At 36.8% G+C, this 288,358-nt stretch overlaps 3 protein-coding genes and 1 long non-coding RNA gene across 6 annotated transcripts in view; 2 read left to right on the plus strand and 2 right to left on the minus strand.

The window, feature by feature from the left end:
• The window catches only part of MON2 (MON2 homolog, regulator of endosome-to-Golgi trafficking), a 103,966-nt gene extending 74,902 nt beyond the window's left edge, over window positions 1–29,064 (minus strand). For both annotated transcript variants that reach the window (XM_046658089.1, XM_046658080.1), the window contains exons 1-7: window positions 28,547–29,064; window positions 17,471–17,534; window positions 8,677–8,804; window positions 7,549–7,680; window positions 4,425–4,554; window positions 2,409–2,506; window positions 1,310–1,435 (exon numbers count right to left, since the gene is read on the minus strand). In XM_046658089.1, coding sequence (XP_046514045.1) covers window positions 1,310–1,435; window positions 2,409–2,506; window positions 4,425–4,554; window positions 7,549–7,680; window positions 8,677–8,804; window positions 17,471–17,534; window positions 28,547–28,657 — 789 coding nt within the window. In that variant the 5' untranslated portion in view covers window positions 28,658–29,064. The remainder of the gene's footprint in view (window positions 1–1,309; window positions 1,436–2,408; window positions 2,507–4,424; window positions 4,555–7,548; window positions 7,681–8,676; window positions 8,805–17,470; window positions 17,535–28,546) is intronic.
• A 40,862-nt stretch (window positions 29,065–69,926) lies between these two features.
• On the minus strand, window positions 69,927–203,377 carry USP15 (ubiquitin specific peptidase 15). Of its 2 annotated transcripts, XM_046653110.1 has the most exons (22): window positions 203,222–203,376; window positions 177,672–177,799; window positions 162,116–162,246; window positions 146,685–146,811; window positions 142,220–142,365; window positions 138,225–138,286; window positions 121,746–121,832; window positions 115,430–115,574; window positions 93,254–93,427; window positions 91,473–91,631; window positions 91,169–91,393; window positions 83,479–83,562; window positions 83,294–83,388; window positions 83,008–83,199; window positions 81,506–81,621; window positions 81,053–81,325; window positions 80,602–80,672; window positions 80,139–80,254; window positions 79,318–79,467; window positions 77,396–77,499; window positions 73,977–74,065; window positions 69,927–70,376 (listed from the first exon to the last, which is right to left on the minus strand). In XM_046653110.1, exons 1-22 carry the CDS (start codon window positions 203,308–203,310, stop codon window positions 70,194–70,196), a joined length of 2,946 nt encoding a protein of 981 aa, XP_046509066.1. In that variant the 5' UTR covers window positions 203,311–203,376; the 3' UTR covers window positions 69,927–70,193. The 2 variants fall into 2 exon arrangements, with proteins under 2 accessions (XP_046509066.1, XP_046509074.1); XM_046653118.1 differs by lacking the exon at window positions 121,746–121,832 and having other exon boundaries at window positions 203,222–203,377.
• A 318-nt stretch (window positions 203,378–203,695) lies between these two features.
• Window positions 203,696–206,558, plus strand: LOC124248600 (uncharacterized). The gene is made up of 3 exons (XR_006891087.1): window positions 203,696–204,897; window positions 205,563–205,629; window positions 205,859–206,558. It is a non-coding gene; the product is annotated as an uncharacterized LOC124248600 (long non-coding RNA).
• A 48,324-nt stretch (window positions 206,559–254,882) lies between these two features.
• The window catches only part of TAFA2 (TAFA chemokine like family member 2), a 412,641-nt gene continuing 379,165 nt past the window's right edge, over window positions 254,883–288,358 (plus strand). The window contains exon 1 of the mRNA XM_046645099.1: window positions 254,883–254,985. The gene's annotated coding sequence lies outside the window, so the exon portion shown is untranslated. The remainder of the gene's footprint in view (window positions 254,986–288,358) is intronic.

Here is a 288,358-nt window from a genome sequence, read left to right on the forward strand (position 1 = left end):
CCACTCTGAATGTGGTGTGACAAGCAACTGTAAGAGGATATGGCGGGTATAGATGCAAGGAGACCAGTAGGAAGGGAATGCAGTAACTCAGGGAACAGGTGATGGTGCCCTGGATTAGGATCACTGTGGTACAAGTGGTACGAAGTGAACAGATCCTGGATATATTCTGAAGGTGATGGTTGGGGTGTGGGTGTGAATGAAAAGGAGTAGATAAGGAGAGAAAATAATTTGAAATCTGGATCAACATGGGTTCACATCCCAACTGTGCCATTTACAAACCATGAAACCTTGGACAAATTGCCTAACACTCTGAAAGTCTTAGCTTCCTCCTGTGTACAGTAGGAATCAGTGGTACTTCTCAGGCATTTGTGAAGACTAAAGAGAATGTGAAATGCAAGGAATTTGGCACAATCATAGCACGTAGTAGGCAGTCAAAAAGTGGTAGCTACTATGACTATCATTTTATACAAGACCATTAGACAAGTTATATTTAAATACTTCTTATCCTATTAAAGTACAAGGAAGGGAATCATCAAGAAAGGTTAATATTGTTTATTATCACCAAAAGCATTTAACAGTTGCCTAATGAACACCAAAACTTATGAAGCATATAAAAATAATTTCAGTCTCAACTCCTAGGCTCAAGGATCTTGCTCTAACGTGGCACTTGATTCACACATTTTGTAGGCAAGAGGAAGGATAGAAAAGACGACTTAGGGAGGCAGCTTGGTAGGTGAAGGAGCTAGATTAGGTTAGTAGTTAACAGATCTAAATACTAGTTCAAGATCTGCTAATAACTAAAGAACCTATGTAAATCACTGAATCAATTTTGGACTTTTGCTGCTTATAGCAAAATGAAAACCTTAAATTCTTTCTTACTTTTTTCCCTATTAACTTTCTGTTTTGAAAAATTTTGTATTACATGTTAAATTTATTAGGCATTTACTACTTCTTTTTTCCAATTAAATTATCCAAAAGCACACAGCTACATATAAACAAGTAAAAATTATTAACTATTTCTTTAAGCTTTTAAATATTACAAAAAGCTCACACACCGTATTTCCCTCATGCACCCACAGACTGGAAAATGCCTGCAGCAAGTCTCTAGGGATTCCCTTTAATGTTCAACTTGCAGAACGCTGGGATACTACAAAAATGCAAGATAATGTTTAACTGTTATATGCCTAAAGTCTCAGGCTGTAATTCTTTGTATCTTTTCATATGGAAAAAAATGTGTGTTGCTTTCTTAAAAAATAGCTGTGAAAAAAATAAAGATTAATTTTGTTGCAAAATACTACAAATGGCTTACTTGTAAAAAGACTTGTGGAAAATCATTCAGGACTGACTCAAGTAACTCGAGGCCAAATGTTCGAGTCATTTCTGTCATACCCACTAGCCAGTAAGGAGCATCAGCATTAACCAACTGACAAAGGTCCTGGGAAAATATAAGTCAAACAATAAATAAAAAATAAGTAAACTAGTCACATGTTGGAATGAAATGTGCTTTTCAAAACTCAAAGTTCATAAAATTTTTTAAAATACTCTTTTCTTATATGGCTGTTTTCAATCCTCAGAAACTAACCATTGATAATTCAAATTTTGACAAATTGTATGTTTGATTATTTAAGTAAACTACTAAAGACTCATACAACTATTGACAATACATAGAGTGCACAGATAAATGATTAATCTAACATTCTTTTAATGAGAAACCATCTAAAATAAACCTTTAATCAAAATTAATAAAAGTTTTTAGTGCAGATGAATCTTATTTTACTTAAAAGATTTATTTGGGGCCAGCCACGTGACATAGTGGTTAAATTTGGGGTGCTCTGCTTTGGTGGCCCTGGTTCACAGGTTCGAATCCCAGGTGTGGACCTGTACCACTGGTTGGCCATGCTGTGGCGGCACCTCACATATAAAATAGAGGAAGACTGGCACAGATGTTAGCTCAGGGCTAATCTTCCTCAAGCCAAAAAAAAAGAGGAAGACCGACAAGAGATGTTAGCTCAGGGTGAATCTTCCTCAGCAAAAAGAAAAAGATTTATTCATGACAAGTAATACAAAAATCAGATATTTGTATATCAGATTATATTAAGTAAACCAGAGGTTTAGTGTTTAAATTTTCTTTGTTAAAGGAATTTATTTTGTATAACTACTCATCCCTATTATACCTATTTTCTACTTCTGAGTTTAATTAACTTTATTTCCTTAAAGTGAAACATAACATTTTATCATGTTAATTAGTTATAGATCCTAACATTTTAAAACTTTTTCAAAATACTACTTTTCACACATTTTAAACAACTGACACAATAAAAAAATTAAGTCAGACATAAAATGCCAAAATCAAAAATTTACACAAAACTATATTCCATAATAAACATTATTTTTCTCAAATGAAATACCTGGAAAAGCATATATGCATCTTTAGCACAAGGTCTGAGAGTGCTGACAGATCTTCTGTTACTGTTTGCTTGGACCAGTACTGGTTGTTCTACAATATCTGCAATCAAAATAAGGTGGGTTTTAGGAGTTCGTACTGACCATTAATAAAGCATATATACTATTTAAAAGGCATGTTTAAAATAAATACTCGTTTATAGAATTAAAAACTTTATTTGAAAGTTCAGAACTACGCCTCCAAAACAAAGAATATAATGGGAATCTTTTTTTATACAAAATGCCATAAAAATCACTCTTTACTATTGTATATTCATTTTAACAAGCTTAGTATCTTTGCCCATACATTTGATTTTTCCAGCCTCCCATTGTCCAGCCCCTTTATTTCATGGGTTTGAAACTCACATGATCTTTGAATGCGCCTTTAAATACCAAATATGTGAGTTTATCATATGGTTAATTCCTATATCATCTCACCATCTTCAACAGAATTAACTGCTTGATCTACCACAACTACTATGTCAATGATAGGTATTGACTAGCTAAGAGTTAGCTAGAATGGTGCTTCTCAACTCAGCATTTCTCTGAATACATATCATTCTCAACAAAGATATCAACAAAGATATTCTCTGTAAATTATGACAGGCTGCTTTGAATAAATGTTGACAAAGACTACTTGAAAAGAAAGAGATTCCAAGTATTTTCCACCTTACTAGAAAGTATTTAATCAAATATTAGTCTTTAGAGACACACAGCTAAAATTACCAATCCAGGAATTACGTTGAGGTTATGAATATATAAGACAGTCCAACCAGATAACTGCCCTGTTTTATACTATTAAGTTTAATTCCTTAATATTTCAGACTGCTAGAATTCCACCTGCATTTCCACTAGGAAAAATATAGAAAAATCAATAAACCAAAGTCAGTGAAAATATTCTAATAAACCAACAGATTAAGAATCCCTGAAACTGAACATGAAAAATATGACCAATGGTTAATTTCAGGAAAAGTGAAGTAATTATTAGAGCGGCAACATTACCATTACTTACTAGTATTGCCATTTTTTACCAATATTACCAAGAGAACATCAAATAAAATGAAAGATGGTACCATATTAAGAGTTTAGGAAAAGAAAAACTACCTAAGGGGAAAAGTAGTTTAATCTTTTCTTTCTTGACTACATAAGACAGGCTGTTTGTAATGGTAACATGTTATAATCTTTTCAACTAATCATGGGGCAAAATTTACTTTTCATTCAATAAGCATAAATAAAAAAAAGTAATTTCTATAGTTAAAAGTTAGCAAATTATAAAACTTATATACAATATCTGCTCTCTGAAAGGACATGTTTCTAAGTTTTGGGGAAATCTTTTAAATCATAAAGAAAAAGATGTTTAAAAATTACAATAAACGTATTTGATGAAAATATGAATCTTAAATTATATAAATATTCTTGATTAACACATATTAATAGGCACAGAAAACAACTCACATGAGGGAAGCCCACCCTTGGGAATCTACCCTAAAAGAAGTAATTCAAATGGAAAAAATACATGTAGGAAGACACTCAAAACAGTACTAAAATATTGAACACAGCGGAAGTGTCCAATAGACTAGTTCATTAAACATAGAATAGCCACACAATATAATGCAACCATTAAAATTTAAATTATGAAAATGAAATAATAACATGAAAAATTCATATAATGTTATGTTTGGCTAAAAATACATATAATACAATTTGGTTTAAAATGTGAAATTATCATCTTCAATATGAAATTGTACATATATTAGAAATAAACATGGAAAATAAAGAGTTGACTTCTTAGGGTAATAAAATTGGGGAGATTTATTTTTTTGAATTGCCATTATCAATATGATAACGTTAAATATATTTTTTAACGCTGTCTAGTTTTTAGGTAGCCTAAGTTCACAGAGCAAAGGCTGAAATCAGTAAAAGAGAAATCACGGATGTAAGAACTACCTAGTGTCAGAAGGAGACAACTTTTATCACTTTACCTCTGTGTCGTTCATCTTCAGCAACCATCCTCTCAAAAACAACAGTAACAACTTGTCGCACTGTAGCAGCAGCTGTATTGTTTGTAATATTATCTTTTGTGAAGTGTAGTCGAAAACAAAGAACAATTGCCTAAAAAAACAATTTTCATTTGCTATGAAATAAGGCTTAAGAACATGGCTATTATCTTTATTTTATCTGATGTAACCTAAAATTAAATAATTTGTGTTTGGCTCTTTCAATCACAGATACTAGGAGCCCCACTCTTTTATACAATAAAACTACAAAAAGCCTTGGATTCTGAAATAATTCAAACTTAGTAAATACAGAGCCACATAAGATTAGCTAAGGTAGGGGCCAGCTCTGCGGCCGAGTGGTTAAGTTCGCAGGCTCCACCTCGGAGGCCCAGGGTTTCGCGGGTTCCGATCCTGGGCAAGGACCTGGCACCGCTCATCAAGCCATGCTGAGGGGGCATCCGACATGACACAACTAGAGGGACCTGCAACTAAAATATACAGCTATGTACTGGGGGGCTTTGGGGGCAAGGGAAAATTAAAAAAGTAAATAAAATCTTTAAAAAAAAACATTAGCTAAGGTAATGTGAAATACATCTTTCATAATAAGATTCTTTTAACATGTATATAATAATGTGTTTGTGCTTTTATTTCCCCAGAATGACTTGCTTTGCAAATAATAAGTACTCAAAGTTTGTTGTATCACTAATCATCAAGAGAAGGACTATATAAACCTGCTCAGCATATAAATAAATATTTTCTAAATCAACTTTAGTAAGGCGTAATTTATACACGTACAATAAACCGTATCCCTTTGAAGTATGTAATTTGATGAGTTCTGACCGTAATATTCACCCATAAATCCACTGCCACATCAAGATACAAGACATTCCATCACACTAAGTTTCCTTGTGCTCTTTTGCAGTCTATTTTTCCCTCCTCCCTTGCCCCCCAGCAACCACCCATATGCTTTTTTCATTACAGATTAGCTGGCATCTTCTACAAATAGAATCATTCAGTATGTACTCTTTTGTGTCTGGTTTCTTTCACTTGTAATATTTGTGAAATTCATCCATGTTGTTCTTTGTATCAGTAGTTTGTACTTTTTTATTTCTGAGTGGTATTCATGGTATGGGTACACCACATTTTGCTTATCCATTTACCTGCTGATAGACGCTGGGTTGTTTCCAGTTTTGGGATGTTCACAGCAGCAGTTCGGAGCTGCTACGAACATTCATACACAAGTCTCTGTGAGGACATGCATTTTCATTTACCTTGGGTAAATAAATACCTACAAGTGAAATGGCTGGATCATATGGTAGGTCGAGGTTAAACCTCTGAAGAAACTGCTAGTTTTCCAAATTGGCTTTACAATTTCACGCTCGGGCCAGCAGTATGTATGATTTCAGAACTATTCTATGTCCTCAACAACCATTGAAATGGTGAGTCTTTTTTAATTTTAGCTATTCTAATGGACATGTATTGATACCTCTTCATAGTTTTAATTTGCTCTTCCCTGATGACCAATGATGCTAAGCCACTTTGTCTGCAATTCATTAGCCATTTGAATATCTTATTTCGTGACGTGTCTGTTGAAATCATTTGTCCATTTTTTATTGAGTTGTCTTTCGAATGAATTCTAAGAGTTTTTTAATAAATTCTAGATAAAAGTCCTTTGTCAGATATTTGTGAATATTTTCCGCATTCTGTGGCTTCTTACATGGTTCATGGATTTTGTGCCTAAACTAAGAAATCTCCACCTACCCCAAAGTCACAAAGATTTTCTCCTATGTATTCTTCTATAAGTTTTACAGTTTTAAAAGAAGCCATTCTTGGAGAAAAACATAATGGTAGTTTAAATTCTATGCCTTATCATATTTAAAAAGTTTTAAAGGAAACAATTAAGCCTTTGATACCACTATTACTCTTTAAATTTCAACATAAAGGAGAGGAACTTGTTATGTAAAAGCTTTCATACAACTCAATTTTGTATTATCTTTATTCTTCATTTTTCATCTCAAAATATTACATTGCCAAATTAACCAACATACTAAAATAACTCCTACATTTATTTATGAAACTATAATCACTTTTTATTGTTTTGGTAGGTCAAACGATAACCATTTATAAAGTTTTAAATATATACATCAGAACAGTAACTTGATTGCTAGAAACCAAGAGGAACTCCATACAACAAAAAATATAAATATAAAAATACATAAACTATTTTATAAACCAGGTGTGAGCCTAAAAAATAAGCTATTCGCAATTAAGTAAAATCTCATTATGACCTAAGAACATCAAATGAATTTACTGGAAAAGACAGACAGATACACCTTCTAGCGATAGTACACAGCTTTATGTGATAGTATGCTTTTCTACTTTATAACTCATCCATCCTTAAAGGCATGCAAATTATAATACAACTATTACTGCAAATTCAATAAATTCCTTAAACAATAAGCCATTAATTAAAGACTGTTCTTTATATTACTCTTTGTACTTTCTGTTCTTTAGAAACATTTCATAATTTTAAAAACTTTTTTAAAGAGTGAAATTAATAATAAAACAATTGTTATATGCTCAAAGAGGGCGGGAATGAGGAAGAAATGAGAAATAGCTATCAGGTATGCAGACTTACCTAGCATAAATACCAAAAGGACACTGTTCCAGCTACCTGAGGGGCAGGTTTAAACTATCTGGCTTACATATCAGATACACATGAAATTATTTTTAAAAGGGAGGAAGGGAGAGCTATTACAGGCAATACCCAAGGCAATTGTGGAGAACACTGATTAACTCAAAACACATTTATTTCTCTCACATTCCTCTTCCTCTACTCCTATTCTGCTACTTTTCCTTTTCCAATTCCTTTTCATAACTAAGCCTGTCAAGCTACACCCAAGCGGCTTCGCTTCATCACTCTAATCTGACTTTGACTTTAATGTGGGGAAAATAAAGCACCAAGGGCTTTTAACGTGCAAGGTCCGTTATCACAATAGCTACAGGGAAGTTACTTTCGGTTCAAACAGCAGCAAGCTTTTCTCCTTCAGCCAGTTTTTTCAAATACTGTCTCCAAGCACTTATGAACTTTGACAAACAGGTTTCCTACCTTAGAGAGTGCCTCATCATGAACTACTGTACTGGTTGTTAAAAGAACAAGAACCGTTTGAAGCAACTTAAGTTCTTCTAGACTATTTTCCATTAGCTGCCAAAGCATGTTAATTATATTTCCAGCTGCAGTCTGTAAAATAATTAAATTATTGTCAACAAATAAAACAGGTGTTTAGGTACCTACATAAGAAATGGTGCACAAATATTCTCTCACCTGGAGACAATTTCTTGATCACAAACCCATGTTTCTATATAAATCCAAACACATGTTTCTCAACCAATCTGAGACTTTCAACTAATTAATTTTCATCTCAAAAAAATAAATTTCTTTAAAAAATACTATTTGAATATATGTAAATAGCAGCATGCAGTTCTGCAATACCTAGTCAAAATCTAAGCTCACTTCTACGATAATATGGGCATATTCCATTTGGAAATTTATGAATATGGACATATGCAAATTAACTATGAGTCTGCTACTGTTTCTTATATATTATTCCAACTACAATGTTATAGAAAAAACAAAATGCAACTCAGATTAATAACACATTGACAAACTCAATTAAATCTGACATTGCTTAGAATGTTATACTAAAGGCAAAAGAATTTACCCCTTCTATTAAAGTACCTTATGGAGTACAAACTTAAGGTAACAGCATTACATTTGAAAGCAGGATGCAGATATAGTGACGAAATGTTTTTCCTTGTTTTACCATCATAAGGTTGATATCAACCATACACTTAGGTTAATGAACAAAAAATTATCACTTCAGACACTCCAGGAAACAGTCATGATTTTCCCTCCTACCTTTTAAAAAAAATTATGAATTATATTCTTTTCAATGATACTGAAAATTTGCTTGGTTCTTAAAATTATCTATGTTACTGAACTGTGACTTCTTAGATTACAAATGACTTGACAAAATACATTTCACTTTTACTCATTATTTATGAGTGTTTAATATTAAGACAATTTGTTAATCTTTTAAAATTAAGCTATGTCCTTCAAGCACATTGCTATTCATAAAACTGTTTACGTTAAATATTAGGTATGCTTCATTCTCCCCTTCTGAAAAGTCCTGATTTGATTCTTAGGTGTACGGTTCAGATAAAATCTTCACATTACCTCAGATACGACTTCATGTGACATGAGTCTCTGAATGGCGGCCAAACACAGCTGAGTGATCTTCGGTTCCTTGGTGCCACAACCCATGAGAAAAGGCTGAACAACCTCTGAGCTGTTCTCTTTCAATGCTTTATTTAGAACACATAGAAAATAATTATTAAATCTAATCCATAAATACAAATACTTTTTTTATATAATAACCAGTAATGACAATCTTAATAAAAACCACTTTACGTAAACACCAAAGTAAAAATAAAGTACTAAGAGTTCAAATACTTTGGATAGACACTACAGCCTCTGTATCTAAGCCACACCCCTTAACTACAGCTTTCCCATGCCTTTCTCCTGACACTCTGTCCTTTGGTTCTCCTCCATGTTCTGCTAGAAACTCCTTATGGACAACTTCTCAGAAGTTCTCTCCTGCCTCAGATAAGCACTCTATTTCTTCAATAGTGCAGAAGAAAAACATGACTAAGAATTCATACTCTAGAGCAGAAAAAGTAATTAAAAATAGTATACCTGTCATCCCCATGACACTTCCGAATGATATTCAGAAACTCCCTAGAATTTTATCATATGCCTTGAATTTACATAGCCCTAATTTCTTCTTCATCAAATAAACTCATTAAAAACACTACTCCTCCTCTTATTACTGAAGCATTACTTTAAATTAATTGAATGCACGTGGTATAATTCCAAATCTTAATTTAACTCCTTCTTACCAAGCCAATTCTTTCAGAAGTTTTGAAGTGGCAACAAAAAATGTAAAAGGTTAGAAAATGCACAAACCTAATTATACATAATTAAATTTACAAAACAATTAAATCAATACACACTGAATCGTTACACAAAGATGAATAAGACAGGTTTGTCATGCTCTGGAAATGTGAAAAAGTAACATGGAATTTTGAGTCAAGAGAACATTAAATTTATGTGTTTGGAATATGTTTTTTACTTCCATTAATTTTTTTTGAGGTTAAGCCTTGTAATAAAGACACACAAACCTGAGTTTTAACATGGTTTTCAAAAGAAATTATGAGAAAGTCATCCAGAACCACCATTAAAAGTGTAAAACCAGTGTTAACATCAGTTTTGTCATTTAAATCCCCACCTTTCTTCTCCCAAAGCTCCCTCATGGTATGGTAAATGAAGACTACAGTCTCCTATGGCATGCTCTGCAGACGCCCTCCGCCCACCCGCATACATTCCAGACAGCGCAGCTAAGACACAAGAAAGCTGCCTGGCAAAGAACAGCATTTCCAAAACGGCTCCCTTGCCTTATTTCCTTGCTTTCTTGTGCATAAAGGTTTTGATTCAAACCCAGAGACATAAATTTCTGATAACAATGTCTCAAAACATTGATATAAATGATTAAAAGATAACAATAAAGCTCAAAAAATACTACTCTGAAGCAATAAATATCCTACCATATCTACTCCTGCCAAATTGCTGAATTGTGAGGCTACCTCTAATAGTGCTGAACATTCCTAATTAGTAAACGTTGTTCAGGTATATAAAAGTTTTCAACAGTAACAAGTTGCATTTATAACTTTTATGACATTAACATATGTTTCTCATTTGTATATCATGTAGATAATAATCTACATAATCATATAGAGTTTACAGGGCAGGATGTGGCCCAGGTGACACAGTAAGACGGTGGTAAAGCCAGAATTTGAAAACGTCTTCTAACTCCTGGTTCACTGTTCTTCCCAGAACATTATGCTGCCACTCTTCAAGGTTAAACAGCACTTGATGCAAACGGAAGTTAGAAGAGTTAAAAGCATCTAAGAGGAACCGATGACCTGGCCTTTAAAGCTGGCTGCCTGAAATCATCCGATAAACGAAGGAAAAGGATTCTGTCTTCATAGAAGGAAAAATAACGTACTTTCATAGAATCTCTGATGACAATGATTTTAAACACACCCCTAACATCACACAGACACAAAATCAGTGCCAATTAAACTATGATACAACGCTTTCTAATCACTTAAAAAAGGTTTCCTCACAATTTCATCCTCTAGGCCATTCAGAGCACTGGGGAGGCCTGAGTCCTCCAAAGAGTACTTCACCATGGCCTCCGAGATCACCTTCTAAGCCAATGACACCCAGGATGCACGTTCTGACGTTGGTGCTTTTCGACCTTACCATAAGATGTTAACAGAAAGTTTCTGTACAATAACCAGCGTGATATTTTAAATAGCAATTAAACTTATGTGATATCAACAATGCACGTAACTCAACTGATGTGATAATAATATGGGCTACTATGTACAAATTCACACACTCACCAAAAAAGACAGCTACAACACTCCCCGGCCCACAGTGATTCTAAGATGCTATCAATTGTAAGATGCACATCAATTTGGGAAATATTCAAATGTGAAAAAACAGTGTCTCTTAGAATGAATAAAATAATGTGAGTTATAATGAAATGTTGTATACATGTCAGTCACAGTTATTCAGATCTATCAAGCTGAGATAAACATAAGGTAGTAATAAAAACAATTTTTTAAAACTTTATTTTAATGCAACTCCAAAGAATCAAATATCTCTCTCATCTCCTTCCCACTTTTTTTCCTCCCAGTTTATATGAGAATATAACGGTCAAAAGGAAGTTTCTATGTTATCCAGAATATAAGATCAACAAAAAAAATAAATAAAACCTACTGATCTACTGTCTTTTGAAGCATAGCGCGAAAAACAAAAAATATATCCACTGTATCTAGATCACAATGCAGTAAGATAAAGATGATAAGAAAAAAGAAGTTACTGATTTTTTCCTTCTTTATAAGTGATGGTGGTCCTGGGAAGCAGAAATTAATCTCACTCTTCTAACTGAGATAGCTGCTCTCTCTTCATATACAATAATTTTAATGCCATGCTAGTAAAGTGTAGCTTTACATAAAAATCTTCCTATGGGTTTAGATTTTAGAAATCATATCAAGGAAAAACTGTACAGCAATATAAAGACATCTTGCTTTAACCATTTTTTTTGGTCATTCCAGGAAAAAAAGAGGAAAAGGTCTACTCCATTTAATCAAAAACTCTCTAGTTCAATTTCCATTAAAATATAAAGATGACTTTTAGGAGTAAGAAAAAAAGTTTATTTTCTACCTAAGTTCCTTAATAAGCATAACTCCTTTAAAAGAACAACACTGTGTTTGATGAATATATTTTATTTCCAAATGTGATAACTGTGAGATCAAATGATGCACTTTCACACACCTGGAAGAGGTCCCGCAGGTCCCCATATCCTAGGGGTTTCCTTGCTTTGAGCAGTTTCACTGCATAATTGCAGTTTTTATCCTGGAAAAAAAGAATTAAACTAGGATACCCCACCAGGAATCATATTAATAGGGGTGAGCAAAAGTTTTATTATAAATTGTAATGGTCATTAAATAACAAATTATAATTCTTGTGAAAGAAATAAAATATGATGTATACACAATTGCTATCCTCAAAACCCTTAAAATCTAGTTATGGGAAAGAAGGATACTCCTAACACAGTAAGAAAATTTTAATGGTTCAAAAGATCTGAAAATATTTTAAATGATTCAAGAATGGGAGGACAAATAAAAATATGGCAGTTCCATATTAAAAGTACATTTTAGGAAAATGAAGGATTATTCAACAAATGACGGCTGTACAATTGGTTAGTAATTTGGCAAAAGAAAAAAAAATCTAGGTCCTCACATCACCCCATATATTATTAAGAAAAAAATCAAACCACAGAAAAACTACTAGAAAATAAAAATGACTATCAAATATGTGGAAGAAGAAGGGCTTCCTAACTGGAGAGCAACAAAAGAAATTAGAAAAATTACATTATGTAAAAATGAAAAGCGTCTAGATAAAAAATTAAAAGGTAAATGACTGGCAGAAAATATGATATAAACATGATGAGAAATTAATTTTTCTATAATAAATAGCTCAAACAATTTGATAAGGAAACACAAAAACAAAAAAAGGTAAAATAAAAAAGGAAATAATTTAATACATTCAGAGAAAAATGTTCAACACTAAAAAGAAATGTCAATTAAAATGAGAAGTCATTTGCCTGTTCAATTACTAAAAAGATGTTTTTAAATAATAATCTGGCAAGGATGTTATAAAAATACACTCACATATTATTGGCAAAGGCATAAACTTTTACCTTTTCAGAAAGCAGTATAGTGACAAATTTCATGAACAAGTTCTTACCCTTTGATTTAATAACTTCATTTCTAGAAATTTATCTTAAAAAAATAATTCTAAATACTGAAACATGTTTAACATAAAGGAATGGTTAAATAAACTCAGTCACTTGCTGAAATATTACAGAGCAACTGAAAAATTAGAAAAGATGGCATCAAAGAAAAATATTTATGATACAATAAAAGGCAGGATACAAGTCAAATTAAAATTTTAGAAATTAAAAACAAAAATCCAAGGGAAAAAGAATAAGAACATACTATATAGTAGAGAAACTATACGATCTCTCCAGCCCACTCGGTCAACTTGTGAACATCGCCTCGTATCTCCTAGCCTGGATTACAGCAAGTGCCTCCCAACAGACCTCTGCCTTACCGACAGTACACTGAAACAGATCTTCCGCACCGCTGCCAGAGTAATTTACATGAAAGTATTAGTATGAATGTGTCACTCACTTCCTTGATTCAAACTCTTCCCAACAAGTTGCTCAGAACGTTATACAAAGGCAATAGTTGGATAGTGTGTCCAAATAGACCAAGCTGTTTTATACCACATGTAATTAAGTAATCTCCTTTACTTTCCTGCTTCTACACCTTATTTGCCTGGCTAACTCCTTTCTGAGCTTCAAGTCTCAGCTTCAGATTTGCAGGCTGGGTGTGGTGCCTTCTCCATGTTCCCATAACAAGCCTGTCTATACTACCACCCTGGCACTTATCATACAGTAGTGGAATTCTCTGTTTAGGGTCTGTCTCCTTCATTACTCTGTTATCTGGCTGACGTGAACTAAATATGACAACACTCATGTACTCAAATAATCATAACATGTTAAATTAAAGAGAGGCAGAGAAACATACTGGAGGGAACACTAAGAGACTTACTTGCATATTGGAGCGACTCACTTATTAGCCTGCAGTTAATGAAGGCTGACTATTTCCCATGCAACATGCTAACTACTAGCAATATAAGGAAGAATAAGATATTGATCCTGACTTCAGGGAGTATGTCATCTGCAAGGGAAAATTTCTAGCAAAGGACTTCAAAAAGCAAACGGAAGAGCAGGTAAGCTAAACAGAATGAATGGCACAAACATACTTTTCAAGTATATTTCTTGTATTTCCGTACAGATTGCAGGTGAACACAGATTGTAGGTGAATTATATTACCCATCTTTGTATCTCCCCTAGTGATGCTTACATAATTATTTCCTTATTAAGACTACGTTGTATGATATATTCTATAGATGTTTGTAAAATATCAGAAGTATATGTATTCATAAGATAGAATATACTAAATGAAACCCGAGATTTTAATGTCCGAGAAAAATTCCAAAGTATATTTACTCGTTGCTACTTAGAGACCTTTTAATAATAAGACCACGTAGATATTAAAAAGATAAAGGAAAGGGGCTGGCCCCGTGGCCGAGTGGTTAAGTTCGCGCGCTCCGCTGCAGGCGGCCCAGGGTTTCGTTGGTTCGAATCCTGGGCGCGGACATGGCACTGCTCATCAGACCACGCTGAGGCAGCGTCCCGCATGCCACAACTAGAAGGACCCACAACGAAGAATACACAAATATGTACGGGGGGCTTTGAGGAGAAAAAGGAAAAAATAAAAAAAAAAATCTTTAAAAAAAAAAAAAAAGATAAAGGAAAGTATGTGAGAAAAGGACACAAATCATACATAACAATTATCCATGTAAAAATTCTGTATGTATACTGACAGTAGCTGAAAGCAGCCATAGGTAGGTATAACTGTTATGGTTTTGAGAAGGGGTTAAAAATACAATTTTAAAAGATATCACAACTTCATTGATTTTCTTGTTTCAAATATTTATTCAAAAAACAGATTCTCTGTTTATGTAATTTTTGGATAACACAAGCTTTCTTAATCAATTTCAAGTATATTATAAGCTGGGATAATAAAAACAATGTGTCATATATGGTAGTCAAGTGTAAGATTACGGCATTTGGCCTGTAAATGAAAAACTTTATGTTGCTATCTCTCATTTGCAGAGTTTTATCTTTAAAGAAAAAGGAAATTTTGAGATAATGATCGGTATATTTGAATCATTGCTGACATTACCTGGCATAGCATTCCCACTTCTGTCAGCATTCATGACAGCAGTGAAAACAAAGAAAAATAAATATTAAAGGAGGATGCTTAAAAGAAGGGGAGATGTAAAGCAAGGATTTACTCTGCAATGTAAATAAACTTCCCTTAGAAAATAAATCTAAGAAAATGAAAGTTGGCTATAAATCTATGCTGTGTCATTAACCAGACTAGTTGATCCTGATTAAGGGTTCTGATTTTTTATAGCAACCTTTCACAATTTTCTGAACATTCAGAAATACCTGAGAATTCAATATCCCATTTCATTTGAGACTCCTCAATTATTTAATATCTTTAAGATCCATTACAGTACAAAAGCGGTAAGCTACAGTCTCTAGCACTATGGAGAAGTAACCACTTCCCAGAAAATTTTTTAAAAAGTTAAAACTTTTCTCAGTATTAACTGTACTCTGAATTAATTGTTTAGAAACTACATATTGACTAATTTAAACTCTTTCCTTGTTCTCAAGAGTCCCTGATTTTCCAGATCACAGTGGCCTAAAATCTATAAATTTTTAGGTATAGCTGCTATAAATACTTAGTAAAAAATACTAGGCAAAAGTTTAAACTCTAATATAACTCCTCAAGTACATGGCTCTGGATACTGTAGATAGTAACTCATGTCCTATTAATTGTTATGTGCATAAAGATTTGCTCTAGTTTGATCTGAATAAAGCTAACTGAATTAAAATGAAATTAAAAGACCAACTATATATTAAGTTCACACTGACTGAGACAAAATTTTTCTTACTCATCCTTGAGAGTAACTAATTAGACACTTTACTTGGTATAGAACTCTATAACAGACAGTGATCCTCTGAAGAAATGAGTCTTTTAAAAAAATCTTCCATTGATGACAGGCCCAATGAAAACTTCTATTACTGGAGAATAATTAAGGACTTACCATGATATCAGCAAGGATAGTAGCAGAAGTAAATATTTGTAATGATATTCTAATACAATTGCCCTATGATGTCTCCAACTTAAAAATATCCAGGTCATAATTTATCTTTAAACATTAATCTCCTCATGGTAACTAATCCACCCAACATGCATCTCCCAAAACCCACTTGCCCCCACCTCAACCCAACTATACATAGCTTTGCCTTTACCTACCACTTTTACAATACCCCTCCTGCTCATCCACACAGAGCACTATTCAGTGCTGTGAATAATGGTATAAACTATTTGCGGTTTTGACGGAATGTTCCAAGCCAGAGAAGCTGTGAGAAACAGAAGCACCTTAGGAGAGCTAACCCCAAGGGCAAATTTCCAGCAAAGCTGGCAAGCCTACGGGATACCCTCTCTCCTCTCCCATGAGGAAGCTGCCCCCAAAGTCTTCATTTCATGTTGTAACACTCTTTGAAGTTCCACCAATTAGGGATTTATTGCTATCCACTTCTAAAAATGTAGAGATTTATGAGAGTTAAAGAGATTCTTTACTATTTGGACCTTGTATAAATGAACCTAACAGGACTGCTTTTCTCCTATAACTAGCTGAGAGCCACTGCACTACTGGCACCGGAAATGCAGATTGAAGGACCAGAGAAGTAAGCACTGGGTAGGTACAAACACTTGGGAGGGAGCAGGCAGTGTGGAAACCTTGCAGTACCATGGCAGCACACCGCAGCAGGAAGAACAGGGGCTCTGAATAGCTCTCAATTTGAATCTGGTTCCACCACCTATCATGTGAGCTGAGGCAAGTGACTTAATCTCTGTGCATCTCAGTTTGCTCTACTATAAAATAATATTTCCCCATAAGGTTGTCCTATGTAAGATAGAGTGGCACAACTGCCTCACACGTAACAGATTATCAAAAAATGCAAGTTTCCGGGTTTTCCACATTCATTATTGAGTCAAGAACAGAAAGGCACCAAAGAAAAGGAAGAAGCAGACTGAGTATCAAAAGGGTGCCAAAGAGAAACTCTTAAAAACTCCTCCTTTAAAACCAGGTTTAATCAAGAGAACGTAAGAAAACAATTTTTTCTTTTCTCCACCCCACTCTCATTCCTTCTTCATGACCATATTGTCTTAGTCCCAGGACTAAAAACTCATATAGTACTACTAAATGTATAATCCTATATTATGACTTGCTCATATTATATTAAAGATAAAATAGATCTTGGAAGGTAGACTGAGAACCAAGCTTCCATTCAATTCAATACAACAAATATTAATTGAATGCCTTTTACGGGAAAGATGTATCTTAGGTGATTGACAAGAGACGGAAAAGAATGCAAAGAGAAGCAAGAAAAATTCTTGTCTTTCAAGAGTTAGTAGTTTTAAGTTTTCTGATTTCAGAGAATTTTATAGCATTCATCTCTGGGAAACTCAATTAGTTCGTAAGTTAGGGACTTGCACATGTTCTTTATCACTATAACATGTTAGGGCATAAGGAAGAGATGATACAGAAAACTGATTTTTTTTTTAACGATTCTACTTTTACTATTAGTCAAATTTTCATTAATTGTTGAATTTTTAATACAAAAAATTACCTGCCAAAATTTCGGTGTTTCGTGCAGCTATTGTTTTAACTTTTATTATTCCTGATTCAGCAGCCTGCAAGAATAAAAATAATTAGAACATAAAACTTACTATCAACATGAATTATCTAGGGGAAAAAAATCATATATGATAGATAAAATCTTGAGCAAAGTGAGTCACTATTATCTTTTTTATTTTCAAAACTTCAGATACTAACGCCTAGTAGTGACATATACTTTAAATGTAACAAAATGTGATTAATTTGATTATTTATATGCAATCTCTGTAGTACAGCATGTTGCCTTAAGGTGCATCTGGACTACCCTAATCTCTCATGACTTTAAATATTTAGAAAACAAAAAATAAAAACAAAGCCTAACAAAAAAATTAGGTGTCTCTTCCTCATTTCACACGTCCCTCCCCACCATAAAAAAACTGTAAAACACTGAAAAATCAAGTAAAGTCATATATAGTATATATTGGAAGTCATATAGCATTTTACACAATGCCACAGAATTGTGCTGTCCAATTTGGTAGCCATAGGGTACATGTGGCTGTTTAGCACTTAATATGTTGTTAGTCCAAATTGAGCTGTGATCTAAGTATAAAATACACACTAGATTTTGAAGATTTAGTATGAAAAAAGGAATGTAAACTATCCCTTAAATATTTATATTGATCAAATGTTGAAATGATAATATTTTGAACATATTGGGTTAAATAATATATATTATTAAAATTAAATGCTTCTATTTCTTTTTACTTTTTTAATGCAATTTACAATTACACATATGGATTGCATCTGAGGCCCACGTTATATTTCTATTGGACAGTGTTGACATATAATATTGATATATAACTTCCATCATAGAAACTCAGAACATTTTTACTATCAAGAAACATGGCTATTTTATACTGGTCTCTACACCTCCAAAAATAATACATAAGTACTCATAAGTTATATGTCCAAGTTTTCCTATTAATTTGCTTGCTACTTGTTCATTTATTTTACCTCTTACCGCTTGCTAAAGGACAACTGGTAGCAGTCTCTAAAGGTTTAAAAATAATTGTGGAAGAACATCAGTGGCCTATGGGTTCTTAGTTTGAGGACCAGTGGATTAATGCATAAAATAAATAACACGTTGTAGGCTATATTACATGTACTCAACTTTTGTCATTCTGCCAGCTTCCAAGCATGTGAAGCCCTTGCCTGTGTTTGGAGAATTCCCCACTTCATGAGTTTTGACGCAAGATAGAGCCTATCTTCCACTATTAAAAACTGAAAATGCCAGATACTTGCTTTCCCATATGCCCTGGCAGCCCACACTTAACCAATGAGACACACCTACCAGGGATTTTGAATATGTAGGCTAGTGGCATAGAAAAGCAGAGACAACAGAGAATTCTTTCTGACGACAGCAATAGCAGAGGCAACATCTAGTTTCCAAGGGCGTGACAGCAGCAGAACCAGTGGTGGCATGGGGTGGCCAGCACAACCAGTAGCACAATCTGAGGCAGCTCACTGTTCAGCAGACACAGCAGTAATGGCCTCACTGGCAGGAGTTTGGCTGTGGTGTAGCTGTCTGGCCTCCCTTTGTTCCTATACTTTTTCTAAGGCTGGCTCCATCCAGCCTTCTACCAATTCTGTGACCCACTCAGTATTCTACGAGTAAACTTCATTTCTGCTTCAATCAGCCACAGTCAGCTTTCACTGCTCACAACTAAGAAGCCTAATGGATACACTAGGACTTACTTCTACAACTTTAAGAAATGGAAATGTCTGTCCCAAATTAAGTGAACGTGGCTACTAGCAAGAAAATACAGTCAAAATAAATTACTTCAAGGAAAGATGACAGATTGTCTGATTTTTGGGGGCAGTGCATATTAGAAATACCAGAGGCTTAAAAAAAAAAATCTTGGTGCCTAGGTTGCAACCCATTCCAGTTAAATCAGAATGATAGGGGCCATTCTCTTGGTTCTGTCCTGTTCCAGTGGTAAGCAGGCTGCTTCCAATCTTGGCAACAAAAACAGCTGCAGCCATTCTACACCTCACAATTTTATATGATAGTATCTAGAAGGAGAGAAAGCTAGCTCTTGAGGAAGAAAGAGGAAACTTTCCTTTTCCAGGAGCATTCACTGGCATTATGTGACTTGGGGAGAAACGAAGGTGGGGGTGAGGAGAGTTCCAACTAGATTAAACCAATCAAGGTACCCTGGAGCAAGGAATGAGATTAATGCATCCAAATCCAACGGGTTGAAAACTACGGAAGAGTGCAGCCTACCACTAAAGGAAGCAAGACGGAAAGGATGCTAGGAAGGGAATTAACAAACATCCACTACTAGAAGTGTGTAAAAATTTACCAAAAAAAAAATATATATAGGGGCCGGCCCCGTGGCCGAGTGGTTGAGTTCGCACACTCCGCTGCAGGCGGCCCAGTGTTTCGTTGGTTCGAATCCTGGGTGCGGACATGGCACCGCTCATCAGGCCATGCTGAGGCGGCATCCCACATGCCACAACTAGAAGGATCCACAACTAAGAATATACAACTATGTACTGGGGGGCTTTGGGGAGAAAAAGGAAAAAATAAAATCTTTAAAAAAAAATATATATATATATATATATATTAAATGCTGCTTCCCTTCACCAAAGTGCCTATGGTCTGCTTTTTTAAAAACATATATTTTTTACAACATCTATGAAAGTAGAGCCTCAAAATTAGAACAAAGTTACCAAAGGTCCAAATTAATTAGTCACAGGACATAGCATGAAACAAGAGCTAAAGAAGAAATGTGAAATTCAAGTTAATGGCAACTTACAGAGAATAATGTACTCATGAGACACCAGGAAGGTATGAAGCTGCCTAACGACTTATGACTTCAGATGTCAGGTAAAGTCAAAAGACCTAAAGTCAAGCCCACACTTGAGAACACTGACTAGATCTAGAACACTCCCTAGAGGACAATATGCTCATAAAACAATTACCACCTGGCAACCAATAAGATCTTCTCCTGTAATAGGCAATAAATCCACACTCCCAAAGCTTTGGAAAACATAAACTTACACGGCACCCTATTCAAAACCTCTGGACTAAAAAAAGAAACCAAAAAACCTCTGGCTTCTAGGAAACAAAAAATTTTTCTTTAACATAACCTATCAAACGAAAGACTGAAATGCAGACTACATGTAGCTAACTAAAAATATATATGTGGTATGCCTATGTATACGGTATCCTTTTTCTTTTTAAAAATTTAGTCTCCAACAAGAATCTATTAGCACCTCCTAGATACACAAATGCTTTGTACTATGGTGGACAGAAGGATAAACAAGACGCAAAACTGACCCTTAAGGAGCTGTTTAGAAAAGAAAAAAATACTAAAATAACTGTAACAGAAGGTAAAATATAAGAGCTATAAGAAAATAACTTCTAAAATAAGCCTAAAAGAAAGGTAATAAAGCAGAGGAACATTAACTTGAAAATCCTGGGCAGAAGCTGCAACTGTTTTTGCTTTAGCAACTAGCTAGTATACGGCACACAGTAAATATTCAAAAATTATTTCATGAACAAATGAATGAGGGAAGAAATTATCTGTAAAGTTGGTTAATCCATGCAACAAATGGATGAGCAACATTTAAAGTGGGATTGAAGGAAAGGTAGGATTTTAATTTAAAAGAAAGATGGGAGGAGGTGATTCCAGGCAGCAAAACAAACCTCAGAAAGCACAGCATAGAAGAAGGAAGCAGCAGGGTATATTTGGAGAATACACAGCAGCAATACAGTTTGGCTGAAGCATAAAGATAAAACGAAAAGTTGAGGGTGATCAAAGTGGAAAGGAAGGTTGGGAAGATCAAGAGGGTCTTAACGCTATGCTAAGGAGTTCCATAAAAACAGAGAAGCCACTGAGGGTTTCTGAGCTGGTTAAGTATACTAGTCTGATGGTAACATACAGAATGGTTTGTCTCTCATGCCATTAATGCCTATCAAAGGCCAGGCATAAGACTGAAACCTGCAACTAGAATAACAGCTGAGAAAATAGAAAAAAGGAGAGTTGTGTTAGAAATTACAGAGCTGGAAGGAACAGCTGACAATGAATAAAGAGAACTGAGGGTGAGAAGAGAGCCAAATATGACCAAGGTAAGCAACAGTGATAAACAGCCCTAACAGAACAAGTGAAGTGGTGGGAAAGGACAAGTTTTGAGGAAAATAAGTTCAATTACAAGAAGTTCTATCTGAAATGTGTGAAAGATATTCTGGTAGATGTGTTCGACAGCTGGAAATAGCTCAAGTTAGTGAAGCAGAGTTAGGAGCCAGCATTATGGTAAAGCCAGAAGCAATGGGAGAGGATGACAATGCTAAGCGGATGAGCATGGAGAAAGAAGAGGCTGAAGACAAAACTTGAGATGCATTTATATGTAAAGAAAAGGAGAAAGAATACTGAGATGGAGAGGAGAAATACAAAACTAGACTGCCACAAAAGTCAAAATGAGAGAATTCCAAGATGGAAAGAATGACGAATAATAACAAATAATGAAGCAAGGCGGATGAATGAGAACAATGATAAAAATAAGTTAAGGATGTTTTAAAGGCATCTGCAGCATGCTATAACGGAAAGAAGAGGGGTTAGAAATGGATGTACATGGATTCACATCCCACTTCTTCCACTTTCTAGCTTTACTACCTTATGCAAGTGACCGAACCTCTCTAAACCATAGTTTCCTCATGTGTAAAACTGGAATGGCATGTTGCAATAGTCAATGAATGCAAAGTTCCTAGCCTAGTGGAGAGAGAATATTTTACTCAACCTTGAGTTAACTTCAGGAAGATAAAGGCAGTTTCTCATTCATTTCTGCATCTCCTGGCATGCTTTACACTTAGGAAACTAATAAATTTCTATTAAATTATAAGAGTAATAGCAAAACCCAATGTTTTGTACATGGCTGAAAATAAGCTACACTTACATAAAAGAAAAAAAGAAGAAGAATTACACTTTTGAAGTATGTCTTCTTTTTTGGTTTATAAGCCAGGAACAATGTCTTTTATTGCTTCTATATCACACAAAACACAGTGCTAAGAAGATAATACATTCTTTTTGACTGAAATATGTTTTCATTCATCTTTGCCCTCTATCCATTGTCTACATGAAAATAAAAATACAATGGTCAGGGGCCAGCCTGGTACCGTAGAGTTTGGGTTCACGGACTCTGCTCTGGTGGCCCAGGGTTCACAGGTTCAGATCCTGGGTATGGACCTACACACTGCTCATCAAGCCATGCTGTAGCAGTGTGCCACATACAAAATAGAGGAAGACTGGCACAGATGTTAGTTTAGGGACAATCTTCCTCACACACACAAAAATACAATGGTCAAAACTTAGTAAAAAATAAACTGTTAGGTTTTCTACTTTAACAAATTTCAATGGTCATGGTACTAACTTTCATAAATATATAAAGTATGCTATAGACTAATCAAAAGCTTTTTAAAGGACTCTCACTATAAAATGCTCTTACGACACTGCAATAAGCTAGTAAAATTTTCTGAGAAGTCAGTGAAAAAGCTATTGCTTATACTACTCTTGAAGTTAACATCTAAAATATTTATCAGAAGAAAACGAATTTAATGAGAACTTAGAAAGCTAATGTACCTTTTCCGGAATAAAATCAACAGCAGCATAAAAAGAAAAAGCAGACTCAAAAACAAAGGCCAAAGTTATATAAATTTGCATTATGTAGGAAAGCAAGTCTTGACCAAAATGACTTATAACTCCTTACCACTCTTGTCATACTGTTCTGACCTGTGTTGGCAAGTTTTTTTGAATAAATTATTAAAACATTTCAGTATATAAAACATGGATTTATTTTATTATGCTTACGAAGGAAAAAACACAACTGGTTGTATCATGAGCAAATTTCTCCAACCAATGACAATGGGAAAAAACTATAGTATATTATAAAATACTGAACAAAAATAGCTCCCAATTAAGCACGTAAACATTATCCAGCCCTGACTCTTCATCGTCATAATGTCCTGAAAAGGAGCTTCTCCCTACCAGAAGAGCCAAATGACTTGGGCCTCAGTTCGCAAATAGCTGGTTAAAGGGAGAATCCTGCTGACGCTAAGTATAAGGCGTCCCTTTCACCAAGTCCCCCTCAGCCAGCTCATGCCTAAAAACACTGGACACTGAGGAACTCTACCACAGGAACCTTTGCTTTTTTAGGCAAAAACTCCTGCCAACCAACTTCTATCGGGCCTGAATGGGCAAGAGGAAACACAGTACACAGCCTGGGAAGACTATTTGTACTTCGTTACGCACACCCTTACTGATTCCACTTTATTAAGAGACAGAGAGAGAGAGAAACCCATCCAAAACCCTAATTCCGACTACCACAGCTCACATGACTTTCATTCCCTCTCCTCTTCTACCACCCACTCCCTGGACTTCATCATCCTCCAGCGCAGCACTACTTGGCAATCTGAAATCCAATATCCCCACTATTATCCCAATCCCTGTCCATCTAGCTCTCCCACTCCCCAACTCCATTTGCTCTTTGATTAAACTGGTGCCCCTAGCCCCTTAGCCCCTCCATCTTCTTCTAACAGATCAAAGCTCTGTTGGATTTCCTTCTTTGGGAATCCAACCTACATCTCATGATCCATCATCATTTCAATCACTTTTCCTGCCAAGACTCTTAAGTGTTCCAAGTCAATATCTCCTCCACTTCTCCAAAGTGATCCAGTGCTCCCCTCAAACTTCCTACCCATCACTTCTTTCATCACTAACTACTCCTAGCAACAAGCTGGTTTCCTATCTCGCCAAGAAAACAGAGGCCACAGGCCAAACTGTCCACAACTTCCTATCTCTCCTGTCTCTCCCATATCCTTAATCTTAGCCTGCCCAGCTGCCTCTTTCCCTTTAATGCTGTTACTTCCCAAAGTTCTTTCTTTAGCCCTGATATGCTTACTCTATTCACTCTTTCTAACCCATCTTATCTAGTCCTGTGGCTTCTACTATCATGTATTAACTGATACTCCTAAATCTGAAATTCTAGACCTCTCTCTTAAGTACCAAACCATCATTTTCAAACACCTACTTACTGGTCAGTTCCATTTGGATGTCACACATAAATCTTAAACTTAATATATTCATGACTACTCTTTTTGGCACTAAAACATTTGCTTCTCCTATGATCCTTCTCTTAGTGATCCACCCAGTTTTCCAAGCCAAAAACCTGGGAGGCATGATAGATTTCTTTCTCTATATTATACAAAAGGTCACTATACCCTCGTAATTTTACCTGCTTAATGTCTTTTTAATCCATACTCTTTCAGCCATGTCTCCCACAATGCAAGCAACTTTCTGTCTACCTCTACTGCTACTGTAATGCAGGCAATCATCATTTTTAAAAATTTGCTCGCTTCGCCTCAATCTCAGTCCCCTCTAATTTTTCCCACCAATACTGTTACAGTAATACTACTAAATATAAACTGATCCTATGACTCTCTCTCTTCAAAAGCTTTAATGGCTCCCAATCACTTAAACATGAAATTTATTTTACATGGAATACAAACACGTACTATTTCCTCTGCTTAGAATGACCTCACCTCCCACTTCTTCTGTTGGCTACCTTCTACTCATGCTACTACGACTCAGCTCAAGCATTAAACTCTCTCTGGCCACACTTCCAAGCTCAGTCAGATTCCCCTCATCTGTTTCCAGAGTAGGGCCTGCAAACAGGAAATAACCAAAAAGTGTTTATTCATTAAATACATAAAGTTTCAGACGTTACTGCCTCCAAAACCAGTGAATATCAATAATATAGAAGTGATTTTACAAAGCTTTAAAGTAATTTTTAGGACAAAGAAAAAATTTTTCACACAAATATTCCAGAACAAATTAGTCAGTACACTTGTGCTAAAAAAAGTTACACTGAGGGGCCAGCCTGGTGGCAGAGCAGTTAAGTTTGAGCACTCTGCTTCACCAGCCCAGGGTTCACCAGTTCAGACCATCAAGCCACTGCTGATCAGGCCAAGCTGTGGCGGCATCCCACATGGAAGAACCAGAAGGACCTACAACTAAGATACACAACTGTGTACTGGCGCTTTGGGGAGAAAGAAGAAAAAAGAGCAAGATCGGCAACAGATGTTAGCTCAGGGACAATGTTTCCTCAAAAAAGCATACCTTTAAAAAAAAAAGTTACACTGAAGCATGAATGTTTACATTTAAGGACTAAGAAAGAAAACAGGAAAAAAAAGAAGGAAGGCATTGCTGTTATTATTTAATTATTACCTTTATTATAAAATGACAGTGTAATTATAGCCACTATAAAAAACAACTTAACATGCGAAGCATAGATTTATAAATGAAAACAAGATGGGGAAAACTATGTAAAAAATCCAAAAAAGTAGATATCAGTAAATAAGGCACTATCCTTTATGAATACTCTTTTCTTCTGTTTTTCTAACGATTTGAAATCTTAAAAAAATCCAGCTTATCATTAATTTAAAAAAAATTACAGCCAAGCATACGGCCAAAAAAGTAGAAACCACTAAAAACTTAAAATAAAGACTAAATATAGAAGGTCTCCTTCATTCCACCTTGTTTAAAAAGTGCTGAGGCAGGAGACATTCCCTCCGAAGCATATATGCGATTAGCACCGCACTGTGTTACGTTCCTGAGTAGTCTTATAGGAAAAATACTCCAAACGAGTATTTTTCAGGTAATAGCTGTGAAGATACTGGGAGAGTGTTAACTAGTACACCGATATATAGATGAAAAAGTTTCTTATGCTTAGAAAGGTTTTGCCTTAGGGTCTACCAAGCACAGCCCACCTCCTCCCCGCCCCCCCTCCCCCAAATAAATAAAACTGAAAACTTACCAGTTCTTCAAAGAACAAAAGCCAAAATTTGGCACTGCTATTAAATTGCCACGGAAAATTTAATTCAACCAAAATATTTCTTGAAAGTCAAGGCTCTCTCCTAAAAGATCATCACTATTAGGCTAATTACTTTATTATTGTTTTAAACTTGTGGCACAGTCAAGGTCATTTTTCAGTTCCTAAAGCAGGGCCCAAAGTATATGAAAAGTGCCATTGGGTAAGGAATCAAAGGTCTTACATTCAACAAATTCTTGTAAAGCGTGCACTATACAGGAAACTATGTACCAGAGATAATCAAATCCAGAATTAGTTTTGCCATTACCTCAAAGACTGGCTGCAATTACTAAACACCTCTTTAGCCAATGTTTAAGGAGAAAAAGCTCATGAGCTTTACTGAAAGTTCCTAGATCAGAAATGGACTGAGTTCTAGAGCCTCGTTTAAGCCACCTGTTTGGAACTCTGAATGCATTTTCCAACAGAAATAATGGAATAAATGGCAATTAAATTTCCAAGCTAGCCCACAAAGGCCTGTAATATAGAGGAATCATAGTTTTTATATGAATTATAAGAACTGGGAACTGTGAGTTCTATAAATTATTGTTAAAATTACAAAATAGGGGGCCAGCATAGTGGTTAAGTTCCTATGCTCAGCCTCAGTGACCCGGGATTTGTATGTTCAAATCCAGGGCGCAGATATACACACTGCTCATCAAGCCATGCTGTGGCACGTCCCACATACAAAATAGGGCAAGACTGGCACAGATGTTAGCTCAGGGACTATCTTCCTCACCAAAAATAAAAAAATAAAATAAAATAAAAATTACAAAATAGGATTTGACATTTTCTAAATGAGAGCATTTCTCTTACAACTAGAACAGACTAATTCATTAAAATTCTTTAAAACAGCTTAATTTCTTAAAATTACTTGTTTTAACTTTCAACAGGAGATGATATAGAGAAAATAATGAAAATCTATATCAAAACATACTAGTGAATATCTGACATAAAACATATAACAGTCATCTTTCAAAAAAAGACATATCTGGTTTCCATCTCTGGGTAATACTTGCTTACTTTATTAAAGAAATACTAGATGGAGTTTGTGGAAGACCGAGACCAAAGCACTTACAGACAAGTTAGGGTTCCTTGGAAGCCTACAATCCAAACTTTATTGGGTAAGTTTAATTACAGAATCTTTATAATAATAAAGGCAAAACATTTAGGTAAGTATGAAAACATTTCAGAATTCCTTGGTGACCTTTTAGGGCAAATAGTAAAAAACTCCAGGTATACCAAACTACATTAAATAAGAATAGAAATAAAATAATTGCTTTTACAAAAATGCCACTGGAATATCTTATTTCAGAAATGAGAAAAGAAACTGAGTAGCGTTTTTAAAAAGTTTAAGACAACTAAAATGGCATCTTAAGAGAAAAAGCCAATAGGGATTAAACGTTAAAAAATTTCAATTCAGAAAATACTTGGAGAATTTTAATTTGTAGCTACCATTAAGCCTCTTTAATAATACCCTTTTTGAGCTGACGACTTTCCCACCATAATCTAATAAATCCACCCTTTAACCCTATTTTACATCTGAAAGAAAATTGAAGCTCAAAGAGGTTAGGTAACACGTATTGCTAGCACTTAAATCCAAGTGTACTCCATTCGACTCCGAGCCCAGGTCTCCCATTACAGGACTGCTCTTGACAAGGCTGAACATGGTACTGTGGGTCTTCAACGTCTGTCGTAAACTGGTGTCTCGGGGTAATTTATTAATCCTTCTTGGGATCGATACGGAGCTAAGCTGCATGACACACGGCAAGAAGCACAGCTGCTTCTGACTCAGTGATACACACTACAAACGCGAGGAGCGGAGAGGCTCCACAACGGTGGACATGAGCTTTCAGAAGCAACAAACCTAAGTCTGACCACTCTGGCTTGGCTAAGCCAGAAGAGCCGAGGGTTACAACACACCCAGGTGAAATCGCCGAATCGGCTCCCTCCGCGAACTTCATCCCTAATCGGAGGAGAGGGGAGCAGAGGAAATCAAAGCGCCTGAGGCCTCCCCAAAGGAAAGTGTAAAGGGCGCTTGCGGGACAGCCCGCCGGCTCGCGAATCGGGACAGGGGAGGGCGGAGGGAAAGGACCGGGGCGAAGGCCCGCGCGGACCGGCCCGGGCGGCCCCCGCGCCCTCGCCCGACGCCGCCGCGGCTCACCTCCTTGACGGGCGGGAACTTTTTCCTGCATTCCAGGGACAGGGCCCGCAGGTCGCTCTGCATGTTCTCCAGCAGCTTCTTCACCGCCTCGGGGCTGTTGGTGCCGGACATGATCCCCCGAACTGCGAGCCGACTTCCGAGCGGCGCAAACGGACTCCGGCACTGTCAGCGCCTCGGGGCCACTGGCTGCCTCCCGGCGGCCCCGGCCCTTCGGCAGCCCGCCCCTAGGGCTCCGCGGGGGCTCGGCCGGGCCTGGGCGGCGAACCCGGAGCGAGCCCGAGCGCCCCCCGCAGCCTCCTCGCAACTCCCCGGCTCCTCTCCGCGGCGCCCCCCGCAGCCGCCCCGCCCCGCTAGGCTCCGCCGGCGCTGGCCGAGGAGCCCACCAGTCGGGCAGGTCCCTCCCGCTGCCGCGGGGCCCGGCTGCCCCGGTCGTCACCGGCCAACCTGGCAGAACGCTTCAGCGCCGGCCCCCCGGGCAGCCCTGACTCGCCGACGCCATTAGCCGAGTCGCCCACAATTCCGAGCGCGGCCGGGACACGTCAACCGCACTTCCGGGACCGCGGACACCGCCCCCGCAGCAGCCAACCAGGTGACGAGCCGCCGGCGGGGCGCGGCCGGGGGCGGGGTCACGCTGGGGGCGGGCCCAGTTCCGGGCGGGGCGCTTCCCCGGCTGCACTGCTGGCGGCCGCGTAGGGTTGGGGTGCTGGCGGATAGCCTCGTCCGGATTCGGTTTTTTCGGTGACAAGGGTCTGAACGGAGCCCCGGGTCCTCCTTGGCGTATCTCCTCGCGTATGTTTGTGTTAAATTGTATTTCGGTGTAAACACTTCGCTTCCTTTTGGATTTATCGTTTGTCTTGTCCCTCTTCGTTCCTGCCCCGTCGCGTCTCTGGGCCGGTAGCCCCAAATCAACGCCTACTTCCTGTTCATTTACTCCCCAGGACCTAAATTGCTGTTCCTCCAGAGAGTTGTACAAAGCGCCCTGGTGCACTTCCTGCGGAGTGGTCACTTATTTTCTTAATCTGTGAAATGAGCGATAAAACGTTCCAAACCCTCCGCTGGCTTTCCCCTTCACCCCGAGTAAAAGCCGGACTCCCTCGGTTCCCCACCCGGCGCCGCGCGACCCGGCCCCCTCCCCGAGCCGCCGGCCCTGCTCCCCGCCAAAAGGAAAGCTTCAGAAGCGCTGGGGTTTGTTTTGTTTCCTGCTGTATCTCCAGCGCCTGCGACAGTGCTTAGCACACAGTAGATGATCAATAAATATTTGTGGGATGAAGGAATACCCTACCTAAAACAGAGTTGTGATGCTTAAACAAGGAACTGATGGGAAAGCCAAATACAGGTGACGAAAGATAAACAGAAAAATCATCTGGGCTTCTCCGAAGATCCAGGTCAGTATACTTTTATACAAGACTTTTCGCAGCTACTGAGGAGGGAGCAGAGAAAGGTGGAGGGAAAGGCTGAACGAGGGTAGAGGTAGGACATGAAGAAATAAACACCTTCAGACAGCTGAGCCGGTAACACCTTTTCCGGATGGAAGACGGTGAACTGTGGGATTGTCAGTGGGCGGCAGTGTTTGACTGTAAAATAAGAAGGCCTTGAACCGCAAGTACTTTGTAAACTAAATATATATATTTTTTCATTTCAAGAAGCAGCAAAGCAAGGATGGTTGGAGGTGGCAGATGAGTAGGGAGCTCCGGAAACAGTAGTGTAGATCATCTGTGCCTATTTCACAACTTCTGGGAAATTTGACAGCTCCTACGGTATAAGCTTTATCTATTAAAAGCTGTGAATTTGGCAAAAAAAAAAAAGCTTAGGTGCAATATGTGGCAGACCTTATTCTTGGGGTCTCAGGGAGCTTTTAAAAATGGTCCTCTAATAAATGGCCCAGTTATCTAGGATCAAACTCCCACCCAGTGCCTTTCCTATGTAGACGATTTTGCTTTTGAAATTTAATTTTTTTGCTATTAGTAACTTTGGCATGATTGATTCAAAATCATCAGAGTCTTTTACATCTCTGTTATGTATAGTTGAAGGAATGCGATTGGAATTCATTAATTGAAAACAATACTTATAACAATTTGAAAAACTAAAATTTTCTTAAGGTGTAACAATTACCTATATTTACTATTCTGTAAATTTCTTTTAAAAAACAAAAATTAATAGTTTTCTGTCTACATATGCCCCGTGAGATTGTACTGCCCCAGAAACAATGCGTGACTTTATGCCAAAACTAAGCAAGTTAGCAGATGTAAAAATAATTTTTGATTCTACAGGTTAAGAAATCAGCTAAACTCAGGAGTTAGCATTCCGAAAAACAGAATCATTTCTCTTTTAATAGCAAAAACAAATTATTCAAATATATATTATCGTTCTCAAGTACCTCAAGAAGTACTTTCAAAATTGTAGCACACCTCTAAGTGTTGATGTAATGTAAAATGGTCTTCTGTGGCTACAAAATCTGTCTTCACTGAAAATTACATTAACAAAGGCCTGATTAATTTAACCTTTTATTACCATAAGTAATGCTTTCACAGCGTTATCAAGTAGTGGTTAAACCTCACGTTCTGCAGTCAAAAAACCCTAAGTTGGAATCTCAGCCCTGTTAGTTACTCCCTGGGTGACTCTAACAAATTACTTAACTTAATCTTCAGTTTCCACATCTTTAAAAGAAGAAAATACAAGTGCCTTCCTCATGCGGTGGTTCTAATGTCTAATTGAGATATTGCAGGAAAAGCACAATGCCTGGCACACAGTAAGGACTGAGTACATGTTTTAATTAGGGAGTAGAAAATGGTAGCTCTTTTGTGATCATTACACACGCTAAGTCTTTTATTAACTTATAAAAAGACTTAATTATCAGCAAGTTTTAACCTTCTAGTTGAAAATTAGGAAACTCGTGCCTTTTTCTGATCCTTTGTTATGAATCTTTTAGAAAACTTATCTATTTAAAAATGAGCATGTATTCATGTGTAACAAGAAAGCTTGTGTCATATTCTGAAATATCTGTCTCAATTTAGTGATGAAATACAAATATTACTCAATCTGCTTTTCTATGTTCAATCCCTCAGATTTCACCATCATTCTTTATTGTCCTCTTGGACTTTTCTCTCTTCCACCTATTCCTTGTCTGTTAGTGTTTCCCAGAATCCTATGCTCTCTATTCTTCTTAATTTATTCTCCCCAAGTGATCTTATGCACACCGATGGTTTCACTTACTCCCGATCTATTGATAGATTGATATCACCCTGTATAACCTCCATATTGACAAATACCAATAGAATGTCTAGATTAACAGAAATACCACAACAGAGACACCACTTGGGTTTACTTATCTAAGGGATGCAGAAAGGAATGTAGTTGCAATATCAGCTAAGAATGAAAGCGCAAGCTTTTAAACCTTCCAAATTCTCAGACCTTCTGGAATACGTAACATCAAACCTTCTGGAAATTTCACATCCCCTCCCAGTCCTAGGCTTATACACATAAAGCTAGACTAGTCCTGTAAGTAGCCTTCTCTAGAAACCACCTCACCTAAGCAATGTAGCCCATTAGTCTCCGAGTTCTACAAGGCACAACGTGATAGCTAAGGTACAGTATAGCAAATATTCAGACATGAACAGATTCTTTATTATCAGCCTCCCTGGGCTAACAATCTAGTCCAAGTACATTTCCTGAATTTAGTGCTATGGAAACAAAACTAGAAACTGTTACCTGGATATCTCTGAAAGTCATGATATCAAGCCCTTATACACAAGCTTATAAATCCAGAGCTCTTGTGTGAGATCCCGACATGAATATTCCACTGCCTGCTGGACATCTTTACCGAGAAGTCTCATTGGCACCTAACACTCCTCCCCAAAAAGAAGTTGGTCCTCTTCGTACATTATCTTTCTCCATGAAAGGCTCAACCATCCATCTGCTTGTCCAGACCGGGAAACTGAGAATCAAACTTGGCTCTTCCTGCTCCACATCCACTGCGTCTCAGCTGAGTCAAATTCTGTTCATTCATCCCCTTTCCTAACCTTCCACCTCACCGGCTTTTCTCCGTTCTCACTAGCTTGGTTCAGGCCATCATCATCACTCACTGGTTTAAAACAACAATTTCCAAAGTATAATCCTTACCTCCAGTCCATTTTCTATTTATTTCCTGGTCCTAGAGTCTTCTTTCTAAAATGAAAATATGAAGCCCTTTTACGATTTTCTGTTGTTTTAAGATTAAAGTCTAAACTCCTTTACATGGTGTGCTAGTTTGATCCTTTTAGATACCTCAAGCAGCAGAGGTTCAAAGAAAGAATACATGTGAAAATAAGAGAGAAAGGAATTCCAGGCACAAAGCCAGGCCCTATGGGAATAGGAAAGGTGTGGCTTCACAGAGCCTGCAGTGTAGTTTGGGAACTAGAAAGCGCTTTGGCCTCCATAACTGCTTGATTAATCTCAGCAGCAGATGTGTTCCGCTTCCTTCTCCCTCCTCTAATGCTTAAGTGTTACCGAGACACATCCACTCTATGTCTGCTAGTATTTCTCCTGCTTCTGCCAGCCAGTTGCCTCAGTCCCAATGCTCTGTCATTGAAGTTCGGCTTCCTCGTGTCTCCTGCTACCTCAAGGCTCTGCTGCTCTTCTTTCTCAGTCTATTTAGCTTCTGTCTCACTACCCTACCAACTATATACTTTCCTTTTATGCATCACATTCAAATTTCTGAAGAAAAAGAGCCTAAGTAGTTCAGCAAATCGAATACTATAGATGGTGTGTTCCGATTGTGCTATGCTTTTTGCTGGGCCACTTCCTAGGTCACTGAAGGGAATACAGATCAACTGTCCTTGGAGCAGGGGGACACCCCTGGCCCAAACAGCTGTGGTCAAGGGTGATTGGTTTTATGGGGTCAGGGTAAGGTGTTCCCATGGTACAGAACATAGGCATGTATGCTGAAGAAAACCTATCAGAGGTCTGTTAGTTGAATGAATTAATAAGAAATTTTATTTGCAAATGTATTTATAAGTGCTTTTTTACCCACTTTTTATCAGTAATTATGTTTTAAGTAGTCTCACTCTATTATTTTTTCCTGTGTCATCATTAATTCTCTCACTCTGAATTACTTTTCCTGAAATTAATTCATTTTTACAATTTTCTTTTTTGACTTTTCTTTTAAAAGAATTTTACTTTTTACTTGTTTACTTTGAAAAGAATTTTACCAGAAATGGTTAGTTTTTAATGCCTCTTGGTACATGCTGTCTATGTATTTCTTAAAACATATTCTCAAAGAATCCCTTAAGCTTTAATTTTCAGAATTAAAAATTATAACTTACTGACTGGTCTAAATTACATACTGGCTGAAGAATACAGATGATTTCTTTACAGAATAAAGAAATGATTACAAAAGGCAAATTATGAGTAGAGAACCTATAATTTCCTATTTCCAACACTGCGTTTCTAGATGTAAGGATAAGTTGCTTGTATCTTTCTTAAGGTTACTCTCCAAAATTATTTTTTAGGGGCCAGCATGGTGGCACAGCAGTTAAGTTCGCACATTCTGCGTTGGCAGCCTGGGGTTCGCCGGTTCGGATCCCGGGTGCGGACATGGTACCGCTCATCAAGCCATGCTGTGGTAGGCATCCCACGTAGAAAGTAGAGAAAGATGGGCACAGATGTTAGCTCAGGGTCAGTTTTCCTCTGCAAAAGGAGCAGGATTGGCAGCAGTCAGCTCAGGGCTAATCTTCCTCAAAAAAACAAAAAAAAATTATTTTTAAACTCACTATTTTCTGTCTTTGTTATAACTGCTTTCAGAGCACAAAAATGGTTCTTATGCGTGGCACATTAAAGTTTGGTTGGTGTTTTGTAGAATGGCAGTAACACTGAAGTGACTATAAAGGAACAGTTTTTTAACAAAACAGCCATCTTTACTACAAGACATCTCTTAGCTGGTCCTTCCCTAACTCCTTGTATCCTGGAGTGCAAATGGTGCAGAAATAGTTCTGCTCTGAAAAGACAGAAGCAACAGTCACCCCTGATCGATGGCCTCCACTCCCATAGCTCCCAGAATGTTTTCACCAGCAAAAGTAGGAGGGGACAGTATACAGGTTTGCCAGGGTCTTTCTGTGTTACTGAGGTAGAGATTGAAATACTCCACTGCAGCATTTTCATAGTCCAGAGGATTATGGACTCTTTCAGCCTGTGGTTGTGATGAATTCTGTGAAGATATTTAATATTAACAACAAATTATTCTAGAGGTGTTTTTTTCTAATAGTTCCATTATTTTGTACCACTTTAAGACCTTGTGCTTTATTCTTGCTTTCCACCTTTTCCTGAGACCAAGACCACGCTGGTCATCCTTTGCTCCTTTAAATCACCTGTCTCATTGCCTTGTCTCCCACTGGAAACCACGTTGATGGGGGCTTCAGGCCAGACTTGTCATTCGTAGTCTTCATTCCGAACTGCCCTCCTGGACTTCCTTCTCACACCTGACTCTGTCCTTCGACTCCAGCCTTACTGGCTGAATTGAGCTGGGTTCCCTGGGAGCAGGCCTTCAGGAGAGATTTGTATGCTGTGATTTATTATGGCCGTGTTCCCAGAAGAAACCAGTAAGAGTGGAGAAGGCAAGGAAGTAGAAGAGGCCGATCAGGCAAAGCCCCAGGGAGGGCAGGGGAATTTGGGGAACCCCTTCGGCCAGGGAGTCCCTCACACACATCTCTCCCAGTTCCTCTGGCTCTTGTGTATGTGGGGCAAAGAAGCTACGGAAGCCCAGGGGACAGTCTTTTGGAGGCAAAAGCGTGCTGAAAAAAAGGGGACAGAGAAGACCGGACAGGCTACACAGAAATGATAAAAGGGATGGGGATCTGGACAGAATGCTGCCTACACTGGTGTTCCTGGGCCCCCTCGGTCGTTACCCCTCCTAGACCAGCTCCTCCCTGAGACCCTCTGCCTCCGCCTCCGCTGGTGGACAGCTCTCTCACCAGGCGCCCTCTAGCCCAGTGGTTCTCCATTGGAGCTGATTTTTCCCACTCCTTGCCCTGGGACATTTGGCAATGTCTGGAGACATTTTTGATTGTCACAACTTGGGGTGGGGATACTAATGGCATCTCGTGGGTAGAGGCCAGGGCTGATGCTAAACATCTTACAGCATGCAGGGCACCCCTTCTCCCCAACAAAAAATTATCCAATCCAAAATGTTGGTAGCACTGAGGTAGAGAAACCCTGCATCTAGCATTAGTTCCGGCAGTTTGATCACTGTTTTGTTCTCTTTGAAACCCTGACTTGTAACCTGGTACCTCAGTTCTTTAGGAATATTCTTATGAATACCCAGGCGCCTCCTCAGACTGAGAGTTAGTGCCTGAGCCCAGCGCCATGTCCTGCCCACCTGCCTGGAACTCAGAATATTGCCTCCCTGTATGGAGGAGCTTTGTCTGCCCACGTGGCTGAACAACATGTTCCTCTGGCTGGATCTTCTTAAAGTCAGTTATCAACCCTGAATATTAATATTATCTGTTGTTTGTTAATCTGTTCTTCGATATCAAATGCTGCCTTCCTGTCTAGACTTCTTCCTGTGGCCTCTGGTTCTTCCCACTCCTCAACCTACTGCTCTTTCACCAAATGGGCACATATTGTTTCGTCCTCCCATTTTCCCTGGTTAGCCCTACCTCTTTGCAATTACCATGTCTATGTCCAGCTGCTTGACTAGACACCTCAAAATGTACTTTAGAATTATAAGACCTGTCCCATAAAGCCAGGTATAGACGTAGGAAATCGTATTTGTTTAGCTCGATATTCCCTAACTGGAAAAATCAGGAGACGAGTGCGCCACACACAGCAGGCTGTAGACCAAGGTGGTCCTCTGAGTCCTCCTCTAAGTCTGAAGAGGGGCGATAGTTACCATTTATGGAGCAACTGTGTGGGAAGCTCTACACGACACGCATTTACTATCTCATTTAATTTAACCTTGGCAAAAAATCCTGTGAGTTAAGAATTACTGCTTCTGAGGGCTGGCCCCGTGGCCGAGTGGTTAAGTTCACGAGCTCTGCTGCAGGCGGCCCAGTGTTTCGTTGGTTCGAATCCTGGGCGCGGACATGGCACTGCTCATCAAACCACGCTGAGGCAGCGTCCCACATGCTACAACTAGCAGGACCCACAACGAAGAATATACAACTATGTACCGGGGAGCTTTGGGGAGAAAAAGGAAAAAAATTAAAATCTTTAAAAAAAAAAAAAAAAGAATTACTGCTTCTGTTTTACAGATGAGGAAACTCAGGCTGGTAGAGATTTAATTCACTTTCTAGAGGTCCTCTAGCTAGTAAGCAGTGAGTCAGGATTCCAACACAGGTTTTTGACTGTAAAACTTGTGCTCCTATGTCGCATTTCAGAAGTGACATGTGATCCCGTGAAAAATCTGATACAGTTTGAGGCCTGTCTCCTCCTTTGATGTATTTCCTGAACACCTTATTGATTGGAACCTTCCTTTCAGATTGATTATCTGTGTAGGAAGAAAGAGCTTTAGGGTTGTCCCAGCGCTAGTACATCTCCCTTTGGGCAATCACACACTGCATTTAATTGTGAGGTTATTTCTCTGTCTCCTTGCCATACCACAAGTTCTTCAGTGGAAAGGCCCGAGTGTTATTCATAGCTTATACATGGTTCATAGTTATACATGGGCAAATGTATATAGGTTTCAATAAGCATTTGTTTTACTTATATGGATCCTTGTCCTCAATCATAGAGGAACAAAGGTACTGAGAAAGTTATCAAGACAAGAATTCAGGGCCGGCCCGGTGGCGCAGCGGTTAAGTGCACATTTTGCTTCGGCAGCCCAGGGTTTGCCAGTTTGGATCCCGGGTGCGGACATGGCACCGCTTGGCAAGGCATGCTGTGGCAGCTGTGCCACATGTAAAGTAGAGGAAGATTGGCACGGATGTTAGCTCAGGGCCAGGCTTCCTCAGCAAAAAGAGGAGGATTGGCAGCAGTTAGCTCAGGGCTAATCTTCCTTAAAAAAAAAAAAAAAGAATTCAAACAAAGGAAAACAAAATAAGGGACTAGGGGGTACACACTGAGCAAATCTTGTGGAAGTGAGGGCCACCATGTACCAGCCACCCTACATCTTTTTCCAAATAGCTGCTTCCTTCCTTCAAGGAATATTTGTTGAGTGAATGAGTGAGTGAGTGAGTAAGGAAATGAATGCTGCTACTGGGATGAGATTTCTTTCTTCACATTTTAAGACCTCAACTGTAAAAATACCTGGCCATTGTGAAAACAACCACATGTGGCATATGATGTGTGTCAGAAGTAAATGTCTCAAAACTTTGAAATAAAACGAGTAACAACCAAGAATTCTTGTTGAGATCAATGAAGACAGTGTAGATTCTTGACCAAGACTTGGGTACTTTGTGTGCAGTAATAGACGAGTTCCGTGACTATAGTGATATCCCTGACATTTGATAAATCTTTTCTTTTATAAATTATTATATTACAAGATTAGTGACTTTACATTTTTAAAATTAGTGTTATGAAAATAAAAGTTACACCAGTAGCAGGAATACCAAAACAAACCAAAACACCCACCTTCCCACCATCTTATTAAATTGTTGGTCTTCATTTTTCTGTTTCCTTGTAGTTCCTGTCTATGTTCATACCTAATTTTTACCCATCATTAGCATCCATTTGAGTCTTTTTGACACAGTGTGCTGCTGCAGCATCATTATTAACGTGATTTGATTCTTCCAGGCTTCAAGTATGTGTCCCTAACTCTACTTTACCAACCATCCTCTTGGCAGAAGGTACCTGCAGCGTCACACCTTTGCTCACAGTGCCCCATCTTGCCTCTGCTTCTTCTCCCTCATTTTCCCCCTTTTCTGTTCCACCCTATTTCACAATGGCCTCTGTCCTTACATCTTGGCTTCCATGTCCATGACTGGCCTTAATCCTAACATCACTAGTCCCTCTGACACTGGCCCCACATTCTCTCTCCCCTTTTTCCCATTGGTGGCCTTTCCTCTGCCTCAAAGGTATCCCTCGCCATGTAGCTCTATTCATTTTCTACTTAGTATCTCCTCCACCAGTTGTCTTATCCTTGCCGCCAGAGTCCTCTCTGTCATTAGACCCCGACTCTCCCCATCTCTCCCTTTTCTTGTGCTCAGATTTGGGCTCCTCTCTCTCACCAGCACATTTGTTGGCTCTGGGCCTGGCCACCCCTCCCTTTCTTTGCTTTATCCTTACCTCTGGGCACCTCTCTTACAGCAGGGTGCTTTTTGCCCTGGATTCTATGTTTGTAATGGACTTTCAGTTACCCCCGCATGTTGCCTTTTCCCCTCTCCCGTGAAAGCACACTCAGATTTTTGTCCCCCTTCCCTTACTAGACCTTACTTGGTCTCTGGACTACATGTCCTCACCTGGCGACATGCTCTCTCAGGACATGAACATCTACCAGTCATGGCCCAACCCTTGAATCCCAGTGATTCATTGGTCTTTCATCCCCCACCACCAATCCTCTCTGCATCACCACCAGCAGCCTCTACTTGCACTGTAACTCAATCTGAATCAATTCTCCATGTCCCATGGACGTCAACCCCAGGCAGTCCTTCCTGACTGGCCTCTTCTCTCCCAACCAGCTCAGACATCAAGGGCTCAAGCCTGCTCCTTTCAGCCTCACCAAGGAAGGGGAACATCCCCTCTGAGCTCAGATTTCATGTCTGGAAGAAGTCGGTAGAGACGGCTTTAGATATTACTACCATGGTCAAAGAATCCTGGGGAAAGACCCCCATCTTCCTCAACCACAATCAGGAGACATCCCAAGAGTTTGTGAGCTGGAAAACTCAAAAAAAAGTAAAAGAAGTTCTGAGTATGTGTAAGGTTCAGGGAACTGAGGAATGCCCCTTACCACAGAGATTCTGGGCTTACCGAGATCCAGGACAGCCATGTCTCCACAAACATCGGAGCTTCTTTAGGAAAAAAAAAAGATGTAAGCAATGAATTTAGGGATTTCAGCGGTCAAAGAGACCAGGGAAATTGTCAGGTCCTTGCTTCTCAACAACTATCAGGAGACTTTGTAAGAACTAGCGACCTTAGAAATTACTGTATGGTAGATAGGAATGTAGTCTGGCGGTCAAGATTTGGCCCAGGTTCATTTCCCAGTCGGAGAACCTCATCACCTGTCTGGTGGTTGTCACACTGTGGTGCTGAGTGTTGCTGTGATGCTGAAACCTCTGCCACCAGGATTGCAGATACCAGCAGGGTCACCATAGTGGACAGTTTTCAGCAGAGCTTCCAGACTAGACAGAAGGACTTGGCCACTCACTTCCAAAAAAATTGGCCATGAAAGCCCTGTGAATAGCAGTGGAGCATTGTCTGAGGTAGTGCTGGAAGGAGAGAGGATGAAGCAAAACGACTGGGCAGGGTTCTCATCTACTGTCCGCAGGGTGCCTAGGAGTCAGAATTGACTTGATGGCACTAACAACGAGATAGTCATCTATATGGTCTAGGGGCTTCAGCAGGCAAGGAATGCCCCATACCACATGTTGATTGCCCAAGATCCAGATCCAGGCTAGCCATGCTGTAAAGAGCAGCTTCCTGGTAAGCTTGGACAGAGAGCCCAAGAACCAGCCAGGCCTGTTTGATTGCATTGCCCCTAGCCTCAGGCAGCCTGACTTCTGGGTCTGTGAGTGGCATCCAGAGCGGGTCACAAAGATGTATCTCCTACAGAATTTTCTATTATCTTCATAAATTTACTTTACACATTTAGTCTTGAATATATTTAGGATCCACCTCCAACTATCATGTTAGGAAGGAATATGACTGACTTTTCTTCAAATGGTTATCTATTTTCCCCAAAACCATCCATCAAAAAGTTGGTCTTCTCCCTGTTTCCATGGGGTAATAAGCCTCAAATATATATGGGTCTATCTCTAAACTCTCCATTCTGTTCCAGTGTGTATTTATCTGTTCCTGTACTCTGGTTTGTCTCCCTGGTTTTGTACTATGTCTTAATACCTACTCCTCCCCATGTGGCACTTCTTTTACAACTGAAAAAGTTAGGCAACTATGGACTGTTGTTCTTTCAAATAACTTCTGACTGTTGTAAGAACTACCAAAAAAAAAAAAATACAGCTGGAATTTTATTGAGATTGCATAGAATTTATGGATTAATTTGGGGAGAATAGATATGTTTATAATAATGTTATCTCCTTAAACTTACAAAATATCTTTCCATTTATTCAAATATTTCTGTCTCTTAATAGAGTTTAGAATATTTTTTCATAGATAATCTCTATATTATTTGATAAATTAAGTTTTTTAGATACTCATATTTTTGTTTAAATTATATATTCTAGTTGATTATTACTCATATAGAGAAATGTCATTGATTTGTATCAATTTGTCTTGTATCTGGTACTCATTCTGAATACTCTGATTCATGCTAATAGTTTGCTTGTTGATTCTAAGTTTCCTAGACATATGATCATGTCATCTGGAAATAGTGAGAGCTTCATCTCCTTTTTCCAATTCTTACATTTCATTTCTTTTTCTTTTCTTATACAGCTTACTAGGTACTGCAGAACCAGGGAAAATAGTACCAATGAATGCGAGCAACCTTGTGTTTTCCTGATCTTAAAGAGAATACATCTAAATTTTTTCCATTAAGTAAAAAGTTTGCTGTAAGTTTTTGGTAATAAACCTTTATCAAGAAAAGGGAGTTTCCTTCTATTTCATGTTTGGTAAAGGTTTTATAAAAATCTTAGCATACATGGTAATCATTACAAAGTCTTCTGAGTTGATCATATGATAATCTGCTTTAGAATATTAGGGAGGAATTATATTGCTAGACCTCTCTGATATGGATTATGCTTACATTGTTAGAATAAACTTGATGATAATGATTTTTTTAAGTAAACTATTGGACTTTCCTAGTATAGGCATTTCCTTTTAATGTCATTAATCCATTTTTGAAAATGAGATGTTGGGAGTGAAGTCACTGGCCAATAAAAGTTCGAATGCATTTCACATCAACCCAAAACCCCAAATAAGTTTTCTAAAACATAAGAAAATTCATAAAAAGCCTGTAAGTAACAAACAGTACTGTAAAAATATAAAATGCTTAACACATCACTTCCTGATCACCATAAAATTAAGTGGAAGGTGATAGGTGGACATTGGCAAAGCTCAGCTGAGGTGTTGTCTTGGCCCTTCTGTTTTTCCTTCTGTTTCTAGCCTGGAAAGCAGATATAATAACTGAACTTTCAAGCAGCCACTTGGTGATTTTAAGGGTGGAAGCTTCATTCTAAGAATGGTGGAGAAGAAAGCCTGGCTCCTCTGTGGCTTTGTGGAGCAGCTTTATTAGCCTTTGACTGCCTGTTTCCCTGGACTTCCATTAGGTGGGAAATGAGCCCTTATATGTCGCTATGGATGTGCCTCTGTTTCGAGCAGCAACTGAACATAATTCCTAGCTGGTCCAGGTATCTTGTTATTCAGGCCCGCGAGCTCTTATTCCTGGAGGTATCAGGTACCTGGTCCCATCTTGTGTACTGCAGGAGGGCCCCAGCCCTGCCCTGGTTTTTATTCTTCCTGGTGAGTTCCAGCTGAGGGGTAGGGAAGGGAGGAAATGGGGATGAGCCTCCCGGGCAGAAGGTCCCTGGCTATTGACCACTCCCTTTTCTTGCCACTTCTTTGGGCAACTCTTCAGAAACTCTCTGCATCTTTAAAAGAAGCAGCACCAGAGGAAGACAGTTTCCTTACAGTGTAACACAGTCATCCCCCCTTACCCATGGGGATATGGTCCAAGACCCTGCAGTGGATGCCTGAAACCAGGATAGTCCCGAACCCAGAAATACTATGTTGTTTCCGATACATACATACCTATGATAAAGTTTAATTTATAAATTAGGCACAGTAGGAGATGAACAATAGCTAATAATAAAATAGTATAATTATAACAATATGCTGTAATAAAAGTATGTGAATGTGGTCTCTCTCTCTCTCTCTCAAAATCTCTTATTGTGCTGTACTCACCTGTCTTCTTCTTGTGCTGATGTGAGATGATACAGCGCCTACATGATGAGATGAAGCGAGGGGATGATGTGGCCTTGTGACCTAGTGTTAGGTGACTATTGACCTTCTAATCATACATCAGAAGGCGGAGCATCTGCTTCTGGACTGTGTGACCACAGCTAACTGAAACCGCGGAAAGCAAAACCAGAAACCGTGAATAAGGGGGGGATACTGCACACAGGTTCTGAGGATTAGAAAGGGAGAGCATGAGTTTGCAGCCCAATGTTGTAAAGGATGCCGGCATGGCCGCTCTCCCTCAGCTCACCCTCTGCACCATCAGCACTACCACTGACAGTTGCTATATTGAAAATTTGGCTGGAGCATCTTTGGAAAATAGCTCGTTTCATGTAGTGTCACAGAAGCAGCACAATCTCTCTGGTAGGTAAAGATTCAAGGACTTATTTCACATCCTAAGTCCTGTTTGTATATCCGAGCAACTATTTTGCCATCTTTCTTTGAGGTCGTTACTCAAATGTGACTTTCTCACTAAAGCTTTCCCTGAGCATCCAGTTTTTTCCAGCTCCCCCATATCTCTTCCCGGCTTTATTTTTCCTTCAAAGCGTCTAACATATGGTATACATTTTATTTATTCTGTTCATCATCTGTCTCCTCCACCTGCATAGGGGTCCATTAGCACGGGGTGGGGGAGTGTTGATTTTTCTTCACTGCTGTAGCCCCTGTGCCTGGCAGATAACAAATGCTCAATAATTATTTATTGAATAAATGAATCCCAAAGTGTTACACAGGCATTTCCCTCTATCAAGGGTGGCTGCGATCCTTTAAATCAAAATCTAAATGCTGTTATTCAGAAGCACCTCCCAGTGCCCCAAGCCACCCCTGAACTCCCCAGGCTCATGAGTCCCCTGGGTGTAGGATCTGTTCCTTAGTTTGAGTGACGTATCAATCAGAGGTGGATGGCTTTTTTAAGGGGGTATTTGAGGAGTGCTTGGTAAAGGGGCTGTTTACAAAGGTTTGGGCAGGCTTCAAAGAATCCTTAAGGGAAGGTGAAACACCCTGGGCTAAAGTCCTCCGGAGCTGTTATCCCCCATCCTCTCTCCCCACCCACCTGAAGAGAAAAGGAGAAGGCCAGGTACTGGCACCTGGTGAGAGAAGTTGTAATGGTGGCCTGTGTAGACAGAGAAAACCCAGGTGAGCCTGCGGGCAGGGAGCTGGAGGAATAATGCCTTCCCTCACTCTCTTCCCTCCTTCTGTCCTCCTGCCAGTGCCTCCCATTTGGCCAAACCCAAGAGGAAGCCCGAAGGTATGGAAGCCATCCATGCAGTTCAATTTCCTAGAGTACCGAGAAGGGAGGAAAACAGTGGAGAGTGGATTTGAAAGAGAAAAAAGAAAATATTCAGCACAAGTGGTAATCATTCATGGTCAGTTGTATAATCTGTAACTTTTCTTTCTGTAAAATTCTTTCCTGCCACTGCCCAAGCCCCAAACAGATTCTAGAAGGCCAATTGCATGTGACCCTGATTATTTTTATCGGTAGTGTCTACTACCCATTAGCTTCTCTACCTGGATCTGCTACACCTCAGCGCACTCAGCACCTCTGTCTATGACCTATGGGATCCACCTGTTCTCAGCAGTGACCGTAGGTAGCATGCCCCCTTTGATTAAGATCATATTTTAACCACTGTCCACCCGTTTACTGAACACATGAGTACCTCATGTACTTTCTCCCTTCAGCCCCTATGTCAGAGGACACTGATGGCCAATGGCAGAGTTAGTAGTGTTCTGTATTCTTTGCTTAGTTAGCATGGTGAGGTCTCTGATACCATCTTCTAATTGAAGCAAAGCGTTGTCTTTCTAATGTTGACCTAGACTGCTACATACACTTGGGAAATTTTACGGCAATTAGGCATTCCCCAGGATTAAGTAATCAGTGTATCTCCCTCGCCACCTGTCCCTGCGGATTGTCATCGTATCAGATTGTTCCAGTTGCTACATAGGGTGATCTCTCCATCATAAGTGGTGTCTAGGTTTATGGTCACAATCTAGGAACATCCATATCAAGTAAGTCTCACCCTGCCCTAGATCATTAAAATACAGTCCCTCTGCTCAGGTGACAGATTGAAACCCCTGCCAAGGCATCAGAGTAAGATAGGCAGTTCTCCCCAGCTTTCCATCCCTGTCTCTTGTGGTCATTCCTCCCAAATCAAAGTATGGTAAAACTTGGTTCAGAAATTTGCCACGGTAAATAAGGCCATATTGGTATCCTGCAGGTAACCAACTTTCCTAGAATTTCATAGGTGTGTGTGTTAGGTAGAAAGGTGATCCCCAAAGATGTCCACATCCTAAACTGTGAAACTTATGAACATGCCACCTTACATAGCAGAAGGGACTTTACAGATGTGATTGGGCTGAGGACCGTCAGATGGGAAGAGTGGCCTGGATTACCCAGGTGGGCCCAGTGTCGTCACAGGGTCCTTATAAGAGAGATGCAGGAGGGTCGGAGTCACAGAAGGAGATGTGACAACAGAAGCATAAGTATGTGAGAGAGAAAACTTTGAAGATGTTGTGCTGCTGGACTTAAAGAAGGAGAAAGAGATCGTGAGCCGAGGAATGCAGATAAGCTTCAGAAGCTGGAAAGACAAGGCAGCAGATTCTCCTCTGGAGCCTCCAGGAGGAACACAGTTCTGCTAGGACCTTGATTTTCTAACTTTTATCTCCAGAACTTTAAGATAATAAATTTGGCTTGTTTTAAGCCACTAAATTTGTGGTAATTGTGTTACAGCAGCCATACGAAATTAATACTGGTGGCAGCCCACTTTGGGGCGATAAGTGATGGAATGACAGTGGTTCCAGGACAGCACAATGAATAACAGGTGAGGACAGGTCTTGTGGTCTCTCTTTCTTTTAACTGAACGTTGTATTTGGAATAATTTTAGATTTACAGAAAAACTATAAAGATAGTACAGGGAATTCCAGTATAGCCCCCACCCCAAGCAGTGGTTCCAGGGGTCAGAGATGGGAGGAGGGGATTGTCTAAAATGGGCATGTGGGAAGTTTTTGAGGTGAAATGTTACATATTATGATTGTAGTGATGGTTATAGAACTGTATACCTTTGTTAAAAGTAACTGAACATTTAAAAATTGGTTAATTTTTTTTTTCAAGGAAGACTGGCCCCGAGCTAACATCTGTGCCCATCTTCTTCCATTTTATGTGTGGGACGCCTGCCACAGCATGGCCTGATAAGCGGTACATAGGTCTGCACCCAGGATCCGAACCAGTGAACGCCGGGCCACCGAAGTGGAACATACGAATTCTGCTGCGCTACCGGGCTGGCCTCTAATTTTTTTCTTCTTTGATTTTTCCTTTTTCTCCCCAAAGCCCCCCGGTACATAGTTGTGTATTTTTTGTTGTGGGTCCTTCTAGTTGTGGAATGTGGGACGCCGCCTCAGCATGGCCTGACAAGTGGTGCCATGTCCTCCATGCCCAGGATCTGAACCAGTGAAACCCTGGGCCGCTGAAGAGGAGCATGCCAACTTAACCACTCGGCCATGGGGCCAGCCCTAAAAATTGGTTAATTTTTATATGTAAATTATAATTCAATGAAATTGATTTAAAAATAGAGTGGCCAAAAATCCCAAGATTTTATGTTTGTATTTATTTAATTAATTCCTGCTAAGTATATTATTTTTATAATTATGGTATTTTATTTTTATGCTCACCTCCTTAATTAAAAGGAGACTGTATAGTGAAAAATAATTTGTGGGAAAAGTAGAGGATGCAGTTGAGAAATCTCTCAGAAAGTAGAACAAAAAATACAACATCCTACAAAAAAGACACGTATTACAACATGGTGAAACTTGAGGACATTATGCTCTGTGAAATAAGTCACTTACAAAAAGACAAACACTGTGTGATTCCACTATATGACGTATCTAAAGTAGTCCAATTTATAGAAACAGAAGGTCAGATAGTGGTTGCCGGGGGCTGGAGGGTGGCGGAAATGCAGAGTTGTCTTTTAATGGATGCAGAGGTTCAGTTTTGCAAGATGAAAAAGTTCTGGAGATCTGTTGCACAGCAATGTGAATATATTTAACACTATTAAAGTACACACTTAAAAATGGTTAAGACAGGGGCCAGCCCAGTGGCATAGTAGTTAAGTTTGCACGCTCTGCTTCAGTGGCCCAGGATTTGCAGGATTGGATCCCGGATGCAGACCTAGCACCGTTCGTCAAGCCAGCTGTGGTGGCATCCTACATAAAATAGAGCAAGATTGCCACAGATGTTACCTCAGCGACAATCTTCCTCAAGCAAAAAGAGGAAGATTGGCAACAGATGTTAGCTCAGGGACAATCTTCCTCACACACACACACAAAAAGGTTAAGATGGTCTGTTTTATCTTATGTACTTTTTATCACAGTTAAAAATAATTTTTTGGAGGGTGGCCAGCCCAGTGGCATAGTGGTTGGGTTTGTGCACTCCACTTCAGTGGCCTGGAGTTTGCAGGTTCGGATCTCAGGCATGGACCTACACCCTGCTCATCAAGCCATGCTGTGGTGCTGTCCCACATACAAAATAGAGGAAGACTGGCACGGATGTTAGCTCAGGGCCAATCTTCCTCACCACCAAAAAATAAGTAAATAAAAAAAATAATAATAATATTTTTTAAATGAAGAAAACAGGAATATCCTTTACCCTAACAATTCCATTTGTAGAACTTTAAGAAGCTCAAGGTTGCCCAGCTGGTGAGGCTGATGTCTTGAGTATGTTTTTCCCTCCATCCCTGTCTCCCGTTGAGATTATCTGCTGAAGGTAAAGGTAGAAAATTTTGTTGTTTGGAAGTGTAAGGAGAGGCCAAATCTTTGTGGGAGAGCAAAATCAATAGTAATCTGTAGAAACTTATTCCAATGTGCCAGTTTTAACATGGCAATACCAATAGTCATTTTTACTGTGTACCAATTCTACAGCTTAAGATTTAAAAGATCCCACACATCAAATTAGAAGCACTTTAATGTAGGTCTTGGAAAGATGAGAATGACTGGATTGATTTATGCAGTGGACACTCCTGCCGCCTGCTGAGTAGAACTGACTGCTAGCAGACTATCTCCGGTTAACTGCACTCACTTAATGATACTTGAAATCTGTCAACTTTTCTAGTAGAAGAAGCCAGTTCTTCCTGTGCTTTGGGAAATTTCTCAGTTATTTCCTTTAAGAGGCATACACACAGAGAGACACGGAAAGAGGGATAGAGACAGACATAAACGGAGAGAGACGGAAAAAGAAACCTAGAGACAGAATAGACACAGAATACCTTGCATTGCCTTCCCCTCCCCCTCTCCACTGCATTGCATTGTCATAGCTGCTCAAGGGCTGATTTGTTTCATTATACTGTAAGAAGACAGGGACAATGCTTTTCTGCTTCAAAATATAGTCGCCAGCTTAAAATAGTGCCTGGTACTTAGAAGGTGCTGAGTAAATATTTGTTGAGTGAATGAGGCAGCCAGAGTTGGAGAGGGATTGAGAGAGAGGAAGAAGAGAGACAAGATCTATTCTTTCAAGGACTCTTCCCACCTCTGTGTTGGAGAGAGATTTCAGGAACACTAATATCACACTTGTATGTTCCAGGCATAGGAAATAGGAACCCAATTAAATTGGCACAGATAGTCATTGACCTAAGCATTTTACAAATATTCTTATATAGTCCTTATAATAATCCTACCAAATAAACACTATTTTATCCATTTTACGGATGATATGACCCAGCGGAAAGAGGTTAAGTTAAATTTCCCAGGACTAAATAGCTACTGAGTCGGCGGGCTAGGATTTGAACCCAGGAAGTTTGGCTCCACAGTTCACACTCCTAACCTGCACCATGGTGCCTCTTCAAAGGATGTGAAGAAGAGGAGAGAGCAGAGATAGAGGAGAAAAATAGCTTCAGGAGTGTTGTACCAATCTTTCCATGTGAGTCACCTGCCTGCTGGAACATGGTTATATCGGAGATGATGTCACTCTAGCTAGAGAACCAACTTCATCAATCCAGTGCTTCTCACACTCTGTCCCTAGGGGAACTGATAGCAAAGGTGGGTAAAGCATACATGGAGTGGTTTAGAGGACCCAAGACAGTCTCAGGGGAGAAATTGCTTAGTAGTTTTCTATTATAGCTTGAAAATTCATTAAATCTTCTCACTTTCAACAACCTACAGATCATCCAGGTAGAAAATTCAATAAGGAAACATTGGACTTAAACTACATGTTAGGTCAGATGAACCTAACAGACACTTACAGAACATTCCATCCAATAGCAGCAGAACACATTCTTCTCAAGCGCACATGGAATAGTCTTCAGGATAGACTGTATGTTAGGCCACTAAGCAAGTCTTAATAAATTTAAGGAGCCTGAAATCATATCAAGTATCTTTTCTGATTACAATGGTATAAAACTAGAAATTAATTATAAGTAGAAAACTGGAAAATTCACAAATATATGGAGACTAGACAACAAGTTCCTGAACAACCAATTGATCAAGGAAGAGATCAAAGGGGAAATAAAAAAATATCTTAAGACAAATGAAAATGTAAACACAATATACTAAAACTTATGGGATGCAGCAAAAGCAGTTCTAAGAGGGATAAATGCCTTCATTAAGAAAATGAAAGACCTCAAATAAACAACCCAAGTTTACACTTGAAGGAGCTAAAAAAAAGAACAACTAAGCCCAAAGTTAGTAGAAGGATAGAAATAAAGATCAAAGTGGAAATAAATAAAATAGAGACCAAAAAAGATAATATAAAAGATCAATAGAACTAAGAGCTGGTTCTTTGAAAAGATAAACAAAATTGAAAAACCTTTAGCTAGACTCACCAAGAAAAAAGAGAAAGGACTCAAATAAAATCAAAACAAAAGAGGAGACATTACAACTGATACCACAGAACTACTAGAGATCATAAAAAGCTACTATGAACAGTTATACACCAACAAATTAGGAAAGCTTGAAGAAATAAATAAATTCCTAGAAACGTACAACCTACCAAGACTGAATCATGAATAAATAGAAAATCTGAACAGACCAATTACTAGTAAGGAGATTGAATTAGTATATAACACAATTACAGAATTCAGTCCTTATCAGTAATAACTTTAAATGTAAATGGATTAAACTCTCCAATTACAATGACAGGGATTGGCAGGATGGATAAAAACACAATATAACTATATGGTGTCTGCAGGAGACTCACTTGCGATGCAAAGACACAAACAGATTGAAAGTGAAAGGAATGAAAAAGATACTCCATGCAAACAGTAACCAAAAGAGAACAGGGGCGGCTATACTAATATCAGACAAAATAGACTTTAATTAAAAAAGGCTACAAGAGACAAGGAAGAACATTATATATTAGTAAAGGTTCAAAACAGCAAAGAGATATAACAATTATAAATATTTACACACCTAATAACAGATCATCAAAATATATGAAGCAGGGCCGGCCCGGTGGCCCAGAGGTTAAGTTCGCATGTTCCGCTTCTCAGTGGCCCAGGGTTCGCCGGTTCAGATCCCAGGTGTGGACATGGCAACACTTGGCAAGCCATGTTGTGGTAGGCATCCCACATATAAAGTAGAGGAAGATGGGCACGGATGTTAGCTCAGGGCCAGTCTTCCTCAGCAAAAAGACGAGGATTGGCAGCAAATGTTAGCTCAGGGCTAATCTTCCTCAAAAAAAAAAATATATGTGAAGCATAGTGTTCTGTAACAGATCTCTAAAACTTTTTCAAATTGCAAAACTAAAATTCTATATCCATCAAGCAACAACTCATTGATATTTGAACTAACTTTGCATTTCTAGGATAAACCCCACTTGGTCATGATGTACTATTGTTTTCATAAATTCCTGGATCCCTATGCTAACTTTTTTATGTGTGTATGAGGATTTCTGTACCTATGTTTATTGAATTTGATAGGTTTTAGTATCAAGTTTCTGTGGGCTTCATGAAAAATATTGGAGAATGTTCCCTTTATTTTCTGGAAGAGTTTGTGAAAGATTAGAATTATTTCTTCCTTAAGTGTATGATAGATAGAATTCAGTAGTGAAACTTGAAGCGTTTTTTTTTTTTTTTGTCAGAGGTGTTTTGTTTCTTTTTATCTAGGTATAACTTACAGTAAAATTAACACTGTTTTGGTGTACAGTACTATGAGTTCTGTGAACCTATGAATTAAATAAGTTTTCATTTCTCTCAGGTAAGTACCTAGAAGTGGGATTGTGAGGTTGTGTGGTTAGGGTATGTTTACCTTCATGAGAACCTGCCAGGCTGTTTTCCGAAGTGCCTATACCATTTTGCATTCCCACTAGTAACGTATGAGAGTTCCAGTTGCTCTGCATCCTCATAAAACTTGGTATTGTCAGTATTTTTTTTTAATTTTAGCCATTCCAGCAGTCTATACTGATATCACATTGTGGTTTTAATTTGCCTTTCTTTAATGACTTATGATGTTGAGCATCTTTTCATCGATTTATATGCCATCCATATGTCTTCTTTGGTGAAATGCCTGTTTAAATCTCTTGCTCATTTTTTTAAATTGGGTTGTTTGTTATCTTATTGTTGAGTTTTGAGAGTTATTTTTATGTTTTGAGTACAAGTCCTTTACCAGATATATCAGTTGCAAAGATTTCCTCTCAGTCTGTGGCTTGCTTTTTCATTCTTTAACAGTGTCTTTTGCAGAGCAGAAGTTTTTCAATTTTTATAAAGTCTAATATCAATTTTTTTCATGTTGGTATCATGCTTTTAGTGTCATAACTATGATATCTTGGCCTAACCCATAGTCACCAAGATTTTTCTCCTGTTTTTTTTTTTCCATAGAAATTTATAGTTTTAGATTTTCACCTTTTGATCTGATTCATTTTGAGTTAATTTTTGCATGAGGTATGGGTTGGGTTTCACTATTTTGCATAGGGATGTTCACTTGTTCCAGCACGATTTGTTGAAATGACTATCTACTCTCCATTGAACTGCCCTTGCACGTATGTAAAAAATCACTTGGTCCTATGTGTGTGGGTCTGTTTCTGGGCTCTTTTCTCTTCCACTGATCTATGTGCCCATCTTTTCACCAATGCTACATTGATTACTGTAGTTTTACAGTAAGTTTTACAATCAGGTTGTGTGAATTCTCCAACTTTGTTCTTTTTCAAAATTTCTTAGGCTATTTCTTTTTATTTTCTACATAAATTTTGTAATCATCTTGTCAATTTCTACAAAAAGTTTGGCTTGGATTTTGAGTGAGATTGTGTAAATGATGTAGATCTCTGGATAACTGACAGCTTAACAATATTGAGTCTTCCAATCGGTAAACATGATATATTCCTTTATTTCATTGGGTCATAGATCGTCAGCATTTTCTGGTTTTCATCATGTAGATTTGGCACATTTTTGTGTGTGATTCATACCTGAATACCTCCTGTCTTTTGGTACTTTTACAAATGATATTTTAAAAAATGATTCCAATTGTTCACTGCTTATATAGAGAAACACACTGATGTTTTATACTGACCTTGAATCTTGCTAAATTAACTAATTACTTCTAGTACTACTTTTTCAGATTCTTTGGGATTTCATATGTAGACAATTATGCTCTCTCTGAATATAGACAATATTATTTCTTCTCTTCCAATATATGTGCCCTTTTTTTTTTCTTTTTCATGACTTTATTACACTGGCTAGAACCTCCAGGATGTAGGCATGTTGAAAGAACACATCCTTGCTGACAAGGAGAACCCTGTGCACTAGTTACCAAAGCCAGGAGAGGACCCCAACAGCGTGGAGGGTAGCAAAGATCATCACTATGCCAATCACCGGGAATAAAAGTCCAAACATTTCCACCCACCACATCTTGGTATTGGAGTTGCCCAGGAAAACACAACACAGCCAAGCACTGGACGGAAGAACAGTTTTATTTACACAGAGAAAGATCAACTCCAATAGCATCCGTCCATGAGTCCCTCATGGCCAGTGGGTCCCACGAGGCAGCCAACACAGAGCAGTTAGCCTGCACACACTATTCTTGTGCTATAGCAGAAAGACCCTTCCTCCACCTCCAGGGGGTCTGAAATACTGAAGGGTATTTGAAATGAAATGAAATACTGAAATACTGAAATACGCCCGTGCCTGAGGGCCACTGACACACACGCTTAAGCAGAACAAAGGAGTACACATTGAGTCTGAAACAGGGGAAGATACTCCCACCAAGATGGTAAGCCCAGCACTGGCTGTATGGGCTCCTAATCTCTGGGTGAGGAGGTGTTCCAGGCCCAAGACCTGTTCTCCCGTGACAAGATGGGGGTCAAAAGACAGTGCACATTAGACTGCCTTTCCCAACTTTGCCTCATTGCTGATCTTATAGGGAAAGCATTCAGTCTTTGGTCATTAAGTATGATAATGGCTGTAGGTTTTTTGTAGATGTCCTCTGTAAAATTAAGGAAGTTCCCTTCTATTACTGGTTTGTTGAGAGTTTTAAACTCATGAATGTGTACTGAATTTTGTCAGATGCCTTTTCTGCATTTACTGAGATGGCAATATAATTTTTCTTTTTCAAGTGTGTTAATATGGTGAATTACATTGATTGGTTTTGTTTTGGTTTTTTTTGCTTTTAAAGATTGGCACCTGAGCTAACATCTGTTGCCAATCTTCTTTCTTTTTTCTTCTCCCCATGGCCCCCCTAGTACATGGTAATATATTCTAGTTGTAGGTCCTTCTGGTTGTGCTATGTGGGACACCGCCACAGCACGGCTTGATGAGCTGTGCCATGTCTGCACCCAGGATCCGAGCTGGCGAAACCCTGGGCTGCCAAAGCAGAGCGTGTGAACTTAACCACTTAGCCATGGGGCCGGTCCCTACATTGACTGTTTTTGAATGTTGGACCAGTCTTGTATTCCCAGAAGAAATCCCACTTGGTCATGATATATGATAATACATCTTTATCTATTGTTAGATTCAATTTGCTAATATTTTGTTGAGGATATTTGTGTCAATGTACATAAGAGATATTTCTGTGGTTTTCTTGTATTGTTACATAGTTTTCTATTTTTGATATCAAGGTAATGCTGGCCCTGTGAATTAGAATATTTTCTATTCTATTTTCTGAAAAAGTTTGTGTATAATTAGTATTATTTCTTCCTTAAGTGTTTGGTATAACTCACCAGTGGAGCTGTTTGGACCTGAGGTTTTCTTTGTTGGAAGACTTTTAGCTACAAATTCAATTCTTCTAGTAAAGGACTGTTCAAGTTATCCACTTCATCTTGAGTGAGCTCTTTTAGTTTTTCTCTTTCAAGAGATTTGTTCTTTTCATCTGAGTTTTCAAATTTATGCTATAAAGTTGTTTGTAATATGGTTGGCCCTCTGTGTCCTGCAGGTTCCTCATCCCTGGATTCAGCCAACCTCAGATCGAGTTCCATGTTTATGATTTGTGGTTGGTTAAATCTGCAGATGTGGAACCCGCAATGCAGGGGGCTGACTAAGGCCCTTGAGCATCTGTGGATTTTGGTATCCGTGGGGGTCCTGGAACCAATCACCCTTGGATACGGAGGGACAACTGTATTCCTTTATCCTTTTAATTTCTGCATATTCTGTAGTGATGTCACCACTCATTCCTGATATTAGTGATTTTTGTCTTCTATTTGTCTTTATTACTATGGTTGGAGGTTTATCAATTATTGTTCTTCTCAAAGAATCAGCTTTTGCTTTTATTTTCTCAATTGTTTTTCTGTTTTTTATTTTATTGATCTCTGCTCTTAGCACTATGTCCTTCCTTCTGCCTGCTTTGGATTTAATTTGCTCTTTTTTATGGTCTCTTAAAGTAGAAACTTGGATGACTTGATACTGGTCTTCTTTTTTTTTTTTTTCCTGAGGAAGATTCACCCTGAGCTGACATCTGTGTCAGTCTCCTTCTATTTTATATGTGGGTCGCTGCCACTGCGTGGCTAATGAGTGGTGTAGGTCTGCACCTAGGATCTGAACCTGCGGACCTCGGCCACCAAAGCAGAGTGCGCAAAACTTAACCACTAAGCCGCAGGGCCAGCTCTGAGACTGCTCTTCTTTTATAAGCACTTACTTATAAATTTCCCCTTTCCACTTATAAATTTCCCCTAAGCGCTTGTGTGAGCTTTATCACACACATTTTGGTAGGTTGTGCTTTTTCATTTCCATTCAATTCAAAATATTTTCTAATTTTTTTTCTTTTCTTTTTTTTGTGAGGAAGATTGGCCCTGAGCTAACATCTGTGTCAATCTTCCTCTATTTTATGTGGGATGCTGTCACAGTGTGGCTTAACAAGTGATGCTAGGTCCATGCCCGGGATCCGAACCTGTGAACCCCAGGCTGCTGAAGTAGAGTGTGCATACCCAACCACTGTGCCACTGGGCTGGCCCTTCTAATTTCCCTTGTGACTGCCTCTTAGACCATTAGGTTATTTAGAAATGTGCTATAAAATTTCTAAATATTTAGGAATTTTTCTAGATTTTTAAATTCTATTATGTTCAAAAAACATACTGGGTATGATTTATAATTTTAAAAAGTGTCTTAAGGGGCCGACCTGGTGGCGCAGTGGTTAAGTTCACACATTCTGCTTCTCGGTGGCCCAGGGTTCACCGCTTTGGATCCCAGGTGCAGACATGGCACCATTTGGCAAAAGCCATGCTGTGGTAGGCACCCCACATATAAAGTAGAGGAAGATGGGCATGGATGTTAGCTCAGGGCCAGTCTTCCTCAGCAAAAAGAGGAGGATTAGCAGTAGTTAGCTCAGGGCTAATCTTCCTCAAAAAAGAAAAGTCTCAAGCTCGTTTTATGGCTCACAATGTGCTCTATCTTGGTGAATGTTCCATGTGCACTTGAAAGAATGTGTATTTGGCTGTGTTAGGTGGAGTGTTCTATAAATATCAGGTCAAGTCGGTTGATACTGTTATTCACATCTATATCCTTATTGATTTTCTGTCCACTTGTTCTATCAGTTACTGAGAGGGGGTGCTGATGTCACCCATTATGATAGTAGATTTGTACACCTTGATATTAATATAGTTACTCCAGTTTTCTTTCGGTTAGTGTTTGCACAGTGTATCTTTTCATTTACATTTCACCTATGTATATGTACGTCTATGTACATTTCACCTCTCTATTTGTATAACTAGTTTTTTCCTTTTTATTGCTGGGTAGAATTCCATAGTGTGGATATATCAGTTTGTTTAACCACTCACCTATTGAGAGATATTTGGTTGTTTCCAATTTTGGGCTATTATAAATAAAGCTATGAACAATCATGTTCAGGTTTTTATGAAGACATAAGTTTTCATTTCTCTAGAATAAATGTCAAGAGTAATTGCTGGGTTGTTTGATAAATGTATGTATACATTTTAAAAAAAATGCCAGGGGCCGGTCCAGTGGCGCAGTGGTTAAGTGCACACCTTCCACTTTGGCAGCCCGGGGTTTGCCGGTTCGGATCCTGGGTGTGGACATGGCACCGCTGGTCAAGCCATGCTGTGCTAGGCGTCCCACGTGTAAAGTAGAGGAAGATGGGCATGGATGTTAGCTCAGGGCCAGTCTTCCTCAAAAAAAGAAAGAAAGAGAAAGAAAATACCAAATTATGTACTAGAGTGGCTGTTCTATTCTATATTCCCTCCAGCAATGTATGAGATCCAGTTTTTCCATATCCTCACCAGGGTTTGGAATTGCACTATGTTTTATTCTCCTGTGTTATATTCTTTTAGTTTTATAGTTTTATGCTTTGCATTTAAATCTATGATTCACTTTGAGTTAATTTCTGTATAAGGTGTGAGTTTTAGGTCGAGGCTTATTCTTTTGCTTATGGATATCCAGTTGCTCCGGCACATTGTTGGAAAGCACTATCGCACATTGGATAGCACTTCAGCACACATTGTTGAAAAGACTGTCCCCTCTCCATTGAATTGCTTTTGCAACTTTGTCAAATACCAGTTGGCTTATACTCGTGTGAAACTATTTTGGGGCTGTCTCTTCTGTTCCATTGATCTGCGTGTTTATCCCTCTGCCAGTACTACAGTCTTGAATGCCACAGCTATGTCTTGAAATCTGTTGGTTGTCTTTCTCTGTATGAATTGGTCACACTTTCCTTGTTCTTTCTATGACAAGTAATTTTGGATTCTGTCCGAAAAAATTCCACTGTGATACTGTGTAGATGGTGGGTTCTCTTAAAATCTTACGGAGGATGTTAAATTTTTTTCTTAACCTATCAACCCAGCTTAGGCTCAGACCAAAAGTTGTGTCTTGCTTTCTGTGGGCAGTGCTTCCAATGTCAGTTGTCTTTTCAAAGCCTTTTCAAAGCTGTTTTCTTTTTTGACTTTCCCACACATCCCTCACTCAGGATGTCCATGTCAGGGCCATGGTTTAAATCTTAGCTCAGGTCATAAAGCCTTTGCTATATTGTTTCGGGTCTGTCTTGCACATGTGTTTCTCGGGGCTTAGTATCAGGCTTGAGCATGATCTAAATGTGAAAGGTTGTGTTTTAAATTTTCCCTGTCCATGCACAACTCAGGGGTGAGCCTAAGTGTTACAGTGAATTGGGTAATCCCCTTCCTCAAGTCTCTCCTTTCCAGAATTCGTGTTACACTTCCTGGCCTGCAAGTTGCCCTCTTCTTGGTTCCTTTGGACAGGAAAGCAAGATTCTGTTGGAAGTTGGCCATCTACGTGACCACACATTTCTCCAGCTGAGTCTGCCCTTGGGGGCTTAGCTGAGACAAAAGAAACTCAGGGAATTCACCCCTGTATGGATTGCTTTTCCAACTTCCTTCCACAATCCATCTGTTTTTGTTTTCTTCTCAGAACCCTTAGGTAGTTGCTTTATGAATATTCTCAAGAGGTTTTAGTTGTAATTCACAAGAGATAAGCTGTAGGAGCGTAAGTGCCTTGGTAGAACCAAAACCTTCCTTTCATCTCTGTGGGAAGGTTTTTAGCTACAAATTCAATTTATTTGAGAAATAGAGCTTTTCAGAGTTTCTATTTTAGAGTTTCAATTATGATATTGTATTTTTGTTGTGTTCTTGGAAGAAATTGTCCATTTCATCTAAGTTATTAAATTTATTGTCAAAGTTGTTCAAAATATTCATTATCCTTTTAATCTTTATAATATCTATAATGTTCTTGCTTTCATTCCTGATATTGCTAATTTGTTCCACCAGAGTTATGGGCTGACTGACGTTCCCCCCAAATTCATGTACTGAAGCTCTAACCCCCAGTACCTCAAAACTGACTGTGTTTGGAGAAAGGGCTTTTAAAGAGGCAATTAAGTGAAAATGAGAGCATTAGGGTGGGCCCTAATCCAAATGACTGGTGTCCTTTTAAGGAGATTGGAACACAGAGAGAGACGCCAGGGGTGCAGGAGTGACGACCACGCAAAGAGGCAGCAAGAAGTGGGCATCTGCAGCCAAGGGGAGGCCTCAGAGGAAACCAACCCTGCCAGCGCCTTAGTCTCGGACTTCAAGCCTTCAGAACTGTGCGAAAATAAATGTCTGTTGTTTAAGCCCCTCAGTCTGTGGGATTTTGTTATGGAAGCCCTAGCGATGAATATTAGACTTTTCAAAAACCTACTTTTGCTTTGTTGATTTTCTCTATTTTCAGTTTCATTGATTTCTCCTCTTAATTACTTTATTTTACTTCCTTTGCATTTAATTTACTCTTCATTTACTAGCCTAAGGTAATGCTTAAATAATTTAAACTTTCTTTTCTGAAATAAGTATTTCAAGTCATAATTCTAAAATAAGCATTTTAATTCATAAACTTCCCTTTAACATCTGTTTTAGCTTTATCCTGCAGATGCTCATGTAGCTTTCTTCTTTGACACTTGTTAATTGTCTATGGCCATATGTTTTATTCCCACATATGATACAAACCCCACAGTACACTGTCATTCATTTTACTTTGAACAACCATTTGATTTTTCTTTAAGAAAGGAAAATTGTTTTCATATTGATCCACATAATCTAGTCACCATTTCCAGAGCTTTCGTTCCTTCCTGGAGACCTGAATCTGCATCTGGAAATTCTTCCAGCATTTCCCTCAGCATTCCTGCAGGATGGGTTACTGGTGGACAAATTCTGTTTTTTGTTCATCTCAAAATGTTTAATTTGCCTTCAGTTTTGAAAGATGTTTTCCTGTGTATTGATCCTAAATTTGACAATCCTCCCTTTAGCACCTAAAGATATCATTCCATTTTCTCCGGGCCTATATTGTTTCTAAAGAAATGTAAGCTATCAGATCTTTACTTAGTAATGTGACTTTTTCCCTCCTCGGGCTGCTTTTGAGAATTTACATTTATCTCGGGTTCTCAGCAGTTTGACTGTTACGGTGTGCATGCGGTTTTCTTTTTCTTCTTCCTGCTTCAGGTATGCTGGCTCTTGGACCAGTTGGTATTTTTGATGAAATTTGGAAAAACTTCAGCCATATTTCTTCAATTATTTTTTTCTACTTCATTCTCTCTTTCTTCTCCCATTTGGTTCAGTCTCATAGGTCTTTGAGTCCCTTTTAATTAAGAAAAAAACCCTCTGTGTTTTATTTTATTTTTTGACTTAGTTTTAAGCTCTTCTGTTCTGCATTAATCTCATCCAATTTATTTTTCATTTATTCTTTAGTTTTAATATTTCCATTTGGTTCTTATAGTTTTCATATATTTCCTGAAATTCTCTATTTCTTACTCATTCTATCTTTTCCTGTAGATTCTTTAATGTATTTATTATAGTTATTTTAAAGTCCTTATTTACCAGTTTTAACATCTGCTTATCTCTGTATCTGTTTCCAGTGACCATGGGTTACATTTTTCTGTTTTATATTTCTAGTAATTGTGAATGATACATGGTATTTTCTATTTTACAACATATGGAGGCAACATAGCAATGTCAATGCTCATCAAGGCAACTGAAATGAACATTTTCATGTATATCCTTGGAATGTATTTCTCCTTTCTCTTTTTATGATAAACCAAATTTTCATGGCATGATTTCGATCTTGACCTTTTCCAAGAACTTGGTTTTTCTGTATTTGAAATTACCTTAAGAAAACAACAGTGGTGGCCAGCTGATGGTGTAATGGTTAAGTTTGCATGCTCCCCTTCGGTCGCCCAGTGTTCATGGGTTCAGATCCCGGGTGCAGACTTATATACCATTCACTCATCAAGCCACACTGTGGCAGCATCCCACATACAAAATAGAGGAAGATTGGCCCAGATGTTAGCTCAGTGACAATCTTCCTCAAGCAAAAAGAGGAAGATTGGTAACATGTTAGCTGAGGGCCAATCCTCCTCACCAAAAAAAAAAAAAAAAAAAAAAAAAGAGAGAGAGAGAAAGAAAGAAAGAAAAGGAAACAACAGTAACAACAACATGACAGCTGTGGAAATACAGCCACAAATGGTTTACTACAGAAGCATGTCCCTGATCCCTGAAGTTAACAGTCTAGTTACAGGCAGTGTAGTCTATTAGTTTTCCTCAGGGTTATGGGCAACTTTAGAAGAGGGAGGCTCCAGAGAGTCTAAGAAAAGATGCCTTACAGAGACAGGGAAGATAAAACAGTAACCTTAAATTTTAGGGGTAAACCCCAACAACACATTTTAACAAACCAAGCCAAAACTGCAGAATATAAGCAAGCATCAGATCTGGACAGATACACCATGCCCTTGGAGACCCAATGTAGTTGTGGAAACAGACAGGAGCGATAGAAAGATGACCAGGTCAAAATTCAAGTTTCCAGAGGTACCAGCCAAGTCTAAGGGTACAGACAAATAGGTATAAAAACTTCAAGTAAACAGAAGGGCTGCAGAATCTGGAGTGTGTGGGTCCACTGACAGGAGAGAGAACAAGGCTATCATCTTTGTTCTCTCTGCCTGGTGATAGGCTGTCTCACTTTGAGGGCAAAAGGGCTGGTAGGATTACACTAAACTCTGAAGTTAAATTCTGTGTTTGCTAATAATTGTGGTATGAAAGCAGCTTCCAGAGTCCCAACAATTTTACTTGCACCAAAGAAAACACATGGTCTTAGCACATTATTGTGAGCCTGATACATATTAAAATAACACAAAAACTCCTCTATCACTTATTTCTACAATATACATCAATTAGATGGATGGTCATGTACTTCAAAAGGCACATTTTAAACAAGTTAAGCAATTTAATCTTCCTTTTGGGTCTAATTATTGAGGATTTAAAAATCTTGTTAATGGATTATGTGTACAAGTAATTCTGGTTGAGCTATTTTATTTCTATAATTGGTGCCATTAAACAGCTCATTTTTCACATGCCTTTTTATGGAAGTGGGAAAATCCACGATGTTCCATGTCTACCTAGTTGTTAAAAGGGAATTTGTGGAGATCTGTCCACGAAAATATTTTCTTTATAGGTTAACTCACCCATGAAATAAAAAAAACCACAGACAAGCTCTCCTTTCCAACCAAACTTGACTATCTTCTCCTTTCTCAACATGTGGCTCCTTTGGTTTTCAAAATTAATTTACCCTGTTGGGAAACTAAGTCTTGTCCTTGGCCATCAACACAACTCTTTTGTCTCAAAAATGAGATCTTTTTAAAATGGGAATTCAAGTCTGAAAACTATGGAAATTTCACTCTCCAAGCTAGCAATCTGTACACTTATCTTTGTATATTCCAACCAAATGGTCAATATTTTTACTCTTTCAATGTGCTTGGGGGGTGTAGGGACACCTATTTAGGGACAGGAGTAACAACTCATCTAGGCTGATTGATGCCATCTACCTGCTTCAAATTGAGCGCTGTCACGGGGATGGGGTCTCAAGGCAGTGTCTGTGTGAACACACTACCACCCCGCAGGTTGTCTGGAGCAATCACTAGGTAAGCGCTCATTAGCAGTGAATAACTGCCTTCTCAGAGGATGCAGGAAGACATGCTTGGCCGCTACATTTTCAGTCAATGCCAGGGCAAGAAGAATCTAGGTGTTACTTTTGGTAGTTGTTAATTCTCCTGGAAAACTCTGGACTCTTTTCAAGTAAAATGGACAATCTTAAGGGAAAGTAGGCTTCAGAATGTTGTCTATGTGATACTGGGCAAAAGGAGGCAATCATCCTAGTCACAGAATGGTTACTTTGCCATGGAAACCAGATAAAATATGGGTTGGAAGACAGAATTCTTTACACAAAGAATGTCTTTAGAAAATATAAATGAAATGTTGCCAGCTCTTACATTTACTTTTGAATATTCCAAATTTCATAAGTGATACTGAGTTTAGAATGTTACTGTATTTTAAATTTATATTTACTTTTAATGCACATTCATAAGGCAAAGTTACTTTTAAAGCTTTTAAAATACATACTCAGTAATAGGGATAAAACAAAATCACAATAAATACAGTGATGCTTCTGATACTGAGCAAACGTCTTCATTTACTACTTATCACATTTAGGAACACACACTATGCCCTACACCACCTTAACATCCATGAACAAAATTCTTCCATCAGATAATTCAGTCTAATGGGGGAAGAGAGATGCGTAAATTATAGCCCAAGGTGGCAAATGATGTGTCAGGAAGATCAAACAAGTGTATGTTAGGATAGGTCTTGAAGGTGTGTAGGCGTTTGCCAGGTAGGAGATAAGGTAGGCCATGCAAGCAGAATCATATGTGGGAAAGCCCGGAGTTGTCAAATTGTCTCTGAGGGAAGTTGAGGAGGTGGATAAGGGCCAGTGCTCAACCTTTTCCCTAGCGAACCAGTGAATAACGTTGAATAGTGATAACTGCTCTCATTTGTAAAGAGAGAACAATCATTCGCACACTTGGGTACTTCATTTTTGATTTTTTTTAGGAAGATTAGCCCTGAGCTAACATCGGCTGCCAATCCTCCTCTTTTTGCTGAGGAAGACTGGCCCTGAGCTAACATCTGTGCCCATCTTCCTCTACTTTATACGTGGGACGCCTGCCACAGCATGGCTTGCCAGGGGGTGCCATGTCCACACCCGGGATCCGAACCGGCCAACCCTGGCCCACCGAAGCGGAACTGCACACTTAACCACTGCGCCACCGGGCCGGCCCAAGGGTACTTCTTCATTAGTAATAATCCCTGTTGCATCCCTCATAACGATCCAGACACAATTTAAACCTTGCAACCATACTCAGTGCCAGGAGGGGATGGCTCAGATGGATGGGGAGTTTGCTTTCTTCACAAATAACTATTGATAGCCCTCCACAAGTAAACCACACATTCTGAGAAAAATCATGTGCATGCTCAGCAAACATGCAGTTTTAAGAGTCTCACACTTCCTTCTGATCACTCTTTGCCCCAAGCCCGCCTAGATGGAAATTCTGGAACTGCTCTCCTTTGTGGATTAGGGAAGCGAGAGTCAGAGAGGTGACAGGACTTGCAGAAAAGTGGGAGGCCCATAGCTCAGGTGATTGGACTGCTGAGCCTGTGCTCCAAACCACCCTTTCATCCAAGGAGCATCAGAGGACGACTTTGCGCACACAGAGGAAGAGAATGGCACTTTTTTTTTTTTAATGGAGATCGCTCTGGCAGCAGAATAGAGAATGGACTGGAGTAGGAGGGGACTGGTGGCCGGGAAGACATAATCCCGGTTAGGGGACCTGATAGTACATTTGTATTTTCAAAAAAGGGATGCTACATCATAGGCTGCTTTGACAGGCAGATATTTAATATTGGTTAAATTAAAATACCTATAACTGTTACTAAATGTATCCATATACAATAAAAGCCATAACCTCTGGAGTTTGGATTATCATCTTTAACTCAAATGATTTTAGATAATGATTAATGAAATTAGGGGAAAAAGGACAACATAATCTATGTCTTCTGAAGGCAGAGAAAGGTTCTAGATGTAAATGCTGTGAAGTTACGCTCATAAATAGCTTTAAAAATCATATTTGTTACTATGTAACCGGATTCTAGAATCCATGAAATTTTTTTTTTTTTAAGGAAGATTAGCCCTGAGCCAACATCTGCCACCAATCCTCCTCTTTTTGCTGAGGAAGACCAGCCCCGAGCTAACATCCGGGCCCATCTTCTTCTATTTTATATGTGGGACGCCTACCACAGCATGGCTTGTCAAGCGGTGCCATGTCTGCACCCGGGATCCGAACTGGCGAACCCCAAGCCGCCAAAGCGGAAGGTGCGCACTTAACCTCTGCGCCACCGAGCCAGCCCCCCATGATGAAATTTTAATTTTCAAGCTTACCATTACACTAAGACTTCTGCTTCAAGTCTTTTATAGGAGCAAGGAGAAAATTTTAAAACAAAAAAACAAATAATAATTTGACCTATCCTCATGGTTCTTCTGTTAAAAATCTAAACATATCCTTTAACAATAACTCTAAAAGCTGAATTTGGGCCTCTCACTGAGAAAGTCTTTTATCAGCATCGGTTGAACACTCTAGTTGTCCATAATAGAAAATACTACCTTACTTTGCAAAACCTCGAAGTTTACGCCTCCACATCCATTGTCACTTAATCCTCGCAAGAAACTGGTAGCATTTTACGGTTGAGAAAACAAATTCAGAAGCTAGTGAATTTTTAGAGCTAGCTGTGGTGAAATGGTTCTACATACAGAATGTTTCCTACCACATGTCACTCTCTCTCAACGAACATACTATCCAAGTATCTATGATTATTGATCTTTACTGTTTGAATCTGCAGTGTGACCTCAACTAATACAAGGCTATGTGGTTCAAAATTGCACGTACTTCTGGGGCTGGCCCCGTGGCCGAGTGGTTAAGTTCGCGCGCTCTGCTGCAGGCAGCCCAGTGTTTCGTTGGTTCGAATCCTGGGCGCGGACATGGCACTGCTCGTCAGACCACGCTGAGGCAGCGTCCCACATGCCACAACTAGAAGAACCCACAACGAAGAATACACAACTATGTACCGGGGGGCTTTGGGGAGAAAAAGGAAAAAATAAAATCTTTAAAAAAAAAAAAATTGCACGTACTTCTGAGTTTTATAAATTGAAGAGTTTTATTTTACTAAAGTCACTCAATATTTAAGAGACCTACAGGAATTCCTTCTCAAAAAAAATTGTACTATAAATAACTTCTCCATATTTACACATTATTTTTTGGTTTTCTCAAATGAAGGCAATTCGAAAATAATTCCTATCTGTCTGTAGGTTGCTTTGTCTTAGGTAATTTTCTGGACTCCGATAATTTGCCACAGGAATTAGGGAGTCAGGGGCTTAACAATGACCTGGAAGTCTTGAGCTTCTTGTGGGAAATGGGTTAAAAGGTCATGATGAGATTAATTCTGATGGATTCAGAGAACTTTAAAATTGCCCACTTGATATAATGGAAAGATAGTCTCCCTATAAAGGAAATGAAATACTTTCACTATTTACAGGAAGGACTCAGGTCAAAGCAAGCAGGCCAGATGAAAGGGTGAAGGCACAATGCAGGGCCAGAGATAAGCAGAACACTTTAATACACGAGGCTAAGTTACTTAAAACCTAGCATGTCTAAGAACCAGTGAACGGAGGAATAAGGAGTTATGACGTCTGTTAACCTACAGTGTTCCTTTATTAAGTTTGAAAGAAAAGCAAATACTGTAAAAAAAAAAAAGTTTTAATGAGAGACCTCTGTTTGAGATGTTACAAAGTTTAAGAATCCTGAAATATTTTAGCTAAGAATTAAAAAGCAGGGTGATATTTAAGGTTTAAAACCACCATTTGGGAAATGTTAAGAATTTGTCATTACTGAGAAAAATGTAAGAATACACCTTACAGGAAAAGACTGTTGGGTGTCTCCATATTTATTGTTTTACTCTTATGTACGTAGACTTCACTCCAGCTAGCGAGGGATGTGAAGGTCCCAGCAAATGAAACTTCTTTTCGCTTCACCAAACTATATAGAAAAAGCTACAAGTTCCTGATATGAGGGAAAATTTTGAGCAAAATGAGCACCAACTTCAACCATGATTTTCTACAGTAGAACAAAGTTAATTACCAAAACAATTTAAACATTTATAATATTTCATCTTGTGCATACTGAAAATGTGCAGTCTTATTTTTACAGCATTTCCCATTTAAAAGAACAATTTCCAAAGAGATAGCTGTATTTTTAGCTGCTCTGTATAATCACATGCAATAGACATTTCTAGGAAAAAAGTAACATCAAAACCCATTTTACTGATTTTCTCTCTATCCTTTGAGATTCTAGTCCAAAATATTAGGTCAACTCTTGATTTTCCTTGAATGGTTTATCCACTTTCTGGATTCCTGTAATAACTCAGTCTTTTCCTTTCACTACCCTGGCAATTTCCAGGCTCCCAACGGCAGAGCTGGGATACAATTAGACCATGGTATGATGTGGGGTCAGTATGTTTCCCAAAGCATATATTTGCCAAAAATAATTTTTGTACTGTCTGTTTTATATTATCAATTTAAAAATTCTTTACCCCATCATTAGTACAAATAAGGCTTGATCAATTCTTGAAGTTTTACCATGTACATTTTATCTTTCCATTTCTGATGTTTAAAAATATATTCTATGTAGCTTATAAAAAACTTGAATATACTTAACCCATTTTTAAGAGAAAGTTTTGTTATCTGAGCTGTTTGGAAATTCTTTTGCTTAATATAGAGCACATATGAATTAAACATATGAAAAGCATACATATTGAATTGAAATGTCCCCCAACCTAGAATAATGCTTATAAGAAAAATTATATATATTTCTCATGAGAAAACTCTGATAATGAAACAATACAGTATAACTCTGCAACTTAATATGTAAGTCAGCAAGGATACAAATACACCCTCCTTTTCCCTGTCTCCATCCTCTGGCACTTAAAAGAATTATTTGGGAGTTAACATAATTATACTTTCAAGAGAAGCTGTTTCAAAGAAAAACAAAAATTTATTGTAGAGTAAAAAATATGAACAAAGATTTCCACTCTTCTTCTTTGGCTCCAATAATGAAATTTGCTTTCCTTTCCTTCTTACTCCTTTGAGATTTTAGGGGACTTTTGGTTCCCTCCCCAAGGATACAAGAGTTCTCCACAGTCTACCTTAAAAACTCCTCTGGGGAGAAAGTGCTCATCCAGACTACACAGCAAAGATCAGAAGCATACCAAGTAGGGAGGGTGGGAGGCAGGCAGCAAGTTCTTTACAGCATTTCTGTAAAGAAGTGCATATCTTGAAAAGTCTAAGAGTTTGGCTGCTTTTTATGATCACCATGCACAGCGGCAGTGGTAGTGATGGTACTTTTCTCCTCTTGGGGAGAAGGCTCCCGCGGGCCTGCTCCCCTGCCCCCCACCTTTGGTAAGGCACTGAAGGAGACTCCCCTCATTTTCTCTTGGAGTCTCCTGGCTTATTTCTTGTAACATGTGCTCACCTTAATGAAATCACGTATGAAAAAGGACTGTCCTTACACTGTATCAATGGCTGTGGTACTTACTGATTTTCTTCACGCCCAAATCAACGTTTTGTGTGGTTTTATATCTAGTTGCCAGGAAAGCAAAGATAAATATAGGACTACTAAAAGAACACATTATAAAAGAAAGCAAGATATTTAGATAAAGCAGCAGGCTGCAGCTTTTTCACGAGATTAATTAAAATTAAATTATAGAGGAAGAAAAAAAGTCCTGAAAATCAGTGCTGCATTTGGGGAAATGTAGAGAGTACACTTGAGTTGGATAAACAAAGTAAGGAAAAAAATGCCACGTTACATTTAAAATTTAATTAACATTGTAATAAATGTACATCAGTTGAATGAAGTTAATTTTAAAAGGGAAAGGTTACGTCAATATTCCAGCAGGTATCTTTCTTAGTCAAGACTCAAACACTGAGCTGAAGATACCTTTGGAAGAAAAGTTATCAGACTTCAAGATGGCTTTCTCTTTAGACTGAAGAAATCAGTAATGAGTCTATCACAGAATTTATAAAGCACCTTCCCATAAAGTACATGATCTCATTTGAGCTCTCAACAATGCTGTGAGGCAGACCCTGTTAACAGTGGAAGGTAGTACATAGATCTGAGGACCGAATATTGACCCCACCACACAGTCACTGTGTGAACTTGGGAATATTACTTAAGTGCTTTGTACCTTGGTTTCTCCATAGGAAAAGTGAGGATGATGACTGTCCCTATGTCATAGCTATTGTGGGAGTGAATGAGATAATAAATACTTTAATACAGTACCTGGTCCATGGTAAGTGCTCAATAAATGCTGCTATATGTTTACTAGTTACAGGTGAAGAAACAGACTAGGAGGGATTAAGTCCAAAGTCACAGGATTACTAAGTAGCAAAACTACAAGCAGAATTCTAGACTGGATGTATTCCTACCACCTGTACTACCTGTAAATATCTACTTTTAATTAGAGTACAGATCTGACTTTTGCACTATTTTTACAGTCTTTTCTGTGCAGCTGAAAATGTCATCTGAGTTTGACAAATTCAATGGCATTATTAACATGATTTCCTATTTAAAAACACCAGTCTTTTAGTGGAAATGTAAGTTAATCACAGGCATTAAAAAGGAATGGTCTCTATGGACAATTAGGGTGGCCACTACAACCTCGGGCTACAAAGGTTCACTTTGGTTTTTCTTTAAACCTCAGCACAATGGAATTCTACAGTCTGTTAGTTGGTAGACAGCAGAAATATACCCAGCTCTGTGAGGGCAGGGATGTCTGTTTACTGCTGCATCTCAAGACTAGCACAGTCATTAGCAGGTGCACAAACGTTTGTTTAATGAATGAATATTTAAATGAAAAATACCAACTTTAAAATATGTCCTTAACAGTAGGATTCACTTTGCTCTGATACACTTTCCTTTCTATTTTTAAATATATGATAACTAAAAAGTCTAGCATACAGTAACCTACCCATAAAATAGGGAATTTTTATCAAAAGATTCAGAGTAAGAAATAAAAGACTAAATAAGGCCTTGAATAGCTTTATTGAAATCTGTATAAATAAACATGCACATTTCAAATGTAAACTCAAGTGAACTCAAGTGCAGACAAAATTTTAACCTCTGTCATGCAGGAGGTTAGTTTACATTAAAAAAAAAAAAAAAGGAAAAGAAAAGAAAAAAGAAAAAACCCAAAGCAGCTTTTAAAATACCAGGATGAGAAACCAGCTTTAATATCAAGGTATAAAGCAAAGCCATGATCAACATACCTCATTTATCCTGGTTCAAATGCATTTTTTTCTTTTTACTTTTAAATGCTAACATAAATAAATAATTTACCAAAATGTGCACTCACAGAGTGAACTTTTATTTACAATACACAATTTATAATCTATTGTATTTGATTAGTTCAAGTGAAGAACATTATACTTTTTGCTTTAATAACAGTGGGACACAAAGCAATTTCTCAGGTAGTCGATACGGGAAATGTGCCCCAGCGTTTAGATTTCCTATTAAAGGCAGTATTGTATGCCAATTGACAATACATTCTTTCAACTAGATCAAAGGGAAAAAGCAGCAAATAAAAAATGTTTCAAATGTTCACACATATTTTTGGCATCCTGGATCCTTGAATGTGGTGAACTAAAATCAAATTCAAGGTTTGTATGCTTTATATACTGTACAGGTTCTGACTCTGGAACATGCAAATGCCAATTCTCTTATCATAAGTTACCTTCTGAGAAAAGCTGTAAGGCTATGGTGAATTCCATCAGGAACACACAAAGAAAGTTAACAGACCTACCTTTAAAGCCAATTGTCCATTAATGATTTAAAGACCAATCTATGAAAAAAATTTCTCATCTAAGCTTGATGCAATTATTACTATGGATGCAGAATACTATTAAATGTCCTTATATTACAATAATTGGGAGCGCTAAAAGTTGCCAAATTACCAAAAAATGGGGTAGAGAAAAACAGACAGCAAAAATTTTAATTTTGGACCAACACCAGATTAAAGATATGCATTTTAAAGCAAGTCACAAAGAATTTGAATGGCTAAGAAATAGATCCCAATAGCAGAAAAAATACTTACATTTAACTGAAAAATGGCTTTAGATGGAGTGTGAAATCTAGAACCTGTTTCCACAGTAGCAGTAAAATGAACATTATAATCTGGATTTCTAATGATACTATAAAAGGAAACAACTTTTTCAAGATTGTTTCTTGTATCATGATTTGGTTTTTTAATAGGCCCACATTGATTACCAGGGATAGATTTGAAAATTTGGTTTTCCAAGAATGCTACTGCAGTATGTGTCATGTTCATACTGCAGCTAAATATCATAGTAGTATACGTGGCAGCCTAATGCACATGAACTAGATTATCCAAAAACTAAGTTCAGCCATAGTTTTCTTGCAGTATTATTAGAGCAAAATAAATGACCAACATCCACAAATTTAACATTTGTCATCAATTAACTCACATCCAAAAAATTAAAGAAAACATAATTCATCAAAACAGCAGCAAACTTAAAAGGGATTTATTTGTGATTTCCTATATATATTTAGCTTGTAAATACAAGACTGTAAATGTATTAAGAGACAATTTCTGTTAAAGTTTTCATTGTGTTTCACTTCAAGTACTGCACAAGTTAAAATCTGATAAAGGATTTACATTCGCTTATCTGAAACTCCCCATCTCAGATTTCTGTTTAATGTGGTGGGTAACTTCATCATTTCAATAGATACCACCAGCAGGAAAGTCTCTCTTTTATGGCTTCTAGGACTTTCATTAGTTAGTGTGCATACAGTTTTCGTTTTCTATATCATTGTCATTATCATTGCTATCTTCATCACTTTCTAATGGGATGCCTGTGGCAGCTGAAGCACCTTTAGTTTCTCGGTCAAGAGGAAAAAAGCCAGTTCCACTGAAAGTGTCTTGTCTCTGGTAGAAGAGTACATACGCTGCTTTGGACTGTTAAAACAAACAAAGGACGTTAAAATGGTCATGATTTTCAAAGATCACATTAAATTTACTACCAAGTTTGAGCTGGCAACCAATTTTGGTGATGGCATAAATCAAACAGAAAAACCATACATGGTCAAATGGAAGTTACCAAAATTGATTAAATATAAGATGACTTCTACACATACAAGAAGAATGGTCACTGGAATTAACATGTTTATTCTCTTCTAAGTTAGTTGGACAGATAAATAAATGCAACTCTATCACAGATTAACCTAGTTACTCCAACATGAAATAGAATTCTATGCCTTCTTCCCTCCTGTCTCTAAGGAAAAGGTACGCTTTCTCCTTTCTAATAATAATTGCTTCATTCCGTTTGCTCTGGAGCCCAACTTTCCCTACTATCTTAAGGATATCGTTCCATCAGTCATCACTGTGTATCTTGAATACACAGTGTCCTTATCTACTGGACTCTTTGGCATAAGAAATACTTAAGTGTTTTCTCATCACGAATCCCTCTCCATTCTCCCTCTCCTCTAGCTGCCACATACCTCTCTTCCTCTTCCTCACAGCCAGGCTGCTAGACACAGTCTAACAGTCCTGATTCGCTCCGAGGCACACTCCTTGATTCAGTGTGATATAACTGCTGCCCCAAACATTTTATGAAATAGCTTTCACTAGGGTCAATAACCTCCTATAAACAAATTAAATGGATGTCTTTTTGGTTCTTTTAGTCAGTCTCTCTAGCATTTAATGCTTTACTACTCCTCTTTCCTGCCTCAAACCATTTTTGGCTTTTGTGACACCACTTTCCCTTAGATCTTCTATCTCTAGGATTTCTTCTGACTTTTCTGTAGGTCATTAAATCCTGATCTTTAAAAAAAATCATTCTCTGTCCTCAGCCCACCACTGTTTCTCAATCTGTATCTGCTTACCAGGTGAGTTCTTTAAACATAGGGCTTCCATTGCCACCTAAGACTACAACTTAAATTTGAACTTAGGCCAGTTCTCACCCCTGAACTCTAGGTCCTATTAGTCCACCTATCTATGGAAATTTCCACAGAGCTATCATACAGCTACCTCAAACTTCAACGGCAAATTTTCTTCCAATCTTGGTGAATGGCGAAGTGAGAGTCATCTTCAACTTCTCCCTCTCTGCATCTCTATATCCTTACTTACATCTCATCTTAATCAAGTTCTACTAATTCTATCCAGTAAATATCTCATAAATCCATTTTCCCCTTGTCTAAACACTTACTACCACTACTTTAAATTTAGAAGGTCTTATTGCTTAAATTACATGACAGCCTCCTTTCTGCTGGAGGCTGAAAAATGCTTTCTGCTTTTCTCAGTGCCTTCCAATCTGTCCTCTACAGAGTTCTCAGAGAGATGTTAAGATGTAATTCAATAAAATATTCTTCTATTGCTTAACAATCATCCAATGCTTCTCACAGCCTTTAAGAAAAGGTCTAAACAACGAAGAATGTCATCTTTCTTGATCTGAGTGCCAAATTTAACTCCAGCCTAATTTCTGCCCCAAATTCCTAACAAGTCTTTCCTTTCAGTAATACCAAGTTATTTGCTGTTGCCCTAAATGCCATGTTCTGTCATGCCTCCTTGCTTTTGTGGGTACTGTTCTCTTTGCTTAGTGCTTCTTTTGTCTAATTTATTCCCATGTGAACTTGCTGACTCCGGTCATACACCACTTTCTCCACGCAAACTTTCCTGCCCTGGTCCTGTGTTCTTAACCCCAAATCAGTTGAGACAGCTGTTGCCTTCCTATGTTGCCAAGATATTTAATAGCACTGATCATATATAATCATTACTTTACTTCTCTGGCATGTATAGATTGTAAGCCTGTTGAAATCAGAGAGAGCAGTCTTTTAGTCTTGTTTAGAATAGAGTCCTGTGTATGGAAGGTACTCAAATACTTGCTGACTAAACGAATAATCATCATTAAGATGCAAAGTAACATCAAATTCATATACTGTATATAAATAATATATCGTGTATTTGAAGGCAAGATTAGGGCAGTGTTGTCAAACAGGCTTTGAAGGAGGACGTAGGCAATTTCAGGATGTTCTGGCTGAGAGATTAAAGAGGAGAGCAAAAGTGAAAAGGGAGGGATATGACTTGAAATTAGAAGTTTAAATATAAACTAGAAATGTAGTTAACTTAGGCATATGCACATTTTAAAAAATATTAAGAGTTCAAGTCTCTGTTATATGTTATAGCTATAGGGAGATAAGCAACAGTACATAATTTACATATGTACGCATGTACATCTATCTATACATAGATAAAAATATAAAATATCTGTAGAGAAACAGTTCAAAATTATTTCATATTTGTTCATTCAAGACAGATTAAAACTATACCAATAATTGGGCTCATAAGTTTATTACGTTGAACAATGTAAGTTGGAGACTTTCATTCATTTCTTTCCTTTTTTTCTCTTTTAAGGATTGGCCCCTGAGCTAACAACTGTTGCCAATCTTTTTTTTTTTTCTTTCTGCTTTTTCTCCCCAAATACCCCCAGTACATAGCTGTATATTTCAGGTGTGGGTCCTTCTAGTTGTGGCATGTGGGATGCCACCTCAGCATGGCCTAATGAGCGGTACCACATCCGCGCCCAGGATCCGAACTGGTGAAACCCTGGGCCACCAAAGTGGAGCACGCAAACTTAACCACTTGGCCACGGGGCCGGCCCCGAAGGCTTTTAAATTTAAAGCATTATAAAATAAAAAAAAACCTAGTCTCTGCCCTTAAGGAATATATAATTTAAAGTGGGAAATAAAGTAAAGCAGTCAGTGCTTCCTTTATCAACAGAGAACCTCTATGGAGGAAATATCACATGAGCAAATATTGTATGTCTCATTCTTTGTAATACAGTGATTAACACGTAAAATTTACAGAAAGGTAAGATTTATAGAAAAACAAACATACTAGTCTTTCTTAATCAATCAGTGTCTGATAATAAAAATCTGCTCTGATGGGAGGCAAAACAAACACCAATATTTTGGCTCCAGCTGTGGCTGAAAAACTGATGCAAGTGTGAAGAGATGTAATTTCCTCATTTTCCTACTATTCAGAAAATATCATAGCAAGAAATGCATGGGGTTAATTTTTAAAATAATCTATAATTTGTTTTATCTAATTATATCATTTTGAGTTTAAATGTTTAACTGTTATAAAGGATAAGACTTTAATTTAAAAATCATAGGTTATGGTAAGGCCTTTAAAGGACTTTTTTCCTATTTTAGCCTTCTGACTTTAAGTAGTCAATGTCTAGAAATGTCGCAGCCTATTTTCCAGAGAAAAATTTTATTTTCATGAGAAAACTCCAGTTTTCTGGTTGAAAACTACTAGAAAAAATTTCAAATTGCAATTTATGCTTCTGTTAGTAGGCAAATTTAGAAGACAAATTTCCACTGAGGGGACAATTTTACACTTTTTAAAATTCGAGCAAGTCTCTCTTAGCTACCAGAATAATTGCTGGAATGTAGACTGCGGTGCTCTCAGCTATCGGAACAATTGCTGGAATGTAGACCGCAGTGCTCTTTGAAAGAGCGGATCCCTTGATTTTCAGGAAATCAGTGGCATACTTACCACAATCTGGTCTTCAGATGCAGTTGAGACACTACTGTCATCAAAGTAGTACCATTTTCCATCATCTTTATTTTTTGCAAAAGCAGTATCTAATGAAAAAAACATAATCACTTCTGTGACTGAACTGATTTCCGGGGGCAACCCTCAAAACTTTAAAATCATTTATATAAGGAATAACTATTAAAATTACATGATAATCATCTATATAAGGCCTATATCTATTAGATATTCAACTGATTCCACTGATTAAAGGTTTTTAGAATAATTTCCTACAATCTAGATGCCTAAGATACTTTTCATGTAAGTTGAAATTTGTGACTTTTCCCTCTCAGGGACAAGCAGAACAAACTTATTATTTTTTAATTCACAGAATAGCAATACTAATGACAGTAAACGGTAATGAACATTTATGTACTGCTTGTTGTGTACCAGGTACCGTGCTATGCACTTTACATGGATTATCTCATAAAGAAGGTATTATCACCATTATTCTTGCAATTTTAGAGAAAGGGAAAGTGGGGCACCCAGAGAAGGTTAATTTGTCCAACTGTACAGCTGTTAGGTAGGATTTAAACCCAAGTCTGTCTCAGATTCCAAAGTTTGAAATTTCAACCTTAATTTAAATTTTCTACGACAAATATTTTCCCAACAATATTATCTCATTAATTTGCAGTGGTTTTTACACCAGAATCTTTTTCAGTCTTTAACAAAAGTACAGAGCAAGAGAAAGGTAACAAGGATAATTAATCTGCACAATTCTTTTTCTTTTTTTTTTTTTAGGAAGATTAGCCCTGAGCTAACTACTGCCAATCCTCCTCTTTTTGCTGAGGAAGATTGGCCCTGAGCTAACATCCGTGCCCATCTTCCTCCACTTTATATGTGGGACACCTACCACAGCACTGCTTTTGCCAAGTGGTGCCATGTCTGCACCCAGGATCCAAACTGGCAAACCTGGGGCCACTGAGAAGCGGAACGTGCACACTTAACCACTGCGCCACCGGGTCAGCCCTGCATAATTCTTAAAGATTTGCTTTATCTTCAAGTTAAAAAAACCCGCCTCCTTTCCCATCTCATGCTTTGTAAAACTACCCAATAACTGAGGAAACAAAGTTGTACAATGTCCCCCAAACAATTATCTGCTGTCGCAGCTTCTAAAAAGTGACACTTTATAGGCTACACCTTCTAAATAGTTCTACCCCTCACAAAACAAAATGTCTCCTGGCTGGAGGCCTCTTGTGGGTTGTAAATTTGTCAATCTGAACTCAAGACCACTGCACTCACAAATTCAAAGAAACATTGTTAGACTGAATAAGAAGACAAGACCTACAGTAACATGGTTTATCAGAGACAAATCCAACAAAAAGAACACAGAGTTTGCAAATCAAATGATGATATCAAAAGAAAGCTAGACTAACGGTGTTTGTAATTCTGAGAAAAAGATGGGAGGGGAAAAAAGGCTGTCAAATCCTGATAAAAGGAACAATAGAGTAAGAAGAGCTATTTATTACAAACATAAATGAAACTAATAATGCAAAACAACTAATAAAAATGTTAGAGGAAACATAAATCAACACTTTAGTAGGAGTCCTGACAAATCTCACTGAAACAGAATGAACATCGAAACCAGAGACAGTAATGATCTGACTGCAATTGATAAGCTTAAACTATTAGAAAACACCGAACTCTATGTGTGAATGGAGAAAACATATGTTTTTCAAGCACACAAACGTTTAAGAAACAGACTAGGTATTAAGCTACGAGGAAACCTTAATAAACTCGTAAAGATTAATGTAATATAGACAATGTCCCCAACTGTTATGTAATAAAATCAAAGTTAAGAACAAAAGGAGAGCTTTACAAAAATCATATATTTGGAAAAACATATGACTAAATAACCTTGGGCTAATTAGAAAATCAAACGAAATTAAAAATATATATAGAATTGAAAGGCAATGAAAATACATTTCAAAATTTACGAGACAGAGATGAAGCAGTATTTAGAGGTAAATTTATAACTTTAATTATAGCTGTCAATAGAGAAAAAAGAGAAATGGAAAGCAAAAAGCTGACAAGCATTCAATCCAAGAAGTTGGAAAAAGAGCAACAGAGCAAACCCAAAGTAATAATAAGAAAAATACACTAAAGGCAAGAGAAGAAATAAAAAATATACCAAAGGGAAGAGAAGAAATCAATGCGATAGAATACATATATGTAATTACAAAAAGAAAAATTTAATAAAATGGAAAACTAATTCCTCAAACAAATTACTAATATAGACCTCTTGGAAGACCAGTTAAAAAGAAAAAAGAGAAAATAAAGAAAAAGACCAAAATACAGCAGAGGAGTATTATAAACAACTATTCTCAAATAAATTAGAAAATACAGATACATTTTTAGAAAAATAGAAAATGCCAGCACACATTTTGGAAAAAGAAAACTGAATAGACTTTAACAAGCACAACATAAATAGAAAAATGTATGGCTGTAAAGTCCAGATAGTTTTACAGGTAAATTCTACTAGACTTTCAGGAAAAGTTAATTCCTATAGTACACTAGGTACCTCAGGAAACACAGAAAGAGTAAGCCTGTTTTATTAGGCTAGACTGTAATTTTGATTCTAAAGTAAAAACAATATAAAAAAATTACAAGACCATTTCACTATGAATTAAATTGTAACATCTTAAAATTAGTTAACTGGGTACATAAAAAAATACTTCAAGATAAGTAGGATTTATCCCAGGAATGCAAAGACGCTTCAACAGAAAAATCTATCAACTAGAGATTGTAGACTGGTATAACTGTCCTTAGGAGCTATCTGGCGTGCTTAAATACTCCATTACCCAGCAATCTCACTTCTGGGCATGTAGCTCAAAGAAATTCTCACAGACGGGACAGTAAACAGTAATGTCTATCAGTCATGTGGTGGTAGAAAGTTAAAGACAATTTGGACGTCCACAATGAAGTGAGCAGAGAGGGAAAATATGGCAGATGTAATCATGAGCGGCTAGGATCAAGAGACCAAAAGAGCACAAAGTAACATGCATATGTTTTTAGCATCAAGAGAAAAAAGATCTATGGCAGAGTATCAACAATGTAAATTAACAGTGATGCATGATTTATAAGAGCACATACATCAATGAACACCCTAGAAAGGGAATGGGAGGGAGAATGGTGCAGGACAAGAGCCCTGAACGGAATAGTGGTGATCCTGTGCTTTGAACTGAGGAGTATTAACTCAATCCTCTACTCCGGATGTAAAAATGTTCAAAAGCGGATTCATTCATTAATCAACATTTATTGAACAACTACTATTTGTAAGACACATCTCACATTTCCCCTTTAAGAAGTAATAAATATCTTAAGGAAAATGGAGTTACCAAACATCATGATTTTAGTAAAAAGGTAAACTGTCAACTTACAGTGTCCTCCTCCCATCCCTCCATAGTGGTTGGAAACAGCAATCAAATTATAGCGGCAAGGACCTGCATTTGGATTAATCAGGAATTCTGACATGTCCAAGTCACTGTTTAAAAAAAGAGATCAAGTTAGTTTTATCTTTTCTCTAAATGCAATGAATTCTATTCCCTTCTGTCAAGTGTTGTTTGACTTTCATTTATATATACACATCTCTCACTAAAGAAATTACTAAGAGTCAAATAACTTTATAAAACAAATCATATATATATCCCTGAGATTTGAATGTTTTGGCAAAAATTTTCTTACGGGTTGAGAATTTAAAAATTCTCCACTGATTGTTGTTAGTCATCACCATTTACCATCTGGGTCCTTTTTATTTTTATTTTTTGTAATTTTTAAAGTCATTTTTAGGAATGATTTATTTAAGGAAGAATAAAGGGATAGTGAAAAACAACTTTCTTAGAAATTTTATAATGATTTAAATATACCTCAACTCCAACATTTATTGTATTTTTTCCTGGTTTTGATGATGAATATACCCCAAATGGGCACGCTCTCTGAAATGCAACAGAATGTTTATAATCTGTCATGCATAAAACTGGAACATGACCATCGTATTGCTTATCATTATTTTTGGTTATTCTTTTTGTACTTGCATCATTAAAAAACAACGATTGTAAATTTCAAATACATCTCTAATAGGTTCTAGCTTATCACTACTTCTGGTTCTTCTTATATTTACATTGTCAAAATGCTATATTCTTGAAAACTTTGATGGCTCATAATTTTGTTCAAGAGAAAATTACCATTTTTTCCCATAATTGCAAAACATTTTCAATTTATAAATACCAATTAGAATAAGCAATCCAAAGAATGTTTTCATTATTACCTCATCTATTTCCTTCTAACCACCTTGGAATACATACCTGCCTTCAGCATTTGTCTACTTACTAACTGTATGAAGCAGACTGATGCACAAATATCATAAAATATGAAAGAAAACTATCAATGTTCTTTTAGCAAAATGGGAGAGTACCAAGTTCTTGTAAAATATTGTGTGAAGTCCTTCCTGGACTACATGAATGAGAATAGAATATCCCTTTCTGCCTTCTGAATTGTCAATTATGTTTAGTGAAAGCTTAAAAAAAAAAAGAAAGGACTACAAAGATGCTGCCTCCAGACTTCTTTATACCTTGTTACAAATATGATGTTATACCCCGGACAATGCAGTAAGAAAACTGAAGGATGACACGATAGGTATGATTTATTATACTACTGCACCATTCTTCCAAGCAATTCCATTATTCCATTTTCATACTACTTTAATATTTTTTTAAAAGCATACTCAGGAATAACTGATAATTAATGGTGAAATAATTTCTAGGAAAAACAAAGTCACTAAGATCCCATAAAGTATCTTAGATTTATAAATAGGGTCAATGAACCCATAAGATATACGTAACACAGAATGAGTTTTATTTTATTTTATAATTTTTCTTATTTTTATTTTTTTTAAGATTTTCTTTTTCCTTTTTCTCCCCAAAGCCCCCTGGTACACAGCTGTATATTTTCAGTTGTGGGTCCTTCTAGTTGTGGCATGTGGGATGCCACCTCAGCATGGCTTGATGAGTGGTGCCATGTCCACGCCCAGGATTTGAACTGGCGAAACCCTGGGTCACCCCAGAGGAGTGCGCGAAGTTAACCACTTGGCCATGGGCCGGCCCCTATTTTATTTTTTTTAAAAGTACATTTTCTCTTTGTTCTTTGAAAAATCTCTAAGAAAAACAAAAACTGTTACTGATCCTTACAAATTGTTGGAACTACTCAAAAATATACTCAAAAACTGACACTGGGTCCAATGCTACCTGATGTTTAAAAAAAGTTAAGAGTTGCCCAATGTTTATGAAGTACAATCAAAACTTACTTGATAGGAAAGTCAACTAAAGTATCCAACTTGTCTCTCATGTATCTACTGTAAGAAAATCGCTTGAGATGTACCACAAGCACTGGAGGCAGGGACCACAAATCCAACTTCTTTGTGGCTTGCTGATGTTCTTTACAATTTGGACAATACCTAAACATAAAGAGAAATATTTAAAACTTGACAGAGGTAATGAAAATAATGGATAAAAAAAGTTTGGAGAGTTCCACATTTATTCAGTTAGCAATTAATATATGTATGCCTAATATGTACCAAACTGAAAGGAACTCCTATTATTATTTTTACCTTCAATACATTTTCCAAATAGATACAACTATTATAAATTAATATGTAAATAAATAATCAAAGAAATGATGAGGGCTAGATTATTTACATTTTAGTAGGCTAAAAAGACATATATGTATCACAAAACTGTGCTGAGATACAGGTATTAGAAAATCTCAAAAGTCCTGGGCTTTAATGGAATTAATAACACCACAAAACACATCATTACCATTTTCCTAAAAAAGCCTCTCTCAAAATGGCTACACAGCTAAAAATTGTTGGGAAAAAGTAACTAAAATTAATTATTCATAGTAAAATGGCTATTATGGAAAATAGAGTAATGAGATCAAAGCTTAACATAATATACTTTTAAAGACAATCTCATCCCTCTTAATAGACTATTATCATATAAAGAAATCCTTATTATTTAAAATGTCAAAGGGAATTTAGTTATCACTTTTTCAACTTGATGTAGCACATACCTAAGTATAAATCCTTGAAAAAATAATTAGAAACAATTATTTAACTTTGTCTCTTACCAGGGATCTTCAGCACCTAGCTTTTCTTTTGTTGTAAAAAGCTCAATGCAATCTTTTAATTTCACAAAGGGTTTTTTAGGAGGTTTATATTCCACACTTTCATGTTTTTCAAAATCCTAAAGAGAAGTATTTCTTGAGTTAAGAGAACAAATGAAACAAAACTTATTTTAGTGATACCATCTTACTATGAACAGTAATGAAAAACTCCTAAACTTTCTCAAAAGAATCATAAAGCTATTTCAGCTGAGATTTACACCACACTTGGAAAAACTCCTGTATATACACCTATATGGACGACTCAAAAGGATAAACAAAAAGCATGTTCCAAACCAGCAAGCCTTTTCTCTACTAGTACATAACCAATTTTCTTCTGGCAAAATAAACACATTCGGTAAAAGAAGGAGCGTGAGACGACAGTGTGATCAACATGGGAAGGACAAAGGAGGAATGAGTGAGGACTCACCTCAGCGGCATTTTCATCAAAGTATCTTTTTTTCAAATCTGGATCCCAATCCAAAGCAAGAAAAGATCTTTCTAAGGTGGAAAACATATTTTTTCTTTAAAATTTAATATGGCTTAATGTTAAAATTAATGTGTTTTAATATTAAGATATATACCAGAATAAACAAATAGCAGTCTCTTCTGCTTGCACTGGCGATCGTGGCAAATTGCTGTTTCTAAGCCATTAAAATATTTTAGGAGTTAAACAAAAAAGATATGAAACTTAAGCATAAGTCTAACCTCCATTTAAAAACACTGATGTGTTTTAGTATATTTAGAAATTAAGGCTTTTAAGATTTTTAGATAGATAAATGTTATTTTTCATGAGTATTGAATTTCATGGTTTTCATCTAAAAAAAAAAATAACATGCTTTGCTCAAATTCAGTGTTCAAGCCATTTTTCAGACACTTACCATCTAGCCTAAGCTGCCTATCATCAAATCTTATATGCCTGGTATCGTCTTTGATGTAGTTGATATCAGTATTGCCTAAGTTGTTGAACTGGAATGTAAACAATCGTTTCTTGTGTCCCGTGAGTTGACCTTTGCAAGTGTCCTCAGTACATAATCCATTTTCAGAGTCATTATCTCCTCCAACTGAATCTTCAGACTGACTGTTTTCATTCTCGGAGGGAAGTTCTTGATCCTGACTGGATTCATCATCTGGTTCGTCTGTTTCCATTTCACCTAATTTTAGATATTAGAAGTCTTTAAATAAACCCAATGCTACATTTAAAAATTATTAATACTAACATTACTTTTCTCTGGCTTGTAGACTGTTTTTAGTTCCTTAGTCTCCTCCTCTAACTTTTCTCTGAAGTAACAATCCAAGTGAGAAGTTTCTGTAATTTAACAGGGAAGCCTTACTTGGCGAGCCTTCTTCGTGTATGCCATTCGGGCCATTCCCATTAATATTTTGGTCCTTACAGCAGTGTAGGGATCCTTCAGTTTCTTCGGTTTCAGTAGATATTTTGACATATCGGCTTAAATAAAATCAGAAATCAAACAAGTTCAGTTCTACAAAGGTAAAAACTTAAGAAAAAGTTTCTCTTTCAAGAAACAAAACTTTTTAATGCAATAACAGTGGTCATTCAGTAGACTCAAGGATAAATTCAAACTCAAGGGGCCGGCCCAGTGGCACAGTGGTTAAGTCTGCATGCTCTGCTTCCGTGGCCCGGGGTTTGTGGGTTCGGATCCTGGGTATGGACCTACACACGGCTCGTCAAGTCATGATGTGGCAGCACCCCACACACGAAACAGAGGAAGACTGGTATGGATGTTCGCTCAGGGACAATCTTCCTCACCAAACAAAAAATACATAAATAAATCAAACTCAAGATATAGTACCAGAAGTGCAATTGAATAATCATTTGTGTTTTGGTTGTCTTTATAGAAAGAAGTCAAATTGTTACTTACAGGGTTTTAACATCTTTCTTTTATACGTTACAAGTTCATGGCAAATAATTTCTCGGCTTAAAAAAATATTAGAAGAAGATGCTCATTTAGATGACCTATATATTATTGCTAAGATTACTTATAATTGTATAATGTGATCTTTATAGTTATGGGACTATAATGATTAAAATAGGTATGGAAAAAAGACTGTTAAATATGTCAGCTATAAAGGATAAAAGAAGGAGATCAAATGGCATTCTTGATTATCTTATAATTCACATCAAGGTTTTTGGAAGACAAAATGAGTTGCCTTACAGTACTGTCAACGATGAACGTTTATCCTTATAAATAAAACTATTTAGTAGTATGAGTTCTTGAACAAACAGCGTGTATAAAGAAATGAAGTGCAGCTGGCCCTGTGGTGCAGTGGTTGAGTTTGGCATGCTCTGCTTGGGCGGCCTGGGTTTGTGGGTTCAGGTCCTGGGTGGGAACCTATACCACTTATCAGCCATGGTGTGGCAGTGACCAAGATATAAAGTGAAGGAAGACTGGCCAGTTGTTAGCTCAGGGCTAATCTTCCTCAAGCGAAAAAAAGAAGAAGATTGGCAGCAGATGTTAGCTTAGGGCTAATCTTCCTCAGCAAAAAAAGGTAAAAAAAAGAAAAAAAGAAAAAAAATGAATTGAAGCATCTGACATTTGTTATGATATGAGTGCATACATGATAAATTCCTATTTTCTCCCAACTGTAAACTTCTGGTGTAAAACAGCTAAAAGAATTCATTCTTCCTGGGTTTGAAATTACTGTTTTACATCATCAAGAAACTGGATTACACTATAATTTTTAATATTTTTACCTGTCTAAACAAAGTTGCCACAATACAGACTCACCTTATTATATTCTCATAGTACCTTGCATGTTTACTTTTATGAGGTATTTTTCAAATTTTGTTAATGTAGAATTGTCTGGCACTTACCACATTCTCAAAAGCAGGAGATTATAGAGTTTATCTTCAGTATTGTTCCGTGGTACAGCCATAAGAAAAGGCTGACCGAAAAGTGAAGAACCAGTATGGTGGGTGTAACTTGAGTGTCTAAATTTTTCTCTTAGGCAAACAGGAATAACCACATGCTCTGTATCTTCTGTCCTATTGATGTTAATTTCAAACCTACGAGGACAAAACTGACCATAAACTCCAAAAATTTTTATTTCTTTTGAATTTTTTGTCAAGTGATATTCTATACAATGAAATTTATACTTACACATAAATATCATCCCGTTCCATAATACTAGTAAGGTTTTCATCCATAGCGAATATTCTGTGAAATCTATGATTGTATATATCAGTAACTATCATCTAAAAGAAAATAAATTTCTATTAAGCTGGTTTTACAACACTGAGAAACTAAACTCCAACTTGTATACTTCAAACCCAGAAACATCTTACCTTATCTGCAGGTACTCCTGACAAAGCAGATAATGCAGTACAAAGATCAAGTATGTTTCCAATTTTGGGGACAACCACTTTGTACTAAAAAACAAAATTGTAATGAATTTATTATGTTGGAAAACATATTCAGTAACTGAGACTGACCTCACATTGCTTCCTCACATTCACTTGGCATTTGGCTCACAGTATCTGCCTCCAATCTGGTCATCGTCCCTGGTGACAATATCCAGGTGGATGGTTTATCTTAGCCTTAGCTCCCTGGCTGCTCAATTCAAAGACCTGCACTTGCACTCCACTGTAGTTCACGTGGACCTTGTCATAACCTGCTGAACCTTTGACACCCTAAACTCTGAACAGGTTACTCTCTAACCACTGCTTACTTTTCCTGGAAACTCACTCCTTCCTATTCTTGGCTTGCATTGAGATCTCTAGTCTTTTTAACTCTCCGTTTTCTCCCAGTTTACTGCCTCCTGAGTGTCTTCATGCCCTTCCATCCAGACCCCACACGATACATCACTTCAACTACTCCACTGTAAAATCTTTAACCACGTTGTTATTCAGTTTTGTTCTTGTTATACTTTCTTAGAGCTGTTCAGATAGGCTGGAGAAAACTGCCTAACTTTAGAGACTGGTACCCTACAAATTCACCGTGCCCAACCTCAAGTGATCCTTCAACACCAGCCGGAAGTTATTTGTTTACTCTCTCAATAACTATTTAAAATCTCCATTCCTTAGGTTTCCTATTCACCACTTCTACCTTCACTATCAGTGGAGTACCTATTTCACCTAGAATACAGAGGCTACTAGATGGGAAAATCTCTAACTTCCTGTCTCCCCTTCAAACTTGAGTCTAAAAGATCCTTTTTTCTTTCAACACATGGAAAGAGAATCAGGTGTCACTTTTCCCATTCAAGGCTAACCCTAGCATCTATGCTCTGATCCCATCCTCTTCTGCTTCCTCTAGAACCTAAACCCAGCAATTATCCTTTATTTCATTTTATCTTGACTCTTACGTGAGTACTGGAATATATATATATATGTATATACACACACACACACACACAAGTCTCTCAAAAAACAAAACAGTCCCTCATTGCTTTCCTTCTAATAATTCTCCTCTAATTATCTTTCTCCTCTGCTTATAAAAAACAAGGTTAAAAGTAATGTCTATACTGACCATCCTAACTTCCGCACCTCCCATTCACTTATCTATCCACTCCTGGCTTTCGTCTGCACCTCTTTATTTAGCCTGTTGCCAAGGCTGTTAACACTATCAATCAAATCTTTACCAGTCCTTATTTTATTAAGCTCTCCGTAGCATGACTGCTCAACACTCTCCTCTAAAGCATTCCTTTCCCTACAACAATACTTCTTATTCTTTTCTACTGCCCAGGTCACACCTTCTTTTGAGGCTCTTTGCTAGTGTCCTTTAGAGTTTTATCCTTAACCCTCTTCTCAATTCTCTATGTTCCCTTTAGACTAGGTGACAATATATCCTGGTCTGCTTTGGCAAGTCCTGGATTAGCCTGCTATCCTGATGTAATTATTAATAATGGTCCCTTTTATTTTTAAGAGTTCTGTTTTAGATGGTGAATTACAGGGTCACCTTAGCCTTCCATGATCTCATCCTTCTCAGACTTTCACTACCATTTTCAGAGAACGCACCACCCAACTTCTATCTCAAGCACAGACCTTTCTCTTCTAGTCTAGACACATAAACTCAATGTCCATTGGTATCTCTACCTAAGTTTTCCTCATGCATCTCAACATGTCCAATACTAAACACAGACTTAGGTCATGTTAGGCCAACATATCCAATACTAAAACACGTTTCTTCTTAAACCTTTCTTCCTATATACCTCATTAATACAAAGAGCATCACTATCTGCTCAGTTTTCCAATCCAATAAACTTGGCATCGTCTTTGAATACTCTTAAATATTTTCACCTCCTATATTCAACTGGTTCTTCTATCTAACTTCATCCTGACACTAATCTTAAGAGTTTGAGCCCTTGTCATTTGTCATCTGATCACTGCAAAAACCTCTTACCTGGTCTTAGTACATCCGATCTAAGCCTTTCCAATCCAATCTTTGCACTAGCCAGTCTTCTTTCTCAAATACAAATCTGGCCACAAATCTCTCTATTTATTAAGCTTCAATGGCTTCCCTAATCTTCAGGCTAAAGTGCAAATTCCTCTCATGGTATCAAAGTTTTCTGTGGTCTAGCTTCTAGTTTCCATATTATCCACTTGTAGTTTCCAGAAGTGGGCCATGTCCTCTTTTGCCTTCAACTCTTTGTACATGCCACTCTACTGGTCTATAATCCTTTAATTCCAGCTTTCACATGCTTAAAACCTAATCATCCTTCAGGATTCAACACAGGCACCAGTGCCAGTTTGGGTAGGTTACTCCTTCTGTATGCTACTACAAGTACCCTGTCATAGCACTTTCCACACTGCAAACAAGCTTGTTGCGAACAAGGACCAGGATTACCTTTGTATTTCCAGCACCTTGCACAGTATGAGAGTCCAATACACAATACACGTCCAATACAATTACTAATAAATTTCTTTGACCTACATCAACTTCAATGATGGGAAAACTCATCAAGTAGGCTAACTCAGCTAACTCCCCTTCCTTTCCAGCTGGTTAAAGTATAGTGTTAATAAGGCTAACATTTTATATTTGAGTTGCTACTGCCTCCAGTTGGACAAGAAATCCCAATTCCTCTGGGATTGGGCTCTGACCTCCACAATTTTACAGCTTTGGTCAACAAAACTGACAAAATCCACATAGCTGAAAAGATAATTTAAAACCCAAATTGTGGTAGAACATTCAACATATGCCTTATGGGTTAATGTGTAACTTGAATGTAACCTGCCTCTGTATAATAGAGATTTCTTTATACTATCAGCATGAGAGAGTACTGTCTTTAGCACGGGGGAGTACTGTCTTGAACAAACATGCTGTTGGAGTATCTACATTCATTTTTTTCTTGTAATACATTTTTACTCATTGTTTTATACTCTTCTGTTATTCTATATTATACTCATTGGCATATATTTGCAAAGTTACAAACTTAGAGAGGTTAAGGGTGTAGTTTAGCATCACTATAGTCTCGCTCCATTGAAAAGAATGTTAACAATCCTATACTTATAAATATCTGAATAAATGAGCATCTAAAGGATGTGATTTTAGAAATGTGAACATATATTCCCCTGGCCAAAAATAAAAGCAGGTCTTTATTGGCCCTGCTCATGGATAAGGGCAAGTACAATGTCTTTCTTGCTCTCTATAGTACTCTTGACACTAATAGATGAAATACTGATGTGAGGGCATCAGGTTCGATCAGTTCATGAAGGAAACATAAAGGAGCAGGAAAATAGGTAAAATGTGCATAACTGAATCCAGTACATGACTATTCTCTACTATTCTAAAATACATATATAAATATATATACTTTTAATACCACCTTCTTTAAAAAATTATTTTGAGGTCATAATAGTTTATAACATTGTGAAATTTCAGGTTACATTATTATTTGTCAGTCACCATATACATTTGCCCCTGTGCCCCTTATGCCCACCTCCCAAACCCCCTTCCCCTCTGGTAACCGCTAATCTGTTCTCTTTTTCTATACGTTAGTTTATCTTCCACACAAGTGAAATCATTTGGTGTTTGTCTTTCTCTGTCTGGCTTATTTTGCTTAACACAATACCCTCAAGGTCCACCCATGCTGTTGCAAGTGGCAAGTTTTTGTCTTTTTATGGCTGACTGTTATTCCACTGTATGTGTATGTGTGTGTGTGTGTGTATCTTCTTTATCCAGTCATCAGTTGATGGGCATTTAGGTTGCTTCCACGTCTTGGCTATTGTGAATAATGCTGCAATGAACAAAGGGGTGCATAAGTCTCTTTGAATTGCTGACTTCAAGTTCTTTGGATAAATATCCAGTAGTGGGATAGTTGGGTCCTATGGTGTTTCTATTTTTAATTTTTTGAGAAGTCTCCATACTGTTTTCCATAGTGGCTACACCAGTTTGCATTTCCACCAGTAGTCTATGAGGGTTCCCTTTTCTCCACATCCTCTCCAATGTTTATTTTTTGTCTTGGTAATTACAGCCATTCTGACGAGTATCAGGAGATATCTCATTGTACCTTTTTTTTTTTTTTAAAGATTTCATTTTTCCTTTTTCTCCCCAAAGCGCTCCCAGTATACAGTTGTATATTTTTAGTTGTGAGTCCTTCTAGTTGTTGCATGTGGGATGCTGCCTCAGCATGGCTGGATGAGCAATGTCATGTCCGTGCCCAGGATCTGAACCAGCAAAACCCTGGGCCACCAAAGCGGAGCATGCGAACTTAACCACTCAGCCACAGGGCTGGCCTCTCATTGTAGTTTTGAGTTGTGTTTCTCTAATGATTAGTAATGCTGAATATCTTTTCATGTGCCTGTTGACCATTTGTACCTCTTTGGAAAAATGTCTCTTCATATACTCTTGCCCCCCTACCATTTTTTTTTTTTGCTGAGGAAGATTAGCCCTGAGCTAACATCTGTGCCACTCTTCCTCTACTTTATATGTGGGTCACTGCCACAGCATGTCTGATGAGTGGTGTGGGTCCGTGCCTGGGATGCAAACCCACAAACCTGGGCTGCTGAAGCAGGGCGTGAACTTAACCACTGTGCCATGAGGTCTGCCCCTCCTCTGCTCACTTTTTGACTGGGTTGTTTTTTTTGTTGAGTTCTGTGAGTTCTTTATATATTTTGGAGATTAATCCCTTGTCAGAAATATGATTCGCAAATATGTTCTCCCAGCTGGCGAGTTGTCTTTTTGTTTTGGTCCTGGTGTCCTTTGCCTTGCATAAGGTCTTCAGTATGATGAAGTCCCATTTGTTTATTTTTCTTTTGTTTCCCTTGGCTGAGTAGACATGGTATTTGAAAAGATGCTGCTGAGACTGATGTCAAAGAGTGTAATGCCTATATTTTCTTCCAGGAGTTTTATGGTTTCACACCTTACTTTCAAGTCTTTAATCCATTTTGAGTTAGTTTTTGTATATAATGAAAGATAACAGTCACTTTCATTCTTTTGAATGTGGCTGTCCAGTTTTCCCAACACCATTTACTGAAGAGAATTGTATGTTCTTGGCTTCTTTGTCCAAGATTAGCTGTCCATAGATGTATGGTTTTATTCTGGGCTTTCAATTCTGTTCCAGTGATCTGTGTGTCCATTTTTTTTTTTTTTTTTTAGATTTTTATTTTTTCCTTTTTCTCCCCAAAGCCCCCCGGTACACAGTTGTGTATTCTTCGTTGTGGGTTCTTCTAGTTGTGGCATGTGGGACGCTGCCTCAGCGTGGTCTGATGAGCAGTGCCATGTCCGCGCCCAGGATTTGAACTAACGAAACACTGGGCCGCCTGCAGCGGAGCGCGCGAACTTAACCACTCGGCCACGGGGCCAGCCCCACTGTGTGTCCATTTTTGTAGGAGTACTATGCTGTTTTGTTTACTATAGCTTTGTAGTATATTTTGAAGTCAGGGATTGTGATGTCCCCAGCTTCATTCTTTTTTCTCACGATTCCTTTAGCTATTTGGGGTTTTTTGTTGCATCATATGAATTTTAGGATTCTTTCTTCTATTTCCATGAAGAATGTCATTGGGATTCTGATTGGGATTGCACTGAATCTGTAGATTGCTTCAGGTAATAAGGACATTTTAACTATGTTTATTCTTCCAATTCACATGCATGGAAGATCTTTCCATTTCTTTACGTTATCATCAATTTCTTTCAGTGTCTTATAGTTTTCACTGTATAGGTCTTTCACCTCCTTGGTTAAATTTATTCCTAGATATTTTATTCTGTTTGTTGCAATTGTAAATGGGATTGTGTTCTTGAGTTAGTTTGTTATTAGAGTATAGAAATGCAACTGATTTTTGTAAGTTGATTTTATACCCTGAAACTTTGCTATAGTTGTTGATTATTTCTAATAGTTTTATGATGGATTCTTTAGGGTTTTCTATGTGTAGAATCATGTCGTCTGCAAACAGCAAGAGTTTCACTTCTTCCTAATTTGGACACCTTTTATTTCTTTTTCTTGCCTAATTGCTCTGGCCAAAACCTCCAGTACTCTGTTGAATAGAAGTGGCCAGAGTAGGCACCCTTGTCTTGTCCTTGTTCTCAGAGGGATGGCTTTCAGTTTTTCACCATTAAGTATGATGTTGGTTGTGGGTTTGTCATATATAGCCTTTATTATGTTGAGGTACTCTTCTTCTATACCCATTTTATTGAGAGTTTTTTTTTATCACAAATGGATGTTGGATCTTGTCAAAAGCTTTCTCTGCTTCTACTGAGATGATCATGTGATTTTTATTTATCATTTTTTTAACATAGTCTATCATATTGATTTATTTGTGGATGCTGAACCATCCCTGCAGAAAGGGCTATATTTTTATAAATACTTCATATATTGTGCCCTTGTTGACAGTAAACCCAAATACTTCCACTATAGGAAGAAAGTTTGTACTAGAAACCAACCATACTGACTTTCAGGCTCCAGAACTGTGAGAAAATAAATCTCCACTGTTTAAGCTCCTCAGTCTATGGTATTTTGTTACAGCAGCCCAAGCAGACCAATACAACTATTATGCTCTAACAAACTGCACTATCAGGCTAGAACCCTAAGCCAAGGATCTTTAGTGAATGATCTTCTAAAGCGAGAACCATGTCTACCTTAGTTTACCAAACAGAGCTTTACACTCAATAGGTGCTCAATACACATTTCAATAAACAAAATTTTTGAACACTTCTGCATTAGCACCTACAAGTCATGAGGGTTGGGAATCCACAGATTTACAAAGTCCCTATCTGCAAAGAACTCACGGTTTAGGGGAGAAAAGATAAAGTAAACCAAATGTCATGATAAAATGTGACAGGTACAATAATAGAATTTAGGGGAAAAGAAGGTAGAAGAGGAAGGAATCTCTTTTATTAGGACGTGTCAAGTGTCAGAAAAGGATTAATTGATTAATAAAGGGAAGAAAATATAATGCGTTCCTCTGCAAAATGTAAAGTAATCCAACTGTAATGCTAGGCAATGGAATCAGGCAGACAAGTGATATTAAGGCCTACCACAGGGCTCTGGGAATAGATAAGCAATATTTGATACTCCAAACTGTTAAAGATTAGAACATTACTGAAGCAAGTAGTTTTAGTCTAACTAAATTTTCATTTCTCTTCCGAGTTTTTAAGATGTCTAAAAACTACAGGTATTTAAATATACCATTATCTCATTGTATCATGAATCAAAATGTATAGTAAGTATTAGTTTTACTTCCAAAAGCCACTAGGAAAAAATTACAATTAACATTAAAGATAGTTCAAGTTAGGAAAATAATACCATGTTATTAATATTTGTGAGCTAATATTCATCCCAACATTGTAAAATCAAACAACGTCTCATTTTTCTTTGATGGGAAAAAGCCTTTGAGGATTTTGCTTTTAGATGACAAGCAGTAATACTGTGCACATCCCTCACCCTCCCTTTCAAGATTCTAAAAAGTAGTACTAATTCCCAAAGCATTTAGCTTATAAAATCTCTTACACAAATAAACACTATTATTGAATTGTGCTTCAGACAAGACTCAACACTAATTTTTAATAAAAATAACAAACGCAAAGAAAATAATCATTACTTACCTGCATAGGTTTGGTAAGTGGATCCATTCTAACTAAATAAACTTCCAAGGTACGTTCTTTTTTCATGGGCAATGGAAGTGTCAAGTAACAAAAAGGATCAAACGTCACTGAAATCTTAGCACATTCAGGACAAACTAAAGTTGATTTGAAAAGGCCATGAAATATATCTACTATGATAGAATCATTTCTTTTTAAATGGTTTTCCCAGGCTTCTTCAGCAACTACCTATAATGAAAGCAGACACATTTTATACAGAGATACCACATTATTATTAACAATGGTGACAATATATTGTTAAATTTACCTTATCGGGCCTTCCATCAGCATCTTTTAATTGTATATATGGTTTTTTCCTAATTCTATTCAAATCTTCATGTAGTCCATCTAACAGGAAAGCTAATAGCTCCTGGCAGTCCTGCTGCTGGTATCCAGAGAACTGAGGTGCAAAACGTCCTACCTGTGTCTGTAAATTGTAAAAAAAAAAAAAAAGATCGATTTTAAAAAAATTTGTAGTCGATTCTCATTATTCACAGATTCCATGTTTGTGAATTCACCTACTTGCTAAAATTTATTTGTAACCCTGAAATCAACTTATGGCACTTTTGTAGTAATCCAGATATGATAATTACTAACTAAAAATATTTTTAAAATGATAACTAATCTGTAATATAGAAACAAATGTTAACCTGAGAAAAGAACAAGGAGAAAATATGGTAAAGTTTTGTAGGAAGGATTGGGAAACACTAAAGAGCATTATGATACAATAACATTTCTGAGTCACTAGAAAAAATCACAGTTCTCATCTAGTTTCTGTCTATAAAAAGAGGATGAATCTCATAGAGATAATAGGAATATTCATGTTCATATATAATTTCCTAGTCTTTGCAGTACTAAGTATTTTTTTGTTGAGACAAAAGAAATGTGAAAGAAAAAAGTTAGACATCAAGAACCTATTTATACATAATTTTAAGAGAGTATCTGGCAAAATAAAACTAACTGGAATCATGGGTATGGGCCAAGAAATGGTTTCTCTCCAGGCCAGCCCGTGGCATTGTGGTTAATTCTGCACACTCTGCTTCAGTGGCCTGGGGTTCGCAGGTTTGGATCTTGAGTGCAGACCTAGCACCACTCGTCAAACCATGCTGTGGTGGCATCCCACATGAAAAATAAGAGGAAGATTGGCATAAATGTTAGGTCAGCAACAATCTTCCTCACCAAACAGAAAGAAAAAAAAAAGAAATGGTTTGTCTGAACTAGTTTGTCCAAAGTTTAGAAAACTGAAGAAGAAAAATACAGGAGTTGTTTGACTTGTTTTTTAGCTTTTAAGAACTAGTGTATGTTAATAAAATGTTACTTAGTAGATGTCCTATATATGAATGTCACTTGTTTGTATAAAAAAATTGCTGAAAACTGTATATTCTTTTTAAAAGTTTAAAATTTCTCATAAATCTAATCTATATAATTAGGCAAACTTTTTTAACAATATAAAACTAAATTTCAGCTCAATTCTTATTTAAATGACACTCTAAATTCTAAGAAGTAGCCACTTCACAAATAAGAACAAACTTAAAAGTTTTAAGAATTAAATTGAAAGTGTATTTAACATTTAGTGCTTGTTTTGCAGATAAGTTTCATTTTAATAATTTTTCAAACTTATAATGACTCTCAAAATAAACTGAGCTCTTAAGAGTTTAATGACATGTCCAAATTTTGTCTTTACATTTCCATAAACTATTTTTGTAGGTTTCTCAGAGATGTGCTGTATTCTAAAACAACCTGCAAATGCTCAGTGCTGTCTCCCTATGGTCATTTGGTACCATACCCGTGTTTCTCAAGCTTCATTTCATTATTTCCCTCCCCATCCCCCAGAACCTTTAAAGACATTTTTAAACTAATGAAGTGTCCCATCTTCCATCCCGAAAATTTAATACCACAGATGTACTGTGCATCTATTTATGTGCTGTGTCCCTTTTGAAGGCCACAAACCATTGTAACGGCTATGGTTTCACCCCTTCCCCAGAGAACCAACTTTTGCCCTCTTGCAGGTGACATAGCCTTCGTTGAAGATGTATTTACTATACTAACCTTAAAGGCTCTTGGTGTGACGTAGCTAAATTTCCCAGACCACATTTGCTTGATCAATTCAGCATAAGATTTAGCTATTTCACCTCTCATTCCTAAGGGATTGTCAAAATTCAGTTCTTCTTGATACTTATCATTTAGGAAATACTCAGTAAGTGGAGGTGTGTTGCTCAAACACTGCAAAGAATAAAACATATTTTCAAGTAAAAGTAACCATACAAGTTAAGTATGTTAAAATGAAGAGAGAAACAAACTGACTTGCCATAATACATAGAGAAAAATTTAAATGATGGCCTCTTGCACCAATAAGTAACTGGTCAAATACACACTCAAATGATGTACTCAACTATTCATTTCCCAAATTTCAAATCAATTACTTACAATAAATGAAAATGCTAATATTTTTTGCTGTAAAATCTGAATTAATTTTAACCACAGCAAACTACCTGTTAACTGGGAGAGAAGCTCAGAGTTTTCTTTCCTTCTTTTACTTGATTGGTAGAAATTATGGACTGTCTACTCATCCCAGGCACCTGCAAATTAGCCTGAGTAGGTAAAAACTGAGACAGAGTGCAAGCAAGAAATTAACTTCAAAGAAGTATTTACTGCTTCCATTGTCAGTTCCTTATCATGAAAGAGCAGCCTTTTAAATTTTCTGTTGGGTCAACCATTTTTAGAAGGTACAGTACAGAGTAGTTGAGCCTGAGAAAACAAACTTTTGTTATGTGAACTCTGGCTAAATATGTTTTTACTTCTTTCAGCTCTTGTATGATATCATAACAATCCAATTTTCCTTTATGGCAAGATTAAAACTATGAATAAGTTAATTCTCCAATTCTTTTCCATTTTGAATTAAATAATTTAGGATTTACAATAAAATAGATGGCAGAAGTACAGTTTTTCCACAATATTTATCTCAAGATGGAATAATTTTAAGTTGATAATACCAACTACTTCGATTTCATTAGGAACCCAATGTTACTTTATCAATTAGCCGTCTAGAGTCACTATGGGAACATGTAATGACTGACAGAGACTTATGGTCATACAGGAACTTTTTTTGCTGCAGGAAGGTATCTGTCTGGAGTCAAGAGACACAGTGCTTTAAGTCAAGCCAGCTGCTTGAATGTCAAGTGGGAGAAAACCAGTCTTACAAGAGCTCAGATTTATAATAACGGTAATCAAAGTTTTTCAAATCTTGCTCACCACTCATTTGGATTAAGTTAAATATTCTTGGTAGCTACGAAAGGTTCAGCCTGTTGGGTTCGTGCCAATAACTTGGATGCTGTAAACTATAACCATATACCATGTACTAAAACTCCAAAATTAAGTATATTCAAGTTTTTGAAATATATTATGGTGTTCTATTTTGTGGTTTCAACTATAAATCAATTTATATTTACTCAAGTAATCATAATACCTATTTTGGAATTAATTCTCAGGCAATGAAAAAATATTGTTAAAAATGTTTGGGGTGGGCTACATAGTCTACAGAGTCACTTACATGCCATTTTCAGCAGTAAAACGTTTTATGTGAGCAAGAGGAGACAGGAAGGCTACAGCGCAGGAGACGACTAGGGAAGGGGGACTTTTCTACCTTTCTTCTTAACTCCTCTTCTATCTCAACCCTATAATCTTACATGCTTTCTGAGTTTCATGTTCTCTTTTCCTTTTGTATTACATGTCCTTTTGACTATAAATCCAGCATTGGAGGTAGGGCCAGGCAACCCCAAATACACACAACATGGCTACACAAGGCATAGATGCCATCACTTAGTAGTATCATCTGATTTAATACAAACAAGATCAACATTCAACAGTCAGTGAGGCAAAGAGAAAGTCAGACGGCATTTCCAACATTTATCAATTAGTTTTCAAATCCTTATATTTGATCAGCTCAGAGTTATACTAAGGATATAATATTCCACTATCTGTAACACAATTATACAAAAAACCTAATTTATGGCTTTATCAAATACCTCAAAGAACCAAGTTGTGCAAACATGCATAATGTTTGAACTTTGTTTTTACTTAATTATTCATACGTATCCTTATCTTACAAAGAGCTTCCAAATATAATTGAAAATATTTTAGCTTTCCAATAGGATCCAGAGTGATCTTCATAAATTTTGTATCTAATCATGTCACTTCCTTGCTATAAATCCTTTCACAGCAATTTCCAATTAAAACTCCAAATCTTTAGAAGGGTCTGTCTTTTGCCCACCTTTGTAGTCTCATTCTTTGCCAATACCTTTTTTTAAATCCATTCCAGCCTTATCTGATTACTTTGGGTTCCCTGACCTCCAGGCATTCTCTCACTCTCTAATTGCAACATTACTCCATCTACGTGAAACATACCATTATTGCCTTACTAACGTCTACTAAACCATCAAGATTCAGGTATCCCATCTGGAAAGCTTTCCTAGATTCCCTTAAAGTGTTTCCCCTGTTCGTTTCCATATTGCTTGGTGCTCACTTTTATTACAGTACTTATTTTATAATATAATGTTAACTCTAGTTTTTAGTTTATCTGTCTTGTCAAATGGACTGAGACCTCCACCTTCCTCCTCCAGCAGGAACCGAGGCATCCTTTACATTTACATCTCCAGCACTGAGCACCACGTCACTTGGCACTTGCATGTGCACAACATATGTATGCTTAATAAAAATATTTTTGCCTATATTTACTAATGTATTTATCCTCTTGGTTTTTGTATTCTTTACTTCAATGTTTCCACAGAATACTCAAAAATTTTTTTGAATGAAATATTACTAAGGCAAAAATATATTTCCTTGTAATGAATCATCTCAAAAGTTCCTTCGAGCACTTCCACCTGAATACTAAACCAAAAGGACAGAACCTATGAAAAGTCCCTCCCCCTTTTGTCTGACCTTCATTCAATCCACTATCTGCTTTATAGTGGGTCTCTGTCTAGATTTTAAAGTCCTTGACACAGAGACCAGAGCTTATTTTCAGTGACACATGCCAGTTTGAAGCTGGCACACTGCCTGTCAAGATATCATAACCAACATATTTTGAAATAAACCTTATATTTAAACTATCAAGTCCTAAATGGCCCCCACAAGCATCCTATTTGTTGAATATAACGTTTTAAGAAACTCACAAACTACATTTTTCTAAAAATTTGTACAAACATATAAATACAGAAATTCAATAGCCAGTTTAATTGTTCTACTAATGCACAGATCATAATGATTTAAAAACTAAACTGTCAGACTTTTCTTCCTCATTTTGAAAATACCATACTTTTCTCCCTCATCTTGAAAATAATATTATTATTCTACGAGTCACTACATTTTTGAAATACTATAAAGACCAATTAAAATATTAAAAGTTCATGTATAACTGTTGGAATAAATTTCAAGGCATAATTGGAATAGAGTCAAACAACTGAAACATTTCCATGCCCCAGCTGATATCAGTATTCAATAACTACATCCTGGCAGAAGAAATAAGCCAGTTTCTTAAAGTTGGCCATAACAGAGTTTGATTGGTAATTTAGGCAACTCATTATTCAATCTCTTAACATGAGGCTATCTTAGAAACATGAACATCTTTGACAATTACACAAAAGTTGGATACTTGGACTGTTTGCCATTAAATACAAAGTTTTAAAGAATAAAGATAATTTTCATTTGTTCTGTAATAAAAATCATAAACAGAATTGTGGAGCACCTCTCTCAAAGATTCTTCTACTTAAAAAAAAAATCACTTTCTTATCTGATTGAGACTGTCCCAAAACAATTCCTTATTTAAGACATAAGAAATATATATTAAAATATATTAAATATGTAATATATTAAAAGTCCTACATATGTAGATAAAGGAAATTTTCTTTTTAACTTGTAAGATACTTTACTGAGTGATATAATATTGACTAGAAATAATACAACATGTGTTGTGCCCACGTGGATGTCTCTCTTAACTCTGAATGCCTTTTGAACTGTTAAATAAAACAAAACTCATCCTCCTTAACACACATGGTTTTTCTTAGTGGAAACTGAGAATATATATGAATGTATCATAAAAACAAAAAGGATTATATAAATAGCATTAGTATGTTATTTTTGTGGCTATTTATGAGTTTTACAACATTTTACCAGTCACATGCCATGTTGAGCTTCACCTCTGCGAATTCATTTGATTTCAATTGCCTGATATTGACAATTACTAACTCTTACAATTCATCACTGCAAAAATGAAGTCCAAATACGAAGTAATGTGACCGATCATAAAACATATATCTTAAGCCACAGTTTTTTTATATCATAATTGTGCCTAGAGTTCGTCCTAAAACTGGGGAGAATTTTGTCAAATACATATTAAAAATAAAGCAATAATCAGAATGAGGAAAAAGATCCTGTACCAGTAGTTTCAATTCTTAATGCAAAAGATGAGAAGAACTTACATTAATCAACAGGCAAATGTACTTGGTAACTAGGCGAAATATTTCCATATTGAAATAGTTTTTTATGATTTCTAGGCAAGTTAATAGTGTGCAAAACTAATAAGAACATTTGAAAATGTAAGGATTAAAAAAACTAAATTTCATATTTAGTATATGGTAGACTTTTGGCATTCATTAATTTAGCCTTCTTGATATAATGACCCGTTGGCTGATTGGAAGGTTCAGGGCCTAAGCTATTGTGAAAAATTGCTGACTCATAAGGGATGATGAGAATGTCTGGTGTATGTGCAAGCCAATCAAATTTTTTTTTGAGGAAGATTAGGCCTGAGCTAACTGCTACCAATCCTCCTCTTTTTGCTGAGGAAGACTGGCCCTGAGCTAACATCTGTGCCCATCTTCCTCTACTTTCTATGTGGGACGCCTACCACAGCATGGCTTGCCAAGTGGTGCCATGTCCGTACCCAGGATCTGAACCGGTGAACCCTGGGCTGCCGAAGTGGAAGGCGCGCCCTTAACCGCTGCACCACCGGGCTGGCCCCTAAGCCAATCATTTTGTGAATGGATGTGACTGCTAAATATCTGTTCCTCAAAGTGGCTTTGTGGTTCTCCATTTGTGCCTACATACGGATTTAAAGTGGAAACTGCAAGTAATAAGAGTATTCTTGAATGTGAATTCGAATTAGGAGTCTTAAGAAATATTCTTCAGTGTAATGTATTAAGACTGAGCCTTAGCATGTACTCCCCTTAGAATATTCTTCCCCTGTAAGAAATTTCTACTTATTCTTTAACACGCACCTCAGCATTTCTTACAAATGTTATATTTTCCTCAGCATCTCAAGGAAGAACTAATATTCCTTCCTCTGGGCTAACACTATACCCTTAACTCACAAAATGCACCACTTATCTTGAGAGCAGAGTCCATGTCTTATCACCTTTGTACCTCAGGATCTAGCACAATGCCTGACACATACCTCAATAAAGGTAGGTTGAATGAATTAAAACTTGCATGGTAGAAAGACTGGAAGCTGTCCTTAGAGAGATTGAGAGCAGTGACAAAACACTTGACCAAAGAGATCTGAATTGCATCTTGTTGTATAACTTAACCTATCTAAAAGTTCTACAACTTCAAAAATAAAAGTCCAAATAATGCGTAAAGAGGCTTCCCTAATGAAGAAAGATTAATGTGAATGCCTCAACAACTATCAGGATAAATGCATATAAATAAAAGATATGTGAAGGAAAAATATTTGGAAATAAATTTTTATGAAGACTCTTTTCCTCAAATCTTCAACCTGGAACCAGACATAAAAATTCTAAAGAGAATTCTTCTAAATAATCAAATGTCTCATGCAGTGGACATTCTGCTATTTGGTTCAACGTGTGTAGATCTTTAACCACTGCCACCATGAAGGACTATTTTTAAGAAGAATGCATATACCATTCAACTACTTTATAAAGTATTCATTCTCTATGAAAAATTCTCTAGTTATAAATTTCCATCCTCAACCCAATATCCTAAGATTTGTATATTATGTGAAGTATGATTTTCTTTTGTTATTTAAATACTTGGAAAGACTACAAGGCTTTGCACATAACGTGTCCTTAGAAACACATACAAATCCTACTGCTGTTACATTACTTTCAAAAGGTTCTTCTATTAAATTTGTTCTGATCAGTAAGACTGATGTTTCTAGAATTCTCTGAAAAAATGTAAGTGACTCACATAAGAGTCCCAATTTTGTATTTCACTATAAACTTCCACATGGTTTTTTAAAATTGATGAGGTGAAATAAAGTTCTACTAAATAAGCAAATCTCAAGTCTGTAATCAACATATTTTAGGAAATGAATAATTAATAGCCATCCCAATAACTTGTAATGAATCTGGAATTTCCCCAGTACCTGGAAAATAGTCAAAGTAATCCCCTTCAAAAAGAGAAAGTTGTCTTTTGTAATGCTGAATATGAACCACTCCCTTTCTGTTCAGGTGCTCCAGAAGCCCAATTTTCAAGTGATCATGTATGCTCACTATTTTAGTAAACCGGTAACTAGAACAGGAAAGAAAACAAACTTAATTTTTGATTACCTAAAGCCTCTGAGTTGCGCAACTCATTCTGTAACTGATCAAAATGTAACGCCACTCACAACCCTTTAAAAAAGTAGCTACACCTTCGAACTGACCAATATGAAAGATAAAACCCAATCTAAAATGAGGAAATTATTTTATTTTCTTATGATTTAAACAATAAAACCTGAAGTAATCCATACTTAAAATAACCTTAGGAAACCCTCAAGTATTTTTCCCTGGATTTTAAGAGTAGATGGATAAAGAATTTTCAGATTTGCCATGTTACTGTTATTGTTTTCCAATTTGTCATGACAACAGTACAAACATTCTGCAAAGGTACTATGTAATTCCGAAGCATTCTATTAATCTTAGCACACTGGCTCTAGTTCTGGGATGAAACAGCGGGCGAGAGAGGAAACTATGATGTAGACTTTCACAATGAAGAGCTACCAACGTAAGCCTGCCCCTTCAGCAAGTAGATTTAAAAAATGAGACTTTTTAAGACACTTGATGTTTTATTTTTTGTTACTTTTTTTTCTAGGGAAGGCAGATCTCATTACATTTGAGAGATCAATTTGGAAGCTTCTTCACATATTTTGGGAAAGCAAATACAACTATAGTTTTATTTTGCTTACATTGCCATTCTCCAAACTTTGTTTAAAGAACACATTTAGGTAAGTAAAATATAAGTGGATATAACTTTCCTTTTACTTATTTAGTTTTAAAAAAGTTTTAACTATGGTTTCCTTCCCTCTTCCAACTAGTCAGTGAAGACAACCAGCATACACTCTATTTAAAATATTGGGATTTTAATGAAGTAGTTTTAAAGGCAGTGTTTTTGAATTGGACAAAGATGTTCCACCATTTTAATGTATATCAATCTGGTCACTATGCTTAAGACATGAATAAAATTAAACTTCATTTAAAGTCCCTGTCCTCACACTTTCCTTCAAATTCCATGGAATCTCTTCTTCACACACTACTTGACTTCAATGAAGAATTATTATGAAAGCTCTGGGAAGTATGAGAAATAATGGGAAACATTTTGTTGGCTAGCAAAAAAATTCTAATGCTTCCTTTTTTCCTCATCTATAGGAAAATGGAGGCAGAATTCTAAGTTTGTCAAAAACACTACCCCGTTACTTGCAGTAAATCTGGTAACTAGAGATGTCAATGTTAAAGAAGCCGTGATTATGTAAAGACTATTGATTTTCACATTAAAAACTAAAAGCAGAAATTGGATAGAAGAGCCACTTGCAATATAGATTAATTTGAAAGCTTTCGCGATGATTACATCAACAACAATGCATTAAGTTTCAGGTAGGGGTATTTAAATAAGGTTTTAAAACCACTAGCCTATAACAGCAATTGTCTAATTGTTTTTTTCTTCCCTAACAGGCTATTTAATAAGTGATTTTATGTTTATATATTCACTTTATGGGAAGCATGTGAAAACCAACGGTTCTAACAACTTTAATAAATGTTACTGTAAGTTATATTTATTTTAAAGAACTAAAGCTTATGAATTCAATATCTTCTCTCTTACCTCATTAATAACTCAAAACTGGCTCACAAATAAATGAATACCAATATTGTAGGCAAGCAAAATAGTCAAAGGATTTAAGAAAGAACAATGGTTCCTTATAATTTTATGTGTGTTCAGACCCTTGAACATAATATTCAGTAAAGAAAGATTTTTGAATAAAGAAGTATAAGAGTTGCTTGATTTGTTGATCTTTTAGTTCTCCTGCAAAGGCATACAGGAAAGGGCAGCAGAATTTTTCTTTAAATTTTAACTGATTTACTACATTCTTTTTTTTTTTTTTGGAGGACGATTAGCTCTGAGCTAACCTCTGCTGCCAATCCTCCTCTTTTTGCTGAGGAAGACTGGCCCTGAGCTAACATCCGTGCCCAACTTCTTGTATTTTATATGTGGGACGCCTACCATAGCATGGCTTGCCAAGAAGTGCCATGTCCACATTCGGGATCCCAACCGGTGAACCCCAGGCCGCTGAAGCAGTACATGCACACTTAACCGCTGTGCCACAGGGCTGGCCTTCATTTATTACATTCTTTAAGAGAAATCGCCAAGCATATACTGCTCTGTATCATTTCATTACACTAGGCCCATAACTGAATAAATATGTAAGCTGAGTTGAAACAAAAATTTAAAGACCATGTGCTAGCATGAACTATGAAGGTTAATCATAATCAAAAAGAACTTTAAATTTATCTAAATAATCACTCAACAAATATTTAAGAACAGATCCCTATTTCAAGAGTCCCTAGAAGTAGAGAAATGTTCTAAAAGGATCTTTTCATATCATTCACATGATTGATTTCATATCATTCACGTGAATGATTTTTTCATATCATTCCTTGAATGACTTCTCATTCAAGGACCTATCTGCATGGTAGTGGTGGTATGCTCTGCCAAGCTGTGATTACCATGGCAGCCCAACCCACGTGCTATCAAATTGGTTACACTGGTGGAACATAAGCTGCTGTATTTCTTAGACTTTATACATGTACACTGGTAGGTCTTTGAGTCTTCAGTTGCAAGAAATAAATATATATATATAACGTGCTATAATTCTTTTTAAAATTATTGTTCTTTTGGAGTTCAGACAGCTCCAGAAATATTAATTTGGTACAGGTTAAGTTCTAAAAATTTCTGGCAAATTTTTCTAATGAAGTGTTTCTCAAACCATGTGGAGGGAAGACTCAATGTTTAAAAAAATTTCCAAATTGGCACAGACTGATACTTTTGTAAAATATAATAAAATGAACCACTAGAAAAATGAAATAAAAATCAACTTGCAAAAAACAAAGCCCTACTTTTTATAATTAGATTTACTATAAAATTACACTGTCCAACTGCTATAAGTTTTGGATCACTTCTACTTAATTTCTATACTTATTTTATTGTTGACCAGCAGTCTCATCCATAGACACACTGTGAGAAACACTTCTAATGTACTTACAATGAATTCTGGCACTATACCAAACATTGGGGATATCAAAGAAAACCAATGATAGCCTTTACTTTCATGATTCTCACTATGTAATGGGTATTTGTCCAGAAGAAAGAGACAGAGGAGGGGTGTGTGGGAAAGGTAACTAGGGAAGAGGTAGCAGTGTACACAAAGAGGTTCCAAACTTAAGGAATTCCAAGAACCTTTAGTTTTGGCTACAGAGGTAGGTGGGGTCCAGTTTGGATTTTGTTCCTTGCGTGATGGGAAACAGGTTTTAAGCAAGGAGGTAATATAATCATATTTGTATTTTAAACCAATAACTCTGGAAGCAGTGTACTAAATGGACTGGAAGAGAATAAATGATGGAACAAAGAGACGAATTAGAGATATATTTCAAGAGTTCACATAAAAGATGCTCAAATATTGAAACAATGACAGGAGAGGAGAAGATAGATGTAAGTGATGTTTAAGAGGTAGGACAATGAACAGGACTTGGGTAAGTCTCAGGTTTTTGATTTGGGTTACTGGGTGTATGGCTGCATCTATAAAGGAGTATAAGAAGTAAAAGAATCAGGTTTCTGGGGAAACACGTTTAGTCTTAACAGACATGTTGAGTTGGAGTTATCTGTAATATTGTCTAGGCAGGAATGTCCATCTAATATTTATATATTGGAGGGAAACTCAGGAGACAGAATTATGGTTGAGACAGATTTGGAATCTGTCAATTGTAAGTGGATGTCAACTTCTCAAAGGTAAAGGGGCTACAAAGAACCTAGCAAACAGGAGATCAAGAGTGACCTTATGAAAAGTAATTTCTATGGGGTGGTATGATGGTCACGGTGATGACATAACATATTGATTCTCACATATTGCTTACTATGCGTCAAGCACTTTACCTTCATTTAACAGATAAAGAAACTAAGAAGTTTCTTATCCAAGATCATACAAGTTATAAGTGGCAGAACTAGGATTTGAATCCAAGCAGTCAGGTTCCAAAATCCATGCTTTTAACTACTGTGCTATGCTGCAGAGATGAGGACTACTGAACAAGAGATGAGAAAGCACAGAACATCCTTTTCAAGGTTAACGGTCTTCCTCACTCCATCTCCCCTCCACCCTGTTTAATAAACAGACTTAACCATGTATATATACTGAAAGAAACACAGCAAAGAGGTGAGGTTAAAGGCATACAACAAAGAGAAGACGATTCATGGAACGAGGCCCAGGGAAGATGATAGTGGTCCCAGGAAAATGGTGGTATCAGTATGATGACAGAGACACTTTGGCATGGTATTGAATGAGTGTATAAGAGGAATCTCAAAGTATGCTGTATCTTACTATTAAGAATTTCCTTATAAACAATTAGTAACATTTTTGTGAAAAATTGGTTTTTAATTTCTTTTAGAAACAGTTACTGAAAGCTTTCTCCTAGCAAAGTCTGTAATGCTTAGAAAAGCCCTGGGCCATTACTGAAGAATTGTTCATAATTATATACCAAATCATTAAAAAAAATATATTCATTCATATATATATATATATATATATAATGAATATAGTACGTATACTAGTATGTGTCAATGATTCAGTTTATATTCAAAGCAAAATCTCTCTAAATGAAGGCCAGAGACAGATTTTAATCATACATGAGACATGATTATAAAGCAGAAAGTGATTTTCCAGTAAATCCTTCAAATTCAAATGAACATCATCTTTGATGTAATTATTTTAGGAAGCTGTATGTTCCATTGATATTGTCATTGCTCAAAATATTTTAGGTACTGCTCTTTTTAGAGCTGGCTCACATATGAAAAAGCATCAATATCTAGCATATAGGAGGTGTCACTATGTGTTTACTGAGCATATGAACAATGTATTTTTTGCAAAGGTAAAACAGTTTTCTGATGTAGGGATTTCTGTAGTAGAAAAATGTGGGAACAAGCATGAGCTATAATGTTATAGTTGTATAGTAATTCATTGCTATTTTTATGACCAGGTGAACATAATCTAAGTCACAATGAATAATATACCCTACCAAATGAAATCAAGACCCAACTCAAACGTCACGTCCTTGGTGAAGCCTCATTTATTTCCCAATGGCTCTCTTCTCTTTGCTTCCATACCATTTGGCAGATCATGCTTTCTATCATATCACATATTATATATTATTTATTTATGTCTATCTTACTCACTACACCATGAACTTCTAGAGGACAGGCACTGTCTTTTTCAACTCTGTATCACCAACGTCTAGAACAATGCTTGGCACATAATAGAGACTCAGTGGATGTTTGTTGGATTAGCTTAGTAAATTAGTGCAATAAAAACAAAAAAACTAGTTTAGCTGCTCTTAATTCCATTGTCCCTTTCTCTTTCCAACCCTAGATGAACCCAATTATTTATTGTATAAACCCAGTCAACTATTTTACGCACATGTAGCTGAACATTGCTAGAGAAAATCTCAAGTGAATAAATTTATACCACTCTAACTTGATGATCTCCAACCTCAAATCTTAATACTGCAAAGCAATCTTACTCTTTCATTTGTAGCTAATGATCTGGTCTCGTATTTTGAGGATAATGGAAGTCATCACAAAATCTAGAAAAGACCTGCATCCATAATCCTTTTCTTTTTTCCTGTTGCAAGAGTAGTGTCTTTCCTTCACACAAATGTTGTATTGTAGGTCTTGATCCTGGGATCTCTTTTACCTACATGCCCTCATACAGATGCAATCATTTTCCTGATCTTAAATACCATCTACCAACAGCCATATTTCTATTTCCAACCTAGGCCTCTGGTCTGTGTTCCATACTTGAATATCCATTTGCCTATGGCGTGTCTACTTGGATGTTTCATGGGCGTGACAGATCATAATCTTCTCTCCACCTAAATCTACTCCTCCTACTTTGTCCCTCTTCCCATCACTCCAACTTAATTAAATGGTTATCATTATGATGTACAAGCCAGAAACCAGAGAAACACTTGTGATTTCCTTCACTTTTCATTAATTTGAGTGCCTTCAACATGCCAGACACTGTTCTAGTTAATGAGGCAACTGCAGGGACTCAAAGCCCTTGTGCTCATGGAGGGTGTGTGAGTATGTCCTGGAAGTAGGAGGCGGCAGACAGACAAAGAAAAAACCCAGATACACATGCAGTACCTCAGGTGATCATGACTGATGTATTAAATGTGGGGAAGGTGGTAACCATCATACATAGTGGGTATAGGATATAGTGGGTAAGGATCTGACCGAAAACAGAGACTTGAAGGAAGCAGGAGAGCAAGGATATAAATATTTGGAGGAAGAACATTCCAAGTATAGGAAATTGCAAGTTCAGAGACCCTGAGGCAGGAACATTCTTGGCATGTGCGAGGGGGCTGGTGAGGAGGGAGCAAAGTGGACATGAAAGAGTGGCAGGAAATAAGATAGCAAGGGGCCAGATCATATAGGGCCTTACATTCTCTTTTAAGGACTTTAGCTTCTGTTGAGTGAAATGAAAAGGTATTTAGTATTATAGACTAAGAGTAATAGGAAATGCTTAGATTTAAAAAGGATCACTCTGGCTTTTCTTTTGAGGACAGACCATAGAGGTTGAGGGTATAAAAGCAGAGAAATCAGCTAGGAGATAGCTGGCAATAAATCAGATGAGGAGATGCTGGTAGCCTGGAACCTTCAATGCCTTTGTAATACATTAAAATCCAAATTCCCCCTACATGATCTGGCTTTTGTCTACTTCTTCAAACTCATTTTATACCACTCCCCTTCAAATATTATTCTACAGGTTACTCACCTTTTGGTTCCTCAAAGTTGCCCATCTTAGGGGCTTTTTGCACACATTGTTGCTCCATCTAACTTCAACTCTCATCTGCCTAACTAATACCTATTCTTTGGTCATAGCTCAAATGTTACTTCTGGAGAGTATGACACCCAATATAAGTCAGGTACTCTCCAAGCTCTTGTTATTTACTCATAGCATTCCATGTTTTCTCTTCATGACGCTTATCATAACTGATGATTTACTTAATGTTTATCTCCCCTACTAGACTATGCTCCATGGAAACAGATAATGTTTTGTTCACCATGGTATAATTAGCGCCTATCAGAGTGAAAAGTGCTTAGTAGTCCCTCAATAAATATTTGCTGAGTAAACTAAAGGTTGACCTCATAAGTATATCTTAATTGAAAAAAAAAATTACCCAGCTTGATCACCTACAATATTCTGAAGATAATGTTCTGAATAACTTCAGTTTTTTTAATATATCCATCAGTGATATTCAGAAGAATGAAAGAAATTCCAAAAGGAGTTCTTCAACTTTCTGAACACACTTACCATCAAATGAGTAAGTGTGTGCATAACCTCCTAGGGAAACTGTTTTGAGCAGTAATACTACTTTATGGGATCATCTTGCATTATGGGGCCATATATTTGGCCTAGACAAAAAAACATTTTTAACTGTTGTACAACAATGTGAATATACTTAATGCCACTGAACTATACACTTAAAAACGGTAAATTTTGTTACGTATATTTGACAACAATAAAACACTTTTAAAGCATTTTTTACAAGGTGATTAGTAAAATTTTGAAAGATACATTATCTCAGAATGTCCTGAATAACAACCCAGTTTTAACCAACTTATTAATGTGTCTTAGGGGATAACAAGTCACTTAAACTTCTCTTGCCTCAATTCCCTCATCAGTGAAATGAGGATGCTTATATATATATATATATATGCCCTATATATAAGCCCTATCTCAGAGATCTCTGCCAAGAGGAAATGAAGTGACAAGGATATGAAAAACAACATGCACTATGCAAAGACGGGTACTGTTATTACCGGAGGCTACAGGTTTGTTACTCGGCCACTAACATTTTTTTTTTTTTTTTAAGATTTTATTTTTTCCTTTTTCTCCCCAAAGCCCCCCGGTACATAGCTGTGTATTCTTCGTTGTGGGTTCTTCTAGTTGTCGGCCACTAACATTTTAATATGAGTTTATGAGAATTAGTGATTTATTTTAAATATTATTATTAATTGAGCAATGGTTTTCAGTTACCCACTCACTGACCCTCTTCCTGCCCAATACAGCACAGTTTATAAATCACTATAAAGAGGTGATTGATAACACTTAGCAATTGGTTCCCACATATATATATTACTAAAAGAATATTAAACGAAGCATCCATTATTGGCAAAGTGACAACACTAACGAAGTCGATCATAGGCAAAAAGCAGCATCACAAACTAAAATATAAAGAAGATGATCTCAAGATACGTGACATTAAAAGAAAAAGACATCCAATAGATGAGGGCCTTTAAGTAATAAATACAGCATAGCCTCAAATGACCAGAATTTAAATGTATGCATTAAAACAAACAGGCAAAAGACAACAAAACAGGCTGCTCAAAGGGATTTAGTACGGCTTTCCTCTCTTTAAGGTTTTATCAGTCCAATATCCTATACTTTCTAGTGATACTATTCAATAATTCCAAATTTATAATTTAGAATATAAGCCTGACACACTTGAGAATCTTCCAGTCATAAAGTGTTGAATGATATTAGTATATATTTAATAAAGGAGGAAAGCATATCTTAGAAAAAATTTTGACATCAAGAAAATGAACTGTTTGATTTTTAGGTAAGAGAAGTAAATTTGGAACCACTTTTTCTTTCCCTTTGTTTTTTTTGGAGGAGGGTAAATTTGTAGTTACCATTATAAATTACAGACTGACATTTCTTATGTTTTCCTTTCAATTACAAATAAAAATCCTTTGAACAATTATGAATATCAACATGAGATACTTCAGTCTGATTATATTAATAATTGCTGTTATAAGATGTGATCACTGGGGGCCGGCCTGGTGGCACAGTGGTTAAGTGCGCACATTCCACTCTGGCGGCCTGGGGTTCGCCAGTTCGGATCCCAGGTGCAGACATGGCACTGCTTGGCAAGTCATGCTGTGGCAGGCGTCCCACATACAAAGTACAGGAAGATGGGCACGGATTTTAGCTCAGGGCCAGTCTTCCTCAGCAAAAAGAGGAGGATTGGCAGCAGATGCTGGCTCAAGCCTAATCTTCCTCAAAAAAAAAAAAAAAAAAAAGATGTGATCACTGTAAGTAATCCTACCTAGTGACTATATTCAGTTGGTGTTGATCTTATATAGGCATAGTAATGTAAAACAATTCTGTATTAGAATCAGATGTACTTATTTACAATTCTTTGAAATAATCCCTCTAGTTCCCCATAATCTATACACATGTTATTTGCTATTATAGAATATCAGGGTTAGACAAAACACTTCAAAGTCTAAATTAATTCAGAAATGGAAGTATTAATCCTAGAGAAATTTGTATACTAATTTGGAAGAATGTGAAGAGCAGACAAATACAATTGTTCCCCTCATATGTGAGTTAAGAAAGGTGTGTTTTCATGACAAGAAATCACTATTAGCCAAGTTACATAAGTGCAAAGCATTATTTTAGGGATACCATTTCTCCCCCAGCTATGAAAAGCAAATTCTTACACAGCTATGCTAAATACATACTCTTTCCCAAAATGACCTGCCTGAGAATTCAGGTTCTCCTCTCCCACCCCTTACTCTTTCTAAAACTAAGTGATACTTCTCCTTCAAGTTCAAACAAAGGAAAAGTAAAAACACTGGGGTGCGTTGTGAAAGTGAATGGCTCTAATATAAGTAAGGTGGTTTCCATTTCTTTACCTTTATCAAAACGGAAAGAAGACCTGATTGAGCTGTCAGTTGATAGATGATTAAACATATTTTTGATGATAGTTTGCCATGTAATTTTTGGTACATAATGCAGAAGGAACTCAAATAATTGAGTTTAATTTCCCGGATTAGATAAATATCTGCCCTAGGAAGATTCTGAATTTTTGCATTTTTAGTCAGCCACATTCTCAGTTTATCAGAAGACGTTATTTCTTCAAGATGCTAAACCATTTTTTATAATTCTTACGTCTCAGGGGTTAGGTGTTTCTTTTTTAGTGTGTGAGGATTGGCCCTGAGCTAACATCTGTTGCCAATCTTCCTCTTTTTGCTTGAGGAAGACTTTCGTTGAGCTAACATCTGTGCCAATCTTCCTCCATTTTAGGTGGGACGCTGCCACAGTGAAGCCTGATGAGCAGTGCTAGGTTCACGCCTGGGATCCAAACCTGTGAACCCTGGGCTGCTAAAGTGGAGCGTGTGAACTTCACCACCACACCACCAGGCTGGCCCCAGCTATTTCTTTTTTTGAGGGAAACTATATTCATTTGTTTAACTCTAAGTTTGGTTAATTCAAATAACATTAGAAAGCTTCATGTTAAACTGGGCTTCCAACAACTTGTGTTTCAGTAAATGCAAAAAGAATATCTCAAGGTGAGAGTAGAAGAAGATTATATTTAAACATATTCAAAGCTATGAAGTCTAGAACATAGAAACAATAGCTTCAGTAATGACTTAACTGTTTTACAATATGAGAATCTAGTTTTTCTTAAAAGAATGTTATTTCTGTGTAGTAGTACTCATTCTCTTTAATTAAGTCTAAAAAAACCCATTAAACTTTCTATTTCACATTCTTCTGAATTTACTGAATAAATGTTTTCCTAACCCAACAGATCATAGAAAAAAGTTGACTTTAAAAATGCCTGGAATCCCAACTGATTTTATATTGTATGACATGAATAATGAACAGGTCCTTGATTGCTATTATTTTTTTCAATGACTTCTTAGAGTCTATTTAAGGAGCCCTATTACTTTCAAGTAAAGAGTTTGAAAACAACCATCTTACGCCATGCTGCTTTCCAGTGGAAAAGACCATATCACTCCCCTGCTTCAAATCCATCTGAAGAGCTGCTTCTTCCAGGAAGCCAATCATGAGCCTCCTACGCCTTGACAATGAAAAAGACAAGGGTTGGAGTGCTCCTCAATCTACTCAACTAATGCTAATTAAAATTACCTCCAATAATGCAAATTTTAAAAACTAGACATTCTTTCAATGGAATAAAGCATTTAGGACACTAGAAAACTATTTTGTTAACTTATTTGTATCACTGGGACATGGTGGTATATGCCTGTAATCATAACTACTCAGGAAGCTGAGGCCAAGGATAACCTGAACTCAAGAATTTTGAGTTCCCTGCAGACTTAATATTCATAAACAGTTCTATGTTATTATATCCCTTGGCTATCAGTTTGCCTAGGAAGCACCGAACTAAAAACAGTTCGGAAATGAAGCAGATGATAAATACCATTATTGCCTATACTAAGTGAAAAAGAATGGAAAGTACATTCAATTCTTTCTTCATTTACTAGGTCCAGTCAAAGTGGAATAAGACTTGTAGGAAAGAAGAACACATATAGGGGCTATGGAAGGTAGAACTTTTCCAAAGTCACTTCACTCAAATTCCTTGAATTTAAAAAAAAGACAAAATAATATCAACCTAATATAAACCTATTTATTTATGATGTCCTGGTCACTATCCTAAGAGCTTTATATTCACCTACTCACTTAATCCCCACGAAACTCCTAAAATATGGGTACTATTATCTTCCTCATCTGATAAGGAAATGAGCCGCACAGCTAATAAGTAGCATATTTTCAATCCAGGCAGTGTAATGCCATAGTCTGTGCTCCTAACCTATATTATTAATTATTAACATGTTCCTTCTTTTTTCTAGCCAAAATATGGTTTTTAAACTGTTCCTTAGAGTTCTGGGATCCCTTGAGAATGCTTTGGGGACCACTAAGGAAAGTAAAAGAAAGCAGACAGGACTCTGGGCACTTCACCCAACCAAAGCAACTTCACTGCATCTGTTTAAATATTGAAGATACAATTAAACTTATCATACTAATAATTTTTTTAAAATTTTCATGGTAAAAAGCAAAAAGTTTGAAAAGCATGACATCTAGACTATAATCATCATAAGGTCAGAATCCATGTCTAAAATGTATCTCACATGTTTGACACTCACTAAATGGGAACTTAATAAATGAAACTATATGGCAGTACTATACTCATCAGAAAAATTTAATACTCAACCATGCCATTACAGCAGAGAAAATCTTGAATAACATAGTTAAAATGAATAATAACAACAATAATATTAAACCACACTTGGATTAGTGCTGTTTAGTTTTTAATCATGAGCAATCAAAAGATTTCATCATCTCAAGGCTACTGATGGGTTAAGCACAACCCATTCTCACAGTTAAAAACAGGTATGCTTTTCACATTCCTTTTTTTTAGATATGTCAATAATTATACTGCCCGATGTACTAAAATGCCCACTCATATTTTTTAGGATACTGAATATTCTATAAATTGATACATTGAATTAATATAAGAAATTACATTAAAATTATCAGTAGAAATGTTACTTTATAACATTTTCTGAAGTTCATCGTCTTTAATTTCACAGAAGTTACAAGGCAACTTGAAAAAAAGCATAAGTGAGGAAACAGTACCTAAAAAAATTATTAAAAAAAATCCTTCTATTAGTTATCTTTTACCCTATTCGTCTGTGGACCTAAGAACTTACACATGTGTTCATCAAACAGAAGAATAAAGGCTACTGACACCATTTGTATTCCCTCTTATAATGAATTTTCATCTTGAGAGCTAACATCTAAATCAGTTAAAAATCATAGACACTTTAAGATAATAAAACTGAAGTACTAGCTTTTCTAATTCTAGATTTGGATTAAAAGTCAAAAGTAGCAAAAATAAAAACTCATTTTTTCTCTTCCTCATCTTGACTGGAGGGTTTTATTTTAGAGAAAGTATAGTTTCCAACCAAAATACAGACATGAAATAATATCCACTGCTTAAAAATACTTTGCTGAAATTTTCATTAAAAAATTTTCTTACTTTATAATTATTACCAGAAAATAAACAAAGTATCATCCTAACAAACTTTACCCTTATGTCTATATCTCTGTGGAAATGGAGCATGTGAAGGTGAAATATACTAGAAGAGAGGGTCAGCATTAGATCTACCAATTTATTGTAATAAAGTTGTTTTGAACGGAAGCAAAGACTAATAAAATGAAGTTTCTGATACCTTAAACATATACAAGAAAGTTCAACAAATGCCAAATCTAGCTCAACATAGCTGATTAGACTATTTAATTCTAATACTCATTTCTGAGAAACTGCAGTTAATCTTATGCAGACAAAATACTAAATAGCCTATATCAAAGGCACAGAAAACCAGAATGTAATATTGCCTCCAAAGGAATTTAGTTTGAATTCAAGCCAGAGCCTCCCATGAATGATCAGCATCAACACTAATGCTTGTTCTCTTCTGACAGACTCAAATTTTTAATGCTGATGCTGTTAAAATATTTTCTTTTCTTTTTTTTTCTTTGAGGAAGATTAGCCCTGAGCTAACTGCTGCCAATCCTCCTCTTTTTGCTGAGGAAGACTGGCCCTGAGCTAACATCTGTGCTCATCTTCCTCTACTTTATAAGTGGGACGCCTACCACAGCATGACTTGCCAAGCGGTGCCATGTCCGCACCTGGGATCCGATCCAAACTGGCAAACCCTTGGCCACCAAAGCAGAACGTGTGAACTTAACCACTGTGCCACCAGGCTGGCACTCTAAAATATTTTCTTAATCCTTATAAAAAAGCACCAAGATTGATTTTCTATACTAGAATATTAAAAAAAAAAACCTCTCAAGTTCTAACAAGTCTCTAGAACCAAAGTAATTTTGGCAATGCAAGGATAAGGAGTTATATAAGGATTAATGACTTGGTAATTTGAGCACAGGGTTTTCTGGTAGTCATGTAACCACTGTTCCTATAAAACATTTTCCAGAGATGGTACTAAAGATGATTTTCAGTGATCAGGTAGGAGAGTTCAACAGATATTCAAACAAAATTACAATTTGTCTGCCTGTCCCTATCTCTGACAGCTCAGCACCCATGCATTTCACTGTTATCTAAATAACTGTCAGGATAATAATGTTTCAGCTTGCTCTTCTGAGATGAATTCCCTTTCTCCTCTTCCAGAAAAATAAAGATAAAAAATTTAAGAATTTATTATTGTTGATTTAACTAGTGCTAGGATCCTGGAAAAAAATTTTGAACAACACAATTCACATTAAAGTATAAACAATATAACTCATCAAAGAGGGTTTAAAGAAAGAGTTTATTAACCACACAGTATCTGCTTGAGCATCCAGGCTATTTCCTGACTGGCTCAACTCCAAACAAAGAATCAGAAATCAACCAATTATGCCCCCTGTGCATTTCTAAAAGATTGCCAATGCCTGGTCTAGAGAGTAATGACAGTTAAATTCTAATTTTCTAAGAATGCTATAAAAACAGTAGTTAATTTAGGAGATAACCAGATTACTGACAATGTACAAAAGGATTTACTTAGAATTTTGAATGAATAAGAGTCTTCTACTTTGCTCATATAGTCAAAAAGACCTGTAATAATGTCCTTATCAATCCATATTCTATATTTAATCTATATTTTTGGAGGTTGCCTCCCGAGTATAGGAAATTCAGTATTAAACTGCAAATAGAGAACAGAAAATTGCAGATTTAAAAATAAAAATTCAGGGGCCGGCCCTGTGGCTGAGTGGTTAAGTTCGCATGCTCCGCTGTGGCAGCCCAGGGTTTTGCCGGTTCAGATCCTGGGTGTGGACATGGCACCGCTCATCAGGCCATACTGAGGCGGTGTCCCAGGTGCCACAACTAGAAGGACCCACGACTAAAATATACAACTATGTACTGGGGGGATTTGGGGAAAAAAAGCAGAAAGGCAAAAAAAAAAGAAGACTGGCAACAGTTGTTAGCTCAGGTGCCAATCTTTAAAAAATAAATAAATAAATAAAAACAAAAACAAAAAATTCAGAATTTGCAAAAAAAGGACAAAAAAACATTAAAATTCAAATATCAAAAATAGTCTACCATTATTTTGGGCTTTTTGAAAAACGGAATTTTATTTGTAAAAGGAGAATAAAATAACCAGCTCTAATTTTATACATAGTGACAGTGATAGGTAAAATTTATACAGATCTTGTTACTTTAAAATCAACCAAAGACATAAACATTTAACAAGTTAAGTTAGAAGAGGGTTTAGACAGAGCAGGAAGAAAAGGGAAGTTCCATGGAGAAACAAAGGGAAAAAAGGGGCAATGATTTCTTATATCCCCAAATTAAAAGATCTGTAAGGGAAAGCGATTTGCTAAAATATGAATAAAAAGGAAGGTTCCTAAAATTTTTTAAAATCTTAATTTCACATTAAGGTAAAAAAAAAAAGATTTAAAAACAATGTTATCTAGAGTTAGAGGTCTGGTGACCATAAAATACTTATTCTCTAGTATTCCCACCAATGTCCAAAAAAAAGCAAGACACTTCTACTGAATATGAAAAGCGGAGATCTCACTAGGTTTTTTTTCTTCTCAGAGAGCCCAGGTTTTCTGTTTGGAATTATATTTTTTCATGAAGTAATATTTAATCTTCTATATGGTAATCAATCACATGCCACCTAATTGAGGAATATGATAATGGTATTCCACTACCAGCACTAGAATGAATGAATCAAATGTGTATGCTTAAATCTTCCATGAAAATGGAAAATCTCAAAACACATCTAACACTCATGTTCTGACATATAAAACTCAACTCTACTTTTCTTGTATTACTTATTTCCATGAAACATACGAGTTTCACTTTGTTTAGAAAGACCTACCTGAATAGCTGAGTTCATGAAACACGTATTTCCCAAGTTACTTAGGCCACAGAGGCCTGGCTGTTCATTGTTTCTTCCAGGTTCTGAATAATCATAGTTCTTATAAGCAGTATATGATGGGAGACAATAATTTGAGTTTTTCACACTGGAAGAAAACAAAAAATATTTTTTCATAATGCAGCCAATTATTACAATATAGTATAATGAACAGAGTACTTTAAACCTACTTGAGATGGATGATCGGTCATTAAATTTTTTATAAAGCACTTAACTCAGGTACTTTTTAAGACATGAACCTAAATCAAAATGACCCCCTTAATTAAGATACTCCTCATCCAATCAACAAAATCACCGCATCATATACCACACCAACCAGCACAAACCACTATTATAGCTTTCTACCCTTGATTAACTGGAGCAGCTTCACAGCTTGCTCCATTCTTCATTGCTCCATCAAATTTAAAACATTCAGATTTTAAACACCACCCGCAGCAATAAATCATGTCATTTATGTCCCTTTTACATCGTGCTGCTGTAACAGCGTGAGAACAGTAGAAAAAGTGAGAGTTCCGCTCTAGTTACAGGTGAGAGCAGAGATTGCCAAGGCCTCTGTGACATCACTGTTCTGATGCACTGAAGATTCTATTTATAGTTTCTATGTTAGACCATCAAAATCTAGTATTCAAATGTGGAAAAAAGCCTGGGGTGATCAGGGATGCAAAAAGGAAATGATTCTAAGCAAGTACATTTCAGTATTATTTGGTTTTTCTTCTAGTTTCTTAGAATAATGCAGTTTATTTAACTAGATGAATATAACATCAGGATAATTTATACTACAGGTATAATAAATACTAATCTTAAAAAAACTATGTAATCTTCAACCTTAGAGAATCAGGGTAATTTTGGAAAGAACCAAGAAAAGTCAACCAATAAGTTAATTAATCCCTTTTTTACATGTAATAAAAAATAATTTTGTGAAAAAGGATGGATTCTCCCTTAATTTTTAATAGGTTATCTTATAAAATATTTATGATAGATACTTTGGATATAATTTAAAAGTATACTTTCAATCACCTTTTTTTTAATTCATTAGAACAAACCTGAATGAGAATTCAGGTCATTTGCTAGAAGCAAATGATAATGTAAATTTAAGAACACAGTGTTACAAATAAACAAGATGAATCAGTAACTGACAATCTCAGCTGGCTACGATTTATTCCTGGTATTATTTTTTAAAAATAGTTTTTACTTATAATTTCAAATACTTTCTATTGCAGTTTCTATACTCTCACTTTATTACTCCAACAGTTTAAGTGAACTACTGCCTGCTCTAACAGCGCCTTTAGTAAACACATACCCCGCAACAAGCTAAACAGGTAAAACACACAAAAGCACACCAACCAAAAATTACACACACAATGCTAGCCCACCAATAATTTTGCATTTTTAAGAAAACACCCCCCTCCAACACAAACAACAAGATCAAATTCCAGACTCAAACGACAATCCACTCTGAGATTAAACAAAAATAGCAGGGCCCACAGAAATGCAACCTTCATCAATTCAAATTCAGAATTGCTAGACTTGTAGCTATTTACTTGTTTTAAACTTAAAAAAATAAATGCATAGAACAAAAAATAGAGTTAAAGCATCTTTTGGTTTTTGCAGATCACTAGCCTTATGATTCATATTTTACTTTATATACCCAGTAACCAATAAAGTGCAAGGCACCTATTAGCAATTCAACATATAGTCACTTGATGATTGGCTTCTTGAATCTAACTTCGAGGATATGTAACAAAAAGCTGACTCCCGTTTTTCTTTTATTCCTATGTATAAGAAGTGCTAAAAATCAAGGTCTGCTATATATTACAAAAACCTAAGGCCTACATTTTCTACACATTAAAGAAAAAACATAGTCTGGCTATAAAATTATAATAAAATTTAAACAGAGTACAGTGGGAAGTATCCTAAATGCGTGCTCATGCCTACACACACACGTACGTGAAAAGACTAAAGCACATTTACATGCTTTTTACTTAAGTATATATTCAGACATCTGTCTCTCTCCACACATAACACAAATGGATGCCGGAAACTCCATTCTTTGTGGCAACAGGATGAAATGGGCTGGGATAGGGATTCCTATTTACTGAGAAATGAACAAAACACTTACTTGCAAAAGCAGTTTTTTGGTTTTGTCTTTTAAAATCTGAATCTTTAGTTAAAGAATATCTACATTTATTTTAAGTGATGGGGTAAGATTGCCAAAGACTGAGATAGTCTAGATCCTCACTGATAATAATGAAAACTGATGAATTTAAAATATTTTAATATTATCTTGATTAATCACTTATAATCCACATTTTATGTGCTTTCTAAATTAAATACTAAAGTCTGTCATGGAAAATACCAAAACCAACAGTTCTTGAAACACTTTGACAAAGTACACGGAAACCTAGGCCCTCAGGAGAGCCTCTTACCTTTCATGACTATTTCTGCTATTTTTTTCCTAAAGATTGTAAATTAGTCTTCATTCTATAAGGCTATGCTACTTTGAAAAATAAAAAAATCTGCCAGTAATCTTGATGGGAATTTTAATGCCATACTAGATAATTCTGTTTTATAAATATATCATCTTAAATGAAGATACATTACAAAATGTACCATTATTTTTTGTAAAATTGAGCACTTACCTTTCTATAATAATTTCAGACTGACTTTTCAATTCGCACTTATATTTGACATTATAAACACTATAAATCTATAACTTAATCCTCATAACCAAAATTATGCTCACTTTGCAGTTAATGAAATGATGCTTTCAGCAAGTAACTTGTCAAGAGCCAGACAGCTACCTAGCTCTGGCAGTCTCCAAAATCCAGTTCTTTTGCATGGCTTAATCTCTTACAGTGAGTCATTTCCATTTCAAAGAAAATAACTTTAAATGAATTAACAGAAAAATAGAAATGTGCTCTGATGTTGAATGCCAAGAGTTGAGAAAATAAATACATTATAAAAAGATTTTTTTTCAAGGCAGTATTATATCAAAGCAAATGCAGTAAGACGAAAAAATGCAGGGACTAGAAAGAGAATTTGGCACTTATTAAAAATGTACTTAAATTATAATTGAGGCAAAGACAAACACTGTATGGACTAACATGTGAAAAACACTATACAAGGTAAAAAAACAATATTCCAGCAAATGATTCTTCATAGTATTAGTGTTTAACAAAAACTATTAAACTTAAATGAAATAATTCCTTTATAACTACGTAATATCCTTATTTCTGGAAATGATAAGTTTATATCCTAGCAATGTATCAGTTTGATTCAAGTCTTAAATTCATAAAAAAATTTCATATAAACTTGTGTCATAACTATTGATTTTAATATATCTCCACATATATGAAGTTTTAAAAATTTATTTAATCTAAAAAGGTTATTATCAATTTTACATACTTTTAATCAAAGAAACTACGCAATTTCTATCTGAAGTCTTAAGGTGCTACTTATTTCCACAAGTTGAATGGAAAGTCAAGAAACAAATTTTTTTTTTAAAGATTGGCACCAGAGCTAACAAGTGTTGCCAACCTTCTTTTCTTTTTCCTGCTTTTTCTCTCCAAGTCCCCCCAGTACATAGTTGTATACTATTAGTTCAGGGGCCTTCCAGTTGTGACATGTGGGACGCCGCCTCAGCGTGGCCCAACAAGCAGTGCCATGTCCACACCCAGGATCTGAACCAGCAAAACCCTGGGCCACCAAAAGTGGAGTGCACGAACCCAAGCACTTGGCTAGGGGGCCGGCCCCAAGAAATAAATTTTATGTGAAATAATTGTTTAGATAATTATGATGATAATATTAATTCAAATTTTTTAAAGTAAAAAAAGCTTTCCATTTTATAAGTGTTTAAATTTTGTTCCTTACTAAGAAGGTAAGCTTTACTCTTAAGCATGGTGGTATCTCAGTAGCTATTTGCTATTAAAATTTCCTAATATGAAAGAACTATTTTAGTACCTAAAATAGACAAATATAAATAGCTAAAAATACAATCTAGTCAGAGAAGTAGAATCATCAGTTAATCAGGTGCTAAACTTAAGAAAACACTCTAATTCCTCTCAGCATTTTCTGTAGTGGGAAGTTTTGAGACCAGACTATACTGTCATTTTTACTATGAGAGGGAAATAAGACAAAAACAAAAACACAAGACCACATATACTAATATGGTGACTCCAGTCAAAATAAAGTCTATCTTCAGTACAGTTTATATACAATGTTAAAAATCTCTCCAAAGAATAACTATAAATACATGTTATACCTGGAACTGAATTCTGTTATACTAAATGTGGGAGCCGCCTGCAACTGGGAGAAGCACACAAGTAATAGTTTACTGCCTATGAAAAAATTACTTTTGATGAATTTAATTAAAAGATATATAAAATACAAACCAGATTATAGGGGGATATTTCCTTTCACCCTTTTGCCTGTGGATATACATTTTTAAACAGATGAGAACATACTACACTGCAATTTTGGCTATTCGTAGTGTCCTCAATACTTCACTGTTACAGTACAATGTAATGTTATTACACTATGCTACACATATCTTTTTATGAACTACTGAAATAAGGAAATGAATGTTTTAAATCTTCTTGATACATACGGCAGCCTCTTCTAGAAAAGCTGGACTAACACTCCAACCACTCAAATAGAATCTTTTCAAGAATAGATATCATCACTTATTTCTGCCCAATGAGATTGAGGTGGGGGAGGTGGATGGAGTTTTTTATGGTTTTAACTTAAGTACATGAATTTGAGCATTTAAAATGTTTATATATTTTAATTCTTTTATTTTTATTGCTTGGCTGCAATCATTTGCCCGGTTTTCTAACTGTCTTGGAAAATTTCTCACTGATTTTTTATGAACCTGATACATTAAGAATATTTACTTTTTGTCATTTGTAGCATGTATTTTTTCCATTTATTTGTCTTTTAATTCTTATATGCTTGACAATTAAAAAGCTAATTTAATTTAAAGTTTTAAAGAGAAATTCTCAATAGTGATCCAATTTTCCCAACAATTTCCTGGACAATGTCCCTATTCTCCATTAGTCTAGAATGCTTTCTGATCACATTAAATTCTTTCACACACAAAGGTCTGTTTCTGGGCTGTCTTTTCTGCTCCACTGATCTGTGGGTGTATTCTTGGGTCAGTACTATGGTGCCTGAATTCTTATATCTTTACAACAAGGCTGTGATATTTATTAGGATTAATTCTTTCTCATTATTTTCTACTTCCAAAATTATTTTGGGTATTCTTATATATATTTATAATCCACATATATGTTAACATCATTTTGTTAAGTCCCACCCCCTCAAAAATATGGATTTTACGGGAAAATTAATTAAACCTATAAAGTCAATTAATGGTGTTATTTTAAAGATTACTTCACAAATACCTTTAGTCCTTTTGAATTTACTCTTTGGGATAATCAGATGCCATTTATGAACTGGACAAGTACTGCAAATATTTAACTACATAATTACTGTCAACCTAATATACAAACCACCATGTATGTATCTAAGAAATAAAAAGAGGATAAATCATCTGTGGATTAAAGCTCTTTCCATAGTTTGACTGGATTAATTATAAATAATAAAGGTTTTCTTTTTTATCCTTTTCTGTAAAACAAAAACCATGCCAATTTTCAAGGTAGTACATAATGTCAGATGTTATGGTGAAGTCCACGTGATTTTCAACCTTTTTTCTTACAGCAATATAGCAATCACTTTCACATAACTTTTATGAATTCCAAGATTTTGAATATTATTAACGATGGTGCAAGGAATGTTTCTCTAAACTTTTTAAAGAAAAAGTGATTGCCTTTCTGATAAACATAAAAGTTTGTGTATGCTTTCTGGTTGAGAATCACTGACGTACACTTTTACAAAAATACTATACACTGTAGGTGATTACATATCCAGTTCTAAAATGACATCTGAAATTTATACTCTTCCTAAAACACTGAGTTCACAGATTTCTATATATATTTCAATAATTAGTGTTTAGAACGTAAAATTCTGAAAGTGCTTTATTTCTGTTTTAGTAAATTATTGTAGTATGTATTAAATCAAGAAGTTTATAACTGTGCTTTTCTTCTTGTGAAGTTACTCCTAGAAGAAGTGACCAGTAATTTAAAAGAAAATCAATTTTAATGCATTAAGACTTTTATCCTAAATTTTAGATACAAGAGATTTTTTGCAACCACAATAGGGCGATCAATTAAACAAAGAGTTTTTAAGATTCAGTGCTTACTTTCTGTTGTTGATGTTGTTATAATTATTTGATAGAGATGAAGGAGAGATCTTTGGTAAAGTTGAAAAATTGGATGCACCTGGGGACCTTTAAAAATATGAAAATGTTAAATTAGATAAAAAATGCTGAATTTTGAAATTAATTATGAAATAAAGAAAAGAACTAACAGATGACAATGTATGTAGTAAATGAATGCTGGAAAACAGTTTTATGAGCAAAATCACTATATACCCTTCAGTTTTCAATTTCCAATCTATTCTTTCACACAAAAAAATGATACAAAAGGGAACTATTTTCAAAAGAAATTTATCAAATTAAATATACAACTTGATATTTATTATTCCTATAAATCTACTAACCCGATACACCTATTTCTGAGTTCAGGTAACCATTATTAATATTTAACAATAAGTTCCTTAAATCAATGGAATTAAAATACTAATTTTTTAAGGAAGCATGTAAAAGAAATCCACTTTGTGTCTAGTAGGTACCATGGCATTTGAACTATACACAGCACTGACACAGATCGGAGGATCTGCCAATTCTTTAAAATGTATAACAGGGACAGAACAGCATAAGAGAATTTCAAACTTAATCCCAAGAAGTAATTTTTTGGCCAAAGTTCTCTCCGCAAAAACTGAAAAGACATAAACCTGACTACATGTTATACACCTCACTAATTCAGAATCTTTTTGGAGAAATATCAATTACTAATGGGCTTTTAATCAACTAATATGCTTTAAAAGCATGATTTATAATCAATAAGGCCATTAGACAGGAATGATTACTTTAATGTACTTACAGGTCTCTGAAAGATTTAATTTCCCTTGTAATATTGTAAACAATTTTTATTTACTAGGCAACATCTAGCCAATGGGCTGTAAAAAGCTAATTTTCAGTCCAGTATCTCAGTCATCACAAATTCTAAATTAGTGAGGCCCAAAGTGGTTAGTTTTTTTTCCCCCCTGAGGAAGACTGACCCTGAGCTAACATCTGTTGCCAATCTTCCTCTTTTTGCTTGAGGAAGACTGTCGCTGAGCTAACATCTGTGCCAGTCCTCCTCCATTTTGTATGTGGGATGCTGCCACAGCATGGCTTGATGAGCTGTGTGTAGGTGTGCACCCAGGATCAAGACCTGCCAACACTGGGCCGCTGAAGCGGATTGTGTGATCTTAACCACTACACCACTGGGCCAGCCCTGCAAAGTCCTTAGTTTTTTTAAATTATTTTATTTCCTCTATTCAAGTGCTAACGAACAATGAAATGGTCAATGAGCAGGAAAGTATAATCTACAAAATCTGCTTTTAGGAAATTGGATTTTGCTAAATCCACATATTTGCAATGCATTATGCAGAATAAATGGTGAGTCATAAAATTTCTTACATCTAAAAAATTTTATTTAACTTTTGAAGTTTTATACCTTACAAACCCTTGGTAAATTCTTTTCTTCATCTTAAAGGAGGTTCTCTTTGTTGATGCAGGCTGTATACAGGCAGTTTACATTAAGTGAGACGTCTATTTAAGTGCTTTCTGACAGAAGATCCTTACAAGATTTTATTTTACTGTACTAATAATAAGCTCAAAATACAAAGTACAACCAATCAAGTTTTAATATAAAACATTGCAGAGAACACACTTAGATAATTTTAATACCCTAACATTTTAAGAGGTTATTTGAAAATATTAGTAGAAATGCAGAAGTATCTTGGCATTTTTGCCTTCATGTTAACAATGCTAAATTAGGAAAAAAATTTAAATTTATTAGAGATTGAGTTATAATGAATTAAGGAGGTTAACTTTTTAAAATGTGATCCATTTGACTACAATTTAATTCGGTTCACTATAATTTTTCAGGAACGTAGATAAAAAGTGAAACGTTCCCCTGAATTTTACTTATAGTAAAAACTATGGAAATAAAGATTCATTACTACATCCAATAAAGTGGCTAAGGCACATACATATACATACACATATATATTTTTGTTTGTTTTTTCCTCTTTCTGCCCATCTGTGGCCTTCTTACTATTCATTAGCAACTCTACCCAAGGACAGTATTAGAAGTTTCCATAAAATTCATAGAAACACTCAAATATTCATTAAATGATTACTATATGCCTCCCCCTTGGTAAGTACTAGAAAAACGAAGACAGACACTTCCTCACCTCAAATAGCCCACAGTCTAATGGGGGAAAATGACACATTAGCAAAATAACTATAAACAGTGTAAGTCCCATAACAAATTCAAAAACTATAACAAATATAAAATTTTGTGGGTAGTAACAAGAGATGATTATAAATGATGTGCACAGCTGTGGGAACTGGAAGTGAGAGTGTTCCAGGTGGAAAGAATAGCACATGCAAATATATGGGACAATAGAAGCCATGATGTATTTAGGGAATTACCAATAAATTCAGCTCGGCTGCAAGAGTAGGAAGTACGTGTAGACAGGAACAGAAGTTAGTAAGGTAGGAAGGGTAATAACGGACTTTTTATGTTCTATGGAGGAATTTGGATTTTATCCAATTGTGCTGGGGAGTGTAGAAAGATTTTAATAGGGCATCAACATAATCAGGTTTGGATTCTAGGAAGGTACCTCCTGAGTAAAAGAGACTGACGACGGGGGTATAATTTAGGAGACTATACAAATAACAGAGGCGAGAACTAATAAAGACTGGGGCTAAGACAGTGGAGTGGGCAAGGGCAACATGTCTTGCATGTTTAGGAAGTGGTTCTCAAAGTACAGTCCATGGCCCCTTAGAGGGCTCCAAGGTCCTTTCAAAGCACCTATGAGGTCAAAACTATTTTCATGGTAACACCAATTGTTATTTAAATGTTATATGACCTCTTTCCCTGGGTGAATATTTGTGCTGATAGTGCAAAAAAAAATGGTGGGTAAAACTGCAGATCCCTTAGCATGAATTAAAGCAGCACCAAACTACATACTGAGACATAGTACTCTTCACCGCCTCCATGGCGGAAAACGCAGGTTCACTTAGGAATATTCACATTGAAAAAACTCAAAGTACTGATTTTACTAAATCTTGACCCTTAATTACACTTCTTTTTAATATTGTGTGACAAATTGGGAACTGTGCATAAAGCACATTTGCTACATACTGAAGTAACATGATTGTCATGAGGAAAAAGACTTGTGAAATTATTTGAGTTTCAAGTGGAACCAGCCACTCTTTTCATGACACCACTCTTTCCACTCTTTTACATAAAAGGCTATCTGGCAGACATTTTCTCAAAAAATGAACGAAGGGAGCCTGTTACTTCAAGGAAAACAACTGAAAATATTTGTTGCCAATGATAAAATTCAAGTGTTCAAGCAAAAAATAGAGTTTTGGGAAATTTGACTTTGCCACTGTAAGCTCGATAGCTTCCTATTACATATACTTTTTCATAAGATTGGTGATATTTCAACAAATGTGATTAAAAAAATATACTGTATAATGAAATATGTCAACATCTGGAATATCTGCATAACTCAGTGAACCAATATTTTCCAACTGCATCAAGTTACACATGATAGATTTTAATTTAACTATAAAAAGTTCATTGATATGGTTTCAGATTCCACATTGCAATTGACCTTTCATCATTAAACCACCACTCGTTGAGTTCTGATGTGCTATACTAATATCTGAAAATACTCCTTCCTCCCTGTTCCAACTACATATTTGTGTGAGGCTGAGTATTCTTCAGGTACTTCAACCTAAACAAGGTATCACAATAAACTGAATGCACAAACACACAGGAGAATTTAGCTGTCTTTTATTTAGTCAGATATTAGAGAAATTTGCAAAAATGTAAAACAATTCTATTCTTATCAGTAAACTTTTTGCTTTTTGGAAAAATTATTTTTCATAAAAATATTATTTATGTCAAAATATAATGGTTTAGTATTGTTATTTATAAATAAATACTAAGAAAATTTTTAAAAAACCTCTAATATAAGTATCAATAGCTATAACCCACATAACAGAAGTTCTTCAGGTCTTTAGTCATTTTTAAGAATGTAAAGGGGTCCTGAGATCAAAAGTTTTGAAAACTTCAGCTTTAGGAGGTAGAATCAGCTAATTAGATAAAAGAAATGATGTTGAAAGAGGAACTCAAGATGGTATCTGAAATAGGGAATACAGGATACGGATATTGTTTAAGTTGAGGGGATGGGAGAGGTAGAGTAAAAAGATTTTGAGTTCAGTCTGACACAGTGAGTCCACCTGACATTCAGGAAAAATCTGGAATTGAGAAGAATTCTAGGCTAGAAATACAGAATGGCATATTTGTGTAAGTTTGAGATGAGGGACAGGATTAGCATAGAGTACATCCAGTAATTTTGAGGACTTTTTACCGTATGAAAGGAGAGGTCCTCAGAAGGAAATTTGTGGAATATCAATGCATTTAAAGCGTGAGCAGAGCTGTTGCATATAGCCGGTGAAGTTGTTTACCGCACAGTGCCAAGGAGGCCCTTTCACACAGATTGCAATGTGAACAACATCCCCAAGAGCTGTGCAGTATACAACCTGCACAACCAAACATGGCAGCCCTGGAGACGAAGAGAGCCAGCCAGCTAGAGGATTGGTCAAAAAGGTGAAAATAATCCTTGAAAAACTGTGTAACCACGGGTTCAAATTAAGAGTAATTCTTTCGGAGACAGTTATCAAAAAAAAAAGTATTAAAGAGAGGTCAAACAAACTAGGTAAAAAAAAAGTTAAATAAGGACTTTGTTAACTCCTGTATGGTGGTAAGAAATAGAATTGACTTTAAAGAAATTGGCTGTCAAAAAAAGAAAAACTAAAGAAAGGTATTTGGAGGAAGATTATGTCTTTTTTTTGGTTTTGCTTTTAAAGATTGGAGAGATTTGCTTACATTTATAGGCAGGGGGGAAGACGATACTAGAACAGAAATAACAGAATGAAGTAGTATCTACTATGTGTGCAGTATGCCAGGCATTCTTCTATGCAGGAGAGAGGAGATAATGAAAGAAAAGGCAAGGTCTAGAAAGCACTGCAATAAATACCGTTGATAGAGAGATTGTCCTCAAATAGCATGGAGATCAGAGAGAGAAGGATGGATGCGGTCCACAGGTAAATTTGAAGCATGATAACACTTTTTAAATGCTGTTACAGACATTACTGATGAAGGTTAACAGATCATTTATGTATTCTGATTCCAACTTTTGACCTAGATTACACATAGTACAATCTAGCTAACATTTGTGGAATTATTTTAGGAGTTGACTAGTCACTATGTGGAGCCCTTTAGCTCTTTTTATTTGATGTAATTTGCAAAACACACTGTTCATTAGCAACTCTGTTCTAGTCGTTTTCTAAAGCGAAGAGAGAAAAAAAAGCTTAGAATATTATACAAAGATTAGGTACTAAGCCACTCACCTAGTGTTAATCTAATTTTGGCTAGTTTGGGCTAATATAAGGCAGTGATTCATCTCTTAAAAAAATACAGAAGGCGAAACATCAATTTAGCTGAAATGATTTCATGAAGAGAGAAAATTAAACTTTATCTCTGACAAGTGAATGCAGTATTTGGATTCTTCTATTCCCAATATTTCAACTGAAAGCATGCAATTCAAGGCTAGTTGAACTTCCCACTTCTACAGAAAAATACAGCTTACTCTTGGTAAAATAACCGAACATTTAACATACATGGAAATCCAATACTATATTGAGCAACCAAAATGTAGAGAAGTTAAATCTGAATGCTGACATAAGCAAAACAAAGATTTTTATACTGTCAACCAGCAAAAACAGAAACCAGTTTAAGAGGCAAAGCATTTATCTGGGATCAAAGAATTGCAATTTGGGGAGCAGATTCAGGTAGAAACCCCAGTAATGTCCCGATTACTGGAAAGGGGCTTGGGATTTTAACAGAAAAAAGAGAACAAAGCGAGTTGTATTAAAGAAGACTTCATTGGTGTTAGATGGGGTAAGGCTAGGTTTGTACTTCATTGATTGGTTGAGATTCAGTCATCAGCAAAGCCCAATTTCATCAATTCTTACAAACAGGATATTCTTGTCCTTACTCACTTCTTGGAATCTTGGCAATCTGGTCTAGTTTGGAAGATAAATAAAACACGACATGCAAGGCAATTCCTCTGAAATGGCTGCTCTGGCTCTATTTTAATACAGCTCCACTTGTGATCTTTCATAATAGTTATTTTGAAACCTGACATAAAACAACTCAACTTGGTAAAATCTAACATTATAAAACAAAAATTATCTTGATTTATAAAAACCTTAAACTCTTCCCATTTCTAGCAATCACCCAAGATAAATTCTTAGAGAAAAAGAAAAATTTACATCTCCTGAAAAATTAAATACCTTTACTGTTGTGAGATACAGATGAGTTCAGTTCAACAAGCATTTGCTGTGTGCCTCCTCTACGGCAGGCAGGGTGTTAGTTTAGGTACTTATAGATAAACAAAAGAGAATTTAAGGGAATTTATATATAAATTGCTTCTCATAACTTTACTTCTGTTCCTTATTTTGACTGTCATAGGTGGTATTTATAAAAGAAATCCCACTTAAAAAAATGAAATTATACTTTTTTCAGCCATTATGAATCTCAGCACCAAAAGTGCAACCTATTTTTATTTTCAACTTATTACAGACATTTCCAAACATACACAAGTCCTCATGTAGTTAACATCAGTCCTCAGTTTCAAAAATTATTAACATTCTGCCACTTTTGTTTTATTTATAATCCCCTCAGCCTCCTTTCCCCCTGTTTTTGCTGGACTATTTTAAAGCAAAACCCAGACATTTATAATTTCACCTGTAAATACTACAATATGCATCCCCAACAGGTAAGAGATCTTTTTCGATACCACTGTCAGTCTCAATCTAATACTTAGTTAACTGTTTATTTTTTTCTCAATTGTCACAAAAGTATCTGTTCTCCCTCGGTTGGTTAGTTTGAATCAGGACCCAAAAAAGTCTATACATTTGCAGACCAACTTTACCAACTTCAAAAGCCCTTATTGCTCCTACCAGTGAACTTCACCCTTGGCTTCAGCTTACTGTGACTATGCTTATTTTTCCATTTGTCCTGATTTCTGCATCTCTTCATATAGTTAACCTTGACTTATATGTGTTACTATAAATTGCTCAAATCCTTTTTGGAACAAACCAGGGGAGAAAGGAAGAAATAAAATAATCAGTAATTATTCGCAAGTACCTGTGAATATCAAGTGTCTATATGAGAACTATACACTTAAATTACATTCATCTATGCATGAAATATACTGTCTAAATTTTCTAACTTCAATTAAACTTGGATATGGCTTTTCAATATTGATTCTAACACCAGTTAATGCACTTGACCAGTGACCATGCTCTGTGTGGTAAAACTTGGAGACATGGTTCTACATCATACATTATCTTTCCAAAACAGAAAGTAGGCACGCTTGTTTAGATGAAGAAAAGATTTATTTAATTGATGTGCATTTTCACTATTTCAAAGGAAAATCTGCATACACAATCAAGATCTTAATGAATAATAAACTGAGAAACCTCAACATACAGACTTATGGGAAGTGTGTTTATGTGCAAGCACAGGCAATTCCACAAAGGATTTGGAGTATGGACAACTAAAGTAAAATAACCAGAAAAAAGTAGTTCATTGGTAAACAACAGTACACAGGAATTTCATTCTAACATTATTATGATGCCTTTGTCTTCAGACGAGAAATACCTAGGAAAGGATGTACGTATTTAAACAACAAAAAGCTTTATATAAAGTAGTTTCTCTCCTTCTGCAGGAATCCTGCCTTTCCAATTCAATACCACCTTAGTTCTCTTTCTTCTTCAGTACGTGTCATGATGAGTGATCTACACCAACTGTTCCATTTTCTGACTAGAGTATTCACCTCTCTTTCCTATAATCTATTTCTCATTCCCATCATGCTGTCTCCACCTGTCAAATAGATTGAATCTCTTCTGTTTCCCCCTAATCTCTGAATCATTTAGCACTGCTGGCCCTTCCCTTTCTTCTAGAAGCTCCTTTAGACAAAATGGGATCCAAGTTTTCTTGAACCTTCAGGATTATTCTTTCTAGTTGATCTTTTTGCTTTATATCATTACTTAGGGATACCCTTTAAGGTTTAGTATATAGCGCTTTACACTTTTGATTAGATAAACCATATATGTGTACAGTTCTCACTTCTAGGAATATGACTCCATATCTGCAGTTCTCATACTCTCCAAGCTTTGGTTCCCTATCTTTCATTGCATCCTAAGCAATTTTCTTTGGCTGTTCCATTACCTTAAATGTCAGAGTCACATAAAGTCATTCTATATCTTTTTCTTAATCAGAACAATAAGAACAACAAGATAAAATGAGATAGTGTGAAAGAAAATTTATGAAGCTTCAAAATGTCTTTAAAAATGACAACAATCGCAGATTTTGAAGTATTACCCTAGATTTATGGCTCATATGTTGCATGTCAAATTGAAGACATGTTATTAATTTAAAATATGTGAATATGAATGAATCAGAAGGAATGAAAAGATGGTTCTTGAGCCATCCTCTCAATAACTACAAACCAAAATCACTCAATCTCCCACTTCCAATTAAAATTGGTAATGAATTTGTATACTTATGAAAGTATGAAAGTTTCATAGAAACTTTAAGAGCCAATTCTCTGTGAACTATGATAACCATAGCTCCTTTAGTAGCAGAACAAAACCATCATAACCAAATCTACTGTTTCAAATAAGCAGACTGTCATGCTCACAAATACTTAAGTCTCCGAACAATTTATTGTTAAAATGAAAACAATGCTTTATGTGATAAGAGATTCCTATAGGTATTTTAATAATTTTCAGTCAAATAGGTTTGTCTACTATTTCTGAATCCATTTATACACTTAAATTTGCAATTATACATGCAAACCGGGCTTAATTACGCTCTAAAATACTCTAAAGAAGTATACACTAAGTTTTTCTACCCTCATTTAAAAGGTACAATATTGAAACAGACGATGTAAAAAAAACAGAAAGAAAACCATATTCTGCAGAGTCACATAGATGTTTATTATTTATCCTGACCAAAAAGCAGTGCGCAATGGTTTTATTTATAAAGCGCTCCCCCTCTCCAAGCAGAGCACTCATGGACAGAGTGCTGTGAAATACTGACACGGCGCTAGATTAAGTTCATACTTAGGGGGTCAGTCGCCAATGTGGGATTCTGTGAATCAGAACAACACAGATGGCAGAGGGACAGCATATGACTAAGAACTACTACCTTGGTTTTCCATTTGATTTTTTTTAGCCTCTCATGCCTTATCTGGTTGATTTTGGATTGTTCCCATGAAAACTGCCTCTTTACAATCATCAATAACCCTTAATTTTTTTCACCTGATACTTAATCACAGGTCTTTTTGGCAATATGTTTGAGCATTTAAGGAAAACGTCTGAATTAAATCAATTCCCATGCTACACTCACAAAAGGAATTTTTACTTATTTCAGAAAAAGAGCAAAATTTGGATCTTTTCATTAGCGTAACATTAATAATCTCAAAGGCATACTTTGAAATAACTATACCTAAATGAGGCCACACAGAAAAAACTAATAGTACAAATTAGTCAAAGTAAAGTTGCACCTCAGTTAGAAGCTATGGCTAAGGAATAAGGTGTAAACATTTAACAAATATTCTGGAAAGTTAAGGGATAATCCATTGATTAGGTTTCTCCTCTCTTTAGGAAGCTCCAGGTTTCTACAATTTTTCTACTTTAAAGTAATTTTTTAGAAATTCAAGATTTAACTAGTCGTACATCTCCAAGTGAATAATTAGACCATCCACCCAATGCCAACATCTTTGGAGAATAAATGGTCAGATTTAACAGAATAAAAAAACTTGGGTTAAAACTTTTCTAAGGGATCATTAGAAAAGACCATGTTTTTGAGAGGTTCTAAGAAATCAGATACCTAAAAAGTACATTAGGAATGCAAGTTCTGAAAAAACTAATAAGCACTTCAGTACTTTTAAAGTATAACATGAATATAAAGATGAAATTTCAAATTATACGTTGATATCTAGCAGAAAAATCCAGATAGAAAACTGAGCATTTCGCAGGCAGGTTCTTAGATCGCTAATACAGATTTGGGGTTGTTTTAGGGTATATACATTTTTTTTTTTTTTTTTTAAAGATTGGCACCTGGGCTAACAACTGTTGCCAATCTTTTTTTTTTTTTCCTGCTTTATCTCCCCAAACCCCCCCTGTACACAGTTGTATATCTTAGTTGCAGGTCCTTCTAGTTGTGGGATGTAGGGTATATACATTTTTATAACTACAGACTACGTTTTAAACAAAATTCTATTTTACCCTCAACATTTTTTAATATTTAGTATTTCTTCTCAATCAAGTAGCCCCCAAATTTATGCTTCAGCTGAGGGTATATGGTCTCAATTCTGATGAAAATGGGCCTAGTGCAATTCTAGGACTTTCAGAGCACTCAAGTTCCTGTTTTCAGTGGTATAGAAAAGTCAGTTAGATACTAATATGCTTTCTCTTAGTGAACATATGCCTACTGTAGTGGTATTCTTACATTTTCTTGCTCATAAGCAGCACCTAAAATGCAGATTCCTGGGCCCACTGTAAAGATTTATATTCTGCTGGTCTGGGTTAAGGAACCTGGAAGCTGTTGCCTATGGTGGTTCACATAGTACATATTAAGAAACATTATCTACATAATTTCTACATAATCATCTAAGTGATCCTTAGAACAACAGCATTAGAATCACCTGTGAACGTATCAGAAATGCAAATTCACCAGTCCCACACAGATCTACCCAATCAGATTCTTGGTATGGGGCCTAGGAAACTGTGTTTTAAAAAATCTCAACAAGTAGAGTCTTCCTTGTATCACCATATTACAGGACAGAATTTTAATGATTTTTCCTTGGCCTTTGATGCTCTAGGTAGGAAGTAGTTATGTGCTAAGTGGTGTGAGCACTGGGACAGACCCCAGATTAGTGATGTTTATTAGAACTAGCATCTTCATACCATGTTGAGGACCATCGGTTCTCATGACAGGATGACAATTTTGAGTGTATAAAACAGGCTGTTCTATATCTTAATATCCTGAAGTTTCTTTCTTGAGGGCCGAAAATTACATGCCCTATGCTGGAGTTGAATCTGTCTAAATTACAGGTGCTTATAATGTGACTTCAATGAATATACAGAATTCCACTATTTTTAAAGCTGGCACACATCCAGAAAAAAGAACCTGCATCCTTACTTCAATTATACACTTATAAATAAAAGCAAGTGATAATTCCTAAAACTTTTTTGTCTTTTCTAATCTGTACTATTTTCTTCCACAATAAGTGCTTTCTCCGTGTTCTTAAATATTGTATTTTTATATAATATGTTCTGTTCTGTTTTAAATTTACATAAATGGTACTGAATTAAAATCTCATTTTGTTCTGATTTCTTCTCTCAGTCGCAGGTTTTCAAGCTTCTCCAGCTGCTGCACTGCTATTCCACGGTACACCATCATTCATTCTTCTCATTCACTCTATCAGATAGATATTTAGCTAGGCTGCCTCCCAATCCCCACAGCCACAAACAATACAGCTACAAAGACTGTAACCTTAGGGACCCTCGTGAAGTAAAAAGTCCACTGAGTGCCAGGTCGGAGGGATTATACATTCCTGATTAAATTAAAGTGACTGATTTACAGAACTGCAGTACTAGCTATGCTCCCACCATCAGTACGTAAGACTTCTCCTACCACCCTCCAAACACTTTGTATTAGCAACCTTTAAAACTGTTGTCATTCTGATAGCTGTCAGGTTGTATCTCCTGCTGGAATTGTTTGGATTACCAGTGAGTTTGTGTATCTCCTCCCCTACCTGTCAGCACTTGGGCTTCTCCTCCTTTCAACTGTCCATTCATATCTTTTGTTTATTTTTAAAAAGCTTTTTTGCTTTGTTTCTGTTAACTTAAAGCAATCCTTTATACACTGTAGGTGTTATTCTCTTGTAGGTTTTAGATTTCCAAAACTGACATTTGACTTGTAACTTCATACACGGTTCCTTTATGAGAAATACTTAATTTTGATGTAATCAAATCCATTAATTTTCACATTATGTTCTGTGGTCCAAAACTACTTATTAGCTTTAAAGTTTTACATTTCTTATGTGGGTCTTCACTCCTTCTGGAGTCTTTGTGTATAATGTGTAAGGCAGTGACCCTGCTTTCTTTTTCTCCAAATAGCTAGTTCTCCTAACAAAATCTAAGCAACTATCTGCTTTAAGTAACCCGTTTCTCATTATCTAGAGGTGCCACTTATCAAGTTCTCATCTACACATGAATTTTTCTGAGCTCACTAATTTATCACAGTCTGTCTTTCTTTTGCTAACATCATACCGTTTTTATTACAATAGTTTTGTCGTAATTCTCTCTAGTAGGTCTAGTGCTTCCTTCCTTTTCTTTGTCAAAACTGACTTAGCTAATCCTGGACCTTTATTGGTATGTCAATTTTAGAATGAGTTTATGAAGTTTCTCCAAAAAAAAAAGTCAGGATAGAACTCTGAATAGGAGGCACTGACATGATAGATTCAGAGAAGTAGGCATTACTAGGCTAAGCCATATAGTACCTGATAATCTTCTGTCTTTTAATAAAGTCGGGATTTTTTCCCACGAGGTTTTATGCATTCCTAATCAGTTTAATTTTTGTTATGCTATTTTCTGAGTGGGTTACTAATGGTATTTGGCAGTGGTCAGGAATCTATGGTTCACAAGCCAAATCCAGTTTGCCACATGTTTTCGTAAATAATATTTTACTGGAAAACGGCCACGCCCATTTGTTGACATCCTATCTACGGCTGCTTTCAAGCCATATCAGCAGAATTATAGTTGAGTCAGTGACCATATGGCCCACAAAGCTGAAAATATTTATTATCTGGTTCTTTATAAAAAAGACTGCTGACCTCTGGGTAGCAAAAACACCTATTAGTTTTTATAAATTAATCTTACATTAGAGCATCGTGCTGAATTTTCTCAGTTCTAGTAGTCTGCTGATTGTTTTTGGACTTTATGTAGATGATTGTACCATACGCAAACAGTGGATTTTCTTTTTTTCCCCAAGCTTATTTTGGTTTGTGTTTATAATTTCTCAATTAAATACAATGTTTGCTACAGATTTTGGGTACAATGATTTTATCAAGTTAGAAGAATGCCCTTCTAGTTTTCTGAGAGTCTTTTCATACACAGATGCTAATTTCCAGAAAAAAATTTTTTTTCCCTCCCCAAACCACCCCGGTACATAGCTGTATATTCTAGTTGTGAGTGCCTCTGGTTGTGCTATGTGGGATGCCACCTCAACGTGGCCTCACGAGTGGTGCCATGTCTGCACCCAGGATTCGAGTCGGCAAAACCCTGGGCCGCTGAAGCAGAGCGCGTGAACTTAACCACTCGGCCACGGAGCCGGCCCCCAGAAAAAAATTTTTAAATTCTAATAAACTATCATTTGGCAATTTATGGCATTCTGTTATATGGTATTTTGCACTTTTTATAGTGAATGAATACTTTTCATGTTTTAATATCTGAGTTTCCTATTAAACTGGCTGATTCAGTGAAAACTGAGACTCTCGGTCCTACTTCTATGCATCTCTAGTATAGAACCTTCATTCAGCAGTATTTTTTGTATTTGTATAGGGTGTTAGGTACTATTAGAAGAAATTGAGTTTTCTCTTACAGAGCAAGTACTACAGTTAAGTAAATAAAAATGGTATTGTGCTAGCAGGTAAGGAAGAAGATAGAAGAAAATATAAAATTAATTTTATCTTTTAGGTGAAAATTGGTAATTTTAAGTAGAAAAGACTTCTCAATCTTTGGAACTCGTACTTTTATATTAACACAAGAAATTTTGTAATTTCAAATATTACTTAAAGCAATAACAAGTATATAACAACAGTAGTTCTAATCTAAAGACTAAATGTGAATACTCACAAAGAAAACATTCCTAACTTCTAAAACTCCATCAAGAAACCTACATGATTTGACCACATGATTTTAGTATCTTCTTTTTTTTTCGTGAGGAAGATAAGGCCTGAGCTAATATCTGTGCCAATCTTCCTCTACATTATATGTGGGAAGCTGCCACAGCAAGGCTTGATGAATGATGTGTAGGTCTGTCCCCAGGATCTGAAGCTGTGAACCCCAGGCCACTGAAGCAGAGCATGTTAACTTAACCACTATGCCACAAGGCCAGCCCCTTTAATATCTTCTTCTATTAAGTTCTACTCTTGTATTACATCTAATAAGTGGAGTAAGAATAAAACGTAATGAATATAACTTAGGTGTTTTCTCATGAAAAATTTAAATGAGAAAACTTCACATAAGATAAAAAGGATAGAGAGTCACTCATTAAAGATACATTTTAGGTGTGAAGAAAACTAAGGACTAGGTGGTTGTTCTCTTTTGTTATGTTAGCAATCACTAAATTATTAATTTATTTAAGAATCATTATTTTAAGAATTTCAAAATACAGGTTCACAATTCCTTATTAGAAAATGTGAAATTCAAGAAGCTCTGAAAACTTAAAAATTTTTTCACAACCCACTTGAGGGCAACCTAACCTAAACTGATATGAGGCTATTTATAGTCCTTATTAATCTACTTAGTATTTGCTGAATATTAATGTTTTTGATTATAAGAGTCCCCTAGACTTTACAGAAATATTAAAATAATAGGTGGCACATATGCAATATTACTTCTCAAAGTTTTGAAAAAATTCAAATATTGAAATACAACTAGCCCTAAGAGTTTTTGACAATGGAGTGTGGATCTGATAATTCTGAAACTGTTAAAAATATTTTCTCCCATTCCGTATGTTGCCTTTTCACTCAGTTGATTGTTTCCTTTCCTGTGCAGAAACTTTTTAATTTGATGTAGTCCCATTTGCCTATTATTGCTTTTGTTGCTTGTGCTTTTGGTGTCATATTCAAGAAATCACTGCCTAGACCAATGTCTTGAAGTTTTTCCCCTAAGATTTCTTTTAGGAGTGTTATAGATTCAGGTCTTATTTTCAAATCTTTAAATGACATATCTGATAAGGGTTAATATCCAAACTATATAAGGAACTCTTATAATTCATTAGCAAAAAACTCAAACAACAAAATTAAAAAATGAGCCTAGACTTGAATAGATATTTCTCCAAAGGCGGCAAACAAATGGTCAACAAGTGTACAAAAAGATGCTCAACGGGAGCAATCACTGGGGAATGCAAATCAAAACCACAACGAGATATCACCACACACCTGTTAGGATGGCTATTATCAACCGAAAGAACAAAAGGTAACAAGCGCAAGCAAGGATGTGGAGAAACCAGAACTCTTGCACACTGTTGGTGGAAACGTAAAATGGTACAGATGCTGTGGAAAACAGTATGGTTCCCCAAAAAAACTAAAAACAGAACTACCATATGATCCCCAAATCTCACTTCTGGGTATACATCCAAAGGAAAGGAAATCAGTTCTCTCGAACAGATTATCTGCACTCCCATGTTCACCGAGATACAATTCACCATACCCAAGCTATGAAAACAACCTAAATGTCCACCCATGGATGAATGGATAAAGAAAATGTAGTGTATACCTACAACAGAATATTATTCAGCCTTAAAAAAGGAAGGCAATCCTGCCATATGCAATAACATGGATGAACTTGAGGGATGTTATGCTAGGTAAAATAAACCAGTCACAGGAGGACAAATACTGCATGATTCCACTTATATGAGGTATCTAAACTAGTCAAACTCATAGAAATAGACTAGAATGGCAGTTGCCAGGGTCTGGGAGAAGGGAGAAATGGAGAGTTACTGATGAAGAAGAATAAAGTTTTAGGTAGAAAGGTGAATAAAGTCTAGAGATCTGTTGTACAATAACGTGCTGATAGTTAACAATACTGTATAGCACACTTAAAAATTTGTTAAGAGATGGATCTCCAGTTAAGTGTTCTTACGACATTAAAAAAAAGTTAAAAAGATTTCTAACTCTTTAATGCCTCATTTATCATCAAAAGCAACTCTTATACTCCTCTCTACTTATGCTTTTATATTATAAAACATTTATTTAAATAAATAAAAATATTACTTTCATATCAGATTCATTTTCATAAAGAGCATTCAACAGATACTTTTTAAAAAATCACAAAAAAGCTTAAAAATATGCAACAAAATGTTTAATAGTTATTTGACCATATTAGACAATGTAATGTAACATTTATAACATATTTACACTGTACCTTATTCTAAAAGAGACTGAATGGGAAGCCTTTTTAATTATAGCACATTAAACTGCAAATTTAGATAACTTCTATACTGAGAATAAAATATTAAAACATAAAGAAGCTATGCATATTTACAACACAAAATTAAGTTATTTCATCATCTGAAATCTAAGGCTTCAAAATCAAGCAAAAGCCATAAAAAGTGGGAACACTTACTTAGGAGCAGAAGGACCTCTTGGCCACGTTCCGTCTTCATTTTTCTGTTCTATCACTAACACCTGCAAATACGACATAATAAGTGTTTTTCTTTAACTCAAGTTAAAATAGCTTTAGATTAGCTGAATACACTAAGAAACTAAAGTAACTCTGTGATTAAAGGACACAGTAGATAACGTGAAGGGATATTTGTATTTTGATTTCAAAGCTGGGCAAGGGAGACAGACAGACCTCAAACATAAGAAGTAAGCAATAATACAAGGAAAGAAGATAAATTATGAAGAAAATCATTGGTTCTATGACTTAAAGTATAAGAAAGTTTAAATCAAGTAGATAGAATATAAATTCCTTAAGTTTAGGGAGTACATTTTCTATTTCTTTTCTATTTGTAGCTTGTAATACAGACCTGTGAAAAGAACAGATGCTCAATAAATGGTTACAGTTGTTAAAACACACTGATGTATGATCATGGAACAGCAACACAGATAATTCCAAACTACAGATTATAATTATTTGGGCTTTGTTTTTATTTACATTATCTCTATGTAAATTATGGAATGTTTTAGTATATAAAATGATCACAGTCACATTTGGGAGACTCAGACTGAAGTTCCCTATAGCAGGATGGTTAAGGCAGACAGAAATCACCTCTAGTAAGTGAAAAGTACAGGCTAAGACAGAGCTATACTTCATTCTAAAACATCCCAGAACTCTTATTCATTTCTTTTACTAAAAGAAGCCTTTCTTTTAGTGTTTGCTATGGGTGAGTCTGTGTAGAGAAGAGAAACTAAGAAAAAATAATTAAATTAGCAAAAAGACAATATGTGATAATCTCAACAAGAAGTTAGTATCTAAATTTCAATGGAAAAACTATTATATAGAAAATATGCCTTAAAGTAAAATGAAGGCATTACAAATTTGAACACATTTTACATATTCAGTTTCATTAACTTTTTCTTCAAGTTGCAATTTTGTAACCTACGCTACATAATGTTGATAATATACTTCTGTGGACTGTATGTTTCAGGCCTTTTATAAGTTGGCATTTGGATCCTAACCATGCAAAAAGTAAGCCTATTTCAGAATACATATAACAAACAATAAAACATTGGTTAAAAGAATTCATGGAACCATGTTGTAAAAAGAGAATGCTAGTTAAAATATTAAAGTTGTCTTTAAAAAATTAATATTTCTTACATTCAAAAGACACATATGAAGTATGTATAGCATATAAAGAATAAGTGCACTGTGCACCTACTATCCCGATCCCTCCCTGACCATATTTCTCTCCCTTCCATGGACAATTAACCATTAGCCTCGATTTTCCGATATCATTCTGATATAGTCATATATTTTTACAGATTTAAAATTGGATTTACCGAGTGATTTGTAACTCTTGAAACAAGTTTTCCTTTACTGCAACTTGTAACTAGACAGACATCTACATACAAGCTACACACACACACACACACAAACTCGAGTTATTTGGAGGACTTAAATCAGTCATAAAACAAAAGACCTTAGCTGTAGAAAATTTCAAAGTTAGGCATTTAATATCAATATTTATGGTTTGTTTTTTATAAGAAGGTCCTAAAACTGACGTTAAGAACGAAGTAAATACTTAAAATTAACCATAATATTTTAATTCCTAATAGTGTTTGTACTTAAAACTCCATGTTTTGACAATCACAGATATTGATGTTGAAGGCCATCAGAAATATTAAAATTATCTCCTTTATTCAAATGTGTCATTTTCTGAATAAAATTTTGTTCATGTCTAAAACTTTAACTCAAGATGAAAATATTTTTAGAAAGGTTTCAAACTTTAAATAAATTAAGCACTCACACACAAAAGGGAGATAGATAAAGACTACCCATTTTAGGAGGCAAACTCTTCAATAATGTACGTTTCACTTTTTAATGAGGATACTTTCAATTTCAGTAAAAAACTTGCAAAAAGTCCAAGATAGTGTTTAGCTTATTTACCATCAGTTAGAAGATAACTATTACAAAATCTGGAAAATTTAATGCATGTTCTTTGAAACATTCCTATTTCAAAAGATCAATGTCCTTAAGGATATTTAATCTTCTTCCTATTAAAGTAATTTATACTGTCATCTGCAACCTGATAAATGCATTCCTATCAAGAACATTAAATTATTTAAATTCTCTAAGCCTTAGTTTTCTAATGTACATAATGGACAGAATAACAGCCATTACATAGGATCAATCACTGAAAAGATTTAAAGAAACACTTGTGTATATTTCAAATTCTACTCCTGGAGCTACTTGAAGGCCCGATGGATGGTAATCAAGGAGAGAGGCGTATGTCTACTGGAAGACAGAAAGAGGGAGTTGGCTGGCTAGGAAGGGGAGTGTTGACTAACAAGTAGAGTTCCAAGTTCCTCACTCCAGCTTCAATCAGGTAGCTCTCCTTTTAATTGTAATACCTATTAGATTCTGTAAGATTTCACTTAAGAATATAATGGCTAAAATAAGTCTGAAAATCACTGTCTTTATAGACTAGTATAATACTTAACATATAGTAGAGGTTTACTAAAAAATTAATTTCCCTCTGTTCCTCTGAATTTTTTAACAACTTGTATTATATTATGGATGTCAACAGTAATTTTAAATTACTATATAAACAAAAACTTTCATACACTGGAGCACCAGGCTCTGTTTTAGATACTAAAAACAAAAATAAATAGAACACAAAGTCCAACCAAAACGAGGACCTCACAGTCTAGCTGGGGAACTCAATATATAAATAACTAAAGTACATAATGAATGATACAAAAAACATATATGTAAATCATTATAGAAGTTAAGGGAGTAATTTTCTCCCCGAAGTAGAAAAATCTTATACCTCAAATAGATACTGAGAAAAATAAACTAGGAAAGGCTGAAGAGATGATGTGACATTTGAGTTGGAATTTGAAGGATGAATATCTGCTCTGGGTAGACTACATGACAGGATGGGATCGTTAATTTAAATATTTTGATGTTTAAAAGGACTTTCTGCAGGAGGAAAGCAGGGACTGGGAAGAAGCTACCACAGGCAGATGGAACACAACACAGTATGCCTAGGACACTATAAGCAGTGTGGGTTGGTATTGTTAAGAGTGTAAATCACAAGGCAAGGATAACCTAAAGAAGCTGGAAGACTAGGCAAAAGGTCAAACCAAGCCTTGCAGGCTGTGTTAAGGTGCCTGGACTCTATTCTACAATTGCTAAGGAACCATGAAAGGGTTAGGAAAAGGAAATAATAAGGTTTACATTTTAGAAAGAGTATTGAGAGAAATACGGAGGATCGAGAGTGGACGTGCAAAAGACTGAAGGCAGAGGGATCTGTTAAGAGACTACTGAAAGATAAGGGCTGGGAATGGAATAGAGAGATTAAGTCAAGAAATACTTAAAAGGTAGAATCAGTAGGACTTCCTGATTGTGTGTAAACATCTTCATTTCTCAACATATTCATATTTTTGGATTATATCATAAAGAAAGACTAGACTGGGGGTGGACACCTTCTAGCAGGGGTGGGTAAACTACAGTTCACTTAGCTCACTGACTGCTTTTGTAAATAAAGTTTGTTGGAACAGAGCCATATACACTTATTTAGGTATTGTCTATAACTACTTTTGTGCTACTATAATGGCAGAGTTGTAGTTGTGACAGACATCATATGGACCGCTGAGCCAAAAATATTTAATATTTGATTCTTTACAGAAAGTTCACTGACCCACCTTATTTTATTAGCTGTTTTTTGATGGAAAATAATTTCTTTTTAAAAAGTAGGTTATTCTCAAGATCAAGGAGGGAAGCAGAAGTTATAGCTAGTGACCAGCAGGGCTAGGGAAGAGATGAGTTAGAAAGAGGAAGCCAGCCAGAGACAGCAGAAGCCATTATAAATTATCAGGATATCCATAAAGTTTGTGACTTCAAAAAGTTTCATGTACAGTATGCTTAAAATAAACAGTACTGCTAAACAATACCTGTCCTTGGTATAAGCCAGCATCCTGAATGGTGCTGTCTGGTTTATTCAGTGGTTCAAACGTGTTACTCATGTATTTGTTCCACAATCTGGTCTCCTTTTCATCTGGAATATTGAAGATTTTTCTTATTTCCTTTTCAATTGTATCTAGATTTAAGAAGGAAAGATACGTGAATATAATAAATATTTTAAAATACACCACATAGAGCTTAGTGCTCACCAGCATAAAAATCCTAAATTTAAAATACTGATATAATGGCAAGAATAGATGAACACATATGTAGGACATACATAAAAAACAATTAAGAAGGTTTTTAAGACCAGGGGTGCTTTTCAGGAAGAAAATGGTAATTATAAGTCTGACAGATGATTACTTGGGGAAATTAAGACCTCGAAACGTAAAAGAGTTCAATCATATTGTGTTATACAGGATGAACTTTAACCTTTTACACATTATAAAATCAATGTATTTTCTGATGGTATGTGAGAGTAAAAAATTAAAATATAATTCAGAGATGCTACAGATGAAAATGTTTTTAATTATAACATAACCAACTTAAGAATTTTATATTAAATTGAATATAATTTACAGTTTGAATAGCTAACTAAAATTAAATAGAATATATAGACACAAAGAAAAGTTTTTTCTTTGAATGGATGCCTGTATTGGTCAAAATTTCGTTTTCAGGGTAAAATCATATATTTTCCTTATTTCTAAATCAATTATCTGAGTGGAAGAAGCCTTTAATTGGAGCAGCTTAATCTGCTATAAAATAAGACACAGAAGTATCTACATATTTGAGAGTAAGTTTCAGTACCATATAGTTAAATGAATCTATTTATTTCTTTAAGGCATTAAATAAGTAGTAAATGTTATAGTGTATTTCAAAACTTAAGCAAATTAGTCAGAATATTTAAATAATTTCATTAAATATAGTGACAGCACTGCTTTCTATTTTGGCAGGGTTAAACTTTTTTCCTTTTTGGTCTTTATATTGAAGTGTAAATGTATACCAAAAAATGCACAAGTCATCAACATATCATGATGAATTTCCAAAGTGGACACATCCACGTAACCAGCACCTAGATCAAGAAAGAGAACATAACCTAGGAAGGAGGACAGAAGAAGCAGCTGAGGAAGGGAGATCATTTTTCTATAAAATGAACACTGTTTTCCTGATTACAGAAATAATTCTTCCTCACTGAAAAATTCAGAAAATACAAATATAAATAAAATGTCTAACTAGAGATAACTACTGTTAACATTTTGATATTTCTTCTTCCAGACATTTTTTTTCTATTAATACATATTTATATACATAATATAATATATACAAACACATATGAGAATTTCCTCTTCATTGAGTGTTACAATATACTCATATATAGGGGAAGAACATTACAGGCAGAAGAAAGAATGCAAACGCCCTGAGGTGGCAATGTATTTGATGTGTTCTAGAACAGCATGGTGCACCAATGTGGCTGAAGTGGAATGAGCAAGGTGGAAATGAGACCATAAAGGTACTCATGCAGGATCATACAGAATCTTGTAAGTTATGAGAGTATTCTATTTTATCTGAGTAAGAAGGGAAGCCACTGAAGAGTTCTGAGCAGAGAAATGGAATGATCTCAGACATTTTAAATGTACACTTTTGCTGCTAGTGAACAACAAATTGCAGGATCTCAAGGGTGGGAGACTAGGCTACTGCAGAAATCCAAACCAAGGTAGTAGCAGTGGAAGCAATGTTAAGTGGTCAGACTGAGAACAGATTCTAAAGGAACTGCCTAGAAGATATGCTGCTAGATTTATATGCAGGGTGAGAAATAAAAGAGAATTGGAACGATACCAAGGTTTTTGGCCTGAGTAATTCGAAGAATGCACGTGGTGATTACTCAGATGGGGAAGAATGACAAGGTAGCAGGTTTTGGGAAGAAGGGAGAGAGTTTAGTTTCACTTATGTCATATCTTGAGATTCTTATCAGACACAAATGAAGAAATGGAATGGCTGAAAATGGAATTGAGTTTTGGGTAAGAGATATAAATTTAAAAGCTACCGACATGCCCAAAGTATTTAAAGCCAGGGGACTAGAGGAAATCACCGAGGAAAAGAGAGGAGATCCGAGGACTAAGCACAGAGACACTGTGACATTTTGAGATCGTGACTATGAAAAGGATCTGAAGACTCTGAGAAGATGTGGCCAGTGAGAACTTGTGTCCTGGAAGCCATATGAAGAGAAAGTATTTCCAGATGGAAAAGTGACTAAGTACGTTAATTTTTGCTGGCAGATTAAGAAAATGGAAGACTTTGCAATTACCATTGGGTTTATCAACATAGAGGCTATCAGAAACGATCATATAAACAGTGCCAAGGGAGTGGTAGACTTGAGTGTCCGATGTAGTGGGCTCAACAGAGAACGGGAACAGAGAAAGTGGTAGCCAGAAAGCAGGATATTTAAATTCAGGGTTGTCGAGCGCAATTATAGATAATGACAGTCTACGGTATAACTATGGTAATTGGTGGCTGAGGCTGGGTGCAATCAAGATCACCGGACCTGAGAATATCAAGATATTGAGAGCGTGGGTACATTTATCCACATATTAATCTGTCTCTATTAGGCAGTTAATGAAAAGCATACGGAAGTAGAAAAATATTAATACAGATATCAGAAATGAAATTGTGGTGATGAACATTTCCAGTAGGAACATTTAATAAGAAAGTTAAGTACTTCCATTAATACATTTTATAAAGCATTTTTCAAAAAGTTTTATAACGAAAATTATTTTTTCAGTGGTATCCTTAAAGAAAAATAAAACCAAATTTGATCTTTCTTATTGCAACACGTTCCATACCCAAATGTATCAATTTATGGAGAAAAACATTCAAAGGCAACATATTCTGGCTCTGAATGTGGTAAATTATTTATTTCTTGCCTATGGCTACTATCATTTTTATTATAAATCAATACAGGTAGTACTAGCTAAAAGTGGAACATTTTATTAATTTGGTAAAAATAGAAAACAGGTACTTATATTTCTTAATTCTATTTATATAATTTATATAGATATATTTCATGTACAATTATTTTGATCATTCTTAATCAAGATTTTTAAAAAGACCACAAGTAAAAAATATACATCCCATATTTCATTTATTACCCAAATTCTTTATTATTTCAAAATTCATTTCCTTTAGAAAAACAAAATCAGCCCAATTAACCCTTGCACAGATGTGTAAGGGAGTAATTAAGAGATGAGACTCTGGTATAAGGGCCTTGGTTACACAGTTAAAATACTGGCTCTATCACTTGGTACTAGCGTGAATCTAAGTAGGTTACTTAACCTTTCTAAGCCTCAGTTTCATCACCTGAGATGAGGAAATAAAAAACTACCATTTATAATTTTTATTACAAACTGTGTCTTATCAAAAAGTACTATAATTTTGTTATTAAATTTGTAATAATTTATTTAAAAAATATTTTATTTAATATATTCTTGATCTTAAATAAAAATATGGCTTTTAAATAGAATGAAAAAAATTTACATATATTTTAATATACATTTATATGTGTACATATGTAAGTATATAAAGATATGCAGATATATATAGAGGACGTTAGGTAAACTTACTGAGACTATAATTCCCTAACTCATTATTAAAAAAAAAAAATCAGTGTGTCATGATAATGCTAAGCCTGTTGCCTTATGTAAGTAGCTACCTACCTGTATTTAGATTCCTAAGAATAAACTGAGAGAATAAAAGGAAATAACCTATTATCATTTTCCATGCTAAAAAGGGGAAACATTATTATTATTATTACGGACATATACATTACATTACCTGACAAAGTTTTATTTAAGCAAGTTTTTATTTCAAGTTCTATTTCAATTTATATTTGTTTTACAAACATTGTATACATTTTTAAAACGCTAAATTAAAACAAAACTATTTGATTTTTTTTTTTAATTTTTTTTAATTTTTTTTTTAAAGGATTTTATTTTTTTCCTTTTTCTCCCCAAAGCCCCCCAGTACATAGTTGTATATTCTTTGTTGTGGGTCTTTCTAGTTGTGGCATGTGGGACGCTGCCTCAGCGTGGTTTAATGAGCAGTGCCATGTCCGCACCCAGGATTCGAACCAACGAAACACTGGGCCGCCTGCAGCGGAGCGCGCGAACTTAACCACTCGGCCACGGGGCCAGCCCCAACTATTTGATTTTTTTAAAAAGTAAAATGGCACAAATATTAAACTCATCTAATAATGAAAGTAGATCTAGAAATGATAAATAATTCAACTCTAAGCCAAGTTATGTTGCATCATGCTCGGAAATATTGCACCAAGCTTGGAAATATGTAATGTTTAAGCATAAACCCTTAAAATGGTTAGCACCCCAGTAGTATATAACAAATAGAATTATAACTAAATTCCTAACAGCAATGGTTTAACAAAGAGACAGGATCTTGCATTACCTATTGTGTCAGCTTTGCTAAATCTTCGTGTTACAACATTGTTCATGTTTCCATTTTCACAGAGCTTCAATTCTGTGAGATATACTTCTACTTTGCAGTGCTTTACAAACATACCCTGTTCAACCACCTAAAAAACAAAACAAGTGTCAGTTGTAGCTCAATAATTTCACTGTCTGTAATAGCAATACATTTCCCTAAAGAGGCTTTAGAAAAAAACTGTAGATCTCCAATGACAAACAGTAACTATTAAATCCTGTCAATATAAAATAAAAGATATGGGATAGTGGGAAAAGCAAGAAACATTTCTGGAAATTTTAATATTTAACAGAATATGAATAATCATATTAAACACTAACAGACAATTTGGAAAGGCATTCTACAGATCTATGAAGACACTGTGGCATACTATAAATAACGAATAACTCAGTATTTCTGAGAAAGTTTACCCAAAATGTAAATACAGCTCTGATTAAAGATACAAACATACTTCTAGCTTTTAGTACTTGATCTCAAGCAGAAAACCTTTAAAAGTTCTAAGTTTTATACAATTTCAGTTAGCAATAGCTATAACATCACTCTGTATGTTAAAATAAATCTTTTAAAATGATAACTCCAAATTACTGCTGCCAAAATATTCAGCTATGCCCTGTAACTAATATGCTAGTTTTCCATCCTAAGATGACTTTGTTTGACCTTTACATGTGCACTTAATAGTTCTATGCAACAAATGAAAATAAAAAAGCTGCTAAACATGCAAGCAATAAAGCAGAAGAGGAGAAAGTATGTATATATTAAGGTCACCTTTTAATAAGTATATTTCCTTTTGATCTTCTAAAGGTTAACTGTAGGATTTCAGTCATGAATACTGTTTCCGAAAATAGTAATTGGCCTGAAATATGATACATTAGACAAATATGGCAAAAGGGAGGATCCAAAGGACTGCTGTACTCGCAAGCTTAGCATCAATTCAGTAAGGGCCTTACAAATTTGTCTTTCATTCACAGGGAAACTGTTTTAGCTCAAAAAATTCAAATATAGTTTATCTAGTATTTAATGTCCAATTTAACACTAATTTTTATGATACTTTGTCATATATATTCCTCTAATTATACTTGCTACATTCACATTTCTAAAACAGCTAACAGCCTGTACCTCTCCTTTTGTTCATTAATTTATTTCACAAACTACTATATAAACTAACTCAACTAATGAAATGTGTTTTAAAAGTCTTATGCTTATTTATTGTGAGGTTAAGAATGTAGCAAAAATACTGTATCATTTAATTTTATAAGATTACATGTAGCTATATTTAAGTAGAAAAACTAGGAATCAAATATTTCTTCAATCAGAAATTTCTGCTCTAGGATTCAATATCTGAGTAAGAATCCTAAAATAATATTATATTAAGGTAGCTACTAATCACTTGTAGGTTGCTAAAACTGAGGTACCTACAGACCTCATGTCTACGGAAAAAAAATGGAATGAAGAACAGTAGGTAACAGGATAAAGAAATAGGATAAAGTAACAAAAAATAAGAAAATCCCTCATTATGATTTATAATGAGGTATATAGTTTCTAAACATAATTTTGTAAAAGGTGAGAATTAATTTTTGTAACAGTAATAGATATTTCCTGGAAAGAACCAGGTGATTTAACTGTCAGAAAGTCACTGTAAACAATGAAAACAAAACTTCAAGATTATTTCAAAATCCACACTTTTACTGGGATTCAGAATTCTTCTCTTCCTTTTGTTGTTCTCTCCTACAATACCTTATCTTGCTAAAACCCTCCTCACACTACTCAGGAAACTACTATTATATTTATAGGATAATCTGCTACTTCGAAAATTAGTGTAATAAAAAGCTGTTCTCTTAAAGAAAACAAGAGTTTGTTCTCCAACTAATTTTATTTGAAAAGACCATACTATATGACTAAAGCTCGACTACAAAAGCACCATAGCAGAGAAAAATAATTAGGATATTCATGTATTAGTATTATTATGGTCATTTGTAGATTATTTATATAACACCTCCTTTCTATGTGTGGCCATGGGAAAGGGAGCAGCAGTGGAGGCAGAGCCCCGTGATCCCAGGCCCCCAGCCATGGCTTAAAGCCTGGTAGTGGCAGCAGTAGCACACACAGAACTCTGACAACCCAAGTGCAGTGGGAGACAGAAACACCAGGGGGGAAAAAAGGAAGTATAGAGCAACCAGAAAACAAAAGATAAAATGGCAGTATTAAGTTATCATATATCAGTAATCACCCTAAATGTAAACGGATTGAAATCATCAAGCAAAAGACACAGAGTGGCTGGATGGATTGAAAAACAAGACTCAACAATATGCTGCCTCCAGGAGCCCATCTCAGCTCTAAAGACAAACATGGGCTCAAAGTGAAGGGACAGAAGATGATACTCCAAGCAAATGGCAACCAAAAGGAAGTGGGTGTAGCCATACTTATATCAGACAAAACAGACTTCAAGCCAAAAATGGTAACAAAAGACAAAGATTGACATATAATGATAAAGGGGACAATCCATCAAGCAAATACATTTGTTAATATATACACACCTAATGTAAAAGCATCAAAATATATAAAGCAACTATTAACAGACCTAAAGGGATAAATTGACAGCAACACAATAATGGTAGGGCACTTGAATATCTCTTACATCAATGGATAGATCATCCAGACAGAAAGATGAGAAGGAAACATCAGCCTTAAATGAAACATCAGATCTGACAGACTTAATAGATATATACAGAAGAATTCCATCCAAGAGAAGAATACACATTCTTCTCAAGTGCAAATGGAACATTCTCAAGGATAGAACATATGTTGGGAAGCAAAACAAGTGTCAGTAAATTTAAGGAGACTGAAATCATATCAAGCATCTTTTTCCTGACCACAATGGTATGCAACTAGAAATCAACTACAAGAAAGCTGGAAAAGTCACCAAGTCTCCACATATGTTACTCCACATATGTTAATATGCTACTGAACAACTAATGGATCAAAGGAGCAATCAAAAAATACCAGGAGACAAATGAAAATGAAAACACAATACACCAAAATCTATAGGATGCAGCAAAAGCAGTACTAAGAGCAAAGTTTATAGAAATACAGGCCTACCTCAAGAAACAAGAAAAAAACGCAAACAATTTAACATTACACTTAAAAAAAGAACAAACGAAGACCAAACTCAGTAGAAGGAAGGAAATAATAAAAATCAGAGCGGAAATAAATGAAATAGAGACTAAAAAGACAATAGAAAAAAATCAACAAAATTAACAACTGGTTTTTGAAAAGATAAACAAATCAACAAGCCTTTGGCTAGACTAAGAAAAAAGAAGGCTCAAATAAATAAAATCAGAAATGGAAGAGGAGAAATTACAATGGATACCACAGAAACACAAAGGACTATAAGAGAATACTATGAAAAGCTATATGCCAATAAATTGGATAATTTAGAAGAAATGGATAAATCTTAGCCTCATCCAACCTCTCAAAACTGAATCAAGAAGAAACAGAGAATCTGAATAGACTGATCACTAGTAAGGAGATTGAAACTGTAGTCAAAACCCTCCACAAAACAAAAGTCCAGGACCAGATGGCTTTTCTGGTGAATTCTACCAAACATTGAAAGACTTAATACTTATCCTTCTCACACTCTTCCAAAAAATTGAAGAGGATGGGATGCTTCCTAACTCAATTTAGGAGGTCAACATTACCTTGATACCAAAACCAAAGAGAACACAAAAAAAGAAAATTACAGGACAATACCATCGACAACTATAGATGCAAAAAATCCTGAACAAAACATTAGCAAATCAAATACGACAATGCATTAAAAGGATAATACACCACAATCAAGTGGGATGTACTCCAGGGATGCAAGGAAGGGTCAACATCTGCAAATCAATTAACATGATACACCACATTAATACAATGAATAAAAATCATACAATCATCTCAATAGATGCAGAGAAAGTATTTGACAACAGTCAGCATCCATTTATGATAAAAATGCTCAATAAAACGGGTATGGAAGGAAAGTACCTCAACATAATAAAGGCCATATATGGCAAACCTACAGCTAACATCATACTCAGTGGTGAAAAACTGAAAGCTATCCCTCTAAGAATGAGAACAAGGCAAGGATGTCCACTCACCACACTTATTCAACATAGCGTTTGAAGCCCTAGCCAGAGCAATTAGGTAAGAAAAAGAAATAAAAGGGATCCAAATTGGAAAGGAAAAAGTAAAACTGTCAGTATTTGTGAATGACATGATTTTATGGATGGAAAATCTCAATCCACCAAAAAGCTATTAGAAATAAATAAATACAGTAAAGTTGAAGGGTACAAAATCACTATACAAAAATCAGTTGTGTTTCTATATACTAACAATGAACTAGCAGAAAGAGAAATCAAGAAAGCAATCCCATTTAGAATCGCAACAAAAAGAATAAAATACCTAGGAATACATTTAACCAAGGAGGTGAAAGACTGAAAACTATCAGGTATCGTTGAAAGAAACTGAAGATGACATAAAGAAATGGAAAGATATTCTGCACTCACGGACTGCATTGGAAGAATAAACATAGTTAAAATGTCCATATTACCAAAAACAATGTACAGATTCCACACAATCCCAATCAGAATCTTAAAGGTATTTTTCATGGAAACAGAACACAGAATCCTAAAATTTATATGGGACAACAAGAAACCTCGAATAGCCAAAGCAACCCTGAGAAAAAAGAACACAGCTGGAAGTACCACACTCTATTTTGATAGTAATCAAAACAGCAGGGTACTGGAACAAAAACAGACACACAGATCTGAAGTCAACATCAGAAACAGAAGTGTGAGCCCAGAAATAGGCTCACACATTTATGGACAACTAATTTTTGACAAAGGAGCCAAGAACATACAATAGAGAAAGGAAAGTCTCTTTAATAAATGCTTTTGGAAAAACTAGATAGCCATATGCAAAAGAATGAAAGTAGACCACTATCTTACACCATATACAAAAATTAACTCAAAATGGATTAAAAGACTTGAAACCATAAAACTCTTAGAAGAAACCATAGACAGTATGCTCTTTGACACTGGTCTTAGCAACATCCTTTTGGATATATCTCCTGAGGAAAGGGAAACAAAAGAAAAAATAAACAAATGGACTACATCCAAATTAAAAGGCTTCTGCACAGCAAAGGAAATCATCAACAAAACGAAAAGACAACCTACTGACTGGGAGAAGATATTTGCAAATCATATATCTGAAAAGGGGTTAATATCCAAAGTTTATAAAGAACTTATACAACTCAGCAATGAAAACACAAACAACCCAACTAAAAGATGAGTAGAGAATCTGCACAGGCATTTCTCCAAAGCAGATAAACAGATGGCCATCGGGCACATGAAAAGATGTTCAACATCACTAATTTTCAGGGAAATGCAAAGCAAACCCACAATGAGGTAACACTTCATGCCCATCAGAATGGCTATTATTAAAAAAAAAAAAAAAAAGAAAGAAGTGTTGGAAGAGGAAGTGGAGAATACAGAACCATTGTACACTGCTGGTGGGAGTGTAAACTGGTGCAGCCACTATGATAAACAGTATGGAGATTCCTCAAAACACTAAAAATAGAACTACGATATGACTGAGTTACTCTGCTTCTGGATATTTATCCAAAGAATACAAAATACTAATTCACTAAGATATATGCACTCTTATGTTGACTGCAGCATTATTTACAATAGCCAAGACATGGAAACAATCTAAGTGCCCATCAAGAGATGAATGGATAAAGATGATGTGGTATATATACACAACAAAATACTACGCGGGCATTAAAAAAAGATGAAATCTTGCCATTTGTGACAACACAGAGGGACCCTGAAAGGTATTATGCTAAGCAAAGTAAGTCAGACAAAGAAAGACAAATACCATATTATTTCACTCATATGTGGAAGATAAAAACAATAAACACATAGATAGAGAGAACAGATTGGCAGCTACCAGAGGGGGGAGACAGGTGGAGGGGAGGACAAAAGGGGTAAAGGGGGACATCTGTACAGTGACAGATGAAAACTAGACTTTTGATAATGAACACAACGTAGCGTATACAGAAGTTAAAATATGATGTACACCTGAAACATATAATGTTATAAACCAATGTTATCTCAATAAAAACATAAATAATAGTTATGCTTCAGAATTAGAAGTGACAAAGTGTTTTTTCTAAGTGAATTATGTTATATTATTATAAATAAGGAGTAAGCACAAGATGAAATCTGGCTCCTTGTCCAAAATTTAGGACTTATGGCTATATCAAAATATTTCCATTAATTCAGGGTCACAACAAAGGTAAAGTCTCCTTACTAAGTTAATGAGAGAAGTGTAAGTTTATGTCGAATTAAGTATAATTTTTATTTGCTCATTTTGCTGTGAATATTAGCACTTTATATAAAGTCATGAAATATAATCAATAAACCTAATGTAGCCTAATCTTCATAACGACGTATGAGTTTCACAATAACGACGTATGAAAGTTTCACAGAAACTTTACTTCATTCTAAGTGCCTACTTTTCTCCTTTGGAAACAGAAAGCAATTTCTATAGAAATCTAGTACTCGAAAACAATTTGGTAACACTGGGCCGAAGCGATACATTTACTGTTTCTGAGGAGTTAGCTACATTCCGTTTTGCAGCACTTACTGAGAACCTTTGCTTAGTGCTAGGAATACACAGGTGAATTAGACCTTGTCCCTGGACTCAGGGGAGAAGACGTAGTGGTAAAGAAACAAGTAGAGAAGTATAGCACAACTATGAAGTTATAGGTGTTAATGAATAACAACAAATCCTACATGCAATATTCCACTCACAAATATTTCAGGACAGATTTCTTGGAAAAGAAGGACACAAACATAACCATAATACCATTATCACACCCCCCAAAATTAAAACATCCCTTAATATCAACTATCTAGTTAATATTCAAATTGTCTGTGCTGCCTCACTTTTAATATACTGTTTGAATCAGGATCAAAATAAAATTCATCCATTACAACTGACCGGTAAGTCTCTTAGCGTCTTTTTTTTTTTTTTATTAATGTTATGATAGATTACAACCTTGTGAGATTTCAGTTGTACATTTTTGTTAGTCATGTTGTGGGTACACCACTTCCCCCTTTGTGCCCTCCCCCAACCCCTCCTTTTCCCTGGTAACCACCGATCAGATCTCCTTGTCAATATATTAACTTCTACCTATGAGTGGAGTCATATAGAGTTCGTCTTTCTCTGACTGGCTTATTTCGCTTAACATAATACCCTCGAGGTCTATCCACGTTGCTGCGAATGGGCCAATTTTGTCTTTTTTTATGGCTGAGTAGTATTCCATTGTGTATATATACCATATCTTCTTTATCCAATCATCAGTTTCTGGGCATTTAGGTTGGTGCCAAGTCTTGGCTATTGTAAATAATGCTGCGATGAACATAGGGGTGCAAGGGACTCTTGGGATTGCTGATTTCAGGTTCTTAGGATAGATACCCAGTAATGGGATGGCTGGGTCATAGGGTATTTCTATTTTTAACTTTTTGAGAAATCTCCATACTGTTTTCCATAGTGGCTGTACCAGTTTGCATTCCCACCAACAGTGTATGAGGGTTCCTTTTTCTCCACAACCTCTCCAACATTTGTCGCTCTTGGTTTTGGATGTTTTTGCCAATCTAACGGGTGTAAGGTGATATCTTAGTGTAGTTTTGATTTGCATTTTCCTGATGATTAGCGATGATGAACATCTTTTCATGTGTCTATTGGCCATATTCATATCTTCTCTTAGCGTCTTTTAACTGACCAGTTCACCAATCATCTTTTTATTCTTGCAATTTTTAGTAAGACTACTTCATAGATGGCAAGATACATTCTAAACAAAATGCAAATAATATCTAGCTGCTCCTCATTCTGTGATGTTGGTAGGCATTAATTAACCAGTGCTTATATCAGGAGTGGGCAAACTATGACCCACAGACTAAATCTGACTCACCATCTATTTTTGTAAATAACATTTTACTGGAACAGTTATGCCCACTCATTTATGTATTGTCTATGGCTGGTTTTGCACCCAAAACAGGAGAGATGAGTAGTTTTCCACAGAGAACATTTTAGCCTACAAAGCTAAAAATATTTACTATCTGGCCCTTTAAAGAAAAACTTTGGTGACCCCCTGGCCACTAATTCATTAGGTCTTCTTTAATTTTGCTGAGTAATGTTTTGTAATTTTCAGTGCAGAAAAGCACAGTTTTTAAGTTTATTCCTAAGTACTCCGACCTATTGTAAATGTCATTTTAAAACTCAACTTTATTTGTTGCTGATATATAACTGGTTTTTCTATATTAACCTTATATCCAGCTATCTTGCTAAACACAATTATTAATTTTGTTTATTAATACAATTTTTGGAATTTTCAACATATACAGTCATGTCTTTCAGAGCATGACAATTTTCTTTTTCAATCTTTGTTCTTTTAGTTCTTTTCCCTACATTACTGTACTGGTTAAGACTTCTAATACAGCTATCTTTGTCTTATCCCTGATCTGAGAGGGAGAGCTTTGAATATTTTTTCAGTATGTTTGCAGTAAGTTTCTATTCCTAGTTTTCTATTTCTAAGAGGTTTTTTAAATTTGTTTTTTTAATCATACATGGATATTGAGTTATAATAAGTGATTTTCAAAGTTAAATCAAAATTGCATTTGAAGAAAATCTAGCTTGGCCATATTTATTGTCCTTTTTACATATTGCTGGATTTGGTTTGCTAATACTATGTTTAGCAATTAAGCATCTCTATTCATGAGTGAGACTAGCCTGTAACTCCTTTTTCTTGTAATGTCCTTCAGGTTTTGTGTCATGTCCATGCTACTCTCATAAAATAAGTTGGAAAGTATTCCTCCTCCTAGTCTCTGGAAGAGTTTGTAGTATAGGATTGGTATACTTCTTCCTTAAATAGTTGGTAGAATATAGTGGTGAAGCCTTCTGGACCAGTAGCTTTTTTGTGGGAAGGTTTTCAATTAATGATTCAATTTCTTTAATCATACAGGGCAATTGAGATTTTCTATTTCTTATTATTTCGACATCAAGTTGTATTTTTCTATAAATTTATCCATTTCATCCATTTTTTGAACATAAAGTTGTTCAAAAAATAATCTTTTAAAAAAGTCTTTAGGTTCTGCTATGATCCCCTTTCTCGTTCCTAATAGAGGTTATTTGTGCCTCTTGTCTTCTTATTCTTCATCGGTCTAATTTCACTGTTCTTTACAATGAGTCAATTTTGTTTATTTAGTACAGATTTCTTTTATTTTATTAATGTCTACATTATTCTTTCTTGATTAGGCTTAATTTCCTTTTCTTCTCTTAGGTTCTTGAGACAACAGATTTTCGGACTTTCTTCTTTTTCAATATATGCATGTAAGCTGTAAAGCTCCTATGAATGGCCTTAATCATTCCTCTATGCTGTATTGTTATTATCATTCAGTTTAAACAGGTCTAATTTTACTTTTATATCATCTTTGACCCAAGGATTATTTAGAAGTATATTGTTCCAGTTCCAGGTAGCTGGCAGATAATCTACCTATCTTTTCATTACTAACTTCTAAGTTCCACTGAGGACACACAATACACTGAAAAATTTCCATTTTACATTGGAATTTGCTTGATGACCCAGATAGTCAATTCTTCCACCTAAAAGGAATCTGTATTCTGCACAGACTAAGTGCAATGCCTGTCAATTAGGCCATGGTGGTTAATCACATTGTTCAAATTGGCTTCCAAGCTCGCTCATGTGGTTGTTAGTGGGCCTCAGCTCCTCTCCAGCTGTTGGCAGAGACTTTAGTTACTCATCATATGAATCTCTCCATAGGCTGCCTGCATGGCGTATCGCTTAACTCAGGGCGACTGATGAGAGAGACAGAGAGAGAGAGAAAGAGAGACAGAGAGCGCGGGCACACCAGAGAGCACTCCCAAGTTAAAGGTACTAGTATTTTTTATAAACTAATCTCAGAAGTGACATACTATCACTTCTGCAGTATTTTACTGGTCCCACAGACCAACTCCAGTACAATGTGGGCTATTACACAAGGATGTGAGTACTAGGAGGTGGTGATCACTGGGAAGCATCTTTGAGGCTGGCTACCACAGTCCACCTTTAGGTCCAATATGTGAAGTCACAGTCCTTCCCCCGCAACATGCAAAACACACTCATTCTCTGCAAAGGCCCCACTATCTCATCCCAATATAGCATCAACTCAAAGTTGAGAAACTTGTCGTGTATCTCTGATCCAGGTCCAGGAGACGATCCCCGAGTCTAGTTCCTTAGGCATCTCAAGTGTAGTTCCTCTTGATCCACAGGTGTATGAACTAAGAGATGTTTTCTGCTCCACATATACCCAAAATAAAATGGTGGGGCATGCACGAAGTAATCTTTTAGATATTCCCATTAAAAGAGGGGAAAAAAGGAGGTACAAAAGAGTCAGTGGTCTATAGAAATTCTGAAATCCACCTGGGAAAACAGTGGAAGTTCCTTGATTAGGGCAGGCTTCTGCCCTTACTTGAAAATGACTCTTCATAACACTTGGTTCTGCTTTCTGACTCATCCCTTTTTCATGAAAGTTAGCACATGTCTGCAATTCAGTAAATTCTTAGTCTGATTCCTGCTTGTAGAAGTCTGGGAGGTCAAAGGCCTCTTTCATTTTATACCGTCTCTGCAGTCCAAAATGGCAGTGGTTCTTGAAAATACTGTAGGTTTCCAGCAGATCTCACTGGAATTCATTCCATTAGACAAAAGTCACACCCACAGATGTCCTCTAGATAAGTCCATTCTAACTTGGGTTTATGCTGAGAAGGCTGAGGGACAACGCCCTTAGGCTTCTTAGCAGCTCTATTGTTCTTAAAGCCCCACATGGAAAGAAGGTGTGTAGTATACCTTTAAGTTCTTTCTCAGGGCCTTTTGCCTGAACAGTATTGTGAGGCACCACCTTTGTCTTTTCTCAAATCTTAACAAAGAATTTTAGAGTCACACCCTTGGCTTCAACTTTAGAGGAAGCTTTCCTGAGAGTGCCTTGAGTCTGTTCTTGTTCAGAAACATTCCTTAGTTTTAGCATTGTTTGTCATGTGGAGAGGCTAGGAATCTTCACCAACTAGCAAATCTTGGCTCCTTTTTATTTAACAATCCTTTCTTTAGCTTCTCTCGCTGTTCTCACATCTGACTATAAGCAGCACGAGAAAAAAACAGGCAGTACTTTGAACATTTTGGCAGATCGTTCAGTTTGTCAGACATATTTTTTACCTTTCAGTTTACTGCAGTTGACAAGTTGCTAAACTTTCTGCCACCTTATCACAAAGATCACTTCCTTCTGGGTTTCAATAAGATCTTCCTCACTTTCCTTTAAGTCCTTACTGGCAGCCTCTTCAAAGTCTAAAATTCTACTACTGATTTATTCAAGGTGCGTTAGGCATTCATTAATACTCCTAAAAGTTCTTATAGCTTCTAACTACTGCCCAGATCCAAAGCCATCATCACATTTCAAGTTTTTGTTATATCAGCATACTACTTCCAGATACCAAAATCAGTATTAGCTATCTACTGCAGCATAATAAATTACCCCTAAACTCAGCAGCTTAGCAAAGCAAACATTATCTCACACAGTTTCTTAGGGTCAAGAATCTGGAGCAGTTTAGATGGGCTGTTCTGGCTTGGGGGTCTCTTGAGAGGTTGCTGCCAGGCTGTGGGCTGAGACTTCAACTATCTGGAAACTCAAATGAGGCTAGAGGATTCACTTCCAAGTTCACCCACATGGTTGTTAGCAGGCCTCTGTTCCTCTTTAGTGGCCAGCCAGCTCAGTTCCTTAACCATGTGAGCCCCTCCACAGGCTGCCTGAGTGTGAAGTTGAATTCCTCAGACTGAGAAATGAGAGCAAGAGGGCATGAGCACCCAAGATGTAAGCCAAAGTGTCTTTCATAATCTAATCTTTTTTTTTTAAATGAGGAATAACTGACATATTATATCAGTTTCAGGTACACAACATAATGGTTTAATATTTGTATATATTGTGAAAACATCACCCCAATAAGCCTGGTTAACATCCGTCACCCTATATAGTTACAAAACTATTTTTGTTCTTGTGATGAGAACTTTTAAGATCAATTCTCCTAGCAACTTTCAAATACAGTATTATCAACTATAGTCACTATGCTGTAACTACATAACTTATTCTGTAAGTGTAAGGTTTTATCTTTTGACCACACAGACCTTGATACAATCCCGAGACCTTGATTCACTGTGGAAGGGGACTACTCAAGAACGCGGATATGAGGAGCTGGAGATCTTTGGGGGTCATCTTGGAAGCTACCATCTTAACTGATATGCTAATATTGTTATATACTTTATATATATTTTCACCCCTATACGAAATTATTACTATTTTAAACAGCCACCTTAAAATTTATTCACAACACTTAATTTTGTCAGTCTACATTTTTTCCTACCTCTAAGCTTCCACATGGAGTAGTTTTCCTTCCATTCTGAAGACTATTTTGTATTTCCTTTAGTGCAGGTCTGCTGGGAACAAATTCTATCAACTTGTTTATCTGAAAATGGCTTTTTTCACCATTATCTGTGAAGGATCTTTTCCTTGGTCATAGAATTCTAGTTGGCAGTTATCTTCTTTCAGCATGTTCAAGAGAGTCCATTATTTTTTGGCTTTCATTTCTCTTGAGAAATCATTTCTCTGTCTTATCCTTACTTTAAAGGTAATATACCTTTTTTCTGGCTACTATTAGGGTATCCTTTTGCCTTTGCTTTTCAACAGTTTTATTAGGTATGGTTTTGTTTATATTTCTTCAGCTTGGGATTCACAGCATTTCTTGAATCTGTAGCATGTTATCTTTCATTAGTTTTGGAAAATTCTCAGCTATTACCTCCAGCATGACTTCTATCCCAATCTGTCCTTCCTTTCCTTCTAAGAGTCCACTTATATGTATGCTAAACTTATTCACTGTACTCCGTGTGTCCTTTTGCTTTTTTCTGTATTTTCCATTCATTAGTTTAAGTTTTAGTTTGTGCATTTTCTACTGATGTTATCATTCAGTTCACAAATTCTCTCTTTGGTTCTGTTTAGTCTAGTATTTTATGCAAAAATTAAGTCTAATTTTTTCATTTTATTGTTCAGTTTTACTATTTGGTTCTTAATAGTCTTTTCCTTCTTTTCAACTCTGTCTTGCCTTTTTTGAACACAGTATTTTAAAGTTTCTGTTTGATAACTCCATTATCTGGAGTTCTCATGGGTTTGTTTCTATTGCCTACAGTTTCTCTTGGATTTTTGTTCCATTGTATTTCCTGCTCATTTGTCTGTTTTTCTGTTTTTCATTGAATGCCTGACACTGTCAGTGAAACATTTTAGAGATATTTGAGGCCCAGAAGGATGGTTAACTTTGTTTCTGCCCCACAACTAGAGGTATTTACCAATCCTAGATTCCTTGATGCAATCAGAGATTAGTAAAATTTAAAGTTGGGACCCAGACTCTAAAAGACCAGTTTATTCTTTAAGTGAGTTCCACTGGCATCTAAGTCCTGTGGGGCATAGTAAAAATGGAAATTCCAGGCTTACTGATTTAATTTTGGAGGAAGACACATTTTAATAAAGACTCTAGGTAATTTTATGCACACTAAAGTTTGAAAATTATTTTACAGGTTGAGTAAATATCAACTACTTTATTAAAAAATGTAGCAGACTTCTTAAACTTTTCTTTCTACCTGTGTGAAGTTTTCATGATTTTTTCCTTTTTTTACTTTAATTTCCTTAACAGACACAGATTTCAAGAAATGTCAACCAGATCTCTTTCAAAAAGTAATGCCAATAAAATTGCTGGTTGATCTGTTTACCATATTAAAGACTTGTACTATGTAACGTGCTACATTTTTTTTAAAAAGTATATCTATCATGAAGGTTAAAGTAATACAGTTTAACACATTTGAAGATATTCCAGACACAGATTTTCCTTTATCCCACGAGTGAAGTTCTTCTAGACAGATTTACAGCTAAACAGTCTATCCTTTAAATGATCAAAACATTCAATTCTCCAGCAACTACAGATAAAACAATAGGCCATTTTATATACATAAGGCTAGCATTCTTTTTTTTTTTAAAGACTGGCACCTGAGCTCATATCTGTTGCCAATCTTTGTCTTCTTTTTTTTCTTCTTCTTCTCCCTAAAGGCCCTCAACACATAGTTGTATATTCTAGTTGTGAATGCCTCTGGTTGTGCTATGTGGGACACCGCCTCATCATGGCCTGACCAACAGTGCCATGTCTGCACCCAGGATCCGAACCAGCGAAACCCTGGGCTGCCTAACACGAACATAACCATTGGGCCATGGGGTTGGCCCCAAGGCTAGCATTCTTAAAAGAGGAATCCTAAATTTGAAATGACTACAAGAAAAGAATGAGTGAACTTAAGGAACTAAGATAAATAAAAGGCACATTCACATTCTATTTAGAAAACAAGATTCAATTCTATACCTAAACCATAGATATAAAAATACAAATTGTCAATATAGCAACTTTGTAGCATCAGTTCCAAATAAATCCAAATACGGTTTGGTTTATACCCTTGTGTTGCATAATTCGATTTTCTAATTGTTTCTCTGTGGGAAAAAAACCCAGATAAATCATTATGCTCAGAGATTCTGGTTCCCCCTCTCATTCCTTCTCCCTATGCCCCTCCTCAACAGCATACACTATCAAATACTTGTGTAAGGTTGGCAGATTTATTTTAAGCATTTGGTATTCTTCTATTATGGCAACACCCTCACTTTCATAAATGACTTTATAGTTCAAAAAAGTAAAGAAAATGAGTCATTTTTAATGTTTCTAGATTGTAATTGTAAAAATTTAACAAAAGGGATAAGAAAAATACCTGCATTTTCAGGTTTAAGAAAGAATTTTATGCTGCAAAATATTTCTCCTGCTTTTAGTTTCTTCATTATTTTCTAATTGTTTTATCAAAAAAAGCAATGTAGCAGAGTGGTTAAGAAAACAGAGTCAGGCTGTCTAAGTTTATAAACTGTTGTGACTGTCTAAAAGAGCCTGAACCTCTCTACTTTTGTCCTCACTTCCTCATCAATAATATGGACATAATAATACTTACCTCGGAGAGCTTTCTGTGAGGATTAAATTAGTTAATAATGTATAATGTGCTTATAACAGTATTATCTGTGTGTTAGCTGTTATTATTATTATACAGTATGGAGTAATATTTCGATGGTCATTTTCTCCAAGATAATTGACAAGTCTTCACAAATCACTGAATTAATAATAAAATGTGAACTCTTCAAAAAAAATATTTTTATTCAGTTATTCTTAATATGTACCTTTCGTGCTATTGGTTCCTGACCTTCCATCAATGTGTACCAGCTGACGAGTTTATTCCAGCCTTCAGTTGGCAATAGTATGTAATCCAATTCATCAATAAGATGCTCCTTAAGTGACTGGGCATCACCATCTGCAAAAGGAAAAATAAACTCAACACATAAAAAGAAACAACAGTACAAATCTCTAAATGCTATGGTTGTATGCATTACAAATTACTTAAACTCATCAAGACTAATTTAAGTATTTAAGCAATGAGTTTTGAAAAAAGCTCTGAAGAGGTTCACATCTAAATCTATGTATTCCAAAACAAACTGCTGCTTTAGAAAGTTTCAATGTGTACCATCAGTGTTTAAAACCAACAGTGTTTTTATCAAGTTAATTTTTCTTTTATTAGGCTCTTAAAAAAATACTAAGGTGTAATGTTAACCAAGGGACCTGAAAGAAGAGTGGTTCCCAAATATTCTGAATATCAGAGATCTCTTACATGGTAATAGTGGTCATTCCAGAATTAGCTGATGAAGGAAATTCAGAAGCAAATCAATAACCTTTTATAATGACTCCAAAGCATGTGGGCTGGGAACCATGAAAGAAAGCACAAAAAGGCATCTTGTGAACTCCAGAAGGCCTATGATCTAGACTCCATACAAGATCTGGGGTGGAGGTAGTTGTTTAGATGTGGTTCTAATTCCATGATCCATTTTCAAAATTCTGGTTAAACTAAAACTTTAGTGCAGGGCAGGCCAGAGATCCAGAAGCAATACCTTGAGTTATACCTACATCACAGTCCCAATCTGAGACTCATTTATTATTATCTGGTCTTTTCCTTGAATTTCCAAAGTGCAGAAACATAAACAGAAATAGTTTATTGAGTTATATACAACTTAAAGGAGATTTTCTCAATCTGAGATAGTCTAAACTAACAAATATGGAAAGCAAAATTGTTCTTGGTAGCATTTCAGTGAGAACATAATATTCTTAATTAGACACAACAATATAAATCAAAAGCAGGAAAAGTACTAAAGGGATTAAGAGAAAGTTATTTATTCTATTTAGGATCAATCTATGATCACAAAATCACTCTAAAGTTTGAGGAAACTATGCTTCATATGGAGCAGAAATGTGAAAACTGAATTTTATAATACAAACTTCAACAGCAGATGCAAACTAAGTATCAATTTTTAAGCTCAGTTTTTAAAAAATCTTAGTTGTTACTTTTAAATTCTTGATGAATACTGATAATTTCCAGAACTAACTGAAGCTGAAAGAAACTTACATATCCTAAGCCACTATATGCATCATGTACTATGAGACATATTACAGCAAATAATTGTGTTACCTCAGTCAATTCTCAAAACAATCCTCTAAGACAGGTATCCCCACATTAGATTAGAAAATATATTCAGGAAAATTGAGTAACTTGCCCAAGGTCATACATACAGAAAATTGCAGGTACTGTGAAAGGTGTTATTATAGAAAACCCTGTTATCTCAGTAGATTTTCAAAACAATATTACGAAGTAGATATCTCCATTTTAATTAGTAAATAGATTCAGGTATTGATTAACTTGCCTAAGGTCACACATACGGAAAATTGCAGAGACTAGATTTAAACACAAATCTGTTTATTCTAACATCCATTTTCTTTCTACTCTAACACACTGCCTTGCAGAGAACTTAGGAAAAAAAAAGAAGTTAAAAAACTAACACTTCTATGTTGTTTTCTGAAATAATTCAAGAGTTTGGGTAAATGATTTTATTATGTACCAGACTCCAAATAGTAATTTTTATCTAGTGGACAAGATAAAACGATCAATTCATTTTTTTTTTTTTAAGATTTTATTTTTTTTCCTTTTTCTCCCCAAAGCCCCCAGGTACATAGTTGTATATTCTTCGTTGTGGGTCCACCTAGTTGTGGCATATGGGACGCTGCCTCAGCGTGGCTTGATGAGCAGTGCCATGTCCACGCCCAGGATTCGAACCAACGAAACACTGGGCCGCCTGCAGCGGAGCGCGCGAACTTAACCACTCGGCCACGGGGCCAGCCCCCGATCAATTCATTTTTTAAGGGAGGAGAACATCCCTAAATGCACAACAGTTGCTATTTCTTACTTCTGTTTATTGATAAATAATTGATGTACAACAAACTGCATACATTTAAACTGTACAACTTGATAAGTTCTGACATACGAATACAAGTCTGAAACCATCACCACTACCAAAATGATGAACATTCCATCATCCCCAAAAGTTTCTTTGTAGTCCTTTGTAATCTCTCCTTCCTGTCCATCCAGGTCCACCATCCTGTCCCCATTTATCTGTATTTTGCAATTATAGACTAATATGCAGTTTTTTAGAATTTTATATGAAAATTGTCTTTCTCTTACTATAAACAAATTTGCATCTTCTAGAATCTTATATAAAAATAGTATGTACTGTTTTTGCTCCACTTCACTTATGCCACAAAATTATCTTGAGATCCACCCATTTTTTTACATATCAATAGTTCATTCCTTTTAGGTGCTGAGCAGGATTTCATTATATGGGTATACTATAATTTGTTTATCCATTCAGCTGTTGATGGGCACTTTGGGTTGTTTCCAATTTTCTCTATTACAAATAACACTGCTACGAACAGAACATTCATGTACAAGTTTTCATATGGATATATACTTTCCTTTCTCTTGTGTAAATACCTAGGAGTGACATGGCTAGTTCCTACGGTAAATGTATGCTTAGCTTTGTAAGAAATTGCCAGACCCTTTCATTCCCAGAAACAGTATACGGAACTTTCACTTGCTGCAACTCCTAGTCAACATGTGGTATGGGTCAGTGTTGCAAATCGGAATCATTTTAATACATAGTGCTGCCTCACTGTGGTTTTAATTTTCATTTCTCTAATGACTAATCATGTTGAGTATATTTCAAGTGCTTTTTGAAAACTCCACCTTCTTTGGTGAACTATATTTTCAAATGTTTTGCCCACTTTTTCCACCTGTGTATGTTTGTTTAGTATAGAGTTTCAAGAATTCTTTATTCTGCATACAAATGTTTTATCAGCCAGGTGATTTGTTTTTCTCCCAAACTGGTTTGTCTTTTCATTCTCTTAACAAGGTCATTTGAAGAGGCTTTTATTACTGATGAAATACAATTCATCAATTTTTTTCTTTTATCAATTGTGCTTTTTGTATCATATTTAAGAAATCTTTGCCTAAAACAATGTCACAAAAATTTTCTCCTTTCTTTTCCTATAAGTTTTATAGTTTTGGTTTTTACATTTAGGTCTATGATCTGCTTTGAGTTACTTTTGTTTATGGTGCCAGATATGGATCAAAGTTCAGGGGTTTTTTTGCAAATAGATATCTAACGCTCAAGTAGAATACGTTTAAAAGACACTGAATTCCTCTTACACCTTTGCCTAAATCAATTGACCATATATATGTGAATCTACTTCCGGATTCTCTAATCTGTTCCATTGATTCTTACCTCACACATCATACACAAATATTCACTTAAAATTGATCAAAGACACAAATGTGACAGCTAAAACTATAAAATGCTAATAAGAAAACACAGGTGTAAATGTTTTACGTCCTTGGTTTAGTAGGCAGTGCTTTCTGACACCAAAATCAGAAGCAACCAAGGGAAACAAAGAGATAAAAATTGAAAACTTTCGTGCTTCAAAAGCACCATCAAGAAAGTAAAAGACAATCCACAAAACAGAAGACAATTATTGGAACTCATGTATCTGAGAAGGGGCTAGTATCCAGAATTAACAACTCTTAAAACATAACAATAAAAAGACAGAGAATTCAATTAAAAAATGGGCACAGGATCTGAATAGATATTTCTTCAAAAAAGATATATAAACAGCATACATAAGATACTTAACATCATTAACCACTAGGGAAATACAAATCAAATCATAACGAGATACCACTTCAAACCCATTAGGGTGGCTATAATAAAAAGACAGAAAGTAAGTGTTGGCAAGGATGTAGAGAAATTGGAACCCTTATATATTGGTATAACAAGTTTGGAAAACAGTCTAACAGTTGCTCAAATAGTTAAACATAGAGTTATTACATGACCCAGTAATTCTATGTCTAGGTATACACCCGTGAGAGATGAAAATATACATCTACACAAAAATTTGTAGATGAAGTTCATAGCAGCATTATTCATAATAGCCAGAAAGTGAAAATAGCCCAAATGTCCATCAACGGATGACTGGATGAATTAAATGTGGAAAATTATTCATCCATAAAAACGAATGAAGTATTGATTCATGCTACATGGATGACACTTGAAAACTCTGTGCCAAGTGAAAGAAATCAATCATTAAAGGGCACATATTGTATGAGTCCATTTAGATGAAATGTCCACAACAGGCAAATCCATAGAGACAGAAAGTGGGTTCTGGTTGCCTAGCACTGGGGGTCTTGGGGGGAATGGGGAGTGACTGCTAATTGGTACAAAGTTTCTTGCTGGAGTGAGGAAAAGGTTGTGGAATTGGATGGTGGTGATGGTTATGAAACTTTGGGAATATACTAAAACCCAATGAATTGTACAATTTAAAAGAATCAATTTTATGGTATGTAAATTCCATCTCAATTTTTTTTTAAAGATTTTACTTTTTCTTTTTCTCCCAAAGCCCCCCAGTACATAGCTGTGTATTTTCAGTTGTGGGTCCTTCTAGTTGTGGCATGTGGGATGCCGTCCCAGCATGGCCCAACGAGCGGTGCCATGACTGCACCCAGGATTCGAACCAGCAAAACCCCGGGCTGCCGAAGCAGAGCGTGCGAACCCAAACAATTGGCCACGGGGCCGGCCCCTCATCTCAATTCTTTAAAAGCCTACTAGAACTGTGATTTGGAATTGTGTTGAATCTATAGATTGAAAGGGGGAATTTAACAATATTGTGTCTTCTGATCCAGTAACAACATTTCTCTCTTTAGGTTTTTTTTTCTTTAAAAATAAAATGAGCTTTAATGAACATATGTATACTTTGCTATATTTATTTAGAATGAAAATTAGGAGGTTAGCTTATCACAGGATAATTTTTTGTGAGTTCATAATAGTTTACATCAATGTGAGATTTCATTTGTACATTATTTCTTGATTGTTATCACAAAAGTGCTCCCCTTAACCCTCTGTGCCCACCCCCTACTCCCTTTCCCCTCGTAACCAATGAACTGTTTTCTTTGTCCATGTGTTTGTTTATATTCCACATATGACTGAAATCATCTGATGTTTATCTTTCTCAGTCTGGCTTATTTCACTTAGCATAATTTCTTCCAAGTCCTTCCATGTTGCTGCAAATGGGATGAATTTGCCTTTTTTATGGCTGACTATAATTCCAATGTGTGTGTTCCACATCTTCTTTATCCAATCATCAGCCAATGAGCACTTGGATAGTTTCCACGTCTTGCCTATTGTGAATAATGCTGCAACAAACATAGGAGTGCATATGTTACTTTGGCTTGTTGATTTCAAATTGTTTGGGCAGATACCCAGCAGTGGGCTGGTTGGGTCGTATGGTAGTTCTATTTTTCGTTTTTTTAGGAATCTCCATACTGTTTTCCATAGTGGCTGCACCAGTTTGCATTCCCACCAGCAGTGTATGAGGGTTCCCTTTTCTCCACACCCTCTCCAACATTTGTTATTTTAAGTCCTAGTGATTATAGCCGTTTTAAAAGGTGTAAGGTGGTATCTTAGTGTAGTTTTGATTTGCATTTCCCTGATGATTAGTGATGTCGAACATCTTTTCATGTGTTTATTGGCCATCTGTATATCTTCTTTGGAAAAATGTTTGTTCATATCCTCTGTCCATTTTTTGATTTTTTTTTTTTTATTGTTCAGTTGTGTGAGTTCCTTATATATTGTGGAGTTTAACCCCTTGTCAGACACACAATTTGCAAATATTTTCTCCCAATTGGTGGGTCTCTTTGTTTTGATTCTAGTTTCCTTTGCCTTGCAGAAGCTCTTTAGTCCAATGAACTCACACTTGTTTACTTTTTCTTTTGTTTCCCTTGTCTGAGAAGACACGGTATTTGAAAAGATCCTTTTTAGTTCGATGTCAAAGAGTGTACTACCTATATTATCCTTCAGGAGTTTTATAGTTTCACGACTTTCTTCAATTCTTTGATCCATTTTGAGTTTATTTTTGTGTATGGCATGAGATAATGGTCTACCTTCATTCTTTCACATGTGGCTGTCCAGTTTTCCCAACACCATTTATTGAAGAGACTATCTTAACTCCATTGTACGTTCTTGGCACCTTTGTCAAAGATTAGCTGTCCGTAGATGTGTGGTTTTATTTCTGGGTTTTCAGTTCTGTTCCATCAAACTGTGTGCCTGCTTTTGTACCAGTACCATGCTGTTTTGAACACTATGGCTTTGTAGTACATTTTGAAGTCAGGGATTGTGATACCTCCAGCTTTGTTCTTTTTCCATCAGGACTGCCTTAGGAATTTGGGGTCTTTGGTTGCCCCATATGAATTTTAGGATTCTTTGCTCTATTTCCGTGAAGAATGTCATTGGGATTCTGATTGGGATTGCATTGAATCTGTAGATTGCTTTGGGTAGTAGGGACATTTTAACTATGTTTATTCTTCCAAGCCATGAGCAAGGAATCTCTTTCCATCTCTTTATGTCATTATCAATTTCTCTCAGTAATGTGTTATAAGTCTCAGTAATGTCACTAAGTCTTATTGTATAAGTCCTTCACCTCCTCAGTTAAATTTTTTCCTAAGTATTTTATTCTTTTAGCTGCAATTGCAAATGGAATTGTATTCTTGAGTTCTCCTTCTGTAAGTTCGTTATTGGAATATAGAAAAGCAACTGATTTTTCTAAGTTGATTCTGTAACCTGCAACTTTACTGTAGTTGTTAATTATTTCTATTAGTTTTCCGATGGAATCTTTGGGGTTTTCTATATATAAGATCACGTCGTCTGCAAACAACCAGAGTTTCACTTCTTTGCTCCCTATTTGCATTCCTTTTATTCCTTTCTCTTGTCTAATTCCTCTGGCCAAAACCTCCAGTACTATGTTGAATAAGAGTGGTGATAGTGGGCATCCTTGTCTTGTTCCTGTTCTCAGGGGGATGGCATTCAGTTTTTGCTCATTGAGTATGATGATGGCTTTGGGTTTGTCATATATGGCCTTTATTACATTGAGGTAATTTCCTTCTATCCCCAATTTGTTAAGAGTTTTCATCATAAATGACTGTTGGATCTTGTCAAATGCTTTCTCTGCATCAATTTAGATGATCATGTGGTTTTTATTGCTTACTTTGTTGATGTGGGGTATCACAGTGATTGATTTGTGATGTTGAACCATCCCTGTGTCCTTGGTAAAATCCCACTTGATCGTGATGTATGATCCTTTTGATGTATTGCTGAATTTGGGTTGCCAAAATTTTGTTGAGGATTTTCGCATCTATGTTCATCAGTGATACTGGCCTGTAGTTTTCCTTTTTTGTCTTGTCCTTCTCAGGCTTTGGTATCAGAGTGATGTTGGCCTTGTAGAATGTGTTAGGAAGTGTTTCATCTTCCCTAATTTTTCGGAATAGCTTGAGAAGGATGGGTATGAAATCCTCTCTGAAAGTCTGGTAGAATTCCCCAGGGAAGCCATCTGGTCCTGAGCTTTTATTCTTTGGGAGGCTTTTGATTACTGTTTCAGTCTCTTTCCTTATGATTGGTCTATTAAGACTGTCTCTTTTGGGGCCGGCCCCGTGGCCGAATGGTTAAGTTTGCACGCTCCGCTGCAGGCAGCCCAGTGTTTCATTGGTTCAAATCCTAGGCGCGGACATGGCACCACTCATTGAGCTACGCTGAAGTGGCGACCCACATGCCACAACTAGAAGGACCCACACCTAAGAATATACAACTATGTACTGGAGAGCTTTGGGGAGAAAAGGAAAAAATAAAATCCTAAAAAAAAAAAGAAAAAAAGATTGTCTCTTTCTTCTTGATTCAGCTTTGGTAGGTTGTAAGAGTCCAAGAATTTATCCATTTACTCTAGATTATCCATTTTGTTGGCATATAGTTTTTTGTAGTATTCTCTTATAATCCATTGTATTTCTGTGGTGTCTGTTGTTATTTCCCCTCCTTCATTTCTAATTTTGTTTATCTGAGCTTTCCCTTTTTTTCTTTGTAATTCTGACTAGGAGTTTGTCAATTTTATTTACTTTCTCAAAGAACCAGCTCTTTGTTTCACTGATCCTTCCTACTGCCTTTTTCGTTTCAATAGCATTTACTCCTGCTCTGATTTTATTATTTCTCTCCTTCTGCTGACTTTTGGTTTTGTTTGTTCTTCTTTTTCTAATTCAGTTAGGAGTAATTTGAGATTGCTTATTTGGGATTTTTTTGTTTGTTAAGGTGCACCTATATTGCAATGAGTTTCCCTCTTAATACGGCTTTTGTTGCATCCCATATGAGTTCATATGGTATGTTATGCTTTCATTTGTCTCCAGATACTTTTTGATTTCTCCTTTAATTTCTTCAATGATCCACTGCTTGTTCAATACCATGATGCTCAGTCTTCACATCTTTGTCCCCTTCTCAGCTTTCCTCCTATAATTAACTTCTAGCTTTATAGCATTATGATTGGAAAAGATGCTTATTATTTCAATTTTCTTAAATTTACTGGGGCTTGCCTTATTTCCCAACATATCGTCTATTCTTGAGAATGTTCCGTGAGCACCTGAGAAGAATGTGTATTCTGCTGTTCTTGGATGGAGTGTTGTATATATGTCTATTAAGTCAAACAGGTTTAGCTTTTCATTTAGTTACACTGTTTCCTTGTTGATATTCTGTCTAGATGATCTATCCATTGATGTGAGTGGAGTACTGAGGTCCCCTACTATTATTGTTTTATTACTAATATCTTCTTTCAGGTTTGCTAATAGTTGCTTTATGAACTTTGGTGCTCCTGTGTTGGGTGCATAGATATTTATAAGTGTTATTTCTTCTTGATAGAGTGTCCCTTTGCTCACTATATATTGCCGCTCTTTGTCACTCTTTACCTGTCTTATCTTGAAGTCTACTTTGTCTGATATAAGTATTACAATACCTGCTTTCTTTTGTTTGCCATTAGCTTGGAGTATCGTCTTCCACCCCTTCACTCTGAGCTTGTGTTTGTCACTGGAGCTGAGATGTGTTTCCTGGAGGCAGCATATTGTTGGGTCTTGTTCTTTAATCCATCTTGCCACTCTGTGTCTTTTTATTGGAAAATTCAATCTATTTATGTTTAGGGTGATTATTGATGTATGAAGGCTTAATGCTGTTATTTAATCACTCGTTTTCTGGTTTTCCTGCATTTCCTTTGTTTCTCATCCTGTGTGTTTTGGTCTACTCATTGAATTATCTAGTTTTTTACAATGTGTTTCTTTGTTTTCTCCTTTATTCTTTGTGTCTCTGTTCTGCTTTTCTGTTTAGTGGTTACCCGGAGGATTGTATTCAGAATGCTGTGTATAAGATAGTCCATTTTCTGATGGCCTCTTATTTCCTTATTCTAAATTGATTCCGTCCTTTTCCTCCTCCCAAGTTGTTTTTCTCATATCTTACTCCATCTTGTGTTGTGAGTCTGTGGTTAAAATAACAGGATTATCTTTCTTTTTGGTGTTTTTCTTCCCTTTAACTTAATGCTATACTAGAGTATTTGCTATCCTATTCTGATTCTGTCTACCTATTTATCTCCTTATTCTGTGTTTAGTGACTCCTTTCTCCCTTTTCTTTTTTTTCAAGTATGAGGGCCTTATTGAGGATTTCTTGTGTGTGTGCGTGTGAGTGTGGGGGTGTCTCGTGGCTACGAAGTCCCTTAGCTTTTGTTTGTCTCGGAAAGTGTTTATTTCTCCCTCATATCTGAAGGATATTTTTGCTGGATAGAGTATTCTTGGCTGAAGATTTCCGTCTTTTAAAGATCTGAATATGTTGTTTCATTCTCTCCTAGCTTGTAAGGTTTCTGCAGAGAAATCCACTGAAAGCCTGATAGGGGTTCCTTTGTAGGTTATTTTCTTCTGCCTTGCTGCCCTTAGTATTCTTTCCTTGTCATTCATTTTTCCCAGTTTTACTACTATATGCTTTGCAGTATGTCTTTTTACACTGACAAGTCTAGGAGATCTAGAAGCCTCTTCCACACAGATTTCCTTCTCTTTCCCTAGGTTTGGGAAGTTCTCTGCTATTATTTCTTTGAACACACTTTCTGCTCCATTCTCCTTCTTGAATACCTATAATTCTTATGTTGCATTTCCTAATTGAGTTGGATAATTCTCAGAGACTTTCTTCATTTCTTTTTAGCCTTAGTTCTCTCTCCTCCTCTGTCTGTCTGGAGCATTTCAACATGTCTATCCCTGATTATGCTGATATGTTCCTCTATGATGTCCACTCGAGCATTTAGAAAATCCATATTTTCTCTCTTCCATTGTGTCTTTCATCTCTAATATTTCTGATTGATTCTTCTTTACAGTTTCAATCTCTTTTGTGAAGTAGCTTCTGAAGTTGGTGAACTGTTTCTCTACATTCTCTTTTACCTCGTTTTTCGATGCTAGCTATTTTGAATTCATTGTCATTTAGATCACATATTTCTGTGTCCGTAGGACTGAATTCTGAGTGCTTGTCATTTTCTCTCTGATCTGGAGATTTGATATAGTGTCTGATATTGTTAGAGGAGGTGGGTCAGGTCTTTCGCATTCTGATATTTGGTTGCAGTTACAGCTTATCGTAACTGGGTGGGGGTCGAGAGCTGCATATTCTGGGCCCTCCTCCTTCAGTTGAGATTCCAGGCAGTGGAGCACCAGAGCAGGTGGGGGAGGGGCACTTTCTCCTGTGTGCTCTGCAGGCTTTCTCGCTCTCAATGTCTGGTTGCCTAGGGTCTTGGTTTGATGAGGTCACCCCCACAAAAGCTTTTGCCCCATTAGAGGGCTTCCCTCTAGCCTGCAAGGACCCTGGGGAGTCCTTGTTCCCACAAACGAGCATCCCTCTCTCACTCCTTCCCTCACGTATCCTTCCACAGTTGCAGATCGCAGACTTTAGGGGAAGGAGCGAACTTCTCTCTTACCCTGTTCCAGCTCCTCTGAGGGGGGATCCAGCCTCTCCACCATCTGTGGTGTGGCTGTGTGTCTCTCTGATGCTTTTGTGTTGTGTTAGGATGTCCTCTGTTGGAATATGGATGCCCCTTTTCATCATACGTTGGAGGGGAGAGAGTCCCAGGTAAGTTCACCCCACCATGATGCTGACATCAGTCTCTCTTTAGATTTTAATTTTTCTCAGCAACTTGTAGTTTTCAGTGCACGTCTTGAACATCTTTTGTCAGATTTACCCGTAAGTATATTTTTTGATGCTATTATAGAATGTATTTTTAAAGTTTCAATTCGTGTTAGTCCATTGTTAGCATATAAAAATACAGTTGGTTTTTGAATAATGATCTTGTATCCTAACCTCATTTGTTAATTCTAGGTTTTTTCATAGATTCCATCCAATCTTCTACACACAGTTATCTATAAATAAAGGCAGATTTATTACTTCCTTCTGTACAACCTCCATGTCTTTTGTCTCTTCTTCTTGCCTTAGACAGTATTACCTCCAGTACAATGTTGGCTTACAGAGCTGGGAGTAGATATCATTGCCTTTCTCCTGATTTTTGAGGGAAGGCATTCAGTCTTTCACCACTGAGTATGTCACCTCTAGGTTTTTCATAGATGTTGACTGTGAGGTTGAGGAAGTTTTCTTCTATTTTACTCTTTTATCTTACATGATATGCAATTTTAAAAAATATTTATTTCTATATGATACGTATACCCTTTTTATTGTTGGACTCAATTTATTAAAATTTTGTTCAGAATTTATACATCTATGTTCATGAGGTATAATAGTCTAGAGTTTTCTTTTCTTGATTCAGATTTTGGTACCAAGGTAATGATGGTTTCATAGTATAAGCTGAAGTATTCTCTTCCACTTTTCTCAAAGATTTTTTCTGGAATTGGTATTATTTCTCCGTTAAAATGTTTAGTAGAATTCACTAGTGGCACCATGTGGGTCTGATGTTTTCCTTGTGGGAAAGTTTTAAACTACAAATTCTATTTCTTTCATTGCTATAGGGCTATTCAGGTCATCTATTCTTTTGGAATGAGCTTTGGTAGTTTTCATCCTTCAAGGAATTTGTCTTTTTATCTGATTTGTTGAGTTTAATGGCATAAAATTCATAATATTCCTTTATTGTTCTCTTATTAAAGATTCTGTAACAATGTTATCTCTCTTGTTCCTGATATTGGTAATCCTGTCTTTTCTCTTTCTCTTGTGATCTAACTCGATATTCATCAATTTTATTTTCACAAAGAACCACTTTTTGGTTTCATTGATTTTCTCTGTTTTTTCTTCCTTTAATTTCTGTTCTGAACTTATTATTTCCTCTCTTCTGCTTCATTTACATTTAATTTGTTCTTATTTTTAGTTTCCTACACTGGAAACCAAGGTCACTGATTCCAGACCTTTTTTTCTTTTTGAGGAAGATTCGCCCTGAGCTAACTTCTGCTGCCAATCTTCCTCTTTTTGCTGAGGAAGACTGGCCCTGAGCTAACATCTGTGCCCTTCTTCCTCTACTTTATATGTAGGATGCCTGCCACAGCATGGCTTGCCAAGCAGTGCCAAGTCTGCATCCGGGATCCAAACGGGCAAACCCCAGGCAGCTGAAGCAGAATGTGCACACTTAACCGCTGCGTCACTGGGCCAACCCCGAGACCTTTCTTTTCTTTAAAGGTGTTCAGGGCTATAAATTCACCCCCATATACTATTTAGCTGCCTTCCACAAATTTTGATGTGTTGTATTTTCACTTTTATTTAGTTAAAAATGCTTTCTAATTTCCCTTTTGAGTTCTTTGATCCATGGGTTATGCAGAAGTGTGTTACTGAGTTTCCAAATATTTGAAGATGTTCCAGGTATCTGTTAACTTCTAATTTATTCCACTATAGTAAGAGAACATATTTTGTATGATTTAAATTCTTTTTACCTTTATTGAGATAGGTTTCACAGCCCATAATATGCTATCTAAATGCTTCATGTGCACACTGGAAAACGATTTTCATTCTTCTGTTGTTCAGTGGAATGTTCCATAAATGTCAATTAGGTAAGGTTAATTGATAGTGTTCAATTCTTCCATATCATTACTTATTTTCTGTCTACATGTTTTTTATCATTTATAGAGAGAAGAGTATTGAAATATTCATTATACAATTGTGGATATTCTTCTATTTCTCCTTGTAGTTCTATCAGTTTGTGCTTTGCATATTTTAAAGTTTTGAAGTCATTGGGTGGGTATATATTTAGGATCATTATGTCCTTTTAATGAATTGTTCCAGCACATTTATGATTATGAAGTGAACTTTTATCCCCAGTAATGTTCTTTGTTCTGTCTTAACGTCTGATATTAACACAGCCACTCCAGGTGTCTTTTGATTTAGTGTTAGCATGTGTATTAGTTTTCTATTACTGCATAACAAATTACCATAGCAGCTTAAAACTACATCCATTTATTATCTCACAATTCTGTGGGCCAGAAGTTCAAGTGGGCTCCTCAACAGAGTTCTCTACTTAGGGTCTCACAAGCCAGAAATAAGATGTCAGACAGGCTGGTCTCCTATTTGAAGGCTCTGGGGAAGAATCCCTTCTAAGCCCATTCAGGTTGTTGGCAGAATTCAGAATTCATGGTTGCAGGTATGAAGTCCCTGTTCCTTGCTGGCTGTGGGGCCAAGGCCTCTCCCTGTTCCTAGAGGATGCTTGTCTTCTTTCTCATGTGGTCCCTTCCATTTTCAAACCAGCAATGATGTGTCGAGTCATTCTCATGCTTTGAATATGACTTCTTCAACCATGAGCCAGAGAAAACTCTCTGCTTTTAAAGGGCACATGTGATTAGATTAAGCTCACTGGGATAACCTCCCTTTTGTGATATATAATCATGGGAATGATATCTCATCCTATTCACAGGTTCCAGCCACACTCAAAGCTGAGACGATTACACAAGAGTGAGGGTCACTGGAGGACAGTCTTAGAATTCTGCTTACCACAACATGGCATTATATGTTTTTCAATCTCTTACTTTTAATCTATTTCTATCTTTATATTTAAAATACTTAAAATCTATATTAATGTTTAAAGTAGACAGTATAGAGTTGGGTTGCATCTTATTTTTTTATCCACTCTTACAGTCTTTACCTCTAATTGGGGTATTTATATTTAATGTGATTATTCACAGAACTGGAGTTAAATCTACCAGCTTGCTATTTGTTTTCTATTTGTTTCACTTGTTCTTTTTTCCTTTTTTCCACTTAAAAAAATTTTTTTAAACACTGATATTTCTCATTATGCATCATATTTTTCTGCTTCTTTGCATGTCAGGTAATATTTGGTTGGATCCAAAATATTACAAATTTTATCTTGTTGGATGCCGGGTATTTTGTATTCTTATAAATACTCCTGCATTTTGTTCTGAGATGCAGCTAAGTTATTTGGAAATAGTTTGATGCTTTCAAGTTAGAACTGACAAGAGGATTAATTTTGCCTTATTACAGAGGCAAAACCATTCTCAGTAGTCCACCTTGTGAATTATAAGGGTTTCCACTCTGGCTGCTGTAAACACATTATTCTTGGTCTTATATGAGCCTCAATGATGGTTCCCTCTAATTCTTTTGGGTGATTCTTTCCCTGGATGCATGTGTTGATTAAAAGCCAGTTGAAGACTTGAGAGACACCCTCTACAGATCTCCACGTCTCAGTCTCTGCCTCTCTGTGCTGCTCATTCCTGTCTGGTACTCTGCCCTGAAAACTCTGGCAGCCTTGGTCTCCATGGACACCAAACTCTTTCTTCAACTAAGGAAGATGGCTAGGCTTTCCATGGGTTTCCCCTTCTGTGCTGTGTCTTGGAAACTCTCAATGCAGTAAGCTGAAACAATCACAAGTCTCCTACCTCTCAGGGATCACTGTTCTTTGTTGCCTGACGTCCAATGTTTTGAGAACCGCTCTTTCATATATTTTGTCAGGGTTTTAGTTCATTCAGGTGGAAGGATAAATCCAGTCCCTGTTATTCCACGTGGCCAGAAATGGAAGTTCTGGTACTTATGTTTTATTCTCTCTAAATGTGATGAGAGGTACAGAAGAGCTGGCAAGTAGTGAGGGTTGTAGAAGATTAATGAAAAAGTCTAAGAATGAAAACATCTACCAGGGCTCCCCATCTTAAAGAAAAAGTCATGTCTCCACTAGGAAAAGCAATATACAATACAGCATTTCCCCCAAATAATAAGCTAGTGCTATCTAATTTACATTCTTCATTTAAACGTTTAAACAATACTAAACCCTTATTATATCATAAATTAAAAACAAAATTTGTCATGACACAGAACAGTAAGTATGACACAATAATCTGAGTTCATTAGGTCAAATCTATAACAAAGAAATTTTTAATTTATCAATTTACCTATATTAACATTTTCCATATTACACGTATTGATTATAACATATTGAAATGAACACATTTACAACTTGACTGAAAGAAGGAACTAATACCTTTGAGAAGTCCAGAGTTATCAATGGGTCCAGGATATACATTTTGATCTCCCATCTGGTATTTGTCCCAACTATCAAAGCCAACATATTTCTTCCACTGTTTGAACCAGCGACTATCAACTAAATACCTAAAAAAGATAAGAAGATTAGTAAAGGGAAATACCTGGAACTACAGGAACAGCAGAAAAGCTCTCCATTTTTGATATTTCCTTTCATATTAAAAGTACATGCCTAACTTCAAAGGATTATTGAGAATAACTGTAATGTCACAGTATTTTGAAGAAAAACATTTCATTTTTGTAAAGTATTAGTTCTATTGTTCTATAAATATCTGCCATTGGAGGACAAGTACTGACATACACATTAAAAAAAATTCTGGGACTGGCCTGGTGGCGCAGCGGTTAAGTGTGCATGTTCCACTTCAGCAGCCTGGGGTTCACTGGTTCAGATTCTGGGTGTGGACATGGCACCACTTGGCACGCCATGCTGTGGAAGGCGTCCCACATATAAAGTAGAGGAAGATGCGCATGGATGTTAGCTCAGGCCCAGTCTTCCTCAGTGAAAAGAGGAGGACTGGCAGCAGTTAGCTCAGCGCTAATCTTTCTCCGAAAAAAAAAAAAAAATCCTTAGCATTTTTTAAAAAAATGGAAGTAACAGCTATTCAATAAAATATTTGTCAGTTGAACAAAAATTCAAATGGTAATCACAAGAATCAATCAAGACAAATTTTAAAATGCAAGATGGTAAAACATAAAGAAATAAGAAAAATTATTTTTTTGCAAAAATCTTACAAACATAGTATGTTAATTTTATATAATTTACTGTATCTTTTCAGGGGTAAGGAAAGTAACTATTAAAGGTTTGTAAGATTGATTATAAGTTAAATAATCATAATCATAATCAAAGTCTCCAAAAAACTTTAAAAATAATTAGCTTCTTTACCAACAAAAGTTAATAACACTAACACTGTCTTCAACTCCTTCCCATACAGTAGTAAAATCCGCTGGGGCATGCAGGATTGATTTGAAAAAGGTGATACACCAAGCACTATAAGCATTTCTGAAACTATATTCATCTTATTTTCAAATACCTAGAATTAGTTTCTCATCAGACCTGTAACAAGTTCCCCAGCTTGTTGCTGTTGCAAATTGTGTTAGCTATCTTTGGCCATTTGCTCTTCCATATAAATTTTAGAGTCAGTTTATCAAGTTTCACAAAAAAATCCAATTAAGACTTTGATTGGAAATATGTTGAACTCATAGATTAACAAAACTACTGTAACTGAAAGTGTCATTTATAAAACTTACTTTAAAAACTATTTGTGGAATACCAGCAAAATTCTGTTTATATTTATCTAAAAAGTATTTCTGAAAAATGGGATTTTATCTCCCAAGGTATTTAGTAAATCCTTTACAGTTATAGTGGAGGTTTGTACTGGGCAGTATTCATCTGCTGCCATAACATTTCTAGTTCAATTCTCTTTCCTAGATCTTGAGTGACTACTTTCTGTACAACGATACTAGTATGAAAGGAGAAGCTCCCATCTGATGAATACTTAACTGCTTTCAACACTACCTTCAATAGAAAAAGCACATCTTATTTCTAATTCAGGCCACCTATACCTTACTTGAAGAATTCTGTGGCAATGAAACATGAGTGAGGAGGTAGAAAAAATAGGAACATCTATTAAGAAATAATATGTAGCCGTCTTAGGTATACCCACGAAAGACAACAATATTAGATGAAGTGGAGAAATAAATGAAAACATTCTATTTCAAGACATTTACATAAATTTGTTGCACTGTAAAAACTCTACTCTTAATCTATGAATCTGCCAAAAACCCAAGATTCCTCAATCTGAACTGATAAAAGTCTAGAAAAGAATCAAGAGCTCACAAAGATTACAAATAAGTGAACAAAGCCCTGAATTTATACATTCTCAACAGCACTCTTAATTCATGGTATGCTATTAAAAGTCCACATGAGCACAATTTGGGCTTCTGAGATTCTTTTTTGAATAGTTATAACTATGATTTTAGCATGAAGTCTAAAATCCTTAACATTGCCTAACAGGTCTAGCATGATCTGCTCCTACCTACCTCTCTAGTCTCAGCTAGTACCATTTTTCTTTGTGCTGAGATCTAGCTACAAGAGCCTTCTTTCAGTTCCTAGACACACCATTTTCTCATGGATCCTTCTGTTTAGAATATTTTCCTATTGCTCTCAACACCTAGTTAACTCCTACGATCTTTCAGATAGCCTCAATGTCACTTTCTCAAGGAATCCTTCCATAAGCCTCTCCTTGTTTCCTCTCAGACACTTTGGAAAAGGAAAAACAAGATGGCAATCTCAGTCTCCTAGATATCAAGACTCTTTATTAAGTTGTAAACATTACTTTTAGTAATAACAAAATAACAACATTTGAACTTTACCCTTGGGCCAGGCCTGTACTTCTAAGTACTTTAATATTGACTCATTTTCTCCTTTTAACTACCCAACAAGGTAGGCACTATTATAATTTCACAGACACACAGAAATTAACTTGCCCAAAGTTACAAAATTAGTGCCAGACCTGAGATTAAGAAAATGACACGGGCATCGAGAGAAAGAAAAAGACCAATGAAAATGGCACACAGAAACAAGAACCAGACTCATGTATACGTGGAACTACAATATATGCTAAAAGCATCATTACAAACTAGTGAGGAAAGATCTGAGAATGTATATGGAAAATATTAATTAGAGTTCTACCTTACATATGCAGTCAGGTCTACTCTAATGTTTGCTTCGAAAACTTGAATGTGTTAAACATGATTTATCTATTAGGAAAGAGTAACACAAATTTCAGTGTACGCTCAAGCACTACTTCATTCACAAGCCAGGCCAGGACTAGGATGAGGTAAGTGAGATGCCTAGGGACGCTAACAGGGAGTACCTCTTAAATTTTAAGCCCTAGGAGCCTTGCTTGCTTCACCCTAGTCCAAACTCTGAAACCAACACTGGTTGAATATAGAAAACTACGCAGCTATACTGAGCTGCATAAATATGCACAAAACACACACACTTCAAACATCTACCTAAATTCACCACCTGTGTTATGAGCCACTTTCTCCACATCTGATGCTATACCTTCTTGGCAGATTTCAAATAACCTTCTTCCACCTCTTCACAATAACTCACAAGCCACAACCCTTCTGAATCTCACCTCCACAAGCAATCTTCAGCTTTTTCAAAATAAAAATGCCATGTTTATTGTGGCATTTATGTATTTTTTAACAACTTAATATATGTAAAACTGTGCTATTTTTATTAAATACCTTTTTAAAAAAATGTGTCACTGACAATTTTTTTGAGTGTTGTGCCCCAATTCCATTTTCCCCATATGCCCTATGGTTTTTATCACATGATTTTGCATATAGCACAGTGATTTTGGGGAACACATGCTGTGTTACAGCAGAACTAACTGTACAAAAATAAATTATAGTTGGATTAAAAACATAAACGTGAAAGCAAACGCATTACTTTTTAAAAAAATACGGAAAAAATCCTTGTTACCTTAGAATATAGGAAGACTTGAGACAAAAAGCAAAGAGATTTTAAAGATAAAGGCTGATAAACTTGAAAGTTAAAATGACAAGCTTCTGTTCAACAGACACCGCCAAGTAAAGAGATAAGATACAGACTGGGGAAGATACTCCTGCTGCATATAGCCAACAAAGGACGAGAATACATGAACTCCCTTAAGTTGATCAAAAAAAAAAAAAAAGACAGGCTAGCCCCCTGGCAGAGTGGTTAAATTTGTGCACTCTGCTTTGGTGGCCCAGGGTTTCGCTGGTTCGGATCCTGGGCATGGACCGAGCACCACTCATCAAGCCATGCTGAGACAGCATCCCACATGCCACAACTAGAAGGACTCACAACTAAAATATACAACTATGGGGGCAGCCCAGTGGCACAGCTGTTAAGTTCGCACGTTCCGCTTCTCAGCAGCCTGGGGTTCGCGGGTTCGGATCCTGGGTGTGGAGATGGCACCGCTTGGCACTCCACGCTGTGGGTAGGTGTCCCACATATAAAGCAGAGGAAGATGGGCAAGATGTTAGCTCAGGGCCATACTTCCTCAGCAAAAAGAAGAGGACTGGCAGTAGTTAGCTCAGGGCCAATCTTCCTCAAAATAAACAAACAAATAAAATAAAGTAAAATAAAATATACAACTATGTACTGGGGGGCTTTGGGGAGAAGGAAAAATAAAATAAATAAAATCTTTAAAAAGACAACGAAAGAAAGAAAAATGCAAAAAAGGGCAATTCACAGAACAGGAAATCAGAATGGCCTCTATACATATTAGAAGATGCTCAATCTTATTAGTAATAGGAAAAATACAAATTAACACCACACCATATTATTCTCATGAAACTGTTAAACACACAAGCACATGCACACGTCAATACTACTAAGTGTGGAGAAGATGTGTAGTAACAGGAACTCATATCCTGCCAATGGGGGTGTAAACTAGAACCCTCACTTTGGAGAGTTATTTGGCAACATCTATTAAAGACGAAGATGTGCACAACATTACAATCATGTATTGCCATGGCTAAGTTTAACCTTACAGAAACTTTCACACATATTTACAAGAATACAACTATAAAAAATATACCGTAGCATCATTTGTAAGAATGAAAAATTGGAAAAAATCGAAAATCCATTATTCATACCAAGAAATATTACACAAAAATTGAAATGAAAAATACAACTAACATGTATTAACATGGATAAATCTCAAAACTACAACAGTGAACAACAACAAAAAACAAGATGTAAAGGATACATGGAATATAACACAAATATATTAAGATAACATAAATATGCACACAATGCAACTATAGAAAATTTTAAAACATGATACAAATAATGCAAATTATTTAAAGACCCATACATATATATTAAAAATATAAATGAAGAGAATAAAAAAGAATTTCAGGATGATGGCACCCTCTGGCAAGGGAGGGAAGGGAATGGGATTAGGGAAATCTATACAGGGAGATTCAACTGTACCTGTAATGTTTTATTTTTTTAAACTAAGAGAGGGGTACACAGGTGTTTTGTTATAGTTTTCTTTGTACTCTTCTGTCTCCCTGAGATATTACATCAAATATAGTTAATATGTTTTCTATTTAATACAGAATAATAGTTTTTATGTTGATACATCTTCTATACCTGCACAAAAATGAAGCAGTCAGACATATAGACTGAATAATGGTTGAGGCCAACAAAACTGATAGAGTTAAGTGACAATCAACAAATAAAATTTCAAGCATAAAAATAGGATGAAAAATATGTATGGCAAATGTATAAAATGCACAGTTCTAATATTTTTGAAACAGATTCATAATTTTATATTATCTCATATTTTATATTATCTCTTCCAGATGAATTTGCATTGTTTTAATAAAAAATTAACATAAGCTTTGAAGAATTTCCTTTGGAAAAGCACGATTTGTTTCTAAGTTTATCAAATTATTATTCTGATATATAGTAATACATTCATTTTCAAGAAATTATTTCCTTTTGGTCACTAGAGCAACCAGTAAGCAAGCCAGAAAAGTAAAAATGATTGGGTGACATCTTATAAGAAAAGCAAAGCACATGGAGTACAGAAAGTACAGATTATTACCCTTGATATCTGGGAAGATAATATAAACAAATTAATCAAAAAATCCTAAAATTGACATATATACTGACTTCAACCTCATCAAGCTCTAATATCAAATACTACATTAAGCTTGGGACTTGCAACCATTTAAAATTCATCTAAATACTAATGTCCAATATCTACATAGCCCAAAGTACAGAGTAGTCATTAACTGCTTTGCGACAGACTAATTTAAGTTTCTTGCACGAAGAAGTCTATACTTTACAGATGACACTAAAGGAGAAAGATTTCTGACTAATACTGAGCCATCTGGCTGTGTTCCCATATAAAAAGCTATGAAGTTAACGTATTAAAAATATGATCAAGATCACGTTATTTATGATTGAAGCCTTTGGCTGTGGCTTAATCACTATCATTTCCCTCTCTATCAGTGGATTACAAGGGATTTTATTAGAGTGTCTTACACACGGGCATTACCTACTATTCTCACTCACTAGTACAGAATACGAAAACTTTTATCATAATGTTAATATTATCTGGGTTCAAAAATTACTAAAGGAAATCTCACGGACATTAAAGATCTCCAGTCTTCAATCTTTCGAGTACTTCACATATGACCGTCAATCCTCCAGAATGTCTCCAGTACAGCCTTCTCTATTTCCAGTAATTTATTTCAAACTTCTGCCAGTCTCACTGTCTCTAACCCATTAGGTTGAATAGACAACCTTGCAGCCTACTTTTCAAGGAAGTCAGAAGCCTCAATTTTCTTTACAACTCTCTTGCCCCACGCCTTAATCTTACCTGATTCCCTTATACACCAGTGGAAGGTATAACGCTCCTTAAATCCAAGGCTAATAATTTTTCTTCCTATGGCTTTGGATCTAATTTCCAAATTCTTCTAATTTTGTCTCCTTAAAGACTTACGTCATTAACAGCCCTTATCCCCTTGTTTCTCCTTCTATCTTTTCTCCTGTTTTTTTTTTTTTCCTCAGCACGTAAGGGCCAGTTCTTTTCCTTTCTCCCCCCTAAGTCACCGCCCAATTCACAGACTCATTTCCTCCTCTACCTATTCCCATTTTTCTGACTTGTCCTTGGAGCCAAGCTTCTCCTTCCTCAATCCTCACTTACTCTTCAACCTAGCACAATAGATCTTCCTACCTCAAAGGACCCTCAAAAAGGTTCTCACAAAGTCACCAATGATGACCCTAACAAATCCAAACGTTCCATAATTTTATGTACCTTATCAATCCTTTTTAAAGTTAAACTCTGTGATTCTGCTTTTCTGGAGGGGAAGGATATTCTTTTTTTTTTTTTTTTTTTTACAACCTTCTCCTTCTCTACTTAAACGTTAGTATTTCACAGAGCTGTTCCCTAATTTCTTCTTCTTTCACTGTTCACACTCTCCCATGATACTATAATTCATACCAATGGTTACAAAATCTGCATCCCAGGGCCAGTCCTCAAGTTCTTGAATCATATTTCTAATTCCTATTCGTCCATGCCAACTTATATTTTTCATAGACATTTCAACCTCAAGTTGTCAATCATCTTCACACTTTTGTATATACTCCTTCTCTAGTATTCCTTTAATAAATGATATCATAATTTAATTTTCCAAGCCAGAAACCAGATTATCCTATATTCTCCTCTAACACCATAACATCTAGTAACTAAGTCTGCCTGTCTCCTCTTCATTCTTAACAAAGTACTCTATAGTTCTCTAAGTCCCATTTTCAGTAGCAAAGATTAATGTAATAGTCGCCCAACTTGCTTCTTTGCTTTAAGTTTGCTCACTTCCAATTTGTCCTCCGTTGTGCTGCCACAGAAATTTTTAAAACACAAATACGTTCATGTCAATCCTGTTTAAATTAAAATTCTAATATGACATAGAGTATAAATGCTTTATATTTATGTAAAGTTTTTTGTATCAAGTGTTTTCACATTAATTAGCTTATCATTAGAGTAACATTTTTTCTCTTTCTTTTTTTACTTAGTTGACAGGGAAACTAAAACTCAGAGAGGTTATGTGACTTAGCAAGGAGTCATGTAACACTACTGAGTATGCAGGGCCTGTTCTCAGTATGCATTCTACTTTTCAGACTCTAAAGTTCAATGTTCTTTCTACTATATTAAACTTTACCTTAAATCCCATTTATTTAACAAAGACCTAAAGATATAACAGATGCTCAGTAAAACCATAGACCATATTCCCCTCTTTATGAAACAGTTCTCTTTATAAAGTGAGGCAGCAAAAGGGTATCACAATGTTATTACCAAGCTATAAAAAAGAAGTGAAATACTTATGTTTTCACATTAATTAAGACTATACAAAAACGTAAACACTATCTTTCTTTTAAGAGGTTTTCTAGAGTTGTGGTAAACACTAAATTGTAGATGAACTTTTTTCACACCCACCCTCAATTTGTTTTCATGATTATTTTTGCTTATAAATTTTATCTCCTGAAATTAGACTTGAGTAGACATGAATTCTAAATTTACTACAAAAAAAGTACTGATGAAAATTCTCTTTCTGACATTACTTGCTGTGAGGTCTTTGAGAAGTTACTCAGCACTAAAACCCTTAGATTGCTCATCTTAGAAATGGAGGGAGATCTCGTCAAGATGGCAGCGTAGACAGACTCTGAACTCATCTCCTCCCATGAACACAACCAGGTTACAACTATTTTTGGAAAAATTTTCCTGGATAGAAAACTGGATAAAAAGAACCCCCACAACAAGGGACAGTCCTGACTAAGGCTGAACAGGCAGAAATTCCTTCTGGAGAGAAAAAAAGCCACCTTCAGGAGCAGCGGAGTTTCTCAGCCACCAGGCGGGAGTCACCCTAAGGTACACAGCCCTGCCTGGAGATGTGAGGTCCGGAACAGGGGCCTGATACTGCTGTAAGCATCCTTCAGGCTCAGCACAAATGAGATGGGGGTCTTACTATCTGGCTTTGCTGGCTATTAACTGCAGCAGGGAACACCCCCAGAAAAGCTATCAGATGAAAGCCAAAAGGACCCCGGTCTTAGAAGGCCCATGCACAAACTCACCTGTTTCAGCAACCCAAAATCACCAGAAAAAAGGCTGACAGTCCCTTGGTGAAAACAGATTCACCTGGTAGGCTCTGGGTGCACCTCAGAGAGAGGAGAGACCTCTCTGGAGACTGAGACATTGGTGGTAGCCATTGTTGTCACCTGGTCCAGGCATGCTAACACAGACTCCCACAGACGCCAGTGAAGTTCTTCCCCTGGCCTGTTAGCCCTGGAGTCTGCCACACCCACTAGAGTGCAAATTTAATCTAGCTCAACCAGGGAAGGCAGCCCACCATAGAGACGGGCCCCGAGCAACAGCAAGCCCTCAGGCTACTTGTTGGCCTGCATTGACTGGGTGCCTTGACCTTCTACAGGCAGGTGAGTGTGTCCGCCTCTGTGGGGCAGGGCCTATGTGAGGACCAGGTGAACTGTGGGGGGCATTGGCGGAGAGGTGGGGGCATCTGCAGGGTATGCTCCAAGGGGTTGGGAAGTGTGTGTGGACCAGGACTCTGTTGATGCTGTGGGTGGTCCTGTGGAAAGTGAGGCTTATCAGCAGAAGAACTGTGCTTCACAAATAGTCATAAAAGAGATCAGCACCTCCCTTCCAAGGCCTGAAACAATTGAGTGCTCCTGTGCCTAGGGCCAGCCCCACTCAGCCACACTCCTAAGAGAACTGACAACAGCTTTGTAGACCTGAGGCCTAAAGTAACTGTAAGCCCCCGAGCCTAGCAATGAGCTACACTGGGTACCTACCCAATTAACAGGAAAATTGCAACAGGAGTGTGCTGTTAGACCTTGTAGCCAATGGTGCTGAGGTTCCCCAAACCAGATTTACAAACAGCTGGCAAGGGAAGGAAAGACTAGACTCCCTGGGTACTTGCATTAAGAGCAACCCTGCCACAGCAAAAGGACACAAGTAGCCCACAAAGGGATCACTCCTGGATCATTTGGACTGGTGACGAGAGTGAAGCACACTGCTGGGCCTCAAAAGGCATCTCTTACATAAGGCCACTTCTCCAAGATCAGGAGACATAGCTGTCTTGCCTAATACACAGATATAAGCAAAGAGAAAGAGGCATAATGAGGAGGCAAAGGAATACATTCCAAACAAGGAAACAGGACAAAACCCCAGAAAAAGGACTAAATGAAACAGAAATAAGCAACCTACCCAACAAAGAGTTCAAACGGAAACTCAATGATGCTCACAGATATTGGGAGAAGACTGGATGAACACAGTGAGCTCATAAACAAAGAACTGAAAATATAAAAAAGAACCAATCAGAAAAGAAGAATACAATACTGGAAATGAAAAATTCACTAGAGGGACTCAACAGCAGAACAGATGATACAGAAGAACAGATCTGCGAGCTAGATGAAAGACTATAGGAAATCACCCAAGCTGAACAGAAAAAAGGAAAAAGAATCAGACAGAATGAGAACAGTCTAAGGGAACTCTCTAGGACAATATCAAGCATGCTTTCATATTATAGGTGTCCCAGAAGGAGAAGAGAGACAAAGGGGCAGAAAATCTATTTGAAGAAAGGATACCTGAAAATTTTCTTAACCTAAGGAAGGAAACAGACATCCAAGTACAGGAAGCACAGACAGCTCCAAACAAGATAAGACCAAAAAGGCCCACATGAAGACATATTATAATTAAAATGTCCAAAATTAAAGATACAGAGGGAATCCTAAAAGCAGCAAGAGAAAGGCAACAAGTGACATAACAAAGGAAAGCCCATAAGGCTATCAGTGGACTTCTCAGCCAAAACCCTACAGGCGAGAAGAGAACGGCATGACATGAAAAAACCTACAGCCAAGAATATATCCATCAAAGTTGTCATTCAGAATGGAAGGAGAGACCAAGAGCTTCCCAGATAAAAATTAAAGCAGTTTATCACCAAGAAACCGGTTCTACAAGAAATGCTAAAGTGACTTATTTAAGTGGGAAAGCGATGACCACAGATAAGGATAAAAAAATTATCCAACCACCAGGCAATAAAACCACCAGTAAAAGTACAAACATAGTAAAGGTAGCAGATCAACCACTTGTGAAGATAATATGAAGGTTAAAAAACAAAAGTACTAAAATTACTTATTTCAATGACAAGAGGATAACGTATAGATACACACAAAACAAGACATTAGATATGATTTCAAAAACATAAAATGTGGGACGAGGGGAGTGAAAAAGTAGAGCTTTTAGAAAGAGTTCAAACTAAGGAGTCTATCAACTCAATACAGACTGCTATATACACAAAATATTATACAGGATCCTCGTGGTAATCACAAATCAGAAACCTATAATAAATAAGCAAATAAGTAAGACAAAAGAAATCAAACATATTACTAAAGAAAGCCATCAAAACACAAAGAAAGAGAGCAAGAGAAAAAGAAAGGAACAGAGAAGAACTACCAAAACGCCCAGAAAAAAAAGTAACAAAATGGCAATAAATACATATTCATCAATAGTTACTTTAAATGTCAATGGACTAAATGCTCCAATCAAAAGGCACAGGGTGGCTAATTGGCTAAAAAACCAAGACCCATAAATATGCTGCATACAAGAGACACACTTCAGACGCTCACAAACTGTCAGGATGGAAAAAGATATTCCATGCAAATGGCAAAGAAAAGAAAGCGGGCGTAGCAATACTTATATCAGACAAAACAGACTTTAAAACAAAAATTCTAACAAGAGACAAAGAAGGGCACTACATAATGATAAAGGGAACAATCCCACAAGGAGATATAACACTTGTAAATATCTATGCACCCAACATAGAAGCACCTAAATATATAAAGCATTAACAGACACAAAAGGAGAAATAGACAGCAACACAATAATAGTAGGAGACTTTAACACTCCACTTACACTAAAGGATAAATCATCCAAACAGAAGATCAATAAGGAAACACTGGCCTTAAAGAACACATTTGACCAGATGGACTTAGTGAATATATATAGAACATTCCATCGAAAACCCAGAAAATACACAATCTTTTCAAACGCACATGGAACATTCTCCAGGACTGATCACATATTAGGCCACAAAACAAGTCTCAATAAACTTAAGAAGATCAAATTTTCTGACCACAAAGGTATGAAACTAGAAATCAACTACAGAAAGAAAACCAGAAAAGGCACAAAAATGTGATTAAACAAAATGCTACTGAACAATGATTGTCAATGAAGCAATCAATGGAGAAATAAAAAAATTCCTGGAGACAAGTGAAAATGAAAATATGACATGTCAAAATCTATGGGATACAGCAAAAGCGGTTCTAAGAGGGAAGTTTATGGCAATTCAGGCCTACCTCCACAAAGAAGAAAAATCCCAAATAAACAATCTAACAGCACATCTAAGGGCACTGGAAAAAGAACAAACAAAGCCAAAAATCAGCAGAAGGAAGGAAATGATAAAAATGAGAACAGAAATAAATGAAATGGAGACTAAAAAAAAGTAGAAAAAATTAATGAAACAAAGAGCTGGATCTTTGAAAAGATAAACAAAATTGACAAACTCTTAGTGAGACTCACCAAGCAAAAAAGAGAAGTCTCAAATAAATAAAATCAGAAATGAAAGAGGAGAAATTGCAATGGACACTCGAGAAATACAAAATAAGAGAATACTATGAAAAGCTATACGCCAACAAATCGGATAATCTAGCAGAAACGGATAAATTCTTAGAAACATACAACGTTCCAAAACTGAACCAGGAAGAGGTAGAGAATTTGAATAGACCAATCACCAGCAAGGAGATTGAAACAGCAATCAAAAACCTCCCAAAAAATAAAAGTCCAGGACCAGATGGCTTCTCTAGTGAATTCTACCAAACATTCAAAGAAGACTTAATACCTATCCTTCTCAAACTCTTCCAAAAATTGAAGAGGAGGGGAGGCTTCCTAACTCATTCTAAGAACCCAACATTATCCTGAGACCAAAACCAGATAAGGACAACACAAAAAAACAAAATTACAGGCCAATATCACTGATGAACATCGATGCAAAAATCCTCAACAAAATACTAGTAAATCAAATACAACAATACATTAAAAAGATCATACATCATGATCAAGTGGGTTTCATTCCAGGGATGCAGGGATGGTTCAACATCCTCAAAACTATCAATGTGATACACTACATTAACAAAATGAAGAATAAAAATCACATGATCATCTCAATAGATGCAGAGAAAGAATTTGACAAGAGACAGCGTCCACTTATGATAAAAACTCTAAATAAAATGGGTACAGAGAGAAAATATCTCAACATAATAAAGCCCATATATAACAAACCCACAGCAAATATCATTCTCAATGGAGAAAGATTGAAATCTATCCTTCTAAGAACAGGAATCAGACAAAGATGCCCACTTTTACTTTTATTTAACATAGTATTGGAAGTCCTAGCCAGAGCAATCAGGCAAGAAAAAGAAATAAAAGGGATCCATATTGGAAAAGAAGAAGTGAAATGGTTACTCTTTGCAGATGACATGATTTTACATATAGAAAACCCTAAAGAATCCACTAAAAACCTCTTAGAAATAACAAATGAATACAATCAAGTAACAGAATACAAAATCCACGTACAAAAATTGGTTGTGTTCCTATACACTAACAACAAAGCAGCAGAAACAGACATTAAGAATACAATCCCATTTACAATTACAAGAAAAAGAATAAAATACTTAGGAATAAACTTAATCAAAGAGGTGAAAGATCTGTACACCAAATAGTATAAAACATTGAAAGAAATCGAAGAAGACACAAAGAAATGGAAAGATATTCCACGCTCTTAGATTGGAAGAATTAACATAGTTAAAATGCCCATACTTCCTAAAGCGATCTATAGATTCAATGCAATCCCTATCAAAGTTCCAACAGCATTTTCCACAGAAATGGAACAAAGAATCCTAAAATTTATATGGAAAAACAAAATACCCCAAATAGCCAAAGGATTCCTGAGAAAAAAGAACAAAGATAGAGATATCACACTCCCTGATTTCAAAATATACTACAAAGGCATAGTAACCAAAACAGCATGGTACTGGCACAAAAACAGACACACAGATCAATGGAACAGAATCGAGAGCCCAGAAAGAAACCTACACATTTATGGACAGCTAATATTCAACAAGGGAGCCAAGAGCATACAACAGAGACAGGAGAGTCTCTTCAATAAATGGTGTAAGGAAAACTGGACAGCCACGTGCAAAATAATGAAAGTAGACCACTACCTTACACCATGCACAAAAATCAACTCAAAATGGACTAAAGACTTGAATGTAAGACCCGAAACCATGAAACTTCAAGAAGAAAACATAGGCAGTATGCTCTTTGACATCAGTCTGAGCAGCATATTTTCAAGTACCATGTCTGATCAGGCAAGGGAAACAAAAGAAAAAACAAACAAATGGGACTACATCAAACTAAAAAGCTTCTGCACAGCAAAGGAAACCATCAACAAAACGAAAAGACAACCTAACAATTGGGAGAAGGTATTTGCAAACCATATATCAGATAAGAGATTAATATCCAAAATATACAAAGACTCATACAGCTCAACAAAAAAACCAACAACCCAATTTAAAAATGGGCAAAAGATCTGAACAGAGATTTCTCCAAAGAAGATATACAGATGGCCAACAGGCATATGAAAAGATGCTCAACATCATTAGCTACCAGGGAATTGCAAATCAAAACTACAATGAGGTATCACCTCACTCCGGTCAGAATGGTGATAATTAACGAGACAGGAAACAAGTGTTGGAGAGAAGAGAACCCTCGTACACTGCTGGTGGGAGTGCAAAGTGGTGCAGCCACTATGCAAAGCAGTATTGAGTATCCTCAGAAAATTAAGCATAGATCTACCATATGATCCAGCTATTCCACTGCTGGGTATTTATCCAAAGAACTTGAGAACACAAAGGCATAAACAGACATGCACCCCTATGTTCACTGCAGCATTATTCACAACAGCCAAGACGTGGAAGCAACCTAGGTGCCCATCAAGGGACAAATGGATAAAGAAGACATGGTATATATACATAATGGAATACTGCTCAGCCAGAAGAATGATGAAATCTGGTCATTTGTGACAACATGGATGGACCTTGAGAGTATTATGCTAAGTGAAATAAGTCAGAGGGAGAAAGTCAAATACCATATGATCTCACTCATAAGCAGAAGATAAAAACGACAAACACATAGCAACAGTGATTGGATGGGTGGCTACCAGAGGGGGAGGGCAAAAGGGGGTGATTAGGCTCTCATATGTGGTGATGGACTATAATTAGTTTTTGGGTGGTGAACATGATGTAATCTAGATAGAATTTGAAATATATTACGATGAACATCTGAAAGCTATATAATGTTATAATCCAATGTTACTGCAATTAAAAAAAAAAAGAAACGGAAATTCATTTATCAAAAAATACTTATTGGAGGTGCTGGCCCCGTGGCCAAGTGGCTAAGTTCACGTGCTCTGCTTCGGCAGCCCAGGGTTTCACTGGTTTGGATCATGGGCACGGACTTAGCACCCCTTATCAAGCCATGCTGAGGCAGTGTCCCACATGCCACAACTAGAAGGACCCACAACTAAAATATACATCTATGTACTGGGGGCTTTGGGGAGATGGAAAACTAAAACATAGAAAAAAAAATCTTAAAAAAAAAATTATTGGAGGGTCCAGCCCTGTGGCCTAGTGGTTAAGTTCAGTGCACTCCACTTCAGCAGCACGTGTTCGTGGGTTTTGATCCTGGGCACAGACCTACACCACTCGTCGGCTACACTGTGGCAGCAACCCACATATAAAGTAGAAGAAGACTGGTACAGATGTTAGCTCAGGACTAATCTTCCTCAGCAAAAATAAAATATACATATATATATTTATTGGAGATCTACTACGTACATGATATTCCATATGACAAGGTGGTTAGCAGAACAGCCAAGGTCTCTACATTCATATAATTCAGAGTCCAGTAGAGGAGAGAGACAGTAGGTAATTAAGATACATAGTAAAATATCATGGCAAGTGTTGTGAAGGAAAAGTACAGGAAGCTATGAAAGCATAGAAAGGGGTCCCTATTTAGACAAAAGGAAAACCTCTTTGAAAAAGTAACATTTTAGCATATATGAATAGGAGTAATTTCAGGAAGAGTAAGGAAAAAAAGCTAAGACTGAGGGAACAGCATGTGCCAGGGCCAGAATAACTCTCCGGGAGTTTGGTATATTGGAGGAACTGATGAAATGAGGTTGGAGTTTATGACAAGGGGAGGAGAAATGCTAGAAAAGACTGGAGAGGTAGACCAGGGCCAGACTATATAATGCCTTTACAGTAACAAGGATTTTAAGCTAAAGGTAATGGAAAGCCACTCCAAGATTTTTAGCAGGAAAGAGATATGATCTGATTTACATTTATGAAGACCACTGGGAATATCTCACAGGATTGTTGGGAGGATCAAATACAAATGAAATGTTTAATAAATCAAAAACTTACAGAAAGTTATGGTATGAATACTTTGAAAAGGTCTAAATTGTTTGGTGCTAAATATTCTGAAGGTGTCAAGAAAGACAATTTGTACTGTGGTCTGCACAGAATAATTTTCAATGGCTCCAAAGAAGCTGGGTCAATTTTAGGACCCAAAATAAATCTGAGTGAATTTTAAGACAGTCTTCAAATGCAGAAAAGCTACTAGGGGAATTGAAAAGGCCAGATTTTTAAAAAAAAAATTTTGTGGTGGTAGTGTGGGAAAGATAGGAGAATTTCAGAAGTTGTTTAGAGAAGGAAATTTAAGAAGGATATACAGGGATCAATAAATGATTCAGAGATAGCCCTAGATATACAGAAGTTTAAAAGCAGTACAGGGAAATGGGGAAATCCCAATAGCTGTATTTAGGAAACCACAGAGCTGGTGAATGCACAGTGTTTGTTTTCGTTTTTTTGATTAGTACATGTTTATGCTGACAACTTTCACATAAGCAACTTCTGCTTAACTGCCTAATACTGACATAAGTATAATGTAGTTCGTATTTTTAAAATCTTACCTTTTTCTCTGCAAAGTAGGCATAAGATAGTCATTCTTTTACAACTAAGAAAATACATAAAAATTTCAGCCTAATCCAATGTAGCACACAATCTCAGAACAATTCGTATAACACAATCTCAGAACAATACATATAACTACCTAGTGCAGAATTAATGGCATAAATAATTCTGAATGTTAATTTACTCTGACTAATCCTCTCATTTAATGAAATACTGTTTAAATTATATTTGAGTAGTGATGACACAAAACCATTTTTAATACTGAAGGAGACAGTGATAGTATCTAGTTATCTTTAATCATTATAAGCCAGATATTTCACTGATTTTTTTTAAGTACCACAAACTAAAACTCAGAATTTCATTGATTCAGTAAAACTTCACCAGAGAAAGCTATGAAGTTCTTTCAAATAAATCAATGGCTTGGTTAATCATCCTGTTATATCTTAATTTTTAGATTTCAAGCATTTCCAACCTATTTTCTGTTCTGTACATTAAATTCATCAGTTAGCAAGAACTAATTTTTATGACTTCTTTTTACACCTAAACTAAGAGACAAATAAAGATTCAGGAAAGAGGCCAAGTGAGATTGTGAAAATGAAAAGAAAACTCACAGGATGGGAGAAAATTTTGCAAATCATCTATCTGATACAAATTTGTATCTAGAATATATAAAGAACTCTTAAAACTCAATAATATAAAGACAATCAAATTAAAAACATTCAACGGGTTCACCAAATCCAGATATTTCACCAAAGAAGATTTACAAATGGCCAATAAGCATATATGAAAAGACATCTACCATTATTAGTTATTAAGGAAATGCAAATCAAAACCACGAGATACCACTTCATATTCACTAAGATGGCTATAATCAAAAAGAGAGACAATAACAAGTGCTGACGATAATGCAGAGAAATTGGAACCTTCACACACTGCTGGTGGCGATGTAAAATGGCACAGGTGCTTTGGAAAAGAGTGTATCAGTTCCTCAAAAAATTAAACATAGAGGCCCAACAACTGCATTCCTAGGTATATACCCAAGAGAAAGAAAACCTTATGTCCACACAAAGACTTGGAAACAAATCTTCACAGCAGGATTATTCATAACAGCCAAAAAGTGCAAACAACTCAAATGTTCATTAACTGAGGAAGGGATAAATTCAATGTGGCATATCTATACAATGGAGTATTATTCAGCAATAAAAAGAAATAAGTATTGATACATACCACAACATGGATGAACCTAAAAGACATTATGTCAAGTGAATGAAGCCAGACATAAAAATCACACACATTATATGATTCAATTTATATGAGCTATCCAGAACAGGCAAATCTACAGAACAGAAAGTCGATTTGTAGCTTCCTGGAGAAGAGGGGGATTAGGGGCCAAATAGGGCAGGGGGAGACTGCTATGGAGTTTCTTTTAGGGATGATGAAAATATTCCAAAATTGATTGTGGTGATGCTTGCACAACTCTGAATACATCCAAATCCACTGAATTGTAGACATTAAGTAGGCAAACTCCACAGAATGTGAATCATATAACAGTAAAACTGTTCTTTCTTTTTTTTTTTTTAAGTGGAAGGGCCATAGATTTGGATGGGATTATTAGGGATGACACTACAGAGATTGGTTTCAAGCTACGTTTTGAAATAAGTGAAAGTCAGGAATGAGTAAAATGTATTTGAAATAATATGGACAATATGTGTAAAATTCTATAAGGCAGGAATAAGTAATTTTCAGGAAATGGGAACCACCATCTATCAAAGCAGAGCTATATTAGTTAGAAATGAGGTTGCTAAGACTAGAATGCTAAACCAGAGACCCAGAAAATTCTACAGCTTCCTCATACAGATAAGAGATGAACATGGTGTTTTACTAAGATGGAAAAGTGTGACTTCTTGATTTTAATACTTCCAAATATTCATCCCTCAAAATGCTGCTTCCATAATATGGATATGGCTCTATCATTCATAGGCAGGCAGTACAGTTTAAAATGCAGGCTTTAGAGTTGACTGGCTACATTAGACTCTGATCTACCACTGACTGAGTACATGACCAGGTACCCTTAACTCTGTTCCTTAGTTTCTGTACCTGTAAAAAGCTCTTAACATGGTAGGTGAGTGGTACTTTTGCAATCATAACCACAGTCTACTTAGCCTCACCTCTCCTGAGAATCAAACATTTCTTCAGCCTGAAATCCATTCACATTTATGAATATAAATTTTCACCTATATCAAAGACAAATCTCTTGATTAAACTATTAAACTTCGTCAACCTGTTAAAACATATTGCTAAATAATATAAAGCAACCCAAATTATCAGGTCTCTTTTACCATGATCATTTCACCATTATCATTCTTAATCTTTTTGTTTTTTACTAAAGAAACTCGATGCTCTTTTCACTCAAGAAATTAATTTTGTCTCTAATGCTCCAGGTTTTGATTTAACTGGCTCTCTAAAACTTAGAATAGCCTGGCCTCAGAGATAGTCCCCAACAGTAAGGAATTATCACACTAATATCCAGATGTTCTCAAAGGTGAGAGGAGAGAAGGGACAGTCAGCATTCTTAGCTCTCCTCTTCATGGAGAAGCAAAAGTAGTCATTACCCTCCTTTGTGTTCTCAAAGTGTTCAAGGCATAACACTAAACGTGTTCTAAGCATAACCAAATACAGATTAATCCTACAGAGATTTTCTGCCTTATATTACAATCTGAGCTTCTTCCCTTCTTTTTGAGGAGCCATTCTTGATCGTTCCCTCAGATATATCATTTTAATCTTTATCCAAAATTGATGTTACTTACTATCAGTCTTATTCTAGGCTTCTTTAGCAGTGACTTCTGTGTAAACTGCATGATAAACTAAAAGGAACCACATTCCCTTGTTCAAAGAATAGATGGAGAAAGAATCTGGAGAAATGACTTCAGGGAATAAATATAAGATACAGCGTGTGAATTACAGTGGTTACTGAGGAAATGAAAATAAAAGGCACAAACTGAAATGACATTACTCAGGGAAGAAGAAAAAAAAAATTGTTGAAAAATTCTATACGGGGACTAAGAAGGAATAGTTTAATGGTTTAGTGAAATACTGCCTGAATTACATTTCGGTAGTGACAGCATAAAAACATTTTTAATACTAAGGAGATATTCATAGCATCTAGTATTTTAAATCACTATAAACCAGATATTTAGACCACCTCTGAAATTAGCAAACATTTGAAACATGAGGTAAATAAGAGCACTTACTTTAAAAGCTGCACAAGCATAAAGCATTTAGAATAACGGCTGGCACAGAGTAAGCATTCAGTACGTGTTTACTAGTGGTAGTATTATGCCTGCAAACCACATGCAAACCAATTGATTTCTCTAAGTTCAGATTCCTTATCTATAAGAAAGGAACATAAATACAAACTTTGATCCTTATTTTGAGCATCTATTAATCAGATAATGCATATAAATATCTTCATTTGTTGTTCTCAACCTTCCCCTTATCTCCCTGTCAATATACTTGATGGGATTCAATTCACTTTTATCAATAATTGCGGCTTATTAATGAAGTGATTCTCAAAGTGAGGAAAAGAAACATCACTCTAAACACATAATAAAATGGATATATCTGATGACTCAGATGGCAACACTGATTGTTCTTTTAGCACTGATGCTATTTGGACTGCTGGTGTTCAGGAAGATGTTAAAGAGGTATCATTATGGTTATGGCCCTTCCACTGTCTTAATTCAAATAGCCTTTGATTTTGAAAATGTAAAATAGTTATTTCTTAAAAAAATCAGTTGGTAAACTTGGAACATAAAATACCAAACATTCATATTTGCATTTTCTGGGCTGAGGTGTTCCTATGGATTCACAGCCCCCCCAAAAAGCCTTATGCCTTTGTGGCTTACTGTAAACCAATGCTTTTAAAATGAGGGTAAAGTACTAAACCAAAATATCCTACAAGCTCTTAATACCTGCTTGATGTGTTATTTCTGTAAAACCATATGAGAAGGAGCCATATGCCCTCTAATAAAAGCTTATGATTACTGAAAAACAATTAAAATCCAAAATCAACAATAAATGATCCCAGTTTCCTTTGTTTAAATGTACTTTTGCATCAAAATAACATTTATTCTACATATTCAGTTAATCACCTCTTAATCTTTAAACACATTTTCATTTCCAGAAGCAAGATGTTAAGATTTTCTACATATTCTATCACATCTAAATTGAACAGTCATAAGAGACAAGTGTGGGATAAAATGGTAGAATTCTGCCACTAAATAAAATAGACTCCATTTAAAGAGGAAAATAGGTCCACTTTCTTCTTTTTAAAGTGGAACTATATTTTAAAATGCATCTTTAAAATAAGAGACAGTGCAGTGCAGTGATTTTAGGGCCTGAATTAAAGCCCAGACTAATTGAGTTCAAATCCAGATACATCACTGTGGGAACATTTCTCCGAGCCTAGGATTCCTATTCTGTCAAATGTGAATTATAATACATTCACATTCTAGTGCCCCAGAATAGCGGTGTTGAGTAAATAAGTTAACATATGTAAGTACTTAAAATAGTACCCAGCACATAGTGTTTTTAAACGTAATATGACAGGTCATGGTCTGACAAAGTAACTTTTTCTTATTATACTTATGTGCAAGCAAGATCAATAACTGTCACAAAACTATTTTGTAAAAAGACCATTTATTTAATACCTTGTATGTGTTAATGGGAAAATGGGATGATGTAGGAAAAAATTAAGCCTGAATGTCACTAAATAGACAAATGAAATCACTGACTAAAGCTCTGGATCTTCTTGGCCAAATACGGTACATTAATCTTGGATTTACTAACAACTTAGAAGTTATTTAAAAACTTATACAGAGGCTTAAATAAAGAAAAACTGCTTTTCTAGATTTTAAGCAACTAAAATATGAAAAATATGCTTTAATGTCACTATTTCTGTCCTTATTTTCACCAATTTACCAACATTAAGAAACAGTTTTGCTTTCTGGTTTCATTTCCTGCAAATGATGTAACATATATCCTATTTTAGTGGTTAACACTTTGGCACAACTAAAATTAATCTTAACAGTCATAGTAATGTAAAAATTTCTTTAGCAAACATATACTAAACAATTTGGAGTTCACATTGATTAACAGTGTCCCTTTACATTATTAACTGATTTGTGATTATAAGGTTATCTTCTGTTAGCATGAATCAAAGTTGCACAAACATAAGAGGCCATGTAAAATAAAGCCTCAAAGATTTCTAAATAAAACAGTAGGAATGGAAGGAAGCTTTAAAACTGAAATCAATGTCTAAAAACCTCATTGATCTTACGGACTATTCCTTATCACACAGATTTTAAATGACTCTAAATACAAATAAAAGTTACTCTCCAAAGCTGCCTTAACCCTACTAAAGTTATTAGGGTTTATATAAAAATGACACACAAAATTTAGGTTGTAAAGTTAGCTATGTGTTACCACTGAATGTACTCGCACATAAAAATTAGTGAAAATGACTGCTAGATGAATAACGTTTAATAAAAATATGGAAATAAAGCAGTAATTTAGAGGATTTGTAGTTATCTGTTTATTCACTCACAAGAGGTCTATTTTAAAAGAAATCTCCAAAGAGAGTATTCCACAACCCACAACTTGTCTTTGTAATTCATTTAACTATCATCCCCTTAAATAGGTTCCTCTATCCCTAATATACTCACATATAATGCACTTTAAATGAATTTTCCTTTTGTTTCATCAAGAGAAACCACCATGTTACCTGAAGATTAAGTTATCGTTCATTCATCCTAAACTAAACAATTCCATTTCCTTTATTCTTTTCTACAGTTCCTAAATACTAACAATGTTGTTCATGGTTTTCTGAATCTCTCCCTGGAGTTGAAATACAGATCAAGAAACAGCATCCTGAGAGTACTGCTCTACTCCTTCTAACGGAGACCAGCGTTACTTTCACACCTCACCTTTAAGAGGTATAACTCTCTTGCATCAATTTTGATTTTTCTGTCACTATAAAGTCTAGTACCAAGCATATCATAAAGTTTGTTCCTCCTCATCTTAGACTTTTGTAACTTGAATCTCTAGAAAGTCAGTTTGCAGATAAAAATCATTCACTATTTACAAATAAACAGAAACTCTAGTATTCGCACTGAATCAAATTTTTACCTTGCCTGGATGTTAGCATTAGTTACCAGAGCACTATGATATAGTCCTTATTTGCAAAGTACTCACAACCTAATTAATGAAATTTATTCATTTTAAGGCATTTGACTATAATGTTAAACATCAGTATTAAAGTTCTAAGAATAAACTTAAGGTTAACCTAACCAGTTTTTTAAATAGTCCAATCAGTCTTCCAAGATGGTTATACATATATATATACATACACACACACACCAAGACAACGTTCCATTTGCATATGGCCCATTTCAGCTATAAAATAACAGACAGGATTTGCCCAAATACCCAGAAATGACTAATCCAAAGATTTCTTTAAAAGATATTAAAAAGATAAATAACTTTTTAATGAGTTTTAATGAGTTCCAAAAAACATAAACCCAACAACTAAATTATTAAATACCTTTACCAGTTCTGTACTGATGAAGACATTATCAAATTTGTACTTACCAAATTATTTTCCTTAAAACTCTGAATCAAACTTCTACTCTAGACTATTTCCATTTTTGACTGGTTTCACCTAATTGCAAGTAAAGTGGCTCACATATAAACCAAACTGGTATCTGCAACTCCCCAGTACCATCTTGTTCCTGCTTTTTCCCCCCTTTAAACAGCAGGGGAAACAAATGCAAGGGTAAGAATACACACATTCTGCTGTTTCTAAATATCTGAGTCTCAGTTTCCTTTTCTTTAAAATGAAAGCACTGAAATGACTCAAATTTATGCACTTCCTGTATATACTCTTTAAAATAGATCTTTAAAATGATCTGCAGTAACTGTCAAAAAGCAAAAATTCTTTCATTTGAAAAATAATAAACTTTAAAAAGTTTAATGCTCACAATACACAAACAGTTCCTATCATCCTGCAATGTCAACAACAATTATTACTCAGTACACCAAAAACATAACAATAAAGAGAAGGAATATCCAGATTTTAAGTTATAGATTTCTATTTTACAGAAATTCACAATTTATCTTTTCATGGGGTGGTAATAGGCTAGACGAATTAGGAATTTGTAAGTGTTCTTTAACAAACAATAGGAAGCAAAGGTTGATTTCCTCTTTAACAACCCACAGGCCAACATAAACAAAAGTGTCGTAAACCTAAGTGTCGTAGGAAATGTCCAATTTCCCCACAGTAGTAAACAACTTAGGAACACTCCAATATGAACAGTAACGATTATTAAATCATATTTTTTGCTGTAATGCAACAAGTAAATGTTTACACCCTTAGAGGATTTTTACCATACAAACATAGTACATAGCCTAACAAAGAAGGAATAAAGTACCAAGACTTCGATCAAAGTGCTTAAATTCAAGGCCCAAGTCTGCCAGCTACTAGCTTACTTGAAAATTATCTTAATACCACAGCATTTTTCTGGAAGTAAATGGCGGTGATAAGAAGTAACCAAAATCTAACGTTATCTCATAAATAGAAAATCTTTTAGAATATTTCATTGAATCAAGATAAAAGCCCTATAATGAAATTATTACTGTCCATTTCATAGATGAAGACACTAAGGTGCAATGATTTAACTTTCCTCAGTCATACTGCAAGTTAAGCGCTGGAACGGTGACCTAACTCAGGGCTCAATCTTATGCTCCTTCCCCAAGCCATACTGGAATACAGGAAAACACACTCTTTAAATTATATACCCCTGCTATGGTGACGATGGGAAATGAAAACGATCTTTATTATACAGTAAAGAGGCACATTATCTTTCCTAATAGGCAGAGCACCTACTCTTTAGGTTACATATTCACACAGTGAAGTTAGTCTGGATACCACTTGATATGGCCGACAGGTATTAAAATCTCCACATACCTCCTTATTTTAAGTATATCCTTTGGTATTTTATAAGTTTGAATATTAGCAAGTGACTTAAGCCTCAAGTGGACTTATCTACTCTCTGCAGGCCTACGTTATCCTTCCAAAAGGAGGCAAGGACTGCACTTCTAGGAAAAACGCTGCCGGTTTCCCTCAAGCCTCCACTAGAGCACAAGACCACGTGGTATCGCTCAGAAGCCCAAGGTTCCCTACTCCTCTCCCTCCTTCTGACAAGAAACTGGAAACTAAGGTTTCCTTCTCTTAAGTGGCGCCCTGACACATGCCACCTGTGTAGTACGAACAGCAAACACCCTGCAGCCTGCCTCCCGGAAGAACACAAGAATCAGCATAATAGGGAAGTTGGATACCGACGATGCCGGGAAAGGAAATGACTGGAGGAGTCGAGGCGGTGAGACCGTGCCCAGCCGCGGCCCCGGGACCTGTCAAACAGTGAGGGGCTCGCGCCGAGCGGCTGGGACCCATCGTTCGGGAAGGCCTGGGGTGGGAGCGGCACTCCGGGAGGAAGGAGGACGGAGAGACCTGCACGAGCCGCCGCCGCCGCTCCCGCCACTCTCTCAGCATGACCCGACAAGCCACCAACCCTGGTCTTCACCTCGGGTCCAATCTCTGCCCCCACATTTCGGGAGTGGCCCAAATCCTGCTGCCCAGGGCGGCCGCCGCCGGACCTGCCCGCACCTGTCACCAGCGAAAGACACCAGCCCGCACTTCCCGCCCAGCTCCCCACCAGCCTCGGGCAACCGCGGCCACCTCAGCCCCTTTCCCTCACCAGGTGTCCCCTTTCCGGAGCGAGGTTTTGAGCAGAGTCGCGATGTCAGACCTCTGGATGTCCAGATCCGCCGCTCCGCCTTCCGCCATCTTCTTCCACTAGCGGCAGCGGAGGCGGCGGCGACGGCGGCGGCACGCCCCAGAGCATTGTGGGAATGGCGTCCCGCGGCCCCGCCCAGCCGGCAGGTCGAAACCAAAAGAGCCGGAAGGTGGGGGGTGCGCCTCGGCACAAGAGTTGGCCCCGGGGCGAGCCGAGCGCACGGCTGTGGTCTGCTGCCCCCCATCGGCCCCCGCCCGTCCAGCAGCTCGCCCCGGCCTCCTCGGCCCGGCGCGCCGGCGTTAAGGCTGCGCGCTGGGGCCTCGGTCAGCTGCCGCCTGAGCGGGGCCACCGCCCCGTCCCTCCTCCACTGCTGCCTTCCCCTCCCTCTTTCCCACAGCCGCCCGAACGCCCTTATTTGCGCATTCACTCACGCTCCCGGTGGGTGGGGTGGGGGGCGTGGGGACGCTAGGATATGGCAGGACATTTCTACAGCTCCGTGACTCTGGGCTTTTCGTTGCGAGCTCGCTCAGTATTGGCCCAAACAAAGAACATCCGAATGCGAGCGCCCGGCCGCCGGGCCCTTCCCGGACTCCCTCCAGCGCTCCTAGTCCTGCTGTAGGTGGGGACCTTGCCTCGGTCTTTGTGCCGCCTCCCCAGGCACACCCAGACAGCCGAGCCGCAGTGAAAACCTGTTCCACTTCCTCGGCGAACAGGGTGTAAAATAGGGATCGACGAACGCCAGGTACCAAAGGAGAAGAAGACGCGCGAGAAACCCTTTCTCCTCGATGTCATAAAGGAACATTTTCTTAGTCCCATCTTCCCATGGTGTGTACATCTGAAGCTAGATGATAATACCAGCTGTTTGAAGCCGCTTATGTTACAAATGGGGAAATCGAGTCTCTCAAAAATCAAATGCCAAGGTCATAACAGTAAGTGGAGAGGCAAGTTTATAACCCAGTTCCGAAGCCCACGTGCCATCTGTTCACGACAACACGCTCACTACGTGTCCTAGTGAGAACCTGAACTAAAATGTAGACTGGCCTGCAGTGGATCCATTTTTTTTTTAACCTCTGTACACCTGGTGGCTAGCCCAGTGCTGCCTAACACGTAAGAACCACGTAAATATTTAATAAATGAGTTTTGGCAACGTGAAGATGTCCAGAGATTTGACTAAGATAACATAAATGCTGTGAAAAGTCTAAAAGATGGCTAAGAATTCCTGCACGATGTCTCTTTTTTCCCCATTTTTAATGTCTGCCTAGCTCATTTGGTGAGAATGCAGTAAAGAGGGGTGTAATTATGCTCCTAAGAGGTGTTGAACCCCTCCAAGTTAAAGGAGTGTGTATTGGCTTTGTGATTTGTATACATCAGCATTATGGTTGCTTGTTTTCTTCAAAATAATACTATTCTGTATTATCATGTCATCCTTGATTTGAGAGTCTGAAAACAGTTTCCAGTTACTGCTATTTCTTAGAGTATTTGACTTTTCTTCCGACAGGTGAGAAAATTAGAGTTTCTTTAACCATGAGTACCATCAAAAGGTCACATTTACCCCCTTTCCTACCCAACCTCTGAAAGAAAATGATTTTCTAAAGAGAGGCAGCATGATATGGGAAGAATATTGGAGTCATATGAACGTGAGTTCAAACTTCACTTCAACCTGTAGCTGCAAAGTGCTTAATTTTTAGTTTAATCATAAAGTTGGGGACAGTAATACCTACCTGAAAGGATTTTGATGAAAATTAAACAAAAAAACATGTGTTTATTGCCTGGGACATAATAGCCAATCAATAAACACTAACATTGTTTGCTGTTGACAGAATGATTTGTATCGTTATGTAAATTATATCTCAACAAAGCTGTGGAAAAAAAGCACTGTGGACTTTGAAGGCAAAACTGTGCTTTCTATCATTTTATATGCATAACTTTATCAAGAAGCAATGCCTCATGCACATTCTGCTGTCCAGTTTCCTTTCAAAGAAATGCATGTTTGAAATGTTGAAGCCTGTGTCCACTCAAGAAATTTCAAAAGCCTCTTCTTCATTTGCACCATGTTCAAGGCAATGAGTTAACTGCATATACGTGTATAAGTTCAATGCTGTTTTGAATTATACATCAGATTTATGAGGTCATTTTGTTGACCTAACTCGTTGCATTCAGAGTCAGGAAAGAAATAGTAGTTACAGTATTTTATTTAACAAGCACTAAAAGAGTGCCAAGCCTAGTTCTAAACGTTTTAAAGCACTATCTTCGATCCTCATAGCAACTCTGTGAAATAGATGTCGTAATTTCCGTTCTGTAGATGAGGAATTGAGGCAAAACCCAAATTTGAAACAAAGACATCTAGCTCCAGAATCTAGCAGATTTGGGTAAGTTTCTGTTTTTCTACCAACCTTTATGATCTTGATTCTAGCAATCAACTTTCTAGTGACCTCAGTTTACTAATTTTTGGAAATTCTGCTTGTTTTACTTATGCTTCTTCTACTCTCAGTAATGAAGAGAAATAAGATATTGTTCATAAATATTAAGGTCCACATCCCTACTGAATAACTAAGTAGGTAATTGATGAAAAATGTTACTTTTCTTTGAATCACACAGATAATTGAATCGAAACCAGGGGTTACATCTGCTTGTTTGGAATGAGTGTCTTTGTAACCATGAGCCTATTTAGAGCCAGTGGAAGTGGACCCCATCTCTTATCAACAGTGATTAAGGACTGTCTTTCAGAAAATCTGCAAAGTCATGGAGCCAGAGTATGCACAGAAGAGGAAATGTTGACCTGAAATGACTGCAGAACCAAAGATCCTCCTCTTCACAGAACCAAAGGATGGGGACACGACTTGAACTTAAAAGTCAGACTCTTATCAGAAGCGAGGGGTCCCTCATTCAGGAAGATCTGGTGTTAAAATTCTTTCCCCAGCCTATCATTAATGTGTAGAACCTCATCATAAAAGTTTAGAACCTCATCATAAAAGTTTAGAACCCTGTCATAAATGTTTAGAACTTTACCATAAATGTTTGAAGCTCACCAATCAAAACCTGTGCCACCAGCATTTCTGAGTGCCAGCCTGTTCTTCCTAACCTCTTAATTGTGCCCCAAATCCTGACTCAGGGAGACAGATCCGAGGGCACATGCCCCCTGTCTCCCTGCAGATCAATCTCACAGAATAAAGCTGATTTCTCCCCTAAAAGCTGATGCCATAATGCACATTTGTTAATGCACATTGGGCAAGAGAACCTCAGCTTTGTGCGGTAACATCTTCATTGATGCTTCATTGATTGCTTAGTTAAAATTATAAGGAGGTACTATTTGCTTGGTGATTGTCATTACCTGCTCAGACTTTCTGTACCTTTCTTGTTTGTTAAAAACTTAACCTAGGGCTTTAAGAAAGGAGAAGGAGTATGCTGGATACTTTACAAATTAGGCTGGATATGAAGCAAGTGCACCTTATATAAAGGCAGAGTAGGTTCTGAAACTGGAGATACTCTGGGAAGGACTCCTTGATCTTCCAAATAATTCCCTTCTCTGCTCACTGATGTTTAAATGATCTTTTTCAGAGAGGTTCTTGTACTCCACAACTGAAACATAGGACTTCAAATATAAACACCCCAGGAGAGAGTAAGGCTTAAGACTAACGTGTCAAATGAGAGAGTTTTCAACCTGGGATGGAACACAGAAAGAAGGAAAAACACTGTTTTTTTTTTTAATAGAGTTGAATGGAAGAAAATACAAAGGAGAATTCCAAGACAAGCTTTGCCTTCTTCACAGTTTTGTGTGGTGCTGGCTGCATGAGCCCAAGGAAAAATCTGCCAGAATCAGCAAATTCCCTGAAAGAACAATGATTGATGACTTAGCTGTCTTTATTTCTCAACTCTTCCTATCTTTGGGCTTCAGGAACCACTATTTCACTTTTTCCTTCTTCCTTGTCCTTTCTCTAGTTATTCCCTCTGATAACTCCCTCACCCCACTCCCCCATTCTTAGTCACCTCTCTAAGCCTTTCATTTTTTTCTCTTTCATAATTTTATAACTCCCTCCTCCCTTTACTAGCTCTCTGAACAGCTAAAGGCAGGGGAAAGGCGGGGGAGTAGTGCAAACACCAAAACAGCTTGTAGTAAAGTGCTTAATTCCTTAATGAGACTTTGAAACGTGAGATATGAATAAAAATTGTAAGTGTCACAATGCTGTTTTTAAAACTAAAAAAAAAAAAATACAGAGGCTCCTTATTTCAGACAAATGTTAGGTCCTGATAAAGAGGAAGACAAAGTAGTGAAATGAATACAGTGTCTTGTACAAAGGGCCAGTATCCTTGGATTTTGACTCTGGCTTAGTGCCACTAACTAGCTGGGTAACCTTGGCCAAGTTATTTAATCTCTGTGGGCATTAGTTTTCTCATTATAAAATCCGGTGATTAGACTCTTCCTGGGCTGAAACTCAAAGGCTTGCAAGAGACAGATAGAGCTACTTAAATGGGTGAAGCAAATCTGTTGTAAGATAGCAAGGAATTGTGGGAACTCTGAGGTACTGTCTGCCCCACCTAAAGTAATTTAGATTAAAAAATGTAGGGCCCGGCCCGGTTGCATAGTGGTTAAGTTCACATGCTCTGGTTTGGCAGCCTGGAGTTCACAGGTTCAGATCCCTGGCACAGACCTAGCACCACTCCTCAAATCTTGCTATGGTGGCATCCCACATAAAATAGGGGAAGACTGGCACAGATGTTAGCTCTGCAACAATCTTCCTCAAGCAAAAAGAGGAAGATTAGCAACAGATGTTAGCTGAAGGCCACTCTTCCTCACATAAAAAAAAAAAAATTGAACAAGCTAAATTACATCTCCACCCTAAAGGATCTGGAAAGTTTCTTTTTTTTTTTTTTGAGGAATATTAGCCCTGAGGTAACTACTGCCAATCCTCTTTTTTTCTGAGGAAGGCTGGCCCTGAGCTAACATCCATGCCCATTTTCCTCTTGGAAAGTTTCATTTTAACATGGGCATGAAGTGTGCAAGTTGATTAATCTGAGTTACTACTTTATATTTTCTTTTTTTGGAAGCACACACAAAATGCTGTGAAAGCTGACACTACCCTGAAGGTTGATGGTAGTCTACTCTATAGTAGATACTTACCAAATGATAATAGAATTAAGCTGAATTGAATCAATAAACAAATCCAATAGTCTTATAGGTCTAGAATTATAGCAAAAAAAAACCCCAAAAAACAAAGCAAAACCCTCAATAGACATAGTATATTCTGTGAGTCCTAGATATTTAGAAATGAAGTGTACTTGCATGGTGGGAAACTCTCCCAAGAAAGAGTTATATTATCCCATTCAACCAAAGGTGATATAGATTAAATCAAGGTTGATAGTAGGGGAAAATCTGCCTGTTTTATACTTTATTTGTTATTTATATTTATAGGCAGGTTTCAAGGTTGAATATGTTATTTATATCTATTGACAGATTTCAAGGTTGATAAAGAACAATTTCGTAACAAAAATAGAGGTGTTAAGCAGCCTCTGGGTCCTTTTCCAAGCTTCATAATAATGGATGGACTTTAGAAACCTAAATCATTTCAAACATGCTGACCTTTTGTTTTAAAGGACGAGTTAAATTACACAAAATTTTGATCTTAATGTTGTTTACTTGGTCATTTTTACTCTATATCAGTTTCATGTAAGAGTTTAAAAATGTTGTCTTTTATGCCCGTGGACCTCAGAAATGTACACATCCAAAGTGAAGGCGAGACTTGTGTGATGACCCAGGGATCCAGAGATTAACTTTGTTTTCTCCCAAGAGAGGACTGAATTATCCAGATTTTCTACCTGGACAATCCTCCTTTTCATTTTGGCTTAGATAGCAGAAAGATTTAAATTGCTTACAAAGAGTTTTAGAACAATAAAATAGCAGGTCTTAAAGAATACATCTGTGTTCCAAGAGTAATGTAAACATTGGATGAAGCATTTTTCACGACGTTGTCTTCCAGGTGTCTCTAAGCAATAGGGCACTACCGACCACACGGAAGGTTTAGGTCAAGTTAGAAGACACCAACAATGAAGGTAAAACACTACTACTGATTTTATAAAAATATTTACCATTGCTTTTTGTTGCTAGTCAGTATGCTTTTGTATAGGCTCTTTTGAACAATGTAACATGCATTTCTAAATTTACTAGTGACCTGAGGCCACTATGTAAATACATTGGGCATGATTTCTATCACATGTAGGATCCATCAGAGGTGCAGGAAATAATAATACACCTATACATATAACTTAATTTACTTAATGTTTATGGAAATTTAATAAGATATAGTGTAAAGATTATACATTTTAAAATAAGAAAGACCTATATTTGAATGCTACACTCTGTTACTTGCTAGTTCTGTGATAGCAGAAACTTTAGTTTCCTCATCTGTAAAATGGAAGTAATAGACTTATTTCATAGGATTCAGTCAAAAGAGAATTAAATAATGAGTGTGAACCTCATAATAGAGCTCAATATATAGTAGCAATTATCATTTACAAAATGCTTGTGCCTCTTAGACTGTGGCAGCTACTAAATTTGAATGTTTAAACAAATTCATTAACATCACAAAGCTGCTACATGTTAAAATTAGTAATAGCCCAGGTCAAAGAAGCCCAATCACTAAAGGGGCTAAGAACGATAATGTTAGAAGTCCAGCTTTACTCACAGTATTTTCTGTGAAGGTATTCTTTTTTTTGTTTGTTTTTTTCAAGATTTTATTTTTTTTCCTTTTTCTCCCCAAAGGCCCCCCCCCCAACTTATATACATAGTTGTATATTCTTCGTTGTGGGTCCTTCTAGTTGTGGCATGTGGGATGCCGCCTCAGCGTGGTCTGATGAGCAGTGCCATGTCCGCGCCCAGGATCCGAACCAACGAAACACTGGGCTGCCTGCAGCAGAGCGCGCGAACTTAACCACTGGGCCATGGGGCCAGCCCCTCTGTGAAGGTATTCTTAAGGCTAAAAGAATGTACTTGGAAGCTGATAGTACAATATGATTAAAAAGTATTTTCATATACTTATGAATGTTCTCTAATTACAAACATGGATAAATAACAGATTAAAGACTTGTGTTACAATAATCTTACCTGTGAACTGACAACTTAGAAGCCAAAATAGTGGCTCCTCAAAGATGTCCATGTCCATATCCATGCCCTAATCCCAGAACCTTACATGGCAAAAGGCACTTTGCAGATTTGATTGAAGTTAAGGACCTTGAGATGGAGAGATTGTCTTGCATTACCCACTTGGGCCCAAATGAATCACATGAATCCTTAAAAATAGAGAAACTTTCCCGGCTTTGTCAGAGGTAGATAGGAGAGAGGAGGAATGGCTTTGAAAATATCATAAAGGGGCCACGAGCCAAGGAATGTAGATGGCTTCTAGAAGCTGGCAGTCAAGGAAATGAATTTTCCTCTAAAGCCTCCAGAAAGGTACACAGCCTTGCGAATGCCTTGATTTAGGCCCTGTGAGATCTGTATTGGAATTCAAAGCTATAGAAATACAAGCTAATAAATTCGTGTCATCTCAGTTCACTAAATTTATGGTAATTTGTTATAGTAGCAATAGAAAACTAATACAGACAGGTCATAGAACAGTCTACCCTAAGGAAATTAAGACAAAGCAAAATATTCTTAGAGCTCCGATTGACTGATGTATCCATCTACTGTAACACTACACAGATATGTTACGTCATGGATAACGATGAGAAGAAATTGAGTTCAATATGATATATTCTCTGGACTCCTAGTTGACAAGAGGATGGAAACTATTTTTAGCACTGAGCTCTAAAACTGACACAATACAGAAAGTAATAACCATACCAAAGTCTTCAGTGATTATGAGATTATTTTAACTTTTTAGGCAATGTCACCAAATTCTTAACATCAAATTATGACGACTATCCATCAAGAACGACGACCTGGAGCTTAAAAATTGTGCTGACTACATTTCAACTGGGCCAGATAGAAGCCAAGGATAGATGGCAGTAGATACTGCAACAGCTTCCAGACAAGTTGTAGTAGAATAATCATTGGCATGCTTTGCACAAGAAATGCTATCAAGACTCTCTAACAGACACTCTGAATCAGTGCAGGGAAGCAAGAGCAGCAGCTAAGCCAACCTCATGTATTATGGTCAGAGGAAAGTGAGTCAAAGTGACTTATGAGGAGTGGAGCCGAAAGTACATATAGAGCTGGATGATACATATAACTGCCTGCCAAAATAGATCTCACATCAATGCCCATGGCCAAAGCTTGTTTCCTTCCTTCTTCCCTCCTTCTCTCCTTCCTTCCTTCTCTCTCTCCCTTTCTTCCCTCTTATCTCCCAAGGCATTTGGTACAACTTTATGTGGACGGTGGTTTCTTGATAAGTACTTATTGAATGAAATGCCTTGCAGGCAGGTAAAAACTAACACCCAACTCTACTGGCTACTTCAAGTGGTTAATGGAAAATGGAAGTAGGCCAAGGTAAGGAGGAAAAAACCCTGCTTTTACTGGAGCAAGGGCTGAGCGGATTTAATTAATGCCCTTTAGACTCTATGACGCTCTAACTGCTTTTGACTGGTTCATGTAAATTGTGCTGTACAGCAAGTTTCTTTCAGCCCCTTCAGAGAAAAATGAATTTTGAACTTTTTTTCTCTTGAAGTGGAAGTAAAAGAAACTAGAAAATAAAGAGTTCAGAAGTGTCAGACTTCCAAAATAAATAAAGTTTCCTCCAAATTCTTCTAATGTTAACAAGGTTTGCATTTGCAAGCTTTCTATTTTCTTATTGCATAAATTAATTCAGGAAACAAAAAATTTATAAAGATGTGAATATTCTTTTCAAGTCTGAAAGAAGTTTAAAACTATGTTATGGAGAGTAAACAAGCTTTTCAAAATATAGAAAATTTCACTAGGAAGGAAATATTCACTGATGTTGCTTTTATTACATATTTCCTATCATGATCTGGGAGAAAATTTATGATAAAATCAAACGAGGATTATTTCCTTAACAAAAAAGAAATAGTATTCTCTGATTAAAAATAGACTTGGGCACCTCAAATTAAATTCTAGGACTCCTCTCTCTCAAAAAAAGAACTCTCGATTTAGGGAGCAATGCATTTAAGAAGAAAATACGGTTCTTCATCTGAACTTCAGAAAGGGATGATGAAACTTGTTTGGAATTTACTCTTTCTTTTCACTACCTGGAGGTCTATTCCTTATCCAATGAACTATTAAGGGCTGGAGGGTTAAAAAAGACAATCATCGCAGCCTAAGGTAATGTTTCTAAAAGTGGGGTCTGTAGACCAGCTGTATCAGAAACACTGGAGTGTATTTTACTATATGGATTGTTCAGCCCAACTCCAGGTGTGCTGAATCAGAGTCTCTAGGGGAATGAGGTTTAGCATTCTGCATTTTAACAGGCTCACAGGTGACTCTTGTGCCCAAAGTTTGGGACCATTAGTCTAAGGAGATAGATTGACTTCTTCAATTAATTTTGCCCAGATTCGACTATGATCTTGTGATAAGAGCAAAATTACACTGTAGCTGTAAGACTGGATTGTCAGCTTCTTTTTTTTTTCACGAGGAATATTGACCCTGAGCTAACATCTGTGCCCATCTTCCTCTATTTTGTGTGTGGGATGCTGCCACAGCATAGCTTGATGAGCAGTGTATAGGTCTGCACCCTGGATCTGAAGCTGAAAACCCCGGGCAACCATAGCAGAGCATGTAAACTTAACCACTGTGCCATCAGGCTGGCCCCAGGATTGTCAGTTCTTGAGAGAACAATTTCTATCCCCTGCCCTCTGGGATTATTTAATCTCAGTAAATTAAATGGACAAACTCTAGTATAACTCTCACATGCTGTAACTGTCATCACTCCTTCTAGGATTTTTTTTCTTTTTAAAAATTATCATAATTTCTTCAATAAAGATGCTGGCTTGTATCAGTGGGTTGATTTCACATTCAATAATTTATTCTATTTGATGTCTCTATATTAATTATTTATAATTCATGAGCTTCATTTTTTAAGTAGATAAATCATATTTCAGTTAAAACAAATTGCTAAGAGTTGTGTATCCAACTGGTGATAAATATTTTTACAAACAATGTAAATGTAATTTATATTTCTACTAAAAGAGGTGTACTGCCTATATAAAAAGACCTAATTTAATATTTAAGCCATATATGGTTAAATATAGATATAATACAAAAGTATACTGTAGCATATAGATATTTATAACTACAGATAATGTTTAAGCAGAGGGAATGAAATCTTATAAAATAGCATACCACACATATTTCTCTATGGCAATTTAAATGTGTAATAATTTGTGAACTCTGTATCAAAACATTGTTAGCTTTATACTTTTAAAGATGAGTTACTTTTAAAGTCTTTGTTACTGCATTTAAGGAGCTCTACATTAGAAAATCATATTGTTAAAAGTTGATTTCATCTTGTAAGCACTGAAAAGAGGAAAAGGTTTTTTTGTGGACTGCTGTCACCCTCAAACTTTAGAGTACATAAGAATCGTGTAGGGGACATGTAAAAATGGCACATTCTTGGCTACCTACAAGATCGGAAAATCAGGAGGTCAGAACTAGGAATCCGCAGTGTTAGAAGCCACCTAGATGATTTTATGCAGTTAAGTAGCCCTTTAAGAAATTTTAATAGAGAGAGAGCAAGATAAGTTAAAATGGAAAGGTCAGTAATTATTCATTTTATTTCTAAACATTCTTCAATTTGTGCTGTGGTAGTAGATACCCACCCCTATCCTACCTCACTCTACCTCAAAAAGAGTTTAAATCATCTTTTCTTTCTGGATCCATGTGTCTTCTGTGAGTACAACATGCCTAGGAGCAGCTTAGGGATCCATGGGACTGGGAAAAAGTACTGTAGCTTCCTATGTCTTGACTTGTAAAACTAACTCCTTTGGATGCTCATATTTTGAAAGTTAAGAAAGAATATAACCTGAGAATCAAAGGATCCTTGAATAAATAAACTGTCTATTATGTAACACACAGAGACCATGGCAATATGAAGATAGCCTTTACAATAACTAAGGATGATTAAATAAAATTAAATTTAAAAGTAAAACATCTAGAAAAATGCTATTTAGTGATGCATTTCCCTTAATTGGGGACAGATAGAATTGAAGGGTTTTGGTTAGCTGTAACTAAGATCTCCTACTTGGAAATTACTGCTGAATTATTCGGGGGATCTTTTTTACTAGTGATATTTAAAATTGTAGTTGAATGTTTTCCTATTTAAAGTCAGGGATTTGGATTTTTTTTTGCCCTGTCTAGCTCAGCCTTAAGAGTCTATAATAAATATCGAGAAGAAAAGGTTTCATTCACTTTCAGTACCTCAAATCATAAAATACAAACTTTTGAAAAGACAAAGAAAATTAAACATCAACTATTAGAGAATGAGAAGTAAATATTACTTAAACAGTATGTAAAGTGGTTGATATACATGAAGGGAACACCCTAAATAAGGGCTGGACTCTTGAAATGACAAATGGGGAAGAAACAGAATGTATGAAAAGATAAGTTTGTAGAGTTGAAATCAAACAATCTTAGAACTCAGTGGACCTATAGAAATCATCTCATTTAATCTTTACCTTTTTGATGAGTGATTTAACACTGAGAGAGGTTGTGACTCAGGTCATAAAGGACGGAGTCAAGACTAGCATCCAAACTACCTCTTATTTCATTGCTCTTGTTGCAATATCACACTAATTCAATAAGTCACTCTATTAATGATGTTGGGCATTCTTGATGTAGCATGATTTGGTACTAGATTAGAAACTATACTAACAATGCCAAAAGTCATAGTACTCCCTATGGCAGAGACTGGGTTCTGTCCCCAAATGTATATTCTCCTTTTCTTCCATAGCAATAGAAGTTTCAGTTGAACACGTGGTGACACAACCAAACACTATGGGGTGTTTTGTCTTTTCTTAAATCACTTTGAGATATCATTCACACACCACACATTTGATCTATTTAAAGTGTATAATCCAATGGCCTTTCGTATATTCACAGAGTTGTGCATCCATCATCACAATCAATTTTAGAATATTGTCATTACTCTCCCCCCAAACCCCACATCTCTTAGTTGTCACCCTAACCCACCTCATTCCCCAGCCCCAAGCAGCCATGAATCCATTTTCTGTTTCCACAGATTTGCCTTTTTTGAACTCTTTGTATAAACAGAATCATACAATATGTGGTCCTTTGTGAATGGCCTCTTTGATTTAGCATAACGTTTTCAAGGTTTATCCATGTTGTAGCATGTATCAGTACTTCATTTCTTTTTATTGCTAAATAATTAATAATAATAATTCCATTATATGGATATAACCACATTTAATTTGTCCATTCATGATAGATGGACATTTAAGTTCTCTACATTTTTGAACTACTATAGATAATGTTGCTATGAACATTCGTGTACAAGTGTCTGTGTGGATCTATGTTTTCATTTCTCTTGGATATGTACCTAGGAGTGGGATTGCTGGGTCAAATGGTCACTCTATGTTTAATCAAATGATTAAATCATTTGAAGAACTGTCAGACTGTTTTCCAAAGTGACTGCACCATTTTACATTACCAGTAGCAGTCTATGAGGGTTCTAGAATCTCCACGTCCTCAGCAACCCTTGTTATTATCTGTCTTTTTAATTATAGGCATCCTAGTGTATGAAGTGGTATCTCACTGTGGTTTTGATTTGCATTTCCCTGATGGCTAATGATGTTGAGCAACTTTTCTCTTGCTTATTGGTCATTTGTATATCTTCTTTGGAGAAATGTCTATCCAGATCCTTTGCCCATTTTATAATTGGGTTATTTGTCTTTTTATTATTGAGTTGTAAGTGTTCTTTATATATTTTAGATACTAGACTCTTATTAGATAGAAGATCCCCCCAAATTTTCTCCCATTCTGTGAGTTATCTTTTTACTTTTTTGTTGGTGTCTTTTGAAGTAAAAAGTTTTAATTTTGGTGTCCAGTTTTATCTATTTTTTCTTTTGATTTTTTTTTTTTTTTTGGTGTTCTATCTAAGACACCATTGCTTAATCTGAGGTCCTAAAGACTTAGTACCTATGTTTTCTTTTCCGAGTTTTATAGCTTCGGCTCTTACATTTAGATTTGATCCATTTTGAGTTAATTTTTGTATGTGGTGTGAAGAAAGGGTCCAATTTAATTCTTTTGTATGTGGAAATCCAGTTGTCCCCTCACCATTTGTTAAAAATATTATTCTTTTCCCTATTTAATTGTCTTGGCCCCTTTTTTGAAAATGAGTTAACCATATCAGTGAAGACTCTCAATTCTATTCCATTTCTCTCTTTGTCTATCCTTATGGCAGTGTCACAGTCCCTTGGTTACTCTAGCTTTGTAATACATTGTGAAATGGAGAGGTGTGAGTCCTTCAACTTTGTTCTCTCTCATGATTGTTTTGGCTATTCTGGGCCCCTTGGAATTCCATGTGAATATTAGAATTAGCGTCTCAATTTTTGTAAAGAAGTCAACTGGGATCTTGATAAAGATTCCTTAGAACTTGTAGATCAATTGTAATCTTAACAATGTTGTCTTTCAATACATGAACATGGGATCACACTATGGTTTCTTAATTGCCCTTGCAAACACATGTGGTCATGTTCTAGGTTGTGTTCAATAGAATGAGGGCAAAAGTGATGCATGAAACTTCTTATTCATCCTCTTAAAAAAAGAGTCATATTTATCACATCCCCCGTCCCTTTCCTCCTTTCTGCTGGCTGAAAATTGGAGATGATAGTGGGAGCTAGAGTTACCACCTTTTTCCATAAATTTGAAGCCACCTTTTGAGGATGGCAGAGCAACAAGATACAAGAAGTCTTGAACTCCATCATTAAACCACTATATCAGCCCTGGACTGCCTACATAGACTTTCAGGTGAGAGAGAAATTTCTGTCTTGCTTGAGGTACTGTACTTTTGGGTCACTTTGTTACTATAGCCTAACCTATATCCTATCTAATATATTCCCTTAAAGGAAAACTCCTTGCTACTAGAGGGTCTCATTTCCATGTATATTTATTTTAGCACAAATAATATTTTTTAACAGCACAGTGGTTTATGATTTTAAAAATATTTTCATATATATCATCTTACTTTATTTTAACTTTAACTTTGTAAAGTGGCAAGCAAAGATATTTTTAGACTTTATAGTTGAGTAGAATGGGGTTCGAAGAGGTTAAGCTCTAAGTCACATGCTGTTAAATACAGAGAACTAGAGCCTATGTTTCCTACTACTCCAGTGCACTTTCACTCCACCATACTTATTTGCTTTTCTATAGCAACTATATTATATATAAAAAAGAAAGAACCATTTATTCATTAACTAATTCAATCAACAAATATTTTTGAATACCTATTACTCACTTTGAGTCCCAAGTCAACCACATAGGATACGCTAGTATACACTTCAATTAAAGTACTCAAATACAGCATTTCAAAGTAATATTAAAGTAGACTGCAATTACCCATTTGTTCTTATTCTTTGCTACCTCTGTAGTACTAACTTTACTTATCAATTAGACCACTTTAATAGATCTTTATATTTGTCATTATTCTTATATTATCAGTTATCTCTTGCAGGCAACTAAGCCAACTTTCTCATTCAGTCGTTCTAGAGCAGCTTTGTTTTCTTCAAAACATTCACTTGTTACGTACACTGAAGGAATCTGAATCATAGTGCTGGTGCACTATAATGATGCTAATAAAAAATCTGATGAAATAAACATAATTCTTTTACAGGAATTTGGGAATCTGGCAACTTTTGTCAACATGCTTTATCTAATCCCTCCTGAAACTATAGAAGTGGTAGATAAGATATTACATCAAAAAATTATCTGAGTGAAAAAAAAGAAATTCTCAGTCATCATAAATAAAAACAAAAATAAAATTTAAAGAATAATAAGTGTAAACTGTCACCATACATGACCACGATACATTTATGGGGAAAGGGTACAGATCAGAGTGCAGAACCTGCTGAATGGAGGCTGCTGATCTATTGATATCGAGACCCGTAGGGAGCAGAAAGACACAAATGAAAAATTCCAGTAGAAACATTATCATACTCTAGCTCTCATGGACTACCATAGAAAAAGTATCCTCTACTTTATAACATAAAAATTTACAAGATTCACTAGGAAACGAACTACCATTTAGAAGTCAGTGTATGCAACAAAAAGAGAAAATTAGTGTCCTAAAAACTAAAAGTAATGGAAACATCTAAAAGAGTCTATAAAAATAGGTAAATTTAAAATGATTATAAACATAAAAGAAGGAATAGAAACTATAATGAAAGAACAGTAGAATGTGGAAAAAAGAAAAGGCAAATTGAAAAATGAACCACTTAGACCTTCTATGAATATAAAATATCATTATCAAAATTAAATCTCAATGGATAGGGATCTTCATCAGCTTGGGCTGCTATAACAAAAATACCGTAGAATAAGGGGCTTAAACAGCAGAAATTTATTTCTCACGGTTCTAGAGGCTGGAAGTCTAAGATCAGGGTGCCAGCACGGTCAGGTTCTGGGGAGAGCCCTTTTCTGTTTTGCAGATGATCGCCTTCTGACTGTGTGCTCACACAGTGAAGAGAGATCTCCTGTTTCCTCCTCTTTTTATAAGGGCGTTAATCCCATCATTAGTGCCCCACCTCCATGACCTAATCTAACCCTAGTTACTTCCTGAAGATCCTACCTCTAAATACCACCACGTTGGGGATTAGGCCTTCAACATTTGAATTTAGGGGAAGGACACAAACATTTAGTCCATAGCATTCTGCCACTGGTCCCCCCAAATTTATATCCTTCTCACATGCAAAATACATCTACTTCACGTGAACAGCCCTAAAAGTCTTAACTCTTTTCAGCATCAACTCTGAAGTCCAAAGTCTTATCTAAATTGGATATGAGTGAGACTCAGGGTACAATTTGTGCTGAGACAAAATTCCTCTCCAGCTGTGAACCTGTGAAACCAAGCAAGTTCTGTACTTTTGAAATACAATTGTGAGACAGGCATATGATAGACATTTCTATTTCAAAAGGGAGAAATAGGAGAGAAGGAATAGGTGACGGGTCCCAAGTAAGTGGAAAAATCTAGCAAGGCAAATCCCATTAGATTTTAAGGTGTGAGAATAGTCTTCTTTGGTTTGATACTCTGCCCTCCAGATCTGCTGGGGTGGCAGCATCATCCCCATGGCTCAGCGGGAAGAACGCAGTCTATACCACAGCTCTGCCAGTGGGCACCGTGCCCCAAGAGCTCCAGGCAGCCCCACCTCCATGACTTCAATTGAAGGCTGTTTGGCCTGTTGAAAGTGAGGTAATGGTCCTAATGATCTCTGACTCACCTTCAGGGCCCTTCTTGCCCTGTCTTACAGAATAGCATATGTTTGAAGTCTAATAGCTCTGTGGCCCAGTTGGTCCTATAGGATCTAAAAGAAGTCCGACAGCCTTCTTTCATTTTGTCCCATCTCTGTTCCTTTCCATTCAAACTGACAGTGCTCCTGACAGTGTCTGATTGGGTCCCTGATTCACAGCCATATTAATCTCCTAATCAAATGGTCAGTCAGCCACACCCTTAGCGTTCTCTTCTAACACACTTTCTCATTTTTCGTATGGGCAGCTGAGAATTTTCCAAATATTTAAGTTTTGGTTCCTTTTTGCTTAACAATTCTGTCTTCTATTTATTTCTCTCTTCTCACATTTTACTCTCCACAGTCAGGAAGAACCAAGCTACTCTTGGAACACTTTGCTTAGAAATCTCCTCAGCTAAATATCCAACTTCATCACTTTTGAGTTCTGCCTTCCACAAAACACTAGAACATAAATGCAATTCAGCCAAATTCTTTGACACTTTGTAATAAAGATTGTCTTTCCTCCAGTTTCCCATGACCTGTTGGTCATTTCCGTTTGAGACCTCAGCAATGGCCTTTACCATCCAATTTCTATCAACATTCTGTTCCTGATTATTTATGTATTCTGTAAGAAGATAGAGGCTTTTTCTCCATCTCCCCTCTTTTCTTTCTGAGCTCTTACTAGCATCACCTTTAGTGGTTCCTTCATGGCAGTATCAGCTTTTTCCAGCATGCACCTCAAAATTCTTCTGGCCTCTACTCAGTTCCAAAGCTACTTCCACATTTTTAGTTATTCATTACAGCAGCACCCAACTTCTGAGTACCAATTGTTGTATTAGTCGAGATTCTCTAGAGAAGCAGAACCAATAGAATATATTTATATTTGCTTATGCAATTATAGAAACTAAGAAGTCCCATGGTCTGCCTCCTGGAAGCTGGAGATCCGGGAAAGTCAGTGGTGTAAATTCCAGGTCAAGTTTGATGACTTGAGAACCTGCAGGAGGCACAGATGGTGTGAGTCTCAGTCCAAAGACAGGTGAAAACTGACATTTTAGTTTAAGCAGTCAGTCAGAGAGAAAGGCATCTCATATCTCCTCCTCTTTTTATAAGGGCACTTGTTCTATCATGAGGGCCCCTCCTCATGAGCTAATCTAACCCTAATTACCTCCCAAGGCCCTGCCTCCAAATACTACTGTGGCATTGGGGATTAGGGCTTCAGCATATGAATTTTGGGGGGGGGGCACATTCAGTGCATCACAACGAGTTAAATTACAAATAAGATGCAAATGAGGAAGCAATTCATAAATTGAATTCTTGATCTGAGAAAAATCTCCCTGTATTAGTTGGCTTTTGCTGTGTAACCAACCACCCATACACTTGGTGGTATACAGCAAATAAGTTTTCATTTATTTCTTACATGTCTATTGCTACTAGGATTTGGCAAATCTAGTTTAGACTCAACTGGCCTTGGCTCTAAGCTACAAGTTGGGTCCAAGTATGCTCTACATTTCTGTCATCATAAGGACCAGTGGTTACCTGAGGCATGTTATTCTGATGGGGAGAGCTGGAGTGCAGGACAGAAAGCCCAGCCATGCAAGCACACTGCAAACCTCTGGTTCTGTAATGTCCATTAACATCCCATTGGCCAAACCTTGTTATATGGCCAAGCCCAAAATCAAATAATGGAAAAGTATACTCCTTTCTGGAGGAGGAAGGGGATGAAAGACTACTTGTTGAGCAGTGTTTTAAATCTGATTTACTACAGTCTGCCCTTTTAGTCAAAAATATTCACTCATCAGTCATGTGTAAAATACACTCACTTCTATTTCAAGACACCCTAAAAGTCTCATTCAATTGTGACATAAGATTTAAAGTTTAGGTTCACATGATTTACATAAGGTTTAGAGTATCTTCTTGTGATTCAAAGACCTGAAAACTTAAAAGATAAGATATCTACTCTCACACATTTAACATATGATAGTGGAACAAGGATAGGATAAATATAGTAAACACTCCCATTTGAAAAAGAGAAGAATGAGATACATATATGAGTCACTGCGACCACAGCAATTCTGAAATCTTTCTAGGCAAATATTTCCAAGTCCCTCCACCTTGAGGGTATGGAGTATTCCTTGATGAAGTCTTGGTTGTGTTTCGTGGAAAGCACTTTCCATCTGTGCTTCTTCATGGCTCTTTGCTCTTTCCTCTGGTGGGGAGGGAGCATCTCTCCTTTTTCCCCATCCTCCTTAGCCACTTTTGAAGAGAACTTTTCTTGGTGGCTAAGATGCTTTCATGGTCTGGCCCCTGACTGTTGAAAGTTGAGGCCCAAGTTCTTTTTGTATCTGAAGAGTCTCAGTTTCTTTTAGTCTAGGCGTAGTATAGATTTAAAAAAAAGTCATGGATTTTTCTGTGTGTTTCATTCCAGTCAATGCTACTATACCAAAAGCCTCACCCATGATTCTCTTTGAGATATGGTCATTTCAATTTATAGACTTAATTACAGATACTTTGGGTACATCAAGATTCTCTTGGACTATATCCTTAATCTTTCTTAGATCCCTTTTATCCAGGTGAAAAGATCTAGTAGATAACACCTGTAGTAGACACTCTCTACATAAGCTCATACCCATGGCCGATTGATGGAAAGTTTATCACTAGGTTACAAGAAATGGGAAAAGTTGAGGTTTATTTATGAATGGTTCGGCTCAGTATGTGGGTGTAAGCCAAGTAAAGGATGGTGTCTGTACTATAGACCCATTCATGTGTGGACTTGAAAGAGAGCAGTATGGGGAAATTCTCCCAGTGAGCAGAGCTTTGGATGGTATACCTTGTCATCCACTTTGCATGGAAAGACAAATTTGGTCAGGGGCCTGAGGGAAGAAATATTGTTAAATTGAGGACCAGGAACTCTGAGGAAAAGTTATGTGGATGGACCTAGCGAAGTGGGCAAAAGTGTCAATATTTTTGTATTACAAGTGAACACCAGTCAGAAAGCATATACCACAAAAGAGGTATTGAACAAACAGACTGAATGACTCCAATAGCTGACATCAAATGGCCTCTATCCCCAGAGCTGGAACAATGGGCGCAAGAATGGCATAGCCACAGTGGCAGAGACGGTGGCTCTATAAGGGCCCTTCAGCATGGGCTCCCATTTGCCAAGGCTGATCTAGCTGTTACTGCTGCCAAATGTCCAACCTGCCAGGGACAGAGACCAGCTCTGAGCCTGTGATATGGAAGTGTCCCTAGAGGAGAAACAAATGGTGGCAAGTTAAATACATTGGACCTTATACTGGAAGAGGCAATGATTCATCTTGATTGGCATTGACATTACAGGCATGGATTTTCCTTCCCTGCCAAGTGTTCCAGCCATCTCCACCTTCAATGGGCTTACAGAGAGTTTGATCTCATGACATAGGATCTTTCATAATATATCAAACAGAGGGCCACCATGCCTAGGTCATGCTCCCTCCCAGGGGACAGCCAGTATGTCATGACTGGTTGATGTGGGTTATAAACGCCTGGCCCTGTTGCCTAAATTTGGAACAACTCTCAGGAGCCATGTAGTTTCAGTGGTTGGTTGAAGTCTTGTTGTGAATGCATTACAGCGCACCTTCTTTCTCTGCCCAATCTTGCTTGCTTCCTTTCTTCCACAGGTGTTGATCCTGAGAGCACTTTGCAGGTGAATCTCCATGTCAGAGGCTGCTTTCCAGGCACTCTGACCTGCAATAGGACCTTTATCTTTCCTGAGGTTTTAACCAGGGAGGTTGCATTACACCCTTGATTTGATCTTTACCCTGAGGTCATGTGTTACTGACAGTAGCCTAGATTTGTTTTTGCTCTGAAGTTGGAATTTGGTGATAAACAGTTTGATTTTTTAGCCCTGCAAATTTCAGAATTTCTGGACTCTATCTTCCTCTTCAACTTTGTCTCAGGCAGTTCTTTCTGAGTTCGCCTCCTTCTTATGCATTTTCAAAGGCATCTAGCGGTAGCCAGGTTGTTAATATTCTGCTTTGAAATCACCTTGCCCAATTTGACAAGTTTATTAAGTACTCGTCTGCCTTATATGTCATTGTAGGTGACAGTTTTCCCAAATGTTTTGCCTCTACATAGCATTGCCGCCATTTTCCCACTCTCTTATGACAATTACATCACTTCCTCCTGCCCGTTCCCAAGGCAAATGCCCTTATTTTAGGTTTTTGTTATGGCAGCACTCTACCTTAAATACCAAATTCTGTATCAGTCAAATTTTTCTGCCTTTCAAAACATCCCAAATCCTACTGGCACACAATAATACATATATATTTCTTTACTCATGCATTTAAGGGTTTCCTGGAGTTTGGTTAATCTTAGCAGGACTAAGCTGGTCTCCAAGCTGCAGGTTGGGTCCAAGTCAGCTTCACATATATCTCATTCTCCTCAAGCCAGAAGCTAGTGGAGTCACATTCTCATACAAAAAGCAGAAGCTCAAGAGACAAGCCCAACAATGTTGGGCCCAAAATCAGTAACAGAGAAATATATTCTGCTTGTGGGGAGAGGGGAAGGACGTGATCATTTGCTGAAAAATCTGCTAATCTACTATATTATCAGAATGCAGAATAGAGAGATAAAGTAGGGAAAATTGCCATTGTTAGTGCCTTCCAGTTGATTCTGACTCTTGGTGACCCTGTGTATGCCAGAGCAGGACCCTGCCTGGTCTTTTTGTGCCATTCTCTCACCTTCTGGTTTCTGTATTAGACAATGCTCCACTACTATTCATAGGGTTTTCATGGCCAATTTTTTCGGAAGTGTGTGGCCAGATCCTTCTTCTTAGTCTGTCTCAGTCTGGAAGCTCTTCTGAAACTTGTCCACTGTGGGTGACCCTGCTGGTATTTGAAATCCTGCTGGCATAGCTTCCAGCATCACAGCAACATAGAGCCACCACAGTGACTGACAGCCAACAGACAGGTGGTGTGGTTTCCTGACTGGGACATGAACCTGGGCTGCAGTGGTGAGAGTGTGGAATCCTAACCACTAGACCACCAGGGATGGCCATGGAAAATGTGAAAGAACAATTAAGACACATGGAGAACGGACAAAACCCAACATATGTCTAATAGGATTTCCAGAATGAAAAATAAGCAATATTTAAAGAGATAATGCCTATGGGTTTTTTCAGAATAAAAAAAAAGTCTTCAGATTTAGAAATTAAAATGAATTTAATGAAAACAAAACAAAACAAAAACAACTCTCTCTCTGTATATGTATACACACATACATACCTATGTGTACAGAAATTACGGGTTTGATCAGAACAATAAAAATGAAAACAGGGCACAGTGGTTAAGTGCACACATTCTGCTTCGACAGCCCAGGGTTTGCCCAGTTGGATCCTGGGTGCGGACAAGGCACCATTTGGCAAGCCATGCTGTGGGAGGCGTCCCACATAGAAAGTAGAGGAAGATGGGCACGGATGTGAGCTCAGGGCCAGTCTTCTTCAGCAAAAAGAGGAGGATTGGTAGCAGATGTTAGCTCAGGGCTGATCTTTCTAAAATAAATAAATAAATAAATAAAATAAAAAAATAAAAACAAATCCATACATATACATGCATACCTATAAATACTTACACTCATTTTCATGAACATAAAAATATGACTCTCAGGGAAAATATTAAATACAAAGAGAAAAGCTCCATTAAAGAAATGCCATTTAGATAGAAAATTTCTCATCGTTTACAGTATATGCAAGAAGACATTGGAATAACATCTTTCAAGTGCTGAGGGGAAAATTACTGTCAACTTAAAATTCTGTACTCAGTTAAATTATTCAAGATGAAGGAGAATAAAGAGATATTTAGGAAAAAATTGAGTTTACAATACACTGACCTTCTGACAGGTTCTCACACAATGTCCTTCAGGAAGATGAAAACTGAACTTAGGGGTGAGTGGAATGTAAGAAGCAATTGTGAGCAAGGAAATAAATACACACAGCCATCGATTAGACTGATTTTGAGGGAGTGGTACTTTAAAAAGAAGTTGTATGAATGAACTTTGAGGACATTATGCCAAGTGAAATAGCCCGTCACAAAAAGACAAATACTGTAGGATTCCACTTACACAAGGTACGTGGAGTAGTTAAATTCATAGAGACAGAAAATATACTGGCGGTTGCAAAGAGTCGGGGAAAGGAGGGGGTGGGGAGCTGTTTAAAGGGTGTAGAGTTTCAGTTTTGCCAGATGAGTTCTGAATATTGAGTGCACAACAAGATGAATGTACTTAACACTGCTGAACTGTGCACTTAAAGATGGTTAAGACATACATTTTGTTTTGTATGGTTTTCTACGGTTAAAAATGAAAAAAAGATTTAAAAGAAATAATTTTAACAAATACACTAAATGTTGGAAATATAGATGCATCAGTTAACTTTAGACATTCTTAAGACAAGTATGCTAAAAATTTAATGGTAATTAATAAAAAAAGAAAAAGAAAAAGAACAACTTCCAAAAGAATAGAAAGGAGAAAAATAATATAGTAAATTAAGCCAATCCAATAGAAGGTAGACAAGGGGAACAGCAATGACAATAACAGCAATGGAAAATGGCAAAAAAAAAAGAAAAAGAAATGGAAAGCATAGCAGGCAGAAAGCATAATATACCTACGATGGTAGAAATAAGGCCAAATATGATCACAATAGATATTTGCAGACTAATTTGATTTGTTAAAAACCAGAGGTTCTTATACTTAATTAAACCCCCCCCCCCAAGCCTTAAGCTATTTATAAGGTACCTAAAACATAAGGACAAAGAAATGTTGAGTGTAAAAAGATGGAAAATAACATGCCAGGAAAATTCCAAAGAAAGTTAGTTTCACTAGTATATAAAAATCTATTTTGTGTTGTCCTACCATCTATTATCAATCAAAAACAATCAATATAGACTTTGAGGCAAAAAAAAAAACCTTATTAGAAAAAGAGTCACTATTTAATGATGAAAAGGATAGTTTATAAGGAAAATGTAACATCTTGAATCTTTTTGTATCTAAATGCATGACCTTAAAATATAGAAAGCAGAAAGACTAAAGAATTATAAGTAGAATTTGGGAAACTCTTTTGAAAGCTGAGAGATCAAGCAAAAATCAGTAAAGATACAGAAGATTAAGACAACATAATCAACAAGTTTGAGCTAATGATTATACATAGAGTCGTCTGCCCAAGGATTAGAGTACAGATTATTACAATCAAGGATAAAATATTTAAAAAATTGAACAGTACAACACCATAAAGAAAATTTCAAAAAATATCAAGCAATTCATGTCATAAAGATCTCCTATTTTAGACAAAATTAGAAATCTATTAAAAAAGACAGCCCCAAACCACTAAGTGTTTGAAAACTAAACTAAATAGTTCATGGCTAAAATAAATCATAATTGTAAATTGTATATATAGTACTTATAAAAGAATAACAATGAAAATAGTTTGGTCCTAAAACAGAACCAAGAGTGACATTTAACATCTGAACTAAAGTTTCCTGTAAGGATGTTCAAAAAGCATCTTTCAGAATAAGCCACAGAAATTAATAAAATAGAAAACAGAAATAAAAAGAAGGATTTAAAAAAGCCCCAAAATCTATCTGGTCCTTGAAAAGACAGGGATATTTTATTTTACTATTTTACTTTTTAATTTTTTGAGGAAGATCAGCCCTGAGCAAACATCTGTCACCAATCCTCCTCTTTTTGCTGAGGAAGACTGGCCCTGAGCTCACATCCGTGCCCATCTTCCTCTACTTTCTATGTGGGACGCCTCCCACAGCATGGCTTGCCAAACGGTGCCTTGTCCGCACCTGGGATCCGAACTGGCGAACCCCAGGCCGCGGAAGCAGAACTTGTGCACTTAACCGCTGCGACACCAGGCCAGCCCCAAGGCAGGGATTTTTTTTTTTTGCTTCAGTTTTTTATTTAAAGAAATGAAACATTACAGACACAAGTCCTATGATAAAGAATTTGTAAAAATGGAATCACATTTATATGTATCTTTTTTCCAAGGCAGGGGTATTTTATAAAATGAATAGAATGCCGTCAATGTGCAATGGATGTTAAATAATAGCTGTAATGATTAAGAGAAGATTGATAGTGAGCCATCATCCCAGTTTTCTGGATTTACACAGAGTAGTTAGCCTTTGCTGGTGCAAGTCTCTGGCATTTAACCACACAATAAAACAGAAAATCTCTCCATAAGTGGTAGCCTTGACAAATAATCATAAGTATCTATTGTTGCTTGGTTTAATCAACTGCATAATGTTTTCTAAAAATTACCCCATTTACTGGATAAACTGAAATAGCTATAAGGCTTCATTCCAGCCTAAAGGTACATGATATGCATTTATAAATATGTAGGTAGGTGGCTCCTAAAGCCGAATGTGCTAGCGCTCCAGTGCAGGTCCAGCATCCTAAAGCATTTGCTGCCATGCTGCCTTTATCAGGGACATTGCTAAGCAGAGCAGCTTGACATTCAGTCGTAGTCTCTACGTGAAAATACGTCATGGAAAACTGATATCCTGATAGTCTTTCTTGTTATGTGACTCTTTCATTACTAAGATGTTTTCATTTTCCTAATATCTTAATATTTAAAAATCTTAATAACTTAGCTTAAAATCTTAATAATTTAGCCTATAGTTTTCAACACAATTTTATGTAAAATGCATATTTGTTATCTACTTTTCAGGTCACCGACTCATTTAAAAGGACTTTTAAATGAATCTGGCTCTTGGGAAAAAATGTGCTTAATTTTAAACAAAAGATTTTTACAAGTTAGTTAGTTCTTACAGGTTATGTTTATATAGGGTATGTAAATTTCAACCTGTGAACTTTAGTCCAGTCAAAGCACCGTATCTTCTCAGGTGAAGACTGCTTTGTGGATGGAGTCACAAACTAAGTGTGTGTGAAATGAATTTTATAATTTGTGCAATTAAATTTTAAATTGAAATATTTTAAAATTGTAGGAAATTACATACAGCAATAAAACATACACCTATGAAATGACCACAAAGAATCCTCAATGAGTAACATTTTGTCATATTTGCCTGATCCTTTTATAATATAATGACTAAAACACGAAGGAAAAGTTGGAGTTTTTATCCCTTAGTCGAGTACTATTTCCTTCTTTTCTCGTAAATTTTCTGTGTTCTTACATTCAAATATTATGCTTTTACACACATAAAAACATATTCAGACAAAATATATAGTGTTGTTTCATATTTTAAACTTTGCTTAAATGAATTCATCCTGAAGAATATATTCTCAACTGCTTTTTTCTGACCAGCATTTTCTTTGTGACATATCCATGTGCATATGTAAGTATAAGTATATATTTATAGTTAGTGGCTTGCTTTTGCTTCCTATATGATATTCTGTCATTTAAGCATACACATTTATTTTTTTATTCTCTCTGTGATGGACATTTCAGTTTTGGCCAATATTTTGCTTTCATAAATAATACTGGAATATGCTTATACATATCCCCTTGTAAACATGTGAGAGAGTCTCTCTAGTGTGTGCAACTAGAAGTAGAAATACTGAGTTATCCAGTTTGTTCCTGTTAACCTGCGTGTCCTTTATTTACTTTTTGCCAAAGTATTATATCCAAATAGTTAAAAATTGAGTAGGCACTAGAGTCTATCATAAAAAACGTAGTCTCTTTTTCTGCCTTCTCTCAGGCTTCCCCCCTGGAAGCCACCACACTCAACTGTTTTAAAAGTTTATTCTGATATTTACCTCCATTAAATATCATATGCACATACTGCCATTGCTTGATTATTAACTGTAGATATCTATTGTTTTCCTGTTTTGGGACATAAAGGGATTTCGCTCCTTCATAGGGCCTCATTTTTTTCCTTCTCTTCTATGCAATTTTGTATTTCAATTTTTGCTCCTTAAATCTCTATCTGTGTCTGCATCTTTTGACTTTGTACATATGGATCCTTGCTGAGCCAAGTGTTAAACGATGACTTTATTTCCTATCTTGTTCTTTTTTTTCTTTTTCTGAAGTTGATAACTGCTTGACTTTTCATCTTTGCTCATTATTTTTCTTTGAAAATTTGGCTAAAGTTCCAAAACCTCCATAAAATATATCTCAATATAATTTTCATCAGGCCTAAACTTTAAGACAACTCACCTGTTCCATTTTCCCCTTGGAAACATCCACACTGGACACATTTGACGTCCTGCCAACCTGAATCGATTGCATTCTCTGCTTCCATGTTCGCTGTTTTCTTGGAACATCCCTTTGTCACTATTTGTGGAATTCTCTTTGCTTTCCTTCTCTCTTCTTTCTGGGCTAGATAGAAGAAAGAGGAGGAGAAGGGTCCCACTGCCCAGTGTGAACTTTTCACCACCTTCACCTCTGCCTGGTAACCTTCAAACTGTGCTTCTCTGTATTTCTGGAGAACAAGCACTTGTTTCCTGCAGGGAAGGGGTAGGGCAGTTGCCAGGCTTCTTTGAGGATGAGGACTTGGAGGTCCAGTTACAAGTTGTACAGTCTTACCAACAAGCCCTGTGTTTTTGGCCCCATCTCTGCATCACTGCCTCCGCTTCCTGAGCCATAGGAGGGTTCTAAGGGCTGAGGCAGCTAGCTTCTCTTTCCTCCTCCCAGTAAAGGCAAAGATGTACTTTATGTTTCTGTTTCACATTCTTGTTGTTTGAGGTGATTTTCAAATGGGGAAGCAGTCAGAAATATCTTCCCCTGTTTCTGCCATGATATGTTGCTTCTCCAGGGGACCCAGAAGTTAGACTTCCACATTCTCAATAAGTACTGTGGCAGCAGTTGCTGGAACCAAATTAGGAACTCGACTGAGCCATCACTAAATTGGACTAAAAATACCTGGAAAAAAAAAAAACTAGTAAAGTTTCCACATCAGGCAGGATAAGGACTTATTGTTGGGAAATTAAATTGAGTATAAAATATAAAGTACCTTTTCCAGACGGCAAAGTTATGTCTGAGTCCTCCTTTTGAAAATCACCTCAAAACAGAGAAGAAAAAGCGAAGAAAAAAATGAAACTCAAACTTTATCATCCATGAGACGGGGAGACACTTGTACCTCCGAACCACAGTAAGTGAAGACAGAAAGGAAGTCTGTCAGATTCAAGTGCTTATGGTGGAAGCGCCCACGTGAGGCAAGTTTGCTGCACAATATGACCCCATTCTAACGTTACGAGATTATCTTTCGTTGTTTTCTTACATGTACCTCATCTTTAAATGAAAATGGATCTTTCAGTTTTCCAGAATCTATCTATATTTCGTATCTTCTTGTTATGGAAAACACATGCTATTCTCTCCATTTAAAATAATAGTTCTCAACCTCAGCTTGTGTGTGTCAGGTGGGAGTGTTGAGAATTAAATATTCTCCTAGTGATCTAGCGTGGACTCATCTGGAATGTTCTCACTACCCCTTTTCTCTCCTGTCTTCAGGCTTCTCTGTAAGAAAATTCTACTCCTTGTTTCTGGTCATCTCAAGGACAACCTCAAACTCTTCCTGCCCCTTCCCATACTCCATTGCCCTGTCCAGATATTATTTCTTGCTCCACCGATCCTCCATATCTCTTTTTTAATTTAAAATTAAAAAAAAATTTAGATTCATAATAGTTTACATCATTGTGAAATTTCAATTGTACATTATTTGTTGTCTGTCACCACGTAAGTGCTCCCCTTCACCCCCTGTACCCACCCCTCATCCACTTCTCCTGCTAACCACTGAACTATTTTCTTTGTCCATGTGTTTGTTTATATTCTGCATAATTTGAAATCGTATGGTGGTTGTCTTTCTCAGTCTGGCTTATTTCACTTAGCATAATACCCTCCAGGTCCATCCATGTTGTTGCAAATGGGATGATTTTGTCTTTTTTTATGGCTGAGTAGTATTCCATTGTAAATATATGCCACATCTTCTTTATCCAATCATCAGTCAATGGGCACTTGGATAGTTTCCATGTCTTGGCTATTGTGAATAGCGCTGCAATGAACATACGGGTGCATATGTTACTTTCCATTGTTGATTTCAAGTTGTTTGGGTAGGTACCCGGTAGTAGGATAGCTGGGTCATACGGTATTTCTATTTTTAGTTTTTTGAGGAATCTCCCTATTGTTTTCCATAGTGGTTGCACAAGTTTGCATTCCCACCAGCAGTGTATGAGCATTTCCTTTTCTCCACATCCTCTCCAACATTTGTTGTTTTGGGTCTTGGTAATTACAGCCATTCTGACTGGTGTAAGGTGACATCTCATTGTAGTTTTGATTTGCATTTCCCTAATGATTAGTGATGTTGAGCATCTTTTCATATGCCTGTTGGCCATCTGTATATCTTCCTTTGAAAAATGTCTGTTCATGTCCTCTGCCCATTTTTTGATCAGATTGTTTGGTTTTTTGTTGTTGTTCAGTTGTGTGAGTTCTTTACATATTTTGGATATCAATGCCTTGTCTGATAAATGATTTGCAAATATTTTCTCCCTGTTGGGGTTCCATAGCTCTTTATTCGTATACTTCTTATGGCACGTATTATATTCTTCCACATGGAGGAGTTACACTTATTATTTGTTTTTTGTCATCCTTAGACCGTAAATCCCTGGAAGGATTGAGCCTCTATTTATTCATTTTTACATCTCTCAAAGCATCTAGCACTGGGACTTGCATAGAAGTGGGTACTCAATAAACATTTGTTACATTGAATAATTCAAAACCCTCTGATGAGGTGCTTGTTTTTAACGGAGAAAACTAAGATTAGAAGTCTATGGGATGTGATAATAAGGGCATATTCAGTGGTAGGTCAGGATTAGTGATTTTTTTCTTCCATGTTTAAGCATACAGTTGAAAATATAAAAAGTCTGGTTAGCTGTAACATTTCTGACACAAAGATAAGTAGTAAACAAATCTTCAAGGGTTTATGCAAGTCTACAATTTCTAATTCCCTGTGTTATAAGCAACTCTGAAATGAGAGCCACCTTTAATTATTATAGATCTCCATGCCCAATAATTAGAGAGCCAATTAAGTAGTATTTACTGACTAAAAAATTAAACAACATAGGAAGCAGGAAATTACAGTGCAATATATCAAAGCAGCAGTATTTATAAATTCAAATTGCTTGAGTCAGTCAGCCTTTGCCTGGTGAGTCCACTCAGGCTGAGGGCAAGCTAAAAACTTCCTGAATCTGACAATTACATTTGGCCTCCATGGGGAAATGCCTGGCTGCTATCATAGTCATGCTTTTCTTTGATCAGCAATCAGGAAAAATCAGTTTTACAGCATCCAAAGAAAAACAGGGACAGTTCCAGTCCAAATAACAGTGACCAGTATCCGCCATCTCTAGTGCTTCTTTAACTTCTTTTCTTTCTGAGGCCTCAGCTCTCCATCATCATGTGCTACAGACAGAGCACTTGAGTCCAGGGATGAATCCATTCTGCTTTACTGTTTGGTGCTGATGGAGTCCAAAACCGAAATCAGACATACTTCCTCCAGGAGTTTATATAACATGCGGCATAGGTAGACAGAATAAATCTTTATAGGACACATTCTGTTATGGATGTTGCTTCTCTGGTCCACCCACTCCAGATGCCAAAATTTGAATAAAATGGTCAAATGGGATCTATCTAATTCACTTATCTATTTATCATAACTCCTAAGGGCTTTATTGAATCTCAGGATTCAATGGTTATAAAAATACTACTACTGCTGCTTCTAATAAATTCTAATAATTTAAAAGCTTATGTGAGCATTATCATTCTAACCTGTGGAATAAGCTACATTAAGTTTACTACACAGTAAACTTATACATATATGACTGGAACCTTCTTAATAATCCTTCTCTGTCTTCCATGGAGAGTAGATCTTTAGTGTTGTTGAGACAAGCATTAGATGACTGATTCAGTTATCTTTCCATGTGTAACAAATCACCCCAAATTTAATGGCTTAAAACAACAGCAACCATTTATTTTACTCCTGAATCTGCAATTTGGGTAGGGCACAGTGGGGACAGCTCATTCTGCTTCATGCGGTATCATCTTGGGTGACTTGGGTAATGCAGTGGCAGGGGACGGGAATTATCTGAAGGTGCACTCAGTCCCATAGGTGACAGTTGATACTGGCTGTCGTCTGGGACCTCAGTTGGGGCTGATGGTCACGTGGATCATTTGCACTTGGCTTCTCCATGTGGCTGTTCGGCTTCTTCACAGTGTGGTGGCTGGGTTTACAGATAGAGTATTCCAAGAGGGCAAGGTGGGAGGGCATACCGAAAGTCACCTAACATCACTCCCTCCATACTCTCTTGGTTGAAGCAGTCACAGTTGTCCACTCAGATTCAAGAGGCTATTATTTGATGAGAGGAGTGTCAGTGTCATTCTGTAGTAAGATTTTTATTACCATGGTTTGTGTAAAAGTCTGAAGATGAAGGTCAGTGCTGGAGATTTGGGGGCCATTAGCATACCGAAGACAGTTAAGTCCCGGAGAGTAGATGGGGTTGCTTGAGAAGAGTATATCAAGAAAAAGATGTGGGCCAAGAATGGAATGCTAAACACAACAGTATTTAAAGGGTGGGCTTGTGGGATGGGCTATATTGTGGTGGCTGTCTTTGGAAAATATAGTCTACCACAGTGAGGATGGAAATTGACGATGTCTAACAAGCTAAATGGCTCTTCACTATAGATTTGATAGACAGGGAGAAGACTCCAGAGGGAGATACGACTGAAATTGGCACAAAGGGAGAAAAAGGAAAGACAGGGCAGCTGCTTTGGAAAGAGAAACTCTGAGAAAAGTTCTGAGGTTTTCAAAGGGAACTTGGAAGAAGTTTTGCTTTTCTCTTTCATAAAAATGTACTTATTTACCAATGCCCCTGGAATTGTACTTTTGTTTGGGAAAGCAAAGAAGTATTCTAATTCACTTAAAGGAAATTAGGGATGGGGCAAGAGAGGCCCAAGGTTATATGTCAATTATATGTCAAAAAAAGAAAAAAAAAAAAAAGAGTGGTCTAATGGTACCCAGTCGTATTTAGAATACACATATATATACACCAAAAATACATCTACATGTACAAATACTATGTACTATGGTTCTCCTGATAACTTCCAAATACAGCTCATTATAGATTATATTCAGTTCAAAAAACATTTAACAGTTACTAAGAATGTTCAGAGAATGCTAGTTGCCAAGACTGTAAAGATGAATGAAACATAATTCCTGCTCCAAATCTAGTGGGATGGCTAGATTTATAAATTGGAAGTTTAAATTAAAATCTGTGGGGATTAGGGGTTTAATTGGATTCTAGAGTCAAATGCCTAACTCCGGCTAAGTTACTTCTCTCTCTAAGCCTTGGATTCATCATCTATAAAATGGGAAAGTAATAGTTCCTACCTCAGGGAGCTGTTGGGAGGGTTAAATGAAATAACGCATGTAAAATACTTAGCACAGTATCCAGCACATGGAAAGCGCTCCCAAAAATGAATGATTATTATATAACATAATAAAAATGATAAGCGTTGAGATGTGTACAAGACTCCATGAGGACACAGAGGATGAGGCACTTAAAATGCTGAGCGTGTCCATAAGCAGGACCAGTTCAAGATGAAAATTTTGGGCCATGTTAAAAACTTGTTATGAATTAAAGAAGGTGACATCAGAGCATTGAAGCAAGCATGGGACCCTTCTAAACCCGGGGCCTGTGTGACTGCATAAGCCACATGCCCAAAAGCTGGTTCTGCCCCCATGGTAACTTTGTGGAAATTTGAAAAAGGCACCCCTCTGCCAGGTGGTCGTCTGCCCCAACTTGTCCCCTCAGCCAGGCACGTTAGTGAAGTACGTAAACTTCACAACTGTACACAGTAGGGCTAGACACATCCCAACCAGGGCCTTCGGAACAGGTTTCTTGGAAGATATGATGAATGACTCCTGTCTTGAAAGATGAATAGGGCTTAGCCAAAAAGAAGAAAAATGGGGAGGATAAGCAGAGAGGACAGAGGTAAGAAACAGTGTGATATGGGGGAGAAACTACCAGAAGTTCTGCACTACCGGAGCACAAATTGCAAGGTAGGGAATAATGCAAAGTGAGGTGAGGGGATGGGTTGTGAGAGCCTTGTGTCGTGCCAAGTAGTCCCGGCTTTACCCTGAAGACAGTGGGGATCCATGGGTGGATTTTAAGCAGGGAGTTGACACGTTCAGATTTGGATTTTGGATAGATCACCAAGGCTTTAAAGATCTTAATGGGGGCAAGGCTGGACACAGGAGAACTTCTTTAGCTGGTGCAACATTCCAGGCCACAAAAGATGAGGTCCTGGGCTAAAGCAGCAGTAGTAACAAGGACACGGTGGAAGAGTCAGATTTGGGAAATGTTTAGGAGATAAAACTGGTACCACTTGGGGACTGATTGTGAGTGAAAAATGAAGAGGGAATTACTGAAGATGATTCCTGTATTTTTTGCCTTAGGTAGCTTAGTGAATAGTGGAGTCACTAATTGATTTTGGAAATATCAGAGGAGGAATGTGTTTGGGGGTAGAGAGTGGGATAAACTTAGTCTTAGATATTCATTGTTTGAAGGGCTTAGTTAACACACAGGTGAATTGATGTAAAGGTCTGAAGATGGGGATCACTATGAAAGATCTGGGGATTTATTAACATACTGATTATTATTATATATATTATGTTATTAATATATTATTCTTATATGCTACTTATCTGTCCCCCTCATCTGTTGATGGACACTTGGATTGCTTTTATCTTTTGGCTATTGTGAATAATGCTGCTGTGAACATAGGTGTACAGATAACTGTTTGAGTCCCTGCTTTCATCTCTTTTAGGTATATACCCAGGAGCAGACTTGCTGGATCATATGGTAACCATGCTTCACGTTTTGAGGAACCACCCTACTGTTGCCACAGTGGCTGCATCCTTTTACATTTCCTTTCTCTCTATTGATAGTGTCCTTTGATACACAAATTTTTAATTTTGATGAAGTCCAATTTATCTATTTTTTCTTTTGTTGTCTGTGCTTTTGGTTGTCATATCCAAGTAATCATTGCCAAATCCAATGTCATGAAGCTTTTCCCCTATGTTTTCTGCCTGTTAACCCCTCCCCCTTCAACCCTTGGCGACCACTGATCATTTTACTGTCTCCATAATTTTGCCTTTTCCAGAACGTCATATAGTTGGAATCATACAGTATTTGGCCATTTCAGATTGGCTTCTTTCACTTGGTAATATGCATTTAAGTTTCCTCCATGTCTTTCCATGGCTTGGTAACTCATTTCTTTTCAGCGCTGCCTAATGTTCCATTGTCTAAATGTCCCACAGTTTATTTATCCCTTCGCCTACTGAAGGATCTCTTCGTTTCTTCCAAGTTTTGGCCATTCTGAATACAGCAGCTATTAACATCTGTGTGCAGGTGTTTGTGCGGACCTAAGTTTTCAACTCATCTGGGTAAATACCGAGGAGCATGATTGCTGGCCTGTATGTTAAAAGTATATTTAGGTTTATAAGAAACCACCAAACTGTCTTCCAAAGTGGCTGGACCATTTTGCGTTCTCATCAGCAATGGACAAGAGTTGCTCCTGCTTCACATTCTCACCAGCGTCTGGTGTTGTCAGCATTCTGTATTGGCCATTCTAATAGATGTGGAGTGGTACCTCATTTGTTGTTTTAATCAGATATTTTTCAAAAACCTTTTATCTTGGTTCTTATGCTTCATTTCTCACCTTCTTAATTTGTATTTTCTTCCTTTTCACTAAGTGGGCTTAATGTCGTAATTTCTTTTCAAAATAACTGTCAGTGTTTTTCTTTATTGTATTTACTTTTCCTCCCGGTTCATTTCCACTTCTTACTCTCATATGACTTATACTTTGTTCTAGTTCTAACTTCTGTTTTTTTGTTTTCGATGGTTTGTTTCTGCCTCTCATTAGATTTTGCCTTTAGTAAAGGCATTCTGAACAGTTTCCTTTTTGGTGACATTTTAATAATTTATCTGTTAAAAAATACTTCATAATTATATTCTAGAATTTTTACACTTTCCAAAACTTAACAAGTATTTTTAGTTTTCATCTCACACTCTCTCTCATCGCTAGGTTTAAAAAAGTTCCAAATTTGTAGGTTAGCTTGTTGAATAATTCCTGTAAAAGAATGAGATTTTGTGTTGTGTTTTAAAGTTAATATATTAGAATCATTTGTTTATTTTAATAACTTATTCAAGGAGAAAGAATCGCACATACAGTTCTAATTTAATGGAAGGAGGCACAGTTTTATGTACTGGGTGGGTCATTTATAATAAGAGCGGAGAGGTTGTAGTTACTGATTTAATTATTACAAGTTCAGTGAGCAACTCCAACCCCTTATGACAAATATTACTTACCACTTTAAGTGAACAAAGTTTTTGTTAGCAAATAAATGTCTCTTATAAAAAACATAATCTCAAAGTTTCAAGTCAAAAGTCCTTGGAATTTTACTATCAGAATTAACTTCTGAATATTTTAGAACAAATCTTTTCCTTGGTATATAGAAATTCAGGTTTATATTTGTTTAGACTAGCTTTAGTTTATTTTGTGGTTACTGTTTGTAAATATCCTCTTTCTCTTGTATCTACCTCCATTCTCCAAAGCACTTGTGTTAGCAACTACTTCATTTCAAGTTTTTTATTAAATACAAATAAAATTGTGACCTATGGTTTCCCTTCTAGTTTTAACTAAAGCTAATTTTTCATTTTCACACTTCAAATAACCAAATTAATTTCTTTTAGTCCAGTATTTGAATTCTTATAAACCAATCTAGGTTTTTATTTTCAGAGCTGGAGCACATTTTTATTCGTCAATTTACAGAGATATATTATTAATATGGGAGACTTTTAAATTGTGTTTTTTCAAAAATATTTTTCCATTAAATTCTTTTCTTTTGCTATACTCACCTTGACATATTCATTGTCATTAATTAAGTATTATTTTGTCCTCATCTTTTCTCATTTAGTCCACATCATAGTTTTCATATACTGCCATTTTAATCTCATCATCTCAAATCCAAAATGCCAAAATGTTTAGCTACTTTGCAAGTATGATATTATTGAATGTCCTATGTAAATGTGTAACTGCTTGAAAATATGTCCTTCAAAATATCTTTGGTAAATAGAAAACAATTCCAATTTAAATGTCCTTTTGATATCTACTCTGATTATCATTACTTTATTGACTTTGTGACTTGCAATGAGGAATCAACAAATGTGAAAGAGAAGGAAAACAAGTGGCTAGGAATAACATTCTATCCAAGAATATTTGAAACATGTATTTGACTCATAGATTTAAGAGTGTTCATAAAAATAGTGTACTATATTATACAATATAGAGCAGTTCTTCACATATTACAGTGCTCAATAAATAATTATTAAGTGAATGAATGAAATTCAGAATTTTCACAGGAAGGAAAAACAAGTGTAGTTTGGGTTGAAATGTTTAGTTTCTTTGTTGAATAGCAAATGGTAGTATTTCTCTGGGTTAATATTATCCTCCATGTGAGTAATTTGGGAAGTGAAAGGCTATGTAACTGAAGACACAGCATTTCGAGCAATGGGGGAGCCATGTCAATCAAGCATGGGGAGGGGAGTCTCTTTTACCTTTTCTTTACTTCCCTCTCTTTCACTCTTTTTCTTTATAAATTTGAAATCAATGCAATTCAAATTTATTATAAAAATCCAGAAGTAAAGCTTCTTTTTTCCCCTCCCTCCATTTTGTCTAGCTCAATAGAATTTTGGTATATATCTCTTAGGTAAGTTTGCTTGAGAAAAAGATTCTCAGATGCAGATTTGTTTGCAAGAGGTTTACTGAAGGATGTCTTTGGGATTACTATCCATGGAGAAGCAAAGGAAGTAAGATTGGCAACAGCGAGGAACTGAACTGTGATGCAGTTGTGACAATGGCCTCAGCTATCTCAAAGGGAGTTCTGGAACTGGTGTGGCCCTTCAGAGCTGCTCCACTTCGAAGGAAGTTCTGGGTCTTTATACCCTTTGCATCTGGATTAGACACTGGAGGTGGGCTGTCTCCAGGAGAGACACTTGACCTTGGCCAGATGGCTCTCTTGAGCCAACTTGGGGGAGGTCTGGCAGAACCCACCGGTCACTTGATCTATGGTAAGGCTCTCTGTCTCTACCAGGGTCCAATAGCACTCCAGAGAACTTCCCTCCCCCCACAAATGGTATACAACTTGTTGCTACAGATCGCATAGTTTGATCCAGAACCCTAAGGATATACATTGTGATTTCACTTTGAGAGTTTGCCATAAACTCCACATGGCATCTTTTCCTATCAATGATACCTTTAATACTGAAGGGGCTGCCAGATAATATGGTCCAAGCACTGCAAGCTGGACCTGCTACAAGTCTCTTTCCTGCTTGAGTCCCACTCAGACTTTCATGCCACCTGGTAAGTGCGTCAGAGCAATATTTGCTAGTGTGTAATACATTTCTTCTAGAACCAAAAGAGGAACACAACGTGTTGTGCTTCCTTCTTTGTGTAGGGAGGTGCAAGATGCAATAATTTGTTCTTTAGTTGATAAAGAATGTCATGGCTGTCCCAGACCATTGAACTCCTACTTATTACTTATGTGACATTTCCCTGCATCTTCTTCTGATTTGACCCCCACTCTCTAGAATGCATGTGTTAAACAAAGGCCTGTTAAATATACTCTGCTTCCTGGTCATTCAGTCTAATCAGCATGGTACCGTCAATAAAGTGAGCCAACACAATGTTTTGCCAAATGATCAACTCAAGTCTCTTTGGACAATATTATGTCAGAGAGCAAAAGAATTAACCTAGCCAGGGTTAAGACTGTACATATATACACATATCTGCTTCAAGTGAATTCAAACACCTTCTGATCTTTCCAGTAGGGATGGAAAAGGACATGTTCATCAGATCAGCGATGGTGTACCCTGTGCTCGAGGCCATGATAATCTGATTTAGCAAAGAGGCCACATCTGGCACCATGGCTGCAATTAGGATCATTTTCTAATTGAGGTTACCTTACTCTGCTGTCATTCTCCAGGATATACCGGTTTTTGTAGGGTCCAGACTGGTTAATTAAATGGGCATATGATGAGAACCAGCAACCATGCATCCTTAAGGTCTTTAAGAGTGGTGCTAATCTCTGCCACTCCCCACACTCCCTGTCAAGGGATGAAATACTTTCTTTAAAATTTATAATCTTGGGGGAGGGGAAGTTTCAAAGGCTTTTAATTGGCTTTCTTTACTACCTAGGTCTTATTCCACTGTCCAAGGAACCAATATGTGGATTCTGTTAATTACCAAGTACGTCCACTATAATTATGCATTTAGGGACAGGAGAGGTGAGCACTGGATGGCTCTGTGGACCCACAGTTGGCAGGAACTTGGCCAGGACTCTATTTATTACTTCACCTCCACTTGCTGGTGCTCTAGGAGGGGAAATATGCTGATGCTTCAGTGTCAACTCAAACCCTGTGTCCAAAAGCCCTTGCAATGTTTGGATATTTTCTTAGCTGAGTAAGTGGCTTTAGCTCAGGTCTCTTTGGGAAAGGATTGAGGAAATTGTTAACATTTACTTGCCGTCGTCATACAGGTCCCTGGACTCCCTCTTTCAATAGGTAAGTCTCATTGGTCTTTACAAAGACAGCTCATATCATTTTATTTGATGCTCACCACAATCCTTGTAATTAGAATAGCTGCTAGCGTATAAGTGCCCTCTCTCTACAGATAAGAAACCAAGATGCGGGGAGTTATGTGGCACAAATAGTAAGTTGCAAAACTTACATTTGTACCTGCATCTTTTTTGTTTGTGGAACAACATTCTTTCTTTTAAGCCAAATACTATGCTGGAAAGGCTGTAGCTGCAGTAAAATTGCCCAGGGTAAGGTTGTATTCAGATAATTCTTTGTGTCTGAAAAGCAAAGCTGAAAGGCAAAAGAACAGGTGAAAATGTTAGTGCTTCCCTAGGCTATGGGATGCGCTGGACAATTTTTTATTCTTCTATCCTATGGCCTTTTTCCATTTCAGGGTATTCCCACTGTTAGGGCAACTATTGACAAAGGAACCTCGAACGATCGAGGTACAGACACACTGGGATTCTTTCGGTGACTGGACATCTGCATGTAACTAATAAAGACTATATGAAAAACTGACTTATCAATAACTCAAAATGTGAACATGTGGATACTGCTTTTTGTTCTCAATTTCAGAAACCCCAGGGTCTGAGTATCTTGGAAACTTTCAGTCTCCTATGTATCCACAAAGATATCTTATGCAAAAATAATGATTCAGCTTGATAGTAATCTCTCTTAGGTGAGAGTTCCATGACTTCCTTCCTTTTCTAGATAAGTCCCTTTTTTGCTTTGAATCAGGAGAGTGGGTCTCAGTGCAGGTGAAAGGGCATGAGTGGGCATCCTTGTCTTGTTCCCAATCTTAGAGTACAGGCTTTTAAGTTTTCGCCTTTGAGTATGCTGTTAGTTGTTCGCTTGTCATATAGGGCCTGTGTTACACTGAGGTGCATTCCTTCTACACCTAATTTGCTGAGAGTTTTTGTCATGAAAGGATGTTAAATTTTGTCGAATGCATTTTTTTTGCTTCTATTGAGATGAGCATATGATTTTTTTTTTTTTGAGGAAGGTCAGCCCTGAGCTAACATCTGCTGCCAATCCTCCTCTTTTTGCTGAGGAAGACTGGTCCTGAGCTAACATCTGTGCCCATCTACCTCTACTTTATATATGAGATGCCTGACACAGCATGGCCTGCCAAGTAGTGCCATGTCCGCACGTGGGATCCGAACTGGCAAACCCCGGGCCCCCAAAGTGGACGTGCGAACTTAACCGCTGTGCTACCGGGCCAGCCCCTGAGATGATCACATGACTTTAATCCTCCATTCCGTTATCGTGGTGTATCACATTTATTGATATACTTATATTGTACCATCTTTGCATCCTAAGGATAAATCCACCTTGATTATGGTGTATGATACTTTTAAGGTGCTGTTGAATTCAGTTTGCTTGTACTTGTTGAGGATTGTTTCATCTAAATTCATCAGGGATTTTGGCCTGTACTTTTCTTTTCTTGTAGTGTTCTTGTCTGGCTTTGGTATCAAGGTATCACTGGCCTTGTAAAATGAGTTTAAAGTGTTCTTTTTCTTCAATTTTTAGGAAGAGTTTGGTAAGGATTGGTATTAATTCTTCCTCAGTGTTTGGTAGAATTCACTAGTGAAGCATGTTTTCTTTGCTCTTAACTGCCCCCAGGTGTTTTAACCATGCTGGTTGCCTCAGCGCTCTGAATGAGCTGAGATAGAAGCAGGTCTCTTGGGCAGCACCCTGAAAGGCTGGGGACGCCAGATATGCAGACTTCACTCATTCTTTCCCCTGCGGGAGAAATTGTAGGCTGAGTGGATCTGTCAGCCCTGAGCTAGGTGGCTGGATGGAAAGGCTGACATGGCTAAAGTGAAACTGTATTCTTATTCATTTCAAAGCAAATCTTCTCTGTTTTGTGCTCCTCTGGGGTGTTGCAAATTCTTAACTGGATTCTGGAGGTCTCAAGATGGTATTTTGCCTAAGTATTATTGTTTTATCAATGTCTCTGTTGGGGGACAAGAGCTGGCACCTCTTATTCCACCCTCTTGCTGATGTCACTCAAATGTCTACACCAGCCCTTCTTTACCTGGGACACCTGGATGGCTCAGAGGATTGCTGGACTCCTTGAAGTAGCTCATGAAATTTTAGAAGTATGTGCTTTCATCAGGTTCTCAATTGTTCCCCCAAAGGTTAAGAGTCCAAATGGTGTTTACATACTGGTAGCGTTGTCAACCGGGAACTTGATTCAGCATCTCTGTGTTTAATAGTTTTTTTCTGAATTGTTTAGCTTGGAACACAGGTCTGGGAACCTAATCACTATTTTAATCATTGTTTTCATGGGTTGGAGACATTCTGAGTTCCAAATAAGATATAAAATCTTGAAAGACAACTCATTTGTAAGTTGAAGCTACCTACAGTTGAGACAAACAATAATTGAGTTTAAAGGATTTCAGTGACTGATAAACATTTTTATTCTTTAGCTTGGATCATAAATTCTAAAAGTCCAGACTATATATATTTACAAAGTACAGTACCACATACAGGAGTACCTAATGGCAACTTGTACTTTTCATAATTATTAAACAACTTGAGCTTACTTAAATTGTTCCAGTAATCATCCTGAAAACTAGATTGATTGTCTATAAACAGAGTCTGACCAGGGATTTCTCGTCTGAATTCTAAAGCTTGGCTTTCAAACTATTCTATTCCTCCATCCTACCATTTCTCAGGTGTGCCCCCTACCCAAGTGAGGAGGGATTGAAGGATATATGGTGTACTAGCAGCTGCCTGGTCTTTATCGGGAGAAGACAGATATTTATAGTGGCTCCTGGATATGAATTAATTCAGAGACAGGGGCCAAAATTTGTGGCCTCAGAACTTTGAGGATTGCTGGTATAAGTTCTACTAACATAGCTATTTCACAACCTTTAATATAATCACCTCCACCAAAGAGAACAGAATACATTACTTGTAGCCTCTGTTTTATGTAATTTCATAGTTGCATGTTTTTAGAACTAGAATACGAGGCAAAGACTTCCAGCAGCAATCATTTGTTTTGGCTCATTTTCAGGCATCTTCGGGCTCCCTAATATTAGGAGTTTTAATCTCCTGTAAATAATTTTACCTTGGAATTTACATCTCTTGGACTCAAGTGGTCAGGTGTACTTTTTATTCTCCTGAAAATAATGCAATAGTTAAGAAACCTATTGCATCAGCACAGTTGCAATTTATTATTTTCCCTCTGGAGTTGAATTACATCTTTGATAGTTTAGAATGCCAAATGAATAAAAAGGAAAGAATTTTCAAATATTTTGTTTTTATAAGTACTTTTTTTTTAGGGTAGTGCATCTTACAATCTCAACTATCCTAACGGGCTTTTAAAGGAAAGCAATTCTGTCTGCCAAGGAGAGAAAAACAGATGTTTAGAGAATAGTTATTAAGCAGAGAGGAGAGAGTGACTTGTACTCCGTGGACGTCAGAGGACTGTGGTAGGCTCAGCTTTAATGCCTTGTCAACCTGCAAAAGCATCTCGTGGTGACAGAGAGGAGTTTTCCTAGAGAACATCCTTGGAGAATACAAAACCTGATCACAAAGAGATGGAGGTGATCTTATTCAAAACCCACAAAAGAGAAAATCAGAAGAAATAGGCTTACTGTGAAATAGAGCGCTCATCGAAGCACCTCCTTACAAGTGGCTTCTTGGAGAGATGGCTGAATTTCCCTCCCTGAATATTATTAAAATGAGAGAGAGGTTTTGGGTCTGGATAGTTTGAAAGCAAACTTTTAGAATTAAAGGAAAACTTAGTACTTTTGGAAACTTCCTTTCTCGTTCTATGAATTAATGGTAAGTATATACCAAATCTCCTACCTACTTCTTCTTGATGGGCTATATGCCTCTGCACCACAAGGGATGATTAAATCATGATCATGAACAATATTATTGCTTGACTACTGGCTTCACACAATTTGGTAATTTATTGTAAAGTTAGTCATTAATAATAAAGCACTGAACTTGGGAAGTATTTACTTGGTAATGTAAACTGGAAAAGTTATCCCTATAATTATGCTTTTCTACTCACTTCTCTTAGCTATGCTGTCATCAGCGGGGGAGAAAGAATTTATAGGAAGGAAGCCAAGAATTTTGAGTAACCCTAGTACGTTTATGAGAATGCTTTCTACCCCATACATGCAAGCTAATCAAATGTTGAGAGCCACTGGTCTAATGTACAGCCTTGTATGCTTGTGCACTGTGTTGGGGCCGACACCCTAATAGAGATAGGATTTCAGGATAGAAGTTGACCAGAGAGCCCAAACACAAACTCTGTGTAATTATAAAAGATGATATATTACCTTTAAAAATCCTTTCCTTATCATACTCAGAGTTCTGTGGCTATTTTTATACTTTTTAAATTTAAAATAAACATAGACTCTATACCGCATCTCTAAAATTTACTTCTCTTTGCCATTCATGTAACTGGATTAATGAGCTAATAGCTTCATTTTGTGGTGATATCACCATTTTTGCTTTATTAGATTGTGCTTTCCAAAGGGCAGGTGCTATCTACACACGATTAAGTGTGTAGTAAATCCACTTAGATGAGGATGTTCTAACGTTAGTACTAATAGATCTCTTGCTGCATGTTGTTCTCTTGTGTTTGTCATTACAACTTGGTGGGACATGATTTCTCTAGGTTTCCCATCAGTTGTCTAGCTGGAGATCTCACTGAATATGTCCAATATTGGCAATTCCACTAATTCTTTCTGTGGCTCATTACACTGTCTAATTAAGCTCTACATTAAAAAATGTGTGAAAAAACTGAATATAATTCCTCTTATTTTGACTGCTCCCTTACATATGATTAAATTTTATTATCTCATTTCTTTTTGCTCCTTTATTTTTTCCTAGCATTTTGGAACAGCTTCTTCACTTAAGCTATTTAAATTTTTCATTTTTAAAAATCTGACTCCTCATTTTCATGTGCTTCTTTCTGTCTTGGGAGTATCTTCTATATGTCAATCTTCGCCATTCAAAGACTCCAGAACCTCTGTCATGATTTAGATCACTTGCTGTAGGGGAGACAGGGTATACTATGATGCTTGTCTGTAGAAATGTTAGCGTCTGCCTGCAGTTGCTCTGTGTTGACACTGGATGGCCAAAATGCATACAGAAGTTGAAACTGTCAAACTTCTGCAGGCAATATTTCGATCATGTTGGATGACAGAAATCATCCTCTATCTTACTAAAAATGGGAGGAAATCTTGTGCAGCACTCCAAAGAGAGTTTGAATGGATGAATTTCGGGGTTTGAGCTTGAGCTTTCTGGAAATAATTAAATCAGAACAACATGTGGAGTGAAAAGAGCAATGGACTGGGAACCAGGAGACGTGAGTTCTTGTTTACGCTCTTGAGTGAAAAAAATTTAATTATAATTATGACTGCTTTCACGTTTTAGCTGAATTACGTGCGCCAGGTGCTTAATCTCTGTGCCCTCAGTTTATAAGTCATAAATGAGATCATACCTATCTTATAGAACTATTATAAGAAGAAAGAGATGTTAGTTTTCTTTCTTATTTTTCTTTCTCGTTTCTTATTAAAAGCTTGTAAACATTGTCCTCTACTTAGTGTCAGTTAAAAATAATCTTTGATTTGTGGTCAATTAGTTCAGTGGGTCTCGCTCTTCTCCCCATTCCAGCTCCATTCAGCAGATGAACAAAACTATGGACTATTAATGTCTATTTAGTTAGCAAATAATACAGGGAAATGGGACTTTGAGCTAATGGCTAGGAGGATCTGGCCTCTTAAGAATAGTACCGAAAATTCACTTTCATTTCGGTCTGTACCTTCAGAAGTTACCTTGCCGTGTAAAATCTTTGGTTCCCTGCTAAAGTGAGAGTCTGCCTGCTTCCAGGGCCTTGCACTGGAGAAGCGGGGAGAGGAAAAAGGGCAAAAAGGGAGTGAGAGGCCAAAAGTAATCTAATTAATCCAATCAACCAAGCAAGAAGAATGGGGACTAGAAGAAACATTAATTGTCCATGACTACTAGAAGCACGAGAAAGTCAAGGGACAGCTAATCCAGAGCTGGGAGTATTGGTAGGTGGCTGTGTATCCCACTTCCAGTGGAGACTGAAGAGGGACCAACTCTGGGGAACTGTTCTGAAAATCTTACGAACAAAGACAGCCTATGAATTAAATGAGGCAAAGTTGTTAAAGGCCCTGGACTTCCTACCACAAGCCAATGGAAATTTTAATTTCTGATGGAGGAAGGGAGTGGTTAGTAAGACAACATCCTCAATCCTGATGACTCTGCCCTCTAATCTATACTGCTGAGACTGGTATATTCATTATATGGACATTAATTTCTCGTAGATCTGGAGTTTGTCAGACTCTGCCCAGTCCTAGCCCCATGCTAGCTGTTTATAATGATTCTATAGCTACTTACTTGCTGCCTACCTAGCTCTAGAAATCATGAGATCTCAGCCTACCATGATGTTAGTAGCTGCTTTCTACTAGAAAGTGGTGTTCTGTGAATAGTTTTTTGCTGCCTTATACTGCAGAACTGAAATGTCCAAAAGGCCAATATTCATAGAACTTCATGTTCAGCCCATTAATAAATGGGTACAAACTGTTAAATGCAATCAAGACATAGTTCTATTTTTCTCCCATTACCTCGATGTCTGTGGCCACTATCTTGTGTGATGCCTGCTTGGTTCATGGAACTAACATGTCTTTGGCCCGTGGAATGATAGATTTGCCTCTGGACTATCAGATGATCCATCTTTTTTGGACTCATGTTCTTGGCCCTTTCAGCCAGCCTCCCATCTTTAGAATTTTTCAGACAAAAAGCACGTACTTCTCTCTAATTTGCCATTTGCCCCAAAACTACCGGGAAACAAATGTTAGATTCTCTCAAGGACTCTTTTTCTTTTTCTCTCTGGTCTCTGCAAGCATCCAGCCAAGGAGTGAGACCAAGATTGCCTGTCTCCCCCCATCCCGGCCTGTGGCCAACCTCCATGTTCACAAGGATGAAGATGTCTAGACACTAGAGACTTGGGCTCAACACCAGAATCCAAGTTGTCTCAAAAAGGGGCTCACACTGGTTTCAGCATGAAGCTGATGCTGGGTCTTTTCCTTACCTGGCTTCTCTGGCCATGTGGGCACACCTTGGGGAAAAAGGCTATGTGCTCATAACTTAAATCATGAGTCGATCATGAAAAGCTGCAGTTTCTGGAGTCCTGGGCTATTTTTCGTTGGATCTTTGACTGAGTATAACATTGTGGAGAAGTGGAACTTCCCCGGTACCCTAGGAACCACTGTGGTTCAGCTGTTGGATCAAACTGGATTTCAGTTACTATTCTAAAATGGGGCTTAGTGCTGAAATGTGCCTGGAAGCAGCTGAAGGTAGGAAATAGAAACAAGCAGGTGGGACTCTGGAGGTCAGCAGGACAAGATAGACCTTAAGGAGTGCATTTGAGCTCCTTTTTTCGTGTGTGTGTGTGTGTGTGTGTGTGTGTGCACAGCAATGAAGAAGGCTAATTTTATAGCCCATGTCAGCATTCTTCAAAATTGCCAGAAGCCACTTGGGAATCTAATATCTAGATGAATGTAATTCCTGTGATTAGCAGGATAGAAGCTTCAAGTCATTATTATTAGATATTAAAATAAACATGACCATACATTGTTCCACAATCTTGTGAACAGAGATACATTGGTTACTCATCCACCCATCCATGTCCACAGCTTTACTAGGCAAAAGAGAGATGTACACTTTCGAAAGGTATACAGTCTAATGTGGTATAATCTATAAAAATGCGTCAATTACAACACACTGTGATAAGTATTAAGATGGAGGGAAGTATCAGGTGTTTGGCAGCACACAGGAGGAAGAGTTAATACAGTAGATTAAGGGAATTGTGGATGATGTCATAGAGGTCATGACCCTTGTCCTGAGCCTTAATGAACGAGTTGGTGTTAACTAGGTAGAGATTGTTTACAGATGCGGTGTGGTGCGGCCAAGGGTTTCAACCCAGTCCATTTGTGATGTCGTTAAAACAGGTATTATTCATCTGGACAATTTGGAATACGGTAAAAAAAATCAGGAAGTAAACAACTAACGTCTCTGAGTAACCAAAATAGATGATGTCAGGTCCATGCACCAAAGGCGACATAATCACTGCCATGTAAAAGTTGCTAGTGATTTCTACCTTAACAAGTCAGATTTTTTAAATGCTGTTGATAGATCTGAATTGTAAATTAAAGACTTGGGATTAATTCAATGGCTAAAGTGGAAAATATAATAAATCTTGGAAAATTTGCGCTTTCTAGTGAGACAAAGAATTATAGAGACATGTTCCATTACATTAGTGAAAGCTACTGGACAGACTATATCTTTTAAACTGATAACAGGAGCAAATCCAGAGACTTCATAATCTGGAAAAACTTCTTGTTCTTACCCAAGATAGGTGTCCTTTACTCTATAATGGAAATACTCTGCTTTCCACAGGTCAGGCCACAAGACACCTGGTGGATTAAGCTACTACATAAAATGTTAGCCTTCTGGGAGAGCTATTGTACTAGATTGCAAAAATGAAAACAAATTCTTCCTTTCTATCAAGTTCTGTTTTTTTTTGTTTTTTGAAGATTGTCCTTGAGCTAACATCTATGCCAGTCTCCCTCTATTTTGTATGTAGGATGCTGCCACAGCATGGCTTAATGAGGTCTGCTCCCAGGATCTGAACTGCAAACCGTGGGCTGCTAAAATGAGGAGAACAAACTTAACGAGTACACCACCGGGCCAACCCTGTACCAAGTTCTTGAATGTGTTTTCGTAGCTGTAAGCATTAAGAGATGGAGTCGTTCTTCATCCTTTGAGTGTGCGCTGGCCTGATGAACTGCTTAGCCAAGGATGCTGTGGCAAGCATGATGCAAGCAGGGACTGGAAAGAGCTTGGGTATTGAGGCTTCTGCTACTGCTACTCTTGGAAGATGTGATTGCCACTATGTTAAACAGTTGGGCTAGTCTGTTAGATAACAAGAGACATGTGGCCTAGTGACTCCCAACACTCCAGCCTACAGACAGCCAATTGTCAGGTTTTGAGTGAGGCCCTGCATTGCCAGCTGACCACAGATACATGAGTAGGCTCAGCTGAGTCCAGAGGAACTGGCCAGCGAGCCTACGTGGGTTCAACCCAAACCGCCAATCCACAGAAATGTGAACTAAATGAATGTCTTTTAAGCCACTAAGTTCTGGCGTGGTTTGTTCCATTTGCCTACCTACTACCTATCGGATAGTTTTCCTGCCTCAGTTCTTTCTCACACCACTCTGTGGAGTAGTTCTCTTGATTTATTCCCATGGCATCTGTCTGCTCACTTAAACTGTTTGGTTTCCTGATTACTGACCACAAAGTATTTATAGAGTATTTGTTGTGCGTTAGGTACTATGCTAGGCGAAGAAGATTCTAGAAGTTAATAACATACACGTGCCAGTTGGGTTATCTGGAATGGATTCCGTGCTTCCTTCTGTTCACCTAATTAAATGAAAACACTGAAAAGGTGAGTGGGAGAGGCATTCTTGAAAAAGATAGAAATAAGGTGGTTAGCCTTAAAGAAACAAAACAAGAGGAGACAAGCGGAATGAGTGGCTTCTGTGCGGCGCTCCTCTTCATATGCCCCAGGAATCAGAATTTTTTGTTCATTTGCATTAATACCCTAGACCCTGGCAGAGTGCTGAGGGGAGCTCGTGCTAATTTTTCTTCTCCATCTTTCCCACTCAGAACTTCTTTCTATTCTTATTAATGGACCCAAGTTCCCTGGCTAAGGCTTTTCTACATCCAGGTCCAAATGATTTTTATTTCCCTGGAATATAGGAGATGGCATGTTTTAGTGGTGGTGCTGGAGAGGATAGAAAAAAAAAAAAAGCCAAAACCAAACCAAACAAAAAACAATTTAGGATTCAGATAGATCTGGTTTGAATCTCAGCTCTGCCCCTTAATGACAGTGACATTCAATCTCAATGTTTTTCATATGTAAAATGAGGTTATATTATCTACTTCATGGGATGTTGTGAGGACCTGAGACAAGGATTTGAGAGAACATATAAAGCCTCTAGCAGAAAGCTTCAAGTGTCACTAAGTTACATTTTAGTAAGCCCTCAGAACACTGAGAGCTACACATGGAGTTACAATCAGTGGAGTTCAGCATGCCAAGCAATTATTTTTTACTATCTATGACAGAGGAGGCGGGCAGTTTAAACAAACAGACAACAAGAAGTATCACATCAAGAGTTCTATTAAACTAGGGAGACATTTACGGTTTTGTTTTGGAGGGAAAACAAAAGATTTGGTTTTAAAGTCTAGGAGGTGCTGGAAATAGAAATATCTTGGTCTGAAAATCATTAGAATTATTTGGATATTTACAAAAAATACAAAGGTTATTACAGAATTTCAGTATCCTATGACGTTAGGTAAGAAATTCTATTGTACTTTGTAATTAATTTTTACACTTGTTCTCTTCACCTTTTTTCACATTTTTGTAGAAGCATAGTGGTTTTAACTAGGAAAATAAGGATGAAAATGTCACACACATTTTAACAATAAAAATAAAGTTTTAACAATATGATAAAATTATAGAGTTTCCTACAACCGCAGAGAGCTAATGAGTCAGAAACTAGAAAGATTATAATGCACGCCTTGTATTTCTTGTGGGAAAGGAAGGCCAACGCTCTAAAGTGATTTTGTAAATGGCTCTTCCTCCCATCAGAGAGCCCAGGTGTCCAGTGTCATTCCTGCTTGGATTCCATCCCACTCCTTAATGTAGCAGACAGACAATTACTGTAAGGTTTGCAAGGAAACAGTGCCAGGTATTTTAAAATGTAAACTTTGCTCCCTGGGGGAATAGGTTGCTAGGTAGGTGAAGGGAAATAAAAATCTTTGATCACACGACATGAATCTTTTGAAAGCGAATCTTGGAGTGTACCTCAAATGATTGCCAAGTGCTAGACTGATTCAAATCTGCTGCAATACAATTCGCTAAAATAGGAAAATCTACATACTCTAGTTTGGGCTCCTTTTTAAAATGGCTTCAATTAGTCTAAATTATTTTCTTGTAAATTCTTTTCTTTAAACCTATTCTAAGTTAGATTATCAAATTAAAATAGAACTGCTCCAAAAATTCAGAGTAAATGGCGAATGGAAAGGAGTTTAATCTTAACTTTAAGACATATTTTATAATTTTTAAACATACAGAAACATTTTGAAAACAAACCTTCAAATAGTAAGTTCACAAAATCTAAATATTAAAGTTACAGATGGGACCCAGCTTGAACTTGATTGGAGCAACAAAACATTATAAAATCTGTGGCATTATCTTTTGTTAAAACAACCACCCCAACCTAGTTCAATTACTTGATGCCTTTTAGATACAAAATATGGTTGAGTTACAAAGCACGTTAAGATAAAATCACTAACAAGCGAAACATGCATTCAGTATTTCTTTGTGATTACGGTAACTAGTACTACTTTTATTTTATAGCTGGTGGAGAGAACATCGATACCTAGTTTGTCAATGGTTTCTGTGAAACAGAGCTATAAAAGCACAAAACTTTAGGGCTGGAAGGAATTTAGTCACCTTGACAATTATTAGTCTAGTTGAATAAAAGATGTGAATATTGGCTCCAAAATAAGATCTTAGCGATATCCCTGGTTGTAAGGGACTTGTAAGATTTCCTGGATCAGGATCCTATTTCTTTGTTTCAGATTTTCTTTGCTTTTTCTAAATCCATTATTACTACTTATTCATTTTATCATAATCATCTAATTACTAGATTAAAGTTTTGCTTATCCCCAAACTTGATCAAAGTGAGCCTCAGAAGACCTTTCATTTGAGCTCATATACATACAGCTGAAACCAACACCCAATTTGACCAAACCTGTAAGGACACGACCTTCTAGGGTCTTGCTATTAAATTTCTGTAAATATCATGAGGTGCTTTTAGCAAGGACTCTGCTTACACAGGGCTGCGGTGCCAACCCTCTCTCTAAATCCATTAGAGGTTGGAATTTGTAAAAATGTAAAATTCTCTGAAACCAGATATTGTTTTCCTTTTCTTTGTGGAGAAATTGAAGACCTAGTTACATCCAGGAAAGCTTCCTAACCCAGTTCTCCCTCTAGAGGGAGACACAGTCCAGCTTTTAGACCAATTGCCGCCCTCTCATCTTCCGTCGTCTCTTTCTTTTTCCGCAGGACCGCAGTTTGCTCTCAGCGGCAGCCGCGGCTGCTAACAGAACTGGCTGTTGCGAGAGAGACGGAGGGAGGCAACGCCGCCTGGCTGTGCTATCCCATTTTACTGCTTAACTCAACCTGGAGTGTCGGGACGTATTCCCTCTCTGCGTTCTCCTTGCACTCTACTGGGGGCCAGTCACTCCGTACTCCCTGGACAGGCAGGCCGAGTGGAATGGAATAAGGGGTCTGGGTGGAACAGGGGGCTCTGCCCTTTACGGTGTAAGGTGACTTTCTGAAAGACACCACCAGTGTCTCTTTGACAGGACAGCGCCTGGAGCGGGAGGCGGAGAGGAGGCTTTGATTACTAAACCGCTTACTTCTTTTTCTTCTGGTGATCTGGGTTTGTTTCCTTGGTCCCCTCCTCCGCCCCTTCCCTCTCCCTCCCGCCTTCAGCGAAGTGACACAGGCAACACCTGCTCGCTCGTGTTTGATGTTGGAACTCGCACCTTCTCGGTGGTGACGGTGCCAGAGTACTAGGGACAGGGGGACGGAGGCCGATTTCCCTTCTTTCCAGCCCACGATGCCTAGAGGGGCAGCGGTGGGGCTGCGTGGGGCTGCGCCCGCAGCACTTGGAGGCGGGATTTCGGGGCTGCAGCTGGGCAGGAGTTGCTGCTAAGTGGACTCGGCGCGAAGTCTCTGAGAGGCCATCGGCTGGGACCTGTCTGCGTACAGCGGGAGCAGGGGCACCTGGACCCAGGAACCCGGGCGTCTCGCGGGTGGAGGACGCCGAGCTCAGCGCCTCGTCCTTCCCGCCCCGAACCTCTCCAGCAGCTCCCCGACGTTGGAGACCGGGACCTGCCAGAACCGGGGACTGGAGAAGTACGCGGCGGAGGCTGCTCTCCTGAAGGTGAACCGTTCGGTGCGATTGCCTTTCCCCGGAGAGCAAAAGGGAGCGCGGAGAAGGGGACGGAGGATGTGTGTGTGTGCGTGAGAGGGAGAGCCAACGCGAGGCCAGAGGAAAAGTCTTCACTCGGCGTTAAAAGCCAACAAATCAGAGCCGGAATCCGAGCGGTGATTGCTGCAGGACCGCTTTGAGCCTCGCAGTCGGGGGAGCCGAGCGCCCCGCGCGGATCCGGCGAGGACCGCGGGCGCTGGCGGGGCTGCGGGACCTGGGCTTTTCCTCAGTAAACAAGTCTTTTGATTACTTTGACACCGTGGAATCAAGAGGGGGAACCAGACGAGGCTCGCTCACTCCACCTGCCGCCCGCTTTAACGGGATTCCAGGTCGGATGTCAAGAGATTCCTGAACGCTCTTTGCCATCGGAGGAGGAAACACACGCGCGCGCGCACACACACACACGCACGCTCAGGGCCACACTCACACGCCCTCCACGAGCGCACACCAGACTTGGGTTCCCTATGCCCCTGAACGGTGACGGCGGATTGGCATCTGGGAAGCGATGCAAGAGCGATAAGCCTGGCGTAGGCCCGCGGAAGCTGCAGGAGCATCGCTAGGTGTTGCCGCCACCAGGAAGCCGGGCTGCAGGTAGGTAGGCGCGAGCCGCGCCCCCGGCCGCCCGCCGGCGCCGGGCACTCGGGCGGCAGCTGGACGACCGGGGCCCGGAAGCCCTCCCCTCCCCGAGGGTTGGGGGCTGTAGGAGCTCGCCCTGGGGAGGCAAGAGGTGAGAGCAGATGCTAGTTGGGCGGCCAGGGTAGGGGTGGAGGTAGAGGATGCCGAGAGGGGACCCAAGGGGTGCCTCCGAGAGCGGCGCCTTCCCTCTCCTCTCTGCCCCGTTTCTCCTGACACAGCGAGCGATCCCGCCGAGGATCGCAGTGGGTTTTAATTCGATCCCTTAACCAAACCAATCCCGGTTGGCAACCATGTTGGACTCCTAATAAGGAGTTGGGGGTCGAGTTCAAGGCAGGATCAATGGGATGTGTCAAGTCGCCTTTCTGAAATCCCTACTTTCTGTCCACTTCTGATTAGTTAGTTCTCGGGCCTGTCTGCAGAGGGTGGGCGTTTCAGTGAGGCTGCTGATTTCTCCACCTCTGTTTTCCTAAAGAATCGTCTTGATAAGTTTGGAGCCTCATCTGTTAAAAGGTTTATTTAGATTTGGGAATGGACGCTTTGTTACTGAACGAAATAAAGCTTTAGCACAGGATACTACAGGAGAGCTTTAGGAAAAGGATCATTTTATGAACAGCGTTCAGAAAAAAGAACAGCTTCGAGAAACTAATGATTTGATTTCCTTCCAGATAGATGTCTCCCAAATGTTGCTAATAGTACACGGTTTATCTGCCCCACTCCTTTGCTCTCCCTTCCCCCTTCTGTTCCAAAAGGCCAGGTTCCCACCAAGAGATGTTTTCTTAAGGCTGCTGATCTTCACTTGTCAGTGGTGAACATGTTATTTCCAGAAACTGCCTTTGCAAAGGAAAGTTTGAGATCCGTCGCCCTATTTCTCCTAGAACTATGTAGTTTCCACTTGAAAAGGACGAACTGCAGGCGCTTGCAGTGTCCGCGGTAGACGCGACGCGTTCCTATTCTGTATTCCACTTCCTGACCGAGTGTTAACAATTGCCTGAAGCTTTCGAATCAAATGTGTAGTTACTACAATGGCTAGCTGGCCTCTCTTCACTCTGTGCTGGGTGAGTTTGGCTCGTGGCAGTAAGACAGAAAAGAAAATATCTTCCTTTTCCGAGTGTTAAATCCTCTGTTGAATTTTTCAAAAATCGTTCTTGAAACGCCAAAAGCGAACAAACGTTTATGCCACCTTTACTCTGAAAAGTAGCCCCAAAGCAGTCAATGTATAAGGGGCCTTCACCCAGGACAGGAGGAATTTCAGTGACTCTTGACTGGATAACTATCTGGTTCCCGTCTTCCCAACTAAATTGTTTTAGACGCCAACATTCAGGCTGTTATCAATTACCACTTTAAAACTGCTCTCTTAGGCAATATAAGTTAAGACAAATGAGTAATTAATTTAAGATTTCTGTGTAAAGTGCTAAATGGCAATAACCAGCAAAGCAGGTTAAAAGCACTTCTAAGCCTTTAAAAACGAGAGCATTGAGAATATTTGTATTTCCTCCAGCCTTCCCAGGTTTGTACATGTATCTCAGACTGGTGAATCTTTTATGGTTTCAAAATTGGCACCTAATATCCTTAAAAATGTTCAGGCACATTTAACTTTTCTCTTTTCCTACTTTATTCTGTTCTGGAGCTCCTCTTGAGCCAATTGTTTGCACAATGACCTCTTTTTAGAGTCCTAATTTTTAAAGCCGTAAGTAGCCATTGAAAGGCCATCAGTAACCATACTGGGGCTTCTTTTATTTTCATTTCCTTAATTTTCAATGAAAAAAATTCGGTTGTATTATGTATAGATATACTATGAGAGCAGTGTCACCACTAACTGAGTGCTTAGGCTTGGTGACTCAGGCAGAACACAGTTTTAGTGTGTTGCTTTATTCAATGAGGCATTTTTTGAGACAAATCTTGATTCTTTTCTTGCTTTTAACAAAGTTTAGTAGTTTATGATGCTTGAGCTTACATATTTATATATAGTGCTATGATGTATGTCTCTTAAAGAACACAAAACTGTTGACATTAAAGCACACACCTATAATGCTACAAGTTGTTCTAGAGGGGAATCTAAGCTTTCTGACCATGTGTGATTTTGAATCCGAAAAATATTAGCTATTTTAACAGAGAAGAGTTGGAGAATGAAGATTCATTGAGATGCCCATGGATCTATGTCAAAAAAGATACATATTGCTTAGAGACTGTGTTATTTACTAACCACCAAGTTATAAAGCTTGATGACACAGCTGTAAAAAGATCTGCTTTTAGACATGGCCACTTTTCCTTTTTAAAAATTTATCAAGTGATGAAACTTAGGGGGTGAGAGGAGATTTTATAAAAATTGTTTTGTGTATTATCAGAAAATTTTAGTGGTCCTGGATCCAGTATCTTCAATATAGTATTTTAATGATGATCCTTTTACAACGTGGTTTTGAATATTGAAATGTTGAAAGTGCATTTTAGGGTTGACTTATCACTAACTGCAGGTTATGGATTACCCTGTGCAGGTGGGGTAAGATGTGCCGCTCCAGCGTTTTTCCAGGTGTTTCTCATCATGGCCCCTAATAAGAGACACTGTCAGATTCTGCCCAAGTTCAGCTGTGGCTGCAGGCTGATGAACATTTGTCTCTCTAATGCATGTCCCAAACTAGGAATGTTCCAAAGTGTCATCAGTTATTTCTAATATCTTTGAAAAGATGAAACAAGCAGAGTGCAAACAGTCCAGTGCCCCTGCTTTCACTTCTGCAGCATTTTATTAGGGATGCCTCATTAGGTCGCATTATTCTGCAGCTGTTTTGTTCATTGAAGATTCAAGTAAAAATAAGGAACTTTACTGTGCAGTACAGTTTTGTTTTCTTGGTGAAAAACCATAAGTTGAAGTAAAATAAGCATCCAGCCTAGTCCCCTTTGATCTATGCCTGACATTTACAAATGCAATTCATCAACCTGTTATTAGTAGGGCTCCATCAACACAGAAAGGAACCGCATTAACACAGGCTGCTGCTAGAGATGACGGCAAACCAGCTGAATCAGCCTCATATCTGGTGCACACACTTGCACAGGATTTCACATGATATGTCTTGTTTATGAACCATTGATTTTTTAATACCATGTCGTATGGTGCATTTGCCATTTTGTTTGAAAATTCCTTGGTTGACTTTATTTTGAATTACGGGGAGCATATTGACCTATACCATTGGAAGAGGAGGAATAATTTCACAGTGAGTTACCATGAGTCTTTTTAGAGAACGGTTTTAGTTTAGGTCTGGAGCATAGTCTGAAAGAGGGGAGATGGAAAGGTGGGCCTAGCAAACAGAGACCTAGAAGTTAGTTTTTGTTTTTTGATTGTCATTGACCACGGATTTATTGGGTCATTTTTAGAACATCTGACTCCATTCAGCACAGTGCTTCAGTGTCCTTGTCAATGAAATAAAACTAACAGTTCTTGTCTTCTGTTTATTCTTAGCAGAAATTTTAAGAGGAATGGTTAAACTTATTGGAACATGAAGAAAAGTAGTATTTAAGTACATTTCTCTGCAATATCTATTTAATCTCAATATCCATGCATATATATGCACATACATACATATGTATATATGCTTTTAATGACTCCCATGTAAAATACTGGTTTGGTGTTAAATGGGGGTAAGAACAACTTTAAAAAATGTCTATATTTTCAAGTACACAGTTTTTCACTATTTTACTTGATTTGACCTACACTGTAGCTGTATCCATGGTTTAGCAAGGTCGTTTATAATTGAGTTTTACTGTTTGAGCCTCTGTTACATGCAGTATATTTTTCTCTTTGGTTTTTCTTTTGGAGATGTTTTTATTTGTTAGGCTACAAATGCAAAAAAAAAATAAATTTTGTCCTCTATGTAGGGGCGCTTTGGCATGTGTTTATTGACACTATGATGGGGAATTTCAACACGTTTTTCACATTGACTATTCTGTATGCTGTCTTTATTAAATATGCACATCCGCAGTCAAAACACAAAACATGCGTTACATGAGACCGTACTATTCTGGTTTACAAATGGTCTCTACAGATTTTTCAGAAACATATTGATGTTATACTCCAAATTTATATTGGATTTCCCAAACCCGCCCACTTCCAATGTGTATAGCACGTGTACATGTTGGATTTGATCCTGTGTTGCAATGATAGGCAACTAGTCACTGGAATTAGTGAAAATCTGGCCTATTTAGACAGCTGATCATTATTACCGTTGGAAAATAAAAGACTTTCAAGTTACTTAGGACTCAGATGAAAAGTGAATGTATAAGCTGTAAGGAGACTATTCCATTCTGTTCACAGTGATCCATGTGGGGTAATGAGATATAACTAAGGAATCAGAGCTTATATGCTTATATTAGATAAAGTCCTTTTAATCACTTCCTTCAATCTCCTAAATTACTCCATAGTAGCTGTAATTGTTTTATGATTTCCCCTGAATGGCCAGTTAGGGAAGGTACAGCTCCCTTTCCCCTAGCAATAGCACAAATGTAGTTATTCAATTAAATTTATATTTATATTGCTTCTTTTTATACAGTAGATTTTGGAAATCCTTTACAGAGAGGTTGGATAATGTGATAATGTTGCGTTCTTAGCAATTATGGTGATAGGTTGAATTTAGTGCTTTTTGACAAAATGGGGACAAGTAGCCAGAGAAGTAAGTCTCCTTTGCTCTTTTATCTCCTGTGCTATGTAAAGCTAACTGGAAACAGAAAGCCTAGGGAGTGCAAAGTAGCTTTTGAGGATGCAAGGTTTGTTTTACTAAATATTTTTGTGGGTTTTTTTCCTGCTATGAACTAGTCACTGTATAATTGCATGCATGCAAATGGGCAACTGTGTTGACCTTTAAAGGTCATGCAAAGATTCTAGACCTTACAATTTGTGGTGTTAATTGCCTATGGCCTCCTGTCGCCACATATGGGGTTTTCTGTTGAGCTTGATAACACAGAACAACACTTTGGCTTTGTTTGGCAGATTATGCAGCTCTGTAGAAGCAAATTTATGAAGGTATGCATAGTAGGCACTATGAGTGAAGAGTTTTGGAAAAGCGTATTTTTGCTTTGGAATTAAAGTTTTCAGGCCAGAATGGCCTGGGCTATGAGGAGATAGACAAATTCTTTCTGGTACTAAAAACCTGATCATTCAAAATTATTATCTATATGTAAAAACTGTGCCATGATTTTATTTGATTCTGGCTGAGTTTTTCCTCTTTCTTTTTTAATATCCTTGGAGATTCCAATGAGAATTGAACTTAAATATTGGAGGAAGTAAATGTGCTTGCTGTCCCCTGCTCTATTATGAAAAAGACCACCTGTATGAGAAAAGCAAGATGTGTTATTCATCGCAGTCTGCTTTTCCTGGCTTCCTATTCTTTGTCTTTATGGGTTGGAGTAAGCAAAGGCAGACAACTCAATAAGGGTTAGGAGGTCATAGAACCTTAATCACAAAACTCAACCTAGTAATAGAACATTGAGACTTTGTTAGAATGTATTGTTCTAGAAGGAAGACCCTCTACAGCCCTGAAACTTAGTCTCTTCAAACAATAGAGCTTTATGTACCGACACGGTGAATCTGTGACTGCTCAGATTAGTCAAGAATTCAGAAATGGACAATTCAGATCACTTGAAGAAAACAACATACACGCTTATGTTTTTTTATTTGTATTAGTTTGTGGACAGTTCCAAATTCATGTAAGGTGGGAAAACTTGATCATGGTGACATTTGCTTTCTTCGTTTAGTTTCACCTTGTTACAGGTGTGAGGTGAAGGGCATACTCAAATTTGTTGGTGCTGGAGAGTTCAGGCACTTCCTCCTTAGAATGGCCATCAGACGTATCAGTAGGAGTGACCTGGTCCTGCTTTTGTTTGTACTTTCTTCAGAAAGTTGAGTTGAATTGAGTGAAACAGCTCTGACTTTGGTTTGTCTCTTTCATGGTATGTGAGGTGAAGGGAGGTGGATGGCTCGCCTTTCAGTCATGCAACCCAGAGGCCAAGTGGAGAGCGAAAGGACATTGAAATCTCATACTCCATAGATCAGAGGCCCCGTTTGGGACAGCTTTAATTTAAGGAAAATTTCTAACCTAATTTTTTTCAGCTTTAACATTTTTTCAGATATAACATTTTGAAATGTTATATCACAGTAGTTTCCTGCTAAGATACATATTTCCCATTATTGCAAACTCCTTTTAGATTGATTGTTGGTGTGTTTATAAATATACCAGAATTGGGTCAAAATTTAGACTTTGCTATTTGAAGATATATTTGCTCATGACATCATTTGTTGAGTGCTTGAAATTCATTGGCTTGCATTTTGGTCAGCAGATATATTTTGAACATGACTGTTATGAAACCAATGTGGTGCAGTGGAGAGAGCTCTAGAGATGCCTTTGTAGCTCTACTGATAAATAACCATGTAACCACGAGAAAATCACTTTATTTCTCTGTGCCTCAGTTTCTCAGCAATGTATTTTTTCAGTCAAGTTTTCAAGACAATTAAAAATGTAATTTTTCCTGTGTCCAGGCCTACTAAGCATCGTAGCATGGGAAGCATAATAATCCTGCAGGACACATCTTTTAGTTAGGAGGGCAAGGGGCATCTAGCACGTACTTCCTGGCACAGCAGTAAGTGTTCCAAAAGTTGTCCAGCTTTATAGGATGATAATGAGGATGATGATATTAATGATGGTTATGATGATAACTAAAGACTATAGATGTAGGGACATAAAATTGAATCAGACTAAATCTTCTCATTCATTTTAGCCATTTTGCATAGTTTGCATGATACTGTTTGTTGTAAAACAAGTTGTGATAGGCCATGGATCTTAGGCTTGTTAGGGTTACATGTCTTTACTGCTGTTTTTCATAGTCGCTGAAATAAAAGAGTTTGGCTGATCAACCCAAATAGTACTAGGCTGTGAAGTGAATAACCTTCATATACCTGTTGATAATTAAATACATTCACTCAAAATCTGTGTATGAATTTTTGAGAATATGTAATCCTTGGGAAAGCTCAATCATTTATTCAACAGGTATTTATTGAGCTCTCTCTTAGGTGCTTGGGGTATCTCAGTAAACAAAAAAGACCAAGACACCTTCTGTCATAGAATTTACCATTTTAGTATATGACTTGAAGTTTTGAAATGAATCTGGAGAAATTGTTCAACAATGTTTGTTCTGTGCCTGCTCCTGCTATTAATTCTTGTTTATAACTGTGACGTACAGTTGTGAAAAGAAATAGTTAAAATGTCTGAATTGAAATGAGTTGTGAAGAAAAATATTATAGTATATATTTAAGGTGAGGTAGTATGTATTTCAGTGGGTTGATTCCAGCTCACAAGATCTGTGATCACACTGAGAGTGACACGAGCAGTAGCTCCTTTTCCTGAATTACATATATGAAAGAATAAAGTCAAATAGGCTGAGTGACTTGATCAGTGACATGATACTTCCTAGAGCCTCTTAAAGGGGTTGCAAATACATACCTATAGGGATCAGAGTGGGAATGTGAATGAAGGAAACAGACCAAATGGAAGATGACAAATGGCAGCTGACAGACAGCCTTAGCTTCCATGTTGGGGAAACCATAGGGAGTGGTGGAGATTCTGGCCAACATCTAAGTGGACAGCTGAGCCTTGGCTCCACTTGTTGCCATTCCAGAATGTGGGTCTGGTGTTGCCAGATTTTCTGATTTGTAGAAGCGAACTTAGATATGCAGATTTTTTAATGTGAGAGTTCCAGATTTATAAATGATAGTAATGAATTCAAATTTGAAATACTACGTGGGCCAACAGACATATCTGCAGGCCATATGCAGGCTAAGGGCCATGAGTGTGTCCCTGTTCACAGAGGGATAAGTGAGGACAGCTAGTTAGGGAGATATGTGTTTGCCTGCCCTTCTGCCATCTCTGGCCACAATCCTCCAACCCTGCCTGCATCTGGAGCCAGGGCGGTTGCCAGTAAAGGGCTCATCTAGAGGAGCTGACTGATACTGATGAGTGGTTCAGTCTCACCCATGTATTTAGTTTTCTTTCTTCTTAATGACTCGTACAGTTGATGCTGAACTTACCTTGAAGTTGGTGATATTTTGGAGGGTTTAGGAGGTGTGCTTGGAATGTAGAAATTTAAATTTATGCCAAATATTTGGAATGGCTTTATAGTTCCATAATGCCTTATTCCTTTACATCAGTGTTTCTTAAACTTCTACATGCACACAAATCATCTGGGGGAAATTTGCTGAAAGGCGGGTTCTAGAGTGGGGCCTGAGATTCGGCATTTCTAACAAGCTACCAGGTGAAGCTAACGCTGTTGGCCCATGGTGTACAGTTTGAGTTGCAAGGCTTTAGATAACTTTTTCTAAAAATGCACTGAATTTCATTCCATGCATGCAGAAATGTCCCAACCTTCCCTCTCTGGCAGGTTTCTCCCTGTAGTAAGCTGACTAAACCTAGCCACGGACTCTAAACTCTTTTCTCAAAGGCTCTTTAATCTGAGCACAGAATTCATAAGTGTTTTGGTTAGTTTTCTGGTCTGCTATTTAGAGAACATATGTTTCCCTAAAAGCATAAATCAGAGATTGCCTTTTCTTCACATATTAATGCAAGTTTGGCTTACTTCCTACAGTTTGAAGAAATGTTTATTTCATACCTAAGGCATTATATTATACATGAATGTTTTCTAGCATACGAGGTCAATTTCAGCTCTGCAAATCATTTTGTAATTTCAACAGTAATTGCTTCCTTTTAGGGCTTAAGTGGCAAAATTTTGGCCACGATGTCTAAATTTTTGTTCTACTTAAGTGGTTATTATGAATAGGTGGGAGGATGGACTTGGAAAAAGATGCTTTTCCTCATTTATTTATTGGGCTTGCAACCTTAAAGTGAATATCTCTTATTTTATTTTTTTGCTCTAATCCTAAATACCTTCCCAAAGTGGTCTCTTTAGGTTTGAAGACATAATAACTTACTATTTAGGGAGTTTGACTTCTTAATATTATTAATATATATATATATATATATATTTTCTAAACCAGTTTTACTAATGCCAGAAGGTGTCATAGCTCAGGTATGTGACTCTATTCTACTGAGGTGTGACCTGAGTCTTATGTCACAAGCTCAGTTTATTGGGTAAAATATTTTGTTGTCAGTTTTATTAATGCATTAGAAATTCTTATGTTTTCTTATTCTAGTATATTAATTATAAATTAAGATTAGATTTAAACATATCAGTCTGAGAGTGAAGCAATTTGTTTCCTTGCAAGTTGTATGATTAATATAGTTTGCAATAGTAATGCTATTAAATCCTACTCAATTTCTTTTAAGTGCTTTGAAGTTTCTATTATATAGAATAGCTTTGCTTATAGCTGAGTAATGATGTGAATTCATTTTACTGAGTCTGTTAGACTGTAAGCTTGGTGAGGGAGAACCATGAGTATCTGATTTCTATTGATTCCCAGTGCTTAGCTGGCACATAATAGGTGCTTCATAAATTTAACGGGAAGGCAATCAATGGTCCATTCATGTTGGTGGAATGTCTTTTTGTATGTTTCTTCAACGTGTGAGGAAGTATTCTGTGAAGAATTGTCATTTCTTTGGTCTAATTGAGTGTGTGTTTGTGCAAGTGTGTAGGAGAGAAAAAGGCCATTTATCTTGACCTGCACTTTCCATCTCTAACCTGAAAGGTATTTTAGCATTAAAACATACACATGTTCTAGGCAAAACATCAAGGACAAAAATCAAATCAGCATACTGACTGATATTCCCATTCTTTCCACAATTTATTGTAACCTGCAGGTTTAGAGACTACATATGCTTGTGATTCTCCTGTTTTATAAATTAAATAATATTTGTCAATGTCAAATTTAAGTGTTGTTAATCACATATGGAATATATTTTGATTGCTCTTGTCAGTGACTTGACTCATCATTCATTAGGGAATTTAAAGCCATTTATTCTTATCTACATAATTACCATTCTCATAATTTATCATGAACCACATTGGCTTTTTTCACCTTCAGGAATGCTATTGACTGTGATACCATTGTTCTTGGTTTCAATGATATTGAAAATTATTGGTATTCTAATTTTAAATGCTGTTTAGTATGGATGTATGCATTCACATATTTATCGATTTTATTTTGGTCCTTCTGGGTTAAGTAAAGCTTTTAAATGCTTGGTGTCATAGAAGATTTCACAAAATTAAAACTCTTTGTGTATATTTGATTGTTAAGGAAACCCATGTGTATTATAAAACCAAAAAAGTCAACTCACTAGGTCATTAAAAACTTAAAGTTGAATTTTTTGTGTTGCCTTTAAGAGATTGCATTAGACTGTGTATGTTAGCATCCCTATGTACTTAAAAAGTTTCTCAAAACCCTTAAATATGATATCTTCACTCTTTGAAGTATAAAACATATGTTTGGAAATCTTTAATGAGTCCAAAGACAGGCTTTAAATTGAATGGACCTGTTTTTTCCTATATTGTCCCAAAACACTCAGACTTGTATCATTAAGATCTAAGGCTCTTGAGCCAGGGCTACTGTGGAACTTACTGAAAAAGATCTATTCTTTCCGAACTCAACCTCAAATATGAGATTAATGAAAAATTTAGGTACTGTGTGGTACTGAAAGATTTTCAAAATCAGTAAGTAGAATTAAAATCAAACTTATTGTACATTGGTCAATTTTACCTTGGAGCAAAGTCTATGTTATACTTCTAAGAAGACTGGGCGAGCTATGGTTTTCCTTACCTGGTATCTTTTCCTAGTGGCTGATTACATCCAGTCTTAAATGTGGACTTCTAATAAGAAGTTAGACAAAGAACAAATTTGTCAAAATCCTTGGAAAACAAAGTAAGTCTTACTTCCTCTCAAGTAAGACTACAGAGGAGAGAAAAATGCATGGTGCCAAACCACATTTTCCGCCTCAGTCTTGTAAAAGCTCTATCTAGAATAAGAAATTTCTGTCGGGGTTTTTTTTTTTTTACCAAACTAAAAGTCAGAAAGAATGGGTCCTAATTCTGACTCTGCTCAGTGGTAAGTGAAATGATTGTATCTAATGATTGCTTAGATCCCTCCAAAGCTCTGTAAGTCAGTCATGACCACAAGCCATGCTTCTGTGCTTCTATTCTGTCATTTGAACGTATCTTAGGCACCATTCTGTGTGTCAGTTTCCTCCCTAGACTGTGAGATTCTTGAGATCATGGAATGTGTCTCCTTCTTCCTCTTCACCTTGTGCCACCTAAGCCTAACCGAGAACATACTCAGGTATTTCATAATTGTTTTATTAATTGATCTTTAATTTTTTAATTCTAAAATTCTAAATTATTTTCCTCTTTCATTTCCATAATGAACAACAAACTGTGTTCCAGAGGCATAAATAGTAACCACGTTTATATCTGCTGTATTGTTTACAAAACACTTTCACGCTTGTGATTCTATCTGATGTTGTAAAATGGCTGTGAGTTAGACATGAGTTCCTCAAGTTCAGGTGAGGAAATCCTGAGAGAGGGGTAAAAAGTCACACTAATAGCAAGTGCCAAGAGGCTGGTTTGAATTCAAAGCCTATCTGTTGGGAAACAAGTCTCCATGGGTTTCTCAAGATGCTAACTACTCTTTTGTTCCAAATGTCTTTTTAAGGGTGTTTAAAAAGTGGACAGTCTTGGAAGATGATGTTTTCCTCTGAATCACAGGGCAGATTTGCTTACTGTCCAGCATAATAAAAATAGTGTCTCCCTTCAGGGCTAAGGGCAGATCTTCTTGTAGCCTGTTACAGAAATATTTGGGTTCCCTGAGCTGAAGGTCCAAAAACTAATAAATGCGAAACATCCACGTGGGCTGTTTTGTATTGCACCTGTGGGACTTGGGGACAAAGGGAATTGACTCAAACGTGATGCTCATGCTGTGTGCTGAGTCCTCTGTCTCTGACCAGGAGTCTTGTGTCATTTGCCAGCATCCATAAAACATGGTAGGCTAACTGTAAGCTTGTGAGTAGGGTAAAAATCTCAGACTCTTCACAGTTCCTGACAGTATATCTTTTTGTCACATCAAAGGACATCTCTTTTTCTTTGTCTCATTTATGTCCACTTTTGTAGCCACTCTAAGTAAAGATGTAATAAAAATGAAAAGCCTATTATAGTGCTTCCGGGATTTTTATACTGTAATCCCTCTTGAGGCTCATCCTCCTCTGATATTTAGAAAGATCCTTTGGTGGCAGTACAGAGAATGGGCTCCACGGGGGGCAGGATAGGAAGCCAGGGACACCAGCTAGAGAGTTATTTCAGTGATTCTGGTGAGAACTGGCAAGAGTTGGAAGAAGAGTTGGAAGAAAGGAGGAAAAGAAGGCACACTTTAGAAGTAGGAGATGGAAGCGTCTGGTCTTGGAGACGGCGTGGGAGAGGGAGAGAGAAGATTGAGAACAGGTCCTGGCTTAGGCGACTGGTGCTGTTTATACAGTGTGATCCCAAAAGCTGCTAGAGTCTATCTACATGAAGATAATTGGTTTAATTTTAAGCCTTTTGAGTTTGGGGTGCCCATGGGATCCCCAAGAAGAAATCTAAATAAGTCGTGGCAAATTTGAGTCTGGAGTTGTGGACAGAGTTATGGTTTAGAGACAGAGGTTTGGGAGTCAGCAGTGTACATGTAGCAGTTGAAACCTAACTGATGAGAGCTCCAGGAAGAGTGTTTAAAAAACACCTAGGAGAGAGCCCTGGGGAACAATAATGTATATAAAAGAATCACAGCTCTTTTTACCGTCGGCAGGCAGAGTCACCTTTCTCTCCGTTGTTCTTTCTCTGGGTTTTTGCGTAGCTTGCAGCAACTTGGCCTCATAAACCGTGGAGTCCACCTTTTCTGGAATGATCTTCTGCCTGGAGAAGCTGATAAGAGCAGGAAAGGGAGCAATGGCGGGAGGTGGGGAGTGTGCCCAGAGCTCTCTGTTTCCATTTTTCCCTCTACGACCCCCTGAATATCCTCGTGTGTGAAGGCTGTGCCTCCGCATAGCTGTCATGGACAAGAACGCTGTGAGGGGACGAAGACTGCCCCTGTGGTCTTTACTCTCTATGGAGGTCTATAGACATTAAAAAAACTTTAAATATCAAGCATTTACAGTGTGCCAGCCACTATGCTAAACAGTTTATATGAATTATTTCATTTAATCCACACAGTAATCCCAGAGGAAGGTACTACCGTTATCCCTATTTTATAAATAAGCAGCTTGATCAAGGCCACACAGCTTGTAAGAAACAGAGTTGAGTCCACCTTCATAGCCGAGTTTTTAACCATACAGTACTGCATCTCAGTCATACTTTCGGAAAATCAGACTCATTCTGCTTAACAGAAGGCTGCTTAGAGAATTGTCTTGGTTCAAATTATTTATATCTAGACATCCTAAGTAGGTCCTATTTTCTCAAGTTTGGAATTGTACCATTAAAATTACACTATAACATCCATAGCATTTTTTTAATATCTCTGATTTCCCATTAGTGACTTTCTATGATTCTCCAATTTCATTTGATGAGAAACTTTAAGTAATGAGATAAAGAACTAACACTTAAGAAAATTTGAAAAGTTCATTTATACACTCAAATGTTTATCCCTTCGAATTGCAAAAAAGTCTAACTCCTACACAAATGTGAACTAAAGTACGTTTTTTTCTGGAATTTAAATTCAGGCTGCAATATTCTATTACATTTATCTCACAAAACTCTCTCCTGAGTCTTTTGCTGTGTGAAAAATGGGTCTCTTGGAGGTCGGGTGGGAACAGCCTATGTAACAGCCCGGCTTGCAGAACTTGGTTGCATCTGTAGAACATCAATATAAGACTAATTAGATGCTAAATGCTCGGCGAGTATTGAACAATGTGATCTGCTAATTTTCTGATTAATGACAAAGCCTCATGGAAACATTAATTATATTGGAAGAATTCAGACAATCCCTTTTTGAGGGAGACAGAACCTATATCTGTAAATGGACTTTTCCGCTAACAATATGATAAGATAGGCAGCAGACATTTTGTGGTAATGTGAGTAATAGCTTCCTATTCTTGAAGGTCATGAATGTTTTTGATATAATGACAACATCAAAGGAGGAGTACTGTGTTACAAGTTCGTTGAATTTTCTGTTGACTCTGTCTTTAGAGCTTAATGTCGAAAAAGAGTAGGAACATATTGAATTTCTTTTTTTTAAATCTCTCTTTTTTTTAAAGATGCTAGTATCATGCAATACTAGCACATATATATGTATTTTCAGGATATGTATGTTATATACTCTTTGTGTACTTGATTCACTTTCTTGGTCTGAGAGGTGCTTACAGAATGGAATAGTAATTGGTGATAATTTCTCTTAATTATCAATAAGTTAAGTATCACTGTAGATTGTGCTCTAAAATTATAAATAGCAATAAAAGTTTCTAGCTGGGGCGAAGAGAAAGTCTCTTGGTGAAAGATAAGATTTAAAATAATAACAAACAGCAATGTAATTCCATTGAAGAACCACTTTGTTGAAGATGACAGGGCAGTTTCATTTCAAATGACTGGGGATATGGCAAAGTGAAAATGTGGTATAAAAGGAGCTTATTGTAGGTACACAATAACTTTAAAAAAGAAGAAAAATGTGAAGTTTGAAGAAATGATATAATCAGAGCAATGAACAGGCATTTCAAGTTTTTTTTTTTTTTTTTTTTTTTTACTGATTTTATTATAACATTTACACATGATTTTTCTTCCCCTAATCGTATAATTTCAAACCAGGAAAAAACCTTGGAGCATATAGAATCCAAAAGCCTCACTTTATAAATGAAGTCCCGAGGCCCGGACAAGTAGCCAGATTTGCTGAAGGGCACGGAAAGGTGGCAGACTCGGGTCTGGAACCCGGTTTTCCCAATTTCCCAATGGGATGTTTCCACTTGTTTGTGGGATGTTTGTCAGCTCCTCATAGAATCAAAGTTCTGGAAGGGAGTTTCAGAGGTCACCTAATCTATCTTGCTTTCTTACACTGACTTAGAAAGTTATGTGAACATTGATCCAATTAAGGAAAAAAATCCACAGAGAAAAGAGTGCTAACGTTTTATTTAATAATTTATTCTAGAGTTTAAAACCTGCTTGTCAATACATTGTCTTTTAATCGTTGTTTATAGAGCCCTACTATGTGTCAGGCACTGTGCTACATGCTGCAGACACTTGGTGAGTAGAGCAGAGAGTGTCCTTACTTCTTGGAGTTTATAATCTAGGTGGGGAGATGGCTGATAAACAGGTATTTATACACACACACAAATATATGTGCAAATTAGGGTAAGTGTTATATTGGAAAATTTATCTTTAAATATTTAGAAAACAGTGTTGTCTCAGTGGACATACAGGAGGAGAGATTTTGATTCAAAAGTAGAAAAAATTGTCATATGTAGAGCTGTGCAAAGATTAAGAGTTTTAGAAAGTGGTAAATTTCTAACTCTGGGAATGTTCATGAAAGTGCCACTGGGCAGCTCCCAGGAGAACATATTTTGGGGGCATTCAAACCTTAGGTGGACCCTTTATTCAGTATCTTTCTTTGAACTTATTTATGGGTAAGTTAAATTCTCTATCCAGAGGATTTTATTTAGGCTTCATTTTGATTTCTCTGATGTTTGATTCAAATGACTAATCCCTTCTTTTTGTCCTCAACTCCCCTCCCCCCCATAAGCTTGTTAAACCATATTTGTGATTCTCTTCCTACTTCTGTGATCATTCTTTAGAACCTCTCTTGCTGACTCCTCTTCCTCAGCCTTTCCTTGAAATATTGATGTTCCCAGTGCTCTGTCCTTGGCATGTTTCTCTTATCAACATATTCATATTTCCTTATTGATCCTGTTTACTCTTGTCCCTTAACTAGTGGCAGTGTGTTGATGATTTCCAAATCTGAGGTTCCTGGCAAGAACTTTTCAGTCTGAATATCCAGCTGTGTACTAGGCTTCTCCATCTGGATGTCTCAGAGGAATCTCAAACTCAACATATCTTAGACTGAATTCATTCCCTACTCTCTCAAAACTCTTCTCCTTCTGTTTTCCTTTGTCAGCAAATAATATTTAAATCTGTCTGAAGACTAAAAGTTGTTTCAGAAAGCATGAATTTCAGACCCTGGAGGTTGTTGTGGCTACTTATCAATCAGGTTGTCTAGATCAGAAACTTGGACACAAGCTTAAAAGACACTGGGTGTGGAACACGATCCATGGCACATGGCAGATACTGAGTAACTGTCAAATAAATGAATGGATGAAGTTGATGCTTGATATAACATTACATAAATTTCGAGTGTACATCATTATATTTCGACTTCTGTGTAGATTACATCATGTTCACCACGCGAAGGCTAATTACAACCCATCACCATACACGTGTGCCTGGTCACCCGTTTCACCCTCCTTCCTCCCCCCTTCCCCTCTGGTAACCACCAATCCAATCTCTGTCTCTATGTGTTTATTTGTTGTTGTTTTTATCTTTTATTTATGAATGAGATCATACAGTATTTGACTTTCTCCCTCTGACTTATTTCATTTAACGTAATACCCTGAGGGTCCATGCATGTTGTCATAGATGGCCAAATTTCATCGTTTTTTTATGGCTGAGTAGTTTTCCATTGTGTATATACACCAGCTCTTCTTCATCCATTCATCCCTTGATGAGCACTTAGGCTATTGTAAATAATGCTGCAGTGAACATAGGGATGCATATATATCCACACATTCATGTTTTCATGTTCTTTGGATAAATACCCAACAGTGGAAAGGCTGGATCGTATGGTAGTTCTATTCTTAATTTTTTGAGGAATCTCCATACTGTTTTCCATAGTGGCTGCTCCAGTTTGCACTCCACCAGCAGTGTATGAGAGTCTCCTTTCTCCACATCCTCTCCAACACTTGTTATTTCCTGTTTTGTTAATTACAGCCATTCTGATGGGAGTGAGGTGGTATCTCGTAGTTTCGATTTGTATTTCTCTGATAGTTAATAACATTGAACATCTTTTCATGTGCCTCTTGGCAATCTGGATATCTTCTTTGGTGAAATGTCTATTCAGATCTTTTCTCCATTTTTTAATTGGGTTATTAGGTTACTTTTTTGTTGAGATGTATGAGTTCTTTATATATTTTGGTATTAACACCTTATCAGATATATGGTTCACAAATATCTCTTCCCCATTGGTAGGTTGTCTTGTCGTTTTCTTGATGGTTTCCTTTGTTGTGCAGAAGCTTTTTAGCTTGATGTGGTCCCATTTGTTTATTTTTTCTATTGTTTCCTTTGCCTGGTCAGACATAGTACTTGATAATATGCTGCTAAGACCAATGTAGAAGAGTGTACTGGCTATGTTTTCTTCTAGAAGTTTCATGGTCTTACATTCAAGTCTTTAATCTATTTTGAGTTAATTTTTGTGTACGGTGTAAGATAATGGTGTGCTTTCATTCTTTTGCATGTGGCTGTCCAGTTTTCCCAACACCATTTATTGAAGAGACTTTCCTTTTTCCATTGTATGTTCTTGGCTGCCTTGTCACAAAAGATGTATGGATTTATTTCTGGGCACTTGATTCTGTTCCATTGATCTGTGTGTCTGTTTTTGTGCCAGTACCATGCTGTTTTGATTACTATAGCTTTGTAACATATTTTGAAGTCAGGGAGTGTGATACCTCCAGCTTTGTTCCTTTTTCTCAGGATTCCTTTGGCTATTCAGGGTCTTTCGTTATTCCCTATAAATTTTAGGATTCTTTGTTCCATTTCTGTGAAAAATATTGTTAGAACTTTGATAGGGATTGCATTGAATCTGTAGATTGCTTTAGGAAGTATGGACATTTTAACTATGTTAGTTCTTCCAATCCAAGAGCATGGAATATCTTTCCATTTCTCTGTGTCTTCAATTTCTTTCAACAATGTTTTACAGTTTTCAGTGTACCTATTTTTCACCTCTTTGGTTAAGTTTATTCCTAGGTATTTTATTCTTTTTGTTGCAATTGTAAATGGGATTGATTTTTGTATGTTGATTTTGTATCCTGCAACTTGACTGTATTTATTTATTATTTCTAAAAGTTGTTTTTTGGATTCTTTAGGGTTTTCTATATATAAAAGTCATGTCATCTACAAATAGTGACAGTTTCACTTCTTCCTTTCCAATTTGGATCCCTTTTACTCTTTTTCTTGCCTGATTGCTCTGGCTAAGACTTCCAATACTATGTTAAATAAGAGTGGTGAAAGTGGGCATCCTTGTCTGCTTCCTGTTCTTAGAGGGATAGCTTTCAGTTTTTCTCCATTGAGAATGATATTAGCTGTGGGTTTGTCATATATGGCCTTGATTATATTGAGGTACTTTCCTTCTATACCCATTTTATTCAGAGTTTTGATCATAAATGGATGCTGTATCTTGTCAAATGCTTCCTCTGCATCTATTGAGATGATTATGTGATTTTTATTCTCCATTTTGTTAATGTAGTGTATCATATTGATTGATTTGTGGTGGTTGAACCATCTTTGCATCCCTGGAATAAATTGCACTTGATCATGGTGTATGATCTCTTTAATGTATTGTTGTATTCGATTTGCTAGTATTTTGTTGAGGATTTTTGCATTGATGTTCATCAGTGATATTGGTCTGTAATTTTCTTTTTTTGTGTTGTCCTTGTCTGATTTTGGTATCAGGGTAATGTTGGCCTCATAGAATGAGTTAGGAAGCTTCCTCTCCTCTTCAATTTGTTGAAAGAGTTTGAGAAGGATAGGTATTAAGTCTTCTTTCAGTGTTTGGTAGAATTCACCAGGGGAGCCATCTGGTCCTGGACTTTTATTTTTGGGAAGTTTTTGATTACTGTTTCAATCTCCTTACTGGGAGTGGTCTATTCAAATTCTCTATTTCTTCTTGATTCAGTTTTGGAAGGTTGTGTGATTCTAAGAATTTATCCATTTCTTCTAGATTAGCCAATTTGTTGACATATAGCTTTTTGTAGTATGTTCGTATAGTCTTTTGTATTTCTGAGGTGTCTGTTGATTTTTCTCCTCTTTCATTTATGATTTTATTTATTTGAGCCTTCTCTCTTTTATTCTTGGTGAGTCTACCTAAAGGTTTGTCGATTTTGCTTATCTTTTCAAAGAACCAGCTCTTAGTTTCATTGATATTTTTTCTATTTTTTTTAGTCTCTATTTCATTTATTTCTGCTTGATTTTTATTATTTCCTTCCTTCTACTGAATTTGGGATTTGCTTGTTCTTTTTTTAATTCTTTTAGGTGCACTATTAGATTGTTTATTTGATGTTTTCTTTGTTTGTTGAGGTAGGTCTGTATTGCTATAAACTTCCCTCTTAGAACCGCTTTTCCTGTATCCCATAGATTTTGGCGTGTTGCATTTTCATTTTCATTTGTCTCCAGGTATTTTTTGGTTTCTCATTTGATTTCTTCATTGACCCAATTATTGTTCAGTAGCACTTTGTTTAATCTCCATGTATTTGTGGCTTTTCAGATTTTCTTCCTGTAGTTGATTTCTAGTTTCACACTGTTGTGGTCAGAAAAGCTGCTTGGTATTGTTTCAATTTTCTTAAATTTATTGAGACTTGTTTTGTGGCCTAACATGTGATCAATCCTGGAAAATGTTCCATGTGCCCTTGAAAAGAATGTATATTCTGCTGTTTTTTGATGGAATGTTCTGTATATATCTACTGTGTCCATCTGGTCAAATGTGTCATTTAAGACCAATGTTTCCTCATTGATCTTCTGTTTGGATATCTATCCATTGGTGTAAGTGGAGTGTTAAAGTCCCCTACTATTATTGTGTTGCTGTCTATTTATCCTTTGTGTCTGTTAATAATTGCTTTACGTATTCAGATGCTATATATTGGTGCACAGATGTTTATAAGTGTTACATCCTCTTGTTGGATTCTTCCTTTTATCGTTATGTAGTGCCTTTCTTTGTCTCTTATTACAATTTTTGTTTTAAAGTCTATTTTTTTCTGGTGTAAATATTGCTACCCCAGCTTTCTTTTCATTGCCATTTGCATGGAGTATGTTTTTTTCATCCCTTTGCTTTTGGTTTGTGAGTTTTTTAAGTCTGAAGTGTGTCTCTTGTTTGCGGCATATATATGGGTCTTGTTTTTTTATCCAGTCAGTCACCCTATGCCTTTTGATTGGAGCATGTAGTCCATTGACATTTAAAGTAGCTATTGCTAAGAATGTACTTATTGCGATTATGTTACTTTTTTTCTGGGTGTTTTAGTGGTTCTTCTCTGTTCCTTTCTTCTTCCCTTGCTCTCTTCCCTTGTGGTTTGATGGCTTCTTTGGTATTATGTTTGAGTTCCTTTCTCTTAAGTATTTGTGTATTTATTATAGGTTTCTGGTTTGTGATTACCATGAAGTTCATATATAATAACTTACATATACAGCAATCTTTATTAAGTTGATGATCTCTTTAGTTTGACCTCTTGCTGAAAGCTCTACTCTTTTACTCCCCTCCTCTCACATTTTGTTTTTTATATCATATCTAACCTCTTTTTTTGTGTGTATGTGTATCTGCTACCCTCTTATCATGGAAATATATAATTTTAGTACTTTTGCCTTTTAACCTTCATATTAGCTTCATAGGTGGTTGATTTGCTACCTTTACTGTATATTTGCCTTTACCAGTGATTTTATTGCTTTTTAAAAATAATTTTCTTATTCCTATTTGTGGTCTTCTATTTTCCACTTAAATAAGTCCCTTTTGCATTTCTTGTAAGGTTGGTTTCTTGGTGATAAACTCCTTTAGTTTTTGCTTGTCTGGGAAACTCTTTATCTCTTCTCTGTTCTTAATGATAACCTTGCTGAGTAGAGTATTCTTGGCTGTAGGCTTTTCCTTTCAGCACTTTAAATATATCATGCCACTCCCTTCTAGCTTGTAAGGTTTCTGCTGAGAAGTCAGCTGATAGCCTTATGGGGTTTGCTTTGTATGTAACTTGCTGCCTTTCTGTTGTGGCTTTTAGGATTCTCTCTTGTTTAGTTCTTGACATTTTAATTATAATGTGTCCTGGTGTGGGCCTCTTTGGGTTCATCTTATTTGGTGCTCTCTGTGCTTCCTGTATGTGGATGTCTGTTTTCTTCCTTAGGTTGGGAAAATTTTCAGCTATTATTTCTCCAAATAGATTCGTTGCCTCTTTGTCTCTCTCTCACCCTTCTGGGATGTCTATGATGTGGATGTTAGAGCACTGATGTTGTTCCAGAGGTCCCTTGGACTGTCTTCCTTCTCTTTCATTCTTTTTTCTTCTATCCGTTCAGTTTGGGTGATTTCCTCTAGTCTTTCATCCAGCTCACTGATCCTTTCTTCTGTATCATCTATTCTGCTATCAAGTCCCTTTAGTGAAATTTTCATTTCCAGTATTGTATTCTTCACTTCTGATTGCTTCTCCTTTATATTTTCCAATTCTTTGATGAAGTTCTTGCTGAGTTCATCCATTCTTCTCCCAAGGTCAGTGAGCATTCTTATGACTATTAGTTTGTACTCTTTGTCAGGTAGATTGTTTATCTCTGTGTCATTTAGTTTTTCTTCTGGGGTTTTGCCCTGCTCCCTTACTTGGAACGTATTCCTTTGTCTCCTCATTTTGCCTCTTTCTCTATGCTTATATCTATGTATGCGGGTCATCTATATCTCCTGATCTTGGAGAGGTGGCCTTATGTAAGAGATGCCTTATGAGGCCCATCAATGTGCTTCCCTCTCATCAAGAGTGTCCACTGTGTGTCCTTCTGTTGTGGCAGGGCTGCTTTTATGCAGGTGCCTGGGGAGACTAGGTTGTCCCCCTGGCTTGCTAGTTGTAATGCTCAGCTGTGTGGAGCTGCTATGGTCCCTTCAGTCACTTTATCTGGCATGGGGTGCCCCAGCACAGTTGACTGCAAGGTCTAATAGCACATTCCTATTGCAGTTTTTCTTTTAAGTGAGTAGGCCCCCAGCATGGCTGGGTAGTAAGATCCGGGCTTACAATTGCTGTAGGCTTCCAGCCTTCAAGGCTGTTGTTAGCTGTCTAAGGATTGCAGCTGAGCGGGGCCAGCCCCAAGCATGGGAGCACCCAACTGTTTCAGGCTTTGGAAGATGGGGTTGATCTTCTATGTGACTGTTTGAGAAGCATAAGTCTGCTGCAGCTGACAAGCCTTACCACTCACAGGTCCACACACCCCATCAACACAGTCCTGCCCCTTGTACACACCCTGTCCCACAGAGGCAGACCCACTTGCCTGGCTACAGAGGTTCAAGGTACTCTGCCTACTTGGGCCTACCAGTTGTCTGAGGACTTGCTGTTGGGTGGGGCCAGTCCCTAGGGTGGGCTGCCTGCCCTGTCTGAGCTGGATTAAATTGGTGCTCTAGTGGGTGGGACAGACCCCTGTGCTAATAAGCCTGGGGAAGAACTCCAATGGTGTCTTCCAGCGTCTGTGTCAGCATGCCTATACTAGGTCACAAGAATGGCTGCTGCCAATGTCTCAGTTCCTGGGGAGGTCTCACCTCTCACCCAGATGCACCCAGAGTCTATCAAGTGAGTCTCTTTTCACCAAAGGACTGTGCACCTTTCTTTCTGGTGATTTTATGTTGCTTTTCAAAAGAGATGAATTTGTGCATGGGCCCTTTAAGAACAGGCTTTTCCCCCCTGACATTTGATAGCTTTTCTGGGAGTATTCCTTGTTGTCGTCAATAGCTGTCAAAGCCAGATATTATGACACTTGTCTTGGTTGTGCTGAGTCAAAAAGCTGCTTATTCTGGTAATGCTCCCCCACTCAGTCCCCCAGCTCCTCCAGGGAAGGCTTCGTACCTTAAGATTCTTCCTGGCTGGCCCTGAAGCACTGCGGGTCAAGAGTGGCTTTTTTTTCTCTCTTCTGAAAGGAATTTCTGCCTCTCCCACCTCAGTCAGCCCTGGTCTTTTTTGTGAGGGTTCTTTTTATCCAGTTTTTAGTTCTCTCTCAGGGGTAATCATTCCAAGAGTAGTTATAAATTTGTTGTGTCCGTTTGAGGAGGTGAGTTCAGAGTCTGCCTATACTGCCATCTTGACACCATCCTGCATGTTCTTTTAGCTTTGAGTGTGCAGTTATTATGTGGAAAACCTACTTTGTGTTTATACTGAGCTTTATAGGCAGTAAAAAGAGTGAGGAGTCAGCCTTTGCCTTGAAAGAGCGTTTGACATAGTTGCCCACAGTGTCACTGTGTGTGCTGTCTGGTCCATCGTGATGCTTATAGAAAAACATTTTAAACCACCCTAGATCCAAGATTAATGCCTGTAACACTTTGTTTTTCCTGCTGAATTTCTGTAGTTTCATGATCTTGGAAACTCTTTTTGGTGTTTTGATGAATATATCATTCAAGTAATGTCAAGAGTCTTCTATTTAGTTGGAGCCACTGGGGCCCTATTTTTGGGTACTTGTACATCTTTGATTTACATCTGTTAATGCATCCACGTATTGTAATGAAATTACTTATTTGTTTGCCTTAGTCACTAGATTCTATGATTCTTGAGGGCAGGGAGTGTTCTTTGCCTATTTCCTGGCACATTGTTGTCCCTTAGTAAATGTTCATTGGGGGATGAAGGAAGAAAGAAAGGGAGGAAGACAGGAAGAAAAGCTTCCTTGTCTTCCATCTCCTGAACTTACAATTTTTTCAAATAAGAGACTAATTAGTCTGAAATATCTTTTAAAAGAATGGTTTTACTATATTATCCATAGTGTGTTTCTTTTTGACAGGGAGATTTTGTGGTGATTTGCTTCAGTAGATCCCCAGTTACATTTAAAAAATAGATATGTATAGCGAGATGACATAGTTACACTGTGACCATCTTCTTAATCCTCCATGAATTTTTAAAAATGATAGATGTGGGCCTGTGGCCAATTTCTTTGTATTATAATAGATTTATATCTTTATTCTTACTTGATCTCGGTATTGTCAGTATGCACTGCATGAAAAGGAAAGAAAAGATGTCCTTTAAAGTATCTTGTGAGGGGCCAGCCCTGTGGCCAAGTGGTTAAGTTCATGTGCTCCTCTTAGGCGGCCCAGGGTTTTGCCAGTTCAGATCATCGGCATGGACCCAGCATCACTCATCAAGCCATGCTGAGATGGCGTCCCACATAGCAGAACTAGAAGGACCTACAACTAGAATATATAACTATGTACTGGGGGGCTTTGGAGGGAAGAAGAAGAAAACAAAAATGTTGGCAACAGATGTTAGCTCAGGGCCAAGCTTAACAACAAAAAAAAGAAAAAAAAGTATCTTGTGAAATTTTTGTCTTTTTCGAGGGTGCCTTTCTCAACTTTTCATTGCAAAGGGAATGTCACGCAGCAGAAGTTTCGTGTTATTGCTCCAACTTTGTTCTAGTCACAGCTGTAGTTTTCCTTCAATACCATCAAAGTACAGGGGCTATGTTTCAGAATTTGGAATTGTTCTGTCCTATAAAATCTTAGCAGAGTGGAGCTCAAAAATTGTGCATGGAAGGTTTGCTTACTTATATTGTCTTAATTCTCTTGTCAAATACTATAGATCATCTGCATGAGTCAGCTATCAGTAGAGAGATAATGATTAATAAAACAATAATAGCAGTGATTAATAGAAAAAAAATAACTAAAATAATACAATATATAATTAGAGAGACCATGTGACACCTTAAATGTTGTGAGTCATAGCAAAGTGAATAATATCATGTTCTTAGGTTGTAAACCACTTATCAGTTCTAAAATATGGATCAATCCAAAAAAATGCTACATCAGCCTAAGTATAAAACTAAGAATAAACATAGTTTTAAAAATCGTTGGTACAAAATGTTCTCGGGTAAAGCCATAATAAAGGGCCAACAGCCAAGGTAGTCTGCTGCCTGATAAAGCCCATATTGCAGTTGGGGTTTATAGCTCTCGGTGGTCCCTATTTAGTAAATGCTACAGAGAAGTAATAAACAAATACATAACTCTGGTGGAGTAAAGGGGGAAATGGAAGAACATAAAAGCAGAGTGATCTATCTCAGGAACCTGGCTGACTTGATGGATAAGTTGGACAAGTTTCAAAACTAGTATTTCTTTCATGTTTTGGCAACGTTTCAGAAGAAGGCGCATCTTTACACTAGCTGCATCACTGGGAGATTTCTTTCCTCAAAGAGATTGTCTGAAGTACTCACCCAGTGTGATGCTAATGACTTAATATCTGATTCTCTTGACTTTAAAAATACTTTTGCTTATAATTATGGTGATGATAACACTGGTCTCTGACATATGGTTTCCTTTGTTCAGCATTTAAAAAAGGGCTAGCAATTATTTCAAGCCTCAAGGGTGCTATTAAGTCTTACCCTAGGGTCATTGGAATGGCAATTTTCTCTGGCTTCCAGAAATCACCATCACAACAAGACAAACAGGAAGACAGTGATGGTGCTTGTAAAGAACTTGGAAAGCTGAACAATATAGGCATTGTCTTAGAGTTTTAATTTACTTTGTAGATGTGTGCTTATATTGCAAACTTATTTTTATTATACACCTCAGGCTCATATCTATTATACAGGTGCTATCAGTTATGAATAGAATATATTAACAAAAACACTTATTAGAAAAGACCTGTTATTTATTTAAAAACATCTATTTCTTGTGCTGTTTTACAAGTCTAATTTACCACTCTTCTATTTGGCCCGATTTTTTATTATAATCCCTATAGTCTTACAAAACTCTTACTAAATGCATATTTAAGGCACAGAAACCCTGCAGAGCAAGGTGAAACAGGTGGTCATTATTTTACCAATGGTGTGTGCAGGTGTCTGTGTGGTGCACTTGAGAGGCATCTCAGTGGATCACTTAGATCATAGACTTCGGAATCAGACAGCTAAGATCAGAGTTCTAACTCTATTGCTCACTACCTGTGTGATATTGGCCAAATCACCCAGCTTCCACAAAAACCAAGTTATGGCCAGTTTTGTTTAATCTATGCCGCCACACACTCGTCTATGCCTAGATTAGAAGGTCCAAGATATCTATCATTTCTCCTGAAAATATTTCAGCATTTCTCTAAAAGAAGAATGAATCTTTTAAAAATTTTTATATGTTTTGGATATTAAACCCTTATCAGATAAATTTTTATATGTTTTGGATATTAAACCCTTATCAGATATATGATTTGGAAATATTTTCTCCCGTGGGATAAGTTGCCTTTTCATTTTGTCGATGGTTTCCTTTGCTTTGTATAAGCTTTTTAGTTTGATGTAGTCACACTTGTTTGTTTTTGCTTTTATTGTCTTCACTTTTGGTGTCGAATCCGAAAATCATTGCCGAGACTGATGTCAAGGAGCTTACTCACTATGTTTTCTTCTAGGAACTTTGTGGTTTCAGGTCTTATGTTCAAGTCTTTAATTCATTTTGAGTTTATTTTTGTGTATGGTGTAAGATAAGGGTCCAGTTTCGTTCTTTTGCATGTGGCTGTCCAATTTTCCCAATACCATTTATTGAAGAGACTGTCTCTTCCTCATTGTGTGTTCTTGGCTCCTTTGTTGTAAATTAATTGACCATATATGCATAGGTTTATTTCTGGGTGCTCTATTCTGTTACATTGGTCTATTTTTATGCCAGCACCATGCAGTTTTGATTGCTATAGCTTTGTTATGTAGTTTGAAATCAGGAAGCATGATGCCTCTACCTTTGTTATTCCTTCTCAAGGTTGCTTTGGCTATTTGGGGGTCTTCTGTGGTTCCATACAAATTTTAGGGTTGTTTATTCTATTTCTGTGAAAAATGCCATTGGAATTTTGATAAGGACTGCATTGAATCTATATATTGCTTTGGGTAGTATGGACATTTAAAAAATATTAATTCTTCCAATCCATGAGCATAGACTATCTTTCCATTTATTTATGTCTACCTCAATGTCTTATAATAAGACATTATATACTGTGTATAAGACATTATATGCTATATGTAAATGTATATATATGTGCATATAAATGTATATATGTATAAATATGTTTATATACATATATAGGTGTATATGTATATAAAATAAATGTGTATATATGCGTGTGTATATACGCATACATACGCATATGTATATAAAGAACTCCTACAACTCAATAGCAAAAAACCACACCATCCAATTGAAAATGGGCAAAGGAATTGAGTAGACATTTTTCCAAAGAAGACATACAAATGGCCAACAAAGACACGAAAGGTACTGGATGTCACTAATTATCAGGGAAATGCAAATGAAAACCACAATGAGATACCACTTCATATTTTAGAATGGTTATCATCAAAAAAGACAAGAAATAACAAGTGTTATCAAGGATGTGGAGAAAAGGGAACTCTTGTGCACTGTTGGTGGGAATGTAAATTTGTGCAGCCCCTGTGGAAAACAGTATGAAGGTTCCTCAAAAAAATAAAAATAGAAATAGCATATGATTCAGCAATCCTACTTCTGGGTGTATATCTGAAGGAATCGAAATCACTATCTTGCAGAGATATCTGCACCCCCATGTTCATCGCAGCATTATTTACAATGGCCAAGACATGGAAACACTCTAAGTGTCCATCGAGGAATGAATGAATAAAGAAAAGGTGCTATGTATGTATACAATGAAATATTCTTCAGCCATAAAAACAAGGAAATCCTGCCATTTGTGACAACATGGATGGACCTTGAGGATATTATGTTAAGTAAAATAAGTCAGACACAGAAAGCAAGTACTGCATGATTTCACTTATATTTGGAATTGAAAAAAAACGAACTCATAGAAACAGAGAACAGGTTAGTGCTTGCCCGAGGCAGAGGTTTGGGGTGAGGGAAATGGGTGAAGGTGGTCAAAGGTACGAACTTCTAGTTATAAGATAAATAAATTCTGGGGATCTAATGTACAGTGTTAACAACACTGTATTGTGAGTTTGAAAGTTGGTAAGAGAACAGATCTTAAAAGTTCTCATCACAAGAAAAAAGAATTTGCAACTCTGTGAGGCGATGGATATTAACTAAACTTATTGTGGTAATCATTTCACAATATATACATATATCAAATCATTCTGTTGTATACCTTAAACTAATACAGTGTCATATGTCAAAAAATTTATTACAATAATATTGTCACATCTAAAAAATTAATGTTTAATTCCTAAATGTTATCCTAGAGTATTTAGGAAATGATTCCTAAATATTATCAAATATCCAGCAGTCAGTGTTCAAATTTCTTGTGATGAGAACTTTTAAGATCAGGATCTTAAAACAATATATATAGATATTTTGGATCAGGATATATAGAGAGAGTCTATTTGAATCAGGATCCAAAAGAAGTCCATGCATTCATTGGTTGATCTCTCTCTCAAATATTTTTTAACCTGTGTTTCTTCTCCGTCTTGTTTTTCCTTCTTCCTTGTTAGTTTATCAGTGGAAGAAATCAAATCATTTGTCCAGTAGATTTTCTATAGTCTGGATTTTGCTGATTGAATCCTTCCTATGTTTTTAACCCATTTATCTGTTCCCTGTATTTTTGGTAAATTGGTAGTTCAAACTAGAAGCATGGTCATATTCAATTTAGATTTTTTTTGGCAAGACTACTACATAGATGGTGTCCTATGCTTGCATAACATCTAATTGTCACTCTTTCTTGTTGTTAATAACCATTGCTGCTCAGTGCCTAGATCTATTAATTCATGAGGGGTTACTAAATAGTGATATAACATGTTCCTTTTTTTATTTATTGGCTATACTACTCCCATAAAAACAAATTTCTCCTTGTCAACTATTTGCTTGCACAGAGGTACAGTGTAGGAAAGGCAGGATAAAAGTATAATTTTGTAAAAACTTTACAAATTTTCAAATAATATTAGTTGCATTTTTAGCACCTTTCAAAGGTGACTAATGAGTTTTTTAAAAAGTATGATTATGAACTCTTGGTTCATGTATTTCATATATTTCAATCCATTGCGGATATTATTCTTATTGATGCTCAAGTTGTCCTGTCTCTGGTCAGTAAGAACCTTTTCAGGTTGTCTCATGAGTGTTTTTGAACAACGCTATTTTGAGTGTGACAAGATGTCTCAACTTTATCTTATGCTTTTCCTGCCCCAAACCTGGAAGAAACTATTTTCTCAAGAAGCCTTGGTTCCTTTTAGTAGGAGATGGCATTTGGAACTACAATCCGGGAACCAGCGATGGCCATTGCTATCAGGTTGGATGTTGTTTCAAAGCTTTCCAGTGTCCAGTACTAGGAAATATGAACTTTTCAGATAAGTTTTTTATTATAAATTCACAATAATACCTCCAATTAAAGTTTAGGACTATAGAGTTTTTACTTAATGCCTTTGATTTTTATGTCTGTATCTTCTCCCATGCTGGAAGGCCTGGTTACCAATGACACAATATAATTATTCATTTGTTTCATTAGACAATGCACACACAAGTTTCAGGATGACAATACCAAGACTACCACCAACAAATGAGTACTGAAAACATCTAATATTAGTTAATAGTTACTGTGGTCATGCTACATAGAATCATTGGTTTCATATTGCTTTTAGCTTTTAGAGTTTTTTTAATTAAATTTTTCATTACATAAAATATTTGTATCTAAAAACACAAGGCATATGCAGAGAAGTCTAGTTTCTATCCCTGTCCCCTTCACCCTCTACCCTCCCTGCCCCTATAGGGAACTGTTAAAAATTTTGGCTTATTTAATTTTTTTTTGGCGAGGAAGATTGGCCCTGAGCTAACATCTGTGCCAGTCTTCCTCTGTTTTGTATGTGGGACGCCATGACTGCATGGCTTGATGAGCAGTGTGTAGGTGTGTGCCCTGGACCTGAACCCACAAACCCTGGGCCACTGAAGTGGGGCATGCAGACTTAACCACTGAGCCACTGGGCCGTCCCTTGGTTTCTTTCTTTTATTAAAAAAAATAAGTAAATACATGTGTATATTTATATCCCCACCTCTTAGATAAATGGTAGCAGGTAGGATATTCTGCATATTTTCTCTCCATTGGTTTTTTTTCACTTACTATTTCTGGAGATCACTCCATTGTAGCAAATAGAGATTCCTAAGCCCTTTTTACAGCTGCGTAGTACTTCATTTGGTGGATGTAACATAGTCTATTTAGTCAGTTCCTATTGATTGCCATTTGGGTTTCTCAAAGAAAAATAATAGTTAACATGATTAAGTAGAGATTAAAGGCTTTATTCAGCTGATGTGCATTGGGAAGCACTGAAGACCAAATAATCCCCTGTGCTGTGTCAGGTCTGGAATTTTACTGTGTGAGGAGAAGCGAGGAGCACGCATCCTTGAGGAGTGGCCATGATGCTTCACCTCTTACTGTAGTGGAACTTGTGGTTGGAATAGGTGGAAGTGGTTCCGGTTCTTCCTGCCTCTCTTTTTGGACCACAGCTGTGATCTCCTCTGGCCATTGCCAGAGCAGTTCTGGAAAGAGCTATGTTTCCATCCTTGCAGTTTGTTAAGGTCCAGGGGAGCGGGGCAGGAGAAGATAGTAAACGAGGGGGAAAGAGAAAGAGAAGAGAAAAAAGGGGAAGGAAACAAAAGGTGAGTGAGGGAAACCGAGCTCATTTTAGTCCATTGATAAGTATTTCCATTCCAATGCTACAAAAATGGCCTTTTGTCTTTTTTGCCAGTATTACTTTGGGATAGATTCCTAGATATGAAATTGCTGAATTATAGGCTAAAAGCACATGTAATTTTGCCAAATTTCCCTACCAAATTTTACCAAATTTTCCATTTTCTGTTAACACCAGCAATATACGAAGTGCACGTTGTTTTACCAAATACCAAAAGAATATGTTGTCAAATTTTTGCATTTATGCCAGGCTGATAGGTTGGAACTGGTGTTTCAGTGTAGCTTTAATTTGCATTAGAGAGACAAATTTTTTTTTTAAATGAAAGATGCATAAAAGAAGATGAAACAAAAGATGAGAAAATCAGAGGATTGCTATTGTAGACATATTTCTTTGCAGAGGGATTTAGCCAGTATCCTTCCTAGAGGGCATGCGTGATACCAGTCCCTAAACATCCTGCGAAGTCAGAATCCAGATAATTTTTGTTAATAATATGGAAGAAAGAGAAAGAGTGACTTTAGTAAGCTTAAGCAACCACCAATTTAAAAAACCTTAGCCCACTAGGCAAAATGTTAAATTCTGGGTCCCAAAGCGATAATTTTGGGACAGACTTCCTTAATTTTCTGTTAGAGAAAGACAAAACTGACTTCCCGCTTTTCTTTAGTACTATTATCAAGACTGTATTTTAGCCTGAATTATCTGTGGAAGAAAATGACCTTTCCAGAAAGTGAGTATCTTAGTTTGGGAAGTGTTAATAGTGAGCACCATTAACTCTAAAAAAGTATTAGGCTGCTTAGATTTAATTTTTGTTCTCATAGGAAAGAAAAACAATTCCATTATTTCTGAGCACTGTATGTCTTTTCCCTTTGCCTCAGTAATCTCAAAGAGAAAAATTAAGGAAACATACAAACTTGATCTGTAATGTCCATATTTTGCTGAGAGATTGCATGAGCATAGTGGATAACAGGTCAAGATGGTGGAGAGTTTTGATTACAAAGCCAAAGCATTTAGATGCTTCCTCGTAGGCACAGTGAAGTGGTTGGACAGGTTTGATCTGAGGAAGAATGTGATAGGATGTCACTCAGGAAGATAAATGACCTCAGAGAGTCTGCAAGATGGTGAGCACAAAAGGCAGAGCCATTGGTTAAGACACTCTTGGAGTAGTTCTGGCCTTGCTGGTGAGGAACTAAATTAATGTGATGTCAGTGGGAAAGGGAAGGAAGGAGAAAAGAAAAGAAATAATAGAATTTGCAATAGATTGCTTATGGGGGGTGAGGAGACTTAAAGATGTCTTCATGGTTTCAAGGCTGGAAGAACGATGGAACCATGAGTACGCTTCGAAAGTGAAGAGTGTGAGCTACTCTGGAGGGGGAAGATGATGATTATGATTTCAGACATAGTAATTTTGAGATAATATTGGGACCTCCAGGTGGTAACATCCAATAGGAAACTGGAAATTGGCAGCTAGCTTTCAAGAGAGACATCAGGGCTGAAGATAACTGTTTGGAGTTTTCTACACAGAGCAAGTACGTGGGAATATGAGCGATATCTGAAGGAGAGTGCAGAGAGTCAAGGCTCAGCTTTGGGAAGGCTCATGCTTTGGGTACATGAGGAAGGAGGAAGAAAGTAAACACAGAAGGAGCAAATCGTCAGACAGGAGTTGGCTTAGTGTGGTGTCGCTCAGGCTAAAGGACGTGTAGGTGAAGCTCTCAAATGTAGCAGAGAGGTTAAAAGCAGGTGAAGACTGAGAAAAAAGCCATCATATTCTGAAATTACAAATTAATCAGGATAGAAACTGAGAAGGCTTGTCACCTGAAGATAGAAATGAAGCTTAGCCCTTCTCCATAAGGACACTTTATATGACAAAATACCTCGTTATAATTGAAAAAATTATTTCCCCCAAGATATCGGGGAAACGGTATTAGACTCTTGGGGCCCTGCATTCCAATTTCAGCCTTGCCGTTAGCCAGCTTTGTAACCTTGGGCAAATTATTTAATTTCTCTGGACCTCATCTGGAAAATGAGCTGTTGGAGGAGCACGGGCTTTATGACTAGTACTCTTCCTACCAGCAGTACACTGTGAAATCACCAGCTCTTGTTTAGAGAGCCCTTTGTACCAGGCCTTGTACTAATTACTTTATACCTATTCTTTCATTATGTGATACTTAATATAAAATTTCATGATTTCGGGGCTGGCCCCGTGGCCGAGTGGTTAAGTTCGCGCACTCCGCAGCAGGCGGCCCAGTGTTTCGTTAGTTCGAATCCTGGGCGCGGACATGGCACTGCTCATCAGACCACGCTGAGGCAGCGTCCCACATGCCACAACTAGAAGAACCCACAACGAAGAATACACAACTATGTACCGGGGGGCTTTGGGGAGAAAAAGGAAAAAATAAAATCTTTAAAAAAAAAAAAAAATTCATGATTTCATCTGAAATGCATCAGAAGCACTAACACTTGGAAACTACTTTGAATTAACCAAGATTATGTCTGAAAATTTTCCCAGTTGATTAACTTTTCCAATTGATTAATTGCTGGGTGGATTTAAAAATGAATAATAATTATCTTAAATCTTGAGTGAATCATGTGTGTATTAATATCTAAGACGTGAACCCCGGCTAGATTTAAAACAGAAATTCCCATGGGAAGGAGACTTGCATTTTTAGGTATATTTCTTCCACTAAAGACAGACGTGCTCATTAAGAAACTAAATGAAAGATTTTTTATAAAAAAACTCAATGCCTCAATCAGGCTGCCTGGCTTTTGTTTGCAAGTTCCAGCGCAATAATGTCCTGAGTTATAAAAATGTATCTTCAGT

The sequence above is a fragment of the Equus quagga genome, chromosome 1 (genome assembly GCF_021613505.1).
Source record: "Equus quagga isolate Etosha38 chromosome 1, UCLA_HA_Equagga_1.0, whole genome shotgun sequence".
NCBI classification, from domain to species: domain Eukaryota; kingdom Metazoa; phylum Chordata; class Mammalia; order Perissodactyla; family Equidae; genus Equus; species Equus quagga.

Coding starts and splice junctions, on each gene's coding strand:
- USP15 (XM_046653110.1), bottom strand. CDS start 203,310: ATGGCGGAAGGCGGAGCGGCGGATCTGGACATCCAGAGGTCTGACATC. Junction 162,247..177,671: donor TAACTCTGGACTTCTCAAAG/GTATTAGTTCCT, acceptor TTCCTTTTGCAG/ATGGTGATGCCCAGTCACTT. Junction 83,200..83,293: donor GAACGGGATGATATTTATGT/GTAAGTATAAAT, acceptor TTGTCCTCGTAG/GTTTGAAATTAACATCAATA.